Source organism: Myxocyprinus asiaticus, chromosome 39, assembly GCF_019703515.2.
Source record: "Myxocyprinus asiaticus isolate MX2 ecotype Aquarium Trade chromosome 39, UBuf_Myxa_2, whole genome shotgun sequence".
Classification (NCBI taxonomy): Eukaryota; Metazoa; Chordata; class Actinopteri; order Cypriniformes; family Catostomidae; genus Myxocyprinus; species Myxocyprinus asiaticus.
In genome coordinates this window covers 30877307-31161089 of record NC_059382.1, presented here as the reverse complement: position 1 = coordinate 31161089, position 283783 = coordinate 30877307, and the positions used below count along the sequence as shown (strand labels likewise).

At 42.3% G+C, this 283783-nt stretch overlaps 2 protein-coding genes, 1 long non-coding RNA gene and 1 pseudogene across 3 annotated transcripts; 1 reads left to right on the top strand and 3 right to left on the bottom strand.

Annotated features, from left to right (window-relative positions):
* The first annotated feature begins 4504 nt into the window (after positions 1-4504).
* On the top strand, positions 4505-8849 carry LOC127429977 (olfactory receptor 52K1-like; annotated as a pseudogene).
* A 48827-nt stretch (positions 8850-57676) lies between these two features.
* On the bottom strand, positions 57677-165064 carry LOC127430332 (beta-arrestin-1-like). The gene is made up of 16 exons (XM_051680066.1): positions 164638-165064; positions 91206-91236; positions 90543-90603; positions 84973-85017; positions 84692-84888; positions 84518-84577; positions 84348-84415; positions 82741-82876; positions 81797-81881; positions 81628-81700; positions 81408-81545; positions 81210-81293; positions 74061-74084; positions 73600-73670; positions 62713-62764; positions 57677-58372 (listed from the first exon to the last, which is right to left on the bottom strand). The coding sequence occupies exons 1-16, from the start codon at positions 164655-164657 to the stop codon at positions 58261-58263; spliced, it is 1257 nt and encodes a 418-aa protein (XP_051536026.1). The 5' UTR covers positions 164658-165064; the 3' UTR covers positions 57677-58260.
* LOC127430341 (uncharacterized) lies at positions 152987-164588 on the bottom strand. Its single transcript, XR_007895435.1, has 2 exons — positions 164489-164588; positions 152987-153272 (listed from the first exon to the last, which is right to left on the bottom strand). It is a non-coding gene; the product is annotated as an uncharacterized LOC127430341 (long non-coding RNA).
* Positions 165065-212834: 47770 nt separating the features above from the next.
* LOC127430338 (autophagy-related protein 16-like) lies at positions 212835-264539 on the bottom strand. The gene is made up of 5 exons (XM_051680073.1): positions 264471-264539; positions 229789-229900; positions 227191-227260; positions 217444-217545; positions 212835-213152 (listed from the first exon to the last, which is right to left on the bottom strand). Coding segments are annotated over exons 1-4 (225 nt in total). The 5' UTR covers positions 264513-264539; the 3' UTR covers positions 212835-213152; positions 217444-217544.
* Between the last annotated feature and the right edge of the window lie 19244 nt (positions 264540-283783).

Below are 283783 nucleotides of genomic sequence, written 5' to 3'. Positions count from 1 at the left end.
TGGTCCAGTTTAATTAGTTCCTGCAATGAAATTACAGGCATAAGAATCCTTTAGGAGAAATAGCTGGGACACTAAAGGCCTAAACATACTCTACGCAAGTACGTGAATGTCAAATTGCTGTCTAGACAAGACAAGACAAGACAAGACTAGAGCTTTATGCACTCAATGTTCTGTACTGTCTTAATGTTGTGCACTAAATCAACACACCAGCAACTTTGTTTTTGCAATGTTGTGCCCAGAGATTTCCCAAATATGAAATGTAATTCCATTTAACAACCAATGATAAATGTAATTACTTGGAAAGGAACAGTATGAATGATTAAAAAAGTAAACAATGACAAAAATATTTTAAACAACTGAGCAGTCAAGCAATTGTAAACGGATTCTGTTTTTCCACATACAGGTATGATATCACTTGTGATAATAGGTGGTCAAACAAAGTCTAATTAGCACGGATTTCACATAATTGGGCCCTTGGTGATTTTAACTGTCTCTCGGTCCACTCTAATCTTAAGCCTGTGCCCCTTGAGTGCTACTTAGCGTGTTTACAGGCAAGATAGTAAGTAACCCTGACCCTTGTTATAGCAACAAAAACTTGAGATGGGTTTTGCTAAATTCCAGTAATGAGAAATGAAGAGTTAAGAGTTGCCAAACATTTTTTTTTTTTCAAAATGGGTTAAGCTAAACAAAGTGTATCTTCATGACTCACTGTCAATCAGTTTATTCAACAATTGCTGGAAAATATATATATTTTTTAAATCAGGTAATTCCTGGGATTCTGTAATATTTTAGTCCCACAGACCTTATAGATTGGTGGTTCACTAAAATTAAATGTTGAAAGCTTTTTACAAGATATTTAAATGTCCATTAGCCTGAATTAAAATAATTATTGCATTAAAATAATCTTTATCATAAAAGAATGTCTTCTTTCTATTTGTCATGCCCCTGAGGCACTTCACTGAATTTGCACCTAGAAAAAAAAAAAAGTGCACACTGCCTTTAATTTTTGTAATTAATGTAAAGATGTATTTTTGTTCCTTTGCTGAGAAAGATATTTTACCAAAATATCTCTCAGTCTGAACTCAACCCCGTCACACCAACCATTTTCAGCCCATAAGAATTTTGGTTCTGCCCATATGTGACATTATTAACCAGAAGTGACATCATACAGCTGTTTTCATCAGCGTGGTACAGAAACAGGTAAGAAATCTGTATTCATATTTTAACGTGTATTGTAGCAAGATGGGTATGGTCAAGCTCAACAACTCAACTATGTACAGTTGTGCTCAAAAGTTTGTATACCCTTGGAGGATTAGTAATATATGTAACATTTTTAAGGAAAGTGCCAGTCGTGCTGGAAAGTCCAAGAGAGCCCCATGCGCAGCTTTAATGCAGAAGAATGCAAATTGTCTGCCAGTATTTTCTGATAACATGCTGCATTCATCTTGCCATCAATTTTCACAAGATTCCCCGTTCCTTTAGAGCTCACACACCCCCAAAACATCAGTCAGCCACCATCATGCTTCATGGTGGAGATGGTATTCTTTTCACTATAGGCCTTGTTGACCCCTCTCCAAATATAATGCTTATGGTTGTGACCATAAAGCTCTATTTTGGTCTCGTCACTCCAAATTACAGTGTGCTAGAAGCTGTGAGGTGTGTCAAGATGTTGTCGGGCATATTGTAACCAGGCTTTTTTGTGGCATTGGTGCAGTAAAGGCTTCTTTCTGACAACTCGACCATGCAGCTCATTTTTGTTCAAGTATCGTCATACTGTGCTCCTTGAAACAACCACACCATCTTTTTCCAAAGCAGCCTGTATTTCTCCTGAGGTTACCTGTGGGTTTTTCTTTGTATCCCAAACAATTCTTCTGGCAGTTGTGGCTGAAATCTTTCTTGGTCTACCAAACCTTGGCTTGGTATCAAGAGATCCCCGAATTTTCCACTTCTTAATAAGTGATTGAACAGTACTGACTGGCGTTTTCAAGGTTTTGGATATCTTTTTATATCTTTTTCCATCTTTATAAAGTTCCATTACCTTGTTACACAGGTCTTTTGAAAGTTCTTTTCTGCTTCCCATGGCTCAGTATCTAGCCTGCTCTGTGCATCTACATGAGAGCTAACAAAAAAAACTCATTGACTATTTATACACAGACACTAATTGCAATTTAAAAAGCCACAGGTGTGGGAAATTAACCTTTAATTGCCATTTAAACCTGTGGCAAGGTGTGTGTCACCTTGTGTGTCTGTAACAAGGTCAAACATTCAAGGGTATGTAAACTTTTGATCAGGGTCATTTGGGTGATTTCTGTTGTCATAACGATTTAAAAAGGAGCCAAACAACTATGTGATAATAAATGGCTTCATATGATCACTATCCTTAAATAAAACACAGTTTTTTTGCATGATCAGTCATATTTTCAAAATCAATGCCACAATTTCTGCCAGAGTATGCAAACTTTTGAGCACAACTGTATATATATATATATATATATATGTATATACACAGTACTGTGCAAAAGTCTTACATAAGATGCTTCACAAAACATTTGTCTTAAGATGGTTATTTATATTTTTTACTTTAGTGTGTCAAAAGGAAATATACATTTTAGACTCCCAAACATTTCTTTTTCAAATAGAATAGAACAGAAGAACAGGGAGCCCTGCAATATGGTCCCCACAGAGCCCCCCACTGAATATTAAGTCAGTCTGGGATTACAAGAAGAGACAGAAGCAATTGAGACAGCTGAAATAGATAGAAGAACTGTGGCAAATTCTCCAAGAAGCGTGGAACATCCTATCTGCCAACAACCAAGAAAAACTGTATCCAGGTGTACCTAGGAGAATTGGTGCTGTTTTGAAGGCAAAGGTGGTCACACCAAATATTGATTTAGCTTTTTTATGTTTACTGAACTTTGTATGATATTAATTTATAAATTAAAACTATTTATGGCATTATTTTTGAAGACATCCTCACCATGCAACATTTTTCCCAAGTGCCTAAAACTTTTGTACAGTATTGCACACACACACACACACACACACACACACACATTATATATATATATATATATATATATATATATATATATATATATATATATATATATATATATATATATACAGGGTTGGGAGGGTTACTTTTGAAATGTATTCCACTACAGATTACAGAATACATGCTGTAAAATATAATTTGTAACGTATTCCGTTATATTACTTAAGGTCAATAACGTATTCTAAATACTTTGGATTACTTCAGCACTGGTAGATTTTTTCACTTGTTTTGACTATAAAAACTCTGCCAGTACAATTAGACAAAATACATGTTAAAAATGCATTCTCTGAAAAACCTAAATATCTTATGCAATGTTGTTTCTAAAACGAGATAAATCAAATTGATCTTGTTTTAAGGATTTTAGATATTTTTAAAGGAAAACAATACAAAAATTACTATCAAAAATAAGATTTTTGCCCTAATATCAAAGGTCTTACTAGAAAAAAAGAAATTACGATCCAACGCAAATTTTCTTGATAAAAAAATATGATCGTGCCTGGTAACATGTGCATGTAAAATGGCTAGAAATAGCATTTTAGCTTAGTGTAAAGCTGACAATTTACACAAGGTTTATTTCTATTTCTTCTGCTCCAAACGTACTTCTCTGTCTGCTCAATTCCACTAACACATCATAAGAAAGTGTTTCACAGCTGTTCAAATGCACTTTGGATCGCATAATTTATATCTATAAATGTTTTCCAACTGTATAAACTAAATATTAAATGAAACAAATGACAATAAAATGCAAAGTAATCTCTTCAGTAATCAAAATACTTTTTGAGTGTCAAGCCCTTTTACTATTTCCTATTTTTTTCTGATGTGGACACCTTTTTTTCTCAACCTCATCACAGACATAATGGAAGTGGTTTGAAATTATATATATATATATATATAAATAACTGTTTCTATTCCATAAGTTTTTGTATTAATACAATGTACATGACTTAAAGGAATAGTTCACCCAAAAATGTACTCACCTTCAGGCCATCCAAGATGTATCTGAGTTTCTTTCTTCATCAAAACAGAATTTAAGATTTTTAGGATTTCATTTCAGGCCTCCTCCTTTGCACAATGCAAGTGAATGTATTTTCTTGATGGTCCAAAATGCATATTTAGAGTGCATCAAAATAATCCACAAGACGAAGGTAGACAAATAAAGTTCTTCTGAACCCAAACGATTGATTAATTTTTAATTATGATTATTACAAAATAATACTTATATACTTTTTAACTAAAAATGTTCGCTTCCATACATCTCTGTGGCATGCGCTCATGAGAGGGATGATGTAAGCTCGTTGGTAAAGTCACGCGTCACGTGGAGGAGGAGGAAGCAGGAAGCGCGTCATTGTTTACAAGAGAAACTTGCACAGACCACAGACCAAGCGCCATTCACAAACCAAAACAGTCCAAAACTATTTAAAATTGAGGATTTTGATTTTAGAAGAGGAGATGGATTTTTTCGCCCAACCCCACCTATTTGAGCCTGAATACACTGATGAGGAACTGAGGGAGATGGAGGAGGCTGCAGCAGTGGCGCAATCACAAGACTCGGTGAGGCAGAGATCTATGGAGACATGTTGGTACACATGTAGTAAATGCCAACCAATGCCAACAGAGGCAGAGAGCCTGTGCTGCCACGATTGGACCATAGCAATCCCACCGTTGGAAACAATTACCGAGGCAGCCGGTGAGAACACACACTCATTAGCTACATTACCAAATATAATGGTTTTCCACCGTTACTGAGCCCCAGTGTTTTAGAGGTGTTTTTCAGTTTGCCACGAATAAACTGGAAGCGCCGTCCAAGGCCAGAAGGACCCAATGGCACCCTATCAGTAGAATAAGTATCATGTTTTGTTTGTTACTATAGCTACTATATAGAAATATATATTTCACAGTTTTCACACTGTGGCAGGGTGAGCAAGAGACAGACACAGTGGGTGTGGCATCAAGCCTCAGAGAGGCATTTATTGGAAACAATAATAAACGTAAAATGTCCAAAAGGGTAATAAAGTGTCCAAGGGGGAATAGTGTTCATAATAAAGGGGGAATCTGGCATCCTCGCGGTGAAACGGGGCTCCGTGAAGGAGCGGGGTAGTGTCCATAGGATAGCCCAGGCATGGGCTGGGTCAGTCAGCCGTTCACGCTCCCCTCCAAGGTCCACGGCGCGAGGGGCGGTGGCGTCACTGCTGGCCTGTCTTCCCAGGCCCACGGCAAGCGTGAGGGGAAGGCGGCCTGGCATCTAGCCTGTCGGTGGCAACATGAGTTGTTGCGAGGATGCCAGTGTGTGCACATGTGGAGATTTGAAGCCAGCTCCCCGAGAAGAGGTGCGCTCTGCATTTTAAAGACAGTGGTGATGAAGCGTTATTCCCATCAGGTGTGCTTCATTCACTGCTGACAAAACAAGGCTTATTAATTATGCACCTCTTCTCACTCTCCCGCCCAACTCCTGTCATGAGCCTGGCTGAAGGGCGGCCCTAAGAGGCAGGGCGACGAATGTCGAGCCGGAGGGGCAGATCATTCCACCACACACACATACCTGATTTAGCTGGAAAAACAGCACGGGCACAGCCAATCAGTTTTGATGAAGAAAGAAACTCAGATACATCTTGGATGGCCTGAGGGTGAATAAATTATCAAAAAAATTTCATTTTTGAGTGAACTATTCCTTTAACAGGTTGCATGCAGGCAAACACAGCATGGGAGTGCATCGTTCACACATGGTCCTCATTTTATCTTAGCATGTTCACATGAGAACTCGCGTTGCTTAACACAGCTCTTCCATAAAAGCAATACAAATTCTCGCAAGCTTTATGTGCACCTTGTGAGAAAGAGCAAAGTGCAATGGACCTTGTAACATCCAGTGGTGCAGTACCTCGACCACACCACCAGATGTAGACCTCACCTGAGTATTGACACAGACTTCTGGAACATCCAGTAGTGCAGTACCTCGACCACACCACCAGATGTAGACCTCACCTGAGTATTGACACAGACTTCTGGAACATTCATTGGTGCAGTACCTCGACCTCTAGTGGTGGGGAAGAGGTTCTGCACCACTGGATGTTACAGATGTCAAGATTTTCACAGAATAATGATTTAACTCTTAAATGCATGACCAAAATTAGAAAATAAAAGAATAGAATATTTTCTGTTACATTTTGTATTTGTATTTGTTTTTATTTTTCATACATCAAAAAGATGATGCAACAAATGATAGAACAGGATTCACTGTTTCCCAGCTAAACATTTTATGAGACTCAGCTGGATCTATAACACATTTTGAGCTACACTTAACACAATAGCTACACAAAATTTACACTTATGTATTTTCTCAGGCACTTATTAAGTCTTAACAGACATACCGCTTACAGAATTTCAGTAGTACACCCAAATGTCAATAGCCATATACTGTTCATGTGTTGTATAGTTTACTTCCATGTTGCTTCATCAAACAGCAATGTCAAATGTAAATCAAGTCAATCTCTGAAACAACAGCGCCACCTTGAGTAAGAAATAGCATTTGTACAAGCATTTAAAATACTGGTAATTCACCACCATTGCGCAGAAAATCAACAGGATGTAGAAGTAATTTGTATGAATATGGCACTCATTTATCTTGTAATAAACAAAGAAGTGGATATTCTGTGATGGTAAACTTAAATAGAAATAAAATAATTAGAAAAATTTTTAGTGGAAATATATATTGCGAAACTATTACATATCTAGTGTAAATAAAGACCCGATACACTTTTGGTAATTAAACAATTATTTTGCCATTATTTTATTGCCAAATTGATGATTCATAAGAGAAAGGTTAAGGAATACTAAACAGCTGGGGCATAAGGTAAAGGAGGTAGAATTACTAAAGACCCAATGGTATGCATTTAAGGGTTACGGTTTTGGGCTGTTCCTCACCCAAACCTATCGTATCCCTTCAAAACACTTGGAATATGATGCTTGAGCAACATGGACTACTTTTTGGATACTTTGTGATTCTTCTGCCATTGTATTAAAAAGAAGGGCCAACATTATTCAAAATGTCTTCTTTTGAGATCTGCAGATAAACGTCATTGAATAATATGGGGTTGAGTAAATGATGAGCACACACAGTGCCTCCTCTCCTCCCACAACACTTCTCTGATCACACACAATCTTGTTGAGAATGGCAAGAATTTATGCCAGGATTGGTAAATCATATTTTCTCACACAAAATTAATTTAAACACTTATCCTTCTTCATGTCATCGAGATTGAAATGTGGGTATTTTTTACACAGTAAATGTAGATTTTTTGAGCCATTAACATCATACAAAAGTATAAAATTTTCTTTTGTCAGTAGATTATCATTTAATGCTGTAAGCAACCCTTCTCTTCTTTTTTTAAATGACATTTTCGTAATTGTGCAATGAACAATTAAATTAGCTGTTCTGCCGTCCTCTGTGTTGTTGCATTATGATCTTTACATTCCTTGGCATCAGCCGTTGACCTGTTTACTTGTAGTGTTGTAGTAATCCAAGACGAATGAAAACGCTGACTGACTGATGCTGACTCAATGCACATCACCTCAACTGGCTCATATTACACACAAAAATTGTCTTTTGTCGCCACCTGCTGGCTAAAATCTGTGATGTCACAAAAATAAATGTAAAGAGACATATCTAGCTTTTTACACATCTGCACTGCATCTACACTTTAATTTAGAACATCACGAACACAAGCGGAGTGATGCAAACAGTGAAGCGTCTGAGTGCTAATGTTCTGTGACATCAGTACTCTTGGAACTTCTCTTGTCCAATCAGATTTTGAGGACCAGAACGAACTGTTGTATATATACAACAGTTCTTCTCCCAGCCTAGTAGGTGGCGATGTGCATAAAGAATAAAGAGTCACCAAAAATGAAAGAAGAGCTTCAAATTTCTGGCCACCATTCACTAGCATTGTATGGACCAACAGGGCTGTAATATTCTTCTAAACATCTTGCGAGAATATTTATTTTGGGTTGATCTATTCCTTTAATAGTGAAATCACAGAAATGCATTGTGTATGCAATACTGCAGTAGCTATTTGGTCCAACACTGTAAAATATATCCAACTGTAGTGTAGCTGAATATATTAAAATAGAAAAGTTCACAGCTAATTCTATTCTTATTTATTTAATTATATCTCATTATTTTCTACAATCTCCTATGTATGTATTAATAGGCCTTATGGCAGTTGTAGACTTGATATTGCCTATATTCTTTGTACCCAACATGCTCCTTACTTTAGGTGGTTGTTTGAAAATTGTTTTTACATTCATTACAGTATGTTGGAACATTTCAATCTACTTTGCTTTTGTGGAGGACACTGAACCGTTACTTTGCAATATGCAAACCTCTTTATTATAATAAATATATGGAAATACCTAACTTTCTAAAATTAGTTGTTGCACCATGATTCAGAATATCACCATGGTCTCTCTGGCAGGAAAATTGTCATTTTGTGCAACAAATGTTACTGATCACTGTTGTTGTGAGCACATGGCATTCTTTCAGTATATCCATTAATAACTAAGTAGGACTTTTGACTGCTTTTCTTATACCAGCTGCAGATTGTATTCTGATTACTGTTTCCTGTGTTGCAATTTTTGCTTCTGTATTCAAATCTGGTAAGGACCAAATGAAGGCTATTAACACCTGCATTACTCATAGCATTGTTATGGTAGTTTGATTATTGCCTTGATTGCATTTATGTCATACAGAATAAGAAATAACTTTTCTCCTAGCAATCGTGTATTTGTGAGCACAATGTAATTACTTTTCAAATTGTCTGTGGTTAGGGGTAAGTTGCTCCTGGTCAGTAGGTAAAATAAACAAGTGAAACACTGAAGAAAATTCCACAAATTGTTCATTCATCATAATCTCCCATTTTCCCATTGTTTCTTTTAATGCTATGGATTGTTATTGCATGTAAATGATGTAACAATTTGTATTGATTGTTTAGCATAGCCTACAGCTAATAAGTAAAGTTTTTGCAAAAATAATAATAATAATAATAATAATATTAAAATATAATAATAATAATAATAATAATAAAGAAAAATATTAAAAACTCACCTCTAAAACATGTGCCTCTTCTTTTTACAGCCAGGTAAAAATGATGGATATGTTTGTGATTGCCCAATCAATGCTGTACTTGTCTGCCACAATAATACCTCACAAAGGTGTTGGGTGTTGCCCAGCCTGCTGCTCTGCAGATGTCTGCCATAGAGGTGCCACTGGCCAGGGCCCAGGAGGCTGCCACACTCCTGGTGGAGTGGGCTAGTAACCCAACAGGGGGTGGCACATCCTGAGCCTGATATGCCATCGTGATGGTGTTGATGACCCAGTGGGCGATCCTCTGTTTGGAGACAGCGTTTCCTTTCCGCTGTCCACCAAAGCAAACAAAGAGCTGCTCTGAGCTTCTAAGGCTCTGCGTGCGATCCAAATAGATGTGTAAAGCTCGCACCGGACACAGCAATGCCAAGGCTGGGTCTGCCTGGGCAGCGCTTGCAGGTTCACCACCTGATCCCTAAAAGGAGTCATGGGAACCTTGGGCACATAGCCCGGTCGGGGTCTCAGGATCATGTGAGAGTAACCCGGACCGAATTCCAGGAACGATTCGCTGACAGAGAACGCATGAAGGTCCCCTACCCTTTTGATGGAAGTGAGCGCAGTCAGGAGGGCAGTTTTCAAAGAGAGTGCCTTAAGCTCAGCTGACTCCAAGGTCTCCAAGGGAGTTCCCTGTAGACCATGAAGGACTACGGAGAGGTCCCATGAGGGGATTAGGCGTGGTCTGGAGGGATTCAACCTCCTAACGCCTCTCAGGAACCTGATGATCAAGTCGTGATGATGTGCCGAAATAGCGGCTACATACACCTTCAGGGTGGAGGGGGACAGCCACCCCTCCAGGCTCTCCTGCAGGAAGGAAAGCAATGATCCGACTGTGCATCTCTGGGGTCTTTGCTTCGTGAAGAACACCACTTAGGGAACAGACGGCACTTCAAGGCATACAGGTGCCTCGTAGAGGAAGCCCTAGCCTGAGTGATCATGTCTACCACCGCGGGTGGTAGGCCACTTAGGTCTTCCACGTCCCGTCCAGGGGCCAGACATGGAGATTCCAGAGGTCTGATCGCGGGTGCCAGATGATGCCCCGTCCCTGAGAAAGAAGGTCCTTCCTCAGGGGAATTCGCCAGAGGGGGGCTGTCACGAGGACCGTGAGATCCGAGAACCACATCTGGGTGGGCCAGTAGGGTGCTACTAGGATGATCTGTTCCTCGTCCTCCCTGACCTTGCACAGGGTCTGTGCAAGTAGGCTCACTGGGGGAAATGCGTATTTGCATAGTCCAGGGGGCCGGCTGTGTGCCAGCACATCTACACCGAGGGGTGCCTCGGACAGGGCATACCAAAGCGGGCAGTGGGAGGATTCCCGGGAAGCAAACAGGTCTACCTTTGCTCGACCGAATCGACTCCAAATCAGCTGGACCACCTGAGGGTGCAGTCTCCACTCTCCCCTGAGGGTAACCTGATGTGACAGCGCGTCTGCTGCGGTGTTGAGGTCGCCCGGGATGTGAGTGGCTCGTAGCGACTTGAGGCGCGGCGGGCGAGTTGAGACATGCAATGGGAACGTAGACCACCTTGGTGGTTGATGTACGCTACCGATGCTGCGTTGTCCGTCCGGACCAACACGTGCTTGCCCTGGATCAATGGCTGAAACCTCTGCAGGGCGAGCAGTACTGCCAATAACTCTAGGCAGTTGATGTGCCAACGTGGCCGCGGGCCAGTCCAGGAGCCAGCAGCTGTGTGACCGTTGCATACGGCGCTCCAGCCTGTCTTGGAGGCATCTGTTGTAACCACGACGTGCCTGGGGACCTGCTCTAGGGGAACCCCTGCCCATAGAAATGCAAGGTCAGTCCAAGGGCTGAAGAGGTGGAGACAGATTGGTGAGATGGCCATGCGATTTGTCCCGCAGCGCCATGCCCATCTCGGGACTCGAGTCTGAAGCCAGTGCTGAAGCGGTCTCATATGCATCAACCCGAGCGGAGTGGCCGCTGCTGAGGATGCCATATGCCCCAGGAGCCTCTGAAAAAATTTCAGTGGAACCGCTGTTCTCCGTCTGAATGCCTTCAGACAGTTCAGCACCGACTGTGTGTGCTCGTTCGTGAGGCGCGCTGTCATCGAGACTGAGTCCAACTCCAAACCGAGAAAAGAGATGCCCTGAACCGGTGAGAGCTTGCTCTTTTCCCAGTTGACCCAAAGCCCCAGTCGGCTGAGGTGCTGGAGTACGAGGTCCCTGTGTGCACACAGCAACTCTCTCGAGAGAGCTAGGATTAGCCAGTCGTCGAGATAGTTGAGGATGCGGACGCCCACTTCCCTTAGCGGGGCAAGGATTGCCTCTGCAACCTTCGTGAAGATGTGAGGGGACAGGGACAGGCTGAAGGGGGAGGACCTTGTACTGGTACTCCTGGCCTTCGAAGGCAAACCGCAGGAAGGGTCTGTGTGGGGGTAAGACCGAGACGTGAAAGTACGCGTCCTTCAGGTCTACCGCCACGAACCAGTCTTGATGCCGGACGCTTGCTAGAATGCATTTTTGTGTCAGCATCTTGAATGGGAGTCTGTGCAAAGCCCGGTTCAGTACTCGCAGGTCCAGGATTGGTCGCAACCCACCGCCTTTCCTCGGTACAATGAAGTAAGGGCTGTAGAACCCTTTTTGCATCTCGGCTGGAGGGACAGGCTCAATCGCGCCCTTGCGCAGATAAGTAGCGATCTCCGCACGCAAGGTAGCGGCATTCTCGCCCTTCACCGAGGTGAAGCAGAAACCGCTGAACCTGGGCGGGTGCCTGGCGAACTGAATCACGTAGCCGAGTCGGACGGTCCGGGTCAGCCATCGGGTTGGAAAGCGCGAGCCATGCGCCCAAACTCCGGGTGAGGGGGACCAAGGGAATGATCACGTCGGACGTACCGGCGGGTGGGGCCTCAAGGCGGGGTGGAGCACGAGGTGCCACGTCGAGGGGACTCGAGCCTCGTGACCGTGCTGAGTCCAGGGACATTGAAGCACTTACCTGGCTCCTGCCGCCCACCATAAGATTGGCTGAGGAGGGGGGAGGAGGAATCTCGTTCCCGTAGTCCACTGGAACCTATCCCATGTGAGCGTGTTTGTGCCACAGCTCGGCGCACAGGGGCGGGGGGTCCTCTGCTGGAGCATCATACCTGCCAAAATGGGACGGTGGACGGTGGTCATGACGACGGCCATGCACACCGGATATGTGATCCAGGAGACGAGGGAACCATTCTTTTGTCAGGCTTTTGGGTGCTGTAGCCTCCTGGGCATGTGGCGATAAAAAAGATTCTCCTCCCGGCCCTCCACCAGGGGATGGAGTGGTCTGTCGACGAGCCCCAGAGAAGTGGGTCTCCTCGCCCCTGGGTCGCCCGTCTCGGGGGCACTTCGAAGCCTTCCTCGGGTTCTTAGCAGCCGGACGTGAGACGGGTGGCATCTGCTTCCTGCGGAGGGCTCCACGCCAGAGTCGGGCTACGGGGGTGCGCTGCAGCAGAGCCGGTGTTGTTGCTCCAGGAGGACGCCCTTGGTGACGAGCAGACAGAGTGTGGGGTCTTAAGCCGTGCCGGGGCAGGATATGTTGTAATGACCATCTGCTTCTTCACCACCGAGAACTGCTGGGCAAAGTCCTCAACGGCTTCGCCAAACAGGCCAACCTGGGAAATCGCGAGCGCCTTATCCACCTGGGGGATCACCGAATACCCCCTGGCCGCTCCACTATCGAGGGTAGTGAGAGCAAGGGAGCTGAAAGACCGGGACCGGGCAGTAAAAGATGCCTCCCACAATCTTCTCAGCTCCTCATGCACTTCCGGGAAGAAAGGAACGGGGCGGGGCGTGGCGGAGCCCCGTGCCGAGGAAACGATCGTCGAGCCGTGAGGGTTCAGGGGAGAGTGGAGGGTTCCACTCTAGCTCGACACTCACGGCCGCCCTGGAAAGCATGTCCATCATTTCCGCGTTGGCGTGAGACTGGGCAACCATTCCCGAAGGGGGAAGCCTCTGCGTCAGACTGGACGAGCCCGCTCTCTGATGCTGCGCTCGATAACTCATCGTCTTCCGGAGCTCCGAACGAGAAGTCGAACTCGCACTGAGACGAACCGGCGGTCTCGTGCGAGAGCCCGATTGGGGCAAGTGAGTGTGCTGGGGAATGGGAGGTCTGTGGGGGGATACCCGGTGGAGATGGTCCCATTGATGTCCCCAAATCACCCCCAGTGCTAACCGACGTGGCCTCAAACCCATAGGTAGAAGGACCGGTGCGGGGAGCCACTGGGGTGGCTTGCTTTCTTACGAAAGTAAGCTGCAACCTCACATTGCCATGGTCATGTTCTCGCAATGAGGACATGACTCATCCACGAACGATGTCTCCGCGTGGGCAGTGCCCAGACACGTAAGACAGCGATCGTGGCCATCAGAAGTGGAGAAATATCGACTGCAACCAGGCATAACACACAAACGGAAAGGCACCTTTAAAAAGACGTTCCATGTGTGCCGCTCTTTTAGAAAGAAAATATACTCTTTATAGAATATACTCTTTTAGTTGTTTCTGCCAAAGCGCCCAGGGGCATTCTCTGCACTTCACAGGTGCAGAGGGGGAGAAGCTGCTGAAATGCACCTTAGAATCCAGCAGATGAGGTGAATGAACTTCGCGGATGAATTCAGCTTCAATGAATAGAACCACTCAGCTCCGAAGAGAAAATCTGAATGAGTGGTTGCATACCAGCTCCTTTTATACCCGTATGTCCAGGGGAATGGCATGCAAATTCCACTTGCCAATTCTCAATGGCCTTTTTAAAAAAAAGCAGAGGTGTTTAGGGCTCCCAAGAGTGACCCCTAGTGTCACTACATCAACACAACATCGAGTGAGTGACAGACAGGGAACACAAATATCCCTGAATTGATGTGAAGACAGCGTTAACCAATCCCAGTTTAAGTCACCGATCAAAACCAGCTTGGATTTAGTCCAATTGTGAAGCAAGTCAGTAAGTAAAGTATTCACTTCTCTTGAAGCTGAGGGCAGGCAGTAACATCCAACCAAAATGATGTCTGAACCATTTAGGAAAAATAGTTTAATGGCTGAGAGTTCAAAACAGTTTGGTTTACTGATGGACTGAATACAGGTGCAGTTTAATTTAGATTTAATATAAACTGCAATTCCTCCTCCTTTTTTTTAAAAGGTCAGTTCTGAGGACATTATATCCCTATATATTTATCATGTCATCTGTGATTGATTTTTTCAACCACGTCTCAGAAAAGACCATAATTTTGGCATCAGTTGAGTTAGCCCATATTCTTATTAAGTCCATTTTATTTACCAAACTGCATACATTAAGATGAAAAAGCCGTAATCCATTGCTAGTTTTAATGCAGTAACTTGTTCCCTCCTTTCAGTCTCGGAAAAGACCATTATGTCGGCGTCAGTTGAGTCAGCCCATATTATTATTGAGTCCATTTTATTTACCAAACTGCGTATATTAAGATGAAAAAGCCATAATCCATTGCTCGTTTTAAATCAGTAACTTGTTCCCTCCTTTCAGAGAATTAGAAGAGAACAAGAGAACAAGCTACAATTAAATTACTCTATCATCATGAGACTTCCTATACATTTTCAATGTTTGTTTATGAGAGGACAAAGGTTGATCATCTACAAACTTATTATCCAAAGGCTTTAATAACCCCAGCCAAAAGTCTCAGATTCAAGCCATGAAAACAAAGTAAATGAGCAGTGGGATGACCAGAGATCCCTGAAGTTATCAAGTGTCCAAAGATAAGGCCACTCTTAACCAGCTACAAGATAAATCTGCTCATAACTTGTGCTCATAACAGTTGATTAATTGATCTGGGTGATTCTAAAATAAACGAACAAAAGAGCAATTTACGTGGAGGGTCCCTTGTGTGCACGTTTTCCAGTTTTTATATTTAAAAAAACAAAACAATGTTAAACATAAAGCTGTTTTCAGTAATTAGCTAATAATTAACAGTTAGAAACAGCTAACAGTTATTGTACCACCCTAACTTTGTATATTATTAATTAGCATTTATGTCAAACGTAAGATATTTTTAATATGACCACAAAGGCAAGCAGAAAAATTAACACTCAATCTTAATTACTTAGATCCACTTACCAGAATATGCTGTCCCTCTTCTGGTCCCAGGAAATCAACAAAAATGTCTTGGTTACTCTCATAAACTTGGTTCCCTGAAAGGAGGGAACAAGTTACTGCATCAGAAGCTGAAACTATGGGAGTATCCCTCAGGGGTTGGTGACCTTAAAACCCTATACTATCACGCTAATTTGTTTGCTTGGTGACACTTGGTGCAAAGCCTATTCTGACATCATTGTGGGCATACAAGCCTGACCGAAAGGAAGAGCATATCTCTTGTCCCATAACAGTGGAAAATCAATAGTTGCGGCAAAGCTACACAGAAGGTGATGCTTTGGAAGCTGTATACCATAATGCAGTAGGACTGATGGGCAATGGCCACTAGCAATCAGGGTAATAAAAAGGCATTACTGTAACCACCTCTTTGTATTGAAATCAGGAAGGAAATTGGGGAACAATAAGCAATATAAAACAACCGGCTCGATGCCAAGACAGAGACACAATCCTTCCTGGGTAGTGTTCACAGCACGTATAAACACATCTTCCCAGTTAGCGGAAAGGAGAGGAACAGAGCGGTCGCCTGGCTAAGGATTTTGTACAATGACAATAGCCAACAGGGTAGTGAGATATTGCACACATGCTCTCATTCACATCAGTGGGAATGGAGAGACCACATTTTTGATCTAACAATACAATTTTATCAATTTGTCAGTGGTCAACCCTCTTCCTCTGTAAAGATCAGGGATGAGAGGGAAGATACATGCAGATTATAAAACCTGGCAAAGGTGTCAGGGGAAGTCCAACCTGCAGTCAGAAATTTTTTTTTCTAGTGACACGCCCTTTGCCCATTCCCAAGGAGGAGGCCATACTCCTAGTAGAATGAGCTTTCATTTCCATGGGACATTGTATGCCAAGCAAATCATAAGCGAGCACAATAGCATCCTCGACCCAGTGGGAACATCTTTGCTTGGAGACAGTTAAACCACATGAATGGCCAGCAAAGCAAACTAATAGTTGCTTCAATACCCTGAATTGACTCGTTTGGTCAATGTTCATGCTTAATGTCCTCACAGGGCAGAGCATGTGTAGTCTCTTAGCCTCATCCGACTCAAGGGGAGGAAGAGAGAACTCCTGCAGGGTAACAAGGGGAGTTGAGAGCACTTAACACTCTCTAGGCTTGAGAATGGCCTTAGACAGGCCCAGTCCAACTCTAAGCAAGAGTTGCTAGCCGAAAGGCTTGAAGGTCTCCAACACATTTAACTGATGCCAAAGCGAGTAGCAGCACAGTCTTCAAAGAGAGTACGCGTATGCTTACTGCCCTGTAGTGTTGTTGGGCCTCATGTATTCAAATAGAAGACAAAGGCAGGCCTTACACAGTCGTAAAACCTAACTCCACACACCAAGTCGTAAATCTTACTGATAAAAATAGCGCCAAAATCAAACAAAGGGAGTCCAAAACAGACTACAAATCCCATGAAGCCTTGCTCACTAAAGGATCGAATTCTCAACTCCTATTGGATGAGGCACACAACAGAACATCCCTCAAACCATGACATCATCAGAAGTAGAAATACCTCTGAAATGCTTCCGGGATTTGCTTCCAGTAACTTTGTTCACTGTGTATAGACGTAGCTCATCGCTGCTCTCAGGTGCAACCTTGTGGCACAAGGAAGTAACGTCCGACTTGAAACTGTGGCAATACAATCTCCATCTCGCTGGACGAGTTGAGATTACTCTGTGTTCAACCGAATACTCTAATGGATCCGAAGGAGACCGCCGAGCAATCCGCATCTTCATCCGTTTGCCTGCAGAAGTGAAGAGATTAAAGATTTCTCTTCCATCTTCAATCAAGTCGACATTTCTGAGTTCTCCGCCAGCCCACCGAGAATCAGCAGCCGTGCCCGCCAACAGAGCGAGGAAACGGCCTCCCGTCATCACCCGAGCCTCAAGGAACCGGGTCAAAGTTAAAGGATGGATGAACACACATTCTGCATCCTCATGCGATTCAAGTAAGAGGTTTACCTCTGGGCAGAGATAGACTATTATAGTGTGATATTCTTGTGTTTCAAGGTTTTTGCTTGTACAGTTTATGGGCCGCCATGTCCGCTCTTTATTAATACTCAGGGTATTAATTATCACGAATTTGTTTTGCTGTATTGTGGTCCAACCAGATTGGACTGTTGTGCATTTTCTCCATCGCGGGTGAGACTGGCAAACTGAGTTTATCCATTAAAGAGTCAGAGAACACGGGACTTTTACGAGCCATCCACCGCATCTCTGAGCGATAAACTAACAGCTGCTTTCTCTCTCACGGCTTTAGGGCCGTCACTTAATTCTCTCTCTCTCTCTCTCGTACTAATTTCACACACACACACACCCTCATGCGTTATAGGATTATTTTGATTTCCATATCTAATCATATCACTGTTTAGTTTGTAGTTGTAAGTCGGAAGTTTATTGACTGCATTGTATTAATTATTAATTGATATTACTGCATAAATAAACTTTGTTTATATTACAAAGAGAAGTGTTTTGGTTTGTTTTGCATACGCCTGTGTCATGCTGACGGGATGTCAGTGCTCGGATTCAAGCCTTCATTCATTGTTTTTTTTCCCGAAAATCGATATTCTTCGGATGTCGATTTTCCTAAGAAAACAATCTAATATTGAGACTGTTATACTATCTGGTTATTAGTCCATGATTCCAGGGTGGTGCCCCATCAATGTTAATCCTTATTAATATTCTATTGATTTTTGATAATTAATAATTATCTTTGATGATTGTTGAATTTGAATGATCAATAAGCTAGTGTTAATTTTAATTAATGTTTCATCGATGTTAACAATTAACAATTATCTTTGATAATTGTTGATTTAAAGGATTAGAAAAAGCTAAAATTGATTCTCATCAATGTTCTATTGATTTTAATAATTAATAATTATCTTTGATAATTATTAATTATTGCTAATAACCAAACCCGCTCCTAAACGTAGCGCACTACATTTACTGGAGCCCCATATGAGGTTTTAATGAGTTAGATTCAATTAATTAATTTAAATATTAATTAATAACTAAAGAAATAATTATTAATTATTTCTGATAGTAACACTGATCTAAACAACCAGTAAAGCCCTACAGTGTCTCAAATGGGGAAATTGTAAGTGCAATTAACAGCAGCGCTAAGACCCAGATCTGGTTGGTAGCATATTGAAAAAGGTCTCAGCCGTCTAGTGCCAAGCAGAAATGTGCTGACTTAGAGGGTGTTTGCCAACAGACAAGACCTCAGATGTCATGAGAGTTCACTTTGATAGTGACATAAACCTTGAGCATGGCTGGAGTGAGTCCTGCATACAAACGCTCTTGCAGGAAGGGGAGTGTAATGAGGAAGAGGGCTCCTCCTCCTCGTCACAGAGAGTATCGTCTGCACAGGGCAATGCTTTGGGTCCTCACCCTGGGAGGAGCACCAGTCAACAAAAAGTTGCCTTTTTAATGCATACACTCGCCTTGTTAAGGGGGGCCCTGGTCTCTAGTATGGTTCCTAGCACCAGTTGTGAAAACCCTATTGTGTCAGATGAGCCCCATTCAGAGGCCAGACATGCAGTCTCCACAGCTCTGTCTGAGGATGCTATATTGTGCCTCAAGCTTGAGCAAGCAGATCCATCCTAAAAGGAATTTTCCATGGGGGAGCATCCACATCTCAACCACCTCTGGGACCCAGTAGCTGTTGGGCCATTTTGCGCTGCTAGAATCACTGTTTCCTTGTCGTCCGATATCTTGCACAATACTTGATATAGCAAGCTGACAGCGGAAACGCATATTCACATTTCATTGGCATCGCATATTCATCAATTCATATTAATCTGTGAGCTAAGGCGTCCAAGCCTAGTGAAGCTTGTGTCATGGAGTACCAGAGGAGATAGGGGGTGCTTCTCAATCGGAAGGCTGCAGCCTTGTTAGGCTGGATATCTCCGCTGCCAAGTCATTAAGCATTGTCGAAAGTCATCTCAATTGTGAGGACCCTTGGAAGGCAGCCTCGTTTTGCAGCCTTCATTTGCCATATTTTTGGAGGATGCATCAGGTGTATCCTTCTTGGCCTTCATTCACCCACAATTCTTTGCACATATTCATAATTATTTATAAAATGGGTGGAAAATGAGTCACGTGACCACAGAGGCAGAAACCTTTATGACACAGCTTATTTTTTCTCTCTTTCTCTAAAAGAGACAAGCACCAAAAAATAAATAAATAAAATGAATAAAAGGGCAATTGCATGAATTTGAAAAGCTTTAAAAGTTTTAGTCTAGGGTTCCGTTGTTTCATTATTGTAAGGATTTAAATATAAATTCTAAGATTAGTGTTCCAAAATATATTATATCAAGGATTTTTTTTTAGTTACTCCAGCTTTGTGAATAACAATTTTGCTAAAATACTGTAAAGATCAAAGGCATATTTCTTGTTTTTTTTTTTTTTAAGTATATGGGTTTTCTAAACAAAGTTAAATATCACTTGGTTCTAAGCATATGGTTCACCATGCGCACTTACAAGACTGTCTCATTCTAGTGCTGAATACTGAAGAGGAGTCTAGCCTACAGCCTAAGGACTGGTCTTGGAAGGACACAGCCGAACTAGGCTGCAGCCTTCCGTTTAAGAAACACCCAATATGTGGTCTCTGGGAAGGCTACAGGTCCAGCTGGTCTTCGCCGAATACCTCCCAATTCCTCTGAACTGTTTAAGGGTTGAGTCTCTATTCCCTCGTCCTGGCACCCAGATGCAAGAGTAAATCTGCTCTGCTGTTCAAGTGGCCAGGGACGTGTACTGTAGGTAATAAAAGGATACATAACTTGCTCCAGTGGAGAATTCAGCTTGCCAGTATGTGAACCTTCCCAGGTTCCAGGATGTCCATTACACAGGGCTCCCCAGGCAGTGTTGGACATGTCCGTGGTGACAACTTTGTGTCTTACCATCTCGGCAAGTGTCACACCTTTCTGATAAAATTCTCCAGTTGTTAGCTTGACTTAAAACAAATAGATTAAAACAAATAAGTGTAATCTGTCAGTTGTGCTAGGGCATGGAAGACCGCCAACAGCAAAGACGGGAAATGCTGTAGTAAGCTAACGCTGTAAACACAGAAGACCCCTATGTCAGCTAATACTGCCGCAGCAATATTTTACCATACTTCTGCAAAAGCCTTCTGTCTTTGCTTCATCACAGCTGTAATGTGCCTGGACTTTGCAACTGCAAGTCCCTTTCCCCTCACCTACGTATATACAGTATACAACTGTGGTAGAGTTGGGGTACTCGAGTTCGGTCTCGAGTCCGAGCCACAAGTCCAATTTTAATGGACTTTGACTTGTCACGGACTCGAATGCATTTTTACTCAGACTTGACTCGGACTTGAGCCTTTCAGACTCAGGATTTTTTTCCGAGTCCAGCCGAGTCAATGACATTTGCGATGCAGTGAAAAATAAAAAAACAAAACAAAAATAACGAAACAGAAATAAATGAACACATCTCTGTCTGCATGCAGCTGTAGCACTCCCTATGTCGTAGATGCAGCCAGAGTTTGTTTCACAGTGTTAGCAAACACACACACACACACACACATAACCACGCATACAGGCTCACCCATCAATACACTTGAATGTTACTTCAGAGATAGATTTATGAGGTGTGTCCCAGTGTCCTGACAATTCTCTACAAATTTTTATTTTGTCCCGGTTTCAGCTGGTAGGGTCACTGATTTTTTTCTTCTTAAATTAAATATCCTCATTGTCCTTCTCGCTATTGTCTCTGGTATCGTTTGCAGAGAAGAAAAGCAATTTCGTTGCTTCGCATGTTGATTTGACATGATACAAGATACATTCATTTTAGTCCTTCAGCATATCAGTTGAAATGTATCTGGTTACCATGGCAATGACATCATGCGCTTGGCGCTCACACTCTTTGTTGTTCTGTCAGTCAGCTGGTCGACCAGCTTGGACCAGCTAATGACCAGCTTGGACCAGCTAAAGACCAGCTCATGACCAGCTTGGACCAACTAGAAACCAGCTATCATGTTCCAAAACATAGCTGCCAGCTTAAGCTGAATTTTCCATTAGGGTAGCACTTAAATGTTGAGATGTGGGGGTTGTATTTTGAATTTTAGGTTCCAATACATGGAATTTTTACATTTAAAAAAAGCTAAAATGTGGTTAAATCTTGAAAAACAAAATATAAAATTAAATATACATTTTCACAAACTATATATAGTTAAGTGCAGAATTTTGCTTGTCCCTTTTGTTTTATAAGTTTTCACACCCCTTTCAGAATTTATACAAATATAAGAAATAAAAGATCATATTTTTTTATGTAGTACTGCCCTTCAGAAGCTACATAACACAAAATGTACTCTAATTTACACAAATCATCCTGTTCAAAAGTTTGCATCCGCTTTGTCCTTGGTTCTTGTGTTGCCTTCTTGAGCATCAATGAATGTTTACATCTTTTTAAGTAGTTGTGTTTGAGTCCCTCAATTGTCCCCAGTGTCAAAAGCTAGATGTCAATATCATATAGCCACTGTAGGGAAGAACTCTAATCTGAAGAAGATGCAGGGAAACCAAAGAATGGACAGCTGTAAAAGAGCTCTGTGAAATTTACTTTGGTTGGTATTTAAAGATTTCATAATAATTGCAGACCAACGTAGCTGCCACTCAAGCAAATATTTTTTTATCTTCAACAGCAGCTATTGCGAGATGCACACGGACGCATCAGGGTTTTAGGTACACAAGCAGCATGCGAAACTGCCCCACATTGTGCCGTGTTCTGCGAATTAACTAGACATTACTGTCATGTCCATGTTAAATGGCCCTAGTATTAGCAGTGGGCTTTTCCTGTGTTTTTGGATGTAGCATTTGCAATCAAATTGTGAGATAAAACTTCTAGATAAATAGAGATATTGACTCATTTGTATGTATTTTCCCAAACCAGTCAGCAGATAGAGACTCAGAAAGAAATCTCAGTATAGAATATTATTGTTTATATAGGGATCATTTTAGATAAAACTAAACTTGAAAGGACAAATTGAAAATTAATTAGAAATAAAAACTAAATTAACAAGTCACGTGACGCCATGTGAGGATCGGATGTGTGAATGGCGAGCTCTGTGCGCTTTGCTAGTTTTAACACTTTTAATGATATAAATTGGTGAGATTCGATACACTCTTTTTCATAAATGTTCTAGGAGACAATATCTCAAAGAATTCAAAATCCTCAGGCTCTGGAGACATTAAAAGACACTTACATGCTCAAGCTGATACCCCCGAAAGGGCTGTGAGCCAGGAAGTCGATTTGGTCGGGGAAGTGCGAGAAGTGTGGTGAGAGATGCTGAACATGTCAGCAATGCTGACGAAGGTCGTTGCTGATTTGGAGGATCTTGCTGAAATACGTCACTCGATCACTGCCATGGAGGCGAAGTTCTCTGAGATGGTTACTAGAGTGGGGGATGTTGAGAAATGGATCAATTATCTGGAGTCATCGGAGAGGGAATTATCTGCTAATCCGCTAGCAACCAAGGTGGATTTGGAGCGTGTCTGGGAGAAGTTGGAGGACAAGGAGAACCATAGCTGGCAGAATAATGTCCGTATTGTAGGAATTCCTGAGGCCGAAAAGGGTTGGGATATGGTGAAATTCCTGGATGGGCTCCTTCAAAATCTGCTCGACAGAACAGGCCATAATCTAGAAATCGAGCGAGCTCACAGGGTTCCGGCTCGGAGATCCACGGAGGGAGACAGGGCCCGATCAGTTCTGGCCAAATTCAGAGATCATCCAATAAAGATCTTGTGTTACGCAAGGCAAGGAGTTAAAGCATTTTCTTGTTCCCAGACTTTGCGAATTCGACAATTGAGAAACATGATTTATTCAAGGAATGCAAGAAACTTTTACATCAAAGGAAGTTCACTTTTGCACTGATGTTCCCGGCCAAATTGAGAATAGATGCTAAGGAGGGCTGTAAAACATTCACATGCCCACAGCAAGCGATGTCCTTCATAAAGTCAGTGGAGTAAGTTATTTTGTGGTACTCACATTGCAGCTGAGTGGACCGACTCACTGATCATTCACTTGATGTTTTGAGGAAACTGAGTGTTTTTTTTTTTTTTTTTGCCCTGGTTTTGCCTTAGCGGCAGAGTGGCACACCTTCGAGACAGTTTTGTGGATGGATCTACACACTCTTTGAGTTTGTTCCGTCTATTGGCTGGAGTTTGTTTTATAGATTATCTTTTGCTGAGTAATTCTGTCTCACAAAATTTGTATAGAAACACTGGACTTGAGCAATCCGAAGGCAAAGTTGTCGCGGGGGTCCTCGTAGGTGTACATGGACTGTATGAGTTTGGAGGGATGGACGCCAGTTGGCACTGTCGTGCACGGGGTTAATGCGCATGTTTTTCTTTTTTCTGTTTGTTTTGTTCCGGGGGATGTTCAGGTTTTAATGGTCGCACCAATGTTGGAATGTGGTCTTTATAATCTTGTTTTTGACACACAATCTATTTTTGTCAAAATGTAAAATGTTAATATGAGTGGACTGTCTCTCTCCACGTGGAATGCGAATGGGTTGGGGCACACATAAAAAAGAAGGAAGGTTATTTCTCTTCTTAAGCGTAAGAAATATGATATAGTTTTTCTTTAAGAAATGCACCATTCTCCGCAGGATGCAGAACAATTTGAAAAGATATGGGGTGTGCATATTTTTTTATAGTGCTGGCACAAGTAAGAGCAGGGGAGTCATTACACTGATAAGTAAACATCTACAATTCAAATTTCTTAAACAGAGTAAAGATAATTAGGAAGAGTCATTATTGTTTTAGCTGAAATTCAGGGGCAAAGTCTTATTTTGGCTAATATTTATGCACCTAATGTGGACGATCAGAGCTTTTTTATAGATCTTGAAGGGATGTTGTAAGCTGCTGGCACCCCTCATGATATGATATTGGGAGGAGACTTTAATATTTTGATGGACTCAGTCCTTGATCATAGTGAAGCAAAAGTGTGCAAGCCCCCTAGAGCAATGAATGAATGAATGAATGAACATTACATATATATAGCGCTTTTCTAACACTACACTCAAAGTGCTTTACACAGTGAACAGGGGACTCTCCTCAACCACCACCAGTGTGCAGCATCCACCTGGATGATATTGCAACACTGACGCTTCAAGTGATGTGTAAAAATCTTTGTCTTACAGATATTTGGAGACCTTTGAACCCATCTGGTAGGAACTATAAGATTTACTCTAGAATAGATTTTTTTTATATCTAAGTCCCTCATTTCATCTGTTGTTGATTGCACAATTGGAAACATTTTAGTCTCAGATCATGCCCTGGTGTGTTTAGAGGTGTTGCCACATACGGAGAAAAAGAAATCATATAGTTGGCATTTTAATATATCCTTTTTGCAAAATCCTGAATTCCAACAAATGCTAAAGACTGAAATCAGTGTCTATATGGAGACCAACTGGTCCTCAGTATCCTCTGTGGGCGTGGCTTGGGAGGTGGTTCTTAGGGGCCAGATCATACAGTATGCCTCACTCACCAAAAAATCCAAAGCACAACAACTCGTGAAATCGGAAGGGAATATTAAAAGTGCCAAGGCTGAGCTGAATCTCTAAATGTTGTCTAATGGCCTCAGAGAGTTGACCTGATTGAAATACAGATATATACTATTTTGTCACAGAAGGTGGAGTTTTGACTATTCAGGGCAAGACAATCATACTTTGAGTCGGGGAACAAGGCAGGAAAACTTCCTGGTTACTTTCATAACCTCCATTCCCTGATGGAGGGAACGAGACGTTGTGTCGATGTAGTGACACTAGGGGTCACTCTTGGAAGCCCCAAACACCTCTGCTTTTTGAAAAAAGGCCAATGGGAATTGGCGAGTGGAATTTGAATGCCACTCCCCCGGACATACGGGTATAAAAGGAGCTGGTATGCAACCACTCATTCAGGTTTTGTGCTGAGGAGCTGAGACAAGGTCCCGGCCATTTCAGCGGGTAGTTCAGCGTTGTGGCAAGAGGGACACAACGTCTCATTCCCTCCATCAGGGAACAGAGATTACGAAAGTAACCAGGACATTCCCTATTTGTCACTCACTCGATGTTGTGTCGATGTAGTGACACTAGGGGTCCCTATACAAAACACCACAACTAGCTGAGCTGTGTTACGTGGACTGGCAGTGCGAGACGGGCAGACTGCTATGTGCCTCGTAGACAGCGCACCAGGCCATCACGCAACCTCCCCCAACACTCTTATGAGCGTCGAACGGTCCTTCGGGAACAAGTCGACTGCCCAAAAAAATAGGGACAGGCTAACCCAGCCATGGTCTCTTTTCCTCTTTTTTCTCCCCAAAAAGAGTAGAATTTTTTAACCGATTGGGGGCCATAAATGTCTACATTGGGGGGTGTCACTCCCAAGGGAAAGACACCGTGGAGACCACACCCCACCCAGAGGAAAAGGGGAGGGGGGGTATTTTGAGTGGAAATACATCACATGGTCTTACCGAGTCTTTTCGGAAGTATGTCATGTGGAAAAGTCCCATGGTAGGTCCTACAAACATGGTGACCAGGGGCAGAGGGGTCTCTGCCCAAGGAAGATGCAGTTTACCAACAGGGAAACGATTTAGCAGAAGATATCACATGGGGTCACCTACAGGGAACCACCATATGTGGAGCACCTACCTCAGTACAGGGTCTAGTTAGTACACGTACTGGGCCGGCCTAAGGAGGAAAGTCATCCATGCCAGGGATCACAACTAGTGAACACGACTGGGAGCCAAAAGCGCACGTCTTCACCTCATGGCAGGGGAAGGGCACTATATGCAAGCGGTGCACCCGGCCAGCTGTCCAGGAACTTACCTGTTCGGACCTGACAACACAAGGGACGAAACCGGCTCAACCCGGAGATTACAGAACCAAAGGTGTTGGGTGTTGCCCAGCCCGATGCTGTGCAGATGTCTGTCAAAGAGGCACTACTGGTCAGGTCCCAGGAGGCCACTACATTCCTAGTAGAGTGGGCTCGTAGACAAAGAGCTGCTTGAAGCTTCTAAAGCTCTGCGTGCAATCCAAATAGATGCGTAAAGCACACACTGGACACAGCAATGCCAAAGCTGGGTCTGCGTCCTCCTGGGGCAGCGCTTGCAGGTTCACCACCTGATCCATAAACGACCGAACTCCAGGCACGATTCACTGACAGAGAACACCTGCAGGTCCCCTACCCTCTTGATGGAAGTGAGTGCAGTCAGGATGGCAGTCTTCAAAGAGAGTGCCTTAAGCTCAACTGAATCCAGGGGCTCACAGGGAGCACCCCGTAGAACCTGAGGTACTACAGAGAGGTCCCATGAGGGCATGAGGCGTGGTCTGGAGGGATTCAACCACCTAGCGCCTCTCAGGAACCTGATGATCAGGTCATGCTTCCCCAAATACTTACCATCCACTGCCTTGTGATGTGCCGAAATGGCGGCTACATACACCTTCAAGGTGGAGGGGGACAGCTGCCCCTCCAGCCTCTCCTGCAGGTAGGAAAGCACCGATCCGACTGCGCATCTCTGGGGGTCTTCACGTTGGGAAGAACACCACTTAATGAACAGATGCCACTTCAAGGCATACAGGCGCCTCATAGAGGGAGCCCTAGCCTGAGTGATCGTGTCTACCACCGTGGGTAGACCTGATGGAGCTTGAGAGGTCCTGCAAGGAAGAATGGGAGAAACTGCCCAAAAATAGGTGTGCCAAGCTTGTAGCATCATACTCAAAAAGACTTGAGGCTGTAATTGGTGCCAAAGGTGTTTCAACAAAGTACTGAGCAAAGGCTGTGAATACTTATGTACATGTGATTTATTTTCCATTTTTTATTTTTTATAAATTTGCAAAGATTTGAATCAAACTTCTTTCACATTGTCATTATGGGGTATTGTTTGTAGAATTTTGAAGAAAATAATGAATTTAATCCATTTTGGAATAAGGCTGTAACATAACAAAATGTGGAAAAAGTGAAGCGCTGTGAATACTTTCTGGATGCACTGTATACCGCCTTGACGGTTGATGTACCCTACTGTCACCATGTTGTCTGTCCGAACCAACACATGCTTGCCCTGGATCAACAGCCAGAACCTCCGCAGGGTGAGCAGTACTGCCAACAACTCGATGCAGTTGATGTGCCAACAAAGCCGCGGGCCAGTCCAGGAGCCGGCGGCTGTGTGCCCGTTGCATATATGCGCCTCAGCCCATCTTGGAGGCATCCGTCATAACCACGACTCGCCTGGAGACCTGCTCTAGGGGAACCCCTGCCCGTAGAAATGCAAGGTCGGTCCAAGGGCTGAAGAGGTGGCGACAGATCGGCGTGATGACCACACAGTGTTTCCCGCGGCGCCATGCCCATCTTGGGACTCGAGTTTAAGCCAGTGCTGAAGTGGTCTCATATGCATCAACCCGAGTGGTGTGGCAACCGCTGAGGATGCCATATGCCCCAGGAGCCTCTGAAAAAGTTTCAGTGGAACCACTGTCTTCTGTCTGAACGCCTTCAGCACCAACTGTGCATGCTCATTCATGAGGCGCGCCGTCATCGAGACTGAGTCCAACTCCAAGCCGAGAAAAGAGATGCTCTGAACCGACTTGAGACTGGGCGACCACGGCCGAAGGAGGAAGCCCAGCTGAAGCCTCCGCGTCAGAGTGGACGAACCCGCTCTCTGATGCTGCGCTCGATAACTCATCATCTTCCCGGGCCCCGAATAAGAGGTTGAACTCGCCCTGAGACGAGCAGGCGGTCTCATCCGAGAGCCCAACCAGGGCAAGCGAGCATGCTGAGGAATGGGAGGTCCGTGGGGGGTTACCTGGCGGAGGTGGTCCCATTGGAGTCCCCAAATCGCCCCCAGTGCTAACTGACGCAGCCTCATACCCATACTGCCCTACAAAGGCAAAAGACCTTAACTCGCTAGAGTGTGGAACTGAGAAAAATGACTTTAAAGTTTTTTAATTGTCCAGCCAAATATATTATAGGTAGGACACTGAAAATCTGGCAATTAGATGTTTTAGTAATGAAATTTATCTACATAAAAAAATCTTGAGCTCAAACTTTACTTTTGACCCCTATTTTGAAGTTACTGTACTCTGCCTTTGTATTGTCTGCAAAAAGTGAAAATTGACGCCAAGGCAAAAGGCAGTAACTTCCACATTATCAATATTTTGTTGCTGATCACCATTTACAAAATCATTATAGTAACACCTGTATAAAATCTAGTGATCATGGCATTTATTTTGGATGATTTACAATTACTTATAGCCATGTACTTATTGCTATCCTGTGCTTTGGTTGTATTCTGATGGTATTTTTAATACATTAGATATGACACATACCTCTATAGCGGTAAAGAATATCTTCAATTGGTGTGCAGCAAAACTAACAGGTTGACTGCAGATAGGTGACACTTAATTATATGAATAAATACAAGATAAGCATATTTCTAATGAGTAAACATAATTTAATTAATAATGGAATGCAAAGATATAACAAATCATGTACAAATATAAAATGCATGGATTGGAATAAGAGATAATAAATACAGCCACAGGCATACAAGTTAGTGCCACAGCTGGTTAATCAAGGGTTAAATTTAGCTACCATGCTCCAATGCACAGCTCTCTGACTGGTGGACTGGACTGGCCAATCTCAAAGGCTATAATATAGAGTATGTGACTATATTTATTGTTTTTCTGAATCTGACCGTAACTGACATCCAGACAAAAAGTTATACATGTGGTTGGATACCGTTTTGAAACCAATTTATTTATTGCAGTGTTCACTAATATAAAAGGATACAAGACATAAGTTAGCCTAAGTGCTTTTACATCGAATTGAATGAAAGTAGTCTAGCCTAAAAAATCGACTTGTGGATTGATGTGAACGCCAGCAAGTAGGAATAATGCTCAGAAATCAGAATGCTTGTGGATTGTTGTGGATTAAACATCTGCGATGACGTTCATTGCCATGGATTTTATCGGGTTACCAGAAAAGGTAGGACAGATTTAATTGCGAACTGTTACTACTGATTTTATGTGTGATCATGCTACATGCTACGCTGTCATGGCATTCGAGTCCACACTCGTGCAACTAGTGGGCAGCCCCAGACTCACTGACACTGATGTTGACAGCAGTCACTGATAGGCTGGCACTGACTGAATAATCTGCATTATGAAAAAAAAAAAAAAAAAAAAACTTTGAGAATATTTACAATTACTTATTGCTGGCAAGTTATCCAGTCTTTGCTTGTTTACAGTGCTTTGTTATATGGAGCAGTTTGGTAGCCTATGCAATGGATAGCCGAGTAGCCTATTTATGCTATAGGCTGCTAGCTAGCTAAATGAAGTAGATTGCGATCTATCTATCTAATTAGTTTGTCTAATGCATCTTTTGTGTTACACACTTTCTTACCTTGACCTTTATGTCGGCATTTCAAAGCCATCTCAACCATCATTTTCCCTTAAACACTATAGAAAAACAGTCAACAATATTTGTTTACTACACTTTTATTCAGGTATCGTGTGTGTCAGATTGCTTCAATGACAGATGTATGACAGTACACAGGCTACACTGTAATTTAAACGTGGTAAACTTTAATGTAAAAACAAAGGCAGAGTACAGTAACTCCATGCCGGCACAGTAACTTCATTTTGACGCACGGCTAAACAAAGGCAGAGTACCCTAACTCAATTTGAGCATTCCAAAACAAAGTCAAAGAGCGGTAATTGGAGTTACGGAGTTCTGCCTTGGTTTCTCTTGGGCTTTTGGAAGTTACTGTTAAGACAACCCATTATTTTCTCGAAAAAACAACGGAATTGACTCAAGATAATTATCCACATGATAAAGGAGGTCTTGAAAGTCTCAAAAATATCAATAACTCATTTTCGACCAAAAACGAAGTTATGGCCTTTTGCCTTTGCACGGCAGCATAGGTAGAAGGACCGAGGCAGGGAGACGCTGGGGTGGCTTGCTTTCTTATGAAGGCAAGCCGCGACCGCAACATTGCTATGGTCATGTTCTCGCAATGAGGACATGACCAATCCACAATGAAGTCTCTGCATGGGCAGTGCCCAGACACGTCAGACAGTGTTTGTGGCCGTCAGAAGCGGAGAGATAACGACCGCAACCAGGAATAAAACACAAAAGGAAAGGCATCTTTAAAAAGACATTCCGTGTGTGCCGCTCTTTTAGTTTGAAAATATACTCTTTTTGATGTTCTGCCGAATTGCCCAGGGGCGATCTCTGCACTCCACGGGTGCAGAGGGGGGAGAAGCCGCTGAAATGCGCCATTAGATCCAGCAGATGAGGTGAATGAACTCGGTGAGTGAATTCAGCTCAATGAATAGAACTGCTCGGCTCCGAAGAGAAAATCTGAATGAGTGGTTGCATACCAGCTCCTTTTATACACGTATGTCTGGGGGAGTGGCATGCAAATTCCACTCGCCAATTCCCATTGGCTTTTTTTCAAAAAGCAGAGGTGTTTGGGGCTCCCAAGAGTGATCCCTAGTGACACTACATCGACACAACATCGAGTGAGTGACAGATAGGGAACTCTGGCTAGATATATAAAACAGAGAGAGTCTTTTTCTACCATTCCCTCAGTGAAATCTGCTAGTGGTGAAATATTTAACTCAGCCAATGATATTAATAATGCTTTTAAAGAATTCTATCTTGATCTCTATAGTTCCATGTCTTTGTGTACTGAAGAGGATATTAGAAACTTTTAAAACTTCCTAGACTGACGACTGAGCAAAAAAATTTGGAGCTTGGCAAGGTAATTAAGGCCTTGCCTATAGGCAAGGCTCTGGGGCCAGATGGCTTTCCCACTGAGTTTTTTAGATCTTATGCTACAGAACTGACTCCACTTTTGCTAGAAGTTTATATGGAATCATTAAAGAATGGAAAGCTTCTCCCAACCATGACACAAGCCCGGATCAGTCTGATTCTTAAAAAGGACAAAGATCCAAGCGAGTGTAAGAGTTACTGTCCAATTTCCCTGATCCAGCTAGATGTTAAAATATTGTCAAAAATGTTGGCTAACCGATTAACTAAAGTTATGACATCTCTTATACATATAGATCATTAGGCATTTCATCAGTATCATGTGGTCAGTGGCGAATGATCAGATGCTGCCATCTCACTTGGTGCCAAAAAGGTGTTTGATATGGTAGAATGGGATTATCTTTTTAAGATTTTGGAAATGTATGGGTTTGGGAATACTTTTATTGGGTGGATTAAGTTACTTTATAGACACCAGGTAGCGAAGGTTCAAACGAATGGATTAATTTCAGATTATTTTACTCTGGATAGGGGCACCCGGCAGGGTTGCCCTCTTTCCCCTTTATTGTTCTGTCTTGCTCTTGAGCCTTTAGCAGCCATGATAAGAAAGGAGGATGGTTTTCCAAGGGTGGTGGCAGGTGGCGTGGTGCTTAAGCTTTTGCTTTACACAGATGATATTTTATTATTTGTCTCCAATCCTACTAGACATATGTATTGCCTCCACAGAATTATTAAGTCCTTTTCTAGATTCTCAGGATACAGAGTTAATTGGTCTAAATCCAAAACTTTGGCTCTGACAGCGTACTGCCCAGTAATGGCTTTTTAACCGGGGTGCCTTCCAGTGGCCCAAACAGGGCATTAAGTATTTGGGTATTTTATTCCCAGAACATTTGTGTGATTTAGTTGGACTTAATTTTGACACTTTAATAAAAAGGTTTTCGAGCGATGTGGGCAGGTGGGCTTCATTACATTTATCTATGAATGGGAAGGTCAATGTTATTAAAATTAATTGTATTTCAAAATTCAATAACCTGCTACAATCTCTCCCTATAGATGTCACTCTCTCTTATTTCAAGCAATTTTATAGCATAGCGAAGTCCTTCATTTGGAATGGTAAACGTCCCAGATTACATTTCAATAAGTTACATAGGCTGATTGACAAAGGTGGGATAGGCCTTTGCAAAAAAAATTTCATTATTATGCATTCGGTCTTAGACAGTTGGCTCATTTGTCACTTCCACCTGAAAGAGCTCCTCCCTGGTTTTGTATTGAACAGGAAGTTCTTGCCCCTATTTTGCCATTGCAAAGCCTTTCTATTAAACTAACTGGAGAAGTTAAGTTACACTCTGTTATCTCGCATTTGCACTTGGTATGGACAAAAGTGTCCAGAGTCTTTAATTCTGACATTTATTTAAATGTTGCCTCAAGCATATGGCTGAACCCAAAATTATCTATTAATAAGTCCACTTTCTGCTGGTCAGAGTAGATTGTGAGGTAGGTTAATATGCTCTGTGACCTATATGAGAGTGGAGTGTTGAGATCCTTTGAAAATATGGTTCAACATTTTGGGATTCCCAGGTCTCAGTTCTTTAGGTATTTACAGCTGCTCCACCTGCTCTATACTATTTTTGGGAGTAGCATACACCCCCGAAAGCTGCAGATACTCTGGGAGTGGTGATTACTGCTTTTGGAAAAGGTCACGAGGCATCAGTGTATCACTCTCTGCTAATTTAGAGTCTGGGGGACGGAGCTTCAACTTCTCTCAAGAGATTATGGGAGAAAGATTTAAACTTGGTATTGGAGGAGGAAGTGTGGGCTAGGATTCTAAAAAATGTCAAGTCTACATCTAGAAATGCAAGGGTGCACATTATGCAATTTAAGATTTTACATCAGTTCTATTGGACCCCTCTAGATTGTATAGGTTTGGTCTTAAAGATGGAAGATGGGAACACAACCCATGTTTTTTGGTGGTGTGTTAAGATCCATGAATTTTGGTTGAGGGTTCAGAGTTTTATGTGTGACGTATTGGGCACTCAATGTTCGGGGGGAATGGTTTAATTTTATATAATTTGATTCCACATTTTCTGTTATGTTTATTTAATTTGTTGAATGGAATCAATAAAAAAATTTAATAATAAAAAAAATAATAATAATTTCATTCGAAACAATAATAACCCTAGTTGTGATGACTAACACAGCTTTCATTTTATTTAGTCTATGTTTGAGTGGAGGTGAAAAAGCAACAAATAATTTAAATGTCCACAGAACGCAGCAAAAACAATTTTGTCTTCATACACCTAAAGCATATGCTTTCATTCTGAAACCACTTTGAAGTTTGTTCAACAGGATACTAATCATAAAATATATATATGAAAGGCAACAGAGGTGTTTTTGTTACATTTATATTGAATAAAACAATCTTGGTTGTGACGGTTAAAATAAGCTTAAAATATTGATGTTGATTTTACGGTTACAATTTTAATTCAGATTCATGAACAGATTCATTCGGACTCGGCCTGCTATGGACTCGATTGTTTTTTTGTTTTTTCTTTCTCCCCAATTTGGAATGCCCAATTCCCAATGCGCTCTAAGTCCTGGCGTAGTGACTCGCCTCAATCCGGGTGGCGGAGGACGAATCTCAGTTGCCTCCATGTCTGAGACCGTCAACCTGTGCATCTTATCACATGGCATATCTCCGCGGCATCCACGCACAACTCACCACGCGCCCCACCGAGAGCAAGAACCACATTTCAGTGACCACGAGGAGGTTACTCCATTTGACTCTAGCCTCCCTAGCAACCGGGCCAATTTGGTTGCTTAGGAGACCTGGCTGAAGTCACTCAGCATGCCCTGGATTCGAACTCGTGACTCCAGGGGTGGTAGTCTGAGGTACCCAGACTGTAACTCTTCTGATAACCCTAACCTAACCTAACCCCCCCACCCCCCCGGACTTGATTGTTTAAAGACTCAGATTCGACTAAGGTGGACTCAAACCCAACCCTGAACTGTGGAATCCTCTCCTCGGGCAGTGTGTCTAAGCCTTGTGACATAGCAATTGCGGTGCTCCTGCTATTAGTTCAACACAACTAAGAAGCACAAATGTGCTGTCTAGGTGCCGCAGCTGCGGTGTCCTTTAGAGCTGACAGATCGGAGGGACGAGGCGCAGCCAGAGGATCGGGGAGCCAAAGCGGAGCCAGGTGACTGACAGACCAAGGAGGAGCCAGAGGGACGAGGGATCCCAGCAAAGCCGACAGGCTGAAGGACCACAGTGGAGCTGAGGGAACGCAGTGCTGAGGCAATGTCGAGGGACCGACATGCCAAGGTGAAGTCCAGGGCTCGGAGGGTCCAGGTGGGGTCGGAGGGCCAAAAGTTCCCCTTGCCTGCTCAGGAGAACTAAGGGTGGGTATAAGGGTGGGAACCATCTCCAGGTCCAACTGCTCCAGCTCCATCTGCTGTGATGTGGCATGGAGCGGGCTGAGGCGTTGCTGTGACGTGGCATGGAGCGGGCTGAGGCGTTGCTGTGATGTTGCTGTGACGTGGCATGGGGCAGGCTGAGGCGTTGCTGTGACGTGGCATGGGGCAGGCTGAGGCGTTGCTGTGACATGGCATGGGGCAGGCTGAGGCGTTTCTGTGACGTGGCATGGAGCAAAAGATGGCGCTAGCTCAGCGGCCATGACGTGGAACTCTGGCTCGGCGGCGGCCATGACGTGGAACTCTGGCTCGGCGGCGGTCATGTCGTGGAACTCTGGCTCGGCGGCGGTCATGTCGTGGAACTCTGGCTCGGCCGCGGCCATGTCATGGAACTCTGGCTCGGCCGCAGCCATGTCGTGGAACTCTGCCTCGGCCGTAAATAAATACAGTAAATAAATAAAAAATACAAAATGTATTTGCTGTGCCGTTGCAAGAATTAATTTGCAAGAACAAATCTATAAATTTAAAAGATTCATTATACAATTAGCGCTCTGTGACCTCATTATACAGTGTACATTATACAATGTTACTTGTGTTTTTTGCATAGCTGAATTTCAAACATTACGAGTTCACGCTACTAAGACAGACAGAAAACATGGTCAAGTTCTTGAAAAGCAAAACAATCGACGATGGTTATGTAGGATAGTGGTAATGCCATGGAATTTTTTAATCGTAAAAAGTGTGCCATGTCAGAAAAAAGGTTGGGAAATACTGACCTAAACCACAAAGAGTTCATCTGCAAAAAAGCTTCCAAAAGAAAACACACAACAGTATGTAAATTCTGCAATGCAATGCTTACCGAGATGGCTGAGACCAAAGCTAGCTAGCTAACATTAGCAATCTGCCTCTTGCTGCATTCCATTCAACTTGGAAACTTACTATATTGTTTAAGAAAAGACTTAAAGAAAAGTGAAGAATTAAGTATTGAATAATTGTTTGATATATTCTGTACTTGATGGTTTCTAGGGGAAGAGTCATCCAGAAAACCTGATGCGATACTTGCACAAAAATGTTATTGTTTTAGGTGTATGGTAAAACTTGGAAAAGGAGTGTTGAATAAAGTTGATTTCAGCTCCTTAGTGTTTGTTTGTATTTGTTTGCTCATAGAAAACCAAGGTAAATTCACACATACAATTCACCTCTGCAAGGCCTTTTGATTATTTTATCAAGACATTTCTCATGGTACACTGACACACACACACACATATGGCAATAAAAGAGGTGAATGAAGAGGAATCTTCATTTGTTTTCTGTGGGTGTTTTTATGGGAATGTGGATCTTTCAGATCAATTTGAGGAGTGCCTATGGTTTGCATGTTCCACATTTTATTGTAAGTGTGTCATGCAGTGTGGGACTCGAGCTGGCCTGGTCTTGGTCTTGACTCGGTCTCGCCCTGCCTTGGTCTTGGTCTCGACTTGGTCTCAACCCCTCAAAGTCTTGGTCTTGTCTCAGTCTCAATACACTGTGGTCTTGGTCTTGACTTGGTCTCGGTTTAGGTGGTCTTGACTACAACACTGGCATACAGTGCATCCGGAAAGTATTCACAGCGCTTCACTTTTTCCACATTTTGTTATGTTACAGCCTTATTCGAAAATGGATTAAATTTATTATTTTCCTCAAAATTATACAAACAATACCCCGTAATGACAACGTGAATAAGTTTGTTTGAAATCTTTGCAAATTTATTAAAAATAAAAAACGAAATAAATCACATGTACATAAGTATTCACAGCCTTTGCCATGACACTCAAAATTGAGCTCAGGTGCATCCTGTTTCCACTGATCATCCTTGAGATGTTACTACAACTTGATTGGAGTCCACCTTTGGTAAATTCAGTTGATTGGACATGATTTGGAAAGGCACACACTTGTCTATATAAGGTCCAACAGTTAACAGTGCATGTCAGAGCACAAACCAAGCCATGAAGTCCAAGGAATTGTCTGTAGACCTCCAAGACAGGATTGTATCGAGGCAAAGATCTGGGGAAGGGTACAGAAAAATTTCTGCAGCATTGAAGGTCCCAATGAGCACAGTGGCCTCCATCATCTGTAAAGGGAAGAAGTTTGGAACCACCAGGACTCTTCCTAGAGCTGGCCACCTGGCCAAATTGAGCGATCGGGGGAGAAGGGCCTTAGTCAGGGAGGTGACCAAGAACCCGATGGTCACTCTGACAGAGCTCCAGCATTTCTCTGTGGAGAGAGGAGAAACTTCCAGAAGAACAACCATCTCTGCAGCACTCCACCAATCAGGCCTGTATGGTAGAGTGGCCAGACGGAAGCCACTCCTCAGTAAAAGGCACATGACAGCCTGCCTGGAGTTTGCCAAAAGGCACCTGAAGGACTCTCAGACCATGAGAAACATAGATTGAACACTTTGGCCTGAATGGCAAGCGTCATGTCTGGAGGAAACCAGGCACCGCTCATCACCTGGCCAATACCATCCCTACAGTGAAGCATTGTGTTGGCAGCATCATGCTGTGGGGATGTTTTTCAGCGGCAGGAACTGGGAGACTAGTCAGGATCGAGGGAAAGATGAATGCAGCAATGTACAGAGACATCCTTGATAGAAACCTGCTCCAGAGCGCTCTGGACCTCAGACTGGGGCGAAGGTTCATCTTCCAACAGGACAACGACCTTAAGCACACAGCCAAGATAACAAAGGAGTGGCTCCGGGACAACACTGTGAATGTCCTTGAGTGGCTCAGCCAGAGCCCAGACTTGAAGCCGATTGAACATCTTTGGAGAGATCTGAAAATGGCTGTGCACCGACGCTCCCCATCCAACCTGATGGAGCTTGAGAGGTCCTGCAAAGAAGAATGGGAGAAACTGCCCAAAAATAGGTGTGCCAAGCTTGTAGCATCATACTCAAAAAGACTTGAGGCTGTAATTGGTGCCAATGGTGCTTCAACAAAGTATTGAGCAAAGGCTGTGAATACACTATATTGCCAAAAGTATTCGCTCATCTGCCTTTAGACACATATGAACTTAAGTGACATCCCCTTCTTAATCCATAGGGTTTAATATGACGTCGGCTCACCCTTTGCAGCTATAACAGCTTCAACTCTTCTGGGAAGGCTTTCCACAAGGTTTAGGAGTGTGTTTATGGGAATTTTTGACCATTCTTCCAGAAGCGCATTTGTGAGGTCAGACACTGATGTTGGACGAGAAGACCTGGCTCGCAGTCTTCGCTCTAATTCATCCCAAAGGTGCTCTATCGGGTTGAGGTCAGGAATCTGTGCAGGCCAGTCAAGTTCTTCCACACCAAACTCGCTCATCCATGTCTTTATGGACCTTGCTTTGTGCACTGGTGCGCAGTCATGTTGGAACAGGAAGGGGCCATCCCCTAACTGTTCCCACAAAGTTGGGAGCATGGAATTGTCCAAAATCTCTTGGTATGCTGAAGCATTCAGAGTTCCTTTCACTGGAACTAAGGGGCCAAGCCCAGCTCCTGAAAAACAACCCCACACCATAATTCCCCCTCCACCAAACTTCACAGTTGGCACAATGCAGTCAGACAAGTACCGTTCTCCTGGCAACTGCCAAACCCAGACTCGTCCATCAGATTGCCAGATGGAGAAGCGTGATTCGTCACTCCAGAGAACGCGTCTCCACTGCTCTAGAGTCCAGTGGCGGCATGCTTTACACCACTGCATCTGACGCTTTGCATTGCACTTGGTGATGTATGGCTTGGATGCAGCTGCTCGGCCATGGAAACCCATTCCATGAAGCTCTCTATGCACTGTTCTTGAGCTAATCTGAAGGCCACATGAACTTTGGAGGTCTGTAGCGATTGACTCTGCAGAAAGTTGGCGACCTCTGCGCACTATGCGCCTCAGCATCCGCTGACCCCGCTCTGTCATTTTACGTGGCCTACCACTTCGTGGCTGAGTTGCTGTCATTCCCAATCGCTTCCACTTTGTTATAATACCACTGACAGTTGACTGTGGAATATTTAGTAGCGAGGAAATTTCACGACTGGACTTGTTGCACAGGTGGCATCCTATCACAGTACCACGCTGGAATTCACTGAGCTCCTGAGAGCGGCCCATTCTTTCACAAATGTTTGTAGAAGCAGTCTGCATGCCTAGGTGCTTCATTTTATACACCTGTGGCCATGGAAGTGATTGGAACACCTGAATTCAATTATTTGGATGGGTGAGCGAATACTTTTGGCAATATAGTGTACTTATGTACAAGTGATTTTTTTTTTCCATTTTTTATTTTTAATAAATTTGCTAAGATTTCAAACAAACTTCTTTCATGTTGTCATTATGGGGTATTGATTGTAGAATTTTGAGGAAAATAATGAATTTAATCCTTTTTGGAATAAGGCTGTAACATAACAAAATGTGGAAAAAGTGAAGCGCTGTGAATACTTTCCGGATGCACTGTATACTAATTAAACACCTCTAATTAAATATTAACATACAGTATAGGGGCATCTCTGCAGCATGTTTACTGTGTCTATTTTGAGTCCCACAGCATTACACCCCACAACACTGCAGTTACAATTACAACACAGTTTGTCATACATTTCTGTTTCGACAAGACTATTGGGGTGAAAATAGCAACACTGAGTGGAGGTGCTATTTACACCTGGTAGCAAATAGTTACTACGAATTATTAATCCTCCTTCCTTGTGTTTATTTAGTGAAAAACTGCAGAAAACATGCCTTTATTATTTTTAAGTAGATTTTTATTTCATGCATTAAACATTTTGAATCTACTTCACTACAGTGTCTGTTTGGTTAAAATGGATACTCTGCTAAAAAAAATTAAAAAATAAATAAAAATCATTTGTATGCCATATCAGAGCAATTACACAATTATAAATATAAAGATTTTTTTTTATTTTTTATTTTTTTTTTGTAGCCCTATCGTCTTGCACCCATAGATGAGTGTGATGAGGAGGAGGGCTAATCAGCTGAGGAGAGGGATAAATGCAGCCGGATGCGGCAGTTCGGGAGAGAGAGAGCCACACGCAGCTGCCATGTGTGCATTTGTGTTTTGTGTCTTTTTGTTTAAGTTTAAATTAAATATTACTTTCACTGTTCAGCTGGTTCCTGCCTCCTCCTTGCCCATCTCTATACTGGTACATTGGTCCCAGGTTTCAGCACCAGCGTAACTAAGTTCTGGGTTGGGCAGATAAAGGAGGAAGCGGGAACCGGTTTCCACAGTTCACGTAAGTCCGTTTTATTCACAAATAACCAGTAATCGCTGTATAGCTTCACTCAAAACACAAGATGGCTTTTCAGCATCACATGGGAGTTTGCTGCTGATGGGGTCGTGGCTTGGCAGCGGCTCCACAGCTCCAGGCAGTTGGCAGTGAGCTCCTCCTCCCCTCGTGGACAGCGGCCGTTCCTCTGTGTCCACGTGGCCAGCAGCGACTCCTCCATCCCCCGGCGGCTGCTCCTTTGGGCGGATGGCAGTGGCGAGGACTCCATGACAGCGCGTCCCTCCTCCTTCCTGGGTTTCGGAACCAATTTAACAGTTTAAAGGATGGGCAAGGAAGAGGCGGTAACTGGCTGAACAGTCAAAGTAATATTTAATGTAAACTTAAACACAAAACACAAATGCACACACGGCAGCTACGTGTGGCTCTCTCTCTCCCGAACTGCCGCATCCAGCTGCATTTATCACTCTCTTTGGCTGATTAGCCCGATTGGGGACCGGGCGTGTGTAGTCACGGCCCGGCCCCGCCCTCCTTATCGTCACAATGAGCTACTGCTGTTTCTGATCTTTTTATTTCTGTGGCTATCGTTCCTTACTTTTGTAGTTATCGATGTAACTGGATCTATAGCCTACATTTAAACCCCTTTTTCATGTTAACTCCTCTGTGCCAAAAAAGATGCTGGGATGATGCGATGTACAGTACATTGATTATGGTGATTTGTGGAAGATCCAGAAAACACCTTGTATAAAACACAATTTCCAGAAGTCTCTGGACCAGCTTCTCGCAAAACCAGAAGTGATTATGCCCGTACTCGTTAAACTGGAAATTGAACATGGCCATCATATGTTAGCAAGCTGAAGGACTTTGATTGTCTTCTTAGCCTTTGACTGTACTTTGACCTAGAATCCAATCAGAAAATGTAGCCAGGAGTCGCGTGGCACCATGCGGGGGTCATACATGTGAACGGCGAGCTCTGCGCACTTTTCTAGTTTTTAATTATTTTTGTGTCTTAAACCGGTGAGATTTTATACACCCTGCTACATAACTGTTCTATGAAGTCAACATGTCAAAGAATTCAAAATCCTCGGGCTCTCGAGATATTAAAAGACACTTACATGCTCAAGCTGATACCCCAGACAGGGCCGCAGACTAGGGACTCAATTTGGACGGTGCGGCGGGAGAGATTCAGTAACTGGCGAGCATGTCTGTAATGCTGGCGAAGGTTGTGGCGGACTTGGAGGATCTTTCTGTAATACGTCGATCGATCACTGTGATGGAGACGAAGATTTGGTTACAAGAATCGGGGACGCCGAGAAACGGATCAGTTATCTGGAGTCATCGGAGAGGGAATTAGCTGCTAATCCGTTATCGACCAAAGTAGATTTAGAATGCATTTGGGAAAAGCTGCAAAACCTTGAGAATCGAAATCAGTGAAACAATGTCCGAATTGTTGGAATTCCTGAGCATGAGGAAGTAAAATTCCTAGTCGAGCTCTTCCTGAATCTGCTTGACATAACAGGCCATAAGCTGGAAATCAAGCGAGCTCACAGAGTCCCTGCTTGGAGATCTGAGACAGGCCCCGATCAATTCTGGCCAAATTTCTGAGATCATTCGATAAAGATCTCGTGTTACGTGAGGCGAGGAGTAAAGGAAGGCTTTCTTGGAAGAACCACAACATTTTCTTGTGCCCAGACTTTGCGAATTCAACGAGAGAAATGTGATCAATTCAAGGAATGCAAGAAACTCTTACATCAACAGAAGATCACTTTTGCACTGATGTTTCTGGCCAAATTGAGAATAGATACTAAGGATGGCCGCAAAATATTTACATGCCCACAGCAAGCATTGTCCTTCATAGAGACAATGGGGTGAAAAGCCATTTGGTGATTTTCATGTTGCTGCCTAGTGGGCCTGACTCAGTGAACATTAATTTGACTGCCTGAGGAAGCTGAGTGCCTTTTTGTTAATTTTTGTGTTGGTTCCGCCCAGCGGCTAGAGATTGTTTTGTGGAATAACAATCCTTCAAGAAACTTTTGTTGCTATGTCGCTATGCAATGAAGTTCCCGGCCAGGTTGAGAAATTATGCTAAGGATGGCCGCAAAGTATTTACTTGTCCCCAACTTGCGTTATCCTTCATAAAAACCTATGGAATGAGTAAGTCATTGTGTGGCGCTCGCATTGCAGTCTAGTGGACCTGACTCACTGAACATTTACTTGACCATCCGAGGAAACTGGGCACCTGTTATGTTTCTTTTTTGTGCTGGTTCCGCCTAGTGGCTGGAGTTTGTTTTGTGGGGTGGTGTAGGGCTTTACTGGTTGTTTAGATCAGTGTTACTATCAGAAATAATTGGTAATTTTTTCTTTAGTTATTAATGAATATTTAAATTAAATAATAGAATCTAACTCTTTAAAACCTCACATGGGTCTCCAGTAAATGTAGTGCGCTACATTTAGGAGCGGGTTTGGTTATTAGCAATAATTAATAATTATCAATTAATTATTAAAATAAATAGAACATTGATTTGAATCAATGTTAGCTTTTTTTAATCCTTTAAATCAACAATTATCAAAGATAATCATTAATTGTTAACATCAATGAAACATTGATTAAAATTAACACTAGCTTATTGATCCTTCAAATTCAACAATCATCAAAGATAATTATCAATTATCAAAAATCAATAGAATAATAATAAGGATTAATATCGACGGGGCATCACCCTGGAATCAGGGACTAATAACCAGATAGTATAACAGTCTCAATATTAGATTGTTCTCTTAGGAAAATCGACATCGATTTTCGAAAAGAAAAACAATGCAGACTTGAATCTGAGCACTGACATCCCCTGTCAGCATCTGGTGTATGCAAAACAAACCAAAACACTTCTCTTTGAAATATAACAAAGTTTATTTATGCAGTAATATCAATTAATAATTAATACAATGCAGTCAATAAACTTCCGACTTACAACTACAAATTAACAGTGATATGATTAGATATGGTAACCAAAATAATCCTATAACACACGAGGAAGGTGTGTGTGTGTGTGTGTGTGTGTGTGTGAGAGAGAGTGTGTGTGTGTGTGTGTGTAAGGAGGGATGCGCACAAAATGGCGGACGTGATTCTTGTGGAGAGTATGTCACGCAAGATTTCCGGTCAGAGAGTATGGCCGCGAATGTGGGCAGAGAGAAACCAGTCAATGGCGTCTACCAGTTTACCGCGTGTATCCACTTGTACGATAACATAAGGACAAAGCTGAGCTTTATCACGGAGTTATCTACTAGCCAAAAGTGTGTGCGAGAATGTTTGTGAGGGGTCGCGCATGTGTGTGTGGTTAGTACGAGAGAGAAAGAATAAAGTGACGGCCCCAAAGCCGATTTCGTGATCGTGGGAGAGAAAGCAGCTGTTAGCTTATCACTCAGAGACGCGGTGGGCGGCTCGTAAACCGTTCTGCGGTCTTTGATTCTTTAATGGATAAACTCAGTGTGCCGGTCTCACCCGCGATGGTGGAAAGTTGCTGGAAGCAAATCCCGGAAGCATCTCAGTGTCATTTCTACTCCCGATGACATCATGGTTGAGGGCCGTTCTGTTGTGTGCCTCATCCAATAGGAGTTGAGAGTTAGATCCTTTAGTGTAGTCTTGTTGGGCCTCCTGTATTCAGATAGAAGACAAAGGCAGGCCTAACCCAGTTGTAAAACCTAACTGAGGCCCACATACAAAGTCATAATCTTACTGATAAAAACCGCGCCAAAATCAAACAAAGGGAGTCCAAAACAGACTACAAATCCCATGAAGCCTTGCTCAATAAAGGATTCATGTCACTGTTTAGTTTGTAGTTGTAAGTCGGAAGTTTATTGACTGCACTGTATTAATTATTAATTGATATTACTGCATAAATAAACTTTGTTATATTTCAAAGAGAAGTGTCCAATGCTGATGGGATGTCGGTGCTCGGATTCAAGCCTTCATTCATTGTTTCTTTTTGAAAATCGATATTCAGATGTTGATTTTCCTAAGAGAACAATCTAATATTGAGACTGTTATACTATCTGGTTATTAGTCCCTGATTCCAGGGTGGTGCCCCTGCTAAATTAATCCTAATTAATATTCTATAGATTTTTTTTTGTGATAATTGATAATTATCTTTGATGATTGTTGAATGTGAAGGATCAATAAGCTAGTGTTAATTTTAATTAATGTTTCATCGATGTTAACAATTAACGATTATCTTTGATTTGTTGATTTAAAGGATTAAAAAAAAAGCCAACATTGATTCAAATCAATGTTCTATTGATTTTAACAATTAATAATTATCTTTGATAATTATTAATTATTGCTAATAACCAAACCCACTCCTAAACGTAGCGCACTACATTTACTGGAGCCCATATGATGTTTTAATGAGTTAGATTCTATTATTTAATTTAAATATTAATTAATAACTAAAGAAATAATTATTAATTATTTCTGATAGTAACACTGATCTAAACAACCAGTAAAGCCCTACAGTCTGTTTTGGACTCCTTTTGTTTGAGTTTGGCACAGTTTTTATCAGTAAGATTTATGACTTTGTATGTGGGTCTCAGTTAGGTTTTACGACTGGGTTAGGCCTGCCTTTGTCCTCTATCTGAATACATGAGAGTTGGTTGTTGTCCAGCATCTTTAGAGCAACTGAAGGGCTGAAGTTCTTGTTCTTTAGTCTGTATATATTCTGCCTATGATGGTAGATTGAGGATAAATCCTATTTCGAGGTTCTGAGGATTTACATGGATTGGAATTTCAATGCCAAAACTATATGCCAGGTGTATCTGTGAAGGTTGCACAATGGAGATAGTAGCAGATCTAAGGATTTGTTCGACAAGGTCTAGGGAGACCAGGTAAGCTGGAATCCTTCAACCACTCAGACTGTTGACTGAGGAGCTAATTTCCCTGAGGAGGTCCTGCATTAGATCTCTAACTATACGCACATAATTTGTCTTATCTCACAAAGTCCCTAAAGCGAGCAAAGTGTTATTGATAAGAACAGAGTGCAAATTTACAGTGACTATAGTACCCTGAAGGGTTTTATTCAGGCCCTGTAACTGTTCTTGGAGTTGTCGTCTCTGCTGGATTTTTGGATGGTGACTTGTCCATCTGAAGCTGGCAAACTGTTTTCTGGACCAAGTGGTCTCGGAATGTCAACCTGAGCCCACGTGTCCATAATGGCAGTCAATGAGCAGAGCCAATCGGTTCAGTAGGTCCTGGCCAACTAACAGTAGTTCCGTATTAGTGGGACATATGTAAACAGGGTCTATTAGCATCATCCCTTGAAAGGTAATGTCAATCCACACCTGTTTGTGATAGATGACTTATCTTGCATGTAGCTTGTGATGCTTACGCTGCAGTTCTATTTGTAACAGTTTGCCAAGGGAGAGCTTTGCTCTAGCCACCTCTGCGAAGGTGCTGGAACCCATTAGACTTATTTCGGAACCAGTGTCGAGTAGTGCGTGGGTTCTGATGCACCCATGTGGCATTGCCCTTATGGAACAGATCACCCAAGAAGGTCAGGAAAGGAGGGTGTGGCATGTTAGGAGTGACTGTTTTGGATAGCAACTTGGACCCTGTTCCCCTTTCCCCAACCTACAAAATAAACGTTGGTGTTAACGGGAGGGGGTACACATCGTCTAGTCATACTGAATAGGTTTCAGCGCCGTATTCCTTTGAGGAGTTTGGTGGACCTGGTGAACAATGGAGCACATCAAGCTTAGTTACTAACTCAGTCAAGCATCTCCTTATATCCTCATTTCCTTTCTCAAATCTTGTTCTCTGAGGGGATTTGAAACCTTGTCTACCCACTCACCTTCTTGTTTGGGTTTTCGTTCGAACCGTGCCTTTCCTTTCAGCCGGTGAACATTTTGTCGTTTAGGCCTGCCATGACCCTGGGGGTGTGTCTGGTCACCACCCCCCTGGTTCTGTTGCCTACCCTGCTGGCAGGGTGATCGGCGCCTCTGGGGTCTTGTTCTAGCATTCACCTTAACGCGAGGCATTTTGTTGCCTTCAAGTGCTAGGTCTGCATATTCTGAGGCTTGGATCCCCAAGGCTCTGGCATTGCCTTCGTGCCCTCGGGCAGGGCGCATGCATGTCTCCCATGCCAGTTGTGTGTACCTTCTGATTTCCTGCATGGTGGGGTTGCCTGTTCTGCAGTGCATCGTGACATCATATCGCACACACTCGTGGAGGTTGTGAAGGAAAAGAGACTTGAAAGCTCGTTCCTCCTCCAGACCTGGTTCGTTACTTCCTTGGAAGTACGCGGTTCTCAGGTGTCTGTAATACTCATGCAGAGGCTCGTGCCTCTTCTGGGTGATGGCGAAAGCACCTATGGTAGCGGAGGCTTCGTCGATATACAGCGAATACTCCTCGCATAGGGCTTTACACAGAGCTTAGCAGCGGTTTCGGGTACCAGTCGGTAGCGTTTCCATGAACACATGGACACTCCTTTCTGTGGTCTTCCATATGAGCTTGAGTTTTTCACGCGACGAAGCGTAAGGCAAGTCAACCAGACAGTGCACAATTTCTCTGAGATAATTGTCGATGTTTGAATCTCGATTACTTGGGTCAAAGTGCTCTATGTCCCCTGCGAGGGACTCCAGTTGTCGGATGTGCAAGCCTTGGTGTCGGTATGTCCATGGGTCATCCGAGTCATCCAAAACACCATAGTCACTTTTTCCTCTATAGCGATGAGGATGACTTCCTCCCCTTCGTGGTGGGGAAGGAGTCCAGTTGATGAGTGGGGTGGACCCCGGGTTGCGTACAGCTCCCTGGCTAATGGGATCTTCGAGCCATGTACACCACTCTGGGCTTGAAAATAATTGTTCCCCCTCCATGGTGTGGAATCAGTCGGTTTGAAATGCACGGTGGCGTGACTGAAAACTGACTGGGGGGGGCAACTGTAAAGAGGGGCACCTGCATCCAACCAGCAGGCTGCTACAAGACTCTACACTACAAGACTGTTTTGATCACGTGGACTGGGAGATGTTCCGGTCCGCCTCTGATGACGACATTGAACTTTACGCTGATAGCATAACGTGTTTCATCAGAAAGTGCATAGAGGACGTCGTTCCGACCAAAACAATACAGATCTGTCTGAACCAGAAACCTTGGATTAATAGCGATGTTCGCGCGGACCTCCGCTTTTAATTCCGGGAATGCGGAGGAGCATAAACAAGCCAGTTATGCCCTCCACATAAGTGTTCTTTTTTTCCAGGTGGGAGAGAGCAGTGTGTATTGTGGACGCAATGGCATCATCAGTGGAGCGGTTGTTGCGGTAAGCAAACTGCAATGGGTCCAGTGATGTAGGCAGCACAGAGCAGATCTAATCTCTGATTAGACTCTCAAAGCATTTGCTGATGATGATCAGAACAGCAAAACGCCAGTACAGGGACAAGATTGAAGGATAGTTCAACACCACCAACTCTAGAACATGTGGCAGGGAATTGACATCATCACGGACTTTAAAGGGAATAAAAACTCCGCTGTGAACACCGCTGTCTTTCTCCTGGATGAGCGAAATACTTTTTATGCTTGTTTCGAGGGAAATAACACCGCCCTCGTGGAGAGAGCTCACGCTGCCGAAGCTACAGAGGTTAGTTCAATCTCCGTCTCTGTAGCGGATGTAACCCGATACTTCCGACGGGTGAATATCCGCAAAGCCACGGGTCCAGATGGAATTCCGGGCCACGTCATCAGAGTGTGTGCGAACCAACTGGCTGGTGTTTTTACGGACATTTTCAACCTTTCCCTCTCCTTGTCTGTGGTACCCACATGCTTTAAAACCTCCACCATTGTGCCTGTTCCAAAGCAATCCAAAATCACTTGCTTAAATGACTGGCGTCTTGTTGCTCTGACCCCCATCATCAGCAAATGCTTTGAGAGACTAATCAGAGATTAGATCTGCTCTGTGCTGCCTACATCACTGGACCCATTGCAGTTTGCTAACCGCAACAACCGCTCCACTGATGATGCCATTGCGTCCACAATACACACTGCTCTCTCCCACCTGGAAAAAAAGAACACTTATGTGAGAATGTTGTTTGTAGACTTCAGCTCAGCATTCAACACCATAGTGCCCTCCAAGCTTTATGTGAAACTCCAGGCTCTGGGCTTAAACAGCTCGCTGTGCAGCTGGATCCTGGACTTCCTGTCAAGCAGACGCCAGGTGGTTAGAATGGGCAGCAACATCTCCTCATCACTGACCCTCAACACTAGAGCCCCACAGAGCTGTGTTCTCAGCCCACTCCTGTATTCTCTGTACACACATGACTGTGTGGCAACACACAGCTCCAATGCCATCATTAAGTTTGCTGATGATACAACGGTGGTAGGTCTGATCACTGACAATGATGAAACAGCCTACAGAGAGGAGGTGCACACTCTGACACACTGGTGTCAGGAGCACTACCTCTCCCTCAACATCAGTAAGACAAAGGAGCTTGTGGTGGACTTCAGAAGAAGAGAAAGAGAACACAGCCCCATCACCATCAATGGAGCACCGGTGGAGAAAGTCAGCAGCTTCAAGTTCCTGGGTGTCCACATCACTGAGGAACTCACATGGTCCGTCCACAGTGAGGCCGTTGTGAAGAAGGCTCATCAACGACTCTTTTCCTGAGACAGCTGAGGAAGTTTGGAATGAACCGCCACATCCTCACACGGTTCTACACCTGCACTGTAGAGAGCATCCTGACTGGCTGCATCTCCGCCTGGTATAGCAATAGCACCACCCACAACTGCAAAGCCCTGCAAAGGGTGGTGCGAACTGCCAGACATATCATCGGAGGTGAGCTTCCCTCCCTCCAGGACATATATACCAGGCGGTGTGTGAAAAAAGCTCGGAGAATCATCAGAGACTCCAGTCACCTGGGCCATGGGCTGTTCTCACTGCTACCATCAGGCAGGCAGTATCGCAGCATCAAGACCCGCACCAGCTGACTTCATGACAGCTTCTTCCGCTAAGCAATCAGACTTTTGAACTCTTGATCTCTCAAGATCAAATACATCAGCACTGCACTTTATTACTCTTATTATCTCACACCAGACTGTCATAAATTATATTCTGTCTTAACAACGCACTGGCAACTTACTAATCAACCGACAGCCTGATTGTCAATACAGTACAATACAACCTACTGTATATTTTATATATACTATATATATTATTTTTATTGTATAATGTGTATTCTATATTGTGTGTATTGTAAACTGTACATTGTATGTTATTATTTGTACATTGTGCTGTGTGTAATTATGTGTATATTAGATTTTAAATTGTGTTGTGTAAATCTGATGTTTATTGTAAATTGGTATATGTCTCATCACTGTCACGACTACTATGTTGCTCGGAACTGCACCCAAGAATTTCACACACTATTGCACTTGTGTAAATGGTTGTGTGACAATAAAAGTGATTTGATTTGGAGGAGTTTGAAAGGTATCTTGGAGGACGAAGTCAGAGACTGTACCACTAGGGGCAGCTCGGCTCCTAGCGTGTGTCCCTGGGTTTCTCAGGGGCACATTTCTATGTGTAGTGCTAAAGAGGGAGTCCTCTTCTATGTCAGATGTTGTGCTGTGCGTTTCAGCTGCACTTACCTGATCTGACTCTACTCTTAGCTGGGCGGCTTGAAGCTGCCTGCGCAGGGTTTCATTTTCCTCCTGCATCTGGGCATTATCTTCCTGTGCCTGGACTTTCTCAGCTTGGGTGCACCTAACTTCTTAGTGCAGGCTGAGATTTTCCCTCCGCACCGCTTGGTAGCTGCTCTGCAGCTGGGCGAGCTGGGCCTGATGCTCTGCGGTTTGCAGTTGGGTTTTGCGGTGATGAAGAAGGAACATTTGGCCTACTAGGTCCGGGATGGTGCTCTTTGGCTTCCTGACTGGGTTGTTGACATAATCAACTAGTTCCTGCAATGCTTCATCACAACGACTAATATTGTAGCTGTTAAGGATATCTCTTTCCTCTACGGAGAGACGGAGGACAGCAGCGACCACATCTTGCAGTGCTGGGTTGACTGACCTCTATGGAGCTTCAGCTCCAGTCACGCAGGCGATTGGTGACTCATTTTACTGGGGCAGTAAAAATTATTATGACAAAATCAATAGAATATTAATAAGGATTAATATCAATGGGGCACCACCCTGGAATCAGGGACTAATAACCAGATAGTATAACAGTCTCAATATTAGATTGTTCTCTTACATCTTACATCTTACACTGACATCCCCTGTCAGCATCTGACACAGGTGTATGCAAAACAAACCAAAACACTTCTCTTTGAAATATAACAAAGTTTATTTATGCAGTAATATCAATTAATAATTAATACAATACAGTCAATAAACTTCCGACTTACAACTACAAACTAAACAGTGACATGATTAGATATGGTAACCAAAATAATCCTATAACACATGAGGAAGGTGTGTGTGTGTGAGAGAGAGTGTGTGTGTGTGTGTGTGTGTGTGTGTGTGTGTGTGTGTGTAAGGAGGGACGCGCACAAAATGGTGGACATGACTCTCGTGGAGAGTATGTCCTGCAAGATTTCCGGCCAGAGAATATGGCCATGAATGTGGGCGGTGAGAAACCAGTCAACGGCATCTACCAGTTTACCACGTGTATCCGCTTGTAAGATAACTTAGGGACAAAGCTGAGCTTTATCACAAAGTTATCTACTAGCCAAAAGTGTGTGTGAGAATGTTTGTGAGGGGTCGCGTGTGTGTGTGTGGTTAGTACGAGAGAGAGAGAGAGAGAATAAAGTGACGGCCCCAAAGCCGATTTCGCCATCGTGGGAGAGAAAGCAGCTGTTAGTTTATCACTCAGAGATGCGGTGGACGACTCGTAAACTGTCCCACGGTCTTTGATTCTTTAATGGATAAACTCAGTGTGCCGGTCTCACCCGTGATGGTGACGGGTGAGACTGGCACCAATGTGGTTGGACTACAGCACAGCAGATCTCATTTGTGATAATTAAATACCTTGAGTATTAGCCGCAATGAGCAGATTCGGTGGTCCGTAAACTGTACGAGCAACAACCTTGATACACAAGAATAACACACTATAATATTCTATCTCTGCCCAGACGTAAACCTCTTACTTGAATCGCATGAGGATGCAGCTAGAATGTATGTTCATCCATCCTTTAACTCCGACTCATTTCCTCGAGGCTCGGGTGATGACGGGAGGCCATTTCCTTGCTCTGTTGGCGGGCGGTACGGCTGCTGATTCTTGGCGGGCTGGCAGAGAATTCAGCGATGTCGACTTGATTGAAGATGGAAGATAAATCTTTTCTCTCTGCACTTCTGCAGGCAAACGGATGAAGATGCGGATTGCTCAGCGGTCTCCTCCGGATCCGTTAGAGTGTTCGGTGGAACACAGAGTAATCTCAACTCGTCCAGCGAGATGGAGATTGTATTGCCACAGTTTCAAGTTGGACATTACTTCCTTGTGCCATGAGGTTACACCTGAGAGCAGCGATGAGCTGTGTCTATGCACAGCAAGCAATATTGCTGGAAGCAAATCCCGGAAGCATCTCAGAGTCATTTCTACTCCCTATGACATCATGTTTGAGGGCCGTTCTGTTGTGTGCCTCATCCAATAGGAGTTGAGAGTTAGATCCTTTAGTGAGCAAGGCTTCATGGGATTTGTAGTCTGTTTTGGACTCCCTTTGTTTGATTTTGGCGCAGTTTTTATCAGTAAGATTTATGACTTTGTATGTGGGTCTCAGGTTTTATGAATGGGTTAGGCCTGCCTTTGACTTCTATCTGAATACATGAGGCCCAACAGTGGCACTCCTTCGGGACAGTTATGCAAAGGAATCTACACGTTCTTTGTGTTTATTCTGCCTATTTGCTGGAGTTTGTATTGTAGATTTACTTCTGTTATGTAATTCTGTCTCACAAAATTTGTACAGAAGCACCGGACTTGAGCAATCCAACGGCAAAGTTGTCGCGGGGACTCTCGTAGGCGTACATGGACTGTTTGAGTTTAGAGGGATGTATGCCGGTTGGCGCTGTCGTACACGGGGTTAATGCATATGTTTTTCTTTTTTCTGTTTGTTTTGTTCTGGGGGACGTTCGGGGTTTGACTGTTTTACTAATGTTGGAATGTGGTCTTTATAATTTTATTTTTGACACACAATCAATTTTTTCTCATATGTCAAAAAGTCAGTTGTTAATATGAGTGGATTATCTCTCTCCACATGGAATATGAATGGGTTGGGGCACCCCATAAAAAGAATTAAGGTTATTTCTTTTCTTAAATCAAGGAAATACGATATAGCGGTTCTTCAAGAAATGCATCTTTCCATGAAGGAAATTTTTACACAGGATGTGTAAAAATCCTGGTCTTACAGATATTTGAAGACTTTTAAACCCATCTGGTAGGGACTATACATTTTTTTTATATCTAAGTCCCTCATTTCATCTGTTGTTGATTGCTCAATTGGAAACATCTTAGTCTCAGATCACGCCCTGTTGAGTTTAGAGGTGTTGCCACATATGGAGAAAAAGAAATCATATAGTTGGCGCTTTAATGTATCCTTTTCGCAAAATCCTAATTTCCAACAAATGTCAAAGGCTGAAATTAATGTTTATATGGAGACTAACTAGTCCTCAGTATCCTCTGTGGGCGTGGCTTGGGAGGTAGTTAAGGCCATCAAAACATCCAAAGCTTGAGAACTTGTGGAGTTGGAAAGGAATATTAAAAGTACCGAGGCAGAGCTGAAGCGTCGAATGTCATCTGATGGCCTCAGAGAATTGACCTGATTGAAATACATAAATAAAATGCCCAAGAGATTATGGCAGATAGATTTAAACTTGATATTGGTGGAGGGAGTGTGGGCTAGGATTCTAAAAAATGTCAAATCTGTATCTAGAGATGCAAGGGTTCGCCTTATGCAATTTAAGATTTTACATAGATTCTATTGGACCCCCTCTAGATAGTATAGGCTTACACCCACCTGTTGGAGATGCCAATCGGAGGATGGAGACACAACTCGTGTTTTTTGGGGGTGTGTTAAGATCCAGGGGTTTTGGTTGAGGGTTCAGAGAATTGTATGTAACATCTTGAGCACTTGGGTTTCATTTTGCCCCAGATTCTGTATTTTGGGAGATGGGGTGGTCATCAATGTGGGGAATAAACATGTGGAGGATTGGGTCCTAACCAGTGTTATGGTCACCATTTCAGGAGTGGTGCTCAAAGATGGGGAGGGTGGTGGCTCTCGAAGAAGGGTTATATAAAAGATTGGGGAATTTGGATTTGTTTATTGGGAAATGGGGCAGATACTTGGCATTCTTGGAGGGTTCTCGGGGTGGAATAGTGGAGATAGAGGGGTAGTTGTTGACGTGTGTGATTTATTTTCTTTTATATTGTTTTTGTTTGTTTTTTTCTTTCTTTTGTATGTGCTTTTCTTTCTATTTGTTTGTTGAGGGTCAGGGTGGGGTTGGGGTTGGGGATGGGGAGGGGTGGTAGTGTGAGTTAAATGTTGATTTTGTGTATTTATGTTTTGCTTTTCTGTGTCCAAATAAAAAATGTTAATCATAAAAAATAAAAATAAAAATGTAGCTAATCAGAACTGTTCTTTGCCTGTCAACTTTTTTGCACATTTGGGTTTGACATGTTAATGTCTTTAGAGCCGAGGACTTATTCAGTGGCTAAATTTTGTGGAAGTTAGCAAAATGCCTAAAGTCATTTCCAGTGCCAAAAAAGTGAGCCAGGAAAGTACTGACACTTCTTTTAAGCATACCATGAAGTAATTGTAGACAATAATGATAAATCATTATCCATAATAAATATAATTATTGGGTTGGCATTTTATATACAAATTATATGTATATACTAATAGCAAATGTATACACAAATAATATAAAGAGCCACAGACTTTGATATATATATATACAACATAATGTATTTTAACAAATTGTAATTTCTCTTACATTGTACATTAATTCATCAATATCGGTTTCTTGCCTCATTATGTAAATAATCAATGTTTATTCATTTATTGTTTGTGGCGTATTCCACACAGGGAGCTTATAATGTTTCAGTTAATTGGTCAACCAATTTTAGTTTCCTTTTTCTTTCTTTCTTTCTTTCTTTTCAAAATGTTTAATTCACAAAACATAATTTAAGGCTTCATTCAAACAGAAAGCAGTTAATCTTTGCAATGTATAAATGGTTACATTTCCAATCACGTGTATTCTATGAGTGGTTGATTTGAGTGGTCCTACAGCTCTGACATTTGTTGGAAAAGTCCTTAAGAGTTGGACAATTATGCAATTGTCCAAAGAAGATTTAAGGATACATTTTCTTTGTTCAGAATATACAGTAAAAGTAGTAATTGGAATGTTTGTTGCACATGTCTGTTCATAGGTGCTCTTTTTGAGACCCTTAAAATTATGTAAAAATATCCTATAGCAATATATTGCACCTCAAAGGCATAGGTATGGTTTATAATTAAATGATTTCATAGAAAACCATTTCTAGAAACGATTGAAGATTGTTAAGAGGGGAAAAAAATAAAATGGTTGGATTTGTAGTCTTATTATAAGTAGTGTAGACATATGGACTCAAGATGGCGTCGAGTATGGCTGCTGCGTTGTGATAATCAGTTTTATTTGTTTTGTTTACAATTCTTATGTTTTTTGTATTGGATGTTGTCTGCCTTGTTGTCTACGACAGACAAACACTTTTGGACATTGGTTCTGCAATTACACACCGTAAACCGGACTTCAAATTCCTCAATGCCGACCCGCTGTTTACAAACACACCAGCGGAGCCCTTTGTCTGGGCAGCCTGGCTGCGGAAACGCAGGAGGAAAAAGGGAAACAGAGCCGGCGTTCTCATCAGAGTAAGACGTCACGCAAATCGACCCCCACTACCCAGTATTCTACTGGCAAATGTTCAGTCTCTGGATAACAAGCTCTGCGAGCTGAAAGCGCGGATCTCTTTCCAATGAGAGACCAGGGACTGCTGCATTATCTGCCTTACAGAAACTTGGATGTCTGCTGAGATTCCAGATTCAGCCATTGAACCCGTTGGGTTCTCCGTGCACTGAGCGGACAGAGTGAAAGACCTCTCAGGTAAAAGCAGAGGTGGTGGTGTATATTTTATGATCAACAAATCCTGGTGTGATTAGAGGAACGTACATTCTATCAAGTCTTTCTGCTCTCCTGATCTGGAATTTCTCATGCTTCTGTGTCGACCATTCTGGCTACCGAGGGAATTCACAGCGGTCATTATCACTGCTGTGTACATCCCGCCACAAGCCGACACAGACTGGGCACTCAAGGAACTGTATGGGATTATAAGCAAGCAGGAAACCACGCACCCTGAGGCTGCTTTCATTTTGACCGGGGACTTTAACAAAGCCAGTTTCAAATCAGTCGCACCAAAATACCACCAACACATTAGTTTTAACACACAAGGGGACCGGGTTTTGGACCATTGCTACTCTCCCTTCCGGGACGGCTACAAATCCCTCCCCCGCCCACCATTTGGCAAATCGGACCACTCTTCCATTCTGCTTCTGCTCGCTTACAGGCAGAAACTGAAACAGGAAGCACCCACCCTCAGAACGCTCCAGTGCTGGTCGGACCAATCAGACTCTACGCTACAAGACTGTTTTGATCACGTGGACTGGGAGATGTTCCGGTCCGCCTCTGATGACGACATCGAGCTTTACACTGATAGCGTAATGTGTTTCATCAGAAAGTGCGTAGAGGACGTCATTCCTACCAGAAAAATACGGATCTATCTGAACCAGAAACCTTGGATTAACAGCGGTGTTTGCGCGGCACTTGATGCACGGACCTCCACTTTTAATTCTGGGAACGTGGAGGAGCATAAACAAGCCAGTTATGGAACAAGATTGAAGGACAGTTTAACACCACCAACTCTAGAAGCATGTGGCAGGGAATTAACATCATCACGGACTTTAATGGGAATAAAAACTCCGCCATGAACACCGTTGCCTCTCTCCCGGATGAGCCAAATACTTTTTATGCTCGGTTTGAGGAAAATAACACCGCCCTCGCGGAGAGCGCTCTCATGGCTGAAGCTACAGAGGTTAGTTCACTCTCCGCCCCTGTAGTGGATGTAACCTGATCCTTCCGACAGGTGATTATCCGCAAAGCCGCCAGTCCAGATGGCATTTCGGGCTGCGTCATCAGAGCGTGCGTGAACCAACTGGCTGGAGTTTTTACGGACATTTTCAACCTTTCCCTCTCTTTGTCTGTAGTCCCCACATGCTTTAAAACGTCCACCATTGTGCCTGTTCCAAAGCAATCCAAAATAACTAAATGACTGGCGTCTTGTTGCTCTGACCTTCATCATCAGCAAATGCTTTGAGAGACTAATCAGAGATTAGATCTGCTCTGTGCTGCCTCCATCACTAGACCCATTGCAGTTTGCTAACCGCAACAACCGCTCCACTGATGATGCCATTGCATCTACAATACACACTGCTTTCTCCCACCTGGAAAAAAAAGAACACTTATGTGAGAATGTTGTTTGTAGACTACAGCTCAGCATTCATCACCATAGTGCCCTCCAAGCTTGATGAGAAACTCCGGGCTCTGGGCTTAAACAGCTCGCTGTGTAGCTGGATCCTGGACTTCCTGTCAAGCAGACGCCAGGTGGTTAGAATAGGCAGCAACATCTCCTCATCACTGACCCTCAACACTGGAGCCCCGTAGGGTTGTGTTCTCAGCCCACTCCTGTATTCCCAGTACACACATGACTGTGTGGCAACACACAGCTCCAATGCCATCATTAAGTTTGCTGATGATACGACGGTGGTAAGTCTGATCACTGACAATGATGAAACAGCCTACAGAGAGGAGGTGCACACTCTGACACACTGGTGTCAGGAGCACTACCTCTCCCTCAACGTCAGTATGACAAAGGAGCTTGTGGTGGACTTCAGGAGAAGAGATAGAGAACACAGTCCCTTCACCATCAATGGAGCACCAGTGGAGAGAGTCAGCAGCTTCAAGTTCCTGGGTGTCCACATCACTGAGGAACTAACAAGGTCAATCCACACTGAAGCCGTTGTGAAGAAGGCTCATCAGCGCCTCTTCTTCCTGAGACGGCTGAAGAAGTTTGGAATGAACTGCCACATCCTCACACAGTTCTACACCTGCACTGTAGAGAGCATCCTGACTGGCTGCATCTCCGCCTGGTACGACAATAGCACTGCCCACAACCGCAAAGCACTTCAAAGGGTGGTGCGAACTGCCAGACACATCATCGGAGGTGAGCTTCCCTCCCTCCAGGACATATATACCAGGAGGTGTGAAAAAAAACTTGGAGGATCATCAGAGACTCCAGCCACTCGAGCCATGGGCTGTTCTCACTGCTACCATCAGGCAGGCAGTATCGCAGCATCAGGACCTGCACCAGCCGACTTCATGACAGCTTCTTCCCCCAAGCAAACAGACTTCTGAACTCTTGATCTCCCACGATCAAAATACATCAGCACTGCACTTTATTACTCTTACTCTTATATCTCACACCAGACTGTCGTAAATTATATTATTATTATATTATATTCTCTTTTAACAGCTTACTATCAACCGACAGCCTGAATGTCAATACAGTACAATACAACCTACTGTACATTCTATATATACTATATATACTTTTTTTTATTGAATAATGTGTATCTATATTGTGTGTATTGTAAACTGTACATTGTATGTTATTATTTGTATATTGTGTTGTGTGTAATTATGTGTATATTAGATTTTAAATTGAGTTGTAAATCTGATGTTTATTGTAAATTGGTATATGTCTTATCACTGTCACGACTGCTATGTTGCTCGGAACTGCACCCAAGAATTTCACACACTGTTGCACTTGTGTATATGGCTGTGTGACAATAAAAGTGATTTGATTTGATTTGTTTAAATGACTTTTGATCTGAATTTGTTTTTGTTTTTTAACTCAGCCTTGAAAAAGTGAACAAAAACAAAGAAAAGAAAAACTGTTTTCAGTCAACTTCCGCAATGACAGGTTAAAAAACTTACTCAATATTCAGTGAGGGATGATACATTATAAAGGTTACATTTGGCAGCTTTTATATAAAAAAAAAAAATCGAAATCCAGTTCCTTTTACAGTAATTAAAACAGAACAAATTCCACAGATTAAGTATGATTTCAATACTAAGCCACGCCTTCAAACTCCTCCCCTGTTCTAATCAAAGGAAGAATCTAAAAAAACAAAGCAACAACAAAGGCATGAAACTACGGATGTTTGATTTAGCTATAATGAAAAGCCTTTGCCTCAACCGCAAAGACCCTTAATTATCACAGGCACTCATGGTTGGCCTACCAGATAAAACCACACCTTCTAATCGCTTTGACAACAAGGTCACATTTTTCTACACTTAAGTTTTATTTTACACCCTTTCAGGATGGAAGAGACAAATGTGAGCAAGAACACAACAACTGCACTACTGTGAGTGTTAAAGGGTGTCCCACTTTCCCAGGTTATCTCAAAAGGGTCTCTTATACATCATTACACAGTAAACATTTATTTGTTTAGTCTATCTGTCATTCAGCTTGGGTGAATCGACAATCTCCTCATCTTCATCTTTGTCGTCTTTTGCCCCGATCAGTCGTTGCCGAGCAAAGTCCTCAAAGATGATGTCATCGTCACTAGGGACACATAGTAGAAAACGTTAACTTTTTACCCCTAAAGTCACTTTTTCTCTGTGTATTACTAGATTTAAAATAAAAGTTATAGATCAATAATCAATTTGACAGATATTTTTACAGATATTCACACTTTGTTATTAAATATCAGCTCTTCGATGTTGTGCACCAATAAATGGCAATATTTGGTAAAGAACAGCATCCACCAACGGTATTTCACTGTGAGTTCAACAGTAAACAACAGAGTTCACAGTTAGAGTAAGTTACTTATTTAATCTATTGTTTGCATGAACAACTCAACATTTTTACATAACAGTCAGTGTCAGAAATTAATGTTACATTTATGGATAACATTGGCCCTCTGCACTTGATTCTCAAGGGCATATTTTACCTTTATGAGGACAATTGTATTCTAACTATATAAAAAATATACTGAGGGTCATCCTTTTAGGTTAAATATTTTTTTAACCAGTTCATTAACAAGAGAAAAAATAAATAAATTATGGGGACATTTTTGTCACTTTCAGTGGCATATTTGCCCCCTGCCCCTCTAAATTTCTGACCCTGATAACAGCCATTCATTCTCAAGTGAGAAATGCATAGCATTTTAAGCCTAACAGCAAGACATACCCCTAAAAAGAAAAACATTTATATAACATTTTGATCATAAAACAACATTGCAAACAAACAGAATTATAATAGCATTTTTATTGCTATTGTTGTTATTGCTTTCATTATTTAAAAAGAAAACTTAATGCATAAGTCTTGTGATTATTTAGTTATTATTGAGTAGGAACAAAAATAAAACATTATTGCATATGACATTGGTATCCGTCATAAACAATGTTGGCCAATCTCTATTTCTAATTTTAGAAAAGTGGTTGAAGTTCCATTAAGCATATCATTTTATAATGTACAGACAGCTGTCTATGAAGTCATCAATCATTACTGTCTGCATTTATTAAATTGTTTTTATTTTATTTTTTATCAAAACCAAACTTGCAACAACTTGAAAGTAATTTTAAGTTAGGACTGATAACGTTTCTTTTTTTAAATTCCTGCCAAAGCATGTGACAAGTTTTAATGCCAGTACAAAATCTAAAAGCAAAAACATATTTTTTTCATTCTCTACTGCTATTGGAGAAACAGATGACTAAATAATTAACCATAACCATAATTTAGAAAACATACATGACATTTACCATGACATTTTTGCCAAATAATAAAAAAAAAATTTAAAAAAATAAAACCAGAAACACACAACATGAAACAAATTCAGTAGCACTTTAGAGTATGTGTTCTTACCAGTTAGAAGTGTAGAAGTTACAAGTAAATAGGGTGTAATAACAGTTCCCTATCTGTCACTCACTCGATGTTGTGTCGATGTAGTGACACTAGGGGTCACTCTTTGGAGCCCAAGACACCTCTGGTCTTTGATAAAAGGCCAATGAAAATTGGCGAGTGGTATTTGCATGCCACTCCCCCAGACATACGTGCATAAAAGGAGCTGGCTCGCAACCACTCATTCAGGTTTTGTGCTGAGGAGCCGAGACAAGGTTCCGGCCATTTCAGCGGGTAGCTCAGTGTTGTGGCAGGAGGGACACAATGTCTCGTTCCCTCCATCAGGGAACGGAGGTTACGAAAGTAACCAAGACGTTCCCTATCTGTCACTCACTCGACGTTGTGTCAATGTAGTGACACAAGGGGTCCCTATACAAAATGCCACAACTAGCTGAACTGTGTTATGTGGACTGGTGGTGTGAGATGGGCAGGCCATTGCGTGCCTCGTAGCCAGCGCACCTGGCCCCAATGCTCCTACGAGCGTCATACGGTCCCCTGCACCTTGGGGACAAGTCGGCTGCCCAAGAATGGGGACAGGCTGCCCCACCCATGGCCTCGTCCCTTTTTTCTCCCCAAAAAAGAATGGAAATCTTGTTCAGCTGGGGGCCATTAAGTGTCCATGTCAGGGAGGTGTCCCTTCCCACAGAGACCACACCCTACCCAAAGGGGAGGTAACTGTGTGGAAATACATCACATGGTCCTACCAAGCTTGTCGGCAGTGTCGCATGTGGAGAAGTACCCGTGGTGGGTCCTACCCAGAGGGGAGGAGCTCTACAACACGGCGACCGGTGGCAGAGGGAACTCTGCCCAAGGAACATGCGGGTTTACCAACGGGGAAACCGTCTTGCGGAAGATACATCACACGGGGTTACATACAGGCAACTGGTGCATGTGGAGCACCTATCCCAGCACAGGGCCTAATAGCACACATGCTGGTCCGGCATCGAGTTTCTCCTCCAACTCGCCTGCCACAGGGCTAAGGAGGAAGGACATCCAGGGTCCACGACTTCGTGAACATGGCTGAGGGGTAAAAGTGCACATCTCCCCCTCCAGGAGGGGTAAGGCGCTATGCGCAAGCGGTACACCCGACCAGTTGTCCCGTACACTTACCTGTTCATACCTGACAATACACGGGATGAAACCGGCTCAACCCGGAGACTGTAGAACCTCGCGAAGGTTTTGGGTGTTGCCCAGCCCGCTGCTCTGCAGATGTCTCCTAAAGAGGCACCATTGTTCAGGGCCCAGGAGGCCGCCACACTCCTTGTAGAGTGTGCTCGCAGCCCCAAGGGGGGGGGGGGGCGGCATGTCCTGGGCGTGATAAGCCAAGGCGATGGCGTCAATGACCCAGTCAACGATCCTTTGTTTGGAGAAGCGAGGTGACAGGGACAGACCGAAGGTGAGGACCTTATACTGGTACACTCGGCCCTTGAAAGCAAACCGCAGGAAGGGCCTGTGTCGAGGTAAAACCGAGATGTGGAAGTACGCGTCCTTCAGGTCTACTGCCGCGAAACAATCTTGATGCCAAATGCTTGCTAAAATGAATTTCTGCATCAGCATCTTGAACAGGAGTCTGTGCAAGGTCCGGTTCAGTACTCACAGGTCCCAGATTGCCCACAACCCACCGCCTTTCTTCGCGGCAGGGCAGGGCCTGAGGCACCACGTTGAGGGGGCTCGAGCCTAGAACTCATGGCCGTGCTAAGTCTGGGGATGTCAAAGCACTTACCTGGCTCCGGATACCCACTATAGGACCGGTCAGGGAGGTGGGAGGAGGGAAATCATCCCCATAGTCCGTCAAAACCATCCTGGTGTGGGTGTGTTTGTGCCACAGCTGGGCGTACCGGGGCGACATGCAGATGGGGTGCGGCGTCTGCGCCAGGGCAGGATGTGCTGAATAGCCTCTGTCTGCTTCTTAACCGCCGTGAACTGCTTGGCAAAGTCGTCGAATAGGCCAACCTGGGAGATGGGGGCATCAAGGTACCGTGCCTTGTCAGCCTCCCTCATCTTGACCAGGTTGAGCCAAAGGTGGCATTCCTGGACCACGAGGGTGGACATCGCCTGACCTTCGTCGCCTGGAGAGCGAGATTGGTCACCGAACGCAGCTCCTGTATCAATCCCAGGTCAGAACTACCCTCGTACAGTTCTTTTACCGCCTTGGCTTGGTGCACTTACAATGTACTGGGGAATGGGAGGTCCGTGGGGGGTTACCCGGCGGAGCAGTTCCCATTGGGGTCCCCAAATCACCCCCAGTGCTAACCAACACGGCCTAATACCCGTAGGTAGAAGGACCGAGGTGGGGAGCCGCTGGGGTGGCTTTCCCTCTGACGAAAGAAAGCTGCGACCGTAACGTTGCTATGGTCATGTTCTTGCAGTGAGGACATGACCCGTCCACAAACGCTGTCTCCGCATGGGCAGCACCCAAGCATGTAAGACAGTGATCGTGGCTGTCGGAAGCGGAGAGGTAACGACCGCAACCAGGAATTATACACAAACGGAAAGACATCTTTAAAAAGATGCTCTCCATGAGTGCCCCTCTTTTAGAAGGAAAATATACTCTTTTAGAGGAAGAATATACTCTTTTAGTCTGCTGAAGCACCCAGGGGCATTCTCTGCACTCCACCGGTGCAAGAGGGGGAGAAGCCGCTGTAATGCGCCATAAATACAACAGCTTTTGTAGAGGTGAATGGATCGGTGGAGGAATTCAGCTCGCTGAAATACAACCACTCGGTTCCGAAGAGAAAATCTGAATGAGTGGTTACGAGCCAGCTCCTTTTAGACCCGTATGTCCGGGGGAGTGGCATGCAAATTCCACTCGCCAATTCCCAATGGCCTTTTCTCAAAGATCAGAGGTGTTTGGGGCTCCTAAGAGTGACCCCTAGTGTCACTACATCGATACAATGTCGAGTGAGTGTCAGATAGGGAACTTTGCATTACTGGCAAACCACAAAGCTCCAGGCAGATTAGTAAGTCATTAGCATGTCCATTAAAAAAGATAAAAGACTTACTTTGTGTCGAATTCAATGAGGTTTGTGTCAATGGGGGCATCATTTTCTGGGACTGAAACAAATGAGTTCAAGGAAGAATATTGACAGTCTGCAGTGGCAGTCTTTTTAAGATAATGTCTCATACTGTATTTCTGATTTTGGAAATTACTTAATGTGAATTAAAGAACTTTCATTTTAAAAAGGTGTCTGCACATAAAGATATTTTTATTTGTCACAAGTATTTAGTTTTGAACTTCAGAACTGGCAAAATTTTACACGTTAAGCTCTACTGAAAACATCTGTAACATGCTGTAGATTACTACAGCAAATATTTCTGACTAGCCCCTCAGTTTGTAAAAACAACCAAAATTGTAGCAATGCACAGTGGGCTATAGGGCAAGACATTGCATTGTGGTAATCATTAAAATATAATATATATATATATATATATATATATATATATATATATATATATATATATATATATATATATAGCCATAAGACTTAAGTTAGCACTTACTACTTTGAAAGTTATATGCAATTTTTCAACTGTTGTCATGACCCTGTAAAGCCCAGTTGTCAACGGGCTAACCCCTTAAGGTTAAAGAACTATTTCTGCATGATCTAACCAGGGGTGGACTGAGAACTAAAATCGGCCCTGGAGAAAATTTGTCAAGTTATCAACCAAGAGGGGGTTGTTTCAATGTGTTTCGCAGTCCCTTTCGGCATATCGTGGCCCCCTTCATCATATTGCGGCCCACTTTGGCATATCACAGCCCCATTTTGTGGCCAGCCCACCGGAAAAAGTCCCGGTTCTCCCGATGGTTTAGATGGATCTAACCTATAATAATGTTATGTTGTTGTAACCTAATGTATTCAGGTTGATTCAGTGATTTTAAAGAAATATTCCATAATATTCAAAAGTGTTCAATACAAGTTAAGCTCAATCAACAGCATTTGTGGCATAATGTAAATGAACACCAAAAAATTTCACTTGTCCCTCCTTTTCTTCAAAAAATCTAAAATCTGGGTTACAGTGAGGTGCTTACAATTCAAGTGAATGGGGCCAATCTGTAAACGTTAAAATACTCACTGTTTTAAAAGTATGGCCACAAGGCATAAACGATATGCATGATTTTATTGTGAATCTACATGTTTCCATCCAGCATTTTATGTGATATCCCAAAATGTGCATAAAAACACATGGATTAAAACCCAGATAATTATTGAAACAACTTTACGTCTCATATAATATACATGTTTTAACAGAAGAATTAATGAAAGTGCTTTAATAAAATTATAAACATCACATTTCTGCCTTGAACAGGGACGAGATAATTATAATTTTTTTTGTTTTTTTTGTTTTTTTGTGGTAATCAACATAGTGCCACAAATGCAGTCGATTGAGCTTAACTGGTATTGAACCCAGACAAAGTCATTCTAGCATCTAAGTCCACTGTCGGCCATCTTTGGAATGCTCTTTCCAGCTATTTCCTATTAAGTAGGAATTTTTTAAGCTATTAAGTATTTTTACTTTAGGAAGCTATTTCCAGTCATAACAATGCAGCTCCTATCTACTTGAATGGGGGAACACCGAAATCTCAAAAATGGTTGGTCAAGATTACTATCAAAGAACATATTTCAAATCAACAATATAATTTGATAATATTGGATCATAAATTGTGCTGCTTTACCTCAGATTATGCTAAAACACGCAATTTTCCCAGCTCGTATAACTAATGTACATGCACATTAGCATGATGATTGACAGGCAATGTCAGTATCTAAAAGGTGATTGGCTCTTTTACCTGTAAGGCAGGACTTCCTTTCTACATCCATTGACCGTTGGGCGCTTGAGCTTCTTAGTTCAACATTCCAATTTTTCACATTCATTTAAATAGAAGTGACCCGTCTCTGACCTGGAATATTATTTTAAATAATATTTTTGACTTTAATCAAACCAGTTATTTAGATGTTCCATTGAAGCACATTTTTAGTGTACATGGAGAAAAATCCACCAACAGAAATTACTTCAGTTACACATAACAAGAAACAGTTACACAAAAAGAAATCTGCCTAAAACACTTGCCCCTTATGCTTTTGTAGTAAATGCATTCCTCTGAACACAATTTTTGCTTGTTTATACAAATTGAGGGACGCATTAAAATTATTGTCTGTGTAAATTGACGGCTTGTAATAAAAGATGCTGTTCATAGATCTTAACTAGTTTTGAACCTGGAACATTCATGTAATGTGATATTGCAAGTAACATTTGTATTGTCTTTTCTAAAAAGATCTGAGACACTGGACTACGGTATTAATATTTACTGATTGTACGTCTTATCGCATCCTCTATTGCAGGGGTCAGCAACCTTTTTGACATGGAGTGCCATTTTTTATTTTCCTAGTTAATGGCATTTACTCGCGTGATTAAACGAATGTGAAGTGCTGCCGGCTCGTGATGTGCGAATGGCTTGCATGCGCTGCACGAGTATGTTGGGTATACTGCAGTCTCATCACATTTTAATTTTTTGTTTAGTCTCCCATTCAGCTCATGAAAACATTTTGTGTGTATGTAGATTGGAATGCAGGTGCAGAATTTCATCAAAATAAAATAGTCTACTCCTCTCTCACTGTTGCTGGCATGCCAGTGATTACCCCTCCGCGTGCCAATGCTGGCGCGCCTGCCATTGGTTGCCGACCCCTGCTCTGTTGTAATGGTCACCCTGTTACAGGTTGTGTAATTTCTCTTCCCGACCACTAGAGGTCACCTTTAAAGGGAAATTACTATATAATGCTTCCTTGAGCATAGAGGAAGAGGAGAGGGGGAAAGCATGGTCAGAGCAGTTTGCTAATCTTATGCTGTAGTCTCCACACACATCATCTGAGAGTCACGTGAATGTTTTCTTCAAATTCTTAACTGTGGTTATTTTTTTTCTTTTGTGTCTCTGAATACAAGTTAATTTAAACTTGTTTGGAGTTTGCAGACAGCCCACAAAAGGACTTTGTAAAGGGATTGTAAAAAGCAAGGACTGTTAAGGACTGATAGTTTGGTGAAAAGAGTTTCCCACCAGAATTACCTGTTTGGATTACCTTTTTGAATTTACTCTTTCTTGGAATTTGGATTTTCATCACATCATCACCATCTGGGACATTTCAAAGACTGCTCCTTTCCTCATCAAACATACAGAAGTCATTTGCTTTATGGAATGTGTATATATTGCTTTCTCTCCATACTTAACAGTTGGCCTATATTTCATTCCCCTTTTTTGCATACTGTTGTTTGTGTTACAGTGTTTTAATTTACCAGTTCACTGAGTTTCAAACAAACAAACAACGTTTAATGTTTCAATACTTTATTTCATGGTTATGTTTATTGTGACTGTTTATTTAGCTGATTTATGTATTTTGCTGATTTGATTTACAAGGGTGCTTTGTTTCATGAATGTGCTCATTGGTTTGTGTTACAATTCACATTTTCAATACAAAGAATTTATGATTTGCACTTACAAATCAGGACTCTCATGGTTAATTAATACTTCAACCAAATGCAGTTAGAATCCCCCTTTAATTTATGTAGCCTACTGTCTGTGGAAATAGGTGAGATGGTTATATAATGGTGACTCATTTGTTTTCCATGGTGTAATGTACCATGTTGGGGTCACATTCATTTTTGAGCTGTAGCTTTGGATATCAATTCTTTTACCTCAGTGTCTTTCTGTTGTGCCTCTGCTTGCTCCTCCCAGTCGATCGGAAGGCTCACAGTACTCTTAGATACTCTCAGAGCTTTGCACAGTAAGCAATCCTGGACATGTTGTTTCCTCCTTACTCCTAGATAAAGTATCAGGCACAACGTTACACTGAACTTTCCGATATTTCAAAATCAAAACCTTGGAGCCGAATGGTCCATCGTGTTAACTGGGAAGAGGGTTTTGGATGGTTGAAGACCCATGGCAAAGCTGCGTGGTCAGTGACTACTTCAAAGAGTTGGCCTTCAAGGAAAAGGCTCCACTTTTCCACTCTATTTCAGCACCATGAAGTAATCTGACGTGTAGGCTACAACATGTTCCTCACCATCCGTTTTCTGGGTTAACACAGCTCCAAGTCCAACTTGGCTGGTATCGGTCTGAACTTTGAATGAGAAGTCAGGAGGAGTCAGAACAGGAGCTATGGTCAGTGCCTGCTTTATGTCATCAAAGCACCTTTGACAGTCTTCAGACCAGACCCACATGGATCCTTTCTGTTTCAATGCATGCAGAATCGCTGCTCTCTCTGCAAAACAGGGGATGAATCAGTGATACCACCCTGCTAGGCCCAGAAATCGCTGCACATCTTTGAATAACTGAGGGGTTGGAAACTCGCTCACAGCTCTCACCTTTGCTGGATCCATCTTCACGCCTTCTGCTGACACAACATGCCCCAGGAATGAGGGATCGTTGAATCAGGTTACATTTCTTGAGGTTAAGGGCCAGACCTGCTTTTTGAAGACAGCTGTAAACTGCAGAGACGTAGCACGTGTGGAGGCCCACGCTATTCTCCGCAGCATCCATGCACATCTCACCACGCGCCCCACCGAGAGCGAGAACCATATTATAGCGACCACGAGGAGGTTAACCCAACGTGACTCTACCCACCATAGCAACCGGGCCAATTGGTTGCTTAGGAAGCCTGACTGGAGTCACTCAGCATGCCTTGGATTCGAACTTGTGACTCCAGGTGTGGTTGTCAGCATCTTTACTTGCTGAGCTACCCAGGCCCTAAAGGGGGATTATAACTGCATAAGGTTGAAGTATTAAATAAACATGAGTTTCTTGATTTGTAAGTGCAAAACATAAATTCTTTGTATTGAAAACATGAGTTGTAACAAACCAATGACCCCATTCATGAAGCATAAAGCACCCTTGTAAATCAAATCAACAAAATACATAAATCAGCAAAATAAACAGTCACAATAAACATAACTCATAACCATGAAATAAAGCATTGAAACATGAAACTTTGTTTGTTTGAGATCCCCAATGAACTGGTAAATGAAACACTGCAACACAAACAACAGTATGCAAAAAGGGGAATGAACTATAGGCCAACTGTTCAGTATGGAAAGAAAGCAATATATACACAGTCCATAAAGCAAATGACTTATCATATATACATTACATACATCATGATGGCGCCACGGATGGCTGCCTTGCTGTGGAGCGCTCCTATTGTTTTGTTGTTTTTGTTTGTTTGTCCTGTGTTTAGTAATCTTTTTCCAGTCAGTTTTACCAGAGACGAACTGCTGAACATTTGACAGCATATACCAGTCAATCTTTTCCCAGATTTTGAATATTCGGACATCTTGGTGGACATTTTAGTCAGAGGCGCGGCTGTGTTTTTTAAGCGCATTATGAGACGCAGGCGAGGGAGACGAGCAGTCGTGCTGGTCAAGCTCCGTCGGTGTGGCTTCTTGCAAACATCTTGCGAATCTCCCTCCCTAACAAAACGGACGAACTACATCTCCTCACCCACACAAACAAGGACTTTCAACCTCTGCTGCCTTGTGCTTCACAGAAACCTGGCTGAGTGAAGCCATTCTGGACAGTGCATTACATCTGCCGGGCTTTCAGCTGTTCAGAGCGGATCGCATCATGGAGTTAACGGGGAAAACGATTTTACATCAGTGAAAGTTGGTATACAGATGTAAAAACGTTAAAGAAGATGTCCTGTCCTAATTTGGAAGCTGTGTTTATTAACTGTAAGCCTTTCTACTTGCTGCGGAAGTTTTCCTCGTTTATTCTGGTGAGTGTGTATATTGCGCCAAACGCATGTTTTAATGCCGCGCTGCAACAGCTGGCTGATCAAATCACAGACATGGAACAACAATACCCTGACTCAGTTATTATTATTCTTGGGGATTTTAACAAAGCAAACCTCACACATGAACTGCCCAAATACAAACAGCACATTACATGCCCCACCAGAGACAGAAATACACTGGATCACTGCTACACAACAATAAAGGATGCATATCTCTCTGTTCCTAGATCAGCTTTGGGACTATCTGATCACTGTCTGGTTCATCTTCTTCCACCCTACAGACAGAAATTAAAATCTGCTAAGCCTGTAGTAAGGACTGTAAAGAGATGGACCAATGAAGCAGAGTTGGAACTACAAGACTGCTTTGACTACACTGATTGGAGTGTTTTTGAAGCTGCAGACACCAATCTGGATGAGTTCACAGATACTGTAACATAATATATCAGTTTCTGTGAGGATAGGTGCATTCCTACTAGGACTTATTTAATATTTAACAATGACAAACCATGGTTTACAGCAGAACTCAGTCAGCTTCGTCAGGCCAAAGAGAATGCTTACAGTGTTGGGGATAAAGTCTTGTACAATCAGGCCAGGAACACACTGAATAAGGGAATCTGAGTGGCTAAAAAAAGATACTCTGAGAAGCTGAAAAACAAGTTTTCAGCCCAAGACCCTGCAATAGTGTGGAGTGGCATGAAACAACTTTCGAATTACAGAACTCCTACCCCCAACCCTGGGGTGACCAACAACTGGCTGATGACCTGAATGTGTTCTACTGCAGATTTGAAAGGCCCAATCTCACACCCCACGCCCACTCTGATCTTCACTTCACACAAAAACCTCCTGCAACTCCCCTCCTGCTACTCAACCTGCACTTAAGATCTGTGAAGATGATGTGTGCCGTGACCTTCAGAAACAAAAGACGAGGAAAGCACAGGGCCCAGATAGCGTTTCATCTGCATGTCTTAGATCCTGTGCTAACCAGCTGGCCCCCATCTTCACACAGATCTTCAATAGATCACTGGAGCAGTGTGAAGTCCCATGGTGTTGGCCCACCTGAAGGACATCACTGGACCCTTTCTAGATCCCCTTCAATTTGCTTATCGAGCAAACAGGTCTGTGGATGATGCAGTCAACATGGGATTGCATCATATCCTGCAACATCTGGACAGACCAGGGACATATGCAAGGATCCTTTTTGTGGACTTCAGTTCAGCTTTCAACACCATCATCCCAGCTATTCTCCGGACTAAATTACACCAACTCTCTGTTCCCACGTCTATCTGTCAGTGGATTACCAGCTTTCTGACAGACAGGCAGCAGCTTGTGAGACAGGGGAAATTCACTTCCAGCACCTGTACAATCAGCACTGGTGCCCCCCAGGGATGTGTGCTCTCCCCACTACTCTTCTCCCTCTACACCAACGACTGCATCGCCAAGGACCCCTCCGTCAAGCTCCTGAAGTTTGCAGATGACTCCACTGTCATCGGCCTCATCCAAGATGACGATGAGTCTGCATGCAGAAGGGAGGTTAAACAGCTGGCTGTCTGGTGCAGTCAAAACACCCTTGAGCTGAACACGCTCAAAACGGTGGAGATGAATGTGGACTTTAGGAGGAACCCCCCAACACTGTCCCCCCTCACCATTCTAAACAGCATTGTGGCAGCAGCGGAGTCATTCAGGTTCCTGGGCACTACCATCTCACAGGACCTGAAATGGGAGACCCACATTGACTCCATTGCGAAAAAGGCCCAGCAGAGTTTGTACTTCCTTCGCCAGTTGAGGAAGTTCAACCTGCCACAGGCGCTGCTGATACAGTTCTACTCAGTGGTCATTGAGTCTGTTCTCTGCACTTCTATAACTGTCTGGTTTTGTTCAGCTACGAAATCGGATATCAGAAGACTACAAAGGACAGTTTGGACTGCTGAGAGGATTATTGGTTGCCCCCTGCCCTCCCTTCAAGGACTATATACTTCCAGAATGAGAAAAAAGGCTGGAAAAATCACTCTGGACCCATCTCACCCTGCCCACTACCTTTTTGAACTGTTGCCTTCTGGATGACGCTTCAGAGCACTAAGCACCAGAACCGTCAGGCACAGGAACAGTTTTTCCCCCCAGGCTATCCATCTCATGAACAGTCAAAACTGCTCCTTTGAGCAATAAATTAAGTGCAATACACGGCTTAGTCTTTTTATATTATCCAACACATCCTACCTTTTCTGCCATTACATTCCCTTGCACTGTATATAACCGATTTGTATTTAGATTTGCACTACTTATGTGTGTGTGTATGTATATATTCATATACACTATATTGCCAAAAGTATTCGCTCATCTGCCTTTAGACACATATGAACTTAAGTGACATCCCATTCTTAATCCATAGGGTTTACTTTGACGTCGGCCCACCCTTTGCAGCTATAACAGCTTCAACTGTTCTGGGAAGATTTTCCACAAGGTTTAGGAGTGTGTTTATGGGAATTTTTGACCATTCTTCCAGAAGCGCATTTGTGAGGTCAGACACTGATGTTGGACGAGAAGGCCTGGCTCGCAGTCTTCGCTCTAATTCATCCCAAAGGTGCTCTATCGGGTTGAGGTCAGGACTCTGTGCAGGCCAGTCAAGTTCTTCCACACCAAACTCGCTCATCCATGTCTTTATGGACCTTGCTTTGTGCACTGGTGTGCAGTCATGTTGGAACAGGAAGGAGCCATCCCCAAACTGTTCTGACAAAGTTGGGAGCATGGAATTGTCCAAAATCTCTTGGTATGCTGAATCATTCAGAGTTCCTTTCACTGGAACTAAGGGGCCAAGCCCAGCTCCTGAAAAACAACCCCACACCATAATCCCCCCTCCACCAAACTTCACAGTTGGCACAATGCAGTCAGACAAGTACCGTTCTCCTGGCAACCGCCAAACCGTGACTCGTCCATCAGATTGCCAGATGGAGAAGCGTGATTCGTCACTCCAGAGAACGCGTCTCCACTGCTCTAGAGTCCAGTGGTGGCGTGCTTTACACCACTGCATCCAACGCTTTGCATTGCACTTGGTGACGTATGGCTTGGATGCAGCTGCTCGGCCATGGAAACCCATTCCATGAAGCTCTCTACGCACTGTTCTTGAGCTAATCTGAAGGCCATATGAACTTTGGAGGTCTGTAGCGATTGACTCTGCAGAAAGTTGGCGACCTCTGCGCACTATGCGCCTCAGCATCCGCTGACCCCGCTCTGTCATTTTACGTGGCCTACCACTTCGTGGCTGAGTTCCCAATCGCTTCCACTTTGTTATAATACCACTGACAGTTGACTGTGGAATATTTAGTAGCGAGGAAATTTCACGACTGGACTTGTTGCACAGGTGGCATCCTATCACAGTACCACGCTGGAATTCACTGAGCTCCTGAGAGCGGCCCATTCTTTCACAAATGTTTGTAGAAGCAGTCTGCATGCCTAGGTGCTTCATTTTATACACCTGTGGCCATGGAAGTGATTGGAACACCTGAATTCATTTATTTGGATGGGTGAGCGAATACTTTTGGCAATATAGTGTATATGTATATGTGTGTATGTGTATGTGTGTGTGTGTGTATGTATGTGTGTGTATGTATATATATGTATGTGTGTATGTATGTATATACGTATATATGTGTATGTGTGTGTGTGTATATATATATATATATATATATATATATATATATATATATATATATATATTTGTCTATTGTGTATTCTATATATACTTTTTTCGTTTCAATATTTATCTATTTTTTATTCAATTTTAATTATTTTTTAAAAGTCTTGTTGCTGTTTTTGTATTGTTGTGTACTAGAAGCTCCTGTCACCAAGACAAATTCCTTGTATGTGTAAGCATACTTGCTAATAAAGCTCATTCTGATTCTGATTCTGATGAGGAATCTGATTCTGATGAGGAAAGGAGCAGTCTTTAAAATGTCCCAGATGGTGATGATGTGATGAAAATCTAAAATCCAAGAAAAAGAGTCAATTGAAAAAGGTAAACCAAACAGGTAACGCTTGTGGGAAATTATTTTCAGCACACTCTCAGTCCTTAACAGTCCTTGTTTTTTAACAACCCTTTTACAAAGACATTTGTGGGCTGACGGCAAACTCCAAACAAGTATAAATTAACTTGTATTCAGAGACACAAAAGAAAACATTTAACCACAGTTAAGCATTTGAAGAAAACATTCACTTAAAGATGGTGTGTGGAGACTACAGCATAAGATTAGCAAAACAGGCAAACTGCTCTGACCATGGCTGTGTCTCATTTGGAAGGCTGCATGCTAGGTAGAACGGGTCCTTTGAAGGCTGTGGTATACCGAGAGTCCTCCTTTAAACAAGTCTTGTTTAAATGAGACGGCCTTCGTAGGACAAATGGAAACAGAACGTAGCATGGTTGCTATGACAGCACGCCACTCTTTAACAAGCGCCAGCGCTTTGAGTGAGAAGGTAACAAATTCCCTTTGGAAGGGAATGTATGAGGTAAAATTTAGGAGAGTTATGATGTAAAAAGAAAAGAAAATAGATTTTACAGCTGTAGTTTTAGTCTAATACTTCATTTTAATTATATATTAATATAATTATTCATATTATATACTCTGCACTTCAACTTGGGATTTAACATTACTTGCATTTGAACATCATATTTACGGGCAAATTGCCGTCATTTTTTTTTTTTTTTAGACATTTCTGTTGAAGCGAAGAATTGTGGGTTGTGAGCGCCCACGAAGGATACACCTCAAGCATCCTCCGAATTCCCATGAAAGTAGGTTGCATTCGAAGGCTGCATTCGAAGTGTCCCACTCGCTTTTATGAAACCAGACAGCCTCGACGACGTATGCAGCCGACAAATGCAGCCTTCCAAATGAGACACAGCCCATGCTTTCCCCCTCTCCTCTTCCTCTATGCTTAAGGAAGCATTATATATGCATTTCCCTTTAAAGGTGACCTCTAGTGGTTGGGAAAACACAACCTGTAACAGGGAGGCCAATACATAAAATATCAAATTGACACACCTGCTGAAAACAAATCATAGGTTCAAACTAGTTCACAACAGTAATATGGAAGCAGATCTAAAGGCATTCTGGCACACACCATCTCTGTAGATAGATTCCTCCAGTGGTTTGGGATGCATTAATGTGAAGGGGAGCTCAACAGCAACTTCACTTGATAGAGAAACACAAAGCATCAGAGTAAGACATCCAATGAATATGATAACCAAATAAAACCTAGTACTCTGTCCTTTTAAAATAAGCTTTATGCACACATTAATCCCATCACTCATGATTGCTGATAAAGTGCTGAAACTAATAGCCTAAAAGTATTAGCACAAATGGTCCTGTAATTGGTGTCTGAGCCTGTCTGTATCTCTGGCTAAAAGCTTAGTCATTTAGGAATCTGTAATGTGTACAACTGAATCTGACATAATTGACAATTGGCACAATGCAAACAATCTTTTCAGTAGGCCTATATGGTATATCCCAGTCAATGAAATTCACCAAAGCAAAGTTTAAACCCAAACACTCTGACACAAACACACACGCAATCACAGGTACCTTGAGGCAAGATCTCCCAGCAGCCTAAAAAAAATTAATAAAATAAGACATTATATTATTATACTACAATAAGGCATAATTGATTTAGCCTACTGGCGATTATTTTACCCACTAAAGAAATTCTAATAATGCTAGCTAGATTTTAGCATTTTCTGCAGAAAATGTATTTATTTATTTAGCCTGTTTTATGGTCCACCAAGTAAAAAACGTAAGTCTGATTACTTAGAAAAGTAACCTACTCAACAAGACACGTGATTTGAGCTATCATTCATGTCCATAAAAGGTGCAGTTCCCTATCTGTCACTCACTCGACGTTGTGTCGATGTAGTGACACTAGGGATCACTCTTGGGAGCCCGAGACACCTCTGGTCTTTGATAAAAGGCCAATGAAAATTGGCGAGTGGTATTTGCATGCCACTCCCCCGGACATACGGGTATAAAAGGAGCTTGTATGCAACCACTCATTCAGATTTTCTCTTCGGAGCCGAACGGTCATGCTTATTGAGCTGAATTCCCACGACTGTTCATTCACCTCTGCTGGATCTGATGGCGCATTTCAGCGGCTTCTCCCCCCTCTGCACTGGTGCACTGCAGAGAATGCCCCTGGGCGCTTCGGCAGAAATAAAAGAGTATATTTCTTTAAAAGAGTATATTTCTCTAAAAGAGCGGCACACACGGAATGCCTTTTTAAAGACTGTGTGTTATTCCTGGTTGCGCTCGTTATCTCTCGCCTTCTGACGGTCACGATCACGGTCTTTCGAGTCTGGGCACTGCTCACGCGGAGCCAGCGTTCGTGGATGGTCATGTACTCATTGCGAGGACATGTCCATGGCAATGATGCGGTCGCAGTTCGCCTTCGTAAGAAAGCAAGCCACCCCAGAGGCTCCCCGCCTCGGTCCTTTTACCCACGGGTATGAGGCCAGCGTGGCTAGCACTGGGGGCGATTTGGGGACCCCAATGGGACCGCCTCTGCCGGGTATCCCCCCGCGGATCTCCCATTCCCCAGCACGCTCGTCTGCCCTGATCGGGCTTATAGATGAGTCCGCCGGCTCATCTCATGGCGAGTTCGACCTCTTATTCGGAGCCCGCGAAAGTGATGAGCTCTCGAGCGCAGCGTCGGAGGGCGGGCTCGTCCAGTCGGACGCGGAAGCCTCAGCTGGGCTCCTCCCTTCAGGGACGATTGCCCAGTCACAGGCTGACGCAGAGATGATGACATGCTTTCCCGGGCAGCCGCCCAAAGCCACGCCCTGCCCCCGTTCCTTTCTTCCCAGAAGTGCATGAAGAGCTGACAAGGTCATGGGAGGCACTTTTTACTGCCCGGTCCCGATTTTTTTCAGCTTCCCCACCCTCACTACCCTCGATGGTGGGGCGGCCAAGGGCTATTCGGAAATCCCCCAGTGGATAAAGGTGCTCGCGGTGCACCTATGCCCGCAGAGCGCCGCCACCTGGCGCAGGTGCCCAAAGCCCCCATCCAAGGCCTGTAGGTTTACATCGTCTCTGACAGCCAAGGCGTACGGTGCCCCTGGACAAGCCGCCTCCGCCCTGCACGCCATGGCTCTCCTGCAATCCGCCAAGGTGCTAAAGGAACTGCACGAGGGTAGTTCCATCCCAGGATTGATGCTCTCTGAGCAACGGAGGTCAGGGCGAGGTCTCTCAGGCAGACGATGTCCACATTAGTGGTCCAGGAGTGCCACCTTTGGCTCAACCTGGTTGAGATGGGTGAGGCCGACAGGACACAATTCCTTGCTGCCCCAATCTCCCAGGCTGGCCTATTCAGCGACACCGTCAAGGACTTTGCCCAGCAGATCTCGACTGTGGAACAGTAGACTGAGGCTCTCCGGCATATCCTGCCCCGGCGCGGCTCAAGATCCCGCACCCCGTCACCGTGTCCCCCTGCGGTGACTGCACCGGTTCCGCTGCAGCCCGCCCCTTCAGCCTGGCGTGGAGCCCACCATAGGAAGCAGATGCCACCCGTCTCGCGGCTGCCCAGAACCCATGAAAGGCTTCAAAGCGCCCTTGAGGCAGGCGACCCAGGGACGACGAAACCCGCTGCTCTGGAGCTGGTAAGCAGATCTCTCCATCTTTTTGTTACCTTTGCATTTAATTGTGCTACGTGCCCAAGTGGCTGCAGTACTCAAGAGCTCAGCAAGAGCAGTTTGCTTGTTCCCTGGGTCACGTATCCTGTGTGCACGGCCATCATCACAACCACCGTCCACCACTCTATTTGGCAGGTTTGGTGCTCCAGTGGCGGTCTCCCGCCCCTAAGCACCCAGCTGTGGCACAAATCCGCCCCCGATGTGACAGTCTCCACAGGTCACGAGGACAGGCCTCTTCCTCCCCCATCCCAGGCTGTTCCGGGGGTGGTCACAAGGAGCCAGGTAAGTGCTTCAATGTCCCTAGGCTCTAGACAGCCACGACATGGTGTGGCACCTCGAGCTCCGCCCCACCGCGAGGCCCCACCTGCCGGTACATCCGACGACGTTGTCCCTTTGGTCCCCCTTGAGCGGAACTTGGACACGTGGCTTGCGCTTTCCAATTACGCGATGGCTGGTCCGGACCGTCCGACTGGCTGTGCGACTCGGTTCACCAGGCGTCAGCCCAGGCTCAGCGGTGTCCACTTCACCTTGGTGAAGGACGAAAACGCTGCTACCTTGCACAGAGAACGCTACCCTCCTACAGAAGGGTGCGATAGAACCTGTCCCTCCGGCCGAGATGAAGAAGGGGTTTTACAGCCCCTACTTCATCGTACCGAAAAAAGGCGGTGGGTTGCGGCCAATCTTGGACCTGCGAGTACTGAACCGGGCTTTACACAGACTCCCGTTCAAGATGCGGACACAAAAAACGCATTCTGGCGAGCATCCGGCATCAAGATTGGTTTGTGGCGGTAGACCTGAAGGACGCGTACTTCCACGTCTCGATCCTTCCTCGACACAGACCCTTCCTGCGGTTTGCATTCGAGGGTCAGGCATATCAGTACAAGGTCCTCCCTTTTGGCCTGTCCCTGTCTCCGCACATCTTCACGAAGGTCACAGAGGCAGCCCTTGCCCCGCTAAGGGAGGTGGGCATTCGCATTCTCAACTATCTCGACGACTGGCTAATCTTAGCTCATTCTCGGGAAATGTTGTGCACACACAGGGACTTGGTGCTCTCACACCTCAGCCGACTAGGGCTTCGGGTCAACTGGGAAAAGAGCAAGCTCCTCCGGTTCAGAGCATCTCTTTTCTCGGTTTGGAGTTTGACTCGGTCTCTTTGACAGCACACCTCATGAACGAGCGCACCCAGTCGGTGTTGGTCTGTTTGAAGGCGTTCAAACAGAAAACAGCAGTTCCACTGAAACTTTTTCAGAGGCTCCTGGGGCATATGGCATCCTCAGCGGTGGCCACCCTGCTTGGGTTGATGCATATGAGACCGCTTCAGCACTGGCTTCAGACTCAAGTCCCGAGATGGGCATGACACTGCGGGACACATCCGGTCATCACGCCGGTCTGTCACCTTTTCAGCCCTTGGACCGACCTCTCGTTTCTACGGGCAGGTGTTTCTCTAGAACTGGTCTCCAGGCATGTCGTGGTTATGACAGATGCCTCCAAAACGGGCTGGGGCGCTGTTTGTAATGGGCACATAGCTGCCGGCTTATGGACGGGCCCGTGACTGCATTGGCACATCAACTGCCTCGAGTTGTTGGCAATTCTGCTCGCCTGCGGAGGTTTCGGCTGTTGATCCAGGGCAAGCACGTGTTAGTTCAGACAGACAACACAGCAACGGTAGAATATGTCAACCGCCAAGGCGGTCTACACTCTCGTTTTATGTCACAACTCGCCCACCATCTCCTCCTCTGGAGTGAGCAGCACTTCAAGTCGCTGTGAGCCACTCACATCCTGGGCAACCTCAACACTACAGCGGACGCGCTGTCACGACAGGTTACCCTCAGGGGAGAGTGGAGACACCACCCTCAGGTGGTTCAGCTGATTTGGAGTCGATTCGGACAGGCACAGGTGCACCTGTTTGCCTCCCAAGAATCCTCCCCACTACCCACTCTGGTACGGCATAAACGCGCTGGCACACAGCTAGCCCCCTGGCATGTGCAAATATGCGTTTCCCCCACTGAGCCTACTTGCACAGACCCTGTGCAAGGTCAGGGAGGACGAGGAGCAGGTCGTCCTGGTAGCACCCTACTGGCCCACCCAGATGTGGTTCTCGGGCCTCACACTCCTCGCGACAGCCCCCTGGCAAATTCCCCTGAGGAAGGACCTTCTTTCTCAGGGATGGGGCACCATCTGACACCTGCGACCAGACCTCTGGAATCTCCATGTTTGGCCCCTGGATGACCTGCGGTGGTAGACATGATCACTCAGGCTAGGGCCCCCTCTACGAGGCGCCTGTATGTCTTTAAGTGACGTCTGTTCGCTAAGTGGTGTTCTTCCCGACGCAAAGACCCCCAGAGATGCGCAGTCGGATCAGTGCATCCTTCCAGCAGGAGAGGTTGGAAGGGAGGCTGTCCCCTTCCACCTTGAAGGTGCACGTTGCCGCCATAGCAGCACACCATGACACAGGTGACAATAAGTCCTTAGGGAAGCACGATCTGATCATCAGGTTCCTAAGAGGTGCCAGGAGGCTGAATCCCCCCAGACCGTGCCTCGTTCCCTCATTGGACCTCACTGTAGTTCTTCAGGGTGTACAGAGAGCCCCCTTTGAGCCTTTGCAGTCAGCCGAGCTTAAGGCACTCTCCTTGAAGACTGCCCTCCTGACTGTGCTCACTTCCGTCAAGAGGGTAGGAGACCTGCAAGTGTTCTCCGTCAGCAAAATGTGCCTGAAGTTCGGTCCGGGCTACTCTTATGTGATCCTGAGACCCCGACCGGGCTATGTGCCCAAGGTTCCCACGACCCCTTTTAGGGACCAGGTGGTGAACCTGCAAGCGCTGCCTCAGGAGGAGGCAGACCCAGCCCTGTCGTTGCTGTGTCCGGTGCGCGCTTTACGCATCTATTTGGATCGCACACAGAGCTTTAGGATCTCTGAGCAGCTCTTTGTCTGCTTTGGTGCACAGCGGAAAGGAAGCGCTGTCTCCAAGCAGAGGATCGCCCACTGGCTTATTGATGCCATAACTATGGCATATCATGCCCAGGACATTCTGCTCCTGGTAGGGCTATGAGCCCTGTCTACCAGGGGTGTAGCGGCCTCTTGGGCCCTGGCCAGGGGTGCCTCTTTAACAGACATTTGCAGAGTAGCAGGCTGGACAACACCCAACAACCTTGCAAGGTTCTACAACCTCCGGGTGGAACCGGTTTCATCCCAGATAGTGGCACGCAATACAAGCAGATAAGCCCAGGATAGCCGGCCGGGTGTATCACTTACACATAGCGCCTTCCACCTCCTTTTGAGCTGAAGATGTGCGCCATTAATTCCCAGTAGTGTTCACAAGTTTTGTTTCCTGGTTGACTTCCTCCGTTGAGTTTTCAGAGAGACTCGCTGCCAGCCCAGTACATGTGCTAACTAAGAGCCCTGTTCTGGGGTAGGTGCTCTGCATGTGGCAGTTCCCTGTAAGGCTAACCCCATGTGATATATATCTTCCGCCAATTCGTTTCCCTGTTGGCAAACTGCGTCTTCCTTGGGCAGAGCCTCTCTGCCCCAGTCTCCATGTTTGTAGTAACTCCTCCCCCATTGGGTAGGATCTACCTTGAAGACTCTCCACATGGTCGGAAAGACCATGTGACATATTCTTCCACTTAAATATCCCCCCCTCTCTTTGGGCGAGGTGTGGCCTCCGCGGTGTCTTCCCCTTGGGAGGGACACCCCCCGACTAGACCTGGCGGCCCAGTTGGATAATCCCCCTTCTTTTTTAGGGAGTGGATAAAGAGAAGGGGGAGAGAAGGGCCTGGTGCGCTGGCTACGAGGCACACAGTAGTCTGCCCACCACACACCGCCAGTTCACGCAACACGGTTCAGCCAATTGTGGTGTTTCGTATAGGGACCCCTAGTGTCACTACATCGACACAACATCGAGTGAGTGACAGATAGGGAACGTCATGGTTACCTTGTGTAACCTCCGTTCCCTGATGGAGGGAACGAGACATTGTGTCCCTCCTGCCACAACGCTGAACTACCCGCTGAAATGGCCGGACCTTATATCGGCTTCTCAGCATAAAACCTGAATGAGTGGTTGCATACCAGCTCCTTTTATTCGTATGTCCCGGGGAGTGGCATGCAAATACCACTCGCCAATTTTCATTGGCCTTTTATCAAAGACCAGAGGTGTCTCGGGCTCCCAAGAGTGACCCCTAGTGTCACTACATCGACACAACGTCTCGTTCCCTCCATCAGGGAATGGAGGTTACATTTCTTAGGGTTAGGGCCTTGTTTAAATCCCATATGAAGTTCTTTCTTCCATGTAACACAAAAAGATACGTTTTGAAGAATGTTCACGTTCTCTTCCGTACATTGAAAGTGGATGAGGACCATGGGCTGTCAAGCTTCAAGCAGGACAAACAAGCTCCATAGACGTAGTCCAAATAACTCATGCATTGTATTCCAAGTATTCTGAAGCCAAAAAAAGCTTTATGTGAGGAAAAGACTGGAATTTATGCTGTTATTCACTGAAAATCATGCTTTATGGCCGTGGTCACCATTCGCTTTCATTGTATGAAAAAGAGCAAGTTGGACATTCTGCTGTAAATAATTCTTTTGTGTTCCACAGAAGAAATAATTATTTTATTCCCGTCTTAAATAAAATGTGTGCTCCACTGATGGTTAGTTTTAGGTTTGGGGTTTGGGTTGGGAGTTACAGTTTATAAAATATGCAATCCTCTTCACTGTACTACAGCCTGTAGGGCTGAAAATAACTCGCTTCACATCTTGCTTTTGGCGCCCCTCCGAGGACATTTCTCTCACCCAACAGCACTTTACCGCTTTGGCCACTAGGGGCAGTTTTTTGCATTTTGTTAAGCACAGACTTTCTTTAGAAAGAAAGGCTAAAGAAAATTTTACCAACAGTTTAACTATTTATCTATAGTTTCCGATTTCACTGTGAGATCAGTCGGGAATGACATAAGGGTGAGTAAATGATGACAGAATTTATTTTTGGGTGAACTACTCCTTTAAGTTTAAACTTTGATTAAGAGTCACTGGCCACACAAAATTATCAAACTGCAGACTTACCCTCCACGAGAAACAACAAGCTTCACCTTCACTTTATAAGATACAATGATGCCCAGAATTTCCTTATTGGCTCCCTCTCTTAACCTTTAGAGACAATAAGGCCATGGAGACATGAATGTATAAACCCCCCAAAACACTTGTCAGCCATCACACAATCCACAAGCTATGTTCAAATGAAGAATGAGAGATTATACTTACAATGTACTTGAGGCTAAATTAGTGTCTTCATGTTTGAGCTTGCCATCCAGAGCCAGGCCACGTTTCTCTCGGTTGTTTGCGAGGAAAGGGGTAAGAGTATATACTTTACACAATGTAGCACTGGGGGCCACAATATCACTAGAAAAGGACACAAAACAGTCAGTAGCCTAAATAGGCAGATTGTGTTCTTATACTGTGGCTTGGTGTGTAGATTACATACTCTGATTCCTCTGTTGCCACAGGACACTTGTACTGGGCAGTGTTGAAGAGACAAATATCTGCATATTGACGCACTGCAATGTTTAATAACAGAAATAAAAAGTGTTATTGCCATCAGCTTTTTGATTTAAGAAAAAGCATAGTCCATTCACTATAAATGAATGAATAACCTGAAATCTTCATTTTTTTTACTGTCTTGTTTGTGTTGTTTGTGACATGGACATTGACACTGATTGGTTCACCATGATAGTAAATCTGAAAGACAACAAACAACAACAAAAAATGGTTACTGGAAGTATAAGTCAAATATATCTCTGTTTCTAAAGAAAGAAGACTTGTTCAGATTCTGGAAGTCTGTCACATCTATTCCTAACAAATTAACCCGGACGCTCTGTGCAGTTCAGGGTCCGACGATGGATAACTAAAAAAAAACAAAAAAACAAAACAAAAAAAAAAACACAATTAACATTTATAACTATCAGGTTAACTTCATGATTTTAATGATCTTTTCATTATTTTTTTTCACAACGCCCTCCAAAAAATTGTTACATAGGTTAGGTCCCCACTCACCAGGTCTAAAACATGAACAAATGTTATGAATTTTCATCTTCCTGATTTCCCTGAATCGATACACACATTTTAGTAGTACATTCCTACTATTTGCCTTTTTGATTTTGTTTCATTGTTTCACTTGCTTTATTTAACAGAGAGATAAAACTTAAATACTATCTCAATAGACTGCTGAGTTTTCATTAGGTCAGGAAAATATTAAAAGAATTTGAAGGGAAAACAATATGCTATAATAGGCTAATTTTGAAGTTACCATTATAGTTATTATTTATGGGTCTTCTAGGACACCAAATAGAAAAGCAAAGTCAATCTCAACAGAACAGGAGGGTTAAACATGTTAAATTTTCACATTCATTTTCACATAGCCTACTATGCATAACATTGTATCTGTAGCATTTCAGTTGCAATGCTCGCTTTTACCACTAGATGTACCCAATGTCATTGTCTCTGTTAGTAGTCATCAGTACCTACTGATGTTGTCTTCCACCAATAGTCAGGAATTTAGAAGCTTCTAATAACCAGCTGAGGAACCATACAGACTTACTTCTTTGTCAAGGGAGGCTTCTAGGTGTAAAGGTTTGTCCGACATAAGAAACTGCCTTGTGGTCTCAGCCATTGGCTGCGGGCCTGGCTTCTCTGGAGCATACTGCACTTTTCTGATAACAAGACGCACTGAATTCCTGCATTAGGGCAAAGAATGAGAGAAACATGCTATAGTTTGTAACATTTAATGAGGTAAAGAGATAGCATTACTAGATTTTACAACAATCTGTGGGCAACAATATTTACCGGCATAATGCAAGGGTGTTGTGTGTGTCTATTCCCCTAAAGTTTATGTAATAGAAAATAACAGAAGTTGAAAAAAGTCTGAGTGTGGACAAAGTCTTTCTAGCAAGACAGTACACTGTCGGCCATCTTTGGAACATTCTCGGGAGGCTATTTCCAGTCATGACAGTGCAGCTCCTATCTACTTGAATGGGTAATCACCGAAATCTCAAAAACAGTTGGTCAAGATTATGATCCAAGAACATATTTCAAATCAGCAGTAAAATCTGAACACTGTAATCATAAATTGTGCTTCTTTACCTCAGATTACACTAAAAATGCAATTTCCCCATCTTGTATAGCTAATGCATGTTCTCAAGTTGATTGACAGGCGATGTCTGTATCTAAACAGTGATTGGCTCTTTTAGCTCTAAGGCAGGACTTCCTTTCTACATCCGTTGACCATTGGAAACTTAGAGCTCCTTGGTTGGGCGTTCCAATTTCTCCCATTCATTTTACTAGAAGTGACCCATCTCTGCTAAATAGTCTCTGGTGCAGATCATCAATTCATTGTTGTGAGAGTTTGCCATGGTGTTACTGTGAGGATGCCAAGGTGTTCTGAGAGTTTTTGGCGCATTGCTTTACAGTTGCCATGTGCAGTTTTCCAAGTGGGAAAAACTGGATTGATCCGGTTGGGACATTTAGACAGAAAATGCTTCTAAATTTAGGTAAAAATACTCATTTGAATTAAGTTGGTTTCATTTAATAATCCCCTCATTTGGAATTAATAAAACAAAATGATTATACTTTTAACAACAAAAATGAGTACATTTAATTAAAAAAAAATTTGTTAAAGATTTTGGTTAAAAAAAAAAAAAAAACACATTAAATATAGTTTACTTATTTCATTTTCATTAAATCTGCTACAGCACAGAATCTTTTTTTTTTTTTTTTTTTTTTTTTACAGTGGCTTGGGTCCCTTCTTCAATGCAAAACTAAGGGATTTTTGTGTGTTTTATCATCTGCCAGTAAAATTATGAGTCAAAATTAAAGTCTGATCTCTTAGAAAAGTAATAGCACACATCTCCTCAACAAGCCACACTATTTGAGGTATCATTCATGTCCAAGTACAGTTTGCACCAATGTATAATACAAGGCCATGTCCACGCTTATCCGTTTAATTTGAAACCTCCATTTTCAGTTTCCTTATGTCATTGTTTTCCATGCAGTTTTGTAATTCTCAGCTTTCGGTGGAGAAAAACAGCATTTTTGTGTGGATGAGAGGCATACACATAGCGAAATCGATGCATTAAAAAAAACAAAAAAACAGTTTCTGTGTTGCTCTTTGTCAGTTACGCAGTTGGGTGCATTTGTGGAATGCTGTACCTTTTGTGAATTTTTTCTTCAACATTTTCTGCACAGAAAGCTTTGACTTCAAAGTCGACCCCACAGGCCTTTGCAGATGAGAAAAAAGGGAAATGCAAGTATTTTATCACTTAAATGTATTCAAACCTATATCATAAAGAGAAAAAAAAAATATTTAAAGGAAAATGTACCTTCCCTGTATCTTCTGGTCCTGGCTGTAACGTGACAGAACAGGGGAGGTTCGGGGGAATCTGTTAAAAAAAAAGGTTTGACAATTAAATCGAAGATATGACAAGGGACCAAATTTTAATCCAATAATCTCCAAGATGATTGTGTCATGTAAATAAAAAAGTAAGAAGATTTACCTCAAAGGTGAAAGGGTAAGCATGTTCTCCAAGTTTTTTTATCAGTCGCTCTTGTAGACGTGTCAAGCTATTTTTGTCCTCGGGCACAGGAGGAAATGCCTGGATGTTAGCCACAAAAAGGTCCTTTCGAAACGTCAAGCCAAGAACATCCAAATCCTCCCGTCCATAGCGGAAGGCGCATGTCAGGGTCACAAAAACTGTGGGTGGATGAAAAAGATTCTGTGCCATGACTGTCTGTTGGTTATCTTATGCAATAATATGATCTTCAAAATTGTCCTCACCTTTTCTCTCCTTTAAGTACTCTGGGTCTATTAAAACCACACCATCTGCAAAAGTAAAGAGATGTAACGGGTAAAAGGGCTAGTATAAACCACCTCAGATGAGCAACTGCGATTCCTTTAAATGAATAGTTCACCCAAAAATTTAAATTTATGTCATCATTTACTCATACTCATGTTGTTCCAAATCCATGTAACCTTTCCTCTCTTCCGTGGAACACAAAAATGTAATTTATTTTTGTAATATCCTGGCCACATAATGAAAGTGAATGAGAACATGGCCCGTCAAGCTCCAAATTTACCAAAAATCACCATCAACTAAGCAGATTTTAAGTAAATAACAACTGTTTCTCACAGGGGGAAGAGGAATAGGACCAGTTATGTAGTCTAATTTTGTGAAAATATTGACTGCACCCATGCTAGTTTTTGATACTCTGCAGAGATGCTGTTCAAGTTAAGAGTTGTTCTGTAATTAAATGAAATGTTTTTGTTTTTTTTTCACATTTATTGCTGTCAGTGGTGCCTTTTTTTTTCTTTTTGTTTCTTGTGATATCATTTCAATTAATATTTCTTAGGGAAACAACTTCACTACTAAACACAGTAAAGCTAATGATAGCACACAAATAAAACAAATAGCCATTAATTTGTATGTATATTTAGATTAGATAGTTAACATGAACATCATTACACTCATATTAGCTATAAACAGTTTATTATGTATTAGTTTATGTAGGCCTATGTATAAGTACATTTCCTTAATTAGAGTAGGGAAGAGTTGGTTGACTGCAGAGATTGGTTGGCACAGAGTCAATTTCTGGTAATTTTTAATTTAACAAGAAGGTTTACCTTCTTGACCAACATTGTTTGATTCTGTCAGAGCACATAAAGATTAAAATCTGTTAGGTTTAAGACAACTTCTCAGTTTATCTATGTCAAAAGGAAGCAGCAGACAAGCTCTGCCGGAACTGTTCGGCATCACTGTACTGCTGTGATCCAGAAACATGAATCATCTTTTTAACATGCCGAAAGTGCGCTTGCCTGCACCAGGCATCTCAATATATGACAGGTTATAACCCTCTTCTTCATCATTTGACCATAAATTTATGAAATGCTGCTGCTATGATCAATAAAAAAATGTACACAAGCAACTCTTTAAAAAAATAAATTGTTTTGCTGCCTGCTTTCAAAAGGCGGTAATAACATGATGTAAATTGTTCTGGGCAAATAGCACAATGTTTTGTAAATTAAGTGCAATCTAAAATAAGCTTAATTTACATAGAACGGAGGTGTGTTTGTGCTAAGAGGAATGACAATGACTTAATATAAATACTGAAATTCATTAACCACTATACCACTGAATCGATTTGTATGGACTACTTTTGTAATACTTTTATGGTGTTTGTTTTTTTGTTTTTTTTTTTCTCATTTTGAAGTTTGGAGTGGTGTAAATGATGTCCTGGAAGACTTTTTCTTACGTTTGTTTGAATTATTTTTTATTTTTTACCAGTTGGAATAAAATTCCTTAACATATGGTATTTGAAAACACCAAAAACTGGACAATTTTCTTTACATTGTTTGGGTTTTATTTCACTTTGTTACACTTGTGTTCCCAGTCAAAAATGACCGGCCATTGGAAATAAATGGATTAGACTACAAAATACAGAAATATTAAGTTTTCAGGAGCATCCCAATCATTTAGATGAGCACATATGTGGATGTGTGTATGTGGATGACACAAAGTCATCAGATATGTACACACACACACACACACACACACACACAATGTGTGTTTAGTGCCTTCTTGTGCATCATCTTTCCATGTAAACTCTTTGAGGAATATTTCAAGATCTACTTATCAAATTATGTTGTGTTTGTTTGAATCGGGATAGACTGCTCTAAGTTACAATATGTCAATGTTATTGTCAGGCCCCTCATCAGTCTCTGCTCCCTCTCTTCCCCGCTCCAACTCTCCTGACTGATTACCCTCACCTGATCTTCATTAGCCACCTCATCAAAGACACTACAAATACTCCACTCAAACTCCCACTCTTTGTCTAGTCTTGTTTGGACTCCTCACGTGTGTGACACTCATCCTTGTGACTTTTCCTGAAGATAATCTCAGACGTTTGAGTTAAGTTATTAGTTTGTTTGACTTCACCTTTGTTTTGATATCCAGTTCTGTTCTTCGTGATACCCGTGTTTTGTTTGTGTGTCTGAATAAATCTGCATTGGGTTCATCACTTCTATCGTCCTCTTCCTCTGAGCATAACAGAAGGCCAAACCGCTACAGAATGAACCCAGCAGAGGAAACTTCTCACATCGAGTGACTAACCGAACTTGGACATTGGCTCCAGCGACACGAAGGTGCGCTTGATGAAATCCAGAAACTCCTGGAAAGACTAGTTAATATTCCACCCATCACCTCATCTTCCTCCACTCCGGACGCCTTCACGGGTTCTACAGCGTCCACAACAGCTTCTCCGCTCCTTCTGTCTCCTCCGACATTAATCATCCCAGTGGCATCGCCGGCAAATTTCTCTGGCTCAGCAGAAGAGTGCAGTGGTTTTCTTCTCCAGTGTTCCTTGGTGTTCGTGACACAACCCTAGCGATTCTCTAATGATCATTCAAAGATCGCTTTTATCATCTCCCACCTCACCGGAAAGGCTCTTCAATGGGGAGACGTGATGTGGAAACAGGGAGGCTCTGTCATGCAATCCATTGAGGCTTTCACAACGCACTTCTGGGAGATATTCGAGCCATTCGCAGGGGATTTCCACACCGGTGAGCAACTCAGCCATTTGAATCAGGGAAAGTTGTCAGTCCCTGAGTCCCTACACCAACGAGCCAATGCCCATGCCTGCCACAGTCAACGAGCCAATTCTTGAAGCCTCGTCCGTCCCAGAGCCCGCGTTGCAAGCCTCGTCCGTCCCAGAGCCAGCACTCGCTGAGCTGTTAGATCTGGAGCTGGTTCCCGCCCTTATACCCACCCTGAGTATCCTTCTTCCTCCATTGGTTCCGTCCAGCCCTTCTGCTCTGCTGGTTCTGTCCAGTACCCTAGCCCTTCCTCTCTGCTGGTTCTGTCCAGCCCTTCTGCTCTACTGGTTCCGTCCAGTATCCTAGCCCTTCCTCCTCTGCTGGTTCCATCCAGCACAATGGACACTCCTCCACAGGTCTCCTACTCCTCCTCCTCCTGATCAGCCGGTTCTCCCCAAGTCACCAGCTCGACCATCGCCCCCTGTGACATCACAGAGTAAAGGAACTTTCGATCCTCTGACACCGCCTAGGCCTTCCAGCCTATCGCCTTCACCGGGTTTCCTCATCCCTCCAGCTCTGCCTTGGTCTGTCGGTCACCTGGCTCCACCTTGGCTCTCTGATCCTCCGGTTACACCTTGACTCTCCAATCCTTCGGCTCCACAGGGGACCTCCATCCCTACGGCTCCGCCTTGGTCCTCAGTCCCACCGGTTCTGCCTCAGTCTTCCGATCCCCCAGCTCCGCCTTGGTCCTCATCTCTGCCTCCAACTTCTCCACCTCCAACGTCTCTACCTCCTATGTCTCCGCCTCCTGAGTATCCTATGGCTTCACCTCCTGAGTCTCATTTGGCACCACCTCCCAAATCTTCCTCACCTTCTTTCAAGCCTACCATGGCCATCTTCCATGATCCTCCTCCAAAACCTCCTGACCCTCCACCAACTCTGTCCTGGCCAACTGATCCTCCTCCCAGGCCTCCTGTCCCTGCCTTGTGGCTGCCTCCCAGGCCTCCTGATCATTCACTGGCTCCTCCCTGGTCTTCTGTGTCATCCTCTTCATTTTGGGCTTCGGGAGCTGCCCGTGGAGAGGGGGTACTGTCAGGCCCCTCATCAGTCTCTGCTCTCTCTCTTACCTGCTCCAACTCTCTGACTGATTACCCTCACCTGATCTTCATTAGCCAACTCATCAAAGACACTACAAATACTCACCTCAAACACCCACTCTTTGTCTAGTCTCGTTTGGACTCCTCACATGTGTATTTATGTGTATCAGTGGAAATTTCATACACTAATACTCACTGCAGTTTGGGCTCTGAGTGAAACAAATTTGTTCATTGCATTCTACTAATTGAGAACTTTACTACAATATATAACACATGTCTATCTCATCATTTTTATGGTTTTACCTACTCTGAATATAATTGTTATGATAACAAATTTGCAGATGATGAGAATGAAACAGTTCTTATTTGTCAGCAAGTTAAAAAGCATTATTTAAAAATTGGTAGGATCAGCTATATGCATTGTAAAGTACAGATTCTAACCCATTTATTATGTAATTATTATTATTAATTTTATTTATTTATTTTTCCGCAGGGAGTACCCCTCACTGGCCTACTATAAGCTCAGTTCAATGAATCCTTATATAAAAAAAATATATAAATAAATTTATATATATATATATATATATATACACACACACACACACACTACCGGTCAAAAGTTTTAAAACACTTGACTGAAATGTTTCTCATGATCTTAAAAATCTTTTGATCTGAAGGCATATGCTTAAATGTTTGAAATTAGTTTTGTAGACAAAAATATAATTGTGCCAGCATATTATTTGATTTCATTATAAAACTAAAATTTGATTAAAAAAAAAAAGTGGACCAAATAATAAAGAAAAGCATCCAATAAGTGCCCAACATAGATGGGAACTCCTTCAATACTGTTTAAAAAGCATCCCAGGGTGATACCTCAAGAAGTTGATTGAGAAAATGTCAAGAGTACATGTCTGCAAATTCTAGGCAAAGGGTGACTACTTTGAAGATGCTAAAATATAACACAGTTTTGATTTATTTTGGATTTTGTTTAGTCACAACATAATTGCCATAGTTCAATATATTTTATTCCATAGTTTTGATGACTTTACTATTATTCTAAAATGTGTAAAAAAAATTATAATAAAGAATGAGTAAGTGTTTTAAAACTTTTGACCAGTAGTGTGTGTGTATATATATATATATATATATATATATATACATATATATATGTATATATATATATATACAGTATGTATATATATATATATATATATATATATATATATATATATATATAAAAAGTAATTAAAAATAGGAAAACGAAGATCTAATGCAATACCTTGTAATAATATATGCTATATGAGAGATTTATAATCAGTCTTAGCGGGCTCGCAATTTTTGACCGGGAACACAAAATGTGTTAGCACAAAATGAACACAACACAAGGGTTAAAACCGGTTATACATCAAACTCTGTGTAAATACATTTATAAATAAATAATAAAAAAAATACTTTCTATTGTGAATAATTTCATCCAGAGAAAGTTTTGGTAAGTCTTTGTAGTACAGTGTTTATGTTGCACATATTACATATAATTAAATGGATTACAGAAGTAATAATGCTAACCAAGTGTATTTACAATTTACAAGCTGGTTCACATAGTAATAACACATTAAGTACACGTTCTTAATCAGTACTTACAATGTCACTACAATATAACATGATCACTGTAATGTAAAGTGTGACCATAAGTTTAAATAAATGGCATATCTTATTGCCTACCGACAGGCTCCACAAGGTCCACGTGGTCAACAAAATCCCTCTTACCAAGGTACACAGTTAGCTGAAAAGGCATACAATTATGAATTAATTACACAATATACCAATTAATCACATATAACAAAATTTAATGAGAAAAGCCCCTAAATGAGTGGAAGACAAGTAAATCATTGAGTAGATTACACAAATAGACTTAAGAAGTCACAAAATTGCTTGTGTTATTTCCATGTTATTGAACATCATGTTGAACAACATGATGCGATATAAGCCCATTAATGTAGCGGCTGTGTTGTGCTGAGTTTTGATAAAGCCCCATATTCACCCCACGCCTGCATCCTGCTCAAGGAATGTTGCAGCGCACCATAGGCCTCCCTGCTAATGATCAACCTAAAGACTCATGGCTACAGTAAATGCTCACTGCATAACCATTGTGAGCTGGCTTCCCATCAGTCTGGCTAATAGTGTCATGAGCCTTGTATCAAATCAAATTTAGGAACAAGAGATACTTTGTATTCTATGTTTGTTGTTATCCAGTCATTACCATTTCATAACAGATTGTGCTGTGAGAATTCACTGACTGAAAACCTTTGCAGAATCAGGTTCAATACAACTGACACTCACATTATGGATAGTCATTAAAGACAGGAAAAACTGGCATTATATTACCTTTCCATTAGGACTAGCCTTCTTGAAAACCCTGTGGAAAAGGAAAAGTGACATATGAGCTGATGACATATGCTAAATTTTAAATAAGATAAGATATATTTACTTAAAGGTGCTATTACTTTTTTGGACTAGCATGCACACAATCTTCATACTACCTGAAATGTATAACTGAGATAAGGGTCTTTGTGAAAGTATTCATGACTTTGTGACAGTCCTGGGCAATGTAATTCAAGGAGGCTTAATATAATTGGGTAGAGCTGTCAATTAGCACACCGTTTAATCTCAATGACAGTTGCTCAGCTGGCCCATGCAACCCAGAAAGTACACAACCTGGGTGCTGTCTTTTCTTCTTCATGGGCACTCATAGAGCAATTTCTTTTTAGACAATCATCTGAGCCATAAATGCCATGTGACTGATCACTCTATCCACAGTTTTCCTGACCAACCACAGGCAGGTGCTGATGATTCTGATTGCAGTTGGACTGTTTTCTGGTTCCTGTCTCCATAAGCAGCACTGTAAAAACTACCGAAATGAGCGATCCAGATGGAAAACAACAACAGTTTTAAGAGTTTGGAGTCACAGTGAGTTCAGGCTCAATTTGTACAGTTGTTAGCTCTCATAAGAACTCGAAGTTGGCCATCGTGTCATGTCATTTACCCTCTCCTTAAACTTTGTCAAAAAACTGTCAACGATCTGTGGAGCCACATGTTTATTTATTTGGCAATTTTCACAAATGTAATACTCTATAAATCACATTATCCACTTAAATCATTAAACAGAATTAAGTTATAAACTGTGGAACATGTCTGCATTCAGGCAAAAAGATGGATATCAAAATTCCTTGCAGCAGTCAAAGAAAAACATTTATATAGAAAACTAAAAGACCTCCAAAAATTGGGCACCAGTGAAACATCTATTATAATGTACCGTTTTTGCAATTTATATGTTGACAAAAAAAAAAAAAAATTATTTGATCAGAATACACAGCTATTTTTGTATGGCCATCAGCGGACAAACTTGCTTTTTGCCCACAAAATGGCTGAAGCCAACAAGTCAAACATTAAAAAAACAAGCTTTCAAAATTCAAAATGAATGCAAAAGTGTCATAAAAGTAGTCCATGTGACTCATGTTTCATATAACAAGTACTCTTAGGGCAAATTATAGGTTTAGGTAAAAAAATTAAAAAATAAACTACATTTAATTCATGATAGTGCATGAGAGAAGCTTGTTCGTTTCAGATGCACAGATACATGTCTAAACCTGCCAGGCATTACTGCCTGCTGCACCTCTGTCAGTGCCTTCAGCTATGGGATCATCAGCCTGGAGCCACCCATCATAGATGTTTCACCCCATTAATCCCGGAACATCTCCTGGTGGTAGAGCAGCATTCAGGGATGTCTCCCTGCCACCTTCCACAGCTGGACACCAGATCCTTTCCAATACCTCTTGCTCTTGCTTTCCCATCAAGACAAACCATGCAACCAGGGATCACAACCCCTTTCTCTGCTTCTTTTGCCATTTCCTTCAACACTGATCCAATTATACCACTGTCGTTTAACAGGTGCTGCATTGATGTTCCCATATATACTTGAAAACCGACCTCCACCGGGTAAGTGGCTTCCATCAATTTCCTTGCACTCAGCTACCAGATCAGCATATTTTAGCTTTTTCCTCTCATAAATCAAATCAAATCACTTTATTTTCACTCAACCATATACACAAGTGCAACAGTGGGTGAAAGTCTTGGGTGCAGTTCCAAGCAACATAGCAGTCATGATAGTGATGAGACATATACCAATCTACAATAAATATCAGATTTACACAACACAATTTACAAAACTAATATACACATAATTACATACAACACAGTATACAAATAATAATATACAATGTACAGTATGCAATACACACAATATAGAGTACATATATGTAGTGATTTCTACTCAATTCACCGATGATGTAGTGATTTTTAATCACGTGTCACTTGTGTGGTTATGAGTGTATCAGATGACCCCTCCCCCTTTGCAATACGGGGAACCAGTTAAGAATACTATCTTAACATTTTAAGAACACTCCCAAAAGAGCTGTTTGATCATTTAGAATTAATGTAAACTAGAGGGAGTTGGTCAGCTGATTTATCTGAAGGATTTGTGAGAGTCTGGACAACTAGTAGAGTCTTTGATCATCAACACAATGAAGACACAGTTGTAATAAAATTTATGAAATTTATTAACAATAGATATGCATGAGTAAATACCACAACAATTAATAATGCTAATAATGAATATGCACTGCTAAAGGATAATAAACTAATAACCAAAAAGGAAAGTACTGAATTAAACAATAAAACAAATAAATGATTTGAACACAGAGTGGATAAATGCAATGCTGTTGAACTGAATGTAGCAATGGGAGAGAATTGTATGGGAATGCTCCTTATGGGAAACCACCTAATGGCTCTGGCAAAATGGTAATAAATAATGCTTATTTATCATTAAACAAATAATATACCTATTATTTATAACAATCTGATCCCAGATAACTGTTATCTAAGCAAGTTAGAAAAACATATGCTGCAGGTATAAACTAATGCCAAGGTCTCTAGAAAGAGGATTGGTAAGTTTATATTTACGTTCCACACAGTCGGGTGATGAGTCCGGCAATAGAGACATCTTCCACTGGTGATGCGGGTAGCGTGCAGTGGTAAGGGCGCAGAGTTGCGATCCAGTAATTGTTGCCACGCTGGAGGATGCTGAACTTCAGTTGTGCCAAGAGGGTCCTTAAAGAGTGGACTGGGCAGCTGGGTCAGTTGAATATTCACAGGGTCCTTTGCAGACTGGCTGCATCACTGAGGATCCGTGTGGGACAGGCAATGTCTGCCGATGCAGAGATCCTTTGTGGACTGGGCTGTGCTACTGGAGGAGCCGTAAGGGTCAGTTAATGTCCCTCAATGCTGGGGCCCTTTTTCAGCTAGAGTGCAGCCAAAAGCAATATAAAAGGTTTTGCTCACAAAAGCTTAACCTCAACTATCTTATAGCCTCTTTCCTCATCAGGTCAGAAACTCAGGACGTGGTATATCTGCTAGTGTCTCCTTCCCCATCAAGTTGGAAATGCAGGACAAGGGTATGTCTACCCGGGGGACATATTTATCCCTTTCTGATGTGGAGGAGACTGAAATCTGGCACCTTTCCGATCCTGGAGTGTGATTGGCCACTGGTGTTTGAAATAGCCATGGTGTTGCCCACCCTAGTATGGAACTCATTTGCATAGCATAAAATACAGTGTTAAAACAGTGTCTTTAATGTTTTACCCATGCATTATTTCTTTACCAAACCTCTTTCAAATTATTAAAGGCATCGTATGGAACAGATAGAGACCAAACACGATAAGAAACCGTTAAGTCCTCATCCATGCATTCATTTATCTGTTAATAGGTCTGTCCCATGAACTGTTGTGTTAATAGTCAATAATCATTAACATAAACTGTGCTTTGCATGAGGATGGAATGGATGTGTTGCAGTTTATATTCATTTAAGGCATCTGAATAGATCTCTGTGGCCTTCCACTACTGCTGCATCTGGGAGGTCCTGAAGGAATTTTTACGGCAGTTCTTGCCTAAACCTTAGGAATGAGTTTGGTGGTTAAAGTCAACCTGTAGTCCAATGAGAAGTCCTCTTCTTGCTGGTGGTGGGGGCAGAAGGTCCCCCTGCCTGCCCTGTAAGAGGTGTCTGGCAGTTGTCTTAGCATCTTATCTGATGTTGCTGAACATTTGTTTATGTTCACTCACCAAGGATCCAATCACAGAGTGGCACAGCCATAAACTGGTCCCTGGACTGCCATCTTAACTGATGTTCACCACATCTCCCCCGTGCTCGGACTGATCGAGCACCTGATGTCGCTGATCTGGGTGATATACTGAAAGGGGAATAGCAGGAACAAAACACAAACCTCACCTCATCATTCGACCATTGGCAGTTTGAGTAACTATAATTCAATAGTTCATATACTAAATTTAGTGAGTATACTAATGATATCCTGTATCAGTACTACTAAACAGGTTACACATGAACCTACATGTAAAGAAAGGGAACCTATGGATAGTCAAAAAGAGAACTATAAAGACTATTCAGTGAGAGGTTTCTAGACAATAAAGCAGTCTCCTGCTACTTCCGTCTAGTCAGCGTTGCTTGTTATAGCAGGATAAAGCTCAGGGTGTGGTCTGCACTGTTGGGCCTCATGTATTCAGATAGAAGACAAAGGCAGGCCTAACAGTCAAAAACATTCCTCAAGTCCCCTCCTAAGTCGTAAATTGTACTGACAAAAATCACGCCAAAATCAAACAAAGGGAGTCCAAAACAGACTACAGATCCACGAAGCCTTGCCCACTAAAGGATCGAGCACTCAACTCCTATTGGATGAGGCACACAACAGAACGTCCCTCAAACATGACATCATCAGGAGTTCAAATAATTCTGAAATGCTTCCAAAGTTGCTTCCGGCGACTTCGTTCACCGAATACGGACGTAGCTTTTTGCTGCTCTCCGGTGCAACCTCGTGGCATAAGGAAGTAATGTCCGACTTGAAACTGTAGCCATACAATCTCCATCTCGCTGGACGAGTTGAGATTACTCTGTGTTCGACCGAACACACTAACGGATCCGAAGGAGACCGCCGAGCAATTCGCATCTTCATCCGTTGGCCTACAGAAGTGAAGAGATTAAAGATTTCTTCCATCTTCAATCAAGTCGACATTTCTGAGTTCTCCGCCAGCCCGCCGAGAATCAACAGCCGTACCGCCCGCCGACAGCGCGAGGAAACGGCCCGTCATCACCCGAGCCTCAAGGAACAAGGTCAAAGTTAAAGGACGGAGGAAAACACATTCTACCTGTGTCCTCATGCGATTCAAGTAAGAGGTTTACGTCTGGGCGGAGATAGAATATTATAGCGTGTTATTCTTGTGTTTCAAGTTTTTTTGCTTGTACAGTTTACGGATCGCCATGTCCGCTCATTATTAATACTCAGGGTATTAATTATCACAAATTTGTTTTGCTGTATTGTGGTCCAACCAGATTGGACTGTTGTGCATTTTCGCCTTCGCGGGTGAGACAGCAACTGAGTTCATCCATTAAAGAGTCAAATAACAAGGGACTTTTACAAGCCTCGCTCGTAAAACCGCGTCTCTGAGTGATGAACGCGGCTGCTTCATCTCCAGCTATCGCGAAATCAGCTTTCGGGCTGTCACTTCTCTCTCTCTCTCTCTCTCTTTCTCTCTCTCTCACTAACCACACTGACACACACACACCTTATGTGTTATAGGATTATTTTATTTCCATATCTAATCATATCACTGTTTAGTTTGTAGTTGTAAGTCGGAAGTTCATTGACTGCATTGTATTAATTATTAATTGATATTACTGCATAAATAAACTTCGTTTATATTACAAAGAGAAGTGTTTTGGTTTGTTTTGCATACGCCTGTGTCATGCTGACGGGATGCCAGTGCTCGGATTCAAACCTTCATTCATTTTTTTTTATTCGAAAATCGATATTCTTCGGATGTCGATTTTCCTAAGAAAACAATCTAATATTGAGACTGTTTTAATATTCGGTTATTAGTCCCTGATTTCAGGGTGGTGCCCCGTCAATGTTAATCCTTATTAATATTCTATTGATTTTTGATAATTGATAATTATCTTTGATTGAATTAGAATGATCAATAAGCTAGTGTTAATTTTAATGTTTCATCGATGTTAACAATTGATAAGTGTTGATTTTAAAGGATTAAAAAAAAAGCTAACATTGATTCTCATCAATGTTCTATTGATTTTAATAATTAATAATTATCTTTGATAATTATTAATTATTGCTAATAACCAAACTTGCTCCTAAACGTAGCACACTACATTTACTGGAGTCCTATATGAGGTTTTAATGAGTTAGATCCAATTAATTTAAATATTGATTAATAACTACAGAAATAATTATTAATTATTTTTGATAGTAACCCTGATCTAAACAACCAGTAAAGCCCTACAGCACATATTAGATTTGAGCTCAAGAGCTTCATTAAGTCTCACCCTTTTCAGTTCTGACAGGCAACCCTGCAGTTTGTGGATTCGCTGGTAGAGTATCCACCCCAGGGGGCCCATTGTAGCCCACCCACATAGTGTGAAGATAAGTAATAGGCTGTCACTGATATCCCACCCCCAAATGAATGGCACCTTCTTAGGTTTTGGCTCCACAGGTGTAGCTCAGAGGCTACCTAACTGGAGACTGATCTTTGCTAATTTAGGTCCCTCAAACAGAATTTGATCCCAGAGTGACTTATCTACTTCCAGAGTGTGTCCTTTAAAGGTATCCACTATTTCAAACTCCACATCATGCACATCAGCATCAAGATGGTATAGAACTAAATGTTTGATGTGGAGAATTGCTCCTACTGGGATTTGAATTAGCATAGTTTCATTAGGGAGGTGTATTGGAGTAGCTGTATCATGGCGGTTATATGTCATTATGGCTTCACTAACAGGTGTATTAACTAGCCACTTAATTCCTGCTCTCTCAATTTGGGTGGTAGTTGCATCCTCCCTGTGTGTAGCAACAGCATTGCATTTGTCTTCCGTGATTAACCTTATTATGCCACAAAGGCCTTCAATGGGGTCTCTTATGAAAGGTTTACTGGGAAATAGCCATTGAATATCTTTGACAACTGTACACATATGTAGGTTAGGTGTCAGATACATGTTAGGATTTTCATGTTGACAAGCTATGGGTGAGGATGTCTCAATTTTTATGTGTATATCTTGAGATCAAAACTGTCCTGGTTACTTGCGTAACCTCCGTTCCCTGATGGAGGGAACGAGACGTTGTTTCGATGTAGTGAAACTAGGGGTCACTCTTGGGAGCCCAAGAGACCTCTGGTCTTTGATAAAAGGCCAATGAAAATTGGCAAGTGGTATTTGCATGCCACTCCCCCGGACATACGGGTATAAAAGGAGCTGGTATGCAACCACTCATTCAGGTTTTATGCTGAGGAGCCGAGACAAGGTCCGGCCATTTCAGCAGGTAGTTCAGTGTTGTTGCAGGAGGGACACAATGTCTTGTTCCCTCCATCAGGGAACGGAGGTTACGCAAGTAACCAGGACGTTCCCTATCTGTCACTCACTCGACGTTGTGTCGATGTAGTGACACTAGGAGTCCCTCTACGAAATGCCACAAAAGGCTGAACTGTGTTACGTGAACTGGTGGTGTGTGACGGGCAGACCACTGTGTGCCTCGTAGCCAGCACACAAGGCCGACACGTAACCTCCCCCAACATAGTTATGAGTGTCGAACGGCCCTTTGAGGACAAGTCGACTACCCAAAAGATAGAGACAGGCTAACCCAGTCGTGGCCTCTTTTCCCCTTCTTTTTTTCCACTCCCTAAAAAGAAGGCGGGATTATCCGACTGGGCCCCCAGGTGTAGTCGGGAGGTGTCCCTCCCAAGGGAAGGACACCGCGGAGACCACAACTCGCCCAAAGAGACGGGGGATATTTAAGTGGAAAAAATACGTCACATGGTCTTGCCGACCATGTGGAGAGTCTCATGGTAGATCCTACCCAAAGGGGGAGGAGTTACTACAAATATGGAGACTGGGGCAGAGGGGCTCTGCTCAAGGAAGACGCAGTTTGCCAACAGGGAAACAAATTAGCGGAAGAGATATATTGCATGGGGATACCTTACAGGGAACAGCCACATGCGGAGCACCTACCCCAGAATAGGGCTCTTAGTTAGCATGTGTACTGGGCCGGCAGTGAGTCTCTCCAAAAACTTGACTGCCACAGGGCTCGGAGGAAGTCAACCAGGGAACATAGTTTGTGAACACTACTGGGAATTAATGGTGCACGTCTTCAGCTCAGAGGAGGTGAAAGGCACTATGTGCAAGCAATACACCCGGCCGGCTATCCCGGGCTTATTCGCTTTTATTGCGTGCCACTACCTGGGAAGAATCCGGTTCCACATGGAGGTTCTAGAACCTTGCAGAGGTGTTGGGTGTTGCCCAGCCTGCTGCTCTGCAAATGTCTGTTAGAGAGGCACCCCTGGCCAGGGCCCAGGAAGCCGCTACACCCCTGGTAGAATGGGCTCATAACCCTACCGGGCCTGGGCGTGATATGCCATAGCTATGGCGTCAAAGAGCCAGCGGGTGATCCTCTGCTTGGAGACAGCACTTCCTTTCCGCTGTGCACCAAAGCAAACAAAGAGCTGCTCAGAAATCCTAAAGCTCTGCGTGCAATCCAAATAGATGCGTAAAGCGCGCACTGGTCACGGCAATGACAGGGCTGGGTCTGCCTCCTCCTGGGGCAGTGCTCGCAGGTTCACCACCTGGTCTTTAAAAGGGGTCGTGGGAACCTTGGGCACATAGCCCGGTCGGGGTCTCAGGATCACATGAGAGTAGCCCGGACCGAACTCCAGGCACGTTTCACTGACAGAGAACGCATGCAGGTCTCCTACCCTCTTGATGGAAGTGAGCGCAGTATGGAGGGCAGTCTTCAAAGAGAGTGTCTTAAGCTCAGCTGACTGCAAAGGCTCAAAGGGAGCTCTCTGTAGACCCTGAAGAACTACAGAGAGGTCCCATGAGGGAACAAGGTGTGGTCTGGAGGGCTTCAGCCTTCTGGCCCCTCTCAGGAACCTGATGATCAGGTCGTGCTTCCCTAAGGACTTACCGTCGACTGTGTCATGGTGTGCTGCTATAGCAGCAATGTACACCTTCAAGGTGGAAGGGGACAGCCACCCCTCCAACCTCTCCTGCAGGAAGGAAAGCACAGATATACAGGCGCCTCGTAGAGGGGGCCCTAGCCTGAGTGATCGTGTCTTCCACACGATCTACCGCCGGGCCTCGCGGCGGGGCGGAGCTCGAGGTGCCACACCATGTTGTGGCCATGCTGAGTCTAGGGATATTGAATCACTTACCTGGCTCCTTGTGACCACCCCAGAACAGCATGGGATGGGGGAGGAAGAGGCCTGTCCTCGTGACCCATGGAGACTGTCACATCTGGGGCGGATGTGTGCCACAGCTGGGTGCACAGAGCTGGGGAGACTGCCGCTGGAGTGCCAATCCTGCAAGGAAAAACCCGTGGATGGTGGTTGTGATGACGACTGTGCACACTGGGTATGTGACCTAGGGAAGGAGGAAACCGCTCTTTTGCTGAACTGTTGGGTACCGCAGCCACTTGAGCATGCGGCAAAATTAAACAAAAAGGCAACAAAAGACTCTCCACCCGGCCCTCCAACAGGGGATGGAGTGGTCTTCCTACCAGCTCCAGTTGAGTGGGTTTCTCCGACCCTGGGTCGCCCATCTCAGGGGCGTGAGACAGGTGGCATCTGCTTCCTGCGGTGGGCTCCATGCCGGGGCCGGGCCGAAAGGGGTGGGCTGCAGTGGAGCCGGTGCAGTCACTGCAGGGGGACACCCTTGGCAATGAGCAGACGGGATGCGGGATCTAGAGCCGCGCCGGGGCAGGATATGCTGGATAGCCTCCATCTGCTGCTTCACCGTCGAGAACTGCTGGGCAAAGTCCTCGACGGTGTCGCCAAATAGGCCAGCCTGGGAGATGGGGGCAGCAAGGAACCGTGTCTTGTCGGCCTCACCCATCTCGACCAGGTTGAGCCAACGGTGGTGCTCCTGGACCACTAATGTGGATATTGTCCACCCGAGAGACCGCGCCATGAACTTCATTGCTCGGAGAGCGAGGTCGGTCGCCGAGCGCAGTTCCTGCATCAGATCTGGGGCGGAACTACCCTCGTGCAGTTCTTTTAGTGCCTTGGCTTGGTGGACCTGCAGGAGAGCCATGGCGTGCAGGGCAGAGGCGGCTTGTCCAGCAGAGCTGTAGGCCTTAGCCGGCAGGGACGACGTGAACCTACAGGGCTTGGACGGGAGCTTTGGGCGTCCGCGCCAGGTAGCGGCGCTCTGCAGGCATAGGTGCACCGCGAGCGCCTTATCCACCGGGGGAATCGCTGTATAGCCCCTGGCCGCCCTGCCATCGAGGGTAGTGAGGGTGGGGGAACTGAGGAATCGGGACTGGGCTGCAAAAGGTGCCTCCCATGATTTCATCAGCTCCTCGTGCACTTCCGGGAAGAAAGGCACTGGAGCGGGGCATGGCTGCTTTGAGCGGTGCCGCAAGCCCAGGAACCAATCATCGAGCTGCGAGCTGTGAGGGGAGAACAGAGGGTTCCACTATAGCCCGACGCTCGCGGCCGCCTGGGAAAGCATGTACGTCATCTCTGCATCAGCCTGTGACTGGGCAATCGTTCCCAAAGGGGGGGAGCCCAGCTGAGGCTTCTGTGTCTAACTGGAAAAGCCCGCTCTCCGATGCTGTGCTCAAGAGCTCATCAGCTTCGTGGGCTCCGAACAAGAGGCCAAACTCGCCGTGAGATGAGCCGGCGGACTCATCCGGAAGCCTGATCTGGGCAGACAAGGGTGCTGGGGAATGGGAGGTCCCCGGGGGGATACTTGGTGGAGGCGATCCCATTGGGGTCCCCAAATCGCCCCCAGTGCTGGCCTCAAACCCGTAGGTAGAAGGACCAAGGTGGGGAGCCGCTGGGGTGGCTTGCTTTCTTACAAAAGCAAGCCTTGACCGCAACGTTGCCATGGTCTTGTTCACGCAGTGAGAACATGAACCATCCACAAACGCTGCCTCCGTGTGGGTTGCACCCAGACATGAAAGACAGTGATCATGACCATCTGAAGTTGAGAGGTAATGACCACAACCAGGAATAACACACATTCGGAAAGGCATCTTTAAAAAGATGTTCCGTGTGTGCCGCTCTTTTAGAGAAATATACTCTTTCAGAAAATATACTCTCTTTTTTCTGCCGAAGCGCCCAGGGGCGTTCTCTGCAGTGCACCAGTGGTTGCATACCAGCTCCTTTTATACCCGTATGTCCGGGGGAGTGGCATGCAAATACCACTCGCCAATTTTCATTGGCCTTTTACCAAAGACCAGAGGTGTCTCGGGCTCCCAAGAGTGACCCCTAGTGTCACTACATCGACACAACGTTGAGTGAGTGACAGATGGGAACCTACGTTTAACACTGATTTCAACCTGTATATGTTTTTAGTGTCAATTATTGGGAGGTTTAACAGGAAGCCAATTTATTTAGCCACTGGGTTAACATGGATTGGTATAGCACTTCCCAGGCTGTAAGCTAAATGTACCTGCAGTGTTTGCATGGTTCCCTGCAATACCAGACTCAAGATATTCTTCACCCCCTTGTTAATCATGGGCATGCATTAGCATAACCCCCCTGTGGGCTGTAGTGTCCACCCATCGAGGTGGTGTATTCTTATCAGGAGAGTATACTAGCAAACCCTTCTCTAACTTTAAATGGTGTCTGATAAGGTACAGAGTGTTCAGGTCACTTGACTCTGCCAGATTTTGCTCAGTTATCGGATGCTCTACTGGGTTAGAAATGAATAGGCAATCAGCGCTGATCACAGGGTCTTTTTTTGCATGGCAATAAGGTCAGTATCTGCTAGCTGTCTGCCAATCATTACAGTCTGAGGAGTGTCATCAAGGGTTGTCCCTGCTTCCTTTGCTTTCCTATGTAGGCTCTGATGTTGGAAGCCATTCCTCCTGGAACTGCCAGGGGGTGCCTGCTATGGCGCCTGCTTTGGCTAGCTGTTGTTGAACTTCTGACTCGAAGCCAGGGTATGGTTCAGTGCACTTTTTTGCATATTTTTTACAGTTCACTGGTGCATGCAACTCTTGGGCCTCACCATCACTTTCAAAGTCTACTCTACACATAGCTCCCTCAAACACCCCTGGGTGAGTTATGATGGAAATCATCTTGGTAGGGTAGGTGAGATACACATGCTCACAGTTGTCTTTCTCTATAGGCAAGTCAGGAAGCTCTCCTATGACAGGAATAGTTAATTCAAAATCATGAAAGGAGCTATCAATCAGGTATCCTAGAGGAGTGTGTGGAGGAATGTGAATATTTCCTCTGGTGAGATTTTGTACAAGTAGGTGAGTTGAGCGGTTGTACAATTCAAGCTGTGGGTTACCACAGATTGTGAGTCCCAAACTGCAAAACTGAGCAGAGGGCTGGAAGAAGGCTAGTACTGTCTGGTTCATTTCTTGACCCCTTTTTATGACAAGTCTGACCGGGACCTCTGCATTTTGGGCAGGGACCACTTTGTCAAACTCATTCATAACCTGACATGCTTGGGGAACTGTCTGACCAGAACACATGTTGTTCGGATCACATGATAATACATTAGGGCCAATATCTGCTCTAGACCACAACACATTGTTGACTGTGTCTAACTGCACCCCTAGTCTCACTAACACATCAGAACCAATGTATACTGAGTGTGGCAGGTCAGATACCACAAGCATGTAGTGCTTGAACTGTTTATGGCCAAGCTTAAGGGAGACAGAGCAAACTCCAACACTCTTAACTGTTGTTTGGGGGCAACTAGCAAGCCAAAATTTCTGTTTCTTTTCTATCATGGGAATAATGCAAGGTTTCTCTTGTAACAGTTGATACATTTCCTGACTTATTGCTGACTTCTCTGACCAGAGTGCAACCACAGCATCCACGACCAGTGCTTCATTAGCATGTATGCCCCACACCACCTGCGGATTATATACCTGGGTGTTAACAAGTTCCAGGGCACACAAAAATGCATTTTTCTTTTCTAACAGCTGTAGGGGGATCTTGTTCTCATGAGCTGTGTCTGCTGACTGGGGGCTGATGATTTTCATTTCCCTCACAGCGGGTGCCTCTTCATTAAGGTGGGAATCCTTCATTGTCAGCTGACTAGAGTCAGATGTTCTCTCTACCTGCCTTGCATAGCTTCTGACTTGAACTAGTCTCTTTGATGGGCTGTGGGATTCTGACCTGTGCCCATAATTGACAGCTGTGATAGTCAATTAATGGTGTGAGCCAATTCAACAAATCCTGACCAATAAGAAGCTGTTCTGTGTCAAAAACAACAACATAGAGAGGGTGAACTATCTTCATCTCACCAAAGGTTAACTCCACCCACACCCATTTGTTAATAGGGGCCTGATCCTGTGTGTAGCTATTTATCTTGACCTGACAACTCTCTATATTGAGCCACTTACTTAGTGAGTTGGTTACTTGGGTGAGTTTTTTAAACAACCCAGGTGACACCAAAGAAATTTCTGAGCCAGTGTCTAGCAGTGCGTGTTAATACACCTTCAATGGACACAGAAATGTAAATACTTCTGGCCCTGCCTCTCTGTGTCGTCACCAAGGAACTGACAGAGACTGGGGTTAGGTCTGCTGACATCTGAGTGGTTAGGCCTCACAATCTGTTGCATGGTTCCCCCTTCCCTTGGCTCTTCCCCCCCACCGTATGAAGTACAACTTAGGTGGGGGAGGGGTCCTAGTCACTGCTTTGAAGGAGGGTCCTTTTCTTTCTGGGATGTGTGCTCCTCTGACTTAAGGTCTTTGAGGGCTTTAGCAAGTATTTTCTGAATTTGCTTCAAGTTATCACAATCCCTTTCTTCAGTCCCTCTGAACTCCTTTTTCTTCTGACTGCCCTGTTTGTGACTGTCCTTTGATTTATCTCGGAACCTCCTGTGCCTTTCTTCTCTGTGTGTATGTCTGCCACCCTTGTATCCTCCATTGCTTGAGGATTTATGGCCCTGTGTGTCCTGTTGGAACTCACCGGACTTTGGCCGAGAGGGGCGGCTAGTACGGGCTGGTCCACTTTGGGGAAGCTCTGACCCTTCTAGTTCAAGAGGAGGCTCCCTGTCATGTCGGAGTTCAACCACATGAGTACCTGGGTCCCTGTCTTTCTTGTCTGTGTGTAACTTCTCACTCTCCCAGGCCCTCATTGCAAGCTTTCTTATTGTCATTAACAATTTTTATTGATTCCATACTCAAATCAACACAAACAGCACATGAAAACAAAGAATCAACTTTGAACAAAATATACCCCCCTCCCCCCCAACACACAACCCAGTGGTCAGACACGAATAATAACAGATACACATACAAGCAGACAGTCCAAAGAAAATACTCAGACACAAAAAAAAAAAACACAAAAAAAAAAGAAAAAGAAAAAGGGTACCACACATCAATTAATTACATACACACCATTTAAACTGTCCTTCTCCATGGTTTCTCCCTGGCAACCCTCCAAGAAGGCCAAATAAGTGCCCCACTTCTTCTCAAAGGCACCCAAGCTGCCCAGCCGTCTATGCGAAATCTTTTCAAAGGCTGCCACTGTGCCCAATTCAGTGCACCACTCATGAAATGAGGGTGCACCAGCTGACTTCCGTCCCCCAAGGATCACTTTCTTGCCAATCATCACACTGGTAAGGACCCAGTTTTTAATATGTGTATTCCCTAATTAACCCCCATCCCATCACCCAAAATATAAAGTCTGGGGCAGAACGAAATCTGAGTGCCCAGGATCTCACAGACATAACTTTGAACCCTTTACCAAAACTCTTGAATCTTAGTACAATACCAAAAAATGTGGGCTATGTCCCCATCCTCTGATTAGCATCGCCAACAGGTGGGTGTATCTTTAAGACCAAGCCTATGCAATCTAGAGGGAGTCCAATAAAAACGATGCAGAATCTTAAATTGAATGAGGCGCATCCTTGCATCCCTAGACATAGACTTGACATTTTTTAAAATCCTATCCCATTCTTCATCCTCCAATACTAAATTCAAGTCTTTCTCCCATAATGTCTTGAGAGATGTCAAAACCCCATCCCCTAGACTCTGAATTAGCCAGGAATAGTACGCTGAAGCCTTGTGACCCTTTCCAAAAGCCGCTAGTACCATCTCAAGAGTGTCTGCAGCTTTAGGGGTCTGCGTATTACACCCAAAGATGGTACAAAGTAGATGGCGCAGCTGTAAGTACCTGAAGAATTCAGATCTGGGAATCCCAAATCACTGTGTAATATTTTCAAAGGATCTCAATGCTCCATTTTCATACAGGTCACCCAGCATAGCAACTCCCTTCCCAATCCATTCTGTCCAGCAAAAAGAGGACTTGTTAACTGCATGTGTGTGATAACGGGATGTGTCTTTATTTCTCCGGGCAGCTTGGTAGAAAGACACTGCAATGGCAAGATAGGGGCAAGGACCTCCTGTTTAATAAAGAGCCAGGGAGGAGCTCTTTCAGGCGGAAGCGACTAATGTGCCAAATGTCTGAGACCAAAAGCATAATAGTAAAACAATATTTTGGGGAAACCTAACCCACCTTTGTCAATTGGCCTCTGTAACTTGTTAGAATGCCTTCGAGGGCGCTTACCATTCCAGATAAAAGATTTAGCAATAATATCAAATTGTTTAAAATAAAAGAGGGGAACTTCAATGGGGAGAGACTGTAATAGGTAGTTAAATTTTGGAATACAATTCATTTTTATAACATTAACCTTCCCAATCATAGATAAATGTAATGAAGCCCACCTTTCCACATCACTCTAAAACATTTTTTATTAAAGGTTCAAAATTAACTCTGACTAAATCACATAAATTTGCTTGGAATAAAATACCCAAATACATAATGCCCTCTTTGGGCCACTGAAAGGCGCCCAGCTGAAAAGCCATTACCGGGCAGAACGCTGTCAGAGCCAGAGCTTCGGATTTAGACCAATTAACTCTGTATCCTGAAAATTTAGCGAAGGAATTGATCATTCTGTGGAGGCAAGACATAGATCTTGTGGGGTCGGAGACGAATAATAAAATATATCTGCGTAAAGCAAAATCTTATGCACCACACCTCCCGCCATCACCCCTGGAAAATCATCCTCCTTTCTTATTGCGGCTGCTAATGGTTCCAGAGCAAGACAGAACAATAATGGGGAAAGAGGGCAAACCTGCCGGATGCCCCTATCCAGAGTAAAATAATCTGAAATTAATCCAATCATTTGTCCTGCTGCTACAGGGTATCTATAAAGTAACTTAATCCAACCAATAAATGTACCGAACCCATACATTTCCAAAATCTTAAAAAGATAATCCCATTCTACCATATCAAACGCCTTTTCAGCGTCAAGTGAGATGGCAGAGACCGGAGTCTGATCATTCGCTATTGACCAGATGATATTGATGAAATGCCTAATGTTGTCAGAAGAGCTGTGGCCCCGAATAAACCCAACTTGATCTATATGTATAAGAGATGTCATAACTTAATCGGTTAGCCAAAATTTTTGACAAAATGTTTACATCTAGCTGGATCAGGGAAATTGGATGGTAACTTTTACACTCACTTGGATCTTTGTCCTTTTTAAGAATCAGACTGATCCGGGCTTGCGTCATGGTTGGCGGGAGCTTTCCATTCTTTAATGATTCCGTATAAACTTCTAGTAAAAGTGAAGCCAATTCTATAGCAAAAGATCTAAAAAATTCAGCGGCAAAACCATCTGGCCCCAGAGCCTTGCCTGTAGGGAAGGCCTTAATTACCTCGTCAAGTTCCTCCAAGGTTATCTTAGAATCAAGAGAATTTTTTTGCTCAGTCGTCAATTTAGGGAGTTCTAATGGTTCCACAAAATTTCTAATAGTAATTAGACTAATCAGTAGACGAAGACGTGGAACTATAGAGATCAAGATAGAATTCTTTAAAAGCATTATTAATATCAATGGCCGAGGCACGAAATTTCACCACCAGCAGATTTCACTGTGGGAATGGTAGAAAAAGACTCTCTCTGCTTTATATATCTAGCCAAAATCTTCCCTGCTCTGTCACCGGACTCAAAGTATGACTGTCTTGCCCTGAATAACCAAAACTCCACCTTCCACGATAAAATAGTATTATATCAGTATTTCAAATGAGTCAATTCTCTGAGGCCATCAGATGACATTCGGCACTTCAGCTCTGCCTCGGCACTTTTAATATTCCCTTCCAAATCCACGAGTTCACGTCCTTTGGATTTGTTTGTGAATGAGGCATACTGTATGATCCGGCCCCTAAGAACAGCCTTAAGTGCCTCCCAAGCCATGCCCACAGAGGATACTGAGGACCAGTTGGTCTCCATATAAACATTGATTTCAGTCTTTAACATTTGTTGGAAATCAGGATTTTGCAAAAGGGATACATTAAAGCAGCAACTATATGATTTATTTTTCTCCGTCTGTAGCAACACCTCTAAACTCACCAGGGTGTGAAGATGTTTCCAATTGAGTAATCAACAACAGATGAAATGAGGGAGAAAAAAACCTATTGTAGAATAAATCTTATGGACTGATGAAAACAATGTATAGTCTCTACCAGATGGGTTCAGAAGTCACCAAATATCTGCAAGACCAAGATTTTTACACATCCTGTGAAGCGTCAATGTTGCTCTTGGGGGCTTGCACACTTTTGCTTCACTATGATCAAGGACTGAGTCCATCAAAAGATTAAAGTCTCCTCCCAATATTATATCATGAGGGGTACCAGCGGCTTGCAACATCCCTTCAAGATCTATAAAAAAGCCAAAATAAGACTTTGCCCCTGAATTTCTGCTAAAACAATAATGACTCTTCCTAATTTATCTTTACTCTGATTGAGACATTTGAATTGTAGATGTTTACTTAACAATGTAATGACCCCTCTGCTCTTACTGGAGCCAGCACTAAAGAAAACATGTCCACCCCATATCTTCCCAAATTTTTCTGCTTCCTGCTGGGAAAGATGCGTTTCTTGAAGAAACACTATATCATATTTCTTACGCTTAAGAAAATAAATAACTTTCCTTCTTTTTATGGGGTGCCCCAACCCATTCACATTCCACATGGAGAGAGATAATCCACTCATATTAACATTTGACATTTTGACATATTAGAAAAAATAGATTGTGTGTCAAATATAAAATTATAAAGACCACCTTCCAGCATTAGTGCAACAGTCAAACCCAGAACTTCCCCCAGAACAAGAAAAAAAAGAAATGTGTGCATTAAACCCGCGCACGACAGCGCCAACCGGCGTCCATCCCTCTAAACTCAAAAAGTTAATGTACGCCTATCAGATTCCCCGCGACAACTTTGCCATCAGATTGCTCAAGTTCGGTGTTTCTATACAAATTTTGTGAGACAGAACTCCAGCCAATAGGAAGAATAAACAAAAAGAATGTGTAAATTCATTCACAAAACTGTCTCGAAGGTGTGTTCCTCCACAAAACAAATTCCAGCCGCTAGCGGAACCAGCACAAAATAATAATAATAATAATAATAATAATAATAATAATAATATATATATATATATATATATATATATATATATATATATATATATATATAAAGCCATTAACTTTCCTCGGACAGTCAAATGAATGTTCAGTGAGCCGGCTGTTTCATAAATGCAGCAGTTTACCTAATCCTTCCAATGTCCTGCAAGAAATACTTCACAAAACAAACTCCATCCAGTAGGAGGCAAAAGCACAAAGAACAAGCAGTTTCATCCACAACTGTCCTGAAGGAGTGTTATTCCATAAAACAAACTCCAGCCGCTAGGCGGAATCAGCACAAACAGAATCAAAAAAGGCGCCCAGCTTCGTCGGACAGTCGAGTGCATGTTCAGTGAGACAAGCTACTTGGAGGCACGTGAGTAACACACCATGACTTCCTCAGTCCATCGATTTTATGAAAAACATCGCTTGTTGTGGGCATGTAAATATTTTGTGGGCATCCTTAGTATCTATTCTCAATTTGGCCAGGAACTTCAGTATAAAAGTGACTATTCGTCGATGAGAAAGTTTCTTGAAGGAGTGTTATTCCACAAAACATACTCCAGCCACTAGGCGGAACCAACACAAACAGAAACAAAAATGGAGCCCAGCTTCCTCAGATAGTAGAGTGTATGCTCAGCAAGACAGCTCACTCGGGGGCCACATGAGAAAAGCCAAATGGTTGACTCACCCCATTGTCTCTATGAAAGACAAGGCTTGTTGTGGGCATGTAAATATTTTGCTGCCATCCTTAGTATCTATTCTCAATTTGTCCAGGAACATCAGAGCAAAAGCGATCTTCCGCTGATGTAAGAGTTTCTTGCATTCCTTGAATCTATAACGTTTCTCTCTTGTCGAATTCGCAAAGTCTGGGAACAAGAAAATGCTGTGGTTTTTCCAAGAAAGCTTTCCTAAACACCCATGTATATAGACACTGGAGCAACTTACACTTGTGTAAGTTCAAATTATTTCTCTCATCTCCCCATGTCTGGAAAATTAGCAAAGACAGTAGGTTTCACGGGTAAAATGAACGCAGCTAATTCCTATGACAGCTCCAGTCAGTCTACAAACCGAAAATACAAATGAATCTCTACCAATTCTTGTATCAGATCAAACCCCTGTCAATATGTTAGGAAGAGATTCATTATGTAAATTGGGACTGCAAATTTGGTGTGCTCAAGGAGTCTATATTGACACAAAATGAATAGGGACACAAATGATGGTATGTGAGCCAGGTGCAAATGTGTATTGACTAGGTCAGATAGAAGATGAGGTAAGAATGACAATCAGTAAGTGGGGAACGTTTATCTGGGCTCAGATCCCTGAGGCACACTCACCAAAATCAGAATTTCATTGTACAATGATGTATGATCCAACAACAGACTTTGAGAAAGAAAAGAAATGAGAAAGAAAATAAATGGTAGGAAGGAACTAAAGGACAAAAAATCCAGTTTACCTCTTGGCTTCTGGCTTTCACCACAACCTCAATTGGATGATATAATTCGAATTCAACAGGAAGCAGGCCCATATGAAAACACTACGTGGGAACATAGGGGTGCCAAGAAAGATTCACAAGGTATATGGCATTCACATGAAAGAAAGATTGTTGCATCAACTTTGCTTCTCAATGTTCTTATTTCAGATGCACATGGTTTTGACCATTGTGCAAGGGGGGAAGTGATAAGGAAAATTAAACAACAGGGATATTGGTCTCCATTTTTGCAAGCAAAGTTTGATGAATTTCTGTCCACATGTGAAGTCTATGCTCAAAACAATGTCAGAAAAGGAATATTAACACCCATAGGTCACATACTAGTATCAGAAGGACCATTCAAACATTGATTATTGATTATGTGGATATGATAAAGAGAGTACAAGGAAAGTGCTATATGCTTGTGGTAGTATGCAGATTTAGCAGATGGCTTGAAGCAGTACCATCAGCAGATCAGGGATCAGGAACAGCAATCAAATTTCTAACAACAGAGGTAATACCTAGATTCGGAATACTGTCAGAAATTAGTTCAGACAATGGATCGGCATTTATACAACAAACTTTAAAGAAGGTATTACAACAACTAAGAATAAAACAGAGACTAGGATATGTTTATCATCCACAATCACAGGGAATGGTAGAAAGGGTAAATGGTACCCTCAAGCCAAACTTAACAAAATATGTGCGAGCACTAAGCTCAATTGGATTGATGCTTTGCCTCTTGCTTTAATGAGCTATCATTTGCAAACTAACAGAGATACACATCTAACCGTGCATTAAATGCTTACAGCTCGACTCATGCCTGTGTCAAACTGGAGAGGTCCTTATAAAGGATAAAATCGCTTGAGCAATTGCAAATGGAAAAGGCGTATATGCAACAACTAACTGCAGTACACAAAGCTATCTTTTTGCAGGAAAAAAGGAAGGAGCCTAGTGAAGCAGAAGTACCCTGTTCAATTGTTCCAGGTGATCAGGTGTATCTGAGAGCATTCAGGAGAAAGTGGAATGAGCCCAGGAGAGAGGGACCCTATGAAGTGTTGAGAGCAATGCCAACAGCAGTCCAAGTGGAAGGCAGCACCACATGGTACCATCTGAATCACTGCACCAGGGTACCCAAAGTGAGAGAAAGGTCTGAAGAGGAATCTGAAGGAAGTGATACTGAAGATCCAGAAACATCAGGAGAAGAGTCACATTATGCTGAAAGAAATGTACAAGTTGAAGAAGGCCAAGAAGAAACTACACGTGGAGAGGTAAGTAGACCGACAGACCATCAGGAGATGGAAGATGAGTCATGAGTCTGATAATGTGCCTGATACTGAGGACAACATACATGCTGCAACAGACACCGAAGGTCCAAGCCAAGAACCAGGAGAAGAACCAGAATTCCCTACAATCAACTTCACAGACCTGGACTGGTTTCAAGAATGATCTCAAGGTAACACAAACAGAACAGGGGTTGAAAAAAATTTGAAAAATTATGTAGATCTAAAAGAGTCATTAGTTGGGGGTCACGTGACACCATGCAAGAAGCAGACGTGTGAGCTACGAGCACTTTGCTAAATGTTCAATTATTTTCATGTTATAATCTGGTGAATTTGATACACCCAGTTACACAATTGCTCTTAGATGCAAAACATGGCAAAGAAGTCAAAATCCTCGGGCTCTGGAGACATTATAAGACACTTACATGTTCAGGATGAAAGCCCCGACAGGCCTACAGACCAGGGACTCGATTTAGATGGCGCGGCGGGAGAAGGAATCCAGCGTCAGTTGTCCAACACGTCGGTGATGTTGACGAAGATTCTTGCTAACTTGGAGCTTCAGATATATGAGGAGATGAATGATGAGCCATACCCTGGGATGTAAGTGCTAGCCTAACCTCTCCCCAGTGATGGCCTTCTATGTTACGCAAAGTAACTGGGTCGAAGATCTTTTGTCAACGGGATCTTTGAAAGAAAATAACTTTTTAGTGTTGGGTGACTTCTACTATTTTTGATGTTTTTGATATATTTACTGATTTTGATCTTTATGCTATTATATCCAGTGTGCTGTTATGCTACTCTAATCAAAATGTTATGATTTTCAATGGTGTTTTCTGTTATATTCTATATAACCGTGAAACCACGGGCAAGTGCTGAACTATTTACATGCTCATGCTTATAACACAATATTCTCTCTACAACCCCAATTCCAAAAAAGTTGAGTGACTTGTAAATTCTTCTCATTATGTGCTATATTTAAAGCATTACAGCTCATGTAGGAGTAGAGTGTAGGGTTGAGGGAGATAGGATATTTTACTCCTCTCTTGTTAAGCATGGGGTGAGACTTTTGGTCCTGATGCTCAACAGGAGTGCTGTTCCATGATCTGGTCATTGATAAGAGAGACTGTGTGACCTAAAATTGGTCAATAGAAAGTGATGGGTGAAGGGACTGGATTGTGAAGTAGTACTCTTGAATTAGGCTAAATTAGTGGGACTTTGCATAAGCCCTAAAGGGGGCAATATATGGAATATTTTCATTTAATCATCAGTTAATCCATTTTTGATAATTGAATTAATATGTATGCAATATGAAATGATCTAAAAATGAGAATGTGTAATCAATGTACAATGAATAACTGCATTATGAATGTTATTCAATATGTTAGATATTTAATCATTCATTTATTGATTTAATTACCATTTACTCAGTTTAATAATCAAAGTGCAAATCTGCCTGGTGCCCGAAAGAGGCAGATGATATGTGTGTTAATTAGTGCTAGAAATTAGATTAAACGAATGTATGTGGGTGTGCACACATTTCTCCATCTTACAGGGATGTTTTGTGTAACCAAAGACTGTAATAAGTGAAATCATTTAATATACTAATCAAATTAATGCAGAAAGTAATGATTCATAGTCAAAAATATGTAACCATATGAAGTGATTACAGTGTGTTTTATGCATATAGAATGAAATAGTCATGCTTTTGCCACCACTGAAGCAAGTTGGGTCAGGATGACCAGCTAGTAGGGAGATGGTGATGAGGAAACTAAGGAGGCATAAGATGATTTTAATGGATGAAGAGGCCATTGCCCAAAGAGATAAGGAGAACAGAAACTGTATAAAATATGCATGTTCTGAAGTGTAATTTTAGATGCTCCACGGACCACCTCGGCTTTGTTACTTTGTAATAAAAGTCTATTTTTGGAATCAGAACTTTGCGCCTCTGAGAAATCTTTGACTTGACTGTGCTTCGATTGCTGTTTTGGAGAATCTGCCATGACACCAGTTCAACTGACTGTACAATGATTAACAGTTATGTTTAAGTTGGAGTTTTGAATGAGCCATTACAGTGTAAAAAGGTAGGACATATTATATAAAATCTTTATTTTACATTTAAGTTCATAAAATAAAATACTGAATGGCAAAAACATGATTTCAATTGCAGCACAATTAACTACATACATTATTTGGCTTCTTGATATGCTAGGGCAGCACAGTGTTTTGTGTGTGTGTGAAAAAGAAAAAAGAGGGCTAAATGTATGGTTTTTGAAAACATTATCATTTCGTAGCTTAATTCTGTTGTTAAGGTTGTAACGGCTATGCTTTGGTATTATGGTTGGAATTCGCTTGAATTTCGTATGCACTATTTGGGTGTTTTTTTCATACAGTTGGGATAGTTTTACACAATCATTGGGCTGGAAAACATCAAACTAATCTGTTTCCATATGAGTTTGTGATTGGATCAACTTGCCAGAGTCTGGTAGTGTATGATCCCCAGTCATTTGGTGTGTGATACCCCGTTTTTATCTGTAGTGATTTTTAAAGTCGGTTAGTGAGTGATGCTTAATATTTTAAAATCTGTTCAGGTTTTAAAATTTGTGTAGTGTAATCCAGTTTTTAGTTCAAAGAAAAACCTGGTCTTCTCCTGCTTGTAACCAAGGGTTATGGACTTAAGTGGGAGTTGAAAGGCATTTCTTCCAAATAATGCTACATCTGAAATACAATGTGGCAACCCCAGCCATTTTCTGATGTAACTGTTGGCATAGGTATCCATCCTTGCCACTGCTGATGCAGTAATCTCACACATTTTTAATGGCCACATAAGGTTATGATACAACATAAATTGATAACACCAGACCTTATATTTGCCTGGGAGATGACAATGGTCTATCTTATCCAAGCCCTCTTTCAGCTGCTTCTGAACCAACCCTGCCATGTGTTTATCTGAAAGATCTGCTGTATATTCTCTCCCTAAAGTTCGAATAGGCTGCTCTGCCAGCACTGGGATTCTTTCCCTGTCCACCTCAAAAGATATCTGGTCGCTCCTAACTACCTTAAGAATAGAGAGGCTACATGATTTTGTTGGCTTAATTTTCATCCTGGTCCATGACAAAAGCTCTTCTAGCCTGTTTGTACATGCAGCAGTCTGGAGGATGCTTGTGACATCGTCCATATAGTTGCACAGTGCTGGAAATCTTACCCCAGACAGTGCACTGATTATTTGGGCCATCTGTCTGGTACCAATTAGGATGATCTCAAATGACACTGTGAACAGGATGGGAGAGATTGAACATCCCATCACAATTAATTTTTCCTGTTACTGCCAACCAGTTGTATTCTCCTGTGTTGCATGACATACTGTATTTTCAGGTCCCCATAGTAACTGTCTACCAGGCTCCTAATACACTGTGGTACATGGAAAAACTCCAGTGCATAGCTGATGAGCTGGTGTGGAACCGATCTATTGGTTTTTGCCAGGTCCAGCCAAACTACATGGAGGACCTTCTTGTCTCTCTTGGCAGACTGGATCTGCTCCCATATGATTGATGTATGCTCCACAGAGCTCATTCTCATTGTCTTGCCTCCCTTCCCTCTGTGGGTTGACAGTTTAATCCTCCTGCAGCTCACCTTGCAGACTTGACTTATCCTGCTGGTGGTACTGGTCTTCTTGGTGCCCCTCCACAACAGTGGATTCATTAGTGCTGTGGTGCTCAACAGGACTCTGTATCCTTCTTGTCTGACCTGCTGCTGCAGTGCAAGTTTGTGTCTGGCTGTTCCCACCAGATTTCATCTGTTACTCTCGTTACCCTCATCCACCCGCAACTGCATCTTCCAAGGATCCTTTGCTCATTTTCCATGGCCTTTCCAGTCATGTCCATAAAATCTGTTCTAATTGGCCCATCTTCCATCCCGCCTCTCAGAGGACCACTAGGCTGTTATTCCTGTATTATGCTCGTAGTTATTCAGGGTGTCCCCTGTATGGGGAAATGTGGGTAAGGTAACAAGCCTGCCCACCCCTGTGAAAACTTTCCTGCAGTCAATCAGTGTTTCCTGACTGTCTTCCAGTCTTCCCTGGACTCCAACTGCTTTATTCACAGTAGTCACTTGTCTCCCAGAATACTAAACAGATGCACAGGAAGATGTCTTAAACCTGCTGGGCAACACTGCCCGCTGCACCTCCGTCATTTATTTATCTAATTTATTTTAGTACATTTTAAATTTGAGTAAATATTGAAAATCTTATGGGAATATAAAATGACCAAACAGCTATTAAAAGACCACCTTAGCTGCAGTCATTGTCGTAACCAGCTGTGAGGTCACAAGGTGCATCCAGTATACAGTATATTAATATAATAAGAAAGTGATAACAATTAGGTATCCATGCAGAACATCATGTAGTTACACAATAAATACATTGTATTGAATTAATTTTAATGTTAGTATAGTAGTTAAAGGAACCCATTTAAAGTGGGACCATTGAGCATTTACCATTGTGTAACATCAACATTTCTTCTAATAACACTTATTTAGCACTTGGGCACTGAATAAACAAGTTTGTTACATTTAGCAAGCAAGATTTCCCCCCCCCATTCATCCATTATTCATGCTTCAGCTGCACAATTGTACGGGGCCTTTATTGCCGTATTTTGCACCACACGTTCTCAATTGGTGACAGGTCAGGACTGCAAGCAGGCCAGTCTAGCACCTGCACTTTCTGCTTATGCAGCCATGCACTTATAATCCAGGCATATGTGGTTAGGTGTTGTCCTGCTGGAGAATGCAGGGATGTCCTTGCAAGGTAGCATATGGATGGCAGCATATGTTGCTAAAAAATGTGTACATATCTTTCTGCATTAATGGTGTAACAATGGGCACTGACAGACCTCCATATCATGAAAGCCACTGGCTTTTGAACCTGACATGGATAATAGCTTGGATGGTCCTTTTCCTCTTTGGCCCTATTTGAAATGTGGAGTCATTGGACCACAGAACATGATTCCACTGTTCTATGTTCCATCTCAGACGAGACCGAGTCTTGCATAGTAAAGCCTTAACTTGCATTTGTGGATGCAGTGGGGAATGGTGTTGACTGACAAAGTTTTACAGAAGAATTCCAGAGTCCATGTCATGATATACATTACAGATGTATATAGTTTTTTAAGACAGTAATATTTGAGGGATCGGAGAACACGCAAGTTCAGAAGTGCTTTTCCAGCAGGACAATGCCAATCCACATACTGCCTCGATTACAAGTGCATGGCTGCATAAGCAGAAAGTGCGACTGCTAGACTGGCCTGCCTGCAGTTCTGTCTCCAAATGAGAATGTGTGCTGCATTATGAAGCACAAAATATAGCAATGAAGGTCCTGTACAATTGTGCAGCTGAAGACCTGCATAATGGATGAATGGAGGAAAATGTATCTTACTAAACCTATCAAACTTGTGTAACCCTTAAAAAGTGTTGTTAGGAGAAATGGTGATGTTACACAGTGGTATACACTCGACTGTCCCAACTTTTTTGAAGGTTGTTGCTATATGATTTGAATTGAGTGTATTTTTTCCAAAAAACAATTGAACTCACGAGGTAAAACATCCAGAAATGTGTTGCTGTAGTGCTTTAAATATAGCACATAATGAGAAGAATTTACAAGTCACTGAACTTTTTTGGAATTGGGGTTGTAGAACTAATACACTATTCTGAACATTTCTGTTGTGATAGCTGTATAGATTAAAGACATACATGTATTCCGCTGTAATTTAGGAAAGCTGTTGATCAATCAGAAAAAAAACCATGTTGAACATTCCATACAAGTGCCTGTGTGGGTTATCAGTTGAAGACAACACTGACAATGTTTTGTTCAGATTGGTATTAGCATTTTAAGCCAAAGTGTCAATTGTATTCATGGAGACTAAGCTAAATTAGCTAAATAACTCAGATTGCAGAATGCTCAAGCATTGTAGAAGCTTGATCAGTACCTTACACTGTCTTTTCAGTGTCCTATATAGTAATAGCCTGCAGCCATGTTTGTTCTAGTTAAAGAGCTTCGGTTAAATTAGCCAGCTTCCCTCTCTGTTAAGTTCTAATGCTGCCATAAATGAGCCGTGGTGTCTCCACAAATCCCACTGGACACCAGCATATCCTCTTGACTTTATATCCTTATTAGAGAAGTGTTCTCATTAATGGACATTACGGTTTCAGAGGAAGCGTTTTGGTACAATAAAGCAAAAAGTGTGCAGTGCTGGAGATATTACAGGGAGTTAGCAAAACACTGTTTACTGTTAAAGCAATGAGAATGAACCATTAGCCTCATCAAAAACACAAATTTGTGGGTTGTTTATGGCTTCAGCATTAGAGGATATCTTTGAAGGGTTTTTAATGGCATTTTCTGCAGAGATGTGCAACTGTGTACAAAACTGAATTGGACAGTTATGATACAATCAACCACAACATCAGCTTCTAGGGCAAACTCAATCTGTACCAGAGGTGGGTAGTAACGCGCTACATTTACTCCATTACATTTACTTGAGTAACTTTTTTGAAGAAAAAAATGTGGGTACTTTTTTACTCTCACTCAAATAAATTTGTAATTAAATTTTTTACTTTTACTTTGTTACAATGGGTGGCTTTCCTGTCGTTACATTACTGGGTTTCATTTTAATTAATGCATAAGAGATTATTGAATGGGACTTTTACAACAGCAAAAGTTCACCCAGCCGCACGCTGTCACAGACTGTCACTCAAGTTGAGTCCATCACTGCTGCAGCATCAAACTCTTCTAACTAAGTGAAACATTTTCTTTGCTCTGTACAGTGAAAAAAGAATAGTTTCGTCATGCAATGCCTTCATTTAACACCAAGACAAACAGATATATTTCAAGTTTAAAACTGAAGCTCCAACTTAAGGCAGCACGGCAAGGTAAGCTGTGGCTCTAATGATAATGCAGGCTCTTCTGTGTCATGGTGATGGCCATTTTCAGGGTGATTCTGTAAATATGGACTCTTATGACATAAGTATTTAAGTATACATTTTTAAATCTGCAGCAATATATCAGTGCGCTTTGTCTCACGTCCCGCATATCATGAGCAGTATTTACACATTTACCCCGCGACCTCGCGGGGGTACTGTAAACTGTTGCAGCTTCTTTGGGCTGATTAACTGTATAAATACATGTAAACATCCAAGTTAAGTGTAAATGCCTTTTGCTCTGCCGAACGTGTAATTGACAACTGGAGTGCGAACAGACAGCATTTCTGCATATGGTGCCCTACGCAGGGAGTTTATATTTCAGCATTATATATAATGTCCCTGTGGGACATTGTTCACATTTTCACTGTAATAATTACTAGAAAGGTTTCCAAACCTCTCTTCTTATTGACCTTATTAAGCCCTGAAGGGATAGTTCACCCAAAAATAAAAATTTCTCTCATAATTTACTCACCTTCATGCCATCCCAGATGTGTTTGACTTTCTTTCATCTGCTGAATACAAATGAAGATTTTTAGAAACATTTCTCAGCTCTTTTGTTCCATACAATGCACATGAATGAGTGCCAACATTTTAAAGCTAAAAAAATCACATAAGTCAGCATAAAAGTAATCCATAAGACTCCAGTGGTTAAATCAATATCTTCAGAAATTATGTGATAGGTATGGATGAGAAACAGATAACTTTCACATTCTTCTTCTTGTGTTTTTGGTGATTCACATTATTTTCTGCATATCACCCCCTGCTGGGCAGGGAGAAGAATTTCTAGCAAAAAATGACTTAAATATCTATCTGTTTCACACCCACACCTATCATATCACTTCTGAAGTTATCGATTTAACTAGTTGTATGGATAACTTTTATGATTCCTTTATATGCTTTTTGGAGCATCAACATTTTGGCACCCATTCACTTGCATTGTACTGACCTACAGAGCTGAAATATTCTTCTAAAAATCTGAATTTGTGTTCTGCAAAAGAAAGGAAGTCATACACATCTGGGATGGTATGAGGGTGAGTAAATGATGAGAGAATTTTCATTTTTGGGTGAACTATCCCTTCAATGTGATAGCTCAGCCATAATTTACTATTCTGTCATCATTTCCCTACCCTCATGTTGTTCCAAACCCGTGGGACCTTCTGTATTCTGTGGAACCAGAAAGATGTTAGACAGAATGTTAGAGACTGACACCATTCACTTTCAAAATATGGAAAAAAAATAAAATAAAAACACATTCACTGAAAGTAAATGGTGACCAAGGCTAACATTCTGTCTAAAATCTCCTTATTGTGTTGCATGGAAGAAAGGAATGAAACAACATGATGGTGAATTATGACAGAATTTCCATGTATAATAATTATAATTAAAAAAATAATAATTCTGTAATACATGTTAAATGTGTATTATTTAATGGAATGTAGGGGAGTTAACGTCCATTTTGTCATTTGTGAAAGTAACAAGTTACTCACTACTTGAGTACTCTTTTAATTGGATACATTATTACTCTTACTCAAGTAATTATGTTAGTACTTTTACTTCTACTTGAGTACCTATTTTTTTTAAAGTAATTGTACTTTTACTTGAGTACAGTTTTTGGCTACTCTACCCACACCTCTGATCTGTACACCCTTACAAAAAATGTAGAGTTGCTACAAACTTGCTGCAAACTTCAGCTTTGTTGCAAACTCTTCACTGCCGCCAAAGATTTGCTACAGGTTCACCACTACCAGTGAAGATCTGCAAACTAGAGGTCTGCACGTTACTAGTTTTTCGATCCCGCTCCCTACCACTCCCTCAAGTTTCCATCCCGCACCCGAAAGCTCCTACTGAATTTTACATGTTCACCCACTCTCTGCACGCAGTGATTTTCTTCCCGACCACTTCAGTTCCCACAACCCCGCATTTTTTTGTTCACATAGAGCAAAAGCCATACATATAGACAACCAGTGTACACAAAAAAACGTTGTATTTTTCTGTTATTTTATCATATGACGAGTGAAAATTATGCCAATTTGACTTGCCTGAAGTTGGTTTCTTAACACTAAATTGACCATTTTCTAGTCCGAGATTCACATTGATGTCAATGTGTGCGCTTTGCTCTGCCATTCTTATAAAGCCCCATTGACTACCTGCCTTTTCTAAATATTGAAAAATTTAATGCACAAGCTGTGTACACATTTATTTTACATTAAAAAAAAAACAAGTATTGTACTGTTCTCGTATCGTACTGACTCATGTACTGTTCGAGATCCATGCCCCGTCCTTTGCATTACAAGCGCAATGCTCTATCAGTTGAGTTACTGTGTAATTTGATCACACCTGAACAAGCTTGTAAATGTAGTTGGTTATGTAATGCATACAATAAAATCACCTCATAATTCATGTGCTAAGTATTTTGATGTCATAAAATGGGATTGCATGAGAAACAGGGTGAAAAGTAACTGTTTATGAACTGATAATCTGCCGTTTTACTCATGATTTGTGTGAAGTTAATAAAAGTTGTTGTATCGCCTCTAGTGCTCAGAATCAGAAAAATTGAATCAGAATTAGCTTTATTGCTCAAAGTGTGCTCACGTACACAATAACTTTTTATTTTTTGGTGATTGTAGAAACAAGCAAGCAAGTGCACACAGAACATTACAGTGAGACACAGAATATAAAACAAGGTAAGAGTATAAATAGACATACAAAAAATAAGACAGATAACATAGAATGGCATATGTATATGTGCAAGTGGTAATATATGTACAGTTATTTCATTAAATAGGAGTGAATTTACATATGTACATGACATATTTATACATTATTCCACTATGGGAGTCCTGAAGGCAGTTAACTGTTCATGTGGTAAATGGCCTGAGGGTAAAAACTGTTCTTGTGCCTGGTTGTCCTGGCGCTGAGTGCTCTGTAGTGCTGGCCAGAGGGCAGCAGTTCATAAAGGGAGTGGGCAGGATGTATGTGGTCCACAATGATTCTACCTGCACATTTCCTCACTCTGGAGACATACATGTCTTGGAGGGTGGTCAGGGGGGCACCAATAATCCTCTCAGCAGTCCTGACTGTCTGTTGTAGTTTCCTTCTGTCTGATTTAATGGCTGAACCAAACCAGACAGTTACAGATGTACACAGAACAGACTCAGTGATGGCTGAGTAGAACTGAGTCAGCAGCTCCAGTGGCAGGTTGAACTTCCTCAGCTGGCAAAGGAAGTACAACCTCTGCCTTCTTCACAATGGAGTCTATGTGGGTGTCCCACTTCAGGTCCTGAGAGATAGTAGAGCCCAGGAACCTGAATGACTCCACTGCTGCCACAGTGCTGTTCGGGGGGGGGGATTTCTCCTTAAGTCCACTATCATCTCCACTGTTTTGAGCGTGTTCAGCTCAAGGTTGTTGTGCCTGCACCAGACAGCCAGCTTTCAACCTCCCATCTGTATGCAGAATTTTCACTGTTGCGGAAGAGGCCAATGACCATGGTGTCATCTGCAAACTTCAGGAGCTTGACAGAGGGGTCCTTTGCAGTGCAATCATTCGTGTACAGGGAGAATAGTGAGGGTCCTGGTTAACTGTATGCTGCCTATTTGTCAGAAAGCTGTTGATCCTCTGACAGATGGTGGTTGGCATGGTGAGCTGGGTCAGTTTGGTTGAGAGAAGTTCAGGCTTAATGGTATAGAAGGCTGAATTGAAGTCCACAAATTGGATCCTTGCATAAGTCCCAGGTCTGTCAAGGTGTTGCAGGATATAATGCAGTCCCATGTTGACAGCATCATCAGAATTGTTTGCTCAGTAAGCAAACTGAAGGGCCTTTAGCAGGGGTCCAATGATGTCCTTCAGGTAGGCCAAAACCAGTCTCTCAAATGACTTCATGACGTGAGACGTAAGAGAGACAGGTCTGTAGACATGATTTTGTTTTTTTTCGGGGACCGAAATGATGGTGGAGCATTTGAAGCAGCAGGGAACTTCACACTGTTCCAGTGATCTATTGAAGATCTGTGTGAAGATGGGGTCCAGTTGGTCAGCGCAGACTTTCAGACAGGCAGGTGAGAAACCGTCTGGGCCCTGAAGCATTCCTAGTCTTTTGTTTCCGAAAAACCCAGAACACATCCTCCTCACAGACCATAAGTGCAGGTTGAGTAGCAGGAGTGGGGAGGAGGGGAGTTCCAGGAGGTGTTGGTGTGAAGTGTGAAGAACAGAGCGGTTGAGGAGTGTGAGTGGCTTTTCAAACCTGCAGTAAAACACATTCAGTTCATTTGTTGATTCTCTACAGAGCAAGGGGGTGGTGTCTTATAATTGTTAATGATTTTCAGGCCTTTCCACACAGATGCAGGATTGTTGGCTGAAAACTGTTTTTTCAGCTTTTCAGAGTAGCTTCTGTTACCCACTCTGATTTCCTTCGTCAGTGTGTTTCTGGCCAGGTTATACAATATTTTATCCCTACTTCTATAAGCATCCTCTTTGGCATGACAAAGCTGTCTGAGTTTTCCTGTAAACCATGGTTTATCGTAATTGAATGATAAAATGTCCTAGTAGGGATGTACATATTCTCACAGAAACTGATATAAGATGTCACAGTATTGTGAGCTCGTCCAGGTCTGTGGCTGCAGCTTCAAAAACACTCCAATCAGTGCAGTCAAACCAGGCTTGTAGTTCCAGCTCTGCTTCATTAGTACATCTTTTTACAGCCCTTAATACATGCTTAGCTGATTTTAGTTTCTGCTTGTAGGTCGGGAGAAGATGAACCAGACAGAGAAAAGTGAGTCCTAAAGCTGCACGTGGGACAGAGTGATATGTATCCATTACAATGGTGTAGCAGTGGTCCAGTATATTTCTGTCTCTGGTGGGCCATGTGATGTGTTGTTTGTATTTTGGCAGTTCATGGGTGAGGTTAGCTTTATTAAAATCTCCCAGAATAATGATAAGAGAGTCTGGGTGTTGTTGCACCGTGTCTGTGATGTAATTAGCCATCTGTTGCAGCGCTGCGTTCAAGCATGCTTGTGGTGGGATGTACACAGCAGAATAAATGAGGAAAACTCCCACGGCGAGTAGAAAGGCTTACAGTTGATGAAGAGTGCTTCTAAATTAGGACAGCACATCTTCTTCAACAATATCACATCTGTACACCAACTTTCATTTCATTTCACAAGGAAACTACCACGATACTAAAAAACAGGCAAAATTAAAATCCTTTTGCAAAACTGTAGTGTGGCGTGGAGGGCGGGGCGGGGCCGGAATGACGCACGCCTGGACCCCAATCAGCCTGATGAGGCAAGCAAGGGATAAAGGTGACCGGAGACGACAGTTGGGGAGAGAGAGAATTACAGGCAGCTGCCCTGTATGTGTTTATGTTTGTGTGTTTTTGTTTAAGTTTATTGTTTGTTTTTGTTTTTTTGTTATTAACCATTTTTATTGATTCCATGCAGCAAATCAAATAGACAGAAAATGCAGAATCAAACCACATGAAATCACAAATTTTCCCACCGAACATTAACCCTCCCACCCCCACCCGACACAAACGAGCACTCCAGTGGTCAAAAGCCAACTGACAAAGACACACATATAGACAATAAAACAGCAGAAAATGTTTAGAATCATAAAAAAATTTCCCATTTCCTGATGTACAAATCCATGTTGCCTAGACTTCTACATGCCATCTCCTCAAATGCTGCTACCCTGCCCATCTTGGCAGACCACTCATGAAATGAGGGTGCATCAGTTGACTTCCATCCCCTGAGAATTACCTGTCTGCCAATCATCACACTGGTTAGGACCCAGCTTTTTATATATTTATCATCTATATTCAGGACCGCCCCATCACCCAAAATACACAGTCTGGGGCAAAACGAAAATTGAGTGTCCACTACATCACACACAAAGCTCTGAACCTTCAACCAAAACTCCTGGATCCCAATACATCCCCAAAAAATATGGGTTGTGTCCCTGTCTTCTGATTGGCATCGCCAGCAGGTGGGAGACCCTTGAATCTCTAGATGCAGACTTGACATTTTTTAGGATCCTAGCCCACACCCCCTCTCCCAATGTCAAGTTCAGATCTTTCTCCCATAATCTTTTGAGAGAATTCAAAGTTCCGTCCCCCAGACTCTGAATTAGCAGGGAGTAATACACTGATGCCTCATGACCCTTCTCAAAAGCAGCAATCACCACTCCCAGAGTATCCACCGCTTTAGTGGGGTGTGTGCCACTCCCAAAAACAGTGCAGAGTAGGTGGCGAAGCTGTAAATACTTATAAAACTGAGATCTGGGAATGCCAAAATGTTGAACCAAATTTTCAAAAGGTCTCAAAACTCCACCCTCATATAGGTCACCGTGTGCAATAACCCCCCTCACAATCCAATCTGACCAACAGAAAGGGGACTTATTAATACATAGTTTAGGGTTCAGCCATATGCTCGAGGCTAAATTCAAATAAATATCCGAATTAAACACTCTGGACACTTTTGTCCATATCGAGTGCAAATGCAAAATAACGGGGTGCAACTTAACCTCTCCGGCTAGTTTGATCGAAAGGCTTTGCAGTGGCGAGATAGGGGCAAGAACTTCTTTTTCAATACAAAACCAGGGAGGGGCTCTCTCTGGTGGAAGCGACCAATGAGCCAAATGTCTAAGACCAAATGCATAATAATAAAACAAAATCTTGGGTAGGCCTAACCCACCATTGTCAATCGGCCTATGTAACTTATTGAAATTTAACCTGGGATGCTTATCATTCCAAATAAAGGACTTCGCTATGCTGTCAAATTGCTTGAAATAAGAGAGGGGGACATCTACAGGGAGAGACTATAGCAGGTAGTTGAATTTTGGAATACAACTCATTTTAATAACATTAACCTTCCCAATCATCGATAAATGTATTGAAGCACACCTGTCCACATCATTCGAAAACCTCTTTATTAAGTGATCAAAATTAACTCTGATTAAGACAGACAAATTTGCTGGGAATAAAATTCCCAAATACTTAATTCCCTGTTTGGGCCACTGGAAGGCGCCCGGCTGAAAAGCCATTATTGGACAGTACGCTGTCAAAGCCAAAGCTTCGGATTTAGACCAATTGACTTGAATTAACTTGGAAAAGGAATTAATAATTCTATGGAGGCATAGATCTAGTGGGGTCAGAGACGAATAATTAAATATCATCTGCGTAAAGCAGAAGCTTATGCGCCACACCTCCTGCAGGAAATCATCCTCCTTTCTCCAGGGCTAGACAGAACAATAATGGGAAAAGAGGGCATCCCTGCCGGGTGCCCCTATCCAGAGTAAAAAATTCTGAAATTAATCTGTTTGTTTGTACCGCTGCTACAGGGTGTCTATAAAGTAGCTTAATCCAACCAATAAAAGTATTCCCAAACCCATACATTTCCAAAATCTTAAAAAGATAATCCCATTCTACCATATCAAATGTCTTTTCGGCGTCAAGTGAGATGGCAGCGACCGGAGTCTGATCATTCGCTACTGACCACATGACATTGATGAGACACCTAATGTTATCAGAAGAGCTACGGCCCCGAATAAACCCCACCTGATCTATATGTATAAGTGATGTCATAACTTTACTTAATCGATTAGCCAGAATTTTTGACGAAATTTTTACATCTAACTGGATCAGGGAAATTGGACGGTAACTTTTACACTCACTTGGATCTTTGTCCTTTATAAGAATCAGACTGATCCAGGCTTGTGTCATGGTTTGCGGAAGCTTTCCATTCTTTAATGATTCCATATAAACTTCTAACAAAAGTGGAGCCAATTCTGTAGCATAAGATTTGAAAAACTCAGTGGCAAAGCCATCAGGCTTGCCTGTAGGCAGGGCCTTAATTACCTCATCAAGCTCCTCAAAGTTTATCTCAGAATCAAGAGATCTCCTTTGATCAGTCGTCAGTTTAGGAAGATCTAATGGTTCCACAAAGTTCCCAATATCCTCATCAGTAGACGAAGATGTGGAACAATAAAGATCAAAGTAGAATTCTTTAAAAGCATTATTAATATCAATGGCTGAGGTAAATATTTCACCACCAGCAGATTTCACTGAGGGAATGGCAAAAAAAAGACTCTTTCTGCTTTATATATCTAGCCAAAAGTTTTCCTGATTTGTCCCCCGACTCAAAGTATGACTGTCTTGCCCTGAATAACGAAAACTCCACTTTCTGCGACAAAATAGTATTATATCTATATTTCAATCGGGTCAATTCTCTGAGGCCATCAGATGACATATGGCGCTTCAGCTTTGCCTCAGCACTTTTAATATTTCCTTCCAATTCCACGAGTTCTTGTGCTTTGGATTTTTTGGTGAATGAGGCATACTGTATGATCCGACCCCTAAGAACTGCCTTAAGTGCCTCCCAAGCCACGCCCACAGAGGATACAGAGGACCAGTTGGTCTCCATATAGACAATGATTTCAGCCTTTAGCATTTGTTGGAAATCAGGATTTTGCAAAAGGGACACATTAAGGCACCAACTATATGATTTCTTTTTCTCTATATGTGGCAACATCTCTAAACTCACCAGGGCATGATCTGAGACTAAGATATTTCCAATTGAGCAATCCACAACAGATGAAATGAGGGATTTGGATATTAAAAAAAAAAAAATTGAATAAATCTTATGGACTGATGAAAAAAATGTATAGTCTCTACCAGATGGGTTCAAAAGTCTCCAAATATCTGTAAGACCAAGATTTGTACACATCCTGTGAAGCATCAATGTTGCTCTAGGGGGCTTATACACTTTTGCTTCACTATGATCAAGGACTGAGTCCATCAAAAGATTAAAGACTCCTCCCAAAATTATATCATGAGGGGTGCCAGCAGCTTGCAACATCCCTTCAAGATCTATTCAAAAAGCCCTGATCATCAGTGTTAGGTTCGTAAATATTAGCCAAAATCAACCTTTGCTCCTGAATTTCAGCTAAAACAATAATGACTCTCCCTAATTTATCTTTAGTCTTTCTGAGACATTTGAATTGTAGATATTTATTAATCAATATAATGACTCCCTTGCTCTTACTTGAGCCAGCACTAAAGGAAACATGTTCACCCCATATCTTCCCACATTTTTCTGCTTCCTGCGGGGAAAGATGTGTTTCTTGAAGAAACACTATATCATATTTCTTACGCTTAAGAAAAGTAATAACCTTCCTTCTTTTTATGGGGTGCCCAAATCCATTCACATTCCATGTGGAGAGAGACAATCCACTCATATTAACATTTGACATTTCGAAGAACATTTGATATCGAAGAAAAAATAAATTGTGTGTCAAAAACAAAATTATACAGACCACATTCCCCATTACTGCAACAATCAAACCCCGAACTTCCCCCTGAACAAAACAAACAGAAAAAAGAAAAACGTGCGCATTAACCCTGCGCACGACAGTGCCAACCGGTGACAATCCCTCTAAACTCAAATGGTCAACTGCTCAATTTTGCCTCACAAATTTGTGACTTGTGAGGCAAAATTACATAACAGAAAATACTTTGTCAAATAAACCCCAGCCAATAGGAAGAATGAACACAAAAAACGTATAGATTCATTCACAGAACTTCCTCAAAGGTGTGATCTTCCACAAAACAAATTCCAGCTGATATAAAACCATTCAGATTCCTCGGACAGACAAACTAATGTTCAGTGAGCCGGCTGTTATGAGTTCAGCGGATGACGTAATCATTCCAATGTCCCGTAAAAATACTCAACAAAACAAACTACAGCCAGCAGGAGGAATAAGCATGAAGAACGAATAGATTAATCCACAGCTGTTCCAAAGGAGTGTTATTCAATAGAACAACTCCAGCCACTAGGCGGAACCAAGACAAAAAGAAACAAAACTGGCATCCCGGTTCCCCGGATGGTCGAGTCAATTCACTCGGAGGCCACATAAAAGTATATACCATGACTTACTCAATCCGTCAACTTTATAAAAGACATCTTTTATGTGAACACGTAGATATTTTGCGGTCATCCGTAGTGTCCACTCTCAAACTGGCCTGAAACTTCAATGCAAATGTATTCTTCCATCAATGCAAAAGTTTCTTTAAGGAAAAGTGTTATTCACAAAACAAACTCCAGCCGCTCGGTGGAGCCAACGCAAAAGAAAAAAGAAACCAAAATGATGCCCAGCTTCCTCAAAACCCAGAGTAAGTACAGCGAGTCGCCCCATTCACATGAGAAACACCCAATAGTTTACTCACCCATTGATTCTATAAAAGACATTGCCTGATTGGGACATGTGAATACTTTGCGACCATCCTTCATTTCTATTCTCAGTTTGGCCAGAAACATCAGAGCAAAAGTGATCTTTCGCTGATGTAAGAGTTTCTTACATTCCTTGAACCGATAGCGTTTCTCTCTTGTCGAACTCACAAAGTCCGGGAACAAGAAAATATTATGGTTCTTCCAAGAAAGCTTCCCTTTGCTCCTCGTCTGGCGCAACACAAGATCTTTATCGGATTATCTCAGAAATTTAGCCAGAATCGATCGGGGCCTGTCTCCCTCAGCAGATCTGCGAGCCAGGACTCTGTGAGCTCGCTCAATTTCCAGCTTGTGGCCTGTTATGTCGAGCAGACTCGGGAAAAGCTTGTCTAGGAATTTCACCATATCTCATGCTCAGGAATTCCAACAATTCGAACGTTATTCCTGCGGCTTCTATTCTCAAGATCTTCAAGCTTTTCAAGGAGATGTTCCAAATCAACTTTGGTCGCGGGAGGATTAGTGGTTAATTCCCTCTCCGAAGACTCCAGACAATCGATTCGTCTCTCAACATCAGTCACTCTTGTAACTAACTCAGACAATTTTATTTCCATCGCCGTAATCGATCGACATATTACAGTGAGATCCTCCAAGTCAGCAAGAATCTTTGTCAGCATCACCGACATGTTGGACAACTGACGCTGGATCTCTTCTCCCGCCGCGCCATCCAAATCGAGTCCCCGGTCTGTATGCCTGTCGTGACTTTCATCCTGCCCGAGGATTTTGACTTCTTTGCCATGTTTTGCCTCAGAGCAAATGTGTAACTGGGTGTATCAAATTTCACAAGATTATAACATGAAAATAATTAAAAATTTAGCAAAGTGTGCAGAGCTCGTCACTCATGGCGTCCATGACCTCATTTAAGTTTATTGTTAAACTATTATTTATATTGTCAAGCCGGTTCTAACCCCTTTACATGTAGGTATAGTAACTTGATTCTATGAGATCAGGTTGGTTAAAAAAGGATGCAGACAGTGTAAACTGTGTTTTGCACACACTGTCCCATCATGGTGGAAAGAGCTTCCAGCCTAGACCCGATCTGCTGAGAACATCACATTACAAACGGCTGAAGACACACCTTTTCCACGAACACTAAACTAATCCATTACCATAAATAAAGGTTTTCTCTCTTTTCTCTTCTGTTCTGCAACTACACTTCTGTGTTAGCTGAGTAGGCAAGACCAGGCAGGAACAATTTGAACAATTGTAATGCACAGATGTTTTTGCACTAAATCACAAATTATTTAAAGTGATAACACTTATTCAGGACATGTTCAGTCAAGTAATTTTTCTGCCTGAGAAATAGCAGTACAAAGTTATGATGCTTTTGGATATAAACGTATCTGTTGTACTATATCTCTAGGTTGTTGGTTAAAAATAAAAATGGCTGACGCTGGAGTCAGTTGAAACTAAATAATGACATTGTATTTAGATTCTGCAGCTGAATGGAAACAGTTATTGTTTAGAATAAGTAATTAATATAATTCAGTAATATTAATTAGTATTAAAGAAATACTATTAGTAATATCACTGATGTGTGCTCTTATGCACAAATAATGTGTCTTTGATGTGCACTAATTATTTATTTTTAAGTGTTACAATTGTAACACTCAGACCTCTTATATTAAATTTGCAACCTGGTCCCATCACGTTACTGTACCTACTTTTTTGCAAAAACGTGCCTCCTTGTACGTATTGTGGCAGATTCCAGGTGAAATGAACACTAGAAATCACAAGTAAAACGGAAGATTATCAGTTCATAAACACTTTTCACACTGTTCCTCACATAATGCTATCTTATGATATCTAAACACTTTTAGTGTAGTGCATGAAATGTTAGTTGTGTTGGGGGTAACAGTTGGGTCCCCAATATAAATATTGAGGAATAAAAACTCGGATTCAGGTTTGCAATTAATTGAGAGTTTACTGATTGTTCTCTGCAGTTCAAAATTGCATCACAAGTCAATGGAATCTAGTAGTTCAGAAAGACAGAAGAAAAAGAAGAACTCTCCATTCAAAAACATTCACAAGCAATTATAGTCATATGCAAATTGAATTAGAGGTGTCACAGTACAACACTTTCTAAGATTCTGATAGGTCCATTACTTCAAACATCTTAGCACTTTACAAATATGGTCTGTTTCAACCTTTATGCAAACAATAATTAGTTAGACACAACATTACTCAAGTTCCCATCATTGGTTTTACAGAACTTACGTGCATATGTCACAGGTTAGCTATAAGTTAAAACCACTCCTCTTTCACTATCCAAAAGATACCAAGGAAAGTAAAATCCTCTGAGGTTTTTGACTATGGCAGAGTCATATGTACATGGCACTATAAACAATCCAAACATTGAATGAGTTAGACATTGCAATGGATATGTGCTATCTCCTCTAGGACGGGAGGACTTCTTGATAATCTCGATGGAATGTGGCACCTCCATATCTGCGAAAAGCAAGACAGAGTAAGGAGAAACACAAAGCATACAAGGCCAGATGCAGCACATAGTCACACAATGTGACAATAAAATCATAAAGAAACTCAAAGTTCCAGTTCAAATAATTACATGAGGTAGATATGTTGTATACCATGGTTTCTTTTATGAACCATATAAAAACATCGATAATAATAAAATCATAACTAAAATCTCTCTCTCTCTCATACAATTACTAATGCCTGAATTAAAATAGAATCAAATGGTTATTAATAGTTGATTAATTATGTAATAATTATAAAAGATATACAGTATATTTTTGTGAATAAATGCAGTACAATATTAATGCATATCCTCCAGTAGCCAGGCTTAATGAATAATCACTGTTATTGCATTCCTGATATAAATCAGACCCTCAGTTACCCCTCAGATGACACATGTTACTTGCAACTTATTGTAAAAGGAAAATAGAAAATGTATTAATATAATAAGAATAAACAAGGAGGATAAAATACGAGATATGACTTGTAATAGCAAAAGCGAATTGGCTATTCACCCCTTCAGGTGATACATTTTAATGTTTGCATTACATATTGAACTATACTTACAGTATAAGCTTGTTTGAGAGCAATCTTTTAGTACATTTACTGTACAAGCTTATTTGAGTGTAGGCTAATCAAGTTGTGTGGTAGCTCAACTGTTGGAGCACTGCACTTGCAATGTAAAGGACCATGGTATAAGTCCTGAAGAGCACGCTAGTCATCACATGATCCAAAGGGTCATAGAAGCACCACAAAATTACGTGGTTGCTTTATCTATTGCGTTTTTCACGTCTCATTTGATTTTTGGACACTAACAGTTAGGTTCAAGTTTAAGGTTTTGAGATGGATGATTGGTTTTGTTTATTTAAAACTTGATAGAGCATTTACCTTAAAAACCTCATCTGTTTGGGTGAACATTTAACTCACGTTTAGCACCACTTAGTGGACATTTCACCATTGAACTGTAAGGAACCATGTAATGCAATTTAGCAAAAATCAGTCATATAATTTTCATGAGATCAGCCTGTAAATTCTGTATTATTGAATTTGATTTGATTCTAACCTTTTTCATGCATTCATGTGGAAATGTGCCTTTCACCCCTCACAAGGTAGAATAACATACAGCACAGGACAGGACAAAAAAAAATAAATAAAAAAAATAAAAAAAATGCAAACTTCCACACTCACTACTTTGCCACCCCAACAACAGCAAAACAAGATTCAGTATACAGTAATAAATCAACAGATTGAACTTAAAATATGAACTTAAAATGTATATATCTTTCTCAGTATTAAGTATCTGCATGCAAAGAGTTTGTTGGCAGCTACAGAACTTCTGAATATATCATGCGTGTACAAGTACCTGTGTAGAGAGTTAACTGCTCAGTTGGTCTTTCTGGCAACTCCAGAGTCAAATTGCTCTCATCTAATGCAGTGGAACCTCTAATTATGCTCTTGTGATTGAGGTACACACAGACAGTGCACTAATGACAGACAGTGATTTAGATTAATGGCAATTACAGTGAGAAATGTTCTGCTTTACACTGAGCACCAAATGTTCTGTTCTCATCCAGCTTGTCTGTGCGATTTTATGATGAGATCAATAGGAAATGCTGCGGCTGTGGAATAAAGATTTATTCATTATGAGGAAAGGGCAGGATATGGGATAAAACAGGGGCTGTGATTATTTCAAGGGCTTTTTTATACAGTCTTCTTTCTAAAGACTGGTCGGAATAGTATAAACATTTTCAGTGCGTATAGCAGAATAGCACAGGTATCCATGTTCAATACTCAAACACAACAATCCCATTGCTGGGCTCTCGTTTCAGTAAAAGATTAAAAACTTTCTGAGAGAATGACTTTCTTGGTGGCAAATTTATTCATAGATGGAATCCAAATGGAACTTTTAACAAAATATGGAATGATGGAATTTTGACCTTCTGTTGCCAAATTCACAGTGATCAACCTGAAACTAATTAAGTGGCTAATTGCTTTTTATAAAAAGGCAGAAATTGCAACATGAGAAAATACACGATGTTCATCAGTATTTATTAATATTGTTAATTATAATAAGTAACACTTCCTCTAAGTAGCTATCAGTTGATTATGGCTGCTAAGTAATATACGTCATGCATTAATATAGAATTCTGCTAATGTACGGTCACAGTTTTCCTTACAGTTTTTGTGCCATGATGACTCTGATTGCTGCTGGTTCCCTATCTGTCACTCACTCGACGTTGTGTCGATGTAGTGACACTAGGGGTCACTCTTGGGAGCCCGAAACACCTCTGGTCTTTGAAAAAAGACCAATGGGAGTTGGCGAGTGGTATTTGCATACCACTACCCCGAACATACGGGTATAAAAGGAGCTGGTATGCAACCACTCATTCAGATTTTCTCTTCGTAGCCGAACGGTCGATGCTCACTGACCTGGATTCTCACAGCTGTCCATTCACCTCTGCTGGATCTGACGGCGCATTTCAGCGGCTTCTCCCCCTCTGCACTGCTGCACTGCAGAGAACACCCCTGGGCGCTTCGGCAGAAATAAAAGAGTATATTCTAAAAAAAGAGTATATTTCTCTAAAAGAGCGGACACACGGAACTTCTTTTTAAAGATGCCATTCTGTTTGTGTGTTATTCCTGGTTGTGGTTGTTATCTCACGCCTTCTGATGGTCACGATCGCTGTCTTTTGTGTCTGGGCGCTACCCACGCGGAGACAGCGTTCTTGGATGGGTCATGTACTCATTGCGAGAACATGACCATGGCAATGTTGCGGTCGCGGCTTTCCTTCGTAAGAAAACAAGCCACCCCAGTGGCTCCCCGCCTCGGTCCTTTTACCTACGGGTATGAGGCCAGCGCGGCTAGCACTGGGGGCGATTTGGGGACCTTAATGGGACCACCTCCGCCGGGTATCTCCCCACGGACCTCCCATTCCCCAGCACGCTCGTCTGCCCTGATCGGGCTTCCGGATGAGTCCGCCGGCTCGTCTCACGGTGAGTTTGACCTCTTATTCGGAGCCCGTGAAGGTGATGAGCTCTTGAGCGCAGCATCAGAGAGTGGGCTCGTCCAGTCGGACGCGGAAACCTCAGCTGGGCTTCCCCCCTCGGGTGCGGTCGCCCAGTCACAGGCTAATGCGGAGATGATGGACATGCTTTCCCAGGCAGCAGCGAGCATCGGGCTAGAGTTGAACCCTCTGCTCTCCCCTGAACCCTCGCGACATGCCCTGCCCCAGTTCCTTTCTTTGCAGAACTGCACGAGGAGATGACAAGGTTGTGGGAGGCACCTTTTACTGACTGGTCACAATCTTTCAGCTCCCCCGCCCTCACTACCCTCAATGGTGGGGCGGCCAAGGGGTATTCGGTGATCCCCCCGGTGGATAAGGCGCAGAGCACCTATGCCCACAGAGCACCTATGCCCGCAGAGCGCCGCCACCTGGCACAGGCGCCCAAAGCTCCCGTCCAGGGCCTGTAGGTTTACATCGTCCCTGATGGCCAAGGCCTACGGTGCCACTGGACAAGCCGCCTCTGCCCTGCACGCCATGGCTCTCCTGCAAGTCCACCAAGCCAAGGTGCTAAAGGAACTGCACGAGTGTATTTCCACCCTGGGATTGATGCAGGAACTGTGCTCGGTGACCGACCTCACCCTCTGGGCGACGAAGGTCATGGCGCGGTCTCTCGGGTGGGCGATGTCCACCTTGGTGGTCCAGAAGTACCACCTTTGGCTCAAACTGGTCGAGATGGTTGAGGCCGACAAGGCACGGTTCCTTGGCACCCCCATTTCCCAGGTTGGCCTGTTCGGCGATACCGTCGAGGACTTTGCCCAGCAGTTTGTTACCTTTTCATTTAATTTCGCCGCATGCCCAAGTGGCTGCGGTACCCAAAAGTTCAGCAAAAGAGCGGTTTCCTTGTTCCTTGGGTCACATACCCGGTGCGCATGGCTGTCATCATGACCACCATCCACCATTCCATTTTGGCAGGTTTGGCACTCCAGCGGAGGTATCCCCGCCCCTGCGTGTCCAGCTGTGTCTCCATGGGTCATGAGGACAAGCCTCTTCCTCACCCATCCCAGGCTGTTCCGGGGGTGGTCACAAGGAGCCAGGTAAGTGCTTCGATGACCCTGAACTCAGCATGGCCACGGCACGACGTGGCACCTCAGGCTCTGCCCCGCCAAGAGACCCCACCCGCCGGTATGTCCGACGAGATTGTCCCCTTGATCCCCCTCTCCTGGAGCTTGGACGCATGGCTTGCACTTTCCAACCCGTCACAATGGCTGGTCCGGACCGTCTGACTCAGCTACATGATTCAGTTCAAGAGGCATCCGCCCAGGTTCAGCGGCATCCACTTCACCTCGGTGAAGGGCGAGAACACCGCTACCTTGTGCGCGGGAATCACTACCCTCCTACGGAAGGGTGCGATAGAGCCTGTCCCTCCGGCCGAGATGAAGAAGGGGTTTTACAGCCCTTACTTCATTGTACCAAAGAAAGGCGGTGGGTTGCGGCCAATCTTGGACCTGCGAATACTGAACCGGGCTTTACACAGACTCCCATTCAAGATGCTGATGCAAAAACGCATTGTAGCGAGCATCCGACATCAAGATTGGTTTGCGGCAGTAAACCTGAAGGATGCGTACTTCCACGTCTCGATTCTACCTCAACACAGACCCTTCCTGCTGTTTGCATTCAAGGGTCAGGCGTATCAATACAAGGTCCTCCCTTTCGGCCTGTCCTTGTCCCCTCGCGTCTTCACGAAGGACGCAGAGGCAGCCCTTGCCCCGTTAAGGGAAGTGGGCATTCGCATCCTCAACTATCTCAACGACTGGCTAATCCTAGCTTACTGTCGGGATGTGTTGTGTGCGCACAGGGACCTGGTGCTCTCGCACCTCAGCCGACTAGGGCTTCGGGTCAATTGGGAAAAGAGCAAGCCCCTCCCGATTCAGAGCATCTCTTTTCTCGGCTTGGAGTTGGACTCAGTCTCGATGACGGCGCGCCTCACGAATGAGTGCGCACAGTCGGTGCTGACCTGTTTGAAGGCGTTCAGACAAAAGACAGCGGTTCCACTGTTCCAGAGGCTCCTGGGGCATATGGCATCCTCAGCAGTGGCCACTTCGCTTGGGTTGATGCATATGAGACCGCTTCAGCACTGGCTCCAGACTCGAGTCCCGAGATGGGCATGGCGCCACGGGACACATCGTGTAGCCATCATGCCGGTCTGTCGCAGCCTCTTCAGCCCTTAGACTGAGCTCACATTTCTACGGGCAGGCGTTCCCCTAAAGCAGGTCTCCAGGAGCGTCGTGGTTACAACAGACGCCTCCAAGATGGGCTGGGGTGCTTAATGCAATGGGCACGCAGCCGCCAGCTCCTGGACGGGCCCACGGCTATGTTGGCACATCAACTGCCTCGAGTTGTTGGCAATTCTGCTCGCCCTGCGGAGGTTTCGGCCATTGATCCAGGGAAAGCATGTGTTAGTTTGGACAGACAACATGGCAACGGTGGCATACATCAACCATCAAGGCGGTTTATGCTCCCGTTGTATGTCACAACTCGCCCACCGTCTCCTCCTCTGGAGTCAGCAGCACCTCAAGTCGCTGCGAGCCACTCATATCCCAGGCGACCTCAACACTACAGCGGACGCGCTGTCACGACAGGTTACCCTCAGGGGAGAGTGGAGACTCGGATTTGGAGTCGATTCGGGCAGGCACAGTTAGACCTGTTCGCTTCCCAAGAATCCTCCCACTGCCTGCTCTGGTACGCCTTGACCACACAGCTGGCCCCCCGGACTACTCAAATATGCATTTCCCCCAGTGAGCATACTTGGGAGGACGAGGAGCAGATCGTCCTAGTAGAACCCCACTGCCCCCCCCACACCCGGTGAATTCCTCTGAGGAAGGACCTTCTTTCTAAGGGACGGGGCACCATCTGGCACCTGCGACCAGACCTCTGGAATCTCCATGTCTGGCCCCTGGACGGGATGTGGAAGACTTAAGTGGCCTACCACCCGCAGTGGTAGTCACGATCACTCAGGCTAGGGCTCCCTCTATGAGGTGCTTGTATGCCTTGAAGTGGCATCTGTTCGCTAAATGGTGTTCTTCCCAACGCGAAGACCCCCAGAGATGCGAAGTTGGATCGGTGCTTTCCTTCCTGCAGGAGAGGTTGGAGGGTGGCTGTCCCCCTCCACCTTGAAGGTGTACGTAGCCAATATAGTGGCACACCATGAAACAGTGGACGGTAAGTCCTTAGGGAAGCACGACCTGATCATCATGTTCCTGAAAGGCGCCAGGAGGTTGAATCCCTCCAAACCGCGCCTCATTTCCTCATGGGACCTCTCTGTAGTTCTTCAGGGTCTACGGGGAGCCCCCTTTGAGCCCCTGGAGTCAGCTGAGCTTAAGGCATTCTCTTTAAAGACTGCCCTCCTGACTATGCTCACTTCCATCAAGAGGATAGGAGACCTGCAAGCGTTCTCTGTCGGGGAAACATGCCTGGAGTTTGGTCCGGGCTACTCTCATGTGATCCTGAGACCCCGACCGGGCTATGTGCCCAAGGTTCCCATGACCCCATTTAGGGATCAGGTGGTGAACCTGCAAGCACTACCCCAGGAGGAGGCAAACCCAGCCCTGACATTGCTGTGTCCGGTGCACACTTTACGCATCTATTTGGATTGCACACAGAGCTTTAGAGTCTCTGACCAGCTCTTTGTCTGCTTTGGTGGACAGCGTAAAGGAAGCGCTGTCTCCAAGCAGAGGATCACCCACTGGGTCATTGACGCCATAGCAATGGCATATCATGCTCAGGACGTGCTGCCCCCTGCAGGGCTACGAGCCCAATCTACCAGGAGTGTGGTGGCCTCCCGGGCCTTGACCAGTGTCACCTCTCTAACAGACATTTGCAGAGCAGCGGGCTGGGCAACACCCAAAACATTTGCGAGGTTCTACAATCTCCAGGTTGAGCCAGTTTCGTCCCGTATAGTGACAGGCACAAGCAGGTAAGTCCAGGACAGCTGGCCAGGTGTATCACTTGCGCATAGCACCTTTCACCTCCCCTGAGCTGAAGACGTGCGCTGTTGACTCCCAGTAGTGTTCACAAAGTGTGTTCCCTGGATGACTTCCTCCGAGCCTTGTGGCAGACGAGTTTGTGGAGAAACTCACTGCCAGCTCAGTACATGTGCTAACTAAGCCCTGTACTGGGGTGGGTGTTCCGCATGTGTTGGTTCCCCACAGGTGACCCCATGCGACGTATATCTTCCACTAAATCGTTTCCCTGTTGGTAAATTGCATCTTCCTTGGGCAGAGGCCCCTCTGCCCCAGTCACCATGTTTGTAGAAGCTACCATGGTACTTCTCCACATATGTTCTCTGACATATTTCCGACAAGGCTCGGTAAGACCATGTGACGTATTTCCATTCAAAATATCCCCCCCCCCACCCCCACCCCCGGATAGGGTGTGGTCTCCGCAGTGTCTTCCCCTTGGGAGTGACACCCCCCCCCCCCCGATGTAGAGACTGGTGAGGCACAAAATTAAAGCACTTGTAATTACATAAAATAACAAAAACCATTTCACTTTAAAGGAGACACTAGGTAAAAACATTACTGTGCAATGCAAACTCTGCCTTTCAAAATCTTATATCATATCCACTGCAAACAATTCCATGTCAAATCTAAAGAAGCAATTGTAGGTGTGCTTGAATGTTTTCTCAACTCCTGACGAATGCATTATAATTATTATTTTAATTATCACTCTGTGTCATAAAACCATGTGTCGTTATGTCACTGGAAGGGTTTTGTCCATCAAACACATCAAAATGCACAGATAATATACTATAAAAATTAGAGGTTAACTGATAGTGGATTTTGCCAATAACTATAGCTAAGCTGGCTAGAAAAGCCAATAACCGATTAATCAGCCAATAGTTTTTAAAATTGATTTATAGAATGTCAAAAAAACATATATATCTTATTCTTTCCTTGCTATGACAGGCACAGACAGAGTCCTAAATGATTAAAATTCTAGATACAGATTATTGTTCAGTCAAAATTCCCAAAACAACCAGAAAATGAAGATTTGGTGCATAACGTGGGACTTTTAAGTATATACAAGCCCAAAACACACCGGAGACTCTTATTTTGAAATCACAAAATGATTAAAAAAAACTATCAGCAACTATCGCCATAGATTTTTGCTGATAATGATAGTTCTGAAAAGCAATTATAGGCACCGATTAATCGGTAAAACCGTTATATCGGTCTACCTCTAGTAGTAATATTTGCGAAACTAAGACTAACTTGATCGTGCTAAAGCAATCAGTTTGGCATTAAGTGAAATATGAAATATCACCTACAAGCGAAACACTCCATTAATGAGAAGGCCACCGAAAACTTACAGTGTTAAACATCTTTGTTACATTTTTATTTAGTTTTTTTTTTTTTTTTCCCATAAAGGGATAGTTTACCCAAAAATGAAAATTCTCTCATCATTTATTCACCCTCATACCATCCCAGATGTGTATGACTTTCTTCTGCAGAACACAAGTTATGATTTTTAGAAGAATATTTCAGCCCTGTACCCATACAATGCAAGTGAATGGGTCCCAAAATTTTGACGCTTCAAAATCCACATAAAGTCATCATAAAAGTAATCCATATGACTCCAGTGTTTTAATCCATATCTCCAGAAGTGATATGATAGGTGTGGGTGAGAAACAGATAAATATTCTAAACACATAAAAGTAATGCTTTGCTTGAAATTCTTCTCCCTGCCCAGTAGGGGGTGATACGTATGAAGAATATGAATAACTAAAAACACAAGAAGAAGAATGTGGAAGTGGTCAGTTTCTCACCCACACCTGTCATATACCTTCTGAAGATATTGATTTAACCACTGGAGTCGTATGGATTACTTTTATGCTGACTTATGTGAATTCTGGAGCTTCAAAATTTTGGCAGCCATTTACTTGCATTGTATGGATCAAAGGACCTGAGAATGTCTTCTTAACATCTTAATTTGTGTTCAGCAGAAGACAGAAAGTCATACACATCTGGGATGGCATGAGGGTGAGAAAATGATGAGAGAATTTTCATTTTTGGGTGAACTATCCCTTTAAGAACAACATTCAAAATGTGTGATTGATTGCATTAACACTAACAAATCATGCAGGTTTTAGTGAATAATAATTTTGATCTATTGATATCCCTACTTAGTGTGATAGTCCATGCATATTTTTGGTGCAGTGTTGGGAGCAATTTGATTACAAAGTATTTAGTTACTATAATATAATTACTTTTTTTAGTAAAAAAAAGAAAAATGAAAAAAAGGAAAAAGTAGTGTTTAAATTCTTATAATCAAATTACAGTTACTGACTTGAGGTACTTTTAAGTACATTACTTAGGTTATGCATATTTCTAAAATAACATTATGTATAATACATTTAAAATATGAATTTATACTGTATGTTCACATGTACGTCTGTTTGTGTGACAGTTAAAGAGTGTGCGACAATGAACAAGGAGGAAATATGGATATTATTTTGACTTTGTTTGGCAAAAAAAGAACCATTTCTGTGAAAAGTGCAGCTTAAAAGTTATTAGTTATATGACTACGATTTTATAGACGTAATAAGTCATTTGTACTGGATTACTTTTTTGAGCAACTCACCCAACACTGTTTGTGACAGCTTCTGTGCTTAATGTTTTAAAATTTTTGTTGAAATTTTCAGATGATCGAATTATGCATACACGCAGAACATCAATTATACATGCATCATCTACACATCTTTCTTTTTTTAATAACTCTTGGCTGCCTTTATAGATTCTACCAGGAAGGAATTAAAAATTAATTATCATATTAACAGAGCACATAATGCTGTTATGCCATAAAGCCCTAAGTGATCTGGGAGAGAGGAAATTTGGTTTGAGGGATATTCCCATCATTCATTTCCTGTGTTAAAATGTGTTCATAAAAACATGTGTGGGCTTGACGCATAAACAAGGCCATGAACGAGCATGAAAAGGTCAAAAGGTTTACTTTGATTTACTAAATTTCTTCGAAAGTGCGACAAAATTTCACTGATATTGCACAATGTGAATCACTGGTAATACATTTCATAACATCATTTTTATTTCATTTATTTTTTATGAATTTATTAAATTATTTAAATTATTTTATTTTATTTTTCCTAAATAAATTGCTTTAATTTAAATTAAAATAGTCTTTTGATTTAAAAACATTTAAAATCTTTTGACAGTGTCACGTCTATATGTGTTTTGTTCTTGTTGTTGTCTCTTTTTTTAATTTAGTTCCTGTTCAGGTCATGTGGATCCATGTCATGTTATTTCCTGTTTCCCTGCCATGTCATGTGATTCCCTGTTTCCATGTCAAGTCATGTGATCATCCTGTTTCCCTCCTTGTTCATGTGTCTTGTTTTTATTGGTTTATTGTCTTATTAACCCGTTATCAGTTTTAGTTTGTCATTGGTTTAAGTTTATTAGTCTTGTTATCTTGTTTATAATTCTGTCTGTTCATTGGTTGTCTTGTTACCCTTGTCCATGTATTTATACCCTCATGTTTGCCATGGTCCTTTGTCATATCATGTCTTTTGTAGTCACGTTTTTGGTTTTCACGCTCCATGTAAATAAAATATACATGGGTTCTTCATGTCATCGTCATCTTCTGCAATGTTACAGACAGTTCTAATATATTTATTTTGAGACCATCAGCAAAAGTGAAATCTTTCCAAGTACCTCCTGTAACCTGCTATGTAACAATCAAAGTAGATTTTTTTTCCCCAAAAAAATTCTGGGTCAGCACTGCACAATAGATTTCATCACATTTAGTCATAATAATGAAATATTTTCCAAAAGTCATCTCTCACCCACTGTTCATTAAGCCTAATTTAAATAAAGCAGATAAGAGTCTTCTCCTGTGAAGATGGAAGGAAAGATATTTAAAGTGATAAATGTTTTAAGCATATTTAACCATTTTGCTGGAAATAACAGACAGTCTTCAGAGAGATGATAATTGTCAGATGTTCAACCAGGAGACCATGATTATGGAAGCATTAATCATCTCGATACTGAATATACTGTATATATAAACAATATCACACGTGCAAGAGTGTGATATGGCTCTACATCAGCAATGCTGTGATTCGGTCGTGGCCTCATGCTGTAGGCAGTGCTGATTTAGGGCCATATAGCACAATTGCGAGTGATATATTGCTTATATACAACAGTTCAATTAACATGTAAATGTAAAAACAAAAAAAGGAGGAAAAATTGAGTACGGATGGATTAGAATCTGCCATTGCTGGTTTAAACCAAATTATGCGTCCAAGCTTCTCAAAAATGTCACTTTAGAACTAGTATCACAGCTTGGGCTGTTTCTAACAAGTTATTGGAGAAACAAGGATGGGTGGATGTGTGTGTGTGTGTGTGTGTGTGTGTGTGTGTGTGTGTGTGAGAGAGAGAGAGAGAGAGAGAGAGAGAGAGAGAGAGCTATGGAGTGTGTGTGATCACCTGTTGCCACTCCCAAGCAGAGATTCTGTATTATTACAGAGATTGTTAGTCAGCTTTCTGAAGATAATGTCATTTTTGTCAAATGCAACCTATTTTCTCTGTGGAAAAATAGCCATCCAAGCGGGGTATTCTTCCCTGTTTCGTGGTAGCCGGTGCTCAAGAGTCATTCACTATAGAAACCGCAATGTCCTCCACCATTTTGAACAGTATGTCCTCTCCAATGTGGAAACTCCAGTAAGAGGTATGCACACTGAGTTTAATTAATCAGTCTGTTGTGTCTCTCAGCTGTGACGAGCCTTAATGCTGAAGTTGTTAGTTTAAAGCTGTTCCCTATCTGTCACTCACTCGACGTTGTGTCGATGTAGTGACACTAGGGGTCACTCTTGGGAGCCCGAGACACCTCTGGTCTTTGATAAAAGGCCAATGAAAATTGGTGAGTGGTATTTGCATGCCACTCCCCCGGACATACGGGTATAAAAGGAGCTGGTATGCAACCACTCATTCAGATTTTCTCTTCGGAGCCAAACGGTCATGTTCACTGAGCTGAATTACTACTGTTCATTCACCTCTGCTGGATCTGACGGTGCATTTCAGCGGCTTCTCCCTCCTCTGCACTGGTGCACTGCAGAGAATGCCCCTGGGCGCTTCGGCAGAATAAAGAGAGTATATTTTCTGAAAGAGTTTATATCTCTAAAAGAGTATATTTCTCTAAAAGAGCGGCACACGGAACGTCTTTTTAAAGATGCCTTTCCGATTGTGTGTTATTCCTGGTTGAGGTCGTTATCTCTCAACTTCGGATGTTCATGATCGCTGTCTTTCGTGTCTGGGCGTGACCCACATGGAGGCAGCGTTCGTGGATGGTTCATGTTCACACTGCGAGATCATGACCATGGCAACGTTGCGGTAGCGGCTTGCTTTTGTAAGAAAGCCAACCCAGCAAGCCACCCCAGCGGCTCCCCGCCTCGGTCCTCCTACCTACGGGTTTGAGGCCAGCGCGGCTAGCACTGGGGGCAATTTGGGGACCCCAATGGGATCGCCTCCGCCGGGTATCCCCCCATTCCCCAGCATGCTCGCCTGCCCCAGTCAGGCTTCCGGATGAGTCTGCCGGCTCGTCTCACGGCGAGTCTGGCCTCTTGTTCGGAGCCCGCAAAGATGATGAGCTCTCGAGCACAGCATTGGAGAGCGGGCTTGTCCATTCGGACGCAGAAGCCTCAACTGGGCTCCCCCCCTCGGGGACGATTGCCCAGTCACAGGCTGATGCAGAGATGACGGACATGCTTTCCCGGGCGGGGGAATTTCAGAAGTCTGTGTAAGGCCTGGTTCAGTACTCGCAGGTCCAAGATTGGCCGCAACCCACCGCCTTTTTTCGGTACAATGAAGTAGGGGCTTAAACCCCTTCTTCATCTCGGCCAGAGGGACAGGTACTTTTGCAGGTCTCCTACCCTCTTGTTGGAAGTGAGCACAGTCAGGAGGGCAGTCTTCAAGGAGAGTGCCTTAAGCTCAACTGACTGAAAAGGCTCAAAGGGGGCTCTCTGTAGACCCTGAAGAACTACAGAGAGGTCCCATGAGGGAAAAAGGTGCGGTCTGGAGGGGTTCAGCCTCCTGGCACCTCTCAGGAACCTGATGATCAGGTCGTGCTTCCCTAAGGACTTACCATCTACTGTGTCATGGTGTGCTGCTATAGCGGCTACGTACACCTTCAAGGTGGAAGGGGACAGCCACCCTTCCAACCTCTCCTGCAGGAAGGAAAGCACCAATCCGATTGTACATCTCTGGGGGTCTTCGGGAAGAAAACCACTTAGCGGACAGACGCCACATAAAGGCATAAAGGCACCACATAGAGGGGGCCCTAGCCTGAGTGATTGTGTCTACCACTGTGGGTGGTAGACCGCTTAGGTCTTCCACGTCCCGTCCAGGGGCCAGACATGGAGATTCCAGAGGTCTGGGCGCGGGTGCCAGATGGTGCCCCGTCCCTGAGAAAGAAGGTCCTTCCTCAGGGGAATTCACCATGGGGGAGCTGTCGCGAGGAGCGTGAGGTCCGAGCACCACATCTGGGTGGGCCAGTAGGGTGCTACCAGGATGACCTGCTCCTCGTCCTCCCTGACCTTGCACAGGGTCTGTGCAAGCAGGCTCACTGGGGGAAACGCATATTTGCGCATGCCAGGGGGTCAGCTGTGTGCCAGCGCATCTATGCCGAGGGGGGTCTCGGTCAGGGCGTACCAGAGCGGGCAGTGGGGAGGATTCCTGGGAGGCGAACAGGTGCACCTGTGCCTGTCGAATCGACTCCAAATCAGCTGGACCACCTGAGGGTGGAGTCTCCACTCTCCCCTGAGGGTAACCTGTCGTGATAGCGTGTCCGCTGTAGTGTTGAGGTTGCCCGGGATGTGAGTGGTTTACAGTGACTTGAAGTGCTGCTGACTCCAGGAGGAGACGGCGGGCGAGTTGTGACATACAACGAGAGCGCAGACCGCCTCGGCGGTTGACATATGCTACCGTTGTCATGTTGTCTGTCTGAACTAACACGTGCTTGCCCTGGATCAATGGCTGAAACCTCCGCAGGGCGAGTAGAATTGCCAACGACTCGATGTGCCAATGCAGTTGCGGACCCATCCAGAGGCTGGTGGCTGCGTTCCTGTTGCAAACAGAGTCCCAGCCCATTTTGAAGGCGTCTGTCATGACCACGACGTGCCTGGAGACCAGCTCTAGAGGAACACCTGCCCGTAGAAACGAGAGGTCGGTCCAAGGGCTGAAAAGATGGTGACAGACCGGATGATGACCACACCATGTCCCGTAGCGCCATATCCATCTCGGGAATCGAGTCTGGAGCCAGTGCTGAAGCGGCCTCATATGCATCAACCCGAGCAGGGTGGCCACCGCCGAGGATGCCATATGCTCCAGGAGCCTCTGAAAAAGTTTCAGTGGAACCGCTGTTTTCTGTTTGAACGCCTTCAAACAGGCCAGCACCAACTGGGCACGCTCTTTCGTATGGTGCGCCATCAAGGAGACTTGAGTCCAACTCCAAACCGAGAAAAGAGATGCTCTGAACCGAGAGGAGCTTGCTCTTTTCCCAGTTGACCCAAAGCCCTAGTCGGCTGAGGTGTGAGAGCACCAGGTCCCTGTGTGCGCACAATATGTCTCGAGAATGAGCTAGGATTAGCCAGTCGTCGAAACAGTTGAGAATGCGAATGCCCACCTCCCTTAACGGGGCAAGGGCAGCCTCTGCAACCTTCATAAAGACGCAAGGAGACAGGGACAGGCCGAAAGGGAGGACTTTGTACTGTTACGCCTGACTCTCAGACGCAAACCGCAGGAAGGGTCTGTGTCGAGGAAGTATCGAGACGTGGAAGTACGCATCCTTCAGGTCTACCGCCGCGAACCAATCTTGATGCCGGACGCTTGCCAGAATGCATTTTTGCGTCAGCATCTTGAACGGGAGTCTGTGTAAAGCCTAGTTCAGAACTCACAGGTCCAAGATTGGCCGCAACCCACCGCCTTTTTTCGATACGATGAAGTAGGGGCTGAAAAACCCCTTCTTCATCTCGGCTGGAGGGACAAGTTCTATCGCACCCTTCCGTAGGAGGGTAACGATCTCCACGCAAGGTAGCAGCATTTTCGTCCTTCACTAAGGTGAAGTGGACACCGCTGAACCAGGGCGGACGCCTGGCGAAGTGAATCACGTAGCCGAGTCAGACGGTCTGGACCAGCCCTCACGACGGATTGGAAAGCACAAGCCATGCGTCCAAGTTCCACGCAAGGGGGACCAAAGGGACAGCGTCATCGGACGTACCGGCAGGTGGGGCCTCGCGGCGGGGTGGAGCTCGAGGTGCCACACCACGTCGTGGCCGTGCTGAGCCTAAGGACATCGAAGCACTTACCTGGCTCCTTGTGACCACCCCCGGAACAGCCTGGGACGGGGGAGGAAGAGGCCTGTCCTCGTGACCCGTGGAGATTGTCACATCGGGGGTGGATTTGTGCCACAGCTGGGCGGTCAGGGGTGGGAGACCTTTGAGCCAAAGGTGGCACTCCTGGACCACTAGTGTGGCCATCGTCTGCCTGAGGGACCACGCTGTGACCTCCGTCGCTTGCTGAGCACAGTTCCTGCATCAATCCTGGGGCGGAACTACCCTCGTTCAGTTCCTTTAGCACCTTGGCGGACTTGCAGGAGAGCCATGGCATGCAGGGCGGAGGCAGCTTGTCCAGCGGCACCGTAGGCCTTGGCCGTCAGAGACGACGTAAACCTACAGGCCTTGGAAGGGGGCTTTGGGCACCCACGCCAGGTGGTGGTGCTCTGCGGGCATAGGTGCACCGCGAGCACCTTTATCCACCGGGGGACGGCCGAATAGCCCTTGGCCGCCCCACCATCGAGGGTAGTGAGGGTGGGGAAGCTGAAAAGATTTGGACCGGGCAGTAAAAAGTGCCTCCCGTGACCTTGTCACCTATTCATGCACTTCAAGGAAGAAAGGAACGGGGGTGGAGTGTGGCTTTTAGCGGCACCGAGAGCCCAGGAACCAATCACCGAGCCGCGAGGGTTCAGGGAAGAGCAGAGGGTTCCACTCTAGCCGACGCTCGCGGCTGCCTGGGAAAGCATGTCATCATCTCCGCGTCAGCCTGTGACCGGGCAATCGTCCCCGAAGTGAGGAGCCCAGCTGAGGCTTCCGACTGGATGAGCCCCCTCTCCGATGCTGCGCTCGAGAGCTCATCACTTTTGTGGGCTCCAAATAAGAGGTCGAACTCACCGTGAGACGAGCCGGCGGACTCATCCGGAAGCCCGATCGGGGCAGATGAGCGTGTTGGGGAATGGGAGATCTGCGGGGGGATACCCGGTGGAGGCGGTCCCATTGGGGTCCCCAAATCGCCCCCAGTGCTAGCCGCGTTGGCCTCATACCCGTGGGTAAATTATATAAAATTATAAAAAATTATATAAATTAAATTAAAAGGACCGAGGTGGGGAGCCTCTGGGGTGGCTTGCTTTCTTACGAAGGCGAGCCGCAACCGCAACGTTGCCATAGACATATCCTCGCAATGAGAACATGACTATCCACGAACGCTGTCTTCGCATGAGCAGTGCCCAGACACGAAAGACAGTGATCGTGACCGTCAGAAGGCGAGAGATAATGAGCGCAACCAGGAATAACACACAATCGGAAAAGCATCTTTAGAAAGACGCGTCTTTAAAAAGACGTTCCGTGTGTGCCGCTCTTTTAGAGAAATATACTCTTTTAGAGAAATATGCTCTTTTATTTCTGCCAAAGCGCCCAGGGGCATTCTCTGCAATGCACGAGTGCAGAGGGGGATTTGGAATATACTGCCGTATGGGCTTCTTTTATGGTACTTTTTTTTGGAACTTGACAGCATCCATCCACATTCACTTTCATTATATGGAAAAGATCACCCAGGACACCTTGTGTGTTCCACAAAAGAAAAAAGTCATGCAGTTGTTAAAACATGAGGGTGAGTAAATGATGACAGGGTATTTATTTTGAGGTGAACTTGAGTTTTTTAAAGTCTCTCATTTCATTTCGCACTGTTAAGGGTAACACTTTACATTAATGTTTCCTTTGTTAAAGGGGTTCATTAATGACTACAAAGTCATTTAAAAATGCATTTTAAATCATTGACATGCGGTTATAAGAACGTGCATAAAAGGGTGTCTTTCATGCAATACCTGCCATTTTACCTTTTCAAAGTTAAATAAAAGTTATGTGTTTATTGTATGGTTAATGGTCATTCCTTTATTATGTGATATATACTATGAATGAGCATGAAGACCTGAAAAGTGTTTTTGCAGAGGACTTTAGGTAGTGCAAATTAAAACCATTCTTTTGACATCAGCGTGACAAGAAAAGTGATAACAAGGCATTACAGTTATTAATGAAAATGCAAAGCTGACTGTAGCAAATTACATAATCCCTCCTTTTAATCTCACTATAATAGTCTTTTTTGTGACGTGACATAAGTCATAACTTAGGGCATTTTATGTTTTTGATTAATATAAGTTTGGATTAATATTTATGAATAATTTATAACATGCTCATTATTTATGCTCATTATTTGGCAGGAAGTGGATAATGTCACCCTTTCATGCATGTTGCTATAACTTTATATAAATCAATTTTAATGCATTCGTAAATGACTTAATAGTGTAACGATGCTGGCACTGCCAATGATGATGACGATGATGAAGTGTAGAGAGAACCCAAGTACAGTTTATTTACAAATGTGATAACCAGTAACCCTAACTACAAACGTGAAACACAAAACATAAACATGAACTTGACTATAAACAACGTTACTATGCACATACACATTCACATTCCATACTTGACAAAGGACAATGGCAAACATGAGGACTTAAATACAAGACATGGGAGAACTAGACAAACAAGTTAACCAATGAACAAACAGAACTCATAACAAGATAACGAGACAATAAACCAATGAAAACATGACACATGAACATGGAGGGAATACATGAAATCACATCACAAGGGAACAGGAACTAAACTTTTCAAAATAAAAGACATGAATCAACAAAATACACATGGCATATCCCCCCCCCCCCACTAAGGGGCAGCTCCCGACGCCCCAACACATAAACAAAACAAGTAAAACATGACATAATTTCAAAGTTCTGTAGGGAGCTGGGGGGGTGTGTGTCTTGAGGCGTGGGGCGAGTGACCAGGGCAGAGTCTGTGGGGGGTGGAGCCATGAGAGGCTCGAGGGGCGGAGCTATGGAAGGCAGAGCCGTGAGAGGCTCGAGGGTTGCGGAGCCATGGAACTTGGTGCTCAGAGAGTAGTCGAAGACTCGAAGGGCCAGGGTGGAGCCGATGGCAGAAAGGACCAAGGCAGTGCTGGAGGCTCGGAGGAGCAAGGCAGAGCTGGGGGATCAGAAGACTGAGGTGGAGCCGGTGGGACTGAGGACCAAGGTGGAGCCATAGGGAAGGAGGTCCCCGGTGGAGCTGACAGATCAGAGGGACGAGGCACAGCCAGAGGATTGGAGAGCCAAAGTGGAGCCAGGTGACTGACAGACCAAGGAGGAGCCTGAGGGATGAGGGACCCCGGCAAAGCAGACAGGCTGAAGGACCACAGTGGAGCCGAGGGAACGCAGAGCTGAGGCAATGTCGAGGGACCGACAGGCCAAGGTGAAATCCAGGGCTCAGAGGGTCCAGGCGGGGTCAGAGGGCCGAAAGTTCCCCTTGCCTGCTCAGGAGAAATAAGGGTGGGTATAAGGGTGGGAATCATCTCCAGGTCCAACTGCTCAGGTGTGGCTGTGACATGGCATGGAACAGGCTGAGGCGTTGCTGTGACGTGGCATGGAGCAGGCTGAGGCGTTGCTGTGATGTGGCATGGAGCAGGCTGAGGCGTTGCTGTGACGTGGCATGGAGCAGGCTGAAGCATTGCTGTGATGTGGCATGGAGCAAAAGATGGCGCTAGCTCAGCGACCATGATGAGGAACTCTGGTTTGGCGGCCATGACGTGAAATTTCGGCTCAGCGTCCGCCTCCCCCACAATGAACGTGAAACCAATGATCTGTAGGGCGAGGTCGATATATTGAGCCAGGCTGAGGGAACTGCGACCGCCAGGCATCAAGGAGGACATCGGCTCACTTAACCCCACCCTAAAAATGTCCTTGAGGGCGACCACATTAGAAATCCACCTGGCTGGCCAGAGCGCAAAAGTCCTCTATGTAATCCTCCAGGGGATGATTCCCCTGACGTATGCGTATGAGCCGAACTGCTGGGTTCATTATTCAGTCAAGTATTCTATAACAATGCTGGCACTGGCAATGATGATGACAATGACGAAGTGTAGAGAGAACCCAAGTGCAGTTTATTTACAAACGTGATAACCAGTAACCCTAACTACAAACGTGAAACATAAAACATAAACATGAACTTGACTATAACATGACTTGACTATAAACATGACTATAAACAATGTTACTATGCACATACACATTCACATTCCATACTTGACAAAGGACAATGGCAAACATGAGGTCTTAATTACAAGACATGGGAGAACAAGACAAACAAGTTAACCAATGAACAAACAGAACCAATGAAAACATGACACATGAACATGAAGGGAAAACATGAAATCACATGACAAGGGAACAGGAACTAAACTTTTCAAAATAAAAGACTTGAATCAACAAAATACGCATGACAATTAGTCATCAGTGAATCCCTTTATAAACCCCTAACAAAGGGAACAGAATAGAATATTAGAAATAATAATAATAATAATAATTATTATTATTATTATTATTATTATTATTATTTTCTTAGTGATTATATTTTTAAATTGCAAATGCAGTTAACAACATTAATATTGCATATTATTTATTTTTTTGACAGAAATGCACATTTGACAGTTAAGCATTGAGTTTGGATGCAGATGTGAATTTACAAATATTAACAACAATAAATTGTGTAAAAAAGTTAATTAAAACCTCATTTATATAAGGCTAATACTATGTTCAAACATTCTGACAGTAGGACTTCTTAACTGATACTTTTCTTTCATTATGCTATAAATTATTAAATTAACTTTTTTCCATTTAAGTTCATTTGAACTGAAAAAATGAAAATTCTCTTATCATTTACTCACCCTCATGCCATCACAGACGTGTATGACTTTCTTTCTTCTGCTGAACACAAATGAAGATTTTTAGAAAAACATGTTAGCTCTGTAGGATCATACAATACAAATGTATGGTGATCAGACATTTTTAGCTCCAAAAATCACATAAAGGAAACATAAAAGTAATCCATAAGACTACCGTGGTTAAATGCATATCTTCAGAAGCGATATTATATGTGTGGGTGATAAACAGATCAATATTTAAGTCCTTTTTACTATAAATCTCCACTTTCACTTTCAGATGTGAAAGTGAAACTAAACAGGCACCACATGTGACTTTCAGATGTAAAAGTGAAAGTGGGGAATTAGAGTAAAAAAAAAGGACTTATATTTTGATCTGTTTATCACCCCACCTATTGCATTGGTTCTGAAGATATGGATTCAACCACTGAAGTCTTATGGATTACTTCTATGTTTTATTCACATTAGACCACTACTCGACTGACCAGCCCACCAGGGAAAGTCCCAGTGCTCCTGATGGCCAGTCTATCCAAGATGTTAAGTGTTACCCTATTAAGATATCAACAGACTGACTATCTTTAGAGCTAACCAGCATATTTGGCACCTAGCCACATTTATGTAGTGATGAAAATTAAGGATAATGTGAAAGATGCCACTGCAGTCAACTCTTTGAAAAGCAGAGCTATGTAAGTTAAATATGGCTTTACAATGCATACAAAGCAAGATCAGCTGATTAAGCTAGCTAAGAATCCTGGGTCAGGCACCTGCTCACCAGAAGCAAAAAGCATCCAAAACACAACATATGCTGCAGATTTCTTTTTTAGCAGGGGAGTGCCCTCGTTGACTTAAAAATACATCTCCTACAGAAAATTGTCTTTACCCATTTAAAGTTATTACATTTATTTGAACAGCATCAAGTATGAGCTCCACATTCCATCACATATTGTGCTAATAATGCCAAGGTCATAAGTTTGATTCAAAGGGAATAAAATTTATTGAATGCACTGATATGCCAACACTACCATTACTTCTTAGAACAGAATAAATCAGTGTTCAACTGCATATTCTTCATCACAGGCTTCAATCTCCAGCCTCAGAGCCCCCAGTGAAGACACAGGATGTGCAGTCTAGGAACAAAGAGCATGGGTGGGATCGAGGCAGGTGGGGGTTGATTGGGGGAGGAAGTAGAAAGGAGAGATGACAGGCCCTCTCTGTTTAGCACGCTAAGCATGACTGCCATGCTTACTGCTGTCATTCTTGCATATGGAAGTCTTCATTCTCCTGACCATCTGGATTTTAGTATCCATTCTAATAGGGAGGAATGGATAGAAAAACATGTGCATCATCCTGACAATGTGATACAACAGGGATTCTTGAGATATGGGACAAAACATGTCCCACAATTTTACCATAAAAACACTGAATACCCCATAATGACAAAGCAAAAAACAGATTTTTGATAACTTTGCAAACGTATTAAAAAGAAAAAATTGAAATATCACATTGTGCCTGCGCTGAATCAGATGATCAGTGGGAGAGCGAGATAAAAGGGGGCCCGAGATGCCAGTTCGGGAGAGAGAGAGACGCACGCGGCCACGCTGCATGTGTGTGTGTTTGTTTAAGGTTTGTTTTATGTTGAGTTTTACCATTAAACTTTACGCTGACTGTTCAGCCGGTTCCCGCCTCCTCCTTGCCCATCCTTTAACTGTTACACACATTGACATAAGTATACAGACCCTTAACTCAGTAATTATTTGAAGCACCTTTGGCAGCGATTACAGCCTCAAGTCTTTTTGGGTATGATGCGACAAGCTTTGCACACCTGGATTTGGGGATTTTCTGCCATTCTTCTCTGCAGATCCTCTCAAGCTCTGTCAGGTTGGATGGGGACCATTGGTGGACAGCCATTTTCAGGTCTCTCCAGAGATGTTCGATTGGATTCAAGTCCGGGCTCTGGCTGGGCCACTTAAGGACATTCACAGAGTTGTCCCTAAGCCACTCTTGTGTTGTCTTGGCTGTGTGCTTAGGGTAATTGTGCTGTTGGAAGGTGAACCTTTGGCCCAGTCTGAGGTCCTGAACACTCTGGACCAGGTTTTCATTAAGGATATCTCTGTATTTTGCTGCATTCAGATTTCCTTCAACTCTGACCAGTCCCCCAGTCCCTGCCGCTGAAAAACACCCCCACAGCATGATGCTACCACCATGCTTCACTGTTGGGATGGTATTGCGCAGGTGATGAGCGGTGTCTGGTTTCCTCCAAATCAAATCATTCAAATCACTTTATTGTCACTCATGTCAAAGTGAAACAGTGGGTGAAAGTCTTGGGTGTGGTTCCGAGCAACATAGCAATCATGACAGTGATGAGACATAAATTTACACAACACAATTTACAAAACTAATATACAATGTACAGTATACAATACACACAATATGGAATACATGTCCAGACATGATGCTTGGAACTGAGGCCAGACAGAACTGAAGAGAAGCTTCTGTCTGGCCACTCTGCTATAAAGCCCAGATCAGTGGAGTGTTGCAGTGATGGTTGTCCTTCTTCAAGTTTCACCCATCTCCACACATAATCTCTGGAGCTCAACCAGAGTGACCATTGGGTTCTTGGTCACCTCTCTTACCAAGGCCCTTCTCCCCCGACTGCTCAGTTTGGCTGGGCAGCCAGCTCTAGGAAGAGTCCTGGTTGTTCAAAACTTCTTCCATTTAAGAATTAAAGAGGTCACTGTGCTCTTGGGAACCTTCAATGCAGCCATTTTTTTTTTTTATTATTTATTTTATTTTTTTTAATTTTTTTTGTAGCCTTCCCCAGATCTGTGCCTCATCACAGTCCTGTCTCTGAGCTCTGCAGGCAGTTTCTTTGACCTCATGGCTTGGTTTTTGCTCTGATATGCATTTTCAGCTGTGAGACCTTATTTAGACTGGTGTGTGCGTTTCCAGATCATGTCCAATCAATTAAAATTTGCCACAGGTGGACTCCAATCAAAGTGTAGAAACATCTCAAAGATGATCCAGAGAAATGGGATGCACCTGAGCTAAATTTCAAGTGTCATAGCAAAGGGTCTGAATACTTATGTCAAAGTGATATTTCAGTTTTTTATTTTCAATAAATTTGCAAAGTTATCAAAAATCAGTTTTTTGCTTTGTCATTATGGAGTATGAAGTGTAGATTGATTTGATAAAAAAATATTAAAAGCATTTTAGCATAAGGCTGCAACATAACAAAATGTGAAAAAAAGGAAGGGGTCTGAATACTTTCTGAATGGACTGTATACTTAAGAGTATAATGCATTATAACACAAGCAACATCCAATTTTAACGCAGCAGAAGCTAATAAAGTTAATCGTATAAGTTCTGTCATGCAAAAGCAGCATAGTATAAACAGTCAAAAGGCTTCATGACATGATCATATTATAAGTGGTCTTTACCTGCTTTAAGTAAAGTTACAAAAACAATATCTTCTTATAAACAGCCATAACATAAACTTGTAACACACAATACATTACAAGTCAAACTTATACAATGGAAGTTATTTGTAAAATAAGTTTCCAAATAAGATTCACAAACATTATAGTTTATTGAATAGAGTCCAGTATATAATCAGTCTTATTTATTTTATTTATTTATTTGTATTCTTTGGCTACATGTGTGATCAACATATATATATATATATATATATATATATATATATATATATATATATATATATATATATATATGTGCAGTCATTATTCAGTGAGAGTTCCTTCTCTTTGCAACCTCAACTCATCCACTATCAACAGGTACCTAAAACTGCAGTTGAAGGTGAAAATAATCCATTTTACAATTGAAAAACTGGACTTAAAAGCAGGCACTGACTATCTGCACTGCAAAATGTATGAAAAGTGGCCTTGGTCAAAACCGGCTTGTGACAAACAACAAAAGTTACATAACTATTACAAAAAGTAAGAAGAAACATGAATATGTATAAAAAAATATATTCTAATGTAATTATCACTCTAAATTAAAGTGAAAATAAGGTGGTTAATTTTAACAAACTTAAATTGAACAATATTTTTTTTTTACCTTAAAAATGCACATATTATCTTGTTAAATACAATAAACATTTTTACAATTAATTAGGTATTAATTGTAATTCATACTTTTTACATTTAAAAACAAATAATTTTCAAATTAACATGCTAATTTAGTGTAAATAATTATATAAAATAATAATGCATTAAGACAATTAATGCAATAAATCATGCTCCGTGACTCACCAATACATAAAATTCCATAATAAAAGTATGTTTTACCACCGGAGCTATTTAAGCTTGAAGTACATAACTAACTTTGTCTTTTGGCAGTCAGTGAGCCTCAACAAACCTCACAAGCAGCGCAGCCACAGAATGAGAGCTGGTCACACAGGTTAGAACGCATTTTTTACTTCACTTGATATAGCATTCTAAAAGCGTCAACCAGTAAGATGCTCCAAAAGCATCCTTCTGATGCATATGTACATGGATGACAATTAAAAATAGTGCAGATGGAACCATAAGTGAATTATGGACCAGGCCAATGGGGCCAGTGCCCTGGGGCCCTTGACTACCAGGGGCCCTGGGGGGGTGGGGCCTTTTGGGGGGTGGCACAGCTTATAGAAGGCCCCCTCAACAGGGCCCTGTGACTATGAGGCTCCCAGTTCTCTTATAAGACCCTTTACCCTCTTATAAGACCCTTTGCCTTCTTGTTTCTAATTACATTTTTTGAACCACTCTTTAATCTTATAACGCTGCCTGGTGAAAGTTTCCATGCTCTTCTGGAAGTAGAAGACCTTGTAAAATAATTTCCAAAATAGCTACCTTCATATATTTGATGCACTCATCTTTTTTATGTGAAATCTTTGCTGATTTTGATAAAGTAAAATTAACAATAACGTTCATATTGTTACTGATATTTTAAAATGGGTATTTATTGAATTCAAGCATTATGTGCTTTAAATTTCATTATTTTATAGAAAAATATGTTTAAACAGATTTAAAAAAATATAATTTTCTGACTATTAATTCATGTTAGGCTTTAATTTTGAGGTCTTTGGAGCTATGGAGAGTTACCATAAACTATTAAAGACAAAACATACGGTAAAATCTTGCTAAATGCACTGCAACTCAGAAATCAACTCTGGGTTTAAAGAGCCTTCAACTGCCAGTCTGGCTTAAGGCCTAGCTTCTGGACTGATTGGAGTATGAGTCCAAAAGTACCCCACTAGACAGATTTCCAGGAGGTTAAAACTGAGCAGGTACAATATCATAGGGTCCTTAAATTTTTGAAGAACAGAAATTCTTTAACCACACTGAAAAATATGATAATTTGTCCCTTAGTAAATTGCATGTTATCAAATTTTGCTCATTTTATACATTTCATTTTATTTATTTTTACTCAATAATAATACAGTGTTTTAAAATGTATTCTCTGACTTTTTAACAGACTAATTTAGATTATTTAAAGTTAACTCGAAAAGATTGAGTCACGTGATGCCATGCGAGTGTCGGATGTGTGAATGGCGAGCTCTGCGCACTTTGCTAGTTTTTAATTCTTTTTGCGTTCTAAACCGGTGAGATTCGATACACTCTGTTTCATAACTGTTCTATGAAAACAATATGTTAAAGAATTCAAAATGCTCAAGAACATGCTCAAGCTGATACCCCTGACAAGGCCACAGACCAGGGACTCAATTTGGATAGTGCGGTGGGAGAATTCAACGTCAACTGTCCAACATGTCTGTGATGCTGACGAAGGTCATAGCGGACTTGGAAGATCTTTCTGTAATACATCAAATGATTATGGCGATGGAGGCGAAATTCTCTGAGTTGTTTACGAGATTGTTGGTCGTCGAGAAACGGATTGATTATCTGGAGTCATCGAAAAGGGAATTAGCTGCTAATCCGCTAGCAACCAAGGCAGATTTGCAGTGCGTCTGGGAAAAACTGGAAGACCTTGAGAATCGTAATCAGTGAAACAATGTCCATATTGTTAGAATTCCTGAGAAAGAGGAAGGCCGAGATATGGTGAAATTCCTAGACGATCTCTTCCCGAGTCTGCTCGACATAACAGGCCATAAGCTGGAAATCGAGCGAGCTCACAGGGTCCCGGCTCGGAGATCGGCTGAGGGAGACAGGTCCTGATCAATTCTGGACAAATTTCTGTGATCATCCGATAAAGGAGTTTGATTGTTGCACTAATGTTGAAAAGTGGTCTTTATAATCTTGTTTTTGACACACAATCTATTTTTTCTAATATGTCAAAATGTCAAATGTTAATATGAGTGGATTATCTCTCTCCACGTGGAATGTGAATGGGTTGGGGCACCCCATAAAAAGAAGGAAAGTTATTTCTCTTCTTAAACGTAAGAAATATGATATAGTGTTTCTTCAAGAAACGCATCTTTCCCTGCAGGAAGCTGAAAAATTTGGGAAGATATGAGATGGACATGTTTTCTTTAGTGCTGGCTCAAGTAAGAGCAGGGGAGTCAGTACATTGATATGTATGCATTTTCAATTCAAATGTCTTAAACAAATTAAAGATAAATTAGGAAGAGTCATTATCGTTTTAACAGAAATTCAGGGGCAAAGTTTGATTCTGACTAATATTTACACACCTAATGTTGATGATCAGGGCATTTTTATAGATCTTGAAGGGATGTTGCAAGCCGCTGGCACCCCTCATGATATAGTAGTGGGAGGAGACTTTAATCTATTGATGGATTCAGTCCTTGATCATAGTGAAGCAAAAGGGCAACACTGACGCTTCACAGAATGTGTAAATATCTTGGTCTTACAGATATTTGGAGACTTTTGAACCTATCTGGAAGGGACTATATATACATTTTTTTTCATCAATCCATAAGATCTATTCTAGAAAAAAAAATTTTTTAAGTCCCTCATTTCATCTGTTGTGGATTGCTCATTTGGAAACATTTTAGTCTCAGATCACGCATGTTGCCACATACGGGAAAAATTTATTATTTAGTTGCCGCTTTAATGTATTCCTTTTGCAAAATCTTGAATTACAACAAATGTTAAAGGCTGAAATCAATGTGTATATGGAGACCAACTGGTCCTCAATATCCTCTGTAGGCGTGGCTTGGGAGGCACTTAAGGCAGGTCTTAGAGGTCGGATCATTCAGTACGCCTTATTCATCAAAAAGTTCAAAGCACGAGAACTTGTGGAATTGGAAGGGAATATTAAAAGTGCCGAGGCAGAGCTGAAGCGCCGAATGTTGTCTGATGGCCTCATAGAATTGACTAAACTGAAATACAGATATAACACTATTTTGTCACAAAAGGTGGAGTTTTGGCTGTTCAGTCATACTTTGAGGACAAAGCAGGGAAGCATTTGGCTAGATACATTCCGTGCCTATAAAAGGAGCATGTCACTGTCAAAGAAATATGCCTGACATTCAACAAGGACACAGTTAATGCACAAAAGAACGTAAGTCCATATTTCTATTCTTTGAATTCATTGCATACAGTCCATTTATACTACCAACTTCTTGTAAATGTGATGTCTTTGTTGATATCACTGGTGCTTGAGGGAATGGACTATATAATAGGACGCAGATGGTGCAATAACCAGAGAAAACCTCAGAATTAAATTGCACTTGACCAAGCCCATTAGCGCTTTGTGCGCACAAATTCACTAAACCCACTTGTGCCTAGACTTAGCGTATGCTTGCATGAAAATACCAAAACTTCATGGCAATGCCCACTGACTGTGTATGACTTACACTTAGCGCACTTAAAACAGGGCCCGTTATGGTCAATAGAAAAAAAGGTCAAAAGCAGGTCCAGTGTGAGCAAATTCAGTGTGGAAATATAATAACTGCTATGTCTGCAGAGCAGAAGTTTTTGACCTTGGGGTCACAATGTTGTTTTAGCAAAAGTTCATGAGTATTTTGCGAGATTAGCATATGCAAGGTCTGTCTAATGACAGCACCTTCAAGTCACATTTAAAAGGTAGTCAAAAAAGTGTGTTGCATTTAAACTTTTTGCAAAGTAGTTTAGTGCGCTTATACTAAAGCACATGAATTGAAAGGTGATTCATTTTAGCATTTGTATTACATAATCACCTACATTTACTGTACAAGCTTGTTTGGGTGTGATCAAATTGTGTGGTAGCTCAACTGATACAGTGTTGCACTTGAAAGGTTATTATAGTTTTGGGTTTTTAAATTAGTTTTAATTTTTATTTAGTTTTCAATTACAAATTATTATTTAGTTTAGTTTCAGTTATTTTACCAACTGTGTTTGATAGTTTTAGTTTAGTTTTTTTTTTTTTTTTTTTTTTTCAATTACTGTTAGTTTTAGTTTTTATTTTTGTCTATCAGTATATTTTAGTTTTTCTTTTTATTTCTGTTTCAGTTAACACAGATGAGTAAATGACTTGGCAGGGGACAACTCTGTGTAATGTTCTTTAAATTAAACTATTCTTCTCCAGTCCAGATTACACATAGGTCTACATAGTGTATAGCTAGGCTGACATACAACATGGTAAAAACAACCAAGAAGGACTTACAAATGTGGAGATACACTCGCAGACCACTTTATTAGGTACACCTGTACACCTACTTATTCATGCGATTATCTAATCAACTAATTGTGTGGCAGCAGTGCAATGCATAAAATCATGCAGATATGCATCAGGAGCTTTAGTTAATGTTCACATCAGCCATCAGAATGGGGAAAAAAAATTATCTCAGTGATTTTGACCATGGCATGATTTTTGGTGCCAGACGGGCTGGTTTGAGCATTTCTGTAACTTCTGATCTTCTGGGATTTCAGCAGCTACAGTTCTGTGGAATGCACATGTCGCCTCTTGAAGACATGGTCTTCTGCTGTTGTAGCCCATCCACCTCAAGGTTCGATGTGTTGTGCATCCTGAGATGCTATTCTGCTCACTACAATTGTAGAGAGGGGTTATTTGAGTTACATTAGCCATTGACCTCTCTCATCAACAAGACGTTTCCTTCCGCAGAACTGCCGCTCACTGGATGTTTTTTGTTTTTGGCACCATTCTGAGTAAACTCTAGCGACTGTTGTGCATGAAAATACCAGGAGATCAGCAGTTACAGAAATACTCAAACCAGCCCGTCTGGCACCAACATTCATGCCACGGTCAAAATCACTGAGATCACATCCCCCATTTGTTTAAAGGAGGACACTCGGTATACTGCAGCCTTCAAAGGACGCGACCTCTGGAGGACGCATCCTTCCAAACGAGACAACCTATGTATCCATTTATTTTTTGAACAACAATGGATGATGTGATTAAACAAACTAATCTATTTATCTTTAAACATTGAGCACATAACGAATGAGGGCACATGAAACTCATGGCCAGTAGATGGCATGTTTGCAATGCAACAGATGGAGACACATAAAGAAACAAAAACGATTTTGTAACATGCACAAGTCAAAGTATTAAAAACGAAAATGAAAAACATTTTATGATTAGTTAGTTTTTAAGCAATGCATGATAGTTTCAGTTTAGTTTTAGTTTTTTGAAAAACAAAATTGTTTTAGTTTTAATTTCGTTTTTCTAGGTTCTTTTTTGGAATTTCGTTTCAGTTTTAGTTTCAGTTTCAGTTAACTATAAAAACCTTGCTTGCAACGCAATGGCCCAAGGTAGTGCACACCTGAGCAGAAACTATCAAGCGCACCACAAAATGACATGGTTGCTTCAGCAGTTGTGTTATTAATCTCACATTTGCTTTAATGACATTATCCGTGAGTGTTAGGTCTAAGGTTTAGGGTATGGAGGTACAGTACTGTGCAAAAGTTTTAGGCACTTGTGAAAAATGTTGCACAGTGAGGATTTCTTCAAAAATAGTGCCATAATTAGTTTTCATTTTTCAATTAACATCATCCAAAGTCTAGTAAACATAAAAAAAAGCTAAATCAATATTTGGTGTGACCAACTTTGCCTTCAACTCAGCACCAATTCTCCTAGGGACACCTGGACACAGTTTTTCTTGGTTGTTGGTAGATAGGATGTTCCAAGCTTCTTCGAGAATTCACCACAGTTCTTCTATATATTTAGGCTGTCTCAGTTGCTTCTGTCTCTTCATGTAATCCTAGACTGACTTGATGTTCAGTGGGGGTCTCTGTGGGGCCATGCCATCTGTTACAGGGCTACATGTTTTTCTATTCTATTCTATTTGCAGAAGGAATGTTTCGGAGTCTAAAATGTATATTACCTATTGACACACTACAACTAAAGATATAAATAACCATCTTAAGGCAAATGTTTTTGTTAAACATCTTATGTGCCTAAGACGTTTGCACAGTACTGTATGTTTTGTTGATTTAAAACCCGACAGAGCATTAACCTTTAAAATCTGTTTGGGAGAACATTTAATTAGTTTTTTTTTTGCACCACACAGTGGATATTTCACCTCAGAACTGCCATGATACGTATGAGGACGAATGTAATATCAATTTTCAAAATTGTCGCCATAGTCACAACATTTTTAGGAGATCATATAACATGCATAGTTAGAAAAGTAAAATAAACAGCTGTATCATCTTAAAAAAGAGATAAAATGGGTCCAATATTTTTTTGTTGATGTCAAAGAGAGTGTGTCCAAACTCTACAGTATTTTGGCAAAATTCATCTGTCACCTGGTAGAAGCAAGCTGAATTAGACAGAAGCCAAAATGGCAGCCTGATCTCATGAAAATTACATGAATGTGGCGACTTTTTTGGCAAAAATGACATTACGTGGTTCATTACATGTATCATGACATTTCCAAGGTGTAATGTCCTCTGTAATGTGGCACTTAAAAGGAGTTAAATGTTCCCCCAAACAGATGAGGTTTTTAAGGTTAATGCTCTATCTCTCTCCCCTAAACCTTAATCCTAATCGATAAAAGCAAATGTGAGATGAAAAACAGATGAGGTTTGGCTTATCTCAATGTTAATGTAGCATAATGCTCTATTAAGTTTTAAATCAACAAAACCTACCTACCTCCCTACCCTAAACTCTAAAACTAACCAATAGTGTAGTAAAAGCAAATGTGAGATGAAAAATGAACTTGCTCAAACACCCATGTCAATTTATAATGCTTCTATAACATTTTCAGCTCACGGGTTGGTGTGCTTTTCAGGAATCATACCCTGGTAAGTTGAGCTACCATATAATTTGACTGCACTCAAACAAGCTTGTAAATGTTGTTCGTTATGTAATGCAAACATTACAATTTATCGCCTTACAAGTTGATAAATAAGTGTTATGAACAATTAATCTACCGTTTACTTGTGATTTACATTTCAGCTAATAAAAGTCATTGTTGTTGTAGTGTCTCTAGTGTTCATTTCACCAGTAAACTGCCACGATATGTACAATGAGACATGTAAAAATCATTTAACAAAAATATAGGTATAGTAAAGTTATATTATAAGACCAGGTTGTTACTTCTGTACAAAAAACTAATTTGGTACAGTGTTGTACAGAGATGTAAAGTTAGATCGGGGTCCTGAAGCAAAACCACATGAGAACCACTGATCTAAATGTGAACTCTAAGTAAGAGTTGTGGTGTAGTCAACAATGCCTGTACCATCATTTCAATTAAACACACAAAGCCCATAAATAAAATACAAAAAAATGCTAGAATGAAGATTATTATATTCTTCCAGAGTATTTTTGTAAGAAACTGATTAATTACTAGAGAAGCAGAACGACATGAGATATTAAGTCTTGTTTTCAGAGAAATAACTACATTTGGTGGGGTGTGTGCTTAAAACAAGAAGAAAAAATTATATATATTTGCCAATGGGGTAATAAAAATAAACTTGTTCTCCCTTTAAATTAAAAAGAAAAAAACAAAACATTCAAGTATTCTTTTTTACCCCATTGGCAAATAGTTTTTCTTGATGTAAGCATAAATGTTAATACATTGTTAGATTTCCCTGAAAACAAGACAAAACTTTGTGTCTTTGGCTTCTCAAATAAATGTTCAGATATTTTTACTGGAAAATAAGACAAAAACACTCAATATGTATATATATATATATATATATATATATATATATATATATATATATGTATCTTATTGGCAGTTTAACTCCATAATAAAGTAGGTGGTCATAATATTGATGCTAAAGACCATGGAACGCTTGCTCTGAAATCTCATTTTTAAATAACCCACTGATACATTCATTTTTATATCCATTTTTCTTTTTATCCAATTTCTCATTCCCAATATATTTATGAGAGAGAGTTACACATATGCCCACTGCAATAGAAGATAGTATATATTACAGAGGTACTTCCAGAGGTGCATCACCACTTTCGTCAGCCATGTTGAATTTATGTTGTCATAAATAAAAAAAGAAAATGACATATAAAGCAACAGCCATGTAGAACTACAACATAGTTAGGGGTTTGTCCACTCTAGTGGATGCCATACAGAGTTAATAAACTTAGTCTGGGATTCTCAAAGCTGCTATGCACACTGATGTACACTGGGATGCAATACTCACTGCATTGAGCCTCAGTGCTGTTAAATGGCCAGTTGCATTTCTTATAAACACAGCAAGCCACTGAAAATGAAGAGCCAACACAGATCGAAATATTGCAAAGCTCTCCAGTTCTCCTGCACCAGCTAATCCATCTGAAACACACTGCTTACCTTGTGCCTTTATCACCCATTGCGAAGATCCGCCTGCGACAGACGTTCCACAAAAACTCTTCTAGGAGAAGGGTTGCTGAGAAAAAGAAAGGAAGGTAGAGCCAAGGAAAACAGGGAGAGGGAGAGAAAAATAATTTACTATGCACTCAGTCTGTGTTCTAAAGAGAGCCACTGTCACTAAAGCAGCTCTCCTGGAGGTTTGAGTGCTTTCCAGTGGAATCCAATTACAGGAGCATCTCCACGGCTGCTTTCCAAAAGGCAAACCCCCCGTTTCCCAAATAAAACAAGCAATAGACTGTTATTCTTTGTTGTCTTCCTTGGCTGCCTTGCACCAGTTTAATAAAGTGTCCTTTAGATTGGAACGTATGAAAAATAAGGCTGTTGGGAAAATCCTAAAGTGGCGAGAGCTTCCGTTTGCTATCCAGCGAGAAGCACTGCCTCACACTGTCTGTATACCAGATCAACCACCCTCCCTTCTGTTGTCTTTCCCTCTCCCTGTCTCTCTCTCTTCCCTCCTCTCTGGAATTGTGAGGGTTTGTGTGCAGGAGAGGTGAGTGAGTGATATTCTCCATCGCTGAGCAGATATTCTCTGCTCATCATCATTCTCAGGGGCCATGAAATGAGCAAACACACATTATCTGTGATGGATGGAGCATTATTTACATCTTAACACTGACATCATTAAAGTGGTGTCACATTTCAGTTCCAAACTACCTAAGGGCACAATAAATCAATACTTATATCCATTCAACAAAGAAACGGAAATAAAGATGGATAAAAAACTATGGATTCTTTTTTTTAAAAGTAGGTGTGTTTTTAACAAATATACAGCTGTTCCCTTGATAACTGTGCTGCTTGGAGAAAATTCCACATTTGGAGAGACAATAACAATAATGTAATCTAGCTGCAAGCAGCGATGACGGGACCAAGCACAACTGGTCCATTTCCAGCTGGTGGCTTTTGGAAAACAATGCAAGGTGGACACATGCATTTGGCATTTGACATTATTCTAAACAATTTTGAAGCAATTTGAGTAATATAAGAGGACTATTTTAAAGTCTGTTGTAAAAGCCACACTTCCTGCTGCCAGGTGGTGGCGCTATGACCGTAATCCAAAATAGTCACATCCATGTAATTAGCCCCCAAGACTAAATGTACATCTACATTTTGATCTTAATCACACATTGCACATAGAAGATATAAGACACTTCCTGTTTCCATTTTTTGCCATTAATTGAATGGCTCGGCATGGCAACACCATTCAATATATATCAAAATCTATTCACAATTTAGTATTTTCAGTGTCTTGGCATAATGTTGTCTAAATGTAGTGACAGTTTCATGGATCACCTAGGAGGAGTATTTAAAAGTTCAGAGAATGCAATATTCAAAAAATCCAAAATGTCGACTTCCTGTTAGGTGGACATAATGACTATAATTATGAAAGTTGTCCGGCTTGACGAGAACTATATATGTACCAATTTTGGTGACTGTAGGTGAAAATGGGAGTGCTACAGAGGCTGTCTTACGTGGCCATTTTAAAGGGGGTGCTGCAGAGCCCCCCCCCAACCTTTGTCCAGCCCAAATTGCCAATGACTCTGATGTGTGTGCAAAATTTCATGATATTTTAAGCATGCCAAGTGCCTCAAACACTCTAATTTAGGAAGAAATGAATAATAACAATTAATGCATTGCCATGGCAACTGTATTTAAGATATAAAATATTCCTTTACAATTTTACATCAGCAGTATCTTGATATTATTCTAAAGAATTTTGAAGCAATTCATGTAAACATAAGAAGGCTATTTCAAAGTCTGTTTAATTTGCTTTACTTCCTGCTGCCAGTTGGTGGCGCTATGGCCATGACCCATAAAAGCCACATAAATGTGATCAGCCCCCATTACCAAACATACAGCTGAATTTTTATCAAAATCATACAATGCACACAGATGATATAAGGAACTTCCTGTTTCACATTTTTGCCCTTAATTTATTGCCTCACCATGGCAACACCAGTCAATATATCAAAAATCCATTTGCAATTTAGCATCTTCAATGTCTTGGCATAATATTGCCTACATTTGGTGACAATCACATGAATTTCCTAGGAGGAGTATTCAAAAGTCTGCAATTTTCCAAAAATGCACATTCTATCCAAAATGGCAGACTTCCTGTTGGACAGAGCTAATGACTGTAATTTTGAAAGTTGTCCGGTTTGATGAGAACAACATATGTAGAAAATATTTGGTTCAGTTTTGATGTAAATCACACAATGCATGCAGAAGATATGAGACACTCCCTTTTTCCCATTTTTTGATGTTTATCACATTGCCATGGCAACATATAAAATATCAGTTCACAATTTAGCATTGACAATGTCTTGGCATGATGTCGCCCACATTTGGTACCTGTAACATGAAATCCCTAGGAGGAGTATTTCAAATTCCAGAGCATACATTTTTCAAACAATCCAAAATGGCCAGCTTCCTGTTGGGCGGAGCTTATAACTGTCAGCACGAAAGTTGTTCGAAAGGAATGTGCTACAGAGCCCCCCCGAACATACCCATCTTCTAGGTGGTACTACAGAGCACCCCCCCCCCCCCCACCAACTTGCCAAGCCCTAATGGCCTTTCATTACACACATTTCACACATTTTTTCACACGTTATGTACCCCAAAAGTACAGAAAACCTTGAAATTAACAATAATAATAATAATAATTCTTGGAAGAACAATAGGGTCTCCGCACTATCAGTGCTTGGGCCCTAAGTATAGCTGCAAGCAGCGATGAGGGGCCCAAGCACCATGGGTCCATTTCCACTCAGTGGCTTTCAGAAAACAATGCACGATGGACACAACAACACTCAACATTAATGTAAACTTTGACCCAAATCATACAATGTGTAATAGATATATGCCACCATACCAGTTTGTCTACAACCTCATGTAATTGAATCCATTGCCATGACAACACTATTAATGCTATCAAGCATCCTTTAAAAAATTTCCATCAGCAGTGTATAAACAATTCTGAAGCGATTTGGGTAAATGTAAGAGGACTATTTCAAAGTCTGTTGTAAGTGCCACACTTCCTGCTGCCAGTTGGTAGCACTATGACCGTGGCCCACAATAGCCACATCCATGTGATTACCCCCAAGAAAAAACATACAACTCAGTTTTAATCTAAATTACACAATGCACATAGAAGATATTTATCTTACCTCACACAAAAATAAAACTGTTAATATTATGCATTTATTTACAATAAAATCATATGCAATTACATTACAAGGTGTATTTAATTAACATTTGAGTCTGGCTATTAATTCCTTAAGATCTGGCTGAAGAAAAAATATCACACAAATAGGTTTTGATGAACTTTACTTTGAAAATAAAAACATACAATGTAGGGTTATTGTTTATGAAATCTGAGGAAGAATATTTAGACCTGCTTAAGTCTATCTTTGACCATATCAACTCATATAAGAGAACAATGGCGAACTATTCTTAATGAGAGTTCTTAATGCAGAACTCTCTTTTTCCACAAAATAATGTAGCCTAAAACTGAAAAAAGAGCATAATATCTGTTTTTTTCCTTTTTTATTATTATTATCCTCCCATTCAATGAGGGGAAAATTAGCCTTTTCTTGTCCTGCACACATGAATTTGCACACAGGAGCCATATACTTGTGCAAATAATAATAATCATAAGAATTGATGAAAAAAACTGATTTGATGATGTTCAGGATTGTGAATGCTGACACACACCTGTAAACAACTAAACACTGTCAGGATTTATGCATAGGTAAGTTCAGTGACACTTCACATAAACTTTTTACGAGCAATACAGAAAATTATTGAGAATAAAAATCAAATTTTCTTGTGTATTTTCTTTGAAGCTTTGGTTTTCATCATTGATTTATCTTTTCTTGAAAAAAGGTTGTGTATATGAGCTGATATCACTTGTGTAACAGCTTTGACTTTTTTTTAAGTCTGTAGTTTTGACTGCTCCCAGTGGATAAACAATTTGCATAAATACATTTGATTGAATAAGACATGATAAAATGCATTCACCTAAAATTTGCTGGTTCATGTTTTTGAAAAGTGTGTTACTGAACTATGCACAGACAAGCTTAAACATGCACGCTTCAGTCCGGTACTGGACCATGGTCGACCATGACGACCGCTGATGCTGTTGTTGCACGTGTTGAGTGTTGTTAAACTCACCACTGTGAGTGAGTCGTGTGGTGCTATGCGGGGGTTGGTTGTGTGAACGACGAGCTCTGTGCATTTTGCTAGTTTTTGATTATTTATATGTCATAAACTGGTGAGATTCAGTACACCCTGCTACATAACTGTTCTAAGAAGTCAACATGTCAAAGAATTCAAAATCCTCGGGCTCTGGAGATATTAAAAGACACTTACGTGCTCAAACTGATACCTCAGACAGGGCCGCAGACCGGGGACTCGTTTTGGACAGTGTGGCAGGTGAAATCCAGTGGCATCTGGCGAGCATGTCTGTGATGCTGACATAGGTTGTAGCGGACCTGGAGGATCTTGCTGTAATATGTCAATCGATTACGGCAACGGAGGCGAAACTCTCTGAGTTGGTTACAAGAATCCGGGACGTCGAGAGACGGGTCGATTACCTTGAGTAATCAGAGAGGGAATTAGCTGCTAATCCGCTAGCGACCAAAGTAGATTTGGAACGCGTTTGGGAAAAACTGGAGGATTTGGAGAATCATATAATCGCCGAAACAACGTCCGAATTGTTGGAATTCCTGAGCATGAGGAAGGCCAAGATATGGTAAAATTCCTAGACAAGCTCTTCCCGAGAATGCTCGACATAACAGGCCATAAGATGGAAATCGAGCAAGCTCACAGAGTCCTGGCTCACAGATCTGCTGAGGGAGACAGGCCCCGATCAATTCTGAACAAATTTCTGAGATTATCCGATAAAGATCTTGTGTTATGCGAGGTGAGGAGTAAAGGAAAGGTTTTTTGGAAGAACCACAACATTTTCTTGTTACCAGACTTTGCGAATTCGACAACAGAGAAACGTGATCGATTCAAGGAATGCAAGAAACTCTTACATCAACGGAAGATCACTTTTGCTCTGATGTTTCCAGCCAAATTGAGAATAGATACTATGAATGGCCGCAAAATATTTACATGCCCACAACAAGCAATGTCTTCCATAAAATCAATGGACTGAGGAAGTCATGGTGGTTCTTGTTTCTTTTTGTGCTGGTTCCGCCAAGCAGCTGGAGTGTGTTTTGTGGCATACCACTCCTTCGGGACAGTTGTGGATGAATCTGCTCGTTTTTGTGCTTATGCCTCCTATTGGCTGGAGTTTGTTTTGTGGAGTATTTTTTGTGGGAAATTGGAAGGATTAGGTCATCTGCTGCATTCATGAACAGCCGGCTCACTGAACATTCATTTGACTGTTCAAATAAACTTGGTCTTACAGATATTTGGAGACTTTTGAACCCATCTGGTAGGGACTATACATTCTTTTCATCATTCAATAAGATTTATTCTAGAATAGATTTATATATATATATATATATATATAAATACACAGGTGCATCTCAATAAATTAGAATGTCGTGGAAAAGTTCATTTATTTCAGTAATTCAACTCAAATTGTGAAACTCGTGTATTAAATAAATTCAATGCACACAGACTGAAGTAGTTTAAGTCTTTGGTTCTATTAATTGTGATGATTTTGCTCACATTTAACAAAAACCCACCAATTCACTATCTCAAAAAATTAGAATATATCATAAGACCAATAAAAAAAACATTTTCAGTGAATTGTTGGCCTTCTGGAAAGTATGTTCATTTACTGTATATGTACTCAATACTTGGTAGGGGCTCCTTTTGCTTTAATTACTGCCTCAATTCGGCGTGGCATGGAGGTGATCAGTTTGTGGCACTGCTGAGGTGGTATGGAAGCCCAGGTTTCTTTGACAGTGGCCTTCAGCTCATCTGCATTTTTTGGTCTCTTGTTTCTCATTTTCCTCTTGACAATACCCCATAGATTCTCTATGGGGTTCAGGTCTGGTGAGTTTGCTGGCCAGTCAAGCACACCAACACCATGGTCATTTAACCAACTTTTGGTGCTTTTGGCAGTGTGGGCAGGTGCCAAATCCTGCTGGAAAATGAAATCAGCATCTTTAAAAAGCTGGTCAGCAGAAGGAAGCATGAAGTGCTCCAAAATTTCTTGGTAAACGGGTGCAGTGACTTTGGTTTTCAAAAAACACAATGGACCAACACCAGCAGATGACATTGCACCCCAAATCATCACAGACTGTGGAAACTTAACACTGGACTTCAAGCAACTTGGGCTATGAGCTTCTCCACCCTTCCTCCAGACTCTAGGACCTTGGTTTCCAAATGAAATACAAAACTTGCTCTCATCTGAAAAGAGGACTTTGGACCACTGGGCAACAGTCCAGTTCTTCTTCTCCTTAGCCCAGGTAAGACGCCTCTGACGTTGTCTGTGGTTCAGGAGTGGCTTAACAAGAGGAATACGACAACTGTAGCCAAATTCCTTGACACGTCTGTGTGTGGTGGCTCTTGATGCCTTGACCCCAGCCTCAGTCCATTCCTTGTGAAGTTCACCCAAATTCTTGAATCGATTTTGCTTGACAATCCTCATAAGGCTGCGGTTCTCTCGGTTGGTTGTGCATCTTTTTCTTCCACACTTTTTCCTTCCACTCAACTTTCTGTTAACATGCTTGGATACAGCACTCTGTGAACAGCCAGCTTCTTTGGCAATGAATGTTAGTGGCTTACCCTCCTTGTGAAGGGTGTCATTGATTGTCTTCTGGACAACTGTCAGATCAGCAGTCTTCCCCATGATTGTGTAGCCTATGAACCAAACTGAGAGACCATTTTTAAGGCTCAGGAAACCTTTGCAGGTGTTTTGAGTTGATTAGCTGATTGGCATGTCACCATATTCTAATTTTTTGAGATAGTGAATTGGTGGGTTTTTGTTAAATGTGAGCCAAAATCATCACAATTAAAAGAACCAAAGACTTAAACTACTTCAGTCTGTGTGCATTGAATTTATTTAATACACGAGTTTCACAATTTGAGTTGAATTACTGAAATAAATGAACTTTTCCACGACATTCTAATTTATTGAGATGCACCTGTAAGTCCCACATTTCATCTGTTGTTGATTACTCAATTGGAAACATCTTAGTCTCAGATCACACCCTGGTGAGTTTAGAGGTGTTGCCACATACGGAGAAAAAGAAATCATATAGTTGCCGCTTTAATGTATCCCTTTTGCAAAATCCTGAATTCCAACAAATGTTAAAGGTTGAAATCAATATGTATATGGATACCAGCTGGTCCTCAGTATCCTCTGTGGGCATGGCTTGGGAGGCACTTTAGGCGGTTCTTAGGGGTCGGATCATACAGTATGCCTCATTCATCAAAAAATCCAAAGCACGAGAACTCGTAGAGTTAGAAGGGAATATTAAAAGTGCCGAAGCAGAGCTGAAGCACCAAATGTCGTCTGATGGCCTCAGAGAATTGACCCTATTGAAATACAGATATAATACTATTTTGTCATGGAAGATGGAGTTTTGGCTATTCAGGGCAAAACAGTCTTACTTTGAGTTGGGGGATAAAGCAGGGAAGCTTTTGGCTAGATATATAAAGCAGAGAGAGTCTTTTTCTTCCATTCCCTTATTGCTAGTGGTGAAATATTTACCTCGGTCATTGATATTAATAATGCTTTTAAAGAATTCTATCTTGATCTTTATAGTTCCACGTCTTCGTCTACTGATGAAAATATTAGAAAATTTGTGGAACTATTAGATCTCCCAAAACTGACAAATGAGTGAATAAATTCTCATGATTCTGAGATAAATTTGGAGGAGCTTGATAAGGTAATTAAGGATTAACCTACAGGCAAAGTTCCGGGGCCAGACGGCTTTGCCGCTGAATTTTTTAGATCTTATGCTACAGAGCTGGCTCGATATTTATTAGAATTTTATACGGAATCATTAAAGAATGGAAAGCTTCCGCCAACCATGACACAAGCCCGGATCAGTCTGATACTTAAAAAGGACAAAGATCCAAGCGAGTCTAACAGTTACTGTCTAATTTCCCTGATTCAGTTAGACGTTAAAATTTTGTCAAAAATTCTGGCTAATCGATTAAGTTATGACATCTCTTATACATATAGATCAGGTGGGGTATATTCGGGGTCATAGCTCTTCTGATAACATTAGGTGTTTCATCAATATCATGTGGTCAGTGGCGAATGGTCAGACTCTGGTCGCTGCCATCTCACTTGACGCAGAAAAGGCATTTGATATGGTAGAATGGGATTATCTTTTTAAGATTTTGGAAATATACGGGTTCGGAAATACATTTATTGAATGGATTTAGTTATCAAATCAAAATAAAATCACTTTATTGTCACACAACCATATACACAAGTGCAACAGTGGGTGAAATTTTTGGGTGCCATTCCGAGCAACATAGCAGTCAGTGATGAGACATATACTAGTTTACAATAAACATCAGATTTACACAACACACTTTACATATCTAATATACACATAATTACACAACACAATATACAAATAATAATATACAATATACAATACACACAATAGAGAATACACACACACAATATAGAATACACAGTATACAATAAAAATAGAATATATAAAAATATACAGTATGTTGTATTGTGCTGTATTGACATTCAGGCTGTCGGTTGATAGTCAGTTGCCAGTGTGTTGTTAAGAGAGACTATATTTATAACAGTCCAGTGTGAGATATAAGATTATAAGATTAATAAAGTGCAGTGCTGATGTATATTGATCGTGAGAGATCAAGAGTTCAAAAATCTGATTGCTTGGGGGAAGACACTGTCATGAATTAGGCTGGTGCGGGTCCTGATGCTGCTATACCGCCTGCCTGATGGTAGCAGTGAGAGCAGCCCATGACTCGGGTGGCTGGAGTCTCTGATGATCCTCAGAGCTTTTTTTCACACACCACCTGGTATATATGTCCTGGAGGGAGGGAAGCTCACCTCCGATGATGTGTCTGGCATTTCGCACCACCCTTTGCAGTGCTTTGCGTTTGAGGGTGGTGCTGTTGCCATACCAGGCAGTGATGCAGCCAGTCAGGATGCTCTTTACAGAGCTGGTGTAGAACCGTGTGAGGATGTGGTGGTTCATTCCAAACTTCCTCAGCCATTTCAGGAAGAAGAGGCTCTGGTGAGCCTTCTTCACAATGGCCTCAGTGTGGACAGACCATGTGAGTTCCTCTGTGATGTGGACACCGAGGAACTTGAAGCTACTGACTCTCTCCCTTGGTACTCCATTGATGGTGATGGGGCTGTGTTCTCTGTCTTTTCTCCTGAAGTCCACCACAAGCTCCTTGGTCTTACTGACATTGAGGGAGAGGTTGTGCTCCTGACACCAGTGTGTCAGAGTGTGCACTTCCTCTCTGTAGGCTGATTCATCATTGTCAGTGATCAGACCTACCACCATCATATCATCAGCAAACTTAATGATAGCATTGAAGCTATGTTTTGCCACACAGTCATGTGTGTACAGGGAATACAGGAGTGGGCTGAGAACACAGCCCTGTGGGGCTTCAGTGTTGAGGGTAAGTGATGAGGAGATGTTGCTGCCCATTCTAACCACCTGGCGTCTGCTTGACAGGAAATCCAGGATCCAGCTGCACAGCGAGCTGTTTAAGCCCAGAGCCCGGAGTTTCTCATCAAGCTTGGAGGGCACTATGGTGTTGAATGCTGAGCTGTAGTCCACAAACAGCATTCTCACATCTGTGTTTCTCTTTTCCAGGTGGGAGATAGCAGTGTGTAGTGTAGATGCAATGGCATCATCAGTGGAGCAGTTGTTGCAGTATGCAAACTGCAGTGAGTCCAGTGAGGGAGGCAGCACAGAGCAGATGTAATCTCTGATTAGTCTCTCAAAACATTTGCTGATGAAGGGGGTCAGAGCAACAGGACACCAGTCATTTAAGCAAGTGATTTTGGATTGCTTTGGTACAGGCACATTGGTGGACATTTTAAAGCATGTGGGGACCACAGACAAGGAGAGGGAAAGGTTGAAAATGTCAGTAAAAACACCAGCCAATTGGTTCATGCATGCTCTGATGACGCGGCCCGGAATGCCATCTGGACCCATAGCTTTATGGATATTCACCCGTTGGAAGAATCGGGTTAAATCTGCTACAGAGACAGAGAGTGAACTAACCTCTGTAGCTCTCTCCATGAGGGTGGTGTTATTTCCCTCGAAATGAGCATAAAAAGTATTTAGCTCATCCAGCAGAGAGGCAGCAGTGTTCACTGCTGAGTTTTTATTCCCTTTGAAGTCTGTGATGATATTAATTCCCTGCCACATGCTTCTAGAGTCAGTGGTGTTGAACTGTCCTTCGATCTTGTCCCTGTACTGGCGTTTGGCTGCTCTGATAGTTTTGCGGAGGGCATAACTGACTTGTTTATGCTCCTCCACATTCCCGGAATTAAAAGCGGAGGTCCGCGCATTAAGTGCCTCACGAACATCGCTATTAATCCATGGTTTCTGGTTCGGGTAGATCCGTATAATTTTGGTTGGTACAACATCCCAGATGCACTTACTGGTGAAACACATTACGCTATCAGCGTATACCTCGATGTCGTCATCAGAGGCGGACCGGAACAGTCTTGTAGCACAGAATCTGATTGGTCCAACCAGCACTTGATCATTCTGAGGGTGGGTGCTTCCTGTTTCAGTTACTGTCTGTAAGCGGGCAGAAGCAGAACGGAAGAGTGATCCGATTTGCCAAATTGTGGGCGGGAGAGGGATTTGTTGCCATCCCAGAAGGTAGAGTAGCAATGGTACAAAACCCGGTCCCCTCGTGTGTTGAAACTGATGTGTTGAAAGTATTTTGGTGCGATTGATTTGAAATTGGCTTTGTTAAAGTCCCCAGTCACAATGAACGCAGCCTCAGGGTGCGTGGTTTCCTGCTCACTTATACTCCCATACAGTTCCTTGAGTGCCCAGTCTGTGGCAGCTTGTGGCGGGATGTACACAACTGTGATAATGACCGCTGTGAATTCCCTCAGTAGCCAAAATGGCCGACACAGAAGCATGAGAAATTCCAGATCAGGAAAGCAGAAAGACTTGATAGAACGTAAGTTCCTCTGATCACACCAGGATTTGTTGATCATAAAACATACACCACCACCTCTGCTTTTATCTGAGAAGTCTTTTGCTCTAACCGCTCGGTGCACAGAGAACCCTGTGGCTTCGATGGCTGAGTCTGGAATCTCCGCAGACATCCAAGTTTCTCTAAGGCAGATAATGCAGCAGTCCCTCGTTTCTCATTGGAAAGAGATCCACGCTCTCAGCTAGCAGAGCTTGTTGTCCAGAGACTGAACATTTGCCAGTAGAATACTGGGTAGCGGGGGACGATTTGTAAACAGTGTGTCGGCACTGAGGAATTTAAAGTCCGGTTTTCAGTGTACTATTGCAGAACCAATGTCCAAAAGTGTTTGTCTATCATAGGCTATAAGGTAGACAACATCCAAGACAAAAAACATAAGAACTGTAGACAAAACAAACAAAAAACCGCAATGTTGGGTCAGAGCTCGCAACGCAGCAGCCATACTTGGCGCCATCTTGAACTCGCTTTTTAGTTACTTTATAGACATCCGGTTGCGGCGGTACAAACAAATGGATTAATTTCAGATTATTTTACTCTGGGTAAGGGCACCCGACAGGGTTGCCCTCTTTCCCCATTATTGTTCTGTCTTGCCCTGGAACCATTAGCAGCCGCGATAAGAAAGGAGGATGATTTTCCAGGGGTGATGGCGGGAGGGGTGGCGCATAAGCTTTTGCTTTACTCAGATGATATTTTATTATTTGTTTCCGACCCCATTAGATCTATGCCTTGCCTCCACAGGATTATTAATTCCTTCTCTACTTTATCAGGATACAGAGCCAGTTGGTATAAATCCGAAGCTTTGGCTCTGACAGCATAGTGCCCTGTAATGGCTTATCAACCAGGCACCTTCCAGTGGCCCTAACAGGGCATCAATTATTTGGGAATTTTATGTCCAGCAAATTTGTGTGATTTAGTTAATTTTGACCATTTAATAAAAAGGTTTTCGAGCGATGTGGGCAGGTGGGCTTCATCACATTTATCTATGATTGGGAAGGTTAATGTTATTAAAATGAATTGCATTCCAGAATTCAACTACCTGCTACAATCTCTCCCTGTAGATGTCCCCCTCTCTTATTTCAAGCAATTTGATAGCATAGCGAAGACCTTTATTTGGAATGGTAAATGTCCCAGATTGCATTTCAACAAATTACATAGGCCGAATGACAAAGGTGGACTAAGCCTACCCAAGATTTTGCTTTATTATTATGCATTCAGTCTCAGACATTTGGCTCACTGGTCATTCCACCTGAGAGAGAGACCCTTCCTGCTTTTGTATTGAACAGGATGTTCTTACCCCTATTTCACCATTGCAAAGCCTTTCTATCAAACTAACCAGAGAAGTTAAATTACACCCCATTATCTCGCATTTGCACTTGGTATAGACAAAAGTGTCCAGAGTGTTTGATTCGGACATTTATTTGAATGCTGCCTCAAGCATATGGCTGAACCCAAAATTAAGTATTGATAAGTTCCCCTTCTGCTGGTCAGAGTGGATTGTGAGGGGGGTTTCTATGCTCGGTGACCTATATGAGAGTGGAGTGTTGAGATCCTTTGATAATTTGGTTCAACATTATGGGATTCCCAGATCTCAGTTTTTAGGAATTTACAGTTATGCCACCTGCTCTGTGCTGTTTTTGGGAGTAGCATGCACCCCTCTGGATCTGCAGACGCTCTGGGAGTGGTAATTACTGCTTTTGGAAAAGGTCATGAGGCATTAGTGTATTATTCCCTACTAGTTCAGAGTCTGGGGGACGGAGCTTTAACCTCTATCCAGAGATTATGAGAGAAAGATTTTATTTTGGTATTGGAGGAGGGAGTGTGGGCTGGGATTCTAAAAAACATCAAGTCTGTATCTAGAGATGCAAGGGTGCGACTTGTGCAATTCAAGATTCTACATAGATTCTATTGGACCCCCTCTAGACTGTATAGGCTTGGTCTTAAAGACACACCCACCTGCTAGCATTGCCAATCGGAGGATGGAGATACAGCCCATAGTTTTTGGTGGTGTGCTGAGATCCAGGAATTTTGGTTGAAGGTACAAAGTTTTGTGTGTGACGTGTTGGGCATTCGGATTTAGTTTTGCCCCAGACTCTGTGTTTTGGGTTATGGCGCAGTCATCGATGTAGGAGATAAATACATTAAAAAAAATTTGTCCCGACCAGTGCGATGATAGGCAGGCAGATTGTTTTAAGGGGTTGGAAGTGCCTCTGCACTTTCAGTGCTTGGGCCCTAATAATCCTTAGAAGAACAATAGGTCCTCTGCACTTTCAGTGCTTGGGCCCTAATAAATAATCCTTAGAAGAACAATAGGGCCTCTACACTTTCAGTGTTTTGGCCCTAAATATATAATACACATTTCAAATCAATATTTGACAGTATAAAGCATTGATGGCATGGTTTTTTTCATTGGAAAAGCATCCCTGATTTTTTGTTAGTGTTTTAATCATGTCATTTTTAAAGATGGTGGCTAATTTCCCCAACTTAGTCTCATGGGAGGTTATCATAATAGTGTAAGATGGTGAAATTGTACAAATTGGTTTATACAAAAACGTACAACTTTTACTCCCTAATTAAACCAAAGAACAAGGTGTTTGATGCCTGCATTGTATTGACTTGAAAGTCTGTTTGTTGATTGGTTGGTCTAAAAGTCGCACCTTTTCATATGAATCAGTTCATGCAATAACTTGAGATTTCGCCATCTTGTATAAATTATAACAAGTTGTCATGAGACACCCTTGAATTTACCATTTCAGATTTGGAAAATACATTTAAATTGCAATCCATGTAACATAGCCACTGCAATTAAATGGTGTTTAAAAAGGAGCATCAGGATTCTTGTATTGAGTTTAAAAATCACACAAAATAATGACATGGCATGTAATAACATAAAATTAATGTAGCATAAAAAGTAGCCTGTTTCAAACACACTGTCACAATTCTGACATGTTTTCTTTTTATAAATAGTGTCTATTTCATTTTTTATTGCTAGAAAATAAGTTTAATCACATAAATCTGGGGTTTAAATTCTATTTAGGTTTGTCCAGAATTTTGGTAACAGGGTTGCAAGAGTAGAAAATAAAATAAATCAACTCATAATACTTAGTTTGACCTCCCTGAGGTTGACAACAATTTTTTTTTCCTTTCTTTCACGGACTATTCATTGAAAAAGAAATGACTTCAGTATATCAGGCCATATTGTGCACCTTATTCTTGGAAAGTGCCTTTTTCAACAACAACAGGCACTGTTTGTTTTAATTATTTGCATTCCTAAACACTTGATTTTGGTCCTTACTCTGTTGTGCTATGGCATCTTATAATTTCTTCTCTGTTTTTTTTTTTAACCTTCAAAGAACATGAAAGGGGAGCAGTATATATATATATATATATATATATGAAGCATTCCCTTGATAAGTGTGCTACACGTAGAACAATCCACATTTGGAAAGTGAGGGCTCTTCTTTTTTACTGCAGTAACAATATAATTAACAGACCATTTGTTCCTCAAACATTAAAATTGCCATTTAAGGGGTAAACAAATATACATTTAATCTAAAATCTATTGTTCCAAGTACTGCCACATGTAAGCATCCCTGTATATTTATTCCTGGTACACAATTTTGCTATTCAGACTAATTGAATTGTATATCCAGGGTTCCCACCGTTTGACTAATGAAATTCCATGACTTTTCCATGACCTTTTGAGTCATTTGAGATTGCTGGATGAGAAGTTTTTTTAATCATTTTGATTCAGACCAATTCACAAAATGTGAATCGTTTAGATCGATTTGTGTAAAGTTTTCACAAGTTCACTGGCTTCCAAGAAAAATTTGTTCACAAATCAGAAATTACTTTGGCTTGCGAGCAATTTTTACTTTGCAGAAGAGCAAAATCTAGCTGATGAGATATTTTTAGGCAGAGGTAAACTAAAAAAATGTATATTCACTATAGACATTTCCATTACTATTCCATGATTATTCATATATATATATATATATATATATATATTTCTGTGACTTTTCCAGTACAGTTATTCATGTAAACTGGACATGTTGTTCTGTTGTTAAATGCGTTCCGTCACTAATCTAAGTCTTAATCAGTTAAAACCTTTATTCCAAAGAGTACTTTGTCATTTTTTTGGACTAATCTCATGAAACCTGTCAAGAATAGGTCAACAAGTCCTTACATTTGACCACAAAATAAAAAATTTAATAAAATAAAAAATACTGTTATTATTTGAAATAGTATTTTAGTATATTTATATTTTGCCTTGAAATTAAGACTTTTAGGTTTATGTTTTATGCATGGTGACATCACATTGTAATTAAACAAATTTCCCCTCCAATTTTCATTACTGTAATTAAATATATATATATATATATATATATATATATATATATATATATATATATATATATATATATATATATAAAATTGTGAAGTATTTGCCTTTAAATCATACAAGAGAATCTCACTAAGTAAAACATTTGGACACATTATGTATGAGATGTGTTAAATTGTCATGAAAATAATGTCATAACACATAAATTCTTAATAGAGCAAAAACAGGCTTCATTTTCTATATGCAAAATATAATTTCTTTTTCTTTTTTTTCTTTCTTTTTTCTTTTGATTTCTGGGGTGAAATATGATCCATACGACATGTTTTCCATGATATCCATCCTTTTATATATTATTCCATTATAAGATTAATCCATTGTAATGATTTTTATGGCACTTACTTAATCATAGCAACTAGCACAGAGGCAGTGTTAAATTAATAAATATCAGAATTCCACACACCAGTATTTTATGCTGACAAGCAATAAGATGGGCATTAGACTTTCCTCATCTAACCCATATAGTTAACATGCAGATGTTAGCAGTAAATCAAATCACATGTTTGTGTTTATTACACTGGACTTGTGTGATGTCTGATGGCAGTAATTTCAGCCTTCAAAGACAGTGAGAGTGGCACGGTGATTCTCATCAGACAGAGGGCTCTTTTAAATGCTAATCAGAGTGGATTTTTTCAGTGAGCATACTGGGTCTCTATGGCAGCGCTAAAGAGTGTGGTGGAGGGCAAGCTTTCCTCTCATTCATTTTTAAAAAGCTTGTCCCTTTTTTATAATAAACTACCAGAGTCAATCCAGTACAACTGAGCACTTCCCTGAGGATGTGTTTAAAGGGATAGTTCTGTCAAAAATTACATTTATGACATCTGTTCACCCTTAAGTTATAAAAGAGAAGTTCAGTAGAATATCCAAACTTCTCTCTTCCATATAATAAAAACAGATGTGGACCAGGGGCTGTCAAGCTCCAAAAGAAAAAGAAAAAAGCACTATAAAATCATCACACAAAAATAGCATGATGCTATATTCGAAGACTCCTGAAGCCAAACAATAGCTTTGTATGAGGAACAGACTAAAATTGAAGTCTTTAATCATTGAATATCTTGCCTTGACATCATGTTTGCCACAGTTTACTTTGATTGTATGGAAAAAAGCAGCTTGGACACACCGCTATAAATAACAGCTTTTGTGCACCACAAAAAAATAAAACATTTTCGAAAGACATGGAGTAAGTAAATGATGACAGAATTTTCATTTTTGGGTAAACTATTCCTATAAATTAAATCTAATGTTGTTTAAATTCCAATATAATCTATATATAGAAGGGCATTAAAGAATCAGTGTTATTTCAATGTTACAGTACACAATGGTTTTTCTTTTAGCAGGCATTAAAAATTAAGTTTCAGGTTTTGTTCTCTAAAAATAGTGCTGATATGTGCCAGGATTGAGTTTCCACATAATCATAAGTGTGCTGTAATGGTCTTAAAAATGGTTGGCTCCATGTAGTTCATGTTTCCCTTTGGTAGTGAGTCCCAGATGCTGGTGTTATGGTTTAAAATAGAGTTCAACGAGTGGTCAAATTTCCAAAGTTGCTAACAATTACAGTACAGAAAGTCAAGCAAGATGAAGGCCTACAAATGCTTCACCACCATCTGCGTCAGTAATTCATATGTTACGAGGTTTCATAACAAAACCCAGACACATCCATGCCACTGCTGCCAGACATCTGTTTGTGCTTATGAATAACAAGGCTTCTTAGCAACAAAGGCTGTCACAACACTATAAGGATCTTGTTATTGATTGAGTGTAGAATGTGAGGTTTCCCACCCAAGGAGGCTGTTCTGATGACATCCCTGAGTGTATTTCCAGGAGTGACATAAGTTGATAAATTCTGTTGTTCGTGTTTGGTCTCAGATGTCACTCCAGAGCACAGCTCGATGGCTCTTGTCCACACTTACAACATATTCACCTGACAATGGCCAAGCCACTGCACTTATTGTAGAACTGTAAGAAGAACAGTTAAATAACCTAAGTTACACTTCAGAGGATAAGTACTGTAGTACCATACTGTAGTTCAGCGATAGTATCAAATAGTAATACCATAATACTTTGATATATACCATGGTACTGAATAATTACCATATTCATTTACCAGTGAATTCTACTCCGAGGTAAAAAAAAATACAATAAAATAAAAGAATCCCATTTGTACTACATGTCCAAAAAAGTAAAAACAAAAACAAAAATTTTTTTTATTTAAAAATAAAATAAATTTACTATGTACAAATGTCAACATAGTAGAACTATAGTACTTTTTGTTAGTATAATGCACTTTTATTCATAAAAATGCTTAAATGTAGTGATTAATGTAGACAATCAAAATATAAAACTGAATAAGAGAATGGTGTTTTTGAAGTGCAGCAACCATCTGTTGGTTATCATGATGGTTATCTATACATTATAAAAGAGTAACTTTAAAATGCAAATAAATAAATAAATGTTAAATCAACAGGCAAGGTAATAGTCTCAACAATATTCATTAACTAAAATATGTAAAAAAACAAAAAACAAGATACCAACATTTGCATACAGAAAGAACAAAGGAACTACTATTACATTGAGGAGTTATCTGTGCATGTCAGGAAGCTGTTTTTCCAGGTTTCCTTTTTTCACACTCCATATGTACATGGCACCATCTGCAGAACCAGCTGCCAGGTAACTGCCATCTGGACTGGAATAGAAAGAAAAACCTTAAGACTGATAACTAGAGACTCAAAGGTGTGTCTTTCTGAACTACCATCTAGATCCCTCTGGCAAGTGGTCTGATTTTATGACAATTTGAGACCAGTACAAGATATTCAAGGCCAGTTACATAACCTACTGAACTAGACAGCATTTTTAGGGACCATACCCAGATAGCACACTACAGTACATCCCAGAGATATCTGTTTTAGATCTTTCATCTGAAAAGAAATGCATTCTATTTAACATCATATAAACATCTTAAATACATCAGATGTACAAAAATTCACAATCATAAACATCTCAAAGATGAACTGATCTGATGAACGTCTTATAGACCTATCGCAGATGAGCAAACAGCCCTAAAATATGTCTTCCAGATATAAACACGCACATCAAATAGATGTCTGTGTGATGTATGCGTGCTATCAGGGTGTAGGCCTACTCCAAATGTGAAGACGTGAATTATGCTGCATTCCAAGATACCTCATTTTGGACAAATTTCAAGGCAGCACTGCATGTATTCTTCATGGATAAGGCAATCCCTATGCACTGTAATGAGCTCAGTCAGAAAGATTATCCAAAATGGCAGACAGAGTCGAGAGAAATGTTGACTGTGTATATATCTTCTTCAATACTAAAAAGCATGTGCATTCTGGTAAAATCTATATTAATTTTCTTTATTTTTAGTATTATATTTGTTAATTTAATTTGGCTATATACATGACAGTATATTGAAAATATTGTTTAATGTTACATAAACAATATGACTACATTCGTTACACCAGGTTAAACCAAACACAAGGCATTTTTAAGGGTCAGATCAGGTAGAAATAGTTCCCTATCTGTCACTCACTCAACGTTGTGTCGATGTAGTGACACTTGGGGTCACTCTTGGGAGCCCAAAACACCTCTGGTCTTTGATAAAAGGCAAGTGAAAATTGGCGAGTGGTATTTGCATGCCACTCCCCTGGACATACGGGTATAAAAGGAGCTGGCGTGCAACCACTTATTCAGATTTTCTCTTCGGAGCCAAACCATCGATGTTTACTGAGCTAACTGTTCATTCACCTCTGCTGGATCTGACGGCGCATTTCAGCGGCTTCTTCTTCCTCTGCACTGGTGCACTGCAGAGAACGCCCCTGGGTGCTTCAGCAGAAAAAAGAGAGTATATTTTCCTGAAAGAGTATATTTCTCTAAAAGAGCGGCACACACGGAACATCTTTTTAAAGACGCATCTTTTTAAAGATGCCTTTCCGTTTGTGTGTTATTCCTGGTTGCGGTCATTACCTCTCAACTTCAGACGGTCACGATCGCTGCCTTTCATGTCTGGGCGCGACCCACACACAGCGTTCGTGGATGGTTCATGTTCTCACTGCGAGAACATGACCATGGCAATGTTGCGGTTGCGGCTTGCTTTCGTAAGGAAGCAAGCCACCCCAGCGGCTCCCCGCCTTGGTCTTTCTACCTATGGGTATGAGGCCAACGCGGCTAGCACTGGGGGCGATTTGGGGACCCCAGTGGGATCGCCTCTGCCGGGTATCCCCCCGCGGATCCCCCAGCACGCTTGTCTGCCCCGATCAGGCTTCTGGATGAGTCCGCCGGCTCATCTCACGGCGAGTTCGACCTCTTGTTCGGAGCCTGCGAAGCTGATGAGCTCTCGAGTGCAGCATCAGAGTGTGGGCTTGTCCAGTCGGACACAGAAGCCTCAGCTGGGCTCCCCCCTTTGGGGATGATTGTTCAGTCACAGGCTGATGCGGAAATGACGGACATGCTTTCCCGGGCGGCCGCGAGTGTCGGGCTAGAATGGAACCCTCTGCTTTCCCCCGAACCCTCGCAGCTCGATGATTGGTTCCCGGGCTTGCGGCACCGCTCAAAGCAGCCAAACCCCACTCCAGTGCTTTTCTTCCTGGAATTGCACGAGGAGCTGACAAAATCGTGGGAGGCACCTTTTACTGCCCGGTCCCGATTTCTCAGTTCCCCCGCCCTCACTACCCTCGATGGCGGGCCGGCCAGGGGCTATACGGCGATTCCCCCGGTGGATAAGGTGCTTGCGGTGCACCTATGCCCGCAGAGCGCCGCCACCTGGTGCGGATGCCCAAAGCTCCCGTCCAAGCCCTGTAGGTTCACGTCGCCTACAGTGCTGCTGGACAAGCCGCCTCTGCCCTGCACGCCATGGCTCTCCTGCAGGTCCACCAAGCCAATGTGCTAAAAGAACTGCACAAGGGTAGTTCCACCCCTGATCTGATGCAGGAACTGCGCTTGGCGACTGACCGCGGTCTCTCGGGCGGGCGATGTCCACATTAGTGGTCCAGGAGTTCCATCTTTGGCTCAACCTGGTCGAGATGGGTGAGGCCGACAAGACACGGTTCTTTGGCTTCTCCCAGGCTGGCCTATTCGGCGACACCATCGAGGACTTTGCCCAGCAATTCTTGACGGTGAAGCAGCAGAAGGAGGCTATCCGGCATATCCTGCCCTGGCGCGGCTCAAGATCCTGCACCCCGTCTGCTCGTCGCCAAGGGCGTCCCCCTGCGGTGACTGCACTGGCTCCGCTGCAGCCCGCCCCTTTGGCACAGCCCTGGCGTGGAGCCCACCGCAGGAAGCAGACGCCACCCGTCTCATGGCCGGCTGCCAAGATCCCACGAAGGGCTTCAAAGCGCCCCTGAGACGGGTAATCCAGGGTCGATGAAACTCACCACATTGGAGCTGGTAGGAAGACCACTCCATCCCCCAGTGGAGGGCCGGGTGGAGAATCTTTTGTTGCCTTTTCATTTGATTTCGCCAGATGACCAAGTGGCTGCAGTACCCAACAGTTCAGCAAAAGAGCGGTTTCCTCCATCCCTGGGTCACATACCCGGTGTGCACGCCCATCATCACAACCACCGTCCACCTTTTTTCCCTTGCAGGATTGGCGCTTTAGCGGTCTCCCCACCCCTGCGTGCCCAGCTGTGGCACAAATCCGTCCCCAATGTGACAGTCTCCACAGGTTGCGAGGACAGACCTCTTCCTTCCCCGTCCCAGGCCGTTCCGGTGGTGGTCACAAGGAGCCAGGTAAGTGCTTCGATGTCCCTAGATTCAGCACGGCCACGACATGGTGTGGCACCTCGAGCTCTGCCCCGCCGCTAGGCCCCACCTGCCGGTACGTCCGACGAGGTTGTCCCTTTGATCCCCCTCGCACAGAACTTGGATGCGTGGCTTGCGCTTTCCAATCCATCGCGATGGCTGGTCCGGCCCGTCCGACTCGGCTATGCGATTCAGTTTGCCAGGCGTCCGCCCAGGTTCAGCGGTATCCACTTCACCTTTGTGAAGGACGAAAACATTGCTACCTTGTGCACGGAGATCACCACCCTCCTACGGAAGGGTGCGATATAACCTGTCCTTCCGGCCAAGATGAAGAAGGGGTTTTACAGCCCCTACTTCATCATACCGAAAAAAGGCGATGGGTTACGGCCAATCTTGGACATGCGAGTCTTGAACCGGGCTTTACACAGACTCCCATTCAAGATACTGACGCAAAAACACATTCTGGCGAGCGTCCGGCATCAAGATTGGTTCGCGGCGGTAGACCTGAAGGACGCGTACTTTCACGTCTCGATTCTACCTTGACACAGACCCTTCCTCCAGTTTGCATTCAAGGGTCGGGCGTATCAGTACAAGGTCCTCCCTTTCGGTCTGTCCTTGTCCCCTCGCGTCTTCAGAGGTCGCAGAGGCAGCTCTTGCCCCGTTAAGGGAGGTGGGCATTCGCATTCTCAACGATTGGTTAATCCTAGCTCACTCTCGGGACATGTTGTGTGCACATAGGGACTTGGTGCTCTCGCTCCTCAGCCGATTAGAGCTTCGGGTCAACTGAGAAAAGAGCAAGCTCCTCCTGGTTAAGAGCATCTCTTTTCTCGGTTTGGAGTTGGACTCAGTCTCATTGACAGCATGCCTCATGAACGAGCGTGCACAGTCGGTGCTGACCTGTTTGAAGGCGTTCAAACAGAAAACATTGGTTCCACTTAAACTCTTTCAGAGGCTCCTGGGGCATATGGCATCCTAAGCGGTGGCCACCCTGCTCGGGTTGATGCATATGAGACCGCTTCAGCACTTGCTTCAGACTCGAGTCCCGAGATGGGCATGGCATCACGGGACACATCGCGTGGTCATCACGTCTGTCACCGCCTCTTCAGCCCTTGGACCGACCTCTCATTTCTATGGGCAGGCATTCCCCTAGAGCAGGTCTCCAGGTGCGTTGTGGTCACGACAGACGCGGTCATGACAGACGCCTCCAAAATGGGCTGGGGCGCTGTTTGCAATGGGCACGCAGCCACCGGCTTATGGATGGGCCCGTGTCTGCATTGGCACATCAACTGCCTCGAGTTTCTGGCAATTTTGCTCACCCTGCGGAGGTTCCGGCCATTGATCCAGGGCAAGCACGTGTTAGTTCGGACAGACAACATGGCAACGGTAGCATATGTCAACCGCCAAGGCGGTCTGTGCTCTCGTTGTATGTCACAACTCGCCCACCGTCTCCTCCTCTAGAGTCAGCAGCACCTCAAGTCACTGCGAGCCACTCATATTCCGGGTGACCTCAACACTACAGCGGACGCGCTGTCATGGCAGGTTACCCTCAGGGGAGAGTGGAGACTCCACCCTTAGGTGGTCCAGCTGATCTGGAGTTGATTTGGACAGGCACAGGTAGACCTGTTCGGCTTTCAAAAATCCTCCCACTGCCTGCTCTGGTACACCCTGACGAGGCACCTCTCGGCATAGACCTGCTGGCACACAGCTGGCCTCCTGGCCTGCGCAAATATGCGTTTTCCCCAATGAGCCTACTTGCACAGACCCTGTGCAAGGTCAGGGAGAACGAGGAGCAGGTCGTCCTGGTAGCACCCTACTGGCCCACCCAGTCGTGGTTCTCGGACCTCACGCTCCTTGTGACAGCCCCCCCCCCCGGCGAATTCCCTTGAGGAAGGACCTTCTTTCTCAGGGACAGGGCACCATTTGGCACCCATGACCAGACCTCTGGAATATCCATGTCTGGCCCCTGGACGGGACGTGGAAGACTGATCACTCGCCTGTATGCCTTTAAGTGGCGTCTGTTCGCTAAGTGGTGTTCGTCCCAACGGGAAGACCCCCAGAGATGCGCAGTTGGATCGGTGCTTTCCTTCCTGCAGAAGAGGTTGGAAGGGCGGCTGTCCCCTTCCACCTTGAAGGTGTATGTAGCCGCTATAGCAGCACACCACGACACAGTGGATGCTAAGTCCTTTGGGAAGCACGACCTGATCATCGGGTTCCCGAGAGGCGCCAGGAGGCTGAACCCCTCCAGACTGCACATCGTTCCCTCATGGGACCTCTCTGTAGTTCTTCAGGGTCTACAGAGAGCCCCATTTGAGCCTTTTCAGTTAGCTGAGCTTAAGGCACTGTCAAGCCATGTCCTTCATAAAGTCAATAGAGTAAGTCATTTTGTGCTACTCACGTTGCAGCCAAGTGAGCCTGACTTACTGGACAGTCACTTGACCGTCCGAGGAAACTGAGCGCCTTTTTTGTTTCTTTTTGTGCTGGTTCTGCCAAACGGCTGGAGTTTGTTTTATGTAGCAGCACTCCTTCGGGACTGTTTTGTGGATGAATCTGCATGTTCTTTGTGCTTATGCCTCCTATTGGTTGAAGTTTGTTTTATAGATTATCTTCTGTTGTGTAATTCTGTTTTACAAAATTTTTATAGAAACACTTGACTTGAGCAATGTGACGGCAAAGTTGTTGTGGGGGCTTTCGTAGGCGTACATGGACTGTTTCAGTTTAGAGGTACGGTTGGTGCTGTCATGTGTGGGGTTAATGCACATGTTTTTCTTTTTTCTGTTTGTTTGGTTCTGGGGGAAGTTTGGGGTTTGATTGTTGCACTAATGTGGAATGTGGTCTTTACATTTTTATTTTTGACACACAATCTATTTTTTCTACTGTGTCAAAAAGTGGATTATCTCTCTCCACATGGAATGTAAAAGGGTTTGGGGCACCCCATAAAAAGAAGGAAAGTTATTTCTCTTCTTAAACTTAAGAAATATGATATAGAGTTTTTTCAAGAAACGCATCTTTCCCAGCAGGAAGCTGAAAAATTTGGGAAGATATGGGGTGGACATGTTTTCTTTTGTGCCGGCTCAAGTAAGAGCAGGGGAGTCATTACACTGATAAGTAAGCATCTACAATTCAAATGTCTCAAAAAGATTAAAGATAAATTAGTATGTCATTATTATTTTAGCAGAAATGCAGGGGAAAAGTTTGATTTTGGCTAATATTTACGCACCCAACGTTGATGATCAGGGCTTTTTTTATAGATCTTGAAGGGATGTTGCAAGCCGCTGGCACCCCTCATGATATAATATTGGGAGGAGACTTTAATCTATTGATGGACTCAGTCCTTGATCATAGTGAAGCAAAAGTGTGTAAGCCCCCTAGAGCAACACTGATGCTTTACAGGATGTGTAAAAATCTTGGTCTTACAGATATTTGGAGACTTTTGAACCCATCCAGTAGGGACTATACATTTTTTTCATCAGTCCATAAGATTTATTCTAGAATAGATTTTTTTAGTTTTTATCTAAGTCCCTAATTTCATCTGTTGTTGATTGCTCAATTGGAAACATTTTAGTCTCAGATCACACCCTGGTGAGTTTAGAGGTGTTGCCACATATGGAGAAAAAGAAATCATATAGTTGGTGCTTTAATGTATCCCTTTTGCAAAATCCTGAATTCCAACAAATGTTAAAAGCTGAAATCAAATCTGGAGACCAACTGGTCCCCAGTATCCTCTGTGGGCATGGCTTGGGAGGCACTTAAGGCGGTTCTTAGGGGTCGGATCATACAGTCTCATTCATCAAAATATCTAAAGCATGGGGGGACTGGGTAGCTCAGCGAGTATTGACGCTGACTACCACCCCTGGAGTCACGAGTTCGAGTGACTCCAGCCAGGTCTCCTAAGCAACCAAATTGGCCCGGTTGCTAGGGAGGCTAGAGTCACATGGGGTAACCTCCTCGAGGTCACTAAAATGTGGTTCGTTCTCGGTGGGGCACATGGTGAGTTGTGTGTGGATGTTGCGGAGAATAGCGCGGAGCCTCCACGCGCGGTATGTCTCTGTGGTATCGCGCTCAACAAGCCACGTGATAAGATGCGTGGGTTGACGGTATCAGATGCAGAGGCAACTGAGATTCATTGAGGCAAGTCACAACGCCACCACAAGGACTTAGCCCGCATTGGGAATTGGGCATTCCAAATTGGTGAGAAAAAAGGGAGAATGCAGATATAATACTAAATGCAGATGACTGAAATGCAGATATAATACTATTTTTTCATGGAAGGTGGAGTTTTGGCTATTCAGGGCAAGACAGTCATACTTTGAGACGGGGGACAAAGCAGGGAAGCTTCTGGCTAGATATATAAAGCAGAGAGAGTTTTTTTCTACCATTCCCTCAATGAAATCTGCTGGTGGTGAAATTTTTACCTCGGCCATTAATATTAATAATGCTTTTAAAGAATTCTATCTTGATCTCTATAGCGCCACGTCTTCATCTACTGATGAAGATATTAGAAACTTTGTGGAACCATTAGAACTCCCTAAACTGACGAATGAGACAAAAAAATTCTCTTGATTCTGGGATAACCTTGGGAAGAGCTTGGCGAGGTAATTAAGGCCTTGCCTACAGGCAAGTCTCCAGGGTCAGACGGCTTTGCCGCTGAATTTTTTAGATCTTATGCTACAGAACTGGCTCTACTTTTGTTAGAAGTTTATACGGAATCATTAAAGAATGGAAAGCTTCCACCAACCATGACACAAGCCCTGATCAGTCTGATACTTAAAAAGACAAAGATCCAAGCGAGTCTAAGAGTTACCATCCAATTTCCCTGATCCAGCTAGATGTTAAAATATTGTCAAAAATTCTGGCTTACCAATTGAATAAAGTTATGATATCTCGTATACATATAGATCAGGTGGGGTTCATTCGGGGCCACAGCTCTTCTGATAACATTAGGCGTTTCATCAATATCATGTGGTCAGTGGCGAATGATCAAACTCTGCTCACTGCCATCTCACTTGACGCTGAAAGGTTTTTGATATGGTAGAATGGGATTATCTTTTTAAGATTTTGGAAATGTACAGATTCGGGAATACTTTTATTGGATGGATTAAATTACTTTATAGACACCAAGTAGCAGCGGTACAAACAAATGGATTAATTTCAGATTATTTTACTCTGGATAGAGGCACCCGGCAGGGTTGCCCTCTTTCCCCATTATAGTTCTGTCTTGCCCTGGAACCATTAGCAGCTGCGATAAGAAGGGAAGGTGATTTTCCAGGGGTGGTGACGGGAGGTATGGCACATAAGCTTTTACTTTACACTGATGATATTTTATTATTCATCTCCGACCCCACTAGATCTATGCCTTGCCTCCACAGAATTATAAGTTCTCAGGATACAGGTTCAGTTAGTCTAAACCCAAAGCTTTGGCTCTGACAGCATACTGCCCAGTAACGGCTTTTCAGCCCGGTGCCTTTCAGTGGCCAAAACAAGGCATTAAGCGTTTGGCCATTTTATTCCCCACAAATTTGTCTGATTTAGTTAGTTCATTTTGACCCCTTAATAAAAAGGTTTTCGAGCGATGTTGGCAGGTGGGCTTCATATCTATGATTGGGAAGGTTGATGTTATAAAAAGGAATTGTATTCCAAAATTTAACTACCTGTTACAATTTCTCCCTGTAGATGTCCCCCTCTCTTATTTCAAGCAATTTGATAGCATAGCGAAGTCCTTCATTTGGAATGTTAAGCGTCCCAGATTATAGTTCAATAAGTTAAATAAACCCATTGACAAAGGTGGGCTAGGCCTACCCAAGATTTTGTTTTATTATTATGCATTCAGTCACAGACATTTGGCTCATTGGTCTCTTCCACCTGAGAGAGCCCCTCCTTGGTTTTCTATTGAACTGGAAGTTCTGGCCCCTATTTTGCCATTGCAAAGCCTTTCTATCAAACTAACCGGAGAAGTTAAGTTACACCCCATTGTCTCGCATTTGCACTCTGTGTGGACAAAAGTGTCCAGAGTGTTTAATTCGGACATTTATTTAAATGTTGCCTCGCATATGGCTGAACCCCAAATTATGTATTAACAAGTCCCCTTTTTGCTGGTCAGAGTGGATCTGGAGGGGGGTTATTACACTCTGTGACCTATATAAGTGTGGAGTGTTGAGATCCTTTGAAAATTTGGTTCAACATTTTGGGATTCCCAGATCTCAGTTCTATAAGTATTTACAGCTGCGCCACCTGCTCAGTATTGTTTTGGGGAGTAGTTTACACCCACCCTAAAGCGGCAGATACTCTGGGAGTGGTGATTACTGCTTTTGGAGAAGGTCATGAGGCATCAGTGTAGTACTCCCTGCTAATTCATAGTCTGGGGCATGAAAACTTCAACTTCTCTTAAGAGATTATGGGAGAAAGATTTAGAATTGCTATTGGAGGAGGGAGTGTGGCTAGGATTCTAAATAACATCAAGTCTGCATCTAGAGATGCAAGGGTGCGCCTTATGCAATTCAAAATTTTACATAGAGTCTATTGGACCCCTTCTAGATTGTATAGGCTTGGTCTTAAAGACACACCCACCTGCTGGCGATGTCAATCAGAAGATGGAGACACAACCCATGTCTTTTGGGGATGTGTTAAGATCCAAGAATTTTGATTGAAGGTTCAGAGTTTTATATGTGATGTATTGGACACTCAAATATAATTTTGCCCCAGACTCTGTATTTTGGGCGATGGGGCGGTAATCAATATGGGGGAAAAACATATAAAAAATTGGGTTCTGACCAGTGTTATGATTGGTAGGCAGGTTATTTTAAGGGGATGGAAGTTGAATGGAGTGCCCTCATTTCCAGAGTGGTGTGCAGAGATGGGGAGGGTGGCAGCTTTCGAGAAGATGTCAAGTAGAAGGCTGGGGTTTTGGAATTTGTTTGATAGGAAATGGGGCAATTATTTAGTTTTTGGGGGATTCTCGGGGAGGGGCTGTGGAGAGAGAAGTTTAGTTTTAATTATGTATGACTATAATATTTTCTTTGTTTCTTTTTTGTTTTGATTTTGTTTTCATGTGTGTATTCTTATATGTGACCACAGGGGTGTTCGTTGGGGGTCAGGGTGGGGTTGGTGATTGGGGAGGGGTAATAGTGGAGGTTAAATGTTAAATGTTTATTCAATGTATATATGTTGTGTTTTTCTTTGTTATATATCTACGAAACAATAAAAAATGTTAATTGAAAAAAAAAAGGTCTACATTGGTTGCCGTTGCTTGCATCAAGTTCAAGGCATTGATACTCACAGAACAACCACTGGCTCCACACTAGGGCTCGGTATCGCCAGCCACCTCACAATACAATATATATTTCGATACACATGCCACGACTCGATATATTACAGTACATCACGATACATATATCACAATTCGATATATCACGATATCATGATTTGCTTCCAATTTACAAGCTTTAATTCCAATTCATTTGGGTACATTTCAGTTATCATGTCCATTTTACTTACAATTTGAAAGAAATTCTCTTTTTGCTAATACAATTACTTACTATACAGGGGACCTTCTTGGTAAATTATGCAAATATTAATTTTACAAACTTTATGTTATCATTAGTTCTTTATATTTTAGTCACATCAAAACATTTCTTGAAATTGCATATGCAGCGTTTTATTGCATATATTGTTTCATGTTTGTTGTTCACATGCCTAATTATTTACACTGATGTGTAGAACATGTGCTACAAGAGTACTGTCTCTTTAAGACCAGCGACATGGAATTTGACAGTGTTTTGGTCAAATGGTGTTACACAATCCATGCTATGTGTGATTAGAATTAAAAATGTATTTTGTTGTTTTTGATCAACTGATTGTAAAGAGCAGAAAGAATATTAAAAGATACATTATTCAGTAACAAATGGAATGCATGGATCTCATCTTTGGACTCACATTACATGGAACGAGACTTTTACTCTCAACACGCGGTAAAAAGATCTCTGTGCTAAACTTTGCCACTACTCTACACTGGTGAGTGAAATCTGAAAAATGTCCAGCCAGAGGCTAATCATAGACATTTTTAGATGCATATGTGAGTGTTTAGCATGCATTGTAGAGGGTTGTGCATAGGATAAAAGAGCATTCTTGGAATTTATAGAATTGACATCGGTATTGCTCAAATGAAGATCGCGATTAAGTGAAAATCTTGTTTTTGCCTCACCCTTGTGTCGAACGCATGACAGAGTGTCAGAGTATCAAACACGTGTCAGTTTCAGTCTCTCCCGCACCACATAGAAGTGTCTGTGACTGCACTGAGGACAATTGCTTTCAGAGTTTGCACTTATTAGACAGCTTATTCTTTATTGTAATGCTGGACATAATGTGAATTCATAAATAGTTGATTATAAATATCGATATATGGATCTAAATTATCAATACAATATAGTGAGAAAAAGTATCGCAATATATCAATATTTGATTGTTTTGACACAGCCCTACTCTGCACCCCCATCAACACTTGTTACTTCAATTCTATGTGCCCTCCAAAACCTTACAATCAGCAGGTGAGCGCCACCTCATGGTGCCATCTAAAAGAGGCACAAATTCACTTTTCCAGACTTTCACAACAACTGTTGTGAACTTTGGACTTTACACAGTTTTTGGTTTTAACATCCAATACAATGACACTAACAAACTGATCAGTTGTCATTGGATAACCCTCTTTTTCTGTGAAAATCTTGGAAGAAAGGGAAGATACATGCAGGTTATAAAACCTGGCAAAGGTGTTAGGGGAAGCTCAAACTGCAAACAGCTTTTTTCTTCTCTTTTTTTGTTTTACATACAGTATGCCTTCTAGTAACAAACACTTTGCTCATGTCAAAGAGGAGGCCATACTCCTAGTGGAATGAGCTTTATACCCATGGGAAATTGTATGCCTTGCGAATCGTAAGCAAGTGCAATGGCATCCAAGACACAGTGGGAAATTATTTGCTTGGATGTGGCCAAACCCTGTAAACAGCCTCCAAAGCAAACAGTGTGAGATGTTCAGATACCCTAAATTGACCTGTTTGATCAATGTACATGTGTAATGCCCTCACAGAGCAGAGATTGTGTATTCTCTTAGCCTCGTCCGACTCAAAAGGGAGAAGGAGAATGCATGCAGGGTAACAACCTGAGCTCTAAAGGGGGTTGTCAGCACTTTGGGCACATAACACTCTCTGGGCTTTGTAATGGCCTTCGTTAAGCTGGTCCGAGTTGCTCCCCAAGGGTTACCTACATTCTGATTGATGCCAAAGTTAGTAGCACCAACGACTCTAGTGGCTCAAACTGGGAAACTGTAAGCATGTTCAATACCAGTGTTAAGTCTCACACTGGGATAGTAGTGGGGCGAAAGGGTCTCAGCCGTCTCACATCACACAAAAATTTACTCACCTGAGGGTGTTCATCTAAAGACAGGGCCTTAAATAGGTCATGACTGGCTGCTATGGCTGCAACCACCTTGAGTGAAGATAGAGTGCATACAACCACTCTTGTAGGAAGGAGAGTATCCTCTGCACAGGGAAATGCATTGGATCCTCACATCGGGAGGAACACCAAAAAGTTGCTATTTTGAGGCATACAGCCGCCTCATTGAGGGGTAATACAGGGGCCTGTATTATGGTGTCAAGCACTGGTTGTGACAACCCTATATTTTCAGAAGAGCCCCGTTCAGAGGCCAGACATGCAGTCTCCACATTTCTGGCTGATGATGCCAGATCGTGCTCCGAGCTAGTGAGAGCAGATCCCTCCTCAAAGGAATTTCCCTGTGTGAAGCATCTAACAGCAACATCACCTCAGAAACCAATGGTGGTTGGGTCATTTTTGCGCAACTAGTATCACTGTTTCCTTGTCTTCTGGTATCTTGCACAATACTTGATGTAGCAAGGGGATGAGGGGAAATGTATTTTTGCATTCTGCTGGCCATCTGTGAGCTATGGCATTCAAGTCTATTGGAGCTTGTGTCATGAAGTACCAGAGGTGACAATACGTGGTCTCCAGGGAGGCAAACAGGTACACCTTGGCTTTCCTGAACAGCTCCCAAATCCTCCGAACTGAGGGTGGAATTTCCATTTCCCCCATCCTGACACCCTGATGCAAGATAAATTTGCTCTGCTGTTCAGGTGGCTGGGGATGTGCGTTTCAAGAATAGATAGGAGACATGACTCATACCAAATGCTGGACATCCAATGCAAAGGGCTCCCCAGCCTGTGCTGGACGAGTCTGTGGTGACAACTTTGCGTTTGCCCATCTTGGTAAGTGACACACCTTTCCAATAAAGATTGGTTCCTCAATTCTTCTGGTTAACCAACTAAGTGTCACCCTTGGTCTAAGCCCACACTGGACTCTCATCCGTAGCAAGCCTAGCGGGATGATGGTGACTGCAGTGCCCATCAAACCCAGCGTTTGCTGGAACTGATGCATTGGTAGCCTTTTTCCACCAACATGGTTCGGGGATGGGATCCTGGACCAGTGCAAATTCTCGAACTGTTCTGCATGTTTTCACCACAGAAAATGCAGTTCCGGGGCAGAAAAACTGGCTCTGAGCCAGCCCCAAAGGCTTGCTGATCTCTATGCAGGAACTGATTATGTCAGGCGGCAGAGGGTGAGATAATATTTTGTCACCAATTAAAGCTTTCTAAATAACAACAGCAGCTACCGTCTTCAGCAAGAAGTATTTCTTTACTCTATAACAACAACAATAAAAGTCCCACAAAAAATGTCAGACCTCAAAAGCGTTCAAGAAACGCAAACGAAAAGAGCACTCTACTTGCTATATAACCTTCTACGGAGTTCCGAAATAAACTAGAGAGATTGCAAAGTGGGGGAAAAAGAGTCTACGAAGAGATATGGCAAGAAATGATGCACTATCAGCTTCAATCGGACGATTGCCCAAATCATAAAAAATTAAAAAAACTTCAGAGAGTACAGAGACCAAAAGAAGGACCTAAGTAAAAGTGGCAGTGAACAGAGTAACAATCGCTCAGACACCGACCAGCCAGCTAACTAACCAGGGCATTGAATTCAGCCAGTAATGCTCGAGACAAACACCAAATCGCCGGTGTCCTCTATAGCTGATTGCGTAAGTTATTATATTTGCCAACTTTGTTAGCTTTCCTTTGTTAACTTTTGCATTGTTTTGTTCAGCAAGGGGAATACCCACTTAATTAGGTAGATCACAGCTATCTGTCCACTGGTACACCAGTGGTATTCTAAATCAAAATGTAAACATAATATTACATGCAGACAAAAATTCAAATATAACTATCTGCTGCAACAATGTTAATAGCGATTCCCCTGTTACAGTTAAGAGTACAACCCTCAACAGACATATTGAAGAAAGAATCACCATTGGCTAGTACATTTTTGTTTTTACTCACCAGAATTTTGACTACATGTAAGCGTAAAGCAACTGAAAACAGGAAAAATATAAAGCAAACAGAGAAGAGGGCATATTCACATATATATACAGTAGTACTCATATATATGACTTCAAACAATATAAACTCAGCAAAAAAATAAATGTCCCTTTTTCAGGATACTGTATTTTAAAGATAATTTTGTAAAAATCCAAATAACTTTACAGATCTTTATTGTAAAGGGTTTAAACAATGTTTTCCATGCTTGTTCAGTGAACCATAAACAATTAATGAACACGAACCTGTGGAACAGTCATTAAGACACTAACAGCTTGCAGACGGTAGGCATTTAAGGTCACAGTTATAAAAACTTAGGACACTAAAGAGACCTTTCTACTGACTCTGAAAAGCGCCAAAAGAAAAGTGCCCAGGGTCCCTGCTCATCTGCATGAAAGTGCCTTAGGCATGCTGCATGAAGGCATGAGGACTGCAAATGTGGCCAGGGCAATAAATTGCAATGTCCGTACTGTGAGATGCCTAAGACAGAGCCACAGGGAGATAGGAAGGACAGCTGATCATCCTCGCAGTGGCAGACCACGTATAACAACAACTGCACAGGATCGGTATATCCAAATATCACACCTGCTGGACAGGTACAGGATGGCAACAACAACTGCCTGAGTTACACCAGGAATGCACAATCCCTCCATCAGTGTTCAGACTGTCCACAATATGCTGAGAGAGGCTGGACTGAGGGCTTGTAGGCCTGTTGTAAGGCAGGTCCTTACCAGACATCACCGGCAACAATGTTGCCTATGGGCACAAACCCACCTTTGCTGGACCAGACAGGACTGGCAAAAAGTGCTCTTCACTGACGAGTCATGGTTTTGTCTCACCAGGGGTGATGGTCGGACTCGCATTTATCGTCGAAGGAATGAGCATTACACCGAGGCCTGTACTCTGGAGCGGGATCAATTTGGAGGTGGACCGTCCGTCATGGTCTGGGGCGGTGTGTCACAGCATCATCGGACTGAGCTTGTTGCCATTGCAGGCAATCTCAATGCTGTGCGTTACAGGGAAGACATCCTCCCTCGTGTAGTACCCTTCCTGCAGGCTCATCCTGACATGATCCTCCAGCATGACAATGCCACCAGCCATACTGCCCGTTCTGTGCATGATTTCCTGCAAGACAGGAATGTCAGTGTTCTGCCATGGCCAGCAAAAAGCCCGGATCTCAATCCCATTGAGCACATCTGGGACATGTTGTATCGGAGGGTGAGGGCTAGGGCCATTCCACCCCAGAAATGTCCTGGAACTTGCAAGTGCCTTGGTGGAAGAGTGGGGTAACATCTCACAGCAAGAACTGGCAAATCTGGTGCAGTCCATGACGAGGAGATGCACTGCAGTACTTAATGCAACTGATGGGCACACCAGATACTGACTGTTACTTTTGATTTTGACCACCCCTTTGTTCAGGGATACATTATTCCATTTCTGTTAGTCACATGTCTGTGAAACTTGTTCAGTTTATGTCTTAGTTGTTGAATCTTTTTATGTTCATACAAATATTTACACATGTAAGTTTGCTGAAAATAAAAGCAGTTGAAAGCAGTTTTTTTTTTTTTTTTTTTTTGCTGAGTTTAATATGTTAAATTGTACATTTTATTTTCAAATTTTGTGTCATGGGTTTTGCAGGAAATGGGACCCAAACACAGGAATGCAAAAAATGTCAATCTTTATTAAATCGAAATACCAACAGGAAATAAAAAACACTCACGAGGGAGGAAAACCAGTAAGTTAAAACAGGAACAAAACATACAACTGATAAAAGAACCAACACAGACCAACTGACTCAACATGTCATACAAAACAATCAGACAAACACGAGGAAAGGGAGCACAATATATACAGACTGAGCACATGCGGAACAGGTGCAGACAATCAACATAATACTAGACTCAGCCACGTGCACACACACACACACACACAGAAAACAGATAGGGACCAGAGGGCAGACAGAGCGGGATTTCTCTTTTGATCATTTTAATCACATTTTAGCTTGTGTACAAATGTACAGATTACACACATTACTCTCAATTTATATGATGTCATGAAATTGCACTTTTAATAATGATACAAGCTGTTGTCACTGTTTAAAATTTAATATACATTTTTAACAAAATATTCACAAGGTTGGAACCTAATAATGAAAAATAGAACTGCACATATAACAATTATTTAATAATTATATTACAAAAATAAAAATAAATGCTACTTTATCAAAAGCACTATGCAAAAAACAAAACAAAAAACTAACTAACCCTTGTATAGATGCGGCACAAGCCTATTCATTAAATTAATTAATAATTACAGTGTTTTCTGAAGTTTTAATATTTCATAACATTACTACATTACTACATTTTGTTACACATATGTGCAATTTACATTGAGTTTACAGTGATATGTATAACAAGCACTAAATGGTCTCTTAAAGAGAACTGGCAGCTCCGCTAGCAATTGTTTACAGTTGAAAGAACGCAGCACAAAATAAGGAGAAATTGCACTGTCTTCCGTGCACTGTATAGTTAGAATTAATGTTTCTTATTATCTTTTTGATCACCAACTGTAAATAACAGAAGGTATATTAAAAGAAACATGAAATGAAAATGGAGTATGTGGACCTCGTCTTTGGATACACAATACACGAAACAAAGCATAAGGAAAATTTTACTTGCATAATGTGTGACTTGCTTGTACAAATATGTATTATACATGTTCTCAATTTGAAATCTACAAGCTCTCGAGTTTCACAACACTTTTACCTTCCAACAGACGTCTAAAATGCGCATTATACTGGTCTGAAGCCATGAAGAATGTTGTGAAAACAGTCCATGGAAAAGTTGAACCAAAATCACAGTTGACATTGTTAAATGCAATGTAAATATAATTATGGCATATCATGACACTTCAGCACTCATTGCAGCCAAAAAATTCCTGCAGAGTGCACGCTCACAAGACACAACACGCAGTAAAAGACGATAATCAAGGCTGAATCCAGCTTCTTGTTCAGTAAAAGTATTGCAGTGCTTGCATTCTTCTACCCCACTACACAACTCAATCTCTGGCAAGTAAAATCTGAATATTTAATAGCCAGTGGCTAGTAACAGACATATTATGTCCGCATAGTGCGAAATTTAGTCACATATGCGAGTGATTTACTTACAATATTGAAGGCTGTAGTACTCAGCAAAGGATCGGCATGAGATCCATCACTATTTCAGTGGAAAAGCCCTATGGCAGGGTCTCCCCAACTTGAACCTTGTCAAGTGTGAGATGATGGACTGAATACATTCGCCGGTGTGGTGAACATCAGTTAAGATGGCATTCCAGGGACCAGTTTATGGCAGGGCCCCTCTCTAACTGCCGGTGTAGAAGAAGATGTACCTCACTGTGATTGGATCCTTGGTGAATGAACATAAACAAATATTCAGCAACATCAGATAAGATGCTAAGACAACTGCCAGACACCTCTTACAGGGCAGGAAGGGGGACCTTCTGCACACACCAAACTCGTTCCTAAGGTTTAAGCAAGAACTGCCATAAATTCCTTCAAGACCTCCCGGATGCAGCAGCAGTGGAGGGCCACAGAAATCTATTCTATAGATCTATAGGTTTGGAGGCCTTAAATTAATATAAACTGCAACACATCCACTCCATCTTCATGCAAAGCACAGTTTATGTTAATGGTTATTGACTGTTAACACAACAGTTCACAGGACAGACCTATTAACAGATAAACAAATGCATGGACGATGACTTAACCGTTTCTTATCGTGTTTGGTCTCTATCTGTTCCATACGATGCCTTTAATAATTTGAAAGAGGTTTGGTAAAGAAATAATTCATGGGTAAAACGTTAAAGACACTGTTTTAACACTGTACTTTATGCTATGCAAATGAGTTCCACACTAGGGTGGGCAACAACGTGGCCACTTCAGACACCAGTGGCCAATCACACTCCAGGATCGGAAAGGCACCAGATTTCAGTCTCCTCATCAGAAAGGGATAAATATGTCCCCCGGGTAGACACACCCTTGTCCTGCGTTTCCAACTCAACGGGGAAGGAGACATTTGCAGACACACCATATCCTGAGTTTCTGACCTGACCAGGAAAGAGGCTACAAGATAGTTGAGGTTAAGCTTTTGCAAGCAAAACCTTTTATATTGCTTTATTGCTATATTGCTGCACCCTAGCTGAAAAAGGGCCCCAGCACTAAGGAATCTTATCTGACCCTTACGGCCCCTCCAGCAGCGCAGCCCAGTCCACAAAGGACCTCTGTATCGGCAGACATTGCCTGTCCCACATGGCTCCTCAGTGACGCAGCCAGCCTGCAAAGGACCCTGTGAAGATTCAACTGACCTAGCTGCCCAGTCCAATCTTTAAGGACCCTCTTGGCACAACCGAAGTTCAGCATCCTCCAGCCCAGCATGGCAACGACTACTGGAACCTGAAGAGCAGGACCATGAACTGGAATGTAGTCCCCTCGAAGGGGAATCTCAAGAATGGCCTGTGTCGAGGGGCAATCTGTACATGAAACTATGCATCATTCAGATCGACTGATACAAACTAGTCCAGAGGCCAGACATGAGACAGGATTTGTCTCTGAGTCACCATACTAAACAGAGACTTGCTGAGTGTCTGATTCAGTGGTCTCAAGTCCAGTATGGGTCGCAACCCACAACTCTTTTTGGTGATCAGAAAATAACGGTTTTAAAAGCCTTTCTGTTCTTCACCTGTCAGTACGATCTCAATAACATCCTTGGCAAGAAGATTCTGTACCTCTGAGCATAGAATTGGTGCATCCAGCACTGGTACGGTGGTGGAGAGGACACTGTTGAAGCAAGGTGGTCACGTCACAAACTGAAGCACATATTCAGCTGGAGATCCCTGGAACACCACGCCACATGCTCAAGTACAGGGTAAGAGAACACAGGGTCTGGTCTATATATACATATATTTGGCAAAAAAATAAATAATGCAAAACAGAATGCAACTTTAGGGTTCCATTTTATCCATCTTTTTAACAAAAATGCATAAAACTTTCAGGACAGAACTACCATGAGCTCTGATGCAATTAAGTTGAAGTATCACAAGACAATGTTATTTCAATTTCATTTTTAAAATATCATATTTAATATCAGAATTCTTGGTGAAGAACTAAACTACCTGTAATCCTGAGGAGAGATCCACCAATCAGAGAACATGCTGCTAAATCATGGCAAAAGAGTTCAAAAACCGCTAACTCCCATGAAGCACAGTGAATGATGTAATCAAGTGTCTACTTACACTATCAAATATAATATAGATTTCTGTGTTTGAATATTTTGCAATACATTTCTAAAATATTGCATTTTATACTTAAGTCGAGAGTTTTCTATTGCATCATTTCTTTTGATTTGATTATGTAATTCACAATGCCCCCTGTGATAAGAAGTAATACAGTAAGCCTCAAAAGAAGTACACAGTTGTGTTCCTCTGGTTTTCCCCCATAATTTTCATCTACTTTTTTGCTCTGAAGAAACTTTACCTTTCTTTATTGAACTAACAAACTTTTTTTCTTGTTGTAAGCATAAACCAAACAAAATTGTTACATTTAGGCTTAAAACAAATTGCCAATGGGGTAAGAAAAATAAACTTAATTTAAGATCTATTCTTTTTATTTTACATAAACTTGCTTCTCAAGTTTTGATTTAAGGATGTTTGGATATTTTTATAGGAAAACAAGACAACATTTCTGAAAATGACATTTTGTGTCTCACCTACTGTGAGCATTTGATAACAAGATGTGACCAAACAAGACGTGACACTTGCTGAGACTCTGGAAAGCAAGAGTAACCAATAAAATCCATCTCACCAGCTGTCTTTACCAGGAGGGTCACAGCCTTTCCCCATACATTACGATTGCAATATTGGATTTTCCATCTCTGTTTAAGTCTACATTACCTCTTCATAGACCGAGAGAAAAAAGTCAAGACTGTGAGACACGAGAAGGTTGCTTTAGATGCCAGGAGCATTCAAGAATACAGCGGTATGTTTCAGGGACTATAAGCATCACACCACATGCCATCTCAAATCAGATTTGACATGTCCTATTACAACACAGACAGTGGTGAAAAAACCTGATCTTGATGATTGGTTAGTGACAGGTCATAGCATCCTGTTCCCTATCTGTCACTCACTCAACGTTGTGTCGATGTAGTGACACTAGGGGTCACTCTTGGGAGCCCCAAACACCTCTGCTTAATTTAAAAAAGGCCAATGAGAATTGGCAAGTGGAATTTGCATGCCACTCCACCGGACATACGGGTATAAAAGGAGCTGGTATGCAACCACTCATTCAGATATTCTCTTCGGAGCCGAGCAGTTGTATTCAGTGCACTGAATTCAATTTCCTCCAAAGACGCACCTCAAAACTGCTGGATTTATGGCGCATTTCAGTGGCTTCTCCTCCTCTGCACCCGTGGAGTGCAGAGAACGCCCCTGGGCACTTCGGCAGAGCGAAAATAAGAGAGCGTATTCTAAAAGAGTATATTTTCATTCACAAAAAGAGCGGCACACACGGAACGTCTTTTTAAAGATGCCTTTCCGTTTGTGTGTTATTCCTGGTTGCGGTCGTTATCTCTCCGCTTCTGACAGCCTCGATCGCTGTCTTTTGTGTCTGGGCACTGCCCACACAGACATCATTCTTGAATGAGTCATGTCCTCATTGCAAGAACATGACCATGGCAACATTGTGGTCACGGCTTGCTTTCATTAGAAAGCAAGCCACCCCAGCGGCTCCCGCACCGGTACTTCTACCTACGGGTTTGAGGCTGCTTCGGTTAGCACTGGGGGCGATTTGGAGACATCAATGGGACCTCTTCCACCGGGTATCCCCCCACGGACCTCCCATTCCCCAGCACACTCGCTTGCCCGAGACCGCCGGCTCGTCTCAGCGTGAGTTCGACTTCTCGTTCAGAGCTCGGGAAGATGATGAGTTATCGAGCGCAGCATCGGAGAGCGGGCTTGTCCAGTCTGATGCAGAGGCCCCGCACCCTGTCTGCTCATCGCCAAGGGCGTCTTCCTTCAGCAACAACACTGGCTCCGCTGCAGCCCGCCCCCGTGGCCCGGCTCCAGTGTGCAGCCCTCCGCAGAAAGCAGGCACCATCCGTCTCACGGCCGGCCGCTAAGACGTATAGAAGAACCTGAGGAAGGCTTCGAAGGGCTCCCGAGACGGGAAACCCAGGGGTGAGGAGACCTACTTCTCAGGGGCTGGCCAACAGACCACTCCATCCCCCGGTGGAGTGCCGGGAGGAGAATCTTTTGTCGCCGCATGCCCAGGAGGCTGCGACACCCAAAATCCTGACAAAAGAATGGTGCGAGTACTGAACCGGGCTTTGCACAGACTCCCGTCCAAGATGCTGATGCAAAAACGCACTCTAATGAGTGTCCGGCATCAAGATTGGTTCACGGCAATAGACCTGAAGGACGTGTACTGCCATGTATTGGTCTTACCTCGCCACAGACCCTTCCTATGGTTTGCCTTCAAAGGTCAGGCGTACCAGTACAAGGTCCTCCCCTTCGGCCTGTCCTTGTCCCCTCTCATCTTCACGAAGGTCGCAGAGGCAGCCCTTGCCCTGCTAAGGGGAGTGGGCATCCGCATCCTTAATCTCGATGACTGGCTAATCCTAGCTCACTCTCGAGAGTTGCTGTGCGCACACAGGGACCTCGTGCTCCGGCACCTCAGCCGACTGGGGCTTTGGGTCTACTGGGAAAAGAGCAAGCTCTCCCCGGTTCAGAGCATCTCTTTTCTCGGTATGGAGTTGGACTCAGTCTCGATGACAGCGTGCCTCATGAACGAGAGTGCGCAGTCGGTGCTGAACTGTCAAGGCATTCAGACGGAGGACAGCGGTTCCACTGAAACTTTTTCAGAGGCTCCTGGGGCATATGGCAACCTCAGCGGTGGCCACACCGCTTGGGTTGATGCATATGAGACCGCTTCAGCACTGGCTTCAGACTCGAGTCCCGAGATGGGCATGGCACCGCGGGACACATCACGTGACCATCACATCGATCTGTTGCCGCCTCTTCAGCCCTTAGACCGACCTTGCATTTCAACGGGCAGGGGTTCCCCTAGAGCAGGTCTCCAGGCGCGTCGTGGTTACAACAGACGTCTCCAAGACGGGCTGGGGTGCCGGATGCAATGGGCACACAGCTGCCAGCTCCTGGACTGGCCCGCGGCTGCATTGGCACATCAACTGCCTAGAGTTGTTGGCAGTACTGCTCACCCTGCGGAGGTTCTGGCCGTTGATCCAGGGCAAGCACGTGTTGGTCCGGACGGACAACACAGTGATGGTAGCGTACATCAACCTTCAAGGCATGTCACAACCCACCCGCCGTCTCCTCCTCTGGAGTCAGCAGCACCTCAAGTCCCTACGAGCCACTCACATCCTGGGCGACCTCAACACCGCAGCGGACGCGCTGTCATGTCAGGTTACCCTCAGTGGAGAGTGTAGACTCTACCCTCAGGTGGTCCAGCTGATTTGGAGTCGATTCGGTTGAGCACAGGTAGACCTGTGTGCTTCCTGGGAATCCTCCAACTGCCCACTTTGGTACACCCTGACCGAGGCACCCCTCGGTATAGAGGTTCTGGCACACACAGCTGGCCCTGTGGACTATGCAAATATGCATTTCCCCCAGTGAGCCTACTTGCACAGACCCTGTACAAGGTCAGGGAGGACGAGGAGCAGGTCATCTTAGTAGCAACCTACTGGCCCACCCAGACGTGTTTCTGGGATCTCACATTCTTCATGACAGCCCCCCATGATGAATTCCCCTGAGGAAGGACCTTCTTTCTCAGGGACGGGGCACCATCTGGCACCCACAACCAGACTTTTGGAATCTCCACGTCTGGCCCCTGGATGGGACACGGAAGACCTAAGTGGCCTACCACCCGCGGTGGTAGACACGATCACTCAGGCTAGGGCTCCCTCTACGAGGCACCTGTATGCCTTGAAGTGGCATCTGTTCGCTAAGTGGTGTTCTTCCCGACGCATAGACCCCCAGAGATGCGCAGTCGGATCGGTGCTTTCCTTCCTGCAGGAGAGGCTGGAAAGGAAGCGCTGTCTCCAAACAGAGGATCACCCACTGGGTCATTAATGCCATCGCTATGGCATATCAGGCTCAGGACGTGCTACCCCCTGCGGGATTACGAGCCCACTCTACCAGGATTGTGGCGGCCTCCTGGGCCCTGGCCAGTGGTGCCTCTTTGGCAGACATCTGCAGAGCAGCGGGCTGGGCAACACCCAACACCTTTGCGAGGTTCTACAATCTCCAGGTTGAGCCTGTCTCGTCCCGTGTATTGGCAGGCACGAGCAGGTAAGTTCCGGGACAGCTGGCCGGGTGTACTGCTTGCACATACCACCTTTCCCCTCCCTTGAGTTGAAGACATGCACTCTTGACACCCAGTCATGTTCACAGACTGTGATCCCTGGATGACTTTCCTCCTTAGACCTCTGTCAGTTTAGTTTGCGGAGAAACTTGCTGACCGGCTCAGTTCATGCGCTAATGAGCCCCTGTACTGAGGTCGGTGCTCCACATGTGCTGGTTCCCTGAAGGCGACCCCAAGTGATATCTTCCACAAAATTGTTTCCCTGTCAGCAAACTGCATCTTCCTTGGGCAGAGGCCCCTCTTGCCACAATGCTGAACTACCCACTGAAATGGCCGGGACCTGGTCTCGGCTCCTCAGCACAAAACCTGAATGAGTGGTTGCATACCAGCTCCTTTTATACCCGTATGTACGGGGGAGTGGCATGCAAATTCCACTCGCCAATTCTCATTGGCCTTTTTTCAAACAAGCAGTGGTGTTTGGGGCTCCCAAGAGTGACCCTTAGTGTCACTACATCGACACATCGTCTTGTTCCCTCCATCAGGGAACGGAGGTTACTAAAGTAACCATGACATTTTATTTCACTCACCTGAAGATGGCCTTGATGCAGTCACTTCCACATTTGAAGCCCTCTGCCCTGAAACAACATATTTTGTTTTGCAAAATAAACAACAAAACTAAATTTGTATTTATTATACTGTACATCCTTTCATGGCCATGTTCTGTCTGTATAAGTAGCTTTCTTGTTATTGCAGGTTTACTTGCTTTAAAACAGAAATACTGAAAGAAGATATTATGTTATCATTGTGGTTGCCACAGCTGTGGGATACTTAACTCGAATATTCAGTATTCATGGTTCAAGTAACCAATTATTTTCTCTTTCTCTTAGGACATGAATAAACACTGCTTAACTATTTCAGTTTTTTTCAGTTGCTTTATCAAAAAAGGTGTCATCTCAGTCCATAATTTAAACACAGAGTAAAAATACTGATATGTATATATATATATATATATATATATATATATATATATATATATATATATATATATATATATATATATATATAATAAACATCAAATATCTCAGTGTGTAATTCCAAGAGCTAAATTTGCATTTGGTTGAATTTTCAAATAGGGGAACTTTTACCCCTAGAAAAATTCTAGATTGAAAAGATATCTTAACACTAATGTTTTGTGTCCCATTAAATTACTTTATGTGTTGAAATTATACATTTGGCAATTTCTTTATAACAAAAAACACTGTCCCCAAGACAGCTGTAATACAGCTAAATCAACGATTTTCTGTTTCCAGATATTTTGTGAATGTTAAGTAAAAATTGTGTAAGAATCTTTTTTCTACAATTTGCAATATCACAGATTAAGTGGCGGTCACACTACACTTCTTACTCAATTAACTCCCATTCAAATGCATCTGAACATAAGAGACTGGAAACACAAGCTTGTGAAGAACTTTTGCACTACACCACAGAGGAAAGTTCAAGGTTGGCAAACTCTGACCTGCAAATCTGGATGATGAGAAGATGTGTGACCAGTAGAAGATGAATTGTCACACACTGACCTCTCGGCTCAATTCAAAGAATACATATTTCAAAGTTACGTGTTTTTATTGCTGTTGGAAAGTGAGTAGAAGTATATTCTATCATTTTGAATATAATATTATTTTTTATTTGTGATTTTTTTGTTTATTAAAACCAGAAGCCCTCAGGCGTAATATCATATTCTGGTCTGTAGCGGTGTACGAAATAATTTTGCGTGAATGGGGCTTTATATATAAGCATTATATTGACCACCTGCTCACTAGATATTAGACTTATATAAACCCATATAGGTCAAACTCTAATATATAAGGGAGACAGGGGCTATTTGTCACACTTTTTACACCAGTGAATATTTCTAGAGTAGGTTTATTTTTGAAAGTCAAATTTTGCATAGCCACATACCTTAAACATTTTCACAGTTTTAGCCCAGCAAAAAAGATACAGTTTATTGAACACACACTGACCTTTTGTGACTCCACGCCCCAATATCTGCATAAGTAGTGGTAGTACATGTTTAATGTGAAAACTGGGAGGAGAGGTTAAAAATGATATTTTTCAGGCTGGTCCAGCTTCACTAACAGGCGATTTCTGTATCTAAAATCTTGTCGTTACTGAGCTATAGCCTTTGTGACAACTTCTTCAAGGTGAAAACCAGCCCATCTCCCCATAATGCCTTTAGCAAGTTTTTGGCCACTGACTAGGACAACAAAGACCTACACATGCTCCTATAATGAGCTATTTCTGTCTGTGATATATAGTAAAATGGCACTGCCACCTGTAGCTAACCCTACAGGTTACTAACTTGTTACCTTTGTTAGTTATTGTGTATATATTGCCCTCTGTTCTCTCTGTCTTCATCAGTTGTTAACCTGTATGGATGTAACGATTTGTTCTATGGTTATGTTTTGAGTTCTTTACGTTTATTCTCTAGTTTTAATTAAATAAGCCTGGACATAGATCCTCCTTCTCTCGCCTCATTCCTGCAAACGTTACAGAACAACCGACCTGACTATGGATATAGAAGCTTGGCAGTTGTTGTCTCTCAGACAAGGAGGTGATACCATCGATCAATATACAGAGCAGTTCTGCAGTCTCGCCCAGGATTTCAGTTGGGGAGATATTTGTCTCATGGATTGCTATCGGTTCGGACATAACGAGCCAGTGAAAACATGTCTGCCAGGAGGCAGTTGTGACCTTTCCTTGGTTGAGTTCAAGGACTATGCTTTGAGGCTCACATTCTCCCCTTACACTGTGGGGTATGGCAGTAATCTCATGCTGCTGCCAGCGCCCACACCTGCCACGGTCAATGAGCCAGCACCTGAAGCCTCATCCATCCCAGAGCCAGCACCTGAAGCCTCGTCCTTCCCAGAGCCAGCGCCTGAAGCCTCGTCTGTCCCATAGCCAGCGCCTGAAGCCTCGTCCATCCCAGAGCCAGCATTCACAGCCACGGAGGTTGTTCCCCAGTTGCTGCCAGTGCTCACGGCCACGGTGGCCGTCGACGAGTGACTTATTTTTTTGATGTTTTGTTTTATGTGTTATGGAGCGTCAGGAGCCACTCCTTAGATGCGGGGGCTCTGTAACACTTGGGACATTTGCCTTAGTGGCCACTAGAGGTCACTAGGAGAACTAAGACTTTTAGTTTGAAGTTAAGCGTTTTCCTCCTTGTGTCTCTGTTCCTGATTCCTTCCCTGATTGTCATCCCAGCTGTGTCTTGTTACCTTTGTTAATTCTTGTGTGTATATTGCACTCCATTTCTCTCTGTCTTTGTCAGTTGGTAACATGTATGGATGTAATGGTTTGTTCTATGATTATGTTTTGAGTTCTTTGTTTATTTCTGAGTTTTAATTAAACTTGCACATAGATCCTCCTTTTCTCGCCTCATTCCTGCAAACATTACAGTTAGTCACAGTCACCATTCACTTAAATTGCATCCTATTTAGTGTTGGAGTAGTTAACTAAGAGGTACTTCTTGATGGTTCATGTAAATGAACTAGTTTACATAGTGATTCACTTGAGCCTTGTGCAGACGTAGAGGGTTTTTGCTTATTTTATGAAGCCAAATATTTAGTTAATTGCTGCTTTTTATCACTATATTTAGTTATATAAAATAGGGTGTTTTCTAGTTTATTAGTGCACAGTATATTAAGTATAAATTTATGCTCAGTTACATTTTTTAGCTTTTTGTTTTCTAGAAAGTATGGTTTTACTGTAATAATATCCTAGTAACCATGGCTGTAGTAAACATGGTTTTACTATAGTAATACTGTGGTATCCATAGAGCAACCATGGCTTTAAAACAGTAGAGTAGTATCCACAGAGTAAGCATGGTTTTACTGTAGTAATAATGACTGTAGTAACCATGGTTAATTTGGTGGTTACATGGTTTTACTACAAATACCATGGTTAATCTATGGTTACTGTAGTAAAAGCATGGTTAACTTTTATTAGGGAATGCCACCCTAATTAAATATATAACTTTCTTTTGATACTATTGAATTTTGCAATCAGAACTGATATAATATAGTCTGATTCTTGTACAGTATTGTTCTACATTTACTTACTATTAATTACAACTATGTAATTACTAGGTACTAACCCTAGTAACCAAATGGTTTGTCTCATTACACACTGAGTGATGTACTTGTGAAGACAGGGGAGGCAACTGCAGAACTGCAGCCTTAAGGTCATAGTTTACTTTTTATATTCTATCATATGGAAAAGAGGGTAAGATTTGCAATCTCCAGGCATTCAATATTTATGACATGCGGTGTGCGTGACCTGACACTGAGTAAACCGCAGAAGCCTTGTCTTTCCAAATGGTCCACAAGACAATCATTTGAATTTCAATCACAGAAACGAGAGGGCTTGCGTGTTCACTGACTCTTAAAATGACACACAGTCTCGTAAAGCCCACATATTGTGTATGCATACTATACAAGAGCAGTCAAAGCACTGACGTAATATAGCATAAATCCCATTACAACAAGATGAGACAAAAGACAATTATGTGGGCTGACGGTTGCTAGGTGACAAGGGAGCCGTCGACTGGGTGGCAGTTGAAAGCTGTGGTTGCTGGGAGTGAATGAGAGATGTCAAGGACTGAGCTGTGGTGTAAATAATGGCTCTTTATTATATCTGAATGCCATCATCTATATTGTCCATTTCATGCTGAAAGGAAAATTACACAGGCCATGATGCTTTGTAGCCTACGATTGGCAGAAACTTGCTGGACCAACATCCTTGGTGCTATTATTTCACCTCTGTTATCCAATCAGAGCAATCAAAATCCACAGAGATGCTGAATAATGAGGGTTATACAACAAATGTACCATATTATTGCAGGGCTGCTTCAACAGGGGTTATTACAGGGCTCTGTTAAGAGATGATTTCCAGTACAGCTTTTTTCATGAAAACCTGACCAGCTCCAGTTTGACATAATAATTATGCAACACTTTAATATTTTCTAATGAATGATGTAAGCTGTATTTATGGCATCGGTTTAGTTTAAATAAGCCCTATTTACATTTGTTCAAGATAACATTTTTTACTCATTTAGCAGACACTTGTATCCAACAAAAAATATTTGAGAGAAAAAAAAATCCACAGTAACCAAGACTATCATATGGAGCCCCTTTGATGACAGAGAAGTAATTTATTTTCTAATGTTTTGTGTTCCCTCGCAATAGTTTTACGTTCTCTCACAAAATGTTTGCATTCCCTTTAAATACATTTTTCGTTTCCTTGCAATTATTTTGGGTTCCCTCACAATAGTTTTATTCAACTATTTCAGTCATGACAACTGTCTGAAAGATTTATCTTGTTAATGTGGGTATGATACCTGGGTAGGATTTTGGTCCTGATGGTTACATCTGCTACTCTGCTGCTGTTGCTGCAGAGCAAGTACTGAGACTTGCAACTGCTAGAACATACAAAGTCATACTGAGTTAAGCATGTGGACAAGCTGCTGCTGATGCACAATTAGACAAAACACAAGACTTGCTGCATCAAGCATGTATGACATTCTTCTGCACAATTAGACATAAATACAATCCCCATGTAACAGATCTAAACAGTGAAGCTGGGGAGGAGGAGGTTTTCAGAGAAAGCTGTTATGGGTGAAGATGCCCTGCTTCCCTTAGTTACTGTTGCTAATGCTGTCAAGCTTTTCTATTGGCATCTGTTCAGAGAAGCGATCGAGTAAATTACCTCAGAAATTATTAAGTAACACATTTGTTAACCATACACTTTGGTTAACAACTGTTTTATTTAATAATTAACGTGATTTTGTAGCCTTATGCTAAATCTACTATCTATTATCAATCTATTATCAATCTACACTCCATACCCCATAATGACAAAGTAAAAAACTGATTTTTTATAACTTTGCAAATTTATTAAAAAGAAAATCTGAAATATCATTGACATAAGTTTTCACACCCTAAACTCAGTACTTAGTTGAAGCGCCTTTGGCAATAGTTACAGCCTCAAGTGTTTTTGGGAATGATGCGACAAGCTTTGCACACCTACACCTAGATTTGGGGATTTTCTGCTATTCTTCTCTGCAGATCCTCTCACGCTCTGTCAGGTTGGATGGAGACCGTCGGTTGACAGCCATTTTCAGGTCTCTCCAGAGATGTTTGACTGGGTTCAAGTCTGGGCTCTGGCTGGGCCACTCAAGGACATTCACAGAGTTGTCCCCAAGCCACTCTTGTGCTTTCTTGGCTGTGTGCTTAGGGTCATTGTCCTGTTGGAAGGCGAACCTTCGGCCCAGTTTGAGGTCACTTTACCAAAGTAGCTTTGAAAAGAAAAGAAAATGAAATGAAGGCTATACAGTGCTTGAAATTGCCAATAAAACTGAAGATTTCATACAAAGGTGTACACTACAGTTGTCATGATTCACTGTTGTTTGCCTTGTGTCTCTCCCCTGTCATCTGTTCCTCCCGGACTACATTTACCATAATTCCTTGCCCTCATCACTGCCAGCTGTCCTTGATTGTTTTCACCTGTCTTCCATTAAGTCATTATCCATTGTGTATATAATGCCCTGTTGTTTGCTTGTTCTTTGTCAGTTGTTATGTGTTTTGACCTCCTGTTTATTTACCTGTTCCCTTCGTGGTTGTTTCCTTTGTTCCTGTGTTTTCCCATTGTGGATGTTTCTTTTGTTCCTGTGTTTACCCCATTACATTGTACTTTGTTTATCTTATTAAATACAGTTTCGCTGCACCTAGATCCAGCTCTTGTACTTCCTTCCTTATGTTACAGTACAACTGACCACAAAATGGATCTAGTGGCGTACTTCGTACAGCTGAAACAGGCGGACCTATCAATAAGAGAGTTCTCCCATTTCTTCTCCACTATTTCCGACCACGCTGGTTTTGATGATGATACCCTGAAATCCATCTACCGAATCGGACTAACAACACGCCGGTGGAGGGACTTGCCGGAGACCGGAGATTGCACGTGGGAGGAATATGTGAGGCTAATCTTAGAGACACTCGCTGCAGAGGATCCTCCTCTCTCAATTCCGGTTCCAACTTCCGAGTCTTCCATGCCTGAGTCCGCTCCACGCCATGTCACAGCCACTCCTCCGTCTGCTCCATGCCCTGTCACAGCCATGTCTGAGTCTGCTCCATGCCATGTCACAGCCACGTCTGAGTCTGCTCCATGCCATTTCACATCCACGTCTGAGTCTGCACCACGCCATGTCACAGCCACGTCTGAGTCTGCTCCACGCCATGTCACAGCCACACCTGAGTCTGCTCCACGCCATGTCACAGCCACATCTGAGTCTGCTCCATGCCATGTCACAGCCACGTCTGAGTCTGCTCCATGCCATGTCACAGCCACGTCTGAGTCTGCTCCATGCCATTTCACATCCACGTCTGAGTCTGCACCACGCCATGTCACAGCCACGTCTGAGTCTGCTCCACGCCATGTCACAGCCACACCTGAGTCTGCTCCACGCCATGTCACAGCCACATCTGAGTCTGCTCCATGCCATGTCACAGCCACGTCTGAGTCTGCTCCACGCCATGTCAGACCCATGCCTCCATCTGCTCCATGCCCTGTCAGTCACCCCACAGTTGGCTCCACGCCATGTCTCAGTAAAATCTGAGTCTGCTCCACGCCATATCACAGCCACGTCTGAGTCTGCTCCACGCCATGTCACAGCCACATCTGAGTCTGCTCCATGCCATGTCAGAGCCACGTCTGAGTCTGTTCCACACCATGTCATAGTCAGATCTGAGCCCACTACACGCCATGTCACAGTCCAGCCTTACGCGGCTCATTGCTCCAAGCATTCCGTGGCCCCAGTCTCGAGGCCCTTTATGGCCCTTGTCTCCAAGTTGAATTATCCACCACTGATATTGGTGCGTAGGGCCACGAAGACCCTTCCCCACAAATTGTCAGTGCCCTTGCCTGCCACGGCCAACGAGCCAATGTCCATGCCTGCAACGGCCACCGAGCTGACACCCATGCCTGCCACGGCCACCAAGCCAAAGCCCACGCTTGTCACAGCCAACGAGCCGACGCCCAAACCTGCCATGACCAACGAGCTAACGCCCATGCCTGCCACGGCCAACATTCTGACGCCCACACCTGCCATGGCCAATGAGCCAATGCCCATGCCTGCCACGGCCAACGAGCCAATGCCCACACCTGCCACGGCCAACGAGTCAATGCCCACGCCTGCCACAGCCAACGAGCTGGAAGCTTCTTATGTCCCAGAGCCAGCGTTGTCAATCTCGTCTGTCCCAAAGCCAGCATTTCCAGCCTCGTCTGTCCCAGAGCCAGCGTTGCCAGCCTCGTCTGTCCCAGAGCCAGCGTTGTCAATCTCATCCATCCCAGGGCCAGCGTTGCCAGCCTCATCTGTTCCAGAGCCAGCGTTGCCAGCCTCGTCCATCCCAGAGCCTGCATTGCCATCTTCGGCTTCCCAGAGGAGGAGGAGAAAGGCTACCATTTCCAAGTCTCAGCCCATGTTCACAACCACAGAGGTCATCTCCGAGTCTCTGCCCATGTACCCGACCACGGAGGTTGTTTCCAAGTCTCAGCCCATGTTCAAGTTCACAGAGGACATCTACGAGTCTCTGCCCATGTACACGACCACAGAGGTCGTTTCAAAGTCTCAACCCATGTTCATGACCACAGAGGTCGTCTCCGAGTCTCTGCCCATGTACACAACCACGGAGGTCGTTTCCAAGTCTCAGCCCATGTACATGACCACAGAGGTCGTTTCCAAGTCTCAGCTCATGTTCACGACCACAGAGGTCATTTCCGAGTCTCTGCCCATGTACACGACCACGGAGGTTGTTCCCGAGTCTCTGTCTACACCCACGACCACAGAGGTCGTTCCCGAGTCTCAGTCCATGCCCTCGACCACAGAGGTCATTCCAGAGTCTCTGTCCATGCCAACGACCACAGAGGTCGTTCCCAAGTCTCTGTCTATGCCCACAACCACAGAGATCGTTCCCGAGTCTCAATCCATGCCCATGACCATATAGGTCATACCCGAGTCTCTGTCTATGGCCACGACGACAGAGGTCATTCCTGAGTCTCAGTCCATGCCCACGACCAAAAAAGTCACTCTCAAGACTCTGCTCATGTTCACAACCACTGAGGTCATTTCCCAGTCATCCTGGACTCTTAGCCTTGAGCCTGCCATGGCTCTGCCTTCTGTGGCTTTGCCCTTCGAGCCTGCCACGGCTGCGCCTTCTAAGGCTTCGCCCCTCGAGCCTGCCACGGCTCCACCTTCCATGGCTCCATCCCTCAAGCCTCCTATGGCTCCGCCTTCCACAGCTCCGTCCCTCAAGCCTCCTATGGCTCTGCCTTCCACAGCTCCGTCCCTCGAGCCTCCTACGGCTCCGCCTTCCACGGCTTCGCACCTCGAGCCTCCCACGGCTCTGCCTGCCACGGCTCTGCCTTCTATGGCTTAGCCCCATGAGCCTTCCATGGCTCTGCCTTCCATGGCTTCACCCCTCAAACCTCCTATGGATCCACCTTCCACGGCTTTGCCCCTTGAGCCTCCCACGGCTCCGGCTACCACGGCTTCATCCCTCGAGCCTCCTACGGCTCCGCCTACCATGGCTCCACCCTCAGAGTCTTCCACGGCTCCAGTCTCTACCCTGTGGTTGCCACCCAGGCCTTCTGACCCTGTTTCAGCACTGTGGCTGCCAACCAGGCCTCATGATCCAGTCCCTACCCTGAGGTGGTCTCCTGGCCATCCACCTGATATACTCTGGTCTCCTGGGTCTTCTGGCCATCCACCTGATCTGCTCTGGTCTTCTGGGTCCCCTGGCCATCCACCTGATATACTCTGGTCTCCTGGGTCTTCTGGCCATCCACCTGATCTGCTCTGGTCATCTGGGTCTCCTGACCATATGCCTGATCTGCTCTGGTCTCCTTGGTCTCCTGACTGTCCGCCTGATCTGCTCTGGCCTCCTTGGTCTCCTGGCCGTCCACCTGATCTGCTCTGGTCTCCCTGGTCTCTCGGCCATCCACCTAATCTGCTCTGGTCTCCCTGGTCTCATGGCTGTCTGCCCGATCTGCTCTGGTCTCCCTAGTCTCCCGGCCTTCCGCCTGTTGTGCTCTGGTATCCTTGGTCTCTGGCTCCATCTTGGCCCTGCCTCCTTGACCAGTTTTCCTTGGGCTTCAGGAGCCACCCATTAGAGGGTTGGCTCTAACAAGGACAGAAAGAGATGTGGAAGGCCAGATGTACAACTAAACAGGAGGATAAGTACATAAGAGTCTCTAGTTTGAGAAATAGATGCCTCACATGTCCTCAGCTGACAGCTTCATTGAATTCTATCCCCTCAACACCAGTTTCATGTACAACAGTAAAGATAAGACTCAAAGGTACAGGCCTCATGGGAAGAATTACAAAGAAAAAGCCACTTTTGAAACAGAAAAACAAAAATAAAAGGTTAGAGTGGGCAAAGAAACAGACATTGGTCAACAGATAATTGGAAAAGAGTGTTATGGATCTTAAACCCATTGAGCATTTGTGGGATCATCTAGACTGTAAGGTGTGTGAGAAGTGCCCGACAAGACTGCTACAGGAAGCGTGGGGTGAAATGTCACCTGAGTACCTGGACAAATTGACAGCTGGAATGCCAAGGATCTGCAAAGCTGTCATTGCTGCACGTGGAGGATTTTTTTGATGAGAACTCTTTGAAGTAGTTGTAGAAGTTCTGAAGAAAAAAAAAATCAAATTGTAATAGTAATTTTTCACATTATTAATATCCTAACTATACATTGTGATCAGTTGAATGACACTTTGGTGAATAAAAGTACCAATTTCTTTCCATAAGAGCAAAATCTGTACATTTTTCCAAACCTTTTGCAGTGTATGTATATATATAGAGAAAGAGAGAGAGAGAGAGAGAGAGAGAGAAAGAGACTTTCTTATATGTTAGTAGGGGGGCTTCAAGGAAAGGTTGGGAATCACTGGTGTAGACCATTGATTAAGTCATGTAAGTAATGTTTTTTTGTAATTCTCATTATTCTCAATGGTAATTCACATTAGTTCTCATTACTGTATGAAAGTATTTTTTACTGTATTACATTAAAAAAAAAACATTACTGAACAAATGCTACCATGATGTATACATACTTTGCAATTTATTTATATATATATATATATATATATATATATATATATATATATATATATATATATATATATAAATGTATTACTGTAATGAGAAGGATATATTTTTTAATTATGATAATGGCAGGGAAATGTGTATGAAATATCCAAGACATGTTCTTGATGGGCTTTGTGTTATTCACCCTTGAAACAGAGAGTCTTTAATTGAAACCAAATCATCAAAACATTTACCCTAGAGACATTATCCCATCTGGAAAGCAAATTCCATGAAAAGCAGCATGTACGCCTTTGAGCGTCAACTGTCAACTCATTTGTCAGATGCTCTGCCTGTACATTTGAGCATTTGGACCAATCTCACGCATTACCACCAAAGCGTTAACAAGCCGTCGCTCTCCAACAATGATACCACACACCTGAGGCTACACGCTTTTAGGTCATCACGCTAGCCGGACATGTGGTGAGGGCACTGAGAACTGCCAATTCAAGCACAACCAGCTGGGTATTATTCAGATTTGATTAGGCCAACTACACTCAAGTCAATTCTGGCACCCAAGAGAATGGATATGGGGCGTGGGTGCAGTCTATAATTTTGTATAAAATATGGCACATCCCAGCTAATACGGAATAGTTGCCAGCCCTAACACTGCATTAAATCACTGCAACATGTGTACTGCGTTTATTTAGAGTTTAACTTGAGATGCAAATACTGTAGTATCTGCCACTATTTAGTGTAAATAGCATCTACTTATTTTGCACTAGTGTGCAAATCTGCCTTTTTGTCATCAATCATCAATGCTTGGGTCTCTGCGGGTTAAAAAATATTGTTCAAAATTACTATAAATATTTTAGGTGTAAAACTTTTTTAACAAGTAAATTTACTGAGTGCACCTTTAATAAAATACATATGCGTCTCAATCAGCTCCTGACTTTATTCTCAATATATTGCTACTTTAATCTCACAATGCCAAAATTTATTCTCGTAAAAAGCCTATTGTGGGGTTATTCTCAAAACATTGTGATTTTTCTTTATTTTGGCATTAAAAATGCTGTAGTACCTTTTCAAAACAACTGATACAAAACAATTCAAATAAAATTGTCAGGTCATTTATGTTTTTTTTTTTTTTTATGTTGTCACAAAGAGGTGTAGGCAGTTATAATTATCACATACATATTTAACCCTCCTGTGATCTTCACAAATAAGTAAAAACCAGGGGCGTTGCTTGACTTCAGTGACATCCGGGGCTAGTTGCCTTATTATAATATAAAAATAAGAAGAATTCTTCATTTCATAACTTAAAAAATGACCACCTTGACGCACAACACTGACACCGGTTCAGAACTTTACATGAGCAAACGTCAGACTCACAATAAATGAATCAAACACGTTTTTAATTTAATTGCGGATCAAAGCTTGTTGGCTCATTGTTCATTGTGCAGAAACTAACGCTAACAATAAAATCAAAGTAATTTAACCATTCAAATTTGTAATTGTCATTTATCATAATATTTTGAGAATAAAGTAAAAAATTACAAGAAGAAAGTCGAAGCATTATGAGATTAAAGTCGTAATATTTTGAGAATAATCCAAAAGGAAAGTGATGTGGTGGAAAACAGCAAAGTGGAGCATCACTAACCAGGGTGATGACACTGGCTATGCAACTTTGTCAAGTTATCCGAGCTGGATATGCACTCTGTTCATGAATGAGATGTGTATTAGTACAGGAGTTTTCAACATGTTTCAACAGGCTCACACTCAAGTGAAGCGAAAAATTATTGGAACTTCATCCTCCATATCAGTCTCTTGCATTAATGAAGCTGCTGTTAATATATATATATATATATATATATATATATATATATATATATATATATATATATATATATATATATATATATATATATTGTATTTAATGGTGCAATAAAACTCCATCATGGGATAACAGAGTAAAGTTAAAATAACTTTAATTTCATAAACACATCTCGAAACACCTGCATTGAGTTTCATAACTGTTATTAAACATGAGTCCAGGTTGTTTTTAACAAAGCAAAATTTCAATGCTTGATAAACGGTAAGACTGTTTTTTCCCTTTTGCTCTGGTGTGCAGACTTATACAATAATTTGACAAGTTCAGTGTCATTTGATTTTAAACCATTTATAAATCAAGGCACCACAAAGATGCTATTTAGCTCCACGCACATGACATGGAAAATGTGAACCAGCACAGGCTGAGCGCATATACAGGCAGTAACTATATTTCCATCCAAGGATATTTTTGCGAAAAACGTTTTAGCGCATCAAAATAAAGCTGATGGAAACGCAAATTATCGCTAAAATTTCACGTGTCCACATAATATTTTTCTGTTTAACTCTAGCACATAAACTCTTTGTCGATACTTCAAAATTTTCTGAAAAACTGGTTTGGAAACACTTTATGTTGAGAAAATTGGCATTAACGCAACAAATGTAGTGTCACATCACAGAATTTACCCCAAACGTTAGCCTGTGTTAATCATGATGACAAGGTATACATCTTTGAAAGCCAATTTATTGTACGTTTTTTCACGCATTTTCACTTTGTCTATAACAAAACAGTGCGAAAAGTGGATTGCGTTTGATCATTTTTGTTTGACTTTAATGTGAGATTTTATCATTTTAAGACCTTTGTATTGTGCTATTTCGGCTTATAGCTCATTGTGCTGCTATTTTGAGTTGTGTTTGAGGAAATTCCATTGCAATAAACAATCTTCATTCCCGCGTACTTACTCCGACAAAACATGAATTATCAAACAAGTAGACTGGTGCATGCATTAAAATCTACTTGGAGTGTGGATTGGAAACAAATGAAGATTAGAAATGAGGCTTATAGATTATATATTTAGAAATAATGCTTGCATAATAAAACCTCAGTGCTTCTGATACAGAAAAGCTGCATCCCCGTGACAGAAAATAGAAAGCTTCCACACAAGGCGTTCGTAACGATTCGTCTGATGAACTTGAGCACGAACAGCAGGTAAAAGTCAAAGTGCAAACTGTCAATTAATGCAAGATGGACACACTGATCAGAACTGATTTACATTTGAAGCCAGAATTGCAGCCTGCCTTGTTGCTTTTGTACCCTGATGTAATGAACAGTAAGCCTTACTTTTTGTCTTTTTCTTTTTTCATCAAAAAAAAAAAAAAAAAAAACATTCAGTGCTATGAACAAAAGATCTGGGGCTTCAGCCCTATCAGCCAGGGTCTAGCTACACTGCTGATTTTACATTGAAAAACTTGAGTGATCACAGCAGATAGGCCTTCTCACTTAATAACAATAAAATTATGCACTTCTTTGTGATTTTTTGCTATTTTGATCTTATTTACATGTAAATTTCTCATTTTTACCATGAATTTGCATGTGCAAATAAGCAAATTTATGAAACTTTAGTACAGTAATAACCTACACGTCTATCAGTTGAAACATGAAGAAAATATGAGAATGTGAGATATATTGGAGGCAGATTGATGCCATCTGTTGAACAAAATATAAATAACATGACTTGAAAATTATGTCGTGAAACTTATAGCCAGTAGATGGCTGCAGTGTTCTATGCAGCCACCTACTGTGTAGTCTGATTGCTTGTTGTAACCTAATTTAATATTTTATCACAAGTTATGCATTTGGATATGTATCTAGACATTATCAAACTATTATTTGTCAAAGTAAAAAGTATAAAACAGAAGAATCAGAGTAACATTTTGCAATTTCAAACTTTCTAAAATAAAAATTTATTTTGCAAACATTTTTCAAGTCAGTGAGTAGAACAGCAATAATAAACAACAATAAATTCATAAAAAAAAAACAAGCACTTAAAAAAAAAACAAAAAAAAAAAACCTAACCCTAAACAGAAAGAACAGTAAAGAATGATGCAATGTCTTTATGCTTTCATGCATCCATGGTAGTGTTGTAGTTATGATGGCATGTACCTTGCAGATGGATTTTTTAATTTTTAATTTTTTGCACACCATGCTGGTTTTAATGTCTCGTGGGAGACAGTCCACACACCTTTATTTCTGTGTTTATGTATGTGCATTATGTTGTGTATTCTGCCTTCTGACAGTTTTAGTCTCACCTATTTATTTCTGTGTGCCTGTGTGTGTGTGTGTGTGTGTGTGTGTGTGTGTGTGTGTCAGGTTACAAACTGGTAATTACAAGGGTATTATGCTATAAATGTGGTTTATAATGACATTTCTAGTGTCCCCATAATTCAAATCGCTTAAAAAAACATCCTTAACTATGTTTTATTGAAAATTTAAAAATGCAGACATTTTTTTGTGAGGGTTAGGTTTAGGGGTAGGGTTAGGGTTAGGGGATAGAATCAATAGTTCGTACAGTATAAAAATCATTATGTCTATGGAGAATCCTCATAAGGATAGCCGCACCAACGTGTGTGTGTGGGTGTGTGTGTGTGTGTGTGTGTGTGTGTGTGTGTGTGTGTGTGTGCGTGTGTGCGTGTGCGTGCGTGTTCTGCATTTTGGGTGTGTTATTGTCTCACCCTCTCATTTCTGAGTGTGTGTTTAGCATTGTGGCTGATTTATTGGTTTAATTTAACAAATAATAAATAAAAAAAATCTCTGTGTTATAGTCTCACCGGTTCATTGTTGTGTGTGTTTTTTCTGCATTGTGGCTGATTTACTGATTGTATTTGATAGATAAAAAAGTGCTCTGTGTTATGGTCTTTCCCATTCATTTTCAAAGGTCAGTCAATTTTGACTGTGAAGACCAAAGGTGTCACTTAGACTTATCAAATCATGCCCAAATTTGTTTTGTATGTTCAGATGGCAAGTGGAGGAAAACTCACCAAGTCTTGTAACATTCAAATAAGGGAAACCATTTTTATTACATCTGAAAATTGTATTTCTGTCATAAATGGCCAAAGACCATAGGAGGGTTAATTCAGTGGGTGTTGTTATCAGCCTGTTCTTAACTGCTGTCCCAAAACTGTACTTTTCTGTCATAATGGCCACTGATGATAAGGTACTCAGAGCACACCACATAACTGCAATAAGACAAAACCTTGATGGTTTTTATGCCTGTATGAAATTTAAAGAGAATGAATTAGATAGTATAGATAGTAGCAGTTAATGGTGGCAATCTGACATCTCACATGGTAAAAGAACTCATGGTTAAGGTTTCAAGACAAGTTCCGTGTTTTTAAAACTACCGCAACTGAATTATTTTCATGACTTACGGTTCCATTAATTGTTGTCAAATGTGCATTGTTCCACTGAAGTGAACACAATAATAAAATACTATGACAGTGTTTCTACTGTTATTCAGAGTGCTGCTACTCAATCTATAGCTCAAAACATACAGCACGACAAATGTAGCCTGACTCCCAAACAAACTGGTTACTGAACTGAATCTGACTCACTTCAAACCATTAATTACATCACACCATTAACTCTTTAAGTACACATTTTGTATGAGTTTTGTTGTAACAAGTGGCCAACCTCTGTGCTGCATTAAAAAATCTCTATAAACATTTTTCAAGAATTTTAATGCATTTATTTCTGAATTGTTATATCTGTTTTGTTGAAATCTGAAATGACTTAATTTGGTAAAAAGCTTGCTGAGGGCAATATATGTAAAAGTACTAAGGAACTGGAATCGTTAAGAGAAATCGGAATCAGAACCAGAATTGTTACATTCCTTTTGATTCCCCTCCCTATTCATGATCAGTATATGTCCAGGAAATGGGCAGAATTATGCCACATCTATGCTAATATACTGTGTAATTCTATGCAGACTATGCAGTTAGTAAAGCATGCAGCTATGTTTTGTACATGCATGCTGCTCTTTGAAGGTCCCAAATACTCGCACTGCCCATGACCACCTGTTTTTGACTGTACTTGAACCTGGCTGCTGTCACTTTGAGAGAATGGCCAGTCAATGTAACCTACACTGACAATAAACATTAAAATAACCATTAAAACTCTGCTGCACGTCATGACCGCATTACCATGTCGGTTGTGCATTATTTTTCTATACTTCAACGGTCCATCGTCAATTATTCTTTATGTATTTAAGAGGGAAAACAGGTGACTCTCATGAAACCAGTCAAGAACATGTCTGGGTCATATTTCAGGCCAAAATCAAAAGAAGGAAATAAGAAATTATATTTTGTTTATCGAAAATAAAGCCTATTTTTAGGAACATTAAGATTTTTATCATTGTGACTTTAATTTCATGACAATTAAACACCCTTTCCCCCTAAAAAATTATCAAAAAAAGAAAAAAAAAAAAGAATCATTATTATTAATGTCATTCTAATTTTTTTTTTTTATATAAATAATAATAAAAACAATAACAATGTCCAGATATATTATGGTAATGACAATGAGAATTAAAAATGTCCTTAATTGTTAAGAAAATAATGTCAAGGGGACCTGGGTAGCTCAGCGAGTAAAGACGTAGACATGAATGTGTATGACAATTTCATAAGATCCTTCATATGTCTTGGCAGGTCACAGTAGTCAGCAAAAGCTGACATGATGGATAGAAGTGTCTTACAACTTACAACATTTTTATTGTTCCGTTTTTTATCTTTACTTTATATGGACACCAACCTTTCTGTAATGTTTGTACATTTTCAGACAGTTTATATATAAACATATGCGTCATTCCTGTTATGCATTACCTTTTGAACTCTTTTGTATATTTTGAAATTACTTGTAATTTAAGGAAGTATTTCTGTTGAAGTACAGACTTTTAGAAATATCCTCTGGTCAAGCTTAGGGACTTAAACTTTGTTAATTGCCTTGTGACGTATTACTTTAATAGGCTTTTGTAACATCACAACCATCAACCATGAGAAAGATTGTTTTTGTTTTGTTTTTTTGTTTTTTGCCAATGTACACTAGCAGACGTGGACTAAAAGACAAATCACTGCAATTGTTTTTTAATAAATTGCCAGTCTTTCATTTTTGAAGTTAGTGCATAGCACCTCCGCACCTGGCAAAATGGCAACATCCACTCAAACCAAAGTACAGACATGATTTATACTTGTGTTCACTTAACAAACTAATCAAATGTTTTCAAATAAAATAAAACATATATGATGGTGACACTAAAATATACTGCAAAGTAGAAATAAACCATCTTTGACCTGTTTATCTTATGAATCATGTGACATACTGATTCCGCCTCATAAAACTCTCCAATGCTTCACTGTCATGTAAAAAACCTTGAAATTTAAGCAGGCACAGTAGTAAAGTAGGTTCACTCTAGTTTGTCTAATCAGATTATGCTGTGCTGTTATTGAGAGTGACAAGCCAGCACACAGGAGGTTTGGGTGGGTGAGAGGTAAGCTCTGTTACCTTGGGAACACTGTCCTCTAGCCTCCAAAATAGAGCTGAATTGTCATATGACGCAGCTAAAATCCGAGTGCCCTGATAGAAAAGCACAGTGACACATCCCACAATGCATTAGAGGAGTAACCACAGTATAATCAACTCAACAGCCTTAGAGGAATAATCTCCTTATATTACTAATAAAGACCCTTTAAAGGCCGAGGGCCCTTTAAGAGATGACAGCTCATTGGCATGTGCTAATTAACAATAACTGGAACAGCAGTAATCTGGAACCCTCTCAAGATCATCTGAAGTCTAATGAAGATCAACAGCAAGGAACAATATAAACAATTAGAGAGGAATTCACAAAGAACTGCACCTGCTGACCGTGTTGTTTCTTTGTATGTGCTATCTGCATAGTTTTAGTATCTGATTCGCTAAAAGAATTATGCAACTGAGCAAACACACCCAAAAATCTGTTCTGAACGCAATAGAGCACAACAGTACCTGCTCACTTTTTACCCATCTTGGTTCTGGAAGTATTTTTCCCCATTAATTTTTTCCATAGAAAATTCAAAAGCTTGTTCATAAAAGTGTTCTAAGCCATGAACCAAACCGAGTAGCTCCGAGGTGAATCGCAACATCACAAACTTTGATTTGAAGCAAAAAATTATAGAAAATTGGACAAAATGACAAAGGTACAAGACTGTGTACTTAATTTCTTTAATAAAGGAAAGAACTACAATCCCTTTAAATATTGATATAATTGGATTATTTAATTAATGATGTAATTAAATAAAAACAATATAATATAAAACGTTGTTTAAGTATAGAAACAATATATTTTACATTTATTGCATAATATTCCAATATTCAGAAATGTATTAGTAGTTTGAGAGTGTAGGGGGACCTACACTCTCAAACTACTTCATTCACAGTGTGTCATGATTCTTCGAAACAATTCCGATTCAGATTCTGGTTCCTCTTAAGGATTCTTTCAGTACTTTTGAGTAAGAATTATTTGGAAATAAGAAATGTAATTCTTTTATTTAAAAGAGCTGACTCATAAGAGTCATTTGTTCAGGAACCAGACTACCTTGGATGCGCTGCATTTCATGCTGCAGATTCAAAAGAACCGGCTCATAAGAGTAATTCGTTCAGGAATCAGACAACACTGGGCACGCTGTGTGTTTCGCGCTGTAGATTCAAAGGAGCCGGCTCATTGAAGTCATTCATTCGGGAATTAGAATACACTGGACGTGCTGAGTGTTTCACACTGTAGATTCAGTAGGGGGCAGCACTGCCATTGATATGTGCTGAGGAAAACACTTTCAGAGAATTTTTGTACAGTGTTTGGCCCGCATCAGTGGAAAATTGCATGTACGAGAACCATTAACGGAACTGAAAGTCATGAAAACCATACGGTTCTTGTATTTTTTTTAAAAATGGAACCGGTTCTTAACAAGAACTGGTTCTTGTTTCCGAACCCTAGTCATAGAAGTGGGCGGTTGCTGCAGAGCCCTTTTGCTGTGGTTTGGCTTAGCTGCGATTCTCTGATTGGTGGATCTTTCAGTTGGATCGTGGGTTGTGTCCAGAAATCCTTCACCAGAAATTGCACAATTAAACACGATTTCTAAAATATGAAGTTAAAATAACGTGGACCTGTGGCTTTAACAGTAGCATATACCATCGATTAACAACTTTGAAGCTCACTGTAGGTCTGTCTAGTATAAGTTTCGCTTATTGAAAAAATGAATGGGATTTTTATTTCTGGAACCAGACTCTTGTGTTTTATATGCACAACAATTTGATTAATAAATACTTTCAGTTTAATGCTTGCATTTTGTAGGCATTAATAGCGCAATGTTAATTGTTTGTGTGTGATGTGTGTTTACCATAGGGTCAAACTCAATGCTGGTGATGCCTCATTACTTCCATCTAGTGTCCCTCTGTTCTGAAGAGTTCCTGTGAGGACAAAAACACTGCAGTATGTTACAATGCAAAGTTACAGTGTGTTCATGAATATTCACAAACTCCTGTAGTGTGCTCATTAAACATATTTGAACTAAGGCTGTCAATCGTTAAAAAATTTTAATGTGCTGATTATTTAACCGAATTAATCGCAATTAATCGCATATCAATATTTACTAAGAAGGGCCCTCAAAAAAAGGTAATTTAGAATATGAATTATATTGAGGCAGCAGACAAGTAAAACATTAATACAATACAAAAAGCTTTGACTTTAAAAGAATAAATATTGTTTGTTGTATTTCCATATCATTGAACATAACTCTATTATTGACCTACATCCTTCTGCTCTATTTTTGGTCAGTGTACTAGTGTGTCCGACGGACGCTTTTGGGATGTCTCAATTTGCGTCTCATTAGTTTTCAGCGCCTCTAGTCATAAGTGCTGTAATTTTAGGAAGCTGTGACAAGTTAAACGTAGTTTAAAACTTTGTAAAATGCATCTCAAGATCCCAGCATTCTGTTGTGCTCGGTCCAGCTGTGTTCGAGTGCAAAAACACATCTGTGGAAGGCTGTGCTGCCTGTTGTTGCTGTTGTTGTTGTTGTTGGATTGATGTGACGTGTTGCCTATACAGCTGAAGCACTGACTGCCCCTACTGCATCAAGGTGGTAGATAAAGCTTGAATTGCTCCAATGGCTAAAGCCTTCCTTATTACGGAATTTACGTACACATCAGGGGCATTATTAATTGCATATATTTTTTATTGTGTTCTTTTTCATATAATTAATTGCACTAAATTACCATGTAAAATCATCAGCCATAATTTAAACACATCACATGAGACCACTGTCTGTTTTAGTGCTGAGCAATTTGTGCGCCACTAGCACACCACATAATAGTAAAATGAACTAGATTTTTGTATTTTCTGTACATTTTCATTCTAAACTAGGATGCTAGGATATTGTGTGAGTTGTTGCCAGGGTGTTACTATGTTGTTGCTATGGTGTGTTCTGGGTGGTTGATGGGTGGTTACTCAAGTGAAAAAGCCCACTCCCAATATTACCCTGTTTACACCTGGTATTAGCATCTTTTTCCGTGTAATTGACGATTCAAAGTGGACAGTAGTAAAACATTTTGTGCTTTACACAGTTTATATTTGAGACACATTTAAGATGCATATTAATACCAGGTTTAAACAGTATTCTCTCTCGCCTGACCATTTGGAGTGGATCACCCGAGATGGAACCAGGTGTAAATGAGGTGTAAATAGGGCCTCTAATAACCTCGTCCCTAGATATGGCTTGGGACCCTTCTTCAATCTAAGTCTATGGGATTTTTCCACATGTTTTATTGTCTGCCAGACAAAAAGATACAGCGTACAAAATAAACACCTGGCACACACCACATGTGAGTACAGTTTGGCGCAGGTGAGTAAATAAATTGCTTGTGGATGGTAACTATAAGTAACTTTAAGGGACACAACCTAATGTTGCACTTTTTGACAGGTGCATACTAAGCCAGTATTGAAGAATGTATTTCAACATCTATAGGGCTCAACAATATGGATGGCACACTGATCAAGGGCCACTGTTTCAGGCCAGTTGGCAGAATCATCATGTCATATTTGTTGAGCTTGTACGTTTATTTTATGTCTTGAAAACTTAAAAATTCATTTTTCAATAAAAAAGTACTGTTGTTGTTGCAAATTGTGCTGATTTAAAAGAGTATTACATTATTTAATGTTAATGTCATATCAATTTTATGTGGTAATATTTATATTAATATTTTACATTATATATTTCTAGTATACTGTATATGTACATCAGCCACAACATTAAAACCACCTGCCTAATATTGTGTAGGTCCCCCTCTTGCTGCCAAAACAGCGCCAACCTGCATCTCAGAAAAGCATTCTTGATATTCTTCTCACCATAATTGTACAGAGCTGTTATCTGAATTCCCGTAGACTTTGTCAGTTCGAACCAGTCTGGACATTCTCTACTGATGTCTCTCATCAACAAGGTGTTTCCATTCACAGAACTGCCACTCACTGGATGTTTTTTGTTTTTGGCACTATTCGGAGTAAATTCTAGACACTGTTGTGTGTGAAAATCACAGGAGATCAGCAGTTACAGAAATACTCAAACCAACCCGTCTGGCACCAACTATCATGCCACAGTCCAAATTTTTCCCATTCTGATGGTTGATGTGAACATTAGCTGAAGCTCCTGACCTGTATCTGCATGATTTTATGCACTGCAGTCCTGCCACAAGATTGGCTGAATAGATAATTGCATGGATGATTGTTGGTGCCAGACAGGCTGGTTTGAGTATTTATGTAACTGCTGATCTCCTCCTGATCACATCTGGTGGTGGTTACAGGTAGTCACATATAAGGGTACAACATGTATGTCGCTTTACTCGATGTGGCTCTTTATCATCTTGCACAGCCTAGTTTTGTAATATTTTCTATCCTGTCTAAAGATGAAGATGGGACTCTTCCCCAAATTTGTTCTGTGATGTACCTGCTTCAATGTCCCACAGTTTGATGACTCTATCAGTTCCCCCTGTAGCCAGCAGGTTTGACCTGGTACTGAACCTCACAGCGTTGAACTTGATACTGAGTTCATGAGCATCCTGAGAAACCACAAATACAGAAGTTCAGAATTATGTTAGATGGTACTGTGTTTGGTTGTGCAGTGAGTAGCCAGTTGTTTGAACTGATAAGTGAGTCTTTTTTAAAATGGACTGGTTCATAAGAGTCATTCATTTATGAATTAGTCTACAATGGTCAGGAAACAATATCCTAAACAGTCTCTAAATTCTGGAAAATTATAAAGAGTCTCTTAAGCAAAAATAATTCACATTATACTCATTCTATGCAATTACTTTCAAAAAGGACAGTTTTCATATGCAAGTTAATACATTTAATAAACATTAAAAAAAAAGTTTAAAAGTTTGATCTGTTACAGCTTGGCACACATTTGTGTCATTTTGCACATTGACTACTACAATGTAATTATTGTTGACTGAAACTGCAAGTCATATAATCTACTACAATTACTAAAGAAGATATAATGAAATATTGACTAAATCAAAAGGACATTTTCTTTAAGAATAAAACTATAGGGGGCCTGGGTAGCTCAGCGAGTATTGATGCTGACTACCACCCCTGGAGTCGCGAGTTCGAATCCAGGGTGCGCTGAGTGACTCCAGCCAGGTCTCCTAAGCAACCAAATTGGCCCGGTTGCTTGGGAGGGTAGAGTCACATGGGGTAACCTCCTCGTGGTCACGATTATTGGTTCTCGCTCTCAGTGAGGCGTGTGGTAAGTTGTGCGTGGATTGTGGAGAGTAGCATGAGCCTCCCATGCTGTGAGTCTCCGCGGTGTCATGCACAACGAGCCACGTGATAAGATGCGTGGATTGACTGTCTCAGAAGCGGAGGCAACTGAGACTTGTCCTCCACCACCCTGACTGAGGTGAGTAACCGTGCCACCACGAGGACCTACTAAGTAGTGGGAATTGGGTATTCCAAATTGGGAGAAAAGGGGATAAAAAATCAATTATAAAGACAAAAAGAATAAAACTATAACTAAAACAAAAAACTTAAAACTAACACTGTTAGTGAGACAGTGGCGTAACTTCGATCTTACAGCCCCCATTGCAAAGCACCTGTTTGGCCCTGAGGGCAGCAACCAAGGGGGATCCCCCACCCTGACAACACAAACGACCTAGGGGTCCCCATTAGTCATCGCTGGGACAGCTATTTTTCTCGTCGACTGGCCCGTGGTCATTTTCATCATTTCCTTTCAGGGGGCCACCTTTCACTCCAGGGCACCAATACAGTTGCACACCTTGCACTGCCTGATGCTATGCCACTGAAAGGAGATTATGCATGCATAACTGAGTGCACATCTAACCATGCATCTAAATTTTGAGGAACTTTGTGGTGTATTTTTACCACTGCACAAAGGATTATTGTTGTGCCCAATGTTTTTTTCAAACAGTGCACTAATGTGAAATCGAAGAAGGGGAAGAACCTGCACTGAAGTGTGAAAACAATAAAAACAGGCAGTATGGTGTGCTACTTCACAGTCAAATTAAAAGGAAAATTAAAGCTTTAAGAGACAAAGCATTGCAAACAAGTCTTGAACACTAGTGACTAGAAATTTCTAGCTAAATGCCATTGTAAATAGAAAAAAAAAAAAAAAATCCAGAGTCTCTGTCAGTGTTCACAACCATGGAGGTCGTTCCCAAGTCTCTGCCAGTGTTCACGACCACAGAGGTTGTTCCAAAGTCTCTGCCCATGCTCACGTCTGTAATTGATGTGTCAATTAACACAAGGTCAACAGGAAATGCAAATGAGCATTGTGACATATCTCCATTTAAGGAAGTGGCAACTCATCTCCATACCACAACTAAGACTGGTTCCTGGTGTCAGCTATTCAAACGAAAATGGAGCTGCATTTTGATACTCTGGAGCTGGAGTTTACCACAGTCCACTTATAATGCTACTGAAGTAATTTATGCATCATAATTTACTTTGTAGTGACCATTAGTACCTTTATCGTTATGGACCTGAGAGGAAGTTTTGAAATCTGGAAGTTACAGTATGTTTACCTAGTACATAAAACACTTTTATTTCAAAATATAAAGGAAAATTCACTTCACCCCTGACTCCTGTAAGTATTCCAAGATAAATATTATTTCTGCTTATTTGTTTGATTGTTAGGTTAGTCACCTCATTTGGAGTCTCTTTGACTGTCTCTCTCTGTCTATCCATTACTAATCCATCTATACAACTGTTTAGCCATCATTGTAAATGGACCCATGTCACAAATGAGCACTGTGGCGAGAGACTTTGAATAAGAGACTGAGATTGCACCCGTGCGCATGCAAACAAACACACACACATACCATTGCTACACGCACACAATCTGATTGCTGGCATCAAAATAACATCAAGTATGCACAGATTGGTGTTTGCATCATGTTTGTGCTATGTGTTATGCTCTTCATTGTTTGTTAACTGCTGTTTAATGGCATGTATCAATCTGGTTTCATTTATTTTCACATCTGTTTAACTCCAACGCAAACCCTGTCCATAACACTATAGCATTTCACTGATTTGCCATAAAATACTTATAGAAACAGACTACATAAAATCCATTCAAGTTTTGTCTTTTATTGGTCATGCAAACCAACAAAACATCTCAAATACAGGCATGATCGAACCATCAGCTAGTGAATGGAGCCATTCCATTGTCCAATAAACACATGTGGACTATACAACTTCCTGTCATTCATTCTTGCTTCTGGCTGCTGGTGCATCCTAACAATCCATCTTTGCTTTATAGACCAACAAGACCATAAACAAACTTAATATGTAATGCAAACATCATAACAAATCTCGAAAGAATGGTTTGAGGAATAGTCGTAAAGAGAATGTTAATGATGTTGCATGAATTACAACGTACCAGTGTGAAAATGGCGCTCATTGGGACCCTGGCAGACAGACAGACCCCTAATGGTACATAGAGATCTTTCTCTGAACTGCACCTGAACTGAACTGAACTTTATTTTTTATTTTGTTTAAATGTACACTCATTTCAAATCAGATGATTGCTATACGCTCCAAAAAAGTTGTGACAGTCCAGTGTTTACCACTGTGTAACATCACCATTTCTTCTAATAACACTTAAGTGTTGGGCACTGAAGACATAAGTTTGTTAAGTTTAGCAAGCTAAATTTTTTACCATTCATCCATTCATTGCCATTTTGTGCACTCCATAATGTGCCACACATTTTCAATTGGATACAGGTCAGGACTGCAGGCAGGACAATCTAGTACCTGCAGTCTCTGTGGTTTGGCGTTGTCCTGCTGGAAAATGCAGGGACATCCCTGGAAAAGACAGCATCTGGATGGCAGCATATGTTGCTCCAAAATTTGTACAAATCTTTCTGCATTAATGGTGCCCTCATGAACACTGACACACCTCCATACCATGACAGACACTGGCTTTTGGACCTGACACTGATAACAGCTTGGACGATCCTTTTCCTCTTTGGCCTGGAGAACAAAACGGCTGTTTTTACAAAAAATATTTGAAATGTGGACATGTCAGACCACAAAACACAATTCCATTGTTCTACTTTCCATCTCAGATGAGACCTTGCATCTGTGGATGCTTCGCGAATGGTGTTGACTGACAAAGGTTTACTGAAGTATTCCCGAGCCTATGTCTGATATCCATCACAGACACATGACAGTTTTTAAGACAGTGATGTCTGGGGGATTGGAGATCACGCACATTCAGAAGTGATTTTCCAGCAGAACAGCGCCAAAAAACATAATGCCCGAATTACAAGTGCATGGCTGCATAAGCAGAGATTGCAGTTACTAGATTGGCCTGCCTTCCTGCAGTCTCCAATTGAGAATGTATGATGCATTATGAAGTGCACAATACAGCAACAAAGGCCCTGTAAATTTGCGCAGCTAAACTTAAACTTGTGTCTTCAGTGCCCAAATGCCTTATAAGTGTTATTAGAAGAAATGGTGATGTTAAACATGCCATAAATAGTTTTCATTTATCAATTAACATCATACAAAGTCCAGCAAACATAAAGAAAGCTAAATCAATATTTGTTGTGACAGCCTTTGCCTTCAAAACAACACCAATTCTCCTAGGTTCACCGGGACACAGTTTTTCTTGGTTGTTGGCAGACAGGATTTTCCAAGCTTCTTGGAGAACTTGCCACAGTTCTTCTGTCTACTTAGGCTGTCTCAATTGCTTCTGTCTCTTCATATAATCCCAGACTGACTCAATGATGTTGAGATCTGGGCTCTGTTGGGGCCATACAATCTGTTGTGGGGCTCCTTGTTTCTCTTTTATTCAATTCTATTTGCAAAAGGATTGTTGAAATCTAAAATTTCTATTTCCTACTGATACACTAAAAGCAGAATATATAAAATAACTGTTTTAAGAGAAATGTTTTTGCACAGTACTGTATAGCAGATGACAGTTCCGAGGTGAAGTGCCAAAAGCAAGTTAAAGATTCGTTTTTTTAAGGTTTTGTTATTAAAACATTTTATTGATTCCATCACAAGATAGATAAACCCAACATAAAATACGGAATCAGTTATATAAATTAAACCCCTCCCCCCGAACACAGGCCCCCACAGGGACAAGACAGGGTAAAGAGGCCTGGGAGGCGGCCACAGGACAGGGACTGGAGGAGGGGTGGGCAGAGCCACTGTAAGAGGAGTCTCTGGGAAGGTGGATGGAACCGCTGGAGGAGGAGACTCTGGGGGAGCGGGCGGAGCTGCTGGAGGAGAAGTCTCTGGGGGAGCGGGCAGAGCCACTGGAGGAGGGGTCTCTGGGTGAGCGGGTGGAGCCGGGAGAGGCTCGACAAAGGCAGGCGGAGCAGGAGAGGCTCGATGAAGGCAGGCGGATCCGGGAGAGGCTCGAGGGCTGGAACCATGGAAGGCGGAGCCATGGGAGGCTCGAGGGGCGAAGCCATGGAAGGCAGAGCCTTGGGAGGCTCGAGGGGGCAAAACTATGGAAGGCGGAGCCGTGGAGGCTCGAGGGGTGAAGCCGTGAAAGGCGGAGATGTGGGAGGCTCGAGGGGTGGAGCCATGGAAGGCGGCACCGTGGGAGGCTTGAGGGGTGAAGCCGTGGAAGGCGGAGCCATGGGAGGCTCGAGGCTAAGAGTCCTGGATGACTGGGAAATGACCTCCATGGTCGTGAGCATGGGCAGAGACTTTGGAACAACCTCTGTGGTCGTGAACAGTGGCAGAGACTCTGGAACGACCTCCGTGGTCGTGAACACTGGCAACGACAGGGGAACGACCTCCGTGGTCATGGGCACTGGCAGTGACAGGGGAACGACCTCCATGGTCGTGGGCACTGGCAGCGAATGGGGAACGACCTCCATGGTCGTGGGCACTGGCAGTGACTGGGGAACGACCTCTGTGGTCATGGGCACTGGCAGCGACTGGGGAACGACCTCCGTGGTCATGGGCACTAGCAGCGACTGGGTAACGACCACTGGGGAACGACCTCTGTGGTTGTGAGCACTGGCAGCGACTGGAGAAAAGATATCCTTTTCCTTTTCCGGACAGCTGGGAGCATAGTCACAGGAGCGGACGAGGCCACAGGCATAGGCATTGGCTCGTTGGCCGTGGCTGGTGTGGGCGCTGGGTCGTTGGCTGTGGCAGGCGTGGACGCTAGCTCATTGGCCAAGGCAGGTGTGGGCTTTGGCTCGTTGGCCGTGGCAGGTGTGGGCGCTGGCTCGTTGGCTGTGGCAGGCATGGGCGCTGGCTCACTGGCCATGGAAGGCTTGGAGCAAGGAGCCATGGAAGACTTGGAGCAAGGAGCCGTGGAAGGCTTGGACAAGGGAGCAGAAGATGCAGGTTTTGGCCCGGGGTTCCAGCCATAACCCATTGTATAAAGTGATCAGCCGGAGGCATCAGTACCTTCAGTGCACTATTCAGACCGGTCCAGAAGAAAACCACCAGAGAGCGGTCTGGATAGGGCACTAAATTCGCCAGCTCTGAAAACTCACGGACGTGATCCTCAACTGGACGGTCCCCTTGCTTCAGAAGCAGAAGTCTGACAGCCGCTAGATCCATTTTTGGTCAGTCTTTCTGTGACGAGGCAGACGAGGAATGAGGATCTAAATGCAGCTTTTAATGAAACAAAATATATACAAGGTATCTCAGAATAAAAGGAAACAAAACACAGGGAACCAGGCACAGAACATGACAACACATGTGAAGACTGACAAAGAAAACAGGGGAAACAAGGGCTTAAATACACAAGGGCAAACAAGGGAATGAGGAACACCTGGGGAAAACAATCAGGGGAAAACCAATCATAAAGAAAACTACAAAGGACTACAAAACTAACAGGAAACAGGAATGGGGAACAAAACAAGAATTTCAAAATAAACATCTAAGCACAAAAACAGGGAATACGTGACACCACCCCGCCCATCTCCTCACACCACTCCCGAAACGAGGGTGCCCCAGCCGTCTTCCATCCCCTAAGAATAATTGGTCTTCCAACCATAACTCCGGCTAGGACCCAACTTTTTAAGTGGCTATCCCCAAAATTAATGACCGCTCCATCACCTAAGATGCAGAGTCAGGGGCAAAATAAAAATTGTGTGTCAAATATGTCACACATAATCTCTGAACCCTCAACCAAAATTCTTGTATCTTAACACATCCCCAAAAAACATGGGTTGTGTCCCCATCTTCTGAATTGCATCACCAGCAGGTGGGTGTGTCTTTAAGACCAAGTCTATACAATCTAGAGGGTGTACAATATAATCGATACAAAATCTTAAATTGCATCAGATGCACCCTTGAATCTCTAGATGTAGACTTGATGTTTTTTAGAATCCTAGCCCACACTCCCTCCTACAATACCAAGTTTAAATCTCTCTCCCATAATCTCTTGAGAGAAGCTGAAGCTCCATCCACCAGACTCTGAATTAACAGGGAGTAATACACTGATGCCTCATGACCTTTTCTAAAAGCAGTAATCACCACTTCTAGAGTATCTGCCCCTTTAGGGGGCTGTATGCTACTTCCAAAAATAGTACAGAGCAGGTGGCGCAGCAGTAAATACCTAAAGAACTGAGATCTGGGAATCCTGATATGTTGGACCATATTTTAAAATGATCCCAACATTCCACTCTCATATAGGTCACCGAGCATATTAACCTCCCTCACAATCCACTCTGACCAGCAGAAAGGGGACTTATTAATACATAATTTAGCCATATGCTCCAGGCAACATTTAAATAAATGTCAGAATTAAACATTCTGGACACTTTTGTCCATACCGTGTGCAAATGTGAGATAACGGGGTGTGACTTAACTTCTCCAGTTAGTTTAATAGAAAGGCTTTGCAATGGCAAAATAGGGGCAAGAACTTTCTGTTCAATACCAAACCAGGGAGGGCTCTCTCAGGTGGAAGCGACCAATGAGCCATATGTCTGAGACCGAATGCATAATAATAAAACAAAATCTTGGGTAAGCCTAGCCCATCTATGTCAACCGGCCTATGTAACATATTGAAATGTAATCTGGGATGCATACCATTCCAAATGATGGACTTTGCTATGCTATCAAATTGCTTGAAATAAGAGAGGGGGACATCTACAGGGAGAGATTGCAGCAGGTAGTTGAATGTTGGAATACAATTCATTTTAATAACATTAGTCTTCCCAATCATAAATAAATGTAATGAAGCCCACATCACTCAAAAACCTTTTTATTAAGGGGTCAAAATTTACTTTTAACTAAATCACAAATTTGCTGGGAATAAAATGCCCAAATATTCAATGCCCTGTTTGGGCCACTAGAAAGCGCCCGGCTGAAAATCCGTTACTGGGCAGTATGTTGTCAGAGCCATAGCTTCAGATTTAGACCAAATTGCTCTATATCCTGAACTTAGAAAAGGAATGAATAATTCTATGGAGGCAAGGTATAGATCTAGTGGGGTCGGAGACAAATAATTAAATATAATCTGCATAAAGCAAAAGTTTATGTGCCATACCTCCCGCCACCACCCCTGGAAAATCATCTTCCCTTCTTATCACGGCTGCTAATGGTTCCAGGGCAAGAAAGAACAATAATGGGGAAAGAGGGCAACCCTGCCGGGTGCCCCTGTCCAGAGTAAAATAATTGGAAATTAATCCATTTGTTTTTACCGCCGCTACCGGGTGTCTATAAAGTAACTTAATCCATCCAATAAAAGTCTCCCCGAACCCATCTATTTCCAAAATCTTAAAAAGATAATCCCATTCTACCATATCAAATGCCTTTTCAGCATCAAGTGAGATGGCAGCGACCAGTCTGCTCATTCGCCACTGACCACATGATATTAATTAGACGCCTGATGTTATCAGAAGAGCTGTGACTCCAAATAAACCCCACCTGATCTACACTACCGGTCAAAAGTTTTTAGCATCTTCAAAGTAGTCACCCTTTGCCTAGAATTTGCAGACATGTACTCTTGATATTTTCTCAACCAACTTCTTGAGGTATCACCCTAGGATGCTTTTTAAACAGTACTGAAGGTGTTTCCATCTATGTTGGGCACTTATTGGCTGCTTTTCTTTATTATTTGGTCCAAGACATCAATTTGAAAAACTTATTTTTTTAATTAAATTTTAGTTTTATAATGAAATAAATTAAGATGGTGGCACAATTATATTTTTGTCTACAATTCCACATTCCACATGGAGAGAGATAATCCACTCATATTAACATTTGACATTTTGACATATCAGAAAAATAGATTGTGTGTCAAAAAACAAAATTATAAAGACCACATTCCAACATTAGTGCAACAGTCAAACCCCGAACTTCCCCAGAACCAAACAAACAGAAAAAAGAAAAACGTGCGCATGACAGCGCCAACTAGCGTCCATCCCTCTAAACTCAAAAAGTCCATGTACGCTTCCGAGAGAGTCCCCGCAACAATTTTGCCATCGGATTGCTCAAGTCCGGTGCTTCTATACAAATTCTGCGAGACAATTACACAACAGAAAATAATCTATAAAACAAACTCCAGCCAATAGGCAGAATAAACACAAAGAACATGAAGATTCATTCACAAAACTGTATCGAAGGTGTGTTCCTCCACAAAACAAACTCCAGTTTCTAGCGGAATCAGCACAAAAAAAAAAAAAAAAAAAAATAATAATAATTCTGTTCAGTTTCCTCGGACAGTCAAACGAATGTTCAGTGAGCTGGCTGTTCATGAGTGCAGCAGATGACCTAATCTTTCCAATGTCCTACAAAAAATACTCCACAAAACAAACTCCAGCCAACAGGAGGCACAAAGAATGGGCAGACTCATCCACAAATGTCTGGAAGGAGTGTTACTCCACAAAACAAACTCCAGCCGCCAGGCGGAACCAGCACAAGAAAAAACAATATGGCGCCCAGCTTCCTCAGACAGTCAAGTGTATGCTCAGCGAGGCGAGCTCACTCGGGGGTCACATGAAAATCACCAAATGGCTTACTCACCGCATTGTCTCTATGAAAGACAATGCTTGATGTGGGCATGTAAATATTTTGCAGCCATCCTTATTATCTATTCTCAGTTTGGCCGAAAACATCAGTGCAAAAGCGATCTTCCGTTATGTAAGAGTTTCTTGCATTCCTTGAATCGATCACGTTTCTCTCTTGTCGAGTTCGCAAGTCTGGGAACAAGAAAATGTTGTGATTCTTCTAAGAAAGCTTTCCTTTGATCCTCGCCTCGTACAACACGAGATCTTTATCGGATGATCTCAGAAATTTGGCAAGAATTGATCAGGGCCTGTCTCCCTCAGCAGATCTGCGAGCCGGGACTCTGTGAGCTCGCTCGATTTCCAGCTTATGGGCTGTTATGTTGAGCAGACTCGGGAAGAGCTCGTCTAGGAATTTCACCATATCTCTGCCTTCTTCATGCTCAGAAATTCCAACAATTCGGACGTTGTTTCACCAATTACGATTCTCCAAATCCTCCAATTTTTCCCAAATGTGTTCCAAGTCTATCTTGGTCGCTAGCGGGTTAGCAGCTAATTACCTCTCCGATGACTCCAGATAATCGATCCGTCTCTCGACGTCCTCGATTCTTGTAACTGACTCAGAATTTCGTCACAGTAATCGATCGACATATTACAGCAAATCCTCTAAGTCAGCAACAACTTTCGTCAGCATCACAGACATGCTCGCCAGTTGGCGTTGAATTTCTCCCACCGCACCGTCCAAACCGAGTCCCTGGTCTGCGGGCCTGTCTGAGGTATCAGCATGAGCACATAAGTGTCTTTTAATATCTCTAGAGCCCAAGGATTTTGAATGTTGACTTCAAAGAACAGACATGTTGCAGGGTGTATCGAATCACACCGGTTTATGACATAAAAAAATTAAAAAGTAGCAAAGTGCTCAGAGATCGCTGTTTACACGTCCGCTCCTCGCATGGTGTTACGTGACTCCCCAAGTTTTTTTTAAGGCTAATGCTCTATCAGGTTTTAAATTAAAAAAAGCTCATCTCTCTACCCTAAACCTCACCGATAGCAGGGCTCAATGCTAAAAAAAAAATTCTAGTGGTTCAGATTTTCACTTGTCCTGCCAAAATTTTCCCTGGCCCCAACACAAAAATGAACAATAACTGTTTTTACAATCATGGCTTAATTTATTTTATATATATATATATATATATATATATTCAGTTTTTAAGACAACTTCCCCCAAAATTGTATCATATTTACAATTTGCAAGACAGCTGTAAATTACAGCTTTATGCCTTGGCTTTTTTGATTGATTAGACAATTCCTCGTTTACACAGACAAAGTGGTAGCGGTCTACTAAATAGGACCTAAACCATGCTAATGCAAGCCCACAAATGCCAATATAATTCTCTAGCCTATTCAAGAGAATATCGTGAACTACCATGTTGAAGACAGCACTAAGATCTAAAAGCACTAGAAGAGAAAAACAGCCGCAATCAGATGATAAGAGCAAGTCATTTGTAACTCTGATAAGTGAAGTCTCTGTACTGTGGTGTGGCCTAAATCCTGACTGAAATTGTTCATATATACTGTTTCTCTGTAGAAATGAACATAATTGGGAGGACACAACCTTTTCTAGTATTTTGGACATAAACGGGAGATTTGAAATCGGTCTATAATTAGCCAATTCTCCAGGATCAAGTTGTGTCTTCTTAATAAGTGGTTTGATAACTGCCATTTTAAAATTTCTTGGGACATGTCCTAAGGATAGTGAGTTAATAATATTAAGAAGAGGTTCTGAGATTACAGGGAATACCTCTTTTAAAAGCTTAGTTGGTATTGGATCTAACATACCTGTACATGTTGTGGTTTTTGATGTTTCGATAAGTTTTGTTAGCTCTTCATGACCTATGACAGCGAAGGATTGAAGTTGCACGTGAGGAAAATTATGAGACACTGTTTTCTGAGGTACTGTGACAGATGATTGCATTATTCCAATTTTATTTCTGATTATTTATCAGTAAAGAAATTCATGAAGTCATTACTGTTGTGCTGCGAAGGAATATCTGGTTCAGTTGAGGCTTTATTCCTGACCAATTTAGCCACAGTACTGAATAAACACCTAGGATTGTTGTGGTTATTTTCTATGAGTTTGCTAAAATATGCTGACCTGGCAGCTTTTAGTGCCTGTCTGTAGCTACAGACACTATCCTTCTATGCACCGAGAAATACCTCTAATTTTGTATTCTTCCACTTGCGCTCCATTTTCCGAACTGCTTTCTTGAGAGCATGAGTGTGATCATTGTACCATGGTGCGGGGCTTTTTTCTTTAATTTTCTTTAATCGAAGGGGGTGACATTATCAAGAGTGCTAGAGAAGACTGTATTTATATTTTCTGTTATTTCATCAAGTTCTTCTAGACTTTGGGGCTTACTGAGTGTTTGAGATAGATCTGGAAGATTCTTATTGAAGCTATCTTCAGTGGTCGAAATAATTGTTCTACCTGAATGATAGCGTGGTGTAGATTGAGTAACATTAGCTGATCGCAGCATACAAGAGACGAGGTAATGATCTGAGATGTCATCATTCTGCAGTAGAATTTCTATAGTATCAACATCAACTCCATATGACAGAATTAAATCTAGCGTATGACTCCAAGCGAGTTGAGAATATCGATAAATGCTAATCACAATGTGTTATTTTCATTATCTATGTTAATGTTGAAGTCACCAACAATTAAAGATCTGATAGGAAAATTGCAAATTCACCAAGGAACTCAGAATAAGGCCTGGGTGATATATACTGTAGCAAGGGCAAAAGACGACAGAGATTTTTTATTTATATCTGACGGTGTTATAATAAGCATTATTAGTTCAAAAGACTTAAACTTATATCCTGTCCTCTGAGTAACACCAAAAACGTCACTGTAAATTTTAGCAACACCTCCTCCTCGACTCTTCAGACAAGGCTCATTTTTATAACAATAACCTGGGGGTGTAGATTCATTTAAACTAATATATTCATCCGGTTTAGGCCAGGTTTAAGTCAAACAGAGCACATCCAAACTATGATCTGTAATAATTTCATTTACAATTAGTGCTTTGGTTGAAAGAGATCTAATGTTTAGTAGCCCTATCTTTATATGATGTTTATCTTCAAATTTTTCAAGTTTGACCTTAATCACATTTTTTCTAAATGATTTAGTGAGGGGTTTGTGTTTGGTAGTTCAGGAAACAGACACAGTCTCTATATGATATCTAGGTGATACAGTCTATATGTGTTGTAGTTTATGTGACCTGTGTGATGTCTCAAGGCATCTTGCAGACGTTCGGATTAGCCAGTTTGTCTCCTTCCTGACCTGGGCCCCAGTTAGTCAAATGTTATCACTATTAAGACTATGAGCCAAATTACTAGAGAGGAGAGCGGCACCTTCCCTGGAGGGATGGAGTCCGTCTCTTTTTAGCAGGTCAGGTCTACCCCAAAATCTCTTCCAATTATCTATACATCCTATGCTATTCTCCGGATACCACTCAGATATCCAGCCATTCAGTGACACTGATCTACTATAAACCTCATCACCACGATGAGCAGGGAGGGGGCCAGAGCATATTACAGTGTGTGACATCATTTTTGCAAGTTCACATACCTCTTTAACATTATCTCTAATGATCTCTGACTGGCGAAGCCAGACATCATTAGTGCCTACATGAATAATAATTTTAGAAAATCTATGTTTAGCATTAGCCAGCACTTGTAAATTTGATCTGATGTCAGATGCTCTGACACCTGAAATGCATTTAACGATGGTGGCTGGAGTCTCTATTTCCATGTTCCTTACAATAGAGTCACTTATGACCAAGGCTCTTTCAACATGATTCTCAGTGGATGCATCACTGAGTGGGGAGAATCGATTGGAAACCCTAACAGGAATGGGACAGTGGTGTTGCTTTGCTGAGCGAGTATGCCGCCGAGACGTCACCCAAATGCTCTGCTGTGGGGGCTCTTCAGCCGGAACCAAAATGTGTGTGTTGCTCGCTGTATTACCCGCATCCGAAACAGTATCTACTGGCTTCTTTTTCTCACTGACCTCCACTAGCGTCAGCCTGACTAATTCCTTACATTTATCACATGTGAATCCCTCACTGCTGACAGAAAAAGCTATAGTAAACACGTGGCATGTAATATAGGAAGCAATAATATGAGCAGATGCCATGACTTACTACAATTGTTTGTTGTTGTTGGTTGTTCCTGAGTGGTGAGGGTTTGAGATCAATGTGAATCCCTCATGCAATTGTTTGTTGTTATGGTTGTTCTTGATAAGCGGTGCTTTGAGATCGATGCAATAATCTGTGTAACACAGAGGAGAAAACTGTTGCATGCTGTAAAATGCATGCAGTTTAATTGCGATAAAAATAGAAAGTTGATGCATGTGGAAAAATGCACGAAGTTCAATCGCGATAAGAGAATAATGTGGGGGAAAACCTGATGCATGCTGAAAAATGGCAGATATTAAAGATTAAATGCTGAAAACAGATATATAAGAGATGCTAAAAAAGCTAGCAGGCTACAAACACAGACTTGAGTTAGGCGCCAGCAGCAACAGGAAGTGACGTCAACTACGTGTGTCACTGTGCAAACAATACTAGAGTTCTGTGCCTTTGCGAGTGCTCATGTAAGTTAAACCGCAGCTGCACGGAGATGATGAAAAATTTCTATTAAAATGAATGGGAGAAATTGGAACGCCCAATGGCAGCCAGCAGTCAACGGATGTAGAAAGGAAGTCCTGCCTTGCAGGTAAAATAGCCTCAACTTTTAGATACAGAAATCGCCTGTCAATCAACTCGAGAACGCGCATGCGCATTAGCTATACAAGATGATAAAGATGCATTTTTTAGTGCAATATGAGTTAAAAACGCACAATTTATTATTCCAGTTGTGACGGAATGACACATCTCTCCCGTGGATCATCATTGCCCATGATGACTTTTCCCCGTTTGGTGGCCCATGATGGGGCTTATCTGAACCCAATGAAGAGACTCATCACTGCTGCCTTTAAACACCGAGCGCGCCTCTCCTTGGGAGACCAGTCTCTACCTGCTGGCATCTTCACAGGTACACGAATGGAGTGGTGAGGGTCCGGTGCGAGTTAGATGTGTCACCGGACACACACCCCGGTGCGAGTTAGATACGACGCCAGGGATTGTGCATGCATCACGACCAATGGGACAGGATGCCAGGCCTCTATTCCCCCCAGGGAAGCCGGGCTGCTTGAGTGAAGCCGCAGCCCAATGTGCCTCAGACCAAGGAGGGGAGCATGTCGAGGCTATCAGGACCCCGCCCACTATCACCTGGACCTTCCCCTGTCTTCACTACTCTTCTTTCACATAGCCCTTTCCACCGCAAAGGCCCCAGATTTCCCTTTGTTAATTCCTTTGTTTTTGTTTACATTCTTTAAATGGTCTTATGCACTCAATATATTTGCACACCTGTGTTCATTCCGTTTAATTTTTGTGCTCTCACACTGCACAAGCACTAACGTTATAAGTGCAGCACTGGCCCAATCAGGCAAGTGACAGTTCTAGCAACTGGCCCAAACCTCTTAATCCTTATTGTTGAGCCCTGTTACCGATAGTGTCATAAAAAGAAAATGTGAGGGGAATGTAACAGAATACTCGACCTACAAAGATGGAACCAGCAGTTCACTTAATTCATCTCTGTCAGGGGAAATGTTCTCTTGAGGATTATGTTGAAGACATTTGTGAACTATGTACAGTATTCTGGTGAGTTTCAATGAGGGTGCCCTCATTTTTAGTTTTGGCTTAAATAGCCTCTAAATTCCCTTAGGCCCGGGGGCAGAATTAATTGGACTCTGGCAGATATATAGATTACACCCTACTGTTGAGTGGTTCTGCATCATGGCCCCCATGCCTTCCATGGTCCACAAGCCAGCACCACACCTGCCACGGTCAACGAGCCAATGCCCACGCCTGCCACGGCCCATGAGCCAGTGCCCACACCTGCCACGTTCCATGAGCCAGCGCCCATGCCTGCCACTATCCATACACCAGCGCCTGAAGCCTCTGCCATCCCAGAGCTAGCATTTGAAACCTCTGCCATCCCAAAACTAGCGTTTGAAGCCTCAACCATCCCAGAGCTAGCACCTGAAACCTTGTCAAGTCCTGTTATTAATTCTGCCTTGCCATGCCAAATTGCTACGTCTGCCTCACCATGCCAAGATGCCACTTCTGCCTCGCCATACTAAATTGCCATGTCTGCCTCTCCATGCCAAGTTGCCACTTCTGCCTTACCATCCCATCTGGCTGCCTTGACCGCTGCATCCCCATCCGCCTTGACCGATGCATCCCCAGCCGCCTTGACCACTGTTTCTCTGGCTGCCTTGACCCCTAAGTCTTCAGCGGCTCCAGCCCCAGAGTCTCCAAGTGCCTTGACTTTTGAGTCCCCTAGTGCCCTGACTTCTGAGCCCCAGCTGCCCTGACCTCTGAGTCCCCTGCTACTTTGACCTCTGAACCCTCTGATTCCCCAGCTGCTCTGCCCTCTGAGCCCTCTGAGTCCCTTGTTGACTGGACTTCGCCAACATCTCCGGTAGTCTGGACTCTGCCAACATCTCCTGTTACCTGGACCCTGCTAGCCTCTCACGGCCATCCACCTGGACCACCCTGGTCTCCTGGCTGCCTGCCGGACCCACCATGGTCTTCAGCTGCCTTGTCTGGACTGCACTTGTCTCCGGGCCCTTCACTTGGTCCGCCCTGATCTCTGGATCCTCCGGCAGCTCCACCCTGGTCTCCATAACCCTTTGGTTCCCTGTGGTCTCTAGCGCCATCTGGACCCCGTGGTCTCAGCGTTGTCTGGTTCCTCAAGGCCCCCCCAACTTGCTCCCTAATTTAACTCATTTTTGGTTTTTGTTTGTTGTTGGACGCCGGGAGCTGCCCGTTTGGGGGGGGGGATATATCACATGTTTTTGTGCTTTTGTTCACTTTCATGTTTTCATGTTTCATGAAATTGGAACTCCCAACCAAGAAGCTCTAGCATCCAACAGTCAATAGATGTTGAAAGGAAGACCCGCCTTGCAGGTAAAAGAGCCAATTACCTTTTAGATACAGACGTCGCCTGTCAACGCGCATGCGTATTTCGTGTTTTAGGTCAACATTCGTTTGAGTGAAACACGATTGATTCATGTGTTAATACACACTGCATTAAAAAAATCAGTAAACATGTTTAGGCAAAGGGATTATAAGACTAGTCTTCCACTGGCCACGACATGAGGGCCACACAGGGTGAAATACTCGCTCAATTCACTGACTTATGCAGCCAAACTGCTCCATGTTAGAGCTCCCCTGTAACTGGAAGAATGGGATGAGAAAAGCTGACTCTGTATCAGGGCTCCAAGCAACGTTCTACATCAATCGTGTACGCAGAGAAAATTTCTTAGTATATCAAAATATTCAAAATTGTATTTTATAATAAACAAGTAGTAAACAAACCGTTTTTATGAAATTTTGGTAGCATTAAAAACAATTCCATTCAAGTTGTATCAACATGCACCTTTGAAGTTGTGGCATCTGTACTCACTGTGGATCAACTCAAAACAAGCGTGCACTGAGATGACTTAAGTGGAAAATATTCATTTATTCATCAGACTTATCCTGACTTTTGAAAAAAACATCTCAAGTTGACTCTGACATTGTCAGTGGGCACAGCACATGGTGACAAATATGATGCAGGTTCAAGTGTTGGACTTTGCTGCTTTAGGTAAGACAGTGGTTATTCTTCATTATTCATATTGGCTGCCTTGTTGATGGAAAAAAAAATCATGCATATTCCTGTTATGGAGTCTTTTTTTATAAATATGATGTCAAGTCCTACTGATTGTAGACTATCTAAATATCTGTTTGTTTACTATGTTGTTTTGACATGAGTGTTGTACAGTAGCTAGCATGACCTGTAATGTTTCTTGTATGTAATGCATGGCTTATTTGTATGGAATGCATAGCATAGCAGAAGAGAAAGTGGCTGTTAGAAAAAAGTAATGCAAAAGTAATGTAACGCTTTACTTTCCATAAAAAGAACTTTTTAATTAAGTTAATTTTTTAAGGAGTAACATAATATTATAATGAGTTACTTTTAAAATTAACATTACCAAACACTGTTGGGAAGAAACAGTGTACCGATTTTGTTCAGTATTCTATTGTTATTTCAGTTGAACAGGTAGGACTGTAGTTACATTGCATTCTTCACTGACTTTATCTCCTTTTTGGAGCTTCAAAGGCTTGGCCACCATTCACCTACAGAGCTGAAATATTCTTCTAAAAATCTTCATTTGTGTTCTGCAGAAGAGAGCAAGTCAAACACATCTGGGATGGCATGAGGGTGATTAAATTATGAGAGAATTTTTATTTTTGTGTGAACTCTAATTACATAATAGTTCAAGACACCTTATACACAATATAAAGTGGGTCCAAAAAATATTTCCACTTGTGTTATGGTAAGAGGGAGTGTGCTCTGCACAAATGTTGAAGCCAATCATAACAGTGGGCATGTATATACATTTATTTGCGTACTTTGTTATGATGCATACATTGCTAAGCCATAAAAATAATTACTGATGCACAGTCTTGTACATTATAGTTAAATTTGTCTTGATTCGTTTTAACGTGGAAAGGAAGATGAAACTTATTGCTGAACTTTAGCTTTGGTTGCAGTTAACTTTTGTTAAACTTTACTTATAGTAAAAATTTATATGAGATTAAACAATAATTGGCTGACCCCTGCAATATTGCCTCGTAAAGTGTCCAGTCGATCCGCACTTCAGAATCTCACCAGAAATAGTAGGTTATCTGGGTATTTCTCGCTTAATGTTTTATGATCACTGAGGGTTCGGACATACTACTCCATTGGCACACTGTTCTTGGCATGCTATATAGTAGGGAAGTATGGATATTCAGGCACAGCATCTGATTGGGGTATTGAGACTATGTTGATGAGGGAATAAATTAATTTAAACAATTTTAGTAAAAGGCTGCAGCATAACAAAACTTGAAAAAGTGAAGGGGCAATCATTGATGCTCAAGTAGGCAACAAATGATATTAAGAACCAAGGATGTGTAAACTTTAGAACAAACTAATGTGCTTAATTAAAAAAATAAAAATAATAATAATAATAATAATAATAACTGTCTTGTAGAATATAATTAAATACCTGTTATTCAGCTTCTTCAAGGCAGTATTAAATAAAAAAGAAAAGACAATTTGTATGATCCCAAATTTTAAAAAAAAATGCTAAATGTCTTACAGATTCTGCAAGAGGTATGTAAATTAGTATGGTAATATGCTATTCTTAACATAGCCCTTGAGTGTAAGCCTTCGATATGTATCCCATCAGCTCTCTGACCTTACTCTCCTCTCATTGCGATGGTTCATGCGGATGATGGCAACGATGCGGTCGCGGCTCGCCTTTGTAAGAAAGCAAGCCACCCCAGAGGCTCCCTGCCTCGGTCCTTTTACCCACGGGTAAGTGGCCAGCGCAGCTAGCACTGGGTGCGATTTGGGGACCTCAATGGGACCGGCCTCCGCCGGGTATCCACCCGCGGACCTCCCATTCCCCAGCACGCTCGTCTGCCCCGATCAGGCTTCCGGATGAGTCCGCCGGCTCGTCTCACGGCGAGTTCGACCTCTTATTCGGAGCCCGCGAAAGTGATGAGCTCTCGAGCGCAGCATCGGAGAGCGGGCTCGTCCAGTCAGACGCGGAAGCCTCAGCTGAGCTCCTCCCTACGGGGATGATTGCCCAGTCACAGGCTGACGTGGAGATGATGACATGCTTTCCCGGGCAGCTGCGAGCGTCGGCTAGAGTGGAACCCTCCGCTCTTCCCTGAACCCTCGCGGCTCGATGATTGGTTCCTGGGCTCGCGGCGCCGCTCAAAGCCACGGCCCGCCCCCGTTCCTTTCATCCCGGAAGTACATGAAGAGCGCACAAGGTCGTGGGAGGCACTTTTTACTGCCCGGTCCCAATCTTTTCAGCTTCCCCGCCCTCACTACCCTCGATGGTGGGGTGGCCAAGGGCTATTCGGCAATCCCCCGGTGGTTAAAGGCGCTTGCGGTGCACCTATGCCTGCAGAGCGCTGCCACCTGGCGTGGGTGCCCAAAGCCCCCATCCAAGGCCTGTAGGTTTACGTCATCTCTGATGGCCAAGGCCTACTGTGCGACTGGACAAGCCGCCTCCGCCCTGCATGCCATGGCTTTCCTGCAAGTCCGACAAGGCGCTAAAGGAACTGCACAAGGGTAGTTCCGCCCCGGAATTGATGCAGGAACTGCGCTCAGTGACCGACCACACTCTCCGAGTGACGGAGGTCACGGTGCGGTCTCTCGGGGGGACGATGTCCACATTAGTGGTCCAGGAGCGCCACCTTTGGCTCAACCTGGTCGAGATGGGTGAGGCCGACAGGACACGGTTCCTTGCTGCCCCCATTTCCCAGGCTGGCCTATTCGGCGACACCGTCAAGGACTTTGCCCAGCAGTTCTCGATGGTGGAGCAGCAGACGGAGGCTATCCGGCATATCCTGCCCCAGCGCGGCTCAAGATCCCGCACCCCATCTGCTCGTTGCCAAGGGCGTCCCCCTGCATTGACTGCACTGGCTCCACCGCAGCCTGCCCCTTCGACCCGGCCCAGGCGTGGAGCCCACCGCAGGAAGCAGACGCCACCCATCTTGCGGCCACCAAGAACCCGTGAAAGGCTTCAAAGCGCCCTTGAGACGGGCGACCCAGGGACGACGAAACCCGTTGCTCTGGAGCTGGTAAGCAGACCTCTCCATCCCCCAGTCGAAGGCCCCTACTTCATCATACCGAAAAAGGCGGTGGGTTGCGGCCAATCTTGGACCTGCGAGTACTGAACCGGGCTTTACACAGACTCCCATTCAAGATGCTGATGCAAAAACGCATTCTGGCGAGCGTCCGGCATCAAGATTGTTTCACGGTGGTAGACCTGAAGGACACATACTTCCATGTCTCGATTTTACCTCGACACAGACCCTTCCTGCGGTTTGCATTCGAGGGTCAGGCGTATCAGTGCAAGGTCTTCCCTTTCGGCCTGTCCTTGTCTCATCACATCTTCATGAAAGCGCAGAGGCAGCCCTTGCCCCGTTAAGGGAAGTGGGTATTTGCGTTCTCAACTATCTCGACGATTGGCTAATCCTAGCTCACTCTCGGGACATGTTGTGTGCACACAGGGACATGGTGCTCTCACACATCAGCCGACTAGGGCTTCGGGTCAACTGGGAAAAGAGCAAGCTCCTCCCGGTTCAGAGCATCTCTTTCCTCGGTTTGGAGTTGGACTCAACGGTTCCACTGTGTCCCTCCTGCCACAACGCTGAACTACCCGCTGAAATGGCTGGGCCTTGTCTCGGCTCCTCAGCATAAAATCTGAATGAGTGGTTGCATACCAGCTCCTTTTATACCTGTATGTCCGGGGGAGTGGTATGCAAATACCACTTGCCAATTTTCATTGGCCTTTTATCAAAGATCAGAGGTGTCTCGGGCTCCCAAGAGTGACCCCTAGTGTCACTACATCGACACAACTTCTCGTTCCCTCCATCAGGGAACGGAAGTTACGCAAGTAACCATGACGTTTCTCCTGCCAGTACGTCCTCTCCATGCACTGGTGCTGCTCCAAAAGAGTGTTATATTTTGTTTCAGCAGCCGGTTCCCATCCTGCACCTCTGCCACGCATTCTTGAAGTGCTTGGCACTTTTGAATCTCATACAACTTTATTTTCAAAAATAAAACAACAACAACAATGAAAAAAAAATAGAAAAACAGTTTGAAACTTTAATTTTTCATTTTATTATTTCAAGATTATTTCAAGAATGGATAATTTATCTTTTCTCTCATTTTCTTCAATTTTACTTTTTGTAAATTGTGACTTTAGAAATTATTTTTGGAATAATTGACTCATCACCAATTTTCTATTTTTAAATATTTTGTGTCATGCAATTTTTTCTGAGGGCTGTACCATTAGCATGGGGGTGTAATTTAGGGAACAGACTGCTTATTACCAGTGGTCGATTTGTAATTTTTTTTTAAGGGGGATAGTGTAGTCAAAGTGTTTTTGTTTTCTTATGGGTCCCAAAATAGAAATGAGAAACCTTTTAAAAATCTAGTTTAAAACACTTATGTCATATCCTCAGAAATGTAATCTTTGTCCAATTTGGTTTCATACATTTCTGAAAAACCTTTATAGCATTTTCTAAAAAAGAAAAAAAGAAAATCTAACTTTCAAATTGTCATGTGGTGTAACCATTAAGTTAAAAGTATTATAATACTTTCTTTGCACCTTAAATACATGAGAGTATAAACAACTTATTCATTAATTTCCAAAAAGTTTTCAAATCAAATGTTTCAAGGAATTGTTTTCTTTATAAATATTATGAATTTTTGAGTCAAAAGTATCAATAATTTTTTTCAGGGTTACACCACATGAACAAAATGTGCCTTTTCATAAACATGACAAAATAAATATCAGATGTTTTTTTATTAAATATCTTTCTCTCTACATCTGATATTGACTGCTGGGCATTCCAATTTCTCCCATACATTTTGATAGAAGTGGCCCGTCTATACTAAATAGCTCAGCAAACTAAATACTGACAAAACACTATTTTACTGTGCTTTAGAGTTTTTATGGTCAACATAAACAACAAAATGACTACCTACATGTTGGTTAAACCCAAAGATTTTGATTTGGTGGACAAAAAGCATTTTAAAATATGAATCATATTGGAGCTGTGGAGTTTTGGCTATTCAGGGCAAGACAGTCATACTTTGAGTCGGGGGACAAAGCAGGGAAGATTCTGGCTAGATATATAAAACAGAGAGAGAATTTTTTTACCATTCCCTCAGTGAAATCTGCTGGTGGTGAAATATTTACCTCGGCCACTGATATTAATAATGCTTTTATAGAATTCTATCTTGATCTTTATAGTTCCACATCTTCATCTACTGAAGAGGATATTAGAAACTTTGTGGAACCATTAGAACTCTCTAAACTGTTGGCTGAGCAAAAAAAATTATCTTGATTCTGAGATAAACTTGGAGGAGCTTGGCGAGGTAATTAGGGCCTTGCCTACAGACAAGGCTCCAGGGCCAGTGGCTTTGCCGCTGAATATTTTAGATCTTATGCTACAGAACTGGCTCCACTTTTGCTAGAAGTTTATACGGAATCATTAAAGAATGGAAACCGCCAACCATGACACAGCCTGGATTAGTCTGATACATAAAAAGGACAAAGATCCAAGTGAGTGCAAGAGTTACCGTCCAAAATCCCTGATCCAGCTAGACGTTAAAATATTGTCAAACATTTTGGCTAACCGACTGAGTAAAGTTATGACATCTCTTATACTGTAGATCAGGTGGGGTTTATTCAGGGACGAAACTCTTCTGATAACATTAGGCATTTCATTAATGTCATGTGGGCAGTGGCGAACAATCAGACTCCGATCCATGCCATCTTGCTTGATGCTGAAAAAGCATTTGATATGGTAGAATGGGATTATCTTTTTTTTTGTAATTAACATTTTTATTAAATCATACAATAACAATGAAATGTACAACATATAAATATATATAAAATCAACATTTAAACCCCCCTCCAAAAACTCCAAATACCTGCCCCATTTCCGAATAAACTTATCCAAGCCACCCCGTCTTCCCGATGACACCTCCTCATAAGCTGACACCCTCCCCACCTCCGTGCACCACTCCGGATATGGGGGCGCACCAGCTGACCTCCAACCCCTCAAAATAACCTGCATGGCGATCATCACACATGTCAGAACCCAGTTCTCTATATGGCCATCCCCCACATCAATGACCGCCCCATCACCCAGAACACAAAGTCTGGGGCAAAACGAAACCTTCACGTGTGCCCACCACGTCGCAGACAAAATTCTGAACCTTCAACCAGAATTTCTGGATCAGGTGGGTGTGTCTTTAAGACCAAGTCTATACAGTCTTGAGGGGGTCCAATAAAATCTGTGCAAAATTTTTAATTGTATAAGACGCACCCTTGTATCACTAGATGCAGACTTAACGTTTTTAAGAATCTTAGCCCACACTCCTTCCTCCAATGCCAAGTTGAAATCTTTCTCCTATACTCTCTTGAGAGAAGTTAAGGCTCCGTCCCTCATACTCTGAATTAACAGGGAGTAGTATACTGATGCCTCATGACCTTTTCCAAAAGCCGCAATCACCTCTCCCAAAGCATCTGCCTCCTTAGGGGGATGTGTGCTACTCCCAAAAATAATACAAAGCAGGTGGCGCAATTGTAAATACCTTTAAAACTGAGGTCTGGGGATCCCAAAATGTTGGACCAAGTTTTCAAACGATCTCAACACACTACTTTCATATAGGTCACCGAGTGTAGCAACCCCCCTCACAATCCACTCCGGCCAGCAGAAAGGAGACTTGCCAATACACAGTCTTGGGTTCTGCCATATGCTCGAGGCAACATTTAAATAAGTGTCCAATTTAAACAATCTGGACACTTTAGTCCATACCGAGTGTAAATGCGAAATAACAGGGTGTAACTTAACTTTTCCGATTAGTTTGATAGAGATGCTTTGTAATGGCGAAATAGGGGCAAGAATTGCCTGTTCATTAACAAACCAGGGAGGGGCTCTCTCAGGTGGAAGTGACCAATGAGCCAAATGTCTGTGACTGAATGCATAGTAATAAAACAAAATCTTGGGTAGGCCTAGCCCTCCTTTGTCTATCGGCCTATGTAACTTATTAAAATGCAATCTGGGACGTTTACCATTCCAAATGAAGGACTTCGCTATGCTGTCAAATTGCTTGAAATAAGAGAGGGGGACATCTACAGGGAGAGATTGTAGCAGGTAATTAAATTTTGGAATACAATTCATTTTAATAACATTAACCTTCCCAATCATCGATAAATGTAATGAAGCCCATCTGCTCACATCGCTCGAAAACCTTTTTATTAAAGGGTCAAAATTAACACTAACTAAATCAGACAAATTTGCTGGGAATAAAATCCCCAAATACTTAATGCCCTGTTTGGGCCAATGGAAGGCGCCCGGCTGAAAAGCCGTTACTGGGCAGTACGCTGTCAGAGACAAAGCTTCGGATTTAGCCCAATTGACTTTGTATCCTGAGAACTTGGAAAAGGAATTAATAATTCTGTGGAGGCAAGGCATAGATCTAGTAGGTTCAGAGACAAATAATAAAATATCATCTGCATAAAGCAGAAGCTTATGCGGCACACCTCCCGCCACCACCCCTGGAAAATCATCCTCCTTTCTTATCGTGGCTGCTAATGGTTCCAGGGCAAGACAGAACAATAATGGGGAAAGAGGGCAGCCCTGCTGAGTGCCCCTATCCAGAGTAAAATAATCTGAAATTAATCTATTTGTTTGTACTGCTGCTACAGGGTGTCTATAAAGTAACTTAATCCAACCAATAAATGTACTCCCGAACCCATACATTTCCAAAATCTTAAAAAGATAATCCCATTCTACCATATCAAATGCCTTTTCGGCATCAAGTGAGATGGCAGCGTTCGGAGATTGATCATTTGCTACTGACCACATGATATTGATGAGACACCTGATGTTATCAGAAAAGCTGCGGCCCCAAATAAATCCCACCTGATCTACAGTATATGTATAAGTAATGTTATAACTTTACTTAATCGATTAGCCAAAATTTTTGACAATATTTTTACATCTAGTTAGATTAGGGAAATTGGACAGTAACTTTTACACTCGCTTGGATCTTTGTTCTTTTTAAGAATCAGACTGATCCGGGCTTGTGTCATGGTTGGAGGCAGCTTTCCATTCTTTAATGAATCAGTATAAACTTCTAACAAAAGTGGAGCCAGTTCTGTAGCATAGGATCTAAAAAATTCTGCGGCAAAACCATCTGGCCCTGGAGCTTTGCCAGTAGGTAGGGACTTAATTACCTCATCAAGCTCCTCCAAGGTTATCTCAGAATCAAGAGTGTTTTTTGTCAGTTTAGGAAGATCTAATGGTTCCACAAAGTTTCTAATATCTTCATCAGTAGACGAAGACGTGGAACTATAGAGATCAAGATAGAATTCTTTAAAAGCATTATTAATATCAATGGCTGAAGTGAAAATTTCACCATCAGCAGATTTCACCAAGGGAATGGTAAAAAAAAGACTCTCTCTTCTTTATATATCTAGCCAAAAGCTTTCCTGCTTTGTCACCCGACTCAAAGTATGACTGTCTTGCCTTGAATAACCAAAACTCCACTTTCTGTGACAAAATAGTATTATATCTGTATTTCAATCAGGTCAGTTCTCTGAGGCCATCAGCTGACATACGGCGCTTCAGCTTTGCCTCGGCACTTTTAATATTTCCTTCCAACTCCATAAGTTCTTGTGCTTTGGATTTTTTGATGAATGAGGCATACTGTATGATCCGACCCCTATGAACCACCTTAAGTGCCTCCCAAGCCACACCTACAGAGGATACTGAGGACCAGTTGGTCTCCATATAAATATTGATTTCAGTCTTTAATATTTGTTGGAAATCAGGATTTTGCAGAAGGGATACATTAAGGTGCCAACTATATGATTTCTTTTTCTCAATATGTGGCATCACCTCTATACTCACCAGGGCATGATCCGAGACTAAAATGTTTCCAATTGAGCAATCAACAACAGATGAAATGAGGGATTTGGATATCAAAAAAAAAATATCTATTGATACCAAGATTTTTACACATCCTGTGAAGCGTCAATGTTGCTCTAGGGGGCTTGCACACTTTTGCTTCACTATGATCAAGGACTGAGTCCATCAAAAGATTAAAGTCTCCTCCCAATATTATATCATGAGGGGTGCCAGCGGTTTGCAACATCCCTTCAAGATCTATAAAAAAGCCCTGATCATCAGCGTTAGGTGCATAAATATTAACCAAAATCAACCTTTGTCCTTGAATTTCAGCTAAAACAATAATGACTCTTCCTAATTTATCTTTAATCTGTTTGAGACATTTGAATCGTAGATGTTTATTTACCAATATAATGACTCCCTTGCTCTTACTTGAGCCAGCACTAAAAAAAACATGTCCACCCCATATCTTCCCAAATTTTTCAGTTTCCTGCGGGGAGAGATGTGTTTCTTGAAGAAACACTATATCATATTTCTTACGTTTAAGAAAAGTAATAACCTTCCTTCTTTTTATGGGGTGCCCCAACCCATTTACATTCCATGTGGAGAGAGATAGTACACTCATATTAACATTTGACATTTTGATATAGTAGAAAAAATAAATTGTGTGTCAAAAACAAAATTATACAGACCACATTCCCCATTAGTGAAACAATCAAACCCTGAACTTCCCACCGATCAAAACAAACAGAAAAAAAGAAAAACGTGCTCATTAACCCCGCGCACGACAGAGCCAACCGGCGACAATCCCTCTAAACTCAAAAGGTCCATGAATGCCCACGAGCCCCCACGACAACTTTGCTATCGGATTGCTCAATTTTGCCTCACAAATTTGTGAAGCAAAATTACATAACAGAAAATACTTTGTAAAATAAACCCAGCAAATAGGAAGAATGAACACAAAGAATGTGTAGATTCATTCACAGAATTGTTTTAAAGGTGTGATCTTCCACAAAACAAATTCCAGCTGATATAAAACCGAACAGATTCCTCGGACAGACAAACTAATCTTCAGTGAGCCAGCTGTTATGAGTTCAGCGGATGACGTAATCATTCCAATGTCCTGTAAAAAAAAACTCAACAAAACAAACTACAGCCAGCAGAAGGAATAAGCACGAAGAACAAACAGATTAATCCACAGCTGTTCCAAAGGAGTGTTTTTCAGTAGAACAAGCTCCAGCCACTAGGCGGAATCAATACAAAAAGAAACAAAACTGGCATCCCGGTTCCCCGGATGGTCGAGTCAATTCACTCGGAGGCTGTATAAAAGTATATACCATGACTTACATAATCCGTCAACTTCATAAAGGACATCCTTTGTGTGAGCATGTAGATATGTTGCGGTCATCTGTAGTGTCCACTCTCAAACTGGCCGGGAACTTCAATGCAAAATTTCTTTAAGGAAAAGTGTTATTCACAAAACAAGCTCCAGCCGCTCGGCGGAGCCAACGCAAAAAGAAAAAAGAAACCAAAATGAAGCCCAGCTTCCTCAAGAGTAAGCACAGCAAGTCGACCCACTCACATGAGAAACATCCAATGGTTTACTCAGACATTGATTCTGTAAAAGACATTGCCTGATTTGGACATGTAAATACTTTGCGACAGTTTTTCGTTTCTATTCTCAGTTTGGCCGGAAACATCAGAGCAAACGAGATCTTTTTCTGATGTAAGAGTTTCTTGCATTCCATGAACCGATCGCGTTTCTCTCGTCGAACTCGCAAAGTCCGGGAACAAGAAAACATTATGGTTCTTCCAAGATAGCTTCCCTTTGCTCCTCGCCTGGCGCAACACAAGATCTTTATCGGATGATCTCAGAAATCTGGCCAGAATCAATCGGGGCCTGTCTCCCTCAGCAGATCTGTGAGCTGGGACTCTGTGAGCTCGCTCGATTTCCAGCTTGTGGCCTGTTATGTCGAGCAGACTTGGGAAAAGCTCCTCAAGGAATTTCACCATATTTCTGCCCTCCTCATGCTCAGGAATTCCAACAACTCGAACATTATTCTCAAGATTTTCAAGCTTTTCAAGATGTTCCAAATCGACTTTGGTCGCGGGCGGATTAGCGGTTAATTCCCTCTCTGAAGATTCCAGAAAATTGATTCGTTTTTCAACATCAGTCACTCTTGTAGCTAACTCAGAGAATTTTGTTTCCATCGCCGTAATCGATCTACGTATTACAGTCAGCAAGTCAGCAAGAATCTTCGTCAACATCACCGACATGTTGGACAACTGACACTGGATTCCTTCTCCCGCCACGCCATCCAAATCGAGTCCCCAGTCTATAGATCTGTCTGGGCTTTCATCCTGAACACGTAAGTGTCTTTTAATGTCTCCAGAGCCCGAGGATTTTGACTTCTTTGCCATGTTTTGTCTGGGTGTATCAAAATTCACCAGATTATAACATGAAAATAATAAAAAACTTAGCAAAGTGCGCAGAGCTCGTTGCTCACATGTCTGCCTCTTGCATGGCGTCACGTGACCCCCCTGGGATTATCTTTTTAAGATTTTGGAAATGTACGGATTTGTAATGTATAGTAGCGGTGGTTCAAACGAATGGATTAATTTCAGATTATTTCACTCTGGATAGGGGCACCTGGCAGGGTTGCCCTCTTTCCCCCTTATTGTTCTGTCTTGCCCTGGAACAGAGTTAATTGGTCTAAATCAGAGTTTTGGCTCTGACAGCATACTGCCTGGTAATGGCTTTTTAGCCGGGCGCCTTCCAGTGGCCCAAACAGGGCATTAAGTATTTGGGTACTTTATTCCCAGCAAATTTGAGTGATTTAGTTAGAGTTAATTTTGACCCTTTAATAAAAAGGTTTTAGAGCGATGTGGGCAGGTGGGCTTCATTACATTTATCTATGACTGGGAAGGTTGATGTTATTAAAATAAATTGTATTCTAGTATTCAACTACCTGCTACAATCTCTCCCTATAGATGTCCCCATCTCTTATTTCAAGCAGTTTGATAACATAGCAAAGTCCTTCATTTGGAATGGTAAACGTCCCAGATTACACTGCATTAATTTACAATGGCTGATTGACAAAGGTGGGCTAGGCCTACCCATGATTTTGTTTTATTATTATGCATTCAGATATTTGGCTCATTGGTCGCTTCCACCTGAGAGAGCCCCTCCCTGGTTTTGTATTGAGCAGGAAGTACTTGCCCCTATCTCGCCATTGCAAAGCCTTTCTATCAAACTAACCAGAGAAGTTAGGTTACATCCAGTTATCTCGCATTTGCATGCAGCATGGACAAAAGTGTCCAGAATGTTTAATTCAGACATTTATTTAAATGTTGCTTCGAGCATATGGCTGAACCCAAAATTATGTATTGACAAGTCTCCTTTCTGCTGGACAAAGTGGATTGATAAATGATTGAAATTAATATGCTCGGTGACCTATATGAGAGTGGAGTGTTGAGATCCCCAGGTCTCAATTCTTTAGATATTTACAACTGTGCCACCTGCTCTGTACTATTTTTGGGAGTAGCATACACTCCCCTAAAGTGGCAGACACTTTGGGAGTGGTGATTACTGCTTTTAGAAAAGGTCATGAGGCATCAGTGTATTATTTCCTGCTAATTCAGAGTCTGGGGGACAGAGCTTCAACTTCTCTCAAGAGATTATGAGAGAAAGGATTCTAAAAAACATCAAGTCTGCATCTAGAGATGCAAGGGTGCGCCTTATGCAATTTAAGATTTTACATCTATTCTATTGGACCCCCTCTTGGGGTATAGGCTTGGTCTTAAAAGACACACCCACCTGCTGGCGATGCCAATCAGAAGATGGGGACACAACCCATATTTTTTGGTGGTGTGTTAAGATCCAAGAATTTTGGTTGAGTTTTATATGTGATGTATTGGGCACTTAAATTTCATTTTGCCCCAGACTCTGTATTTTGGGAGATGGGGCAGTCATTAATATAGGGGATAAATATATAAGAAATTGGGTTCTAGCCAGTGTTATAATCAGCAGACAGATTATCCTTAGGGGATGGAGGTTGGCTGGAGCGCCCTCATTTTGAGAGTGGTGCACGGAGATGGGCAGGTTGGCAGCATTTGAAGAAATGTCAGATAGAAGGCTAGGCAACCTGTGGGTATTTATAAGATGTGGGGCAGGTATTTGACCTTTTTGGAAGGCTCTCGGGGAGGGGCAGTGGAGAGGGATTTATAGTTTTAAATGTGTGTGATTTTATATATATATATATATATATATATATATATATAAGCACATACATTTATGTTAAGTGCAGTTTTGGGAAACTCACGTAAAAAATAACAAACGTTTGTAAAATTGCTCATAGAAAACGCTCATATCAACTAAGATTAATCCTTATTGTGAAACGGGGCCGATAGTCCATTTCTCCTTGTATGATATTCACTGAAAGAAAACTGCCGCATGGTGGTTGGCTAAGTGAAGACCACAAAATTCTAAAAATTATTTGAAAGTAAATTCCTTATAAAGGCATTAATACATTAGAATAGATCCATACCAATACATTTATTGCAAAAAATTCTGGGTTCTTTAATGCAATAGCAGCTTGCTGGACTGACCAACCGGTACATGGCAGTTATCTGTCAGTTCTGAAATTTGATTGCTCTAATGGCAAGTAAATTCTGTAATAAGGCATTAATGTATAGACCTATAAGAATAGAATAATGTAATTCCTTGGACTGAGAGTGAACAATGAGGGCAACATTCGGAGCTGTTCAACGCAATAGCAGCTGGTACTCAGCCAGCCACCAATGAGTAAAAGTTTCCTTCCAGTTAGGAATGAATATCATACAAGGAGAAATGGACCTGGTAAAATGGAAGTAAACTCTGTATAAAGGCCTTAATGCATAAGAAAAGATTAATAACCCTAAATTTAAAAGGAAATGAAAAGCAATTCAGAAGAGGTCACCACTGTTTATTGCTAGTATCCTATGCTTTGTAAATAAACTTGATCCTTGCCCCCTGGGCAAGCCTTTTAAACAATTCCTCAAAATACATACAGTCCGTTCCCTAACCCACACCCCGTGCTAATGGTACAGCCCACAGAACAAATTGCAAGACAAAAAGAAAAAAAAATGGAAAAATGGGAAGTTGGTGATAAGTAAATTATTCAAAAAATTATTTAGTAAAAGTAAAATTGAAGAAAAGGACAACTACCCATTCTTGAAGTAAACGAAAATAATTTTTATATTATACCTCTGAAATGCTTTCGGGATTTGCTTCCAGCAACTTTGCTTGCAATGTGTAGACACAGCTCATCGCCGCTCTCAGGTGCAGCTTCGTGGCACAAGGAAGTAACGTCCGACTTGAAACTGTGGCCATACAATCTCCATCTCACTGGACGAGTTGAGATTACTCTGTGTTCAACCGAACACTCTAACGGATCCGAAGGAGACCGCCGAGCAATCCGCATCTTCATCCATTTGCCTGCAGAATTGAAGAGATTAAAGATTTCTCTTCCATCTTCAATCAAGTCGACATTTCTGAGTTCTCCGCCAGCCCGCCGAGAATCAGCAGCCATGCCCGCCGACAGAGCAAGGAAACGGCCTCCCGTCATCACCCGAGCCTCGAGGAATAGAGTCTGAGTTAAAGGACGGATGAACACACATTCTGCATCCTCATGCGATTCAAGTAAGAGGTTTACGTCTGGGCAGAGATAGAATATTATAGTGTGTTATTCTTGTGTTTTAAGGTTTTTGCTTGTACAGTTTACGGACCGCCATGTCCGCTCATTATTAATACTCAGGGTATTAATTATCACGAATTTGTTTTGCTGTGTTGTGGTCCAACCAAATTGGACTGTTGTGCATTTTCGCCATCGCGGGTGAGACCGGCAAACTGAGTTTATCCATTAAAGAGTCAAAGAACGCGGGACTTTTACGAGCCGTCCACGGTGTCTCTGAGCAATAAACTAACAGCTGCTTTCTCTCCCACGATCGCGAAATCAGCTTACACCCTCATGTGTTATAGGATTATTTTGATTTCCATATCTAATCATATCACTGTTTAGTTTGTAGTTGTAAGTCAGAAGTTTATTGACTGCATTGTATTAATTATTAATTGATATTACTGCATAAATAAACTTTGTTTATATTACAAAGAGAAGTGTTTTGGTTTGTTTTGCATACGCCTGTGTCATGCTGACAGGATGTCAGTACTCAGATTCAAGCCTTCATTCGATATTCTTCGGATGTCGATTTTCCTAAGAAAACGATCTAATATTGAGACTGTTATACTATCTGGTTATTAGTCTCTGATTCCAGGGTGGTGCCCCGTCGATGTTAATCCTCATTAATATTCTATTGATTTTTGATAATTGATAATTATCTTTGATGATTGTTGAATTTGAATGATCAATAAGCTAGTGTTAATTTTAATTAATGTTAACAATTAGCGATTATCTTTGATAATTGTTGATTTAAAGGATTAAAAAAGCTAACATTGATTCTCATCAATGTTCTTTTGATTTTAATAATTAATAATTATCTTTGATAATTATTAATTATTGCTAATAACCAAACCCGCTCCTAAACATAGCGCACTACATTTACTGGAGCCCCATATGAGGTTTTAATGAGTTAGATTCAATTAATTAATTTAAGTATTAATTAATAACTAAAGAAATAATTAATAATTTCTGATAGTAACACTGATCTAAACAACCAGTAAAGCCCTACAATGCCTTACTTATTACACAGCACTCTGCAATACTCTGATTGGTCAGTGGCGCCATATAGTGGTCTGATATCACTGAGTAACAACCGCACATCCTGGTATCACTGTGTGATCTCTACTAGTAAGCTAATAAAACAATTTCAGTTCAAATCATAGTTACATGTCCATTTATATATTTAGTAATTAGTCTTGTAATAAGATGGATAATGAGCAGTCAAACAGTCATTATTTACAAAATAAACACCAACAGAACTCCGACGCAAACCGAAGGTGGATTTCAGCTGTACAGCAATCTATTACTTCTAACATACTTGAATCATTTTTAATGCAAATCGATCTTATGTCCATGTATTTATTTATTTGGTTAGTAACCAAATAATAAGTGGGATAATGTACAGTCAGTCACTTTTTATTGCAAAATAAACCCTTTCAGGGTGATACAAGGCCCCCTTATCACCCTGTCAAGGTTTATTTTGCGATAACAACCGGCTGAGTGTAAATTATCCCTTACTTGCACCATGGTAAAAAATTATTACCACATTTATGGTGTTTACATTCTACTCCAAGGTACTTAATGTATAACCATAGTACCATGTCCAAAAACCATTACACTACCATGGTACTTTTTGGTAAGTATAAGGTTGTTAAAGGTGATAAAAATGATAAATCTTTTAAAATTTGTGATTAACACGTCAAGTTCATAAAAATGTAATCATTGTGTTAATTTAAAAAAAAAAAAAAAGAAATAAAAAACATTATAGCATTTTCTAAAAAAAAAAAAAATAATAATAATAATAATGACTACAAATATTTAATGTGGTGTAACCATCAAGTAAATGCTATTAAAATACTTTTCTTGCACCTTGAAAACATGAGTGTACACAATATTAAAATAAATTTCAAACATCTCTTTCAAGGTAAAAACTATTTTCTTTTACAAATATCATGCATTTTTGAGTGAAGAAAAGTTTTCTCAAGATGTTGTCAAGTGTTTCTGACCCAAACAAAATGTGCATTTTCATAAAAATGTAAAAATACTGAAATACAAAATATTTGAAGATATGACAAAAAAAATAAATAATAATAATTAAAAAAAAACATTGTTTTTACTTCACATACAGTTATGAGGGTTTATAGGGGTCCTCTGTGTTTTATCTTTTTTATTAAATTTTTTGTCACATGACAACAAAATGGCTACCTACATGTTGTTTAGACCAAATGACTTTGATTTGGTAGACAAATGTTTTCAAATATTAATCATATTTTAAGACAAAATTTTCAAAAAGCAATTTTCATTGCTTTTTTTTTTTTAAGACAAAAATAATAAAAAATTATTCTTCACTACACCTACTCCTATTTCCTTTTTCAGAATTTAATCTTTTTATGATACTTTTATTTATTTATTTATTTATTTTTACTGTCTCCAGACAGTTACACCACATGACATTTTTTACTTAAAGCCCCAGAAAAAAATATCAAAATGACTTTGAACTCAGAAATGTAATCATAGAAGATGTGAATTCAAGTAATTGTTTTATGTGAAATGTTGTTTTAATGTTATTTGGGACAATTTAATAAATCTTAATAGAAAGAAAAAAAAATGAAGAAAATAGGGTCACATCATCTACTCTGTAACACAAATGAAACATTTAAGAATGTGTCTAAAAAAAACTGAGCTTCTCTGAAAATTATCATTGTCATTTAGAGTAAAATTCTTTACCTTAACAAGACAAATGTGCAGTAATTCAGCATATATGTAACAAAGTGTATTGTTTTTACACCTAATACCATGAATCAGTGTAAAGGTTACCTTTTTCCTGATCCCAGAATACCTTTGGTTATGAAGGCTCATTGCTTGGACTTCTCAAGCAGACTGTGATCTAGGAAGAACAATAAGTGAACCTTAAAAAAAGAGTGATTTTAAAAAGAAGCCAGCTAATGTTTGCATGCATGTACCCAACATGTGTTTGTTAATGAGGTTTTACATTTGCACCCAAGTGTGAAGATTCAAAGAATGGGTGAGCACTCTGAACTATGTTTATCCTGAGTATACTCAAGATTTCAATATTTCTCAAGTTATGCAGATTAGATATCCATGTTTCACTGCACATTCTTTTATTCTACAACCATACGTTAATTAGTGCATACACATGGAACTTAAGACTTTTTTAATTTATGTTTTGTATAATTAGCATTTTTCATTTATTGTAATACTTAAAATATAATAAAATAAAAAATACAATCTTAATATACTAGAATGCTTATTATATATATATATATATATATATATATATACTATACACTACCAGTGAAAAGTTTTGAAACACTTGACTGAAATGTTTCTCATGATCTTAAAAATCTTTTGATCTGAAGGCATATGCTTAAATGTTTGAAATTAGTTTTGTAGACAAAAATATATTTGTGCCAACATATTAATTTATTTCATTATAAAACTAAAATGAAATAAAAAAAAAAAAAGTTTTTGAAATTGATGACTTGGACCAAATAATATAGAAAAGCAGCCAATAAGTGCCCAACATAGATGGGCACTCCTTCAGTACTGTTTAAAAAGCATTCCAGGGTGATACCTCAGCCCTCACAGTTAGAGCTCTCATGGCTGAAGCTACAGAGGTTAATTTACTCTCCGTCTCTGTAGCGGATTAACCTGATCCTTCCGACGGATGAATATCCGAAAAGCCGCGAGTCCAGACGGCATTCTGGGCCGCGTCATCAGAACGCGCTCGAACCAACTGGCTGGTGTTTTTACGGACATTTTCAACCTTTCCCTCTCCTTGTCTGTAGTCCCCACATACTTTAAAACATCCACCATTGTGCCTGTACCAAAGCAATCCAAAATCACTTGCTTAAATGACTGACATCCTGTTGCTCTGACCCCCATCATCAGCAAATGCTTTGAGAGACTAATCAGAGATTACATCTGCTCCGTGCTGCCTCCATCACTAGACCCATTGCAGTTTGCTTACCACAACAACCGCTCCACTGATGATGCCATTGCATCTACAATACACACTGCTCTCTCCTACCTGGAAAAAAGGAACACTTATGTGAGAATGCTGTTTGTAGACTACAGCTCAGCATTCAACACCATAGTGCCCTCCAAGCTTGATGAGAAACTCCGGGCTCTGGGCTTAAACAGCTTACTGTGCAGCTGGATCCTGGACTTCCTGTCAAGCAGACGCCAGGTGGTTAGAATGGGCAGTAACATCTCCACTGACAATGATGAAACAGCCTACAGAGAGGAGGTGCACACTCTGACACGCTCGTGTCAGGAGCACAACTTCTCCCTCAACATCAGTAAGACAAAGGAGCTTGTGGTGGACTTCAGGAGAAGAGAAAGAGAACACAGCCCCATCACCATCAATGGAACACCAGTGGAGATAGTCAGCAGCTTCAAGTTCCTGGGTGTCCACATCACTGAGGAACTCACATGGTCCGTCCACACTGAGGCTGTTGTGAAGAAGGCTCATCAGCACCTCTTCTTCCTGAGACGGCTGAGGAAGTTTGAAATGAACTGCCACATCATCACACGGTTCTACACCAGCACTGTAGAGAGCATCCTGACTGGCTGTGTCACTGCTTGGTACGGCAATAGCACCGCCCACAAACACAAAGCACTGCAAAGGGTGGTGCGAACTGCCAGACACATCATCGGAGGTGAGCTTCCCTCCCTCCAGGACATAAATACCAGGCGGTGTGTGAAAAAAGCTCAGAGGATCATCAGAGACTCCAGCCACCTGAGCCATGTGCTGCTCTCACTGCTACCATCAGGCAGGCGGTATCACAGCATCGGGACCTGCACCAGCCGACTCCATGACAGCTTCTTCCCCCAAGCAATCAGACTTTTGAACTCTTGATCTCTCACGATCTAATACATCTGCACTGCACTTTATTAATCTTACAATGGACTGTCATAAATTATATTCTCTCTGAGAATATAAATTATATTCTCTCTTAACAACACACTGGCAACTGACTATCAACCAGACAGCCTGAATGTCAATACAGTACAATACAACCTACTGTATATTTTATATATACTATATATACTATTTTTATTGTATAATGTGTATTCCATATTGTGTGTATGTGTATTCTATATTGTGTGTATTGTATACTGTACATTGTATATTATTATTTGTATATTGTGTTGTGTGTAAATATGTGTATATTAGATATGTAAATTGTGTTGTGTAAATCTGATGTTTATTGTAAATTGGTATACATGTCTCATCACTGTCTCATCACTGTCATGACTGCTATGTTGCTCGGAACTGCACCCAAGACTTTCACCCACTATTGCACTTGTGTATATGGTTGTGTGACAATAAAAGTGATTTGATTTGATTTGATAATGACGTTATACCACGTCTTTGTAAGCGAGCGGCGTGATAAAACTAGATTGTTCCTGTTAATAATCAACAAAGCTGTTAACATTGCAAGCGCGTGTGCCTTTCATATCTTGGTGCTCCCTCATTATACATAATTTAGCACATTTGCAAGAAAGGCAGAAATAGCAAAAATGCTTTGCATAATGTACCAGCTGCATGGTGAAGAGAGACGCGTAAACACCTGTTACATCTCTCATCTCCATCTCTTGTTCCATCCAGGGTCGGAAATTAACAGAGGCTCAGGGCAACAAAAAAATAAATCCCCTGCAATCTGTTATAGTTCCAAATTAATATATCCATCATGTTCTTCATTTGAATTTTCGCTGAACATTATTTCTTTCATGCCGTCCATTGTGCAGATTTTGCTGAGCCAGTGATGGATGCTCGCACCATAAACGCGCACAGAGGGGTACTCCGCTTCTCACGCTCCACATCAGTTCAGTGTCGTGCTTCCGCACTAAAATGATCAAATGCTACAATGTAGTTAATATAATATTAACAAAAATTATATCTGGATGTGTTAAATGGCCTTGATGTTAAATAAAACATTATTAATGATACAGTAATAATTTTACAGACCATTAACCACTTTTGGTGGATGAATCATATCTCTGACTAATGTTCATTGTTTTATTAAACTGGCCTGAAGCAGTTGCTAAGTTTTTTTATAAGCTCCTCATTCCAAATCTGGAGAAATGCTGTCATCTGCTCCTCTGTGTCGGCGCATTTTTTTTGTAGGCTGTTAATTAAATAATTAATTTGGTTTAATTTTATCAAGTTTGATTTTTGGCCCTTTGTAGGAAAAAGTTTGGGCACTTCTGGTCTAGGAGTTTGAAAAAGTAGGTTTTTTGTCAAATTCAAAATTTTGTTTCTAGACCTCACGGTAAATGTTATAGGCCAAAACGTAAGTGAAACTTTGAACAGTTGGTGGCGCTAGAGGGTAAGGGTTAGAGACCTCAAATTTGGGTCAGTTACATTAGAGAGTGTCCTCTATCAGTGTGCCTAATTTCATAACTGTATGGGCTGCCATAGACTCCCAAACAGAAAAAAATATATAATAATAATAAGAAGAAGAAAACTAACGGATACAATAGGTGCCTATGCACCTCCTGTGCTTGGCCCCTAGTAATAATAATAATAAGAATACAGCTGCAAGCAGCAATTAGCGGGGCCAAGCACACCAAGGAAGTGTCAATGGACATCAGTGATCATGACTTTAAGAAAAGCAGCATAAAAACTAAGGTAGAATTGATCACATTTAAATAAAATTAATTATAACTTTTGAATTAATATGCTGAGGTCAGGGTGTGGTCATTATGACACAAACAGAGTTTCATGAAAATTCGGCAAAGCGTTGCAGAGATACAGCCTCAGATGTTTTTTGGTGACTAGATATCAAATTTGTTAGTGCGTTATTCGTGAACGGTATGTTCTATCAAAAAGCTTTTGATACATTTTTGTCAGCACTGTCCCTAGATGATACACAACAAATTTCGAGCGAATAGGACAAACGGTCTAGTAGTTAGAAAAAGTACAATTCAAAATTGTGGAAAATTTAGTGGGCGGAGCTGAAAAATTATGCCAAATATCCGTGTGGCATGACCCATGGAATCAGAGGAAAATATAATTTTGTTTCTAGGCCTCACAGTTCAAAAGTTATAGGCAAAAATGTGTGTGAAACTTTGAACAGTTGGTGGTGGGAGTAAGTTAGGGACCCCAAATTTGGGTCAGATATAGTTCAGGGTGTCCTCTATAAGTGTAATCAATTTCATAACTTCCCTATGTAGGGTTCTATGGGGGAATGCGGACTCAATAGTGGAAGAACAAATACATTTATAAAATTTATAAAATTCAAAATGGTGAACAGAAATTGTAGCTGACCATGGCAAATTTGGTATCACTGTACTCACCGTGACCCAAGGAATCTAAAGAGACCAGCCCTATAATTTTAGGCCAAACTATTTAGAAGTTATAAGCAAAAATAGCAATTTATTTATATCTCCTGACCAGTAGGTGGCACAGTGGGGAAACGCTGGTAGCCTCAGGGCATCCTTGTGATGATACGTAGTAAGTTTCGTGGCAAAACGGCAAAGCGCTGCAGAGTTATAGTGTCACGTCACTTAATATAACAGATATTAAGTATTAATTAGACAGTCTATTTGCAACTAAAACAATGAAAAAGTGCCTTAATTTTCATAAACATCAGGTTAGTAGCACAGAGATATGGTATTTTTTTACAGTTCTGACTGTTATAATGTCACCAAGAGGCAGAGGTGCCCAATTTTTTTCAAGTGTCCTCAGAATAACCTGCTACATAAGTGTTTTAAATTTGGTGATGATATCTCATTCTATTCAAGACTTTTAACCATTTAAGTAAAAGTGGCCATCCACACTTTGTACGTTTTGGAGTACTGTTGCAACGGTGCATCGAAAGTTCAAACTTTTTTTTGTAATTATTGAGATTGGGACTCCAGAAAACCTTTCTGCACTGATTTGGTTCCGATCAGGTGAATGGCCTAGGACTAGCTCAAATAGCTGCTAAAAGTTGATTAGGCCATGTTTTTCAAGATATGCGACTGTCCTCATAGAACTTGATGGCGCCTTGGACATAGACACTGCATGCTAATTTCAAGTCGACCAGACCAACCATTCCATAGTTAAAGCCATTTTTAGATTTTTAATTATTATAGCGCCACCAAGTGTTACAGTAACCCAGACTTGAAGTTGGTGGTGAACCCAAAAGCAGGTATTTATTGAACCTGCTTTTTCTGGTAGGCAATCTGCCAAATGGCAGGTGAGTGGTGAATGAGCAGATTAGATCTGGAACAGACAACATTACTTGACGGAGGTTATTGTATTTGCAGGTGAAGTATTATTTGGGTTGGAGGATAACACCAAGGGAAGGAGATGCAGGAGAGGAGACTTGGAACAAACTTCAGAATAGCGCTGGAGAGGAATCGTTGAGGGAGCATGCTGGAATGGGGTCTGAAGATTAAGGTAAGTAGACGATCAGTGAGTCTGTATACTGCTTTGATACCAGATGAAGACTGAAGGGAGAGTCGAGTGTTATATAGAGGAGCTGATTGACACGGTGATTGGAGACAGGTGCGGGTGATCAGTATTCGGGGGAGCGGGAAGGTTGAGTGTTTGTGGCAGGAAGGTCAGGTGGATCTGTGACATTACCCCCCTCCACGGACCGCTCCTGAAAAACGAGCCTCCCGACACCATGGACGACCCCATCCGTGAGGACCTGGACAGTCTGGGTGAGTGTTGTGGAAGTTAGTGAGTAGGGTCAGGTCCAGGATGTCGTCTCGTTGTACCCATGATCTTTCTTCGGGACCATAGCCCTCCCAGTCTACGAGGTACTCGAGGTGACCCCTGCGGCGTCGGGAGTCCAGGATGTCATGAACTGCGTAGACGGGTCTGTCTTCCAGGATTAGTGGCTGGGGGGGGGGTCGTCAGCTGGATCAGGTTCTGAGGGGTGAGGAGAGAGAGACGGATAGTGAGGTTTCAGGAGGGAGACGTGGAAAGTAGGGTGAATGCGGTATTTGGGGGGAAGTTGGAGTTGGTAGGTGACTGGATTAATTTGTTTAGTGATAGTGAAGGGACCAATGTAACGGGGACTTAGCTTTTTGCATGGTAGGTGCAGACGGATGTCCTTAGTGGAGAGCCAAACCTTCTGCCCAGGTTGGTAACTAGGGGTTGACGATCTCTGGGCATTGGCAAGGATCTTCTTGTGGTGCACAACCCTCTGCAGGTGATGGTGGGCTAAGTCCCAGACCCTCTCGCTCTCTCTAAACCAATGGTTGACCGCTGGGACATCAGATGGCTCTCCGGACCAGGGGAAAAGAGGTTGGTTGCCGAGTACGCACTGGAAGGGTGTTAAGTTGATGGAGGGCTGACGTAAGGAATTCTGTGCGTACTCAGCCCAGGACAGAAATTAACTCCAACGGTTCTGGCGGCAATGACAGAAGGTTCAAAGGAAATGGCTGATCTCCTGAATTTTCCTCTCAGTCTGCCCGTTGCTCTGAGGATGATACCCGGAAGAGAGGCTGATGGTCACTCCCATTATGGAAAAGAAAGCTCTCCAGACTCTGGAAATTAACTGGGGACCTCTGTCTGAGACGATATCTTTGGGAATCCAATAGTTTCGGAACACATGGTTGAAGATGGCTTCAGCAGTTTCAAGGGAGGTGGGAAGACCCTTTAGGGGTATCAACTTTGGAGAAGCGGTCAACGACCACCAAAGGTGAATCCCACAGAGGATGGCAGGTCTGTGATAAAGTCGACCCCAAGGTGTGAAAGGGTTGGCGTGGGATGGGTAGCGGAAGGAGCTTGCCAGTCAGTAGATGTCGAGGAGTTCGGGACATGGCACATTCCAGGCATCCCTGGATGAAGCTTCTGACATCTTTGTCCATGCACGGCCACCAAAACCGGTCCTGGATAAGCGAGAGGGTCCTATTGGTCCCAGGGTGGCCAGTGCCCAAGGAGGAGTGGACAGAGTCAATGAGTGATAAACGTTGAGAGGAGGGTACAAAGGTTCTGTTGGCGGGACAGCCCAACGGAGCAAGTTTAGTGGCAGTCATCAAGGGACCATTGGATAGGGCTTACAATTATGTGAGGAGGAAGGATGGTGTTCAGCTTCTCAGGGTTTTCCTCTGGAGCGTAAAGTCAGGAAAGGGCATCCGTCTTGATGTTCTTGTTCCCCGGATGATAGGAAATGGTGAAACTCAATGTGCTTGGTGCCCAACATGCTTGGTGAGGATTTAGATGACGAGCCTCCCTAAGGTACTCGAGGTTCTTGTGGTCTGTTAGTACCAGGAAGGGGTGTTGGGCCCCCTCTAGCCAATGCCGCCACTCTTCCAGGGCCAACTTGACAGCCAGGGGTTCCCGGTTTCCGATGTCATAATTTTGCTCCGCCGGGAAGAGTTTTCGAGAGAAGAAGGCACATGGATGGAGCTTAGATGGTTTCCCCTGCTGCTGAGAAAGCACGGCTCCTATGTCGTTAGTGGAGGCATCTATTTCAACCACAAAAGGCTTACTAGGATTGGGGTGGATGAGAAGTGGAGCTGTGGTGAAGGCCTCCTTCAGATGTTGGAAGGCATAGGAAGCCTCGGAGTTACTTGGATCGGAGAGGAGATGTTAAGGGGGCTGTGAGGGAGCTGTAATTCCTGATAAAGTGATGATAGAAGTTGGCGAAACCCAAGAAGTGCTGGAGTTCCTTGATGGTAGTAGAAGTGGGCCAGGATCGCACAGCCTCTACCTTCCCCTCATCCATCTGGATACCCTCAGGGCTGATGTTGTAACCTAGGAACTGGAGGGATGACTGATGAAAGGAACATTTCTCAGCCTTGAGGTACAGATGGTATTCCCTCAGCTTTTCCAACGCTAGCACGACGTGTTGATGATGGTCGGTCTCATTCCGGGAGTACACCATAATGTCATTGATATAAACAAGGACGAATCGATGGAGGTACTCACAGAATACCTCATTCATGAAGCCCTGGAACATGGAGGGGCCATTGACCAGGCCATACGGCAACATCCGGTACTCGTAGTGGCTGGTTGGAATTACAAAGGCGGTCTTTCATTCATCTCCCCTCCGGATTCGAATGAGGTTATATGCCCTGCGCAGGTCCAGCTTGGTGAAGATGGTAGCTCCTCTCAACAGTTCCAAGGCAGCCAGGACGAGGGGAAGTGGATATTGGAACTTTCCCGTTATCTTGTTGAGGGAGCGGTAATCAATACAGGGCCGGAGACTTCTGTCCTTCTTCACCACGAAGAAAAAGCTCGAAGCAGCAGGGGATGTGGAAGGTCGGATGTAGCCTTGGTTGAGAGCCTCCTCCATGTACTCCTCCATGGCCTTCTCTTCAGGGATGGATAGAGGATATATTTTGCCACGGGGCACTGGCTCACCGGGGAGAATGTCTATCACACAGTCCCAAGGTCGGTGAGGAGGAAGATGTGAGGCACGGAGTGGGCAGAAGACATTCTTGAAGTGGGAGTAACAGGATGGGATTTCCACAGAGGTGGAGCAGATAGGACTCTCGATGGAGGTGGAGTTGAGACAGAGAGGAGAAGATTTCTTGGTGATAGTTGAGGGCCTTGGAATGGGAAGTTTGGAGAAACAGGTAGGAAAGCATTGGGAGCCCCACTTCAAGACGTCGTCGGAAAACCAGGAAATGATGGGGGAATGCAGTTCGAGCCATGGGCACCCCAACGCGATGTCAGTGGTGGAGTTCTCCAAAACCAGGAGAGTGATGGTTTCGTGGTGCAGACACCCGACTTGGAGCATCACGGTACCCACACAATGATGAATCACACCTCTGTCGATGGGTTTGGATCTTTAGGTTGGGCTGACATGGCCGTGGATGGAGCTGGAGTTGGTGACAGAGCGCATCTGAAATGAAGTTGCCGGCTGACCCAGAGTCGAGGAGTGTGAGTACTGTAAGGGAAAAGTTGGGAGCAGTAAGCGTCACACTGGTAGACAAGGGAGAGGAAAAAACTTTAGAGTAAGTAACATGACTCACCAGTGGGCGCGGAGGATGAATGGGACATGCCGAGATGATGTGTCCCTTACCACCACAGTACAGGCACAACCGCTCGTCAACCGATGCTGGCGCTCTGCCGATGATAGCCGAGAAACATCCATCTGCATAGGCTCCCCGCCTGGTTCTGAAGATTGGATTGAGGGTGATCGTGTAGGAACAGGCGGAGACTGCAAGGCGGGCAATTCATTGAGGCAGGGCTTCATTCGGTTGGCGACTCAGATGGAAAGTTCGATGAAGCGCTCAAGCCCCATGGTGTCATCAGATGAAGAGAGATGCAGCCACGGCATTGGGTCAAGCCCCTGATGTTAAGTGGTGAGTAGAGCAGTCTGCTAGTGTGCGGAACTTGAGAGCGTAATCCTGGACGGAGACTTTACCTTGATGAAGATTACAGAGTTGTTCACCAGCGGAAGTATCACCCACAGGGTGTCCGAAAACCTCTCTGAAGTGTCAAGTGAAGCTCTCAAAAGTTTGAGTAATGGGACTTTTTTGCTCCAAAAGAGGTTGGGCCCACTGCAGTGCTCGTCCAGAGAGCAAGTTGATGATATACGCCACCTTGGACCACTCTGTGGGGAATAGATGTGGCTGCATCTCTAGGGCGAGCGAACATTGAAGCAAAAAGCCGCCGCAGTTCTCCACTGATCCGGAGTATGGTGCTGGAGTGTGTCAACCAGCACCTGGATGGGATCTGGACGTGCTGGGTTCATGATTCTTGAAGGTCTGGTATTCTGTTACAGTAACCCAGACTCGAAGATGGTGGTGAACCCAAAAGCAGATATTTATTTAACAAACACAGACAGCAAATGGCAGGTGAGTTGTGAATGAGCAGATTGGATCTGGAACAGACAACAGCATTTGATGGAGTTTATTGTATTTGCAGGTGAAGTATTACTTTGGTTGGAGTATAACACCAAGGGAAGGAGACGCAGGAGAGGAGACTTGGAACAACCTTCGGAATAGCTTTGGAGAGGAATCGTTGAGGGAGCATGCTGGAATGGCATCTGAAGAGGAAGGTAAGTAGACAGTAAGTGAGTCTGTATACTGCTTTGATACCAGATGAAGACTGAATGGAGAGTGGAGTGTTATATAGAGGAGCTGATTGACACAGTGATTGGAGACAGTTGCAGGTGATCAGTATTCGGGGGAGTGGGAAGGTTAAGTGTTTGTGGCGGGAAGGTCAGGTGGATCTGTGACACCAAGAGGCAGAGATACTCATACTCATACTCAAAAATGTTTTTGTGTATCCTCAGAATGACCCCTTGCATATGTGTACCAAATTTAGTGATAAATTCTCATTCCGTTCAAGAGTTATAACCATTTTAGTAAAAGTGGCCACACCCCCTACATATGTTTGCTGTACCTTTGCGATGATGAATCAAAAGTTCAAACATATTTGGATAATTATTATTACTGGTACTCCAGAGAATCTTTCTGCACTGGTTTGGTTCTGATTGGGCAAATGGCCTAGGACTAGTTTTGTTAAATAATCTCAAATATTTAACGAACAATTTGATTCACACCAATAATTCTTGAGGCAAATTTGTTCAGAAAGAGGAGTTCTATCATATGATATGAAAAACGTGTTTCTTTGTGAAAGACAGCTGTATATACATCGATTTACATGCTTTAAAATGTGATAGCGCCTCCCATGGCCAATTCTTCTCTAATTTTGCACAGACCGGTTCCATAGACACTGCATGCAAAATTTCAAGTCGATCGGACCAACCTTATTGTTCCATAGTTATGATCCATCTTTAGTTTTTTAATTATTATAGCACCACCTAGAGGCAGAGGTATGCAATTTTGCAATTTCCTCAGAATGACCCACCACATAAGTGTACCAAATTTGGTGATAATATCTCAATCCGTTCAAAAGTCCGGCCGATCGGGCAAACGGCCTAGGACGAGTTCGTTTGAATTTTTTTTTTTTTTTTATTCAAACAATTCAAAATAGCGGGAAAATTAGGGGGCAGTGCCAAAATTGGCCAGAGCTTAAAAGATTCGACATGTCACAAGGAATGACTGGAAAAAGTTAGAAGAATTTTGTTTCTAGCCCTTACGGCACAAGAGTTATGGCCCAAAATTTGATTTTGTTTTTCACTATAGTGCCACCTATGGACCGATCAGGCCGATTCCATGCATATGGCTAGCCAGCTGGAGTACTACCATCCCTGAAAGTTTCAAGTCTCTAGGCCTTACGGTTTGGTCTGCACGATCAGTTTTATGGCAGAATAATAATAATAAATATAGCCACAAGCGGCAATCATCGGGGGCCAAGCAGGCATGGACCTTTTTTCACAGAGCATTATTTGTTTTTTGACAGGGATGTTACAGTCTCCTCAATGGGTTGCACAGTTGTTTAAAGTGTTTTCGATCATTATGCGGTCAAAATATTGGGGAAAGCAATCTTTAAAAATATGTAAACAACAAACTCCTCAAAGCACAAACTGTAAATATTAGATGTGAAGTTAAGACCTTTATTTGGCTTCATTCAGCACATGCAGTTGAAGAGCCTGTAAGTCTATAATGTATTAAACTGATATGTTTTTGTACATAAATGGACTGCTTGTCAACCAATTCACCCAATTATACTTTTAGAAAGAATGTCAGCTACTCCAGAGTATATTTCAAAAGTATATTGTGAAGTAAAGACTGTGCATGTTAGGTTTGTGTATTGTTTCTGTGAGAACAACAGAAATCAACATAATAAATAGCAGTGCAAAACTAATATGATAATCCAGCAAAGCAACAATACTGTAAAGAATAAATGTAGTCATATTACTTGAACATAACAGGTTTTAAAGAGGTGCAGTAAACTAGTGTTGGGCAAAATGGCTTCAAAAATTATCTCAAATTTTACGATATTCATTATCTATCTCGATAATTATGTATTTCCTCTGAAACAGCTAAATCTATTTAAAAACAATAAAGGCATGTTTCCCCAGTTTTTCACTAAATGAACAAAAGGGAGAATTAGATATAATAACTTTAAATACACATTTATATTAACATTTTATATATAATGATACATAGTAGCCTAATAAAAAGCATTATTTACCTTCATATAGTTTTACTTAAACATTTTTTGTGAATGAACAAGGTGTGCAAAAATGACACTTAATTTTTTGGAACCCAGTAGAACATTGTATAATACTGAAATATTACTGTGGGACCCAGTCAAGTTTATTATTCTAATATAATACTGATTTATCAATATTGCTTTGAGGATTAGATTAGTTTTTTTATACAATATATATTTTCTGCTGTTTTTACTCGAAATAAATTGCAGCCTTGTTTAGTTTACCTCAAAAATAACTTCTGAATATATTTTATTCCACAAACTTCAGATCTTTGGCAAATAAGCGACTAGTTGTTCACTGGAGGAACATTCATAGCACATTTTATTCATGTCAGCAAATGCTGCATTATGCTGTGTTGTTGTGAACTTGACAAATAAATGTTTTAACAATGATGGTATTATTTTGAGCATGAGTAACTTGTGGTTAAGTGTCATCACATGTAGGCTAACACTTCACAATATACACGTTACATTATATAATTGCAAAATGTAGTCATGTTAAAGAGAGCGAGTCACTCGCTGACATGGTGTGGGGTTACAGGCCTGCGCTCTGCATGGAGACCTGCAGGTGCACTCATTATAATACTGAAACTAAACTTTTTGTTTACAGATATATAACAAATAATAAACTTGTGAAGATGAATAAACACCTTGAATGATAAATAACTGAGAAATCAGTCAAGTCTATAAGCATTACAAGTATTACATACTTATTTCCATGGAAATGTTTCTGAGGTAAAATCAATTAAGTTAAACATTAACACTCTCTAAAATGCATTTAAATCAGTGATGATGATGATGATGATGATGATAATGATGATGATGAATATTTCTCACACACAGCAACACCACATAAAGAAAAACAGACTTTTACTTAACAAATAAACAAGAAGCCAGGAGACCTTTGCAAACCAAAACTTTTTGCGCATGGACTAAAGCAAGGTTATAATATCTCTACATTTTTTATTTAGTTTTCATTTCTATTTCGTTTTAAAATGTTCACTCCAATTTAGGGGGAGAGAGAAAGAGAAAAAGTCAGAATAAATGACTGGATATTATATTGTTTCTGTTCTCTTTGTTTTAACATAATGCATTGGCAACACAGTGAACAGTCCTTCCATTAAAGGTTCAAATGTGCCAGTCCCAGATACATATAGCTCATTTTCTATAGGGTGACCAGATTTTTAAAGTCTCAAACTGGGACACTTGGGGGGTTCGCAATACATGCATATTATATTAAATAAACTCAGCAAAAAAAGAATCGTCCCTTTTTCAGGACACTGTTATTTTAAAGATAATTTTGTAAAAATCCAAATTTCTTTACAGATCTTTATTGTAAAGGGTTTAAACAATATTTTCCATGCTTGTTCAATGAACCATAAACAATTAATGAACATGCACCTGTGGAATGGTCGTTAAGACACTAACAGCTTACAGACGGTAGGCAATTAAGGTCACAGTTATAAAAACTTCTTACTGACTCTGAAAAACACCAAAAGAAAGATACCCAGGGTCCCTGCTCATCTGCGTGAACATGCCTTAAGCATGATTCATGGAGGCATGAGGACTGTAGATGTGGCCAGGGCAATAAATTGCAATGTCCATACTGTGAGACGCCTAAGACAGCGCTACAGGGAGACAGGAAGGACAGCTGATCGTCCACGCAGTGGCAGACCACGTGTAACAACACCTGCACAGGATCGGTACTTCCGAACATCCTGTGGGACAGGTACAGGATGGCAACAACAACTCCCCGAGATACACCAGGAACACACAATCCCTCCATCAGTGCTCAGACTGTCCGCAATAGGCTGAGAGAGGCTGGACTGAGGGCTTGTAGGCCTGTTGTAAGGCAGGTCCTTACCAGACATCACCGGCAACAACGTCGCCTATGGGCACAAACCCACCTTCGCTGGACCAGACAGGACTGGCAAAAATGCTCTTCACTGACAAGTCACATTTTTTTCTCACCAGGGATGATGGTCAGACTCGTGTTTATCATCGAAGGAATGAGCGTTACACCGAGGCCTGTACTCTGCAGCGGGATCAATTTGGAGGTGGAGGGTCCGTCATGGTCTGGGGCAGTGTGTCATAGCATCATCGGACTGAGCTTGTTGTCATTGCAGGCAATCTCAACGCTGTGCCTTACAGGGAAGACATCCTCCTCCCTCATGTGGTACCCTTCCTGCAGGCTCATCCTGACATGACCCTCCAGCAGTGCCATCAGCCATACTGCTCGTTCTGTGTGTGATTTCCTGCAAGACAGGAATGTCAGTGTTCTTCCATGGCCAGCGAATAGCCCGGATCTCAATCCCATTGAGCACGTCTGGGACCTGTTGGATCGGAAGGTGAGGGCTAGGGCCATTCCCCCCAGAAATGTCCGGGAACTTGCAAGTACCTTGGTGGAAGAGTGAAGTAACATCTCACAGCAAGAACTGGCAGATCTGGTGCAGTCCATGAGGAGGAGATGCACTGCAGTACTTAATGCAGCTGGTGGCCACACAAGATACTGACTGTTACTTTTGATTTTGACCCTGCCTTTGTTCAGGGACACATTATTCCATTTCTGTTAAACTTGTTCAGTTTATGTCTTAATTGTTGAATCTTTTTTATGTTCATACAAATATTTACACATGTTAAGTTTGCTGAAAATAAAAGCAGTTGAAAGTGAGAGGATGTTTCTTTTTTTTGCTCAGTTTATATATATATATATATATATATATATATATATATATATATATATATATATATATATATATATATACATATACATTGTATTAAAATACAGTATGTAGCTAAATTCAATATAACATCTTTTAGTATGCAAAATGCTATTTTATTATATATTGTTTTATACAATTTTAACCACATATGAGATATTTGTAAAATGTACAAATTCAGTATAGCCTATTCTATCCATATGATGTCATATTGCATGTGTAATAGTGATATGACTTGTCAGTCCTTGAAATTTCTTGTCAGCTACACATATTTACACAAAATTTGCAACATTGGAACTTAAAAGTTAAAATACAATTCCACATTTACACATTAGGTGCTTGTACTATTTTTGTATGAATATGACCTGCAGTCTCTTAACACTGTGGCCATGGTAAATTGAACATTTACAGTGACAGCAAAACATTTCAAATCCATTTTCACGGTTGTGCAAACAAATAGATCGGCTTCTTTCAGCTTGTTGAACATGGTTTTTCATTTGGGCATTTCTAATTTGCATTGGATGATGACAGAGAGCAGCAGAGAGCACCAAGTGTGTGAGTCATTGTTATGGTAACCGGACAGATTCTGAGCGGATTGCTGTAAAACTAGAATGAAAGTATCGTCAAATCATTGTGCAATGTAATAAAATGTCTTCCCTTTCCTGCAATCGATACCAGACACGATATCAAGAAGGACGTAGAGGATTTTTAATTTCAAAGAAAAAAAAAAAGGCTGAAACCGGGACATTATAAAATTTTATAGAGAAATGATGGGACACCGCGACATACCTCGTAAAACCGGGACCGACCTCTGGTCACCCTAGTTTTCTAACTGCTTTGCTTTTCTCCATGATGTACTGTAGTGATTCCCTCCTGCTCTGTCTTAGCTAATGTAATGAGGGCTATAGACCATCTGCTAGTGCTATCGCTGCCTAGTGGCATCTTCAGATTAAAGTGGTAGCGGGTTTAAAGGTTTAAAAACCTATTGCAACAAAAACGAAAACTAAATATTTTTTACGATTATTTTTATATTAGTTTAGTTTTTTCAGAGCCATGAAAATGTATTTAGTTTAGTTTCAGTTTTTCCAATTATGTTGATTTTTATTTTTATTTCAATAAATGTTTTTTTTTTTTACATTTAGTTTTCATTTTAGTTTATGATAATAACCTTGGACTAAAGTAGACTGACTGCTTTGCTGAAGAAAGATTTCTTGTCCTGTGGGTCCCTCTGATGGACAAAATTGGTACAACATCTGTAATTCACACAGTTACAGTATCTCACAGAAGTGAGTACACCCCTCACATTTTAGTAAATATTTTATTATATCTTTTCATGTGACAAAACTGAAGAAATGACACTTTGCTACAATGTAAAGTAGTGAGTGTACAGCTTGTATAACAGTGTAAATTTGCTGTCCCCTCAAAATAACTCAACACACAGCCATTAATGTCTATACCGTTGGCAACAAAAGTGAGTACACCCCTAAGTGAAAATGTCCAAATTAGGCCCAAAGTGTCAATATTTTGTGTGGCCACCATTATTTTCCAGCACTGCCTTAACACTCTTGGGCATGGAGTTCACCAGAGCTTTACAGGTTGCCACTGGAGTCCTCTTCCACTCCTCCATGACGACATCACGGAGCTGGTGGATGTTAGAGACCTTGCACTCCTCCACCTTCCATTTGAGGATGCCCCACAGATGCTCAATAGGGTTTAGGTCTGGAGACATGCTTGGCCAGTCCATCACCTTTACCCTCAGCTTCTTTAGCAAGGCAGTTGTCGTCTTGGAGGTGTGTTTGGGGTCGTTATCATGTTGGAACACTGCCCTGCGGCCCAGTCTCCGAAGGGAGGGGATCATGCTCTGCTTCAGTATGTCACAGTACATGTTGGCATTCGTGGTTCCCTTAATGAACTGTAGCTCCCTAGTGCCGGCAGCACTCATGCAGCCCCAGACCATTACACTCCCACCACCATGCTTGACTGTAGGCAAGACACACTTGTCTTTGTGCTCCTCACCTGGTTGCCGCCACACACGCTTGACACCATCTGAACCAAATAAGTTTATCTTGGTCTCATCAGACCATAGGACATGGTTCCAGTAATCCATGTCCTTAGTCTGCTTGTCTTCAGCAAACTGTTTGTGGGCTTTCTTGTGCATCATCTTTAGAAGAGGCTTCCTTCTGGGACGACAGCCATGCAGACCAATTTGATGCAGTGTGCGGCGTATGGTCTGAGCACTGACAGGCTGATCCCCCACCCCTTCAACCTCTGCAGCAATGCTGGCAGCACTCATACGTCTATTTCCCAAAGACAACCTCTGGATATGACGCTGAGCACGTACACTCAACTTCTTTGGTCGACCATGGCGAGGCCTGTTCTGAGTGGAACCTGTCCTGTTAAACCGCTGTATGGTCTTGGTCACCATGCTGCAGCTCAGTTCAGGGTCTTGGCAATCTTCTTCAAGCCTAGGCCATCTTTATGTAGAGCAACAATTCTTTTTTTCAGGTCCTCAGAGAGTTCTTTGCCATGAGGTGCCATGTTGAACTTCCAGTGACCAGTATGAGAGAGTGAGAGCGATAACACCAAATTTAACACACCTGCTCCCCATTCACACCTGAGACCTTGTAACACTAACAAATCACATGACACCGGGGAGGGAAAATGGCTAATTGTGCCCAATTTGGACATTTTCACTTAGGAGTGTATTCACTTTTGTTGCCAGCGGTTTAGACATTAATGGCTGTGTGTTGAGTTATTTTGAGGGGACAGCAAATTTACACTGTTATACAAGCTGTACACTCACTACTTTACATTGTAGCAAAGTGTCATTTCTTCAGTGTTGTCACATGAAAAGATATAATAAAATATTTACTAAAATGTGAGGGGTGTACTCACTTCTGTGAGATACTGTAACTAATAAACTACTAATTTTGATGTGTTGCTGACAACAGAAATTGATGAAATGTAGAACGTGTCAGACTGTCTAGGGGTTTATTATCAAAATGATCATATTTGACAGAATAGATCCTGTGGATGCTGTGGAAACGTCCTGGTTACATTCGTAACCTCCGTTCCCTGATGGAGGGAATGAGACGTTGTGTCGATGTAGTGACACTAGGGGTCACTCTTGGGAGCCCGAGACACCTCTGGTCTTTGATAAAAGGCCAATGAAAATTGGCGAGTGGTATTTGCATACCACTCCCCCGGACATACGGGTATAAAAGGAGCTGGTATGCAACCACTCATTCAGGTTTTATGCTGAGGAGCTGAGACAAGGTCCCGGCCATTTCAGCGGGTAGTTCAGCGTTGTGGCAGGAGGGACACAACGTCTCGTTCCCTCCATCGGGGAACAGAGGTTACGCAAGTAACCAGGACGTTCCCTATCTGTCACTCACTCAACGTTGTGTCGATGTAGTGACACTAGGGGTCCCTATACAAAACGCCGCAACTGGCTGAACTGTGTTACGTGAACTGGCGGTGTGTGACGGGCAGACCACTGTGTGCCTCATAGCCAGCACACCAGGCCGACACGTAACCTCCCCCAACACTGTTATGAGTGTCGAACGGCCCTTTGGGAAAAGTCGACTACCCAAAAGATAGAAATGGGCTAGCCCAGTCATGGCCTCTTATCCCCTTTTTTTTCCACTCCCCAAAAAAAGGGGGATTAACCGACTGGGCCGACCAGGTCTAGTCGGGGGGGGGGGGGTACCGTGGAGACCACACCCCGCCCAGAGGGGGGGGATTTAAGTGGAAATACGTCACATGGTTTTACCAAGCTATGTTGGAAGTATGCCATGTGGAGAAGTCCCATGGTAGGTCCAACCCTACGGGGGAGGAGTTACTACAAGCATGGAGACTGGGGCAGAGGGGCCTCTGCCCAAGGAAGATGCAGTTTGCCAACAGGGAAACTAATTAGCGGAAGATATACGTCGCATGGGGTTACCTACGGGGAACTGCCACATGCGGAGCACCTACCCCAGTACAGGGCTTTAGTTAGCACGTGTACTGGGCCGGCAGCGAGTCTCTCTGAAAACTCATCTGCCACAGGGCTCGGAACAAATCAACCAGGGAACACAGTTTGTGAACACTACTGGGAGTTATCGGCGCACGTCTTCAGCTCAGGAGAGGTGAAAGGCACTATGCACCAGCAATACACCCAGCCGGCTGTCCCGGACTTACCTACTTGTGCGTGCCACTACACAGGACAAAACCAGTTCCACCCGGAGGTTGTAGAACCTCGCAAAGGTGTTGGGTGTTACCTGGCTCCTTGTGACCACCCCGGAACAGCCTGGGATGGGGGAGGAAGAGGCCTGTCCTCGTGACCCGTGGAGACTGTCACATCGGGGGTGGATTCATGCCACAGCTGG

Bases quoted from the DNA above. Each gene is read 5' to 3' on its own strand.
- LOC127430332 (XM_051680066.1), bottom strand. From the start codon at position 164,657: ATGGGTGATAAAGGCACAAG. The intron at 85,018-90,542 runs GTAGGCAATAAG...TTACTTTTGCAG, and splicing joins GGACCTTGTGGAGCCTGTCG to ATGGTGTGGTTTTAATAGAC. The intron at 81,882-82,740 runs GTAAGTCTGTAT...GTTGTCTTTCAG, and splicing joins AAGCCTCCCTTGACAAAGAA to ATTTACTATCATGGTGAACC.
- LOC127430338 (XM_051680073.1), bottom strand. From the start codon at position 264,512: ATGAGCCTTCATAACCAAAGGTATTCTGGGATCAGGAAAAAG. The intron at 229,901-264,470 runs GTAACCTTTACA...GTGGTTTCTCAG, and splicing joins ATTCTGGGATCAGGAAAAAG to GATGCTCATGAACTCAGTAT. The intron at 227,261-229,788 runs GTACATCACAGA...TTGTCCTCACAG, and splicing joins ACTGTGGGACATTGAAGCAG to GAACTCTTCAGAACAGAGGG.